Source organism: Acomys russatus, chromosome 27 (assembly GCF_903995435.1).
Source record: "Acomys russatus chromosome 27, mAcoRus1.1, whole genome shotgun sequence".
In the NCBI taxonomy this organism is placed as follows: Eukaryota; Metazoa; Chordata; class Mammalia; order Rodentia; family Muridae; genus Acomys; species Acomys russatus.
This window is the reverse complement of record NC_067163.1, coordinates 53,978,684-54,184,611: the sequence shown is the minus strand read 5'-3', so window position 1 is coordinate 54,184,611 and position 205,928 is coordinate 53,978,684. Positions and strand designations below refer to the sequence as shown.

Sequence of the window (205,928 nt, the reverse complement as noted above, 5' to 3'; positions counted from 1 at the left end):
AAGAAAGTTAGATGCAGGAAGCTAGCCAGTAGTAATAGATTATTTAGTTTCTCCAAAGCAGGTAATGCTTGAGATGGGATTTTAGATAGAAGCCTTATTTTTCATTCAAACAATTATTCTGTTTCATTTGCTACCTCCTAAAAATAATCTCAGTGTGTGATATAGGATGGTGCAAATGCTGTATTTCATTAAGGGAAGATAAATAACACCAAGTTTAAATTATTATAGATTTATTTGAGTAGACTCTCACTAAATTTCTTAATTAAATGCATTTGTCTTTACTTGCTTTCTGCAAGGACAGAGTTTAGGCAAGATCCTTTGAGAAAAAGGTTCCAAAACAACATAGGCTTCCTGTACCTATTTCTTGGTTGGCTGGATGCTTGACAGATACACACTTTGTTTTAAGTATAATTTATCATTTGGTATTTTTAAGGAGATATACAATTAAAAAATGATGGCAAATTTGGCCAGATAGCTGCAGACCTTAAACAGACTCAGAGGTCAACAAAGAGAAATGAATCTTAGGTAAAGATTAATGAGTTTTCTTGGGCAAGAAAGAAACATAATTACAGAATACAAAATTATGTGATGCAGGTTCATCATAGCTATTACCTTTTTTTTTTTTTTTTCAGTTACGACTGTTAAGTAAGGGTAAACAAAAACAACTCAAACGTAGTCTGAAAACTTAGAGATAAAATTTCTTGTAAGTTTCAAATCCTCAAAGGACCTATTAATGTAGAGTTGATAGAAAGCACTGTAAGGATTCTTGTAGAAACACAAAAGCAAAGCGTGGCTTACTTCCCAAGCTCCGTTCTGGACCTCTACTTTGAGGCATTCAGCAGGGGAGAAAACCAAAAGCGTAACACTGACAGTTGCTCCTCTTTCCTCTCAGTCCTACCAAAAGGTTGACCTCAAACACCACGAGGTCTTGCTTTTCCATGCTTCAACATGCCCTCTACGTGTTTGCCCTTTTCCCTTTGTATTTGATTCAGTGAATTAATGCAGGTATAATTGGATAAATATAAGAGAGACCAGATTTTATTAGTTTTGTTACTGGAGACGATATATTATTCTTTTACAAATATTAAGATAGAATGGGACCATATAAAGGCACAAGGAATCCATTATTTTTTTATAACTCCAAGCTTGAAAAAATAAGCAGGTTCACTAAAATAAAGAGGGGGGCAGATTAGGCATCAGATTAAGATTGGCTTAATGAAATCATACAGCTCTTTCTGATTCGTTAGAGTATTGAATATCATGTACCATAGCTCAGATATGAGTAACAAAAATAAAAAACAATGAAACAGTCATCAGCTTATAATAAACCTGATTAACTTAGAGTATAAACACAATCGGGGTTTAGTAGACTCTCCTTTTTTTTTGCTTTTCCTTGTTATGAAGATAAATATGTGTCTTGATATTTGTGAGTTATACAGAAGCAAATTCAGTCTTTAAAACAATATTATTTTTGAAGATTTGAAAGCTGGACAGCAGTACGAACCTATTATTCTTCAAGATGTTGCTAAGATCTGTTGGGAAGAAGTACTGAGTGAAAAAAGAACAGTATAAAACTGTTGTCCAGTTGGAAACACTGCCTTGTATATCAGAGTCCACAGTATTCATGGGCATGTAAATGGATTATTACTCTGAGCCTCTTGTTGGAGCTTCTGTAGCTAGATTGCTTGCTTAGATCCCCCCATGCCTTTCTTACTGCGGTCTAACCAAACGGAATTGACAAGAAACAAGTAGGAAGAACATAATTATCTTCTCAATGTTCTATGATATGCAGAAGTGAATGCATCAGAATGCTCCATGGCAGCGTTTGAGATAAGCAGCATAGAATCTGAAGAGCAGGATGTTGCCCCTGGAACTGGTCCTATGACTGTTCATCTTCCATGCATAGCATGTGGTTGTGGTAGTCACCTCCTAGAGCGAACAGAGGCTTTAAAGATGTAATGTATTTCCATCCATCATGAACAAGGCTTACTGATAGGATGGTGAACGTCTTGGGCACTAAGCATGTTTGAGAGTTGCTAGTGATGCCACTAGTGATAGAATCTGGGATGGGGTGTTAATACTCATTTTACTTCTTTGTTCCTTAATCTCTTTCACTGTAAAATAAAGCATCTGCCCCGTGCCTGTAGCTGTATTTTTCATGAGGGCCCGTGAAGCATCCTTGCCTTCCACTCCTGCACCGGAAGTGAAAACTCAGTTTCCTTGTTGAGTTCAAACTTCCTTACGTGATATCTTTGAATCGGAATATGGCTTGGCACAAAAAAAAAAAAAAAAAAAAAAAGTCGGAAAACAGTAGATGGTCTTTACGAATCCATTAAGAGCCAGGAGTGTTCTTTACACTGCTTTTGTCCTTGTAAACTCAAGTCTTATCTCTTGTTTTCCTCTTGTGCTACTGTTTTAGACAAAGAAAGATGCACAAGTAAAGAAGCCAGTAAATGTGCAGATCTAAATGGAAGGAAGTTGCTCTTTTTTTTATAGCAACAATCTCAAAAGATCATGCCCAAGAAGACAGTAGGAGAGGAAGAAGGGGGCCCTCAGTCTGAAACAGGTCTAAACTTTTTATAAATGAAAAGCCAGAAGCGAATTCTCCAAAATGCTTGATCTGAGTTATATTTGGAGCATGTAGTTGAAAATAGGAACTTATGGGTGGTATTTAAGTGTAGCTATAAAAAGAGCATCCACTGCTGCCTGGAGTAGGTGAGCTCTCAAAGAGAAGGTCACGTAGACCTGGTAGCAACGGTATCTATGGAGGAGAGGGCTTAGAAGCTTATCCTAGTCTAAGGAGAAGAGCCTTTGAAAAGAAAGCCTTAGTGAGCTTTTTACAGAGGAAAGCATTAAAGGTTGTGGCTCAAAATACAGACTCTTGCTGCCTTTTCTTTTCCAGTATGGCAAATCAAGCTGAGTTGTGTGATGAAAGGCAGGCTTCTGCCTCTCTCCATGGAAGTCTGGAGGTGTGCTATTGCTTTCAGACCTGAAACCACCATGGACAAGATAACAGCGGTGCCTTTTGTTCAGTTCAGACCTTGAATGATGAATTGTGATGATAACGAGGGTACTTTCAAGCAGCTGAAAAATCTACAAATCATGTTTGTACTTAATTAAAAAAAAAAAAAAAAAAAAACCCTCCCCAAAAGAAGTCTGTTAGAGCGGTATGACAGAACAGATGCTGCCTAAAAAGTACAAACAGATTTTTTTTTCTCCAAAGAGAAAAGTTTGGGTGGGGGTGGTAGTAATCGTTCAGTGTACTGTAATGGAATATTAGTGATTCCCGGGCAGATTCTGTCTTTAATTTGACCACACAGAAGCCCTACAAGGCTTCATACTCTTGTGCCTCCACAGAATTGTGAATGTTGGTATGTTTGGAGCATTCTTAAAACACTGTAAGATGACCTTCCAAGTCAGCTCTTACAGCTACTCAGATGGGAGCACACAGGCTTGGCTCAAAGTCGGTCAGTTCTTTGAACCTCCTGTTGTGCTTGTGACTTACCAAAGGGGCCTGGGAGGCCTCTAGGAGTAACTGCCTAAAGGCACGCAATCCAAGACTGAATGAGCTATCACAGCAAAATCTGTGAGATCCTGTTTGTTTATTAAGGAACAGTGGAACATGTTTTAATTTAGAGGAATTTGTAGCTACAATAAAATAGCTGACAGAGGGAAACAGTTTCAAGGCTGTAGCGATACCTCTCTGCGTATCCATCAGTTGCACCGGGCAGACACAATAATGTGACAATTAAGGTAACCGTTTTAATAGCCTAGCTTCCCTACTTTCTGCCCTTGCTCCTACTCCTCCCTCCCTTCCCCTCTCCTCTCCTCCCTCCCTTCATTTACCACGCCCCCCTCCCCTGCCCCCGCCAGTATGCCAGGCAGGCACTCTCCTACCACTGAGCTACAATTCTAGCCCCTGTCTAATCCCTTTCATTTGCGTACTAAACACATTGCTCTGTAAATACAGATGGATACAAAGACTTGAAAGCGGACACAGAGGGACCTAAACGTCCTAGAGCCAGTGTTTCATTGACAAAAGAGTAGCCATCATATCCAATTACACCCAAGCCAAACTAAATGAAGGTGTTTGGTTCTTAACTTTCAAGTTGAAGTCATTTTTACGAAACAGAATTTTTGAGGCAGGGTCTTGCATTTAAATAGGCAAGTCTAGCCTTAAACTTGCTGCCTAGCCCTAGGCCCACATCAAATTCAGAAATCCCCTTGAGCCCAAGTGCTGAGAGTTCAGTTATACCACCATGCCGCAAACGGAAGTAAAACATTGTCTTTTCAGCTTGGCCGTGAATTAGAGAGAGTAAGAGGAAGCACAGGTGTCAGTGATGTGTCGGGAGCAAGAAGTTAGCTGATAGTGATGTGGAAACAAAATGGACCCTTTGAGAGTGGTAGGCGTCTAAGTGGAATCCTTGTAGTGTTGAGTAGGTTCTCACACAGTGGCTATATTCTAGCACTACAAAGTAAAGGGTAGAATGAGTCATCAGAAATGTTCTGCTGTGTTTTTGCTTTGTTTCATTAGAAGATGGGAATATGAATTAGATTTGGAAAAATTGCCAAAAAAAACCATTATTTTAGAAAGATGTTTTGCATTTAAAGAAATTAGCTTCCATCAGAAAATCAGCTAATACAGAATAAATCATTTCTTTACCCCAAATCATGCTGGAACTTTCATTCTCTGTTTGTGTTGGGTTCCTGTTGGTAGTTAGGCAATCACATATGAAACAAGCAGCAGATTAAAAAACATTTGGTAGGGAAATTGAACTTGTCTTGGACATGTACTGATCTTTCCCCTGCCTTAAGTAGTATAACAATTATTTCTATTACGTTCAGTGTTACGGCATCAAGAGATGGTTTGGGATATGCAAGAAGATGGGGGAATGCCATGGAGAAATGCTACAGTATTATATGTGGGGTGCTTGATTGCCACATTGCTTATCTGTGGGTGGGATGGGTGATTGGAACCAGCACCACATGGATGCCAAGGGCTGACTATTTTTATCTATTGATTTAAATTATTTACTCTTTCCCTCAAAGTTTCCATAGGTACAACTGGTCTTCTGTGTTCTTTTTCTTCCTCCCCATTTGCCCCTTCTCTTTTTTTTCTAAAATTTGCTTTCTCACAAACACCAAAAGCCACATTTATCCATACTTTTCACAGAAGTCTTTTTAAATATTCTTTTGAATTACTATATAATTACATCAGTTTGTCCTTCTCCTTTATCCCTTCAAATATTCCCCCTATGCACCCCTTATTTTCTTTCTAATTCATGCTCTTTTCTCTATTGTGTTATTGTTGTTGTTGTTGGCTGCAGTGGTAATGGCGGCGGTGTGTGTGTGTGTGTGTGTGTGTGTGTGTGTGTGTGTGTGCGTGTGTGTGTGTGCTGCTAAATACATAAATACCTCCTCAGAAGTTCATATAATGTTACCTATTTGTATATGACAATGCTGCCTACCTGACATTGGCTAACTATCTGAGGGCCCCTGCCCTGGGGAAGAACATTTCTTCTGTCAGCATTGCCCATTTGCCTGTAGCTACATGTGCTTATAGCCTTTGCCCTTTCTTCTTAACATGCCCATTAATGGCATCATTGCTCAGGGTCAGCTTCACTGTGCTTGGTTAGGCAGCAGTGTCGAGGAGACTTTGTGTAGCTTTTCTCACATCTATAGGAGACACGGTCTCACAGGAACCTTCTTGACTCTCTGGCATTTCCAGTCCTTCTGCCAACTCTTGTGCAACAATCCCTGAGCTGGAGGTGTAGGCGTTATGCTGAAGATCAGTTGAGACTGGGCACCACTCTACCTCTTGTTTTGTGCATTTGGATTAGCTGTAGTTTTTTTTTTTAATAGGCTCAATTGTTTTAATGATATGTCTACTGGGTAAAGACTGAGAACTACACTTATCTGTGGGTATAAAAATAAATATTTAGAATGTAGTCAGGCACTATGCTCGTTTAGTAAGGTGGCAGTTGTAGGTTCCCTGCCAAATTCTGTAACTTCACTAGCCTTTTGGGTAGTTGGCTAGGTTTCCAGTACTAGGCATGGTTTCCCTCTTGTTGAGTAAGCCTTAGATCCAACTAGAGAGTTGTTGTTTATCAAAAAGGTATGTGTGGCACTCTTGTACCTTAGGGTCATTGTGCCATGCTGATCTCTGAGCTCATAGGTATCATAATGAGTAGAAACACTGTTTGTTTCCCGTGATTGATAGCTTGCAGGGGTACCATGAAAGCTAGTCCTCAAGGAGGAAGCTTTGAAGGATGTTCCTTAAGGTAAATCTTCCCCCTTCAGTATCCCGTTGTCAAGTGGACACGTTCATTCTGCTGCCTTGCACTATCTCCTAGTCTCAAGGATTTCCCATCCTTCAAGGGATTTCCTGGAGAAACGGAGCATGCTGTCCCTTCAGATACCCCCGCCACTTAAAAGAACACAGCAATGGAAAGCCAGCTCAGATCCTGTTGCTAAGGCAAGTCACCTCCTTGTGAGATATCTTAATTCTTCAAGCAAGTATTTCATTGGGATGCAAAAATGAGCAAATTAACACTTATCGTTGTGTCCTTTACCAAAACATAAATTGGGTACTCAAAATATTATCTTAGGAGAGTATTTGCATTATAAGTTATTAGTGTTATGGAATAGCCTTAGGCTAAAAGCTTTGTAAAGAGAAGAATTTTGACACCATATTGTTTGATAAGCATGATTTCTCATCATTCCTGTGAGAAGTCAGCTCCATCGTGCCCCTGTTCTTACAGATTCATACTATATTTTGTATATCATGGGGCATATATATATTATATTAATTATTATATTATATTGTATTCTTCATTCAGCCAATTTAAAATACTTGTTGCAGTAACTGAAGTAGACTGGAACTGTCTTACAATACAGCTTTGATCATTTTTTATATTAAAGTAACCAAATAAAGCTTAAAAGAAAGATTTGCTTTTATTTTACCACTAACTTCTATGTCTGACTAGAAGAACACAATCTTTAATAGGGGAGGAAGCATGCCATGTCCTCATGTAGCTTAGACTCTGATAGAGTATACAATAGCACAAATTAGGAAATGTGTTACTCAAAATTATGCACGGAATGTGTCTATGTATACAAAGCAGAGTTACTAGACTTGCCATGTTTATCTAAAGTCGGGTGGAATTTAATAAGATCTACAAGTTCCTACTTGATAAAAAGCTGTACTAAAAATATTGGGTAAAGCAGAGATGAGTAATACATTAGTTCTGCATGGAGAAAATTTTTAATCAGTTATAGTAATTTTCAGATCTGGCCTTCTATTAAAATCACTGGGACAAGGGTAGAAAAGTAAAAGGCAAAAATATCCTTACTCAGATGGCATGTATTAAAGCATGGGGTGTTGGAGAAAGGTCTTGCAATTTGATACCAAACTAAACATACCCTCTACAGTTGCTTCAGTTCAAAAGAAATGAAAGAAAAACTGTAAGAACAATCAAAGCAACTTTATTAACAGAGGTCCCAAATTAGAAGCCATTCAAATGTCATCAATAAATGAGGTATGGTAGTTCCCACAGAAAAGTACTGCACAAAAGTGCAAAGGAGTGGACTACTGGCACATAGGTCACAGATGAGAGATGCCTCAAACCAGGGCTCTACATGTCGATTTTGTTGTTTGAAGTTCTTTTTTTTAAAAATTTGTTTATTATTATGTATGTATACAGTGCTCTGTCTGCATGTACACCTGCAGGCCAGAAGATGGCATCAGATCACATCATAGATGGTTGTGAGCCACGATGAGGTTGCTGGGAATTGAACTCATGTCCTCTGGAAGACCTGCTAGTGCTCTTAACTGCTTAGCCATCTCTCCAGCCCTTATTTGAAGTTCTTAAGTGGCCACAACCAATGCATGATGGTGAGAAACAAGCAAGCAAGCAAACAACAGAAACAGTGCTTTTCTCTAGGGATGTGATGATGGGAGTTTCCTAGGCATGTAGAAACTTCCTAAACTGCTGTCGTTATTGGGACTCGTGATAAAGCTCTTGATGCACTCTCCCTGTTCCTCCCTCTTACCAAGTGTAAGTCTCTCACCACGAAATTTTCACAAGCTGCCAGGGCGATTTGAACTATTAAGTACGATATACTTCAAAGTGGGTGTGTTAGCCCTTTGTTGCCATGAGAGTAGTGATGTGAAACAGTGCGGACTTAGTATGTTGTTCTTACATCAGAGATGGGACTTGACATGGCCAGCTTTGCTGCTTTAGCATCCCCAGCCCAAAATCAAGCTTCAAGCCGGACCGTCCTCTGCAGAGGCACTAAAGCATTTCACTTCCAAGTTCCTCCAAACTTTATATAATTGAGCCTCATGTGTTTTTAGACTAAGGCCCTATTTTCGTTTCTGGTTATTTGCCAGGAGTGTTCCCAGTTTCTAGACTTGATTGTTCTTTCTTACTCCATCCTAACAGCCAGTAGTGTTGAGCTAAGTGTTTCCACTTTTCATATCTGTCTGGCAACTCCTCACCCCTTCTCCTCTGCTTTCTGCCTCATCCTACCTGTGCTGTCCACTTCTCACACTAAGTGACTGTTGTCATCTATGTTGTGAAGGACTTATGTGATTACACTGGTTCAACCTTGAAAATTCAAAGTAAATTTTCTGTACTAAGTAAGGTCAGATGCTTAGCAACCTAATTTCCGTCCATCAAGAGCCTTACCACCACCATTCAGATAAACACTGGATAAACACACGGATTGTATGTATATACAGTATATCTGTGTATCATCTATGTATCATCACACAGATACTTAGACACACACACACAGCATATGCATTACCTATAAAATGTTGAGGGCTTTTGGGACAAAGAGAAACAATCTAGGCAATCACCTTCTATGGGCAGAATTTAGTTGTCTCTTGAAAGACAATTCTGATGGATTCTCTGGAGCCAGAACAGGAGGTATTTTCAATTGTGATTGAGACTCAAAATAACCAGTGTTGAGAGAGGCTGGGCAGTAGTGTGTGATGCATTCAACACAGCCCTTTCACATGAATGCGTCCTCTGTGTGTTAATTATTATATACAATGAGCTTGTTCGGGCCAGTGTAGCATGAAGTCAAATTTTTTTTTATTTTAGATCAAAGTAGGAAAATAGAAATGTCAAAAAGTTTATGACCATTTACTGGTCATGGTTGTACTATTTTTAAAAAGACTAGGGCGGTTTTATGCTGATATCTTTTTTTGTACCACCTTCACATTGACTGCTAGAACTTTGTGGAATTGCACTTGAAAGTATAAAAATCTATTTCCATATTTCTACATTTCTGAAAACTCCAAATCTATAATCCAAAGAATGTGACATTATATAAAACTATGACCCTCTCACAGTGTTGTCCTGCAAGCTAGTGGATTTTGACATCCTGAGTATAGTCACAGACTGGGGGATGATGCGTAGCCATGGGCCATCTCCCTTTTGTCTGATAAAATATCACAGCTATGTCACTCGGTGTTTTGTAGATAATCTATATAAAGGAAGAATTCTTTCTGTGGGTATCGCCTGAGGCTTAATCTTACTTTTTATCCAATATGTGTTTTTTTTTTTAAATGACTGCATATACATTGTTTTGAAAGCTATGTATCTATACAAAAAGTTGTAGAATACTTCCTGCCCACCTTTAAGAGTTTTAAAGACCTGTGAACAGGTGTTTTGATACCCTATGAGCATATACAGGGAGAGGAGGTCCCCCTCAGTCATAGACATAGGGGAGGGGAGTAAGGGGAAAATGGGAGGGAGGGAAGAATGGGAGGATACAAGGGATGGGATAACAATTGAGATGTAATATGAATAAATCAATAAAATATATTTAAAAACATTCTCACTGTATATATGTAAGATCTAAAGTACTGAACCCAGTGTGGCTAGGGCTACTCTTTAGATGCTGGATAGGAGAACTAGGAGCAAAGAGAAGCTATGGTGGCAGGAAGCTGCGGGGTCCTTTCACTGGGCATCAATTTTGCTTTCCTTTGGTGGTGGACCTTTTAGTCTTAGTCTTCCCACGTCTGTCTTCATGTCTCTCACCAGTGTTTGTTTTCCTTCCTTCACTTCCCACCTTCCACTCAAATCTGGAATGATGCTGGCCATGTGATTCCCAGGCCCATGAAGGAAGCTCATTCACTCTGTGGCTTTTCATAACTTTGAGAAGAAAAACAGTTATTTCTTGGCATTGCCATCTGAGTCGGTGTTGGTGCTAAATCCTTCCCACCAGAGTTAATTCAACTCTGAGTCTCCTGCAAAGGAATCTCCCTTCATAACGGTGTGCCTTTTGTCTTGTGTGTCTTGATTTCTTGTCTCTGGTCACCATCCTGCCTATGTCTCTACTGACATCTTGATTTGAGCATTGCACTCTGTTTCAGAGGTCAGAGACGTGTTTGTTTCTAAATCTGTCTTTTTCTGCTCATTTACTGCTTTACAATGCTGATACATTTTCCAGAAGCCCTTAAACATGCTTTTCATCTTTTGTGTGCTCTGTTTCCACCACAGCTCTGATTTTCAGAATCTATGTCTTTGTTTATCCGCGATGTCAGTTACTTATATATCTCTGAAGAAAATAATGAGCTTTAAAGACTGAAATCAAAGAATAGAAGAATTTCTCCTTCTTATTCTCCCTCCTCCCCTGTTTATAACACTTAATTCAAAGCTTACTTTTAAGAGTCCTCCCTACTATAGTCCAGCATATGTTTCTAATAGTCAAGATGGTACTCAAATAATGTGTGTGTGTGTGTGTGTGTGTGTGTGTGTGTGTGTGTGTGTGTGTGTGTGTGTGTAAAATACAAGAAATAGAAATTTGGGGCGGTATTTGTCTTTGAGAAGCCATTCAGTCTTGAAAATCAATTTTAGTGAATACTTTATTTTTGTAATCATGTTATTCTGAAAACGGTACCACCATTTAAAAGCTGAACCTACGTGTGCATGCCCATGAGCACACACCGCAGACACACGCGTAGCTCTGCACATGCAGTGATTCATACCTGTGCTCATGTATGGACTTACTCTTTGGTCTCTCATAGAGTGTTTTATTGTGACTTGTTTTCTAGATAAATTGATAACTCTTTGACTGGCCATATACCATACCATGCATAACCTATACCATAATATACTATAGTATAGATTTGCGGATGAAACCAATCAGGTTTAATATAGGGGTGTTCAAAATGAAAATAAGAATAATACCAATAGACTTACCAAAATTTTATATAAAGTAATTTATAATTATATTGAAAAAATGTTTAGGTGAAGAAGCATATGTAATTTTGAAAATATAATATTTTCATGGATTTTGTGCAGGTGAAAATAAAGATCAGCATAGAGCCATGAAACTTCAGTTATTGATTTGTTGTTCTAAGTTAGGAACTAGCATTCAGAAGCTATTATGGTATGTATGTATAGGTATTAAACAATAAGCAATATGTTTGTGGTGCTAATAGCTAGATTTCTGTCCTAGCGGAAGGCTAAACTCGGTGACACCACATTGCAGTGGGGCTATTATCTGTAAATTCATAGGTTTTGATGTATACATGCATATATGCAGATGGCTCTGCGGGCACAGGCTTCTGCATGTTATGTGCTTTCTAGCCCCACCTACTAAGAAGGCTACAATCAGTCACTTACCCTAGGTAGCAGTGAACAAGGGACTGCCCAGTTGTCAGTCCGAACCACCGTTCACTAGACTTGAACTGCGGTGCCCTGGAGTGGTGGATAGATTAAGTTCTGGAGAAGAAAACCACAATTTGAAGTAAGAACTCTTGTATTTCCAGAAAGTAAGGAAGTGCACAAAGCAAGGAGGGAGGGGCTGCCGAAAGATCCAATCCAGAGGAGCTTCTAAATGCTCACGCAGCAACAGTTTAAGGAAAAAAGTGATAGTACTGAAATCTATCCACAAACTACAATAAATATCCAAGGAAAAGTCAGTGATGGAATTGGGGCAGCCTTTTTAATTACAAAGAGATTTATTAATAAATGTACAAAGACACCGTTATTAGACATCACAATAATTATTTACGGACCATTGTCCAGTCACCAAGGTAATAGGTAGAAGTTGGAGTAACAGAATATTTGCATAGCCAAAGTATTTCTCTCAAGATATTAATTGTTTACAAAAAATTTATTTACAAATAATTACAAATCATTTACAAAAATTAATTATTTGCTAACTTTACAGTAGCTACCCGGTGGATGCCATGTTAGTGGTCTGTTCCAGGTTTACATCACTGCTGTAAGACATAGCCACCTTGACGTCTCTGAAGCAGTAAGAAAGACATTATTTCCCAGCGTCCTTCCCCAAATGTCTGACTTCATTGTAAACTCTAAAAGCCATTAGCCACCTGTAAATGAGTGATACACTCCAGGAAAGTCGCTCCTCCTTTTCAGAAGTGTCAATATCCTAGAGTAGAAAAGGACAGTAATAAAAGAGGTGGTGTGATTTAGATAAAGTTTATAATGAATTATCTGGTGTCATTGTTTGATAATTATACCGGGCTATGCAAGATGTTAACGTTAGAGGGAGGCTGAGTGAACATAGATAACGACTCTTTTTAAACAGCATTGTTTTTTTAAAATCAGAATTATTTGAAAAAGAAAAAAAGAACTGTGCTACGATTGTGTACAAAGGACAGAAATTGCAGCATTGCCTGTTTTGGCAACATATTGGGAGTAGCCCACTGATGAAAAGTTGGGCATGTTATATTTTATTCAGATAATAAAATAAATGCTACAGCTGCCCAAAAGGTCACAGAGTGTCATTTGTGATGAAGCACATGAACTTGCATGCCTTCACACAAGCACACGTCTGTTAAAGAGGCCGACTGAGGTTTGTTCTCCTTCCATTAAAGTGTAAAGCACCTGATACTTAACACTAACTCTGTGGCCTTGGGCAAATGATTTCTCTCCATTTATCCATTTACTTATTTGTTAATTGAGAATTAATAATATTTAGGAGCTAGCCATGAATTTTGAATGTCAAAATCTATGTGAAATCCACAGTGTACATTTAACAAATAATAATGCCTTTGTTCAAACACCAGCCTGCTGTCATTTTAAAGCAATGAATATGAGGAAAGCTCCAAAACAGCATTAAATGTGGGATAACGCCCCTTCTGTTAAAATGCATGTATTTGAATCTTAAGGACAATCTAATGTGTTGGTGTTGGTGGTGAGGTTGCCATCTATTAGGTATTTTCACGTTTTATTATTTAGAGAATGCTTTATTTCCAGAACTAAACTTACATTGGCAGGACTTACATATTTAATAAATTGCACTAACCCTGCACAAGTGAAGGGAAAAAAAAACTTTTACAGTATAACTGGTTATTTCCGTGAAAAGCCAATTTAACATGGGAAACTAAGATACTCTTTAGTTTCCAAAAATTAAGGTGTAATGGTCTAATATAAACATTGGAAAATTTGTTTTCCATAAAGTATATAGAGAAATGTATATATCAACTATTAAAAAAAGGTTATACTAATAATATCCATCAAATAAAATTAAGCATAGAAACCTGTATTTGTTAAGACTTTGGCTACTCTCTGAGGTTGTGGACTTGATGTGTATTACAGGGAAATGACAATATGCCTCACTTTGCTGATAGCCACTGACAGCTGCTGATGTCAGTTCTCTGGAACATGACTCCTAATTTAGGAAATTAACTTAACCCTCTAAAATCTGTAATTCCAGGCTGTAAATATTATACGGGATAATAGAGACTAGCGCTTGTCTTTATAGTAAATTAAAAAAAAAAAACTCTTTGGTTTTACAATTTGGCTTAAAAAAAAAAAAAAGGATGGCTCTAGTGTAATCGTTATAATAATTAAACCCCGGGAAAAAGCGTCAAATGGTGATGTGATGTACAAGCTACAGGCTAAGAATAAGATAAATAGCACCTTGGGGGCACAGTGGTAGCATCATGTCCGAGTGACAGCAGGAGCCAAAACTTACTAGTAAGATCATCACAGGGGCCTCTGTATTTCCATATACCACATGCAGACTGTATATTTGTAAGTTCATTTTCAGACAGCATGATTATAAATAGCTATCTAAGCTCAATGGTTCTTTTTCCACATTGTCAGTGCCCATCTTTTTCTGGTTTCTTTAAGCGCTAGAGCACCATGCCTGGCTACTCAGGTTCACTGCTTCAAGTCTACACCGACCTACTTGGCAGACAAAAGACTCAATTGCTTTTGAGTTTGGGCTCCGCTTGGCTTCTCTTTGGAAAATCGTTCTAGTTTTGACTTGATGCAATAATAACATATATTGTTGCTTGTTCTAAATGAGGTTTACTTACATCGAATGTTAACACATCCTCTGGACTCAAAGTCAGTACATCTGTCTCATAATTAGTACTTACTCACAGTGTCTCATTTCCCTTGACTTCGCTCATGCTAGTACAGACCTGCGTAGTGCCTTGTTTTCGAAGATATAACAACAGAAAACATTATCTAATCCTCCCTTATATAGATCTGGAAATCTTAAATTTCCTTTCTTGCTTCATTTCTTGATAGCTGTGCCTCCAGGCCTCTCCCTGGTGCTAACACACTCCATTTTTCAGGAGGCACCCACATGAATTCACACTTTGAGGACCTACAGGAAGATCCAGGGAGAGCCCTGATGTCGTGGTGAACCTGGAGCAGCTGGGGGGAGGGTGTGGGAGTGTTAATTTGCCTCTCCGAGGAGATGCTCACCGAGGCTGGCATGAATGAGGCTAGATTGTAGTTATCGGCAGACGGCAGTTGAGTGTGATGGTGACGGAAGATTTCTGGATGTTTCTTTGGGGAGTTTCCTTGCTGGGGCCATTTTGCTGATGTCCCGGATGAAGGTTCCATTTCACTAGATGTATAGAGAATCTTGAAAGGCTGTCTGGATGGACTGGTGTCCCTTACATTTTTAGATAAGAACACACTGAGAAATTATCAAGGGTAGGCTGAGGAAGGGCTTACGACTTCCAGGGTCACCCAGTCAATCTCTGTTGTCAATACAGTGTGATCATTTTGACTGCTGAAAGGCCCAGGGAGACCAAGATTAATGGTATGATATATTATTCTACCTGAGAAATTTACAAATGCAACACCAAAATGCTTTCATCTCTGTAGCTAGATAAGCTCACTGAACGCTGTCAGAAATGACAAGGAGTGGAGTGGAAAACAAGAGCAATAGAGCTGGAATCAGATTCTGAGGAAAGAGCGAGGGAATTGGGTGTCACAGCCCAGTGCTAGTGAAAGCATTGTGGTGGCCATCCAGGGTGAGCTGATACAGGATAGACAGGCAACATGGGACCCACTCAGTGTCGAGTTTTGTAGCCATTTGGAAAGCAATGCTGGGAAGAGGAGGTGGGAAAAGCTGGGTTCTATGGAGAAAGCTGGCCCAAGGTTATATACTCCTGTACCTCAGCTGCTGCTGTGGGTTGAGAAACTCTCCTCAGGTTGCTCATCTCTAATGTTCTCTTGCTAATTCACATCTTCCAGCAGGTCTGCAAACTCTTGTATGTGAGCTTGTTCACGAACAAGAACATTGCCAACCATCAATTATTCCAAATTTGCTAACATATTCTCTATGATTTCTCACTAACTTTTGGGAAGAACTACTAATTTTCTAAAGACAACTTGTAGTGCCATTTTCACTTTTTAAATATTCTTTAAACATGCTTGGTTTAAACAAGTAACAGATACTACACTTGACCTTAACTAAAATGCTGAGCAAATTGAAAACTCTTCTTACCATAAAACTATGTTTAATTTGCTCAATTTCATTATTCCACATTGTTACATGGCTTTATCTCCACATAATCATACATACATAATTTAAATTGATTTATAATCTGTTAAAATTGTTTTATAGTTTACCATCCAAAGCAGGCTAGAATTCTAGCGCTCTGCTTATTAGTAATAAAAGATACATATGGGCCTATTATCTTTAAGCCACTTGACATACAAAAATGGAAATTAAGAAATAGATTTCAAAGCATATAATCTGTTCTTTCATTTACAACCCTATAATAAGGCACAGATGTTTAAGGATAGTTTCTGGTTCATTGTAGCATTAAAAATGCACTGTATTTACAATTGCACTTTTCCAGGTTTGCCCAGCCCTGTGTTTCTTTAAATACTCGTGGTATTTCAACTATTCTAGAACTAATAATTAAGCATAAGAACACCCATTTTTCCTTGTATATCTACCCTTCTTTCTTCTACAGAGATTTGTTTATTATCTAAAGCTTTTCAAATCTTCTGAGAGACTCGTGCATTTTTTTGCTTCTAATTTTAGCTAAGCAGAGTTTCTAATTTGAATTAATTCTTTAATTACTTAATCATCTTTCTTTAAAGATATTTATCATTAAGATTTTATCCAACTGAATTTTTCCTGGTTTTCCAAATATGTCATTCAAAATGATTATTGAGGCACAAATATGCTTATTAGTTAAATCACTAGGAGAAATGAGCTTTTGGTCCAAGTTTCAAACACTTTATATCAGTGCTTTAATGCCTGTCTTAAAAATAGAAAAAAAAAAAACTATACCTATTCTTTAAGTAATTTTATCTTTGAAAATATCACAAGATGAAAATTTTTGATGAAAAATGTTGGAATTCTGTATGGAATGTGATTTTTCAAGGGGAGACTGAGGGAGTTTCTGTTTTTCCATATAATTTAATTTCTACTTGGACATTTTTAATAATATAAGAAAGTAAAAAATATTGTCTGTCGAACACAATCAGTCTGCTTAAAGCTTTACCAGCCCTCTCCTATACAATGCCTGTTGTTCCGTTGGCTACCTTAAAGTACTGATATTGATTCTGAGAATAAGATGCTACTTTAGACCTTTATTTCTTTTGTTGTGTGATTTATTCTACGAAGGAATTCATGCTTCAGATCAATTTAAAGTATTAAATATAATGCAGACCTTACTTACAATATAGTTACTTTGTGGATTTGAATATATATCATCTAGGAATAGTGATCTCAGACAACTAGGATGTTAAGCAACTAGATAAGAGTTGAAGGTTATACATAAATTACTTTGTTTTTTAAAATATATTTTATTAATTTATTCATATTACATCTCAATTGTTATCCCATCCCTTGTATCCTCCCATTCCTCCCTCCCTCCCATTTTCCCCTTACTCCCTTCCCCTATGACTGTAACTGGGGGGAGGACCTCTTCCCCCTGTATATGCTCATAGAGTATTAAGCAAAACTATCAATAACCATTGACAGAGAAAACAGAATATTCCATGACAAAAATGGTCTTTGTAAACGTAACTTTTATTCACAAGAAGCAATTGTCTCGGAGGCTTATTGTTGAATAAGTGCATCCTTTCTAGCTCTTTCTGAACTCTTGACTGGCTGGTTCAACTCGGCTGTTCTGGCTCAAACTCTTCTCCAAGCTGACTGACTGAGTCCAGCTTCTCTTGGCTTCTCACTGAATTGCTCTGCTTGTCCTCAAACCAACTCTGGCAATATGCTCTAATCTTCTGGTTCCTTCTCAGAACCAGTTGTACTGTCCCAGTAAAACTGACACACACACACACACACACACACACACACACACACACACACACACACACACACTCTACTACTACTGCTGCTAGTACCTCTCTGAACTGCTCTTAAGTACCCTCACTTTTCTCAGCTGTTCTCATGAGAGTTGGGCATGTCCGATCTCTGTCAAATCTTTCTCTGGTTTGTCACTTTGTCTGCCCCTCATTTAGATGCCACTTTCAAACATGGGTTCTTCCTTTTATAAACTTACCTTACCTTCATTGTTAGGGATTAAAGGTATGCACAAAGAGCCTGTCTGTAGTCCATCTAGATCATACCATAATCCAGGATATGTCTGCATTCCAGCCGGATCACATAGACCTAGAAGGTCTTGGATGTGATCCCTTGCCAGAGCAGCCATGTTGTTGGATTAAAATTCTTCCACAGATGTTACTGAACTCTCTCATTTGCTAAGTGGGAAAATGGGCTTGAGAGAGAGAGAGAGAGAGAGAGAGAGAGAAAGAGAGAGAGAGAGAGAGAGAGAGAGAGAGAGAGAGAGAGAGAGAGAGAGAGAGAGAGGAGACAGAGACAGAGACAGAGACAGACAGACAGACAGAAGAAAGAGACAGAGGAGAGAGAAAAGTGTCTTATTCAAGTCCCTGTTAGTGGGCTAGGATTTGGCTTAGTTGTAGAGAGCTTCCTAGCATATACAAGGCCTTCAGTTCAGTTCCCATCACTAAGAAAAAAAGTGCTGTTTCTCATCCCCATTCCCTCTTCAGGATACCTTAACCATGCAATGATGCCTAGTACTAGTTACTAGAAAATGTCAGTGTTATATGGTACTGAGCTATGGAATTAGCCTTTGGTTATTAATTTACCGTTTTATTGTTTAACCTGTTATCCCATTTCAAGTATTTGTATTTCTTGATTCTCAATCCATTACCCTATTCTCGGTCACACATTAACACTTTTAAAAATCAAGCAAAATTAGCTTGTAGTCATTCCTATCTGTAGGTGGAAAAGACATTTCCAAGCAGTCCCACTCGGTCACAGATGGAATAGAGGAATCCTCTACCTGTTTGACAAGGATCTATGCAGAGGAGCAGTTGCTCAGTGGAAAATCCTTTGCCACTATTGAAAGCAAAACCCATGGAGATGAGCTTTGCGTGATTTTTCTTTCAAGGTTTATAAAATTAGAAAAATAAGCAATAAATCAGAATCTGTACTGATTTTTCTTTCAAGGTTTATAAAATTACAAAAATAAGCAATAAATCAGAATCTGTACTGATTTTTCTTTCAAGGTTTATAAAATTAGAAAAATAAGCAGTAAATCAGAATCTGTACTCTGAGGAAAAAGAATAAAGCACATACTTTCCTCCCTTATGTGTATACCTGTAGGGTTTGTAGATTCATACATAACACTGTATACCTAATATGTGATTTACTGAATTCAAAATAGCAGGTAGGCAAGGGGAATAGTTGAACCATGGAGCTTTTTTTGCTCATCATGTGCGAGACCCTGAGTTCCATCCCCTGCAAGGAAAAAGAAAAGCAGATTAAAATTTCTGAGTTCAAATTACAGTTCAGGTCTTCTCTGATTACCTCATTTGCAAACTAATGAAGTGCTTCTCAACTGTAGCTGTGTGCTAGAACCATGTGACAGAATTAAATAGCCAAATGGAAATAAAACAGTGCCAAGGCGAGATCCCTTGGAACCTCCTCATTTTAAGTAGTCCGCGGTCGTTTTTAAAACTCCTTGTGATTTTTAATGGGCAGACAAGCCTCTAAGAAGAACCTTTCCAAGGCTTAGTAATCATCCGTTGTCTGGGTTTTTTTTCTTTTTTTTTGGGGGGGGGTTTGGTTTGGTTTTTCAAGACAGGGTTTCTCTGTGTAGCCTTGGCTGTCCTGGACCCGCTTTGTAGACCAGGCTGGCCTTGAAGTCACAGCGATCCACCTGCCTCTGCCTCCCGAGTGGTGGGATTATAGGCGTGCGCCACCATGCCCAGCTCATTGTGTGGGTTCTTGTGTCACATTAATCCAATGTTGCGCACTGTACGTGCTTTAAAGGAGTGTCTGGTATCTGTGTTAGCATCTATGTTGAATGCTTTCCCGTTACCTTCAACAAACAGTCTTGAAATGCTTTCGTGGTAGCCAGGTTTGCCTTTGCGGAAATCTAAGATTCCCATGTATGTGATGGCATTTGGGTACTTGAAGATTACTTGTGGGACTCCAGAAAGTTGCCTCTCCTGATTGGCTGGGACAAGGTCTTGATGTCTAGAGTAAGCTGGTTTAGAACTAATGGTGTGCCCAAAGCTGGACTGGAGCTGATGATCCTTTAGCCTGGGCTTCTGAAGTTCTGGCATCCCGTACAAATGCCATCATGTCTAGGTCTTCTTCTTAGGATAAAATATTTCCAAAGCTGTGTCTCTTGCTCACAGGACATTATTTCCAAATCTCAACATCTTGTTTGTTATGTTCTGGAACACCACCTGCTTTTGCTGAGTTGTCCACCAGAGATGGACATAGAGCCCCAATAATAGAGGAAGGGACGGAAGAGTTTCGTGAGTGTCCATTTCTCAGATGTTGCCAACAGGTGTCTACTTCAACTACTGGTGAACACCGTGCGTAGTGGCTTTCTCAGCATTCCTCAATTTTTGCTAAGTAGCATGCCCTTGAAATAAATTAATATGTTGGAATTAAATTTTTTAGCCTTCAAGTTTTTAGGTTTAAAATAAAATACAAAGGAATGGAGTGGGTGAATATATGGTCTCTGGTGAGTTATGATGGGCCAGGGTAGGATGTTGATTGGTGTATTATGTATTTGTGGCAGTGCTACACACATGACCAGAGTAACTTAAGAAAGTAAACAGGTGGCACAGTAGCAGGGGCATTAGGCAGCTGGTCTAATTGTATCCATTGTCAAAAAGCGTACATGAATACCAGCGCTCTGCTTGTTTTTTCTTTCATTCAGTCTGGAACCCAATCTATGACCTGGTCAGGGTGAGTCTTCCTCTTCAGCTAACACTCTCGAAATGCATGCACACACGTGTGCAGAGGTGAGCCTCCCATGTGCTTGCAAATCTACTCAAGTTGGCAAAGATTAGGCATCCCAAGGAGCATGTTTATTCCAGAGCCTCGTGCCATTTGCCCTCTTCATAGAGGTTTTCTCATATGTAAAATGATAATATTGATTTCTAAGTTCTTTGTCTACCCCCTATTAATAGGGTTCTGTATACATTAATGAAATTTTGCTTATACCGATAAATTTAGCATCATATAGTTAAATAAAACCATTAATCTCTTAGACTTATCTCTGAGGTGATGGAGCTAAGAGGTTTTGACTTATCATATTTCAAACTAGAAATAACATTGTATTTGAGTATAAAACTAATATTCTTGTTATTTCTTGGTTAAAACCAATAATAGCTGAGAAAGTTTGATTCTTCACCTGAGAAATTTGAGAAAGAATATGACCTGAACCCTGTAGAATTTCATAGGATTTTTAAAAACTGTATCTTCCTGAGATCTATGATGTATTAGGTATATAGGAATTATAAGGACATAAAAGTTATAAAGAGTATAAAGTTTATCTTTATAATAGTTTCAATTTTGTTACTGCTTTCTGGTTTAAGCTATTTCTAAAACTTTTTCGTTAAACAATTTTATGCTAATTATAAATAATCTCTTACTAATAATTTTCGATGAATTTTGCTAGACAACTTTTGTCAAATTTACCAAATGGACTCCTAGAACATAGTTTTGTTTTTCTGATGATTATTTTCTCAAGTGACCCAAACAGGATTTTACTGGCTATCTATCACTGGGTAAAGCCTTCAAAGAAGGCTTTTTGGTATGCACTGATCCTCATAGAGCTGCCTGAGAGATTCGCCTTCATTCTAATTCACCATGACTGTATTTCTCATTAGTTCTGAACTGTGGGGGAATGACATCTGTAGAGCCACTGTATGGTTACACTGTAGCTTCAGGTGTTCACAGGACTAATACAGTAAAGGCTAAAAATGTGATGCTTTGTTTATGTCTACTAGAGGTGCTCTGTGTGCACTCGCCAGCTCGGTGCATGACTGTGAGTAAAAGCATCACTTCTGACCGTGTGCTAGGATGTGTCTGTGTCACCTTCTGAGTGACTGGATCCTGGAGTATAAAGAACAGTCTCTGTGAGGCCGCTTTTTCCTTTTACAACACAGTTTTCCCTTGAACAGTAAAATTTAAGTTTTCATCTGAGGAAAAGACCATTGCTTTTGTGATACACAAAACCTTTGTATTGATGTCACTTGTTTTTGAAAGGTTTTCTTTCCATTTTAGGTAGAGTCACTTAACACCCTCAACAGCAGCGGAGTGGGAGCTCATGGGCCTCTTTTTTGTTGTTGTTGGCATTTATGTCCACAGGCAAAGACTTAAATCTGGAGAGAACTAAGTCACTTCATTTTTATAAGAACACCCACCAGACACTATGCAACTGCTCTTTATGTGGTCTCCCATGACACAGTAAGCTCCGTGAGATGAGGAAGTGATCAGTTTATTGTGTTAACTGGCATTGCCCCTCAGAGCACTCAGATGAGGCTTGCCGTACAAATGAATGAAATGAGAAGCCTAAGATCTGGGGGGGAAGATAAAAGACTTACCTGTGATTGTCTTGTCAGTTTGTGGCAAAATCTGACCTTGAAATGCTATCTGTTGATTACTGTTTTATATATATATATATATATATATATATATATATATATATATATATGTGTGTGTGTGTGTGTGTGTGTGTGTGTGTGTGTGTGTGTGTGTGTGTATGGTTTATATGTAATATAAGTATATTTAATACAGGTATTTGGAAAATATTTCTCCATAGTTTTATAGTAACATAAATGTGAGCTTTAAAGAACCAATTAATTTATCATGGGCTATATAGATCAGAATTAATACTCAGCCTAGATTCTCTGCCTTCAGGGTTAGTGAATGATCTCTACTTTTTCTTTATATACTGGGATCAATGTTCATCAATATAAAGATTTTAAATAACAGTAATTATTTTTCCAGAACCTTATACATTACTTACCCCTCCCCCCATGCCTGTACATATGTTGAATGTTAATTTATTCGTAGGCATCTGTATTTTAAAAGCCGACCAAAACAATGCTCACGGCAGGGTGGCTGTAGCAGGTGCATGGTGGATTATTCAGTTTCTCTTGTTTTTAGTTTTAGATCCTGTGCCCTCTCTCTTGGTCTCTTGTATAGTTTTGTGAAAAAGCCTTTTTTGTTGTTTTTGTTTTTGTTTTTGTTTCTCTTGTTCTCCATACTTGGACTAGGAGTTCCTCATTTTGTCCTAAATGACTCCCAGGCTCTAAAACTTGTCCACTAAGTTGGAAGTAACTCCTGAGGTACAGTGATACTACAGATTAGCTGACGATTCATGAATACTGCTACTTTTGGCTTTTTATTTATATTCGAGAGAGGGGAAGAATAACAACAAGCAGGAACTGAGTAGAAGACACTGTGGCGTGGAGCATTCACCCATATTTCGTGTGCTAGGCTTCCTCGTCCAGAGGAGGTTTTGTCCAGGCTCAACAAAGTTGCTTTCTTCGGAACTGAGAATCATCTCATCACATCCCCACTATGTACACCCATCTGTCAACCATTCTTTGAAAGGTCAAGCATGAGTAATGCCACTATTTTCTCTTCCTGAAGCATGGGGATTTGAAGACAGGGTAGCTTTCTACAGCACTGTGCTTTGGTGCAGGAGAGAGGAAGCTGCCTGTCCATAGGATTTGAAGTGCTATAACATTCATCTATGTTTTATTTTTCAATTGTCAATGTTCCAAGTCTAATATTTATTTATTTTAGAAGGCTATGATAGAAATATTGACCTTTAAAAATACTGAAATGACAGCAGGTTGCCAAGAAGAGACTTGATACCCTATGAGCATATACAGGGGGAGGTAATCCCCCTCAGGAACAGTCATAGGGGAGGGGAATACTGGGAAAATGGGGGGGAGGGAAGAATGGGAGGATACAAGGGATGGGATAAACATTGAGATGTAACAAGAATAAATTAATAAAAAAATCAAAAAAAGAAAAAAGAAAAAAAAGATAAAAATACTGAAAAGCAGAACTCCTCAATTTTAAGGGTTTTACATTTTCCCATACCAATTACTTAGTAGGGCATCATATCATATTATAGATGGTTGTGAGCCACCATATGGTTGCTGAGAATTGGACTCAGGACCTCTGGAAGAGCAGTCAGTGCTCTTAACCTCTGAGCCATCTCTCCAGCACTTGTTTTTTTAATGTGTGTTTAGAAGTAGTAAGAGAGCCAGGCATGGTGGTACCCGCCTTTAGTCCCAGCACTCAGGAGGCAGAGGCAGGTGGATTTCTGTAACTTCAAGGCCAGCCTGGTCTACAAATTGAGTCCAGAACAGCCAGGGCTACACAAAGAAACCCTGTCTCAAAAACAAAATAAAAAGCAAACAAACAACAACAACAAAAACAGAAGTAGTAATAGTTTCGGTAGTGGCTCATTAGTCCTCTGTACTTACTCTCTTTCTCTAGTGTAAGGGGTCAGGGTTAGACACTGAGATCATGGTTGCACCTGTCATCTTCTTTCTTTTTTTTTAAATGATAAAAGTTTATTATATGGATATGGAGGTACAAGGAAGCGAAGTGCCCCAGAAGTGGGGGCGGGGGGAGGAGAGAGAGAAGGGGAGGGAGAGAGGAGAGAGGAGAGACAGACAGAGACAGAGGAAAAGAGGTAGAGACAAGTGAGGGAAGGTAAGAGCTCATTTTATTTATTTATTTATTTATTTATTTGTCATGGGACCTACATTTTTAAATCAATTTTTTACATGTAGATTGATATTATTACACATATATACACCAGATTACCTATATCAAGAAGAACCGTGACACGGTCAGGAATTATATAAATGTTACTTTCTTAGTGTTTTGGCTATTTGTAGTCAAATACGAATAGTCATTTTTATTTTATATGGGCCTGAGATGTGATATATTAGGAAAGAATGGCACCTGATCCGCATGACTCGTCTCTTTATCTCTTTTCCTTTTCATTTTCTTTTGTACTACTGCGGTTGCCTTTTGTGCGGTTTGTGAGTTTTTCTGTAGAGACGCAGCCGTGCGCGCTCATCAAGCAGGAGGAGTCTGTCTTCTGCTCTTGAACTCTTGAGATAGCTTGTGTGATGGGATGTAAGAGAATTGAAGCCGCAGTAGCTGTACGTCTTCAGAGGGTGTGCCAGCAGGAATGAAATGGAGTCGAAGCTGGAGAGAGAAGCCGTAGGAAGGAGCACCAAGATGCCCCCCGCTTGCTGTTGAACCATATTCAGGTATTAAAACTGGAGCATCTTGTAATCTGAGTAAATCAATTTAAAAAATAATAATAAAAAACAAAAACAAAAACCTGCGGCATCTTGTTCCTCATTCAATTCTGGCTCCCACTTCACACACAGAGAACAAATAAACTTTTCAGTGTTTTAAGCCGCTGACTTTGGGTAGCTCATTGTAGAGATTGTAGTAAATTATTGAGACGGGGTTTATATCCTGTAAGCCATTGTAGCTCTTATGATATCCCTTGCTATGGGACCTGCCATTGGATGGGTACTGTGTTGATTGTAGTATTGCTGGGACCCAGACCCAGACCCCTCGGGGACAGGGGTTAGGTGGCACAGAGTCAACAACCCAGGCTCTGGGAGTCAGGCAAGAGGCAGAAGCTGACTCATTTATTGCGGAAATAGGGCATGCTTTTGTGCCCCCCTCCCAGTGTCCCATTGGCTCCCAAATTGTGAGCTCCTTAGTTCCTGTCCTGAAGTCACAAGACTCTGGTCTGATTCCTCCTATATTTCGAGAAATCCATACATGTATTCAATGTTATTCTTATTATATTCACCCCCACGCCTTCCTTACCCACTTCAGCTCTTCCCAGGCTTACTACCCGCATGTATTTCATCTCTTATTTATCCTTTCTTTATAGTAGAACCCCCTGAGTCCCATTAGTGCTTCTCATAAAAACATATATATGGCGCCATTCACTTGGTGGCCAACCTACCAGGACCCAACTCCTAAAGAAAACTTGACTTTCCTTCCCCTAAGAGCTAACAACTACCAATAGCTCCTCAGCCAGGGGTAGGGGCTTGTGAGTGTCCCCCAGTCTGTTCTCGAATGTTGGTTGATTTGATCTTGTACAGGCAACCACAGCTGCAGATATCATGAATTCATGATAGCAAAGGTCCTGTCATGTTCAGAAGACTCTGCTCCCTCCTCCTCTTCTGCTATGCAAATTTCTGGGTAGGCAGTATCTCTCTCTTTCTCTCTCTCTCTCTCTCTCTCTCTCTCTCTCTCTCTCTCTCACACACACACACACACACACACACACGCACACCACTTATGGCTGGACACAGTGAAGATACTTATTTTCTCTACTGTCTTCAGTTATGAGTATTGCATGAGTATTATGGGGTTACCAGCTACTTTTCTATGCTTCACAGGAGGAAACTCATGCCTGATACTGCAAATCTAGCCAAAACAAACAAAACAAAAAACCAAAAACCAAACAACAACAACAAACTATTATTGGGTAGCTCCTGGGCTCTACACTAAGTCTGCTACTATCATTTTGCCAAATGGGCATAGTATCAAACTGCCTTCCAAATAACATGCTGCGTACCCACAGATTAGTAGAGCTCTCCAAGGACTGTTAGTCTCACCAAAGAAGTGTCTTTGTCCAGAGGACAGCAGATACTCACATCTGGCCAGAGGTCCTTTTTTTTTTTTTTTTTTTTTTTTTTTTAACCACTCAGAGCAGACGTGTCTATACATGTACAGGACACAGAAGTAACTGCTTCATGTAGATGTATATGGGAGGCAAGAATGATTCTTCTGTCTCTACAAAACGTGCTTAGAAAAAGACTTATCCGTAAAGAGTTGTTCCTGTCACCGCCACACTCACCTCTTACCCTCCTGAACAAGTATACATTCTGTTTTTAACAGATGAATAAAAAAGGGTATGTGTGAAAATAAATTTTTAAAGCAAATGCTAAGGCATTCCAGGAAGAGTTTGCAATGTATATCTTCTGTTCAAATTATAAGTGTTCCCAGGCAACTAAGAAGGTAGTTATTTAGTTTTATTTTAAACTTTCTGGAAGGATCTGGAACATTTTTAAAGTGCAGCTTTTTAATTTCCTGAGCAGAATGAATGCTTGTTTTAAGGTCCTTGCATCAGCTTCTACAAGCAATTTCCTTTGTAAGCTCAGGGTGGTATTTTTCTCATTTTGATGTCACTGGTTTTATACCTAAAGATTTATTGTTTTTTTTTTTTTTTTTCTGTTGTCTTTCTGCTTTGCAACTCCTGTCTTCAAACTGTACAGAATAGTTGATTTAGGTGTGAATTGCTAGGGTTTTTTTGTTTTGTTTTGTTTTGTTTTATCTAAAGCACTAAAATTTCAGTGGATAAAGATAGAAGAGTTAAGACAGGAGAGTTCTGAGAATCAGAGTTGCTTTTCAGATTGATGAAGTGGATCTTACCATGCATTCTGTTTGTACATACTGCTGTTTCTCGCCTTTCTGTCACTATGTAAAAATGCTGACTATGAGTTTAATACTTTGTAGTTGGGATACATCATCTGCTGCCTTGGAAAAATGGTTTTAAAGTGGCAATAAGCAGAATATTGTACTTCAAGAGTAAATTTTTTTCTGTCTTTCTATTTTTTTCAGACACCAGAATTTTTATTTCAAATCTGACTTATACTAGGAAGACTAAACTAAATTTGGTCATAGATCAGTGTTTGGAACATGTATATTATAATTTATAACACTTATATAATATGTGAGTTTTTAAAACTGAAATAGGATTTTTTTCATACAGCATATTCTGATTATGGTTTCATTCTCCCAACTTTTTACACTTCCCACCCACCCAAATCCATACCCTTTCTCTCCTTCCTTAGAAAAAAACAGGCGTCGACATCATCATCATCATCATCAACAACAATAACAACAGGCATATAATGATAATAATAATAACAATAACAAAACAGCTATAAAACAAAATAAGATAAAATAAACCAGAATAGGACAAATAGCAAGCAAGCAAGCAAACAAACAAAAAACAGCTAAAGAAAAAGAATAAAATTCACACATTTACACAAAGAGAAAATCAATTAAAACAAAATCAGAAACCATAATATATAAGCAAAATATTTATAAGATAAAATCAAGTTGCCCAGACAAAGCATTATGAGAACAATAACAGCAGCAACAAAAACATAACATATTAAAATCCTCCAAAAATACCATTTTCATTTTGTGTTGGCCATATACTGCATGCCCTTAAGTGTGGTTTTGTATACCCAGTGAGATTACATTGCTGAAAGCTAATTCTTTGGGAGTGGTCATCAGTGGGAGATAGCTTCTGGGTTAAGGATGGGAGCTTGTGTCTACTTTCCATCTCAGTACTAGGAGCCATCTTGCTTGACCTGTGCAGGCCCTGTGAATGCTGCCACAGTCTGTGAATTCATATGGGTGCTAGTCTCTTTGTGTTTTGGTGCCTCCCTTTCTTGCTGTCTTCCATCCCCACTGATCTTATATTTTTTTTTATATTTCTTTATTAACATATACATTTACATTATTACACATGAATAAAATAAACGACATACAGCAGGAAAAGCTATGAGACAATCAGGAATTATTTAATTGTTACACGCATAGTGATTTGGCTATTCATATTTGGCAAACTTGAAGTAAACATCTTTCCTATCTTCTTAGGTCTAAATTTCTGATTGGAGAACAATATCCATCATATCTCATCTCTATTAACTTAAAACATCAATCTTGATCTAAAAACATCTTAATCCCTAACCTGCTATGTTTAATTGAAAGACTAAACTATCTGGTCTTCAACCCCATCAGAGATTTAAGAAGGAATAAAACTTAAATCCATGAGTGAACCAGAAGTGCAGGCCAGCAGCTTCCAAAATGAAAAAAATGACTGAGACAGTTTACTGCCTGGACAGTCACCCAACACTCTCTATAACGTTGGAGCATCATCTTCAGCCTTCTGGCCCAATATAGCTGACCGACATATTTGTGAGGCAAGAGCTATTGAGGACTAGCTTACCCTATCTTGGCCGGTTGTGGTGGCGCATGCCAGTAGGATTTACTGAAGGTAGTGGAGGCAGGAGGATCAGGAGTTCAAGGCCAGCCTGGGCTACACATTTTGAGGACTGGAGAGATAGCTCAGCCATTAAAGGCGAGGCCCATAACCAAGAATAGGATCTTACATTCTTCTCACCTTTTTTTCTGCAGATTCCCTTGAGCACTGAGAGGGGAGATTTGACGGAAACATCCCACTTAGGACTGAATGTCCCAATGTCTCTCACTCTGTGTGAGCTGTCCACTTGTGTTCTCTGTATTTGTTTCCATCTGCTGCAGGAGGAGTCTTCTCTGATGGTGGCTGAGCAAGACACTGATTTATGAGTATTATAGCCGAGTGCCTTTAGGAGCCATTTCATTGCGATGTTCCCTTAGCAGAACAGTTAGTTATATTTGCTTTTTTCCTAGGTTCATGGCCTATCTAGTCTCAGGCTCTTGGCCACTTAGGCAGTGTTGGGCATGAGTTCCTCCTTGTAGAGTGGGCCTTGATTCAATTGGATAGTGGTTGGTTACTCTTCAGAGATAAATTTTCTAAAGAGATCAGAGAAGGATGGTACTCGAGAGGAAAAAAAAAATTTTTTTTTTTGTTGTTGTTGTTGTTAAATGTTTTCAACTTCATGTAGGTACATATGAGTTGCTTTTTGGATGCTATTTTAACAACTCTAGCACTTAGGATATTTATGTGTTTGTTAAAATTCTAAAAACAATTCCTGTATTCTTCAGTATTTCAGATTTTCAAAAACTGATGGCTAGCTAATCAACCTGAGGCACGGGTTCCCATGAGACATGTGGCAGTGTTTGCAAATGTATTTGGTTGTTAACGCCCGTCCAGATAGCTGCTATTCATTCATGTTATAATGAGTAGGGGCCAGAAATGATGCTACTTGCCACTTGGTAGCTGGAGAAAGAGACACTTAGTCTAACAAGTAATAGATGAGCGTTGCGGTCTTTGCTGATGACCATGCCATTGTACCTTCATCCACCAAATGGCTCATCTGCATTTTGCTGTGTAGTTGTGTAATGAGCACAACCCTTAGAGATTTTCAGAGTGGTATTTGGTGTGAAAGAAGTGCTGCACTGGGGAAACAGAGCATTTATAATTAGGAGAACACAATAGTTTATTAATGTATTTTTTTTCCTTTCGAAAATCAGGCAGGAATAGCGCTGTTTGCTAAGTGGGGAGGCTTTCACTTTGTGGTACATGCTTTCCTAGTCTCTATTCTCACTGGAGTTTGGGCACTGCTATTTCAGCAAAGGAGAAAAATAAATTCAATTAGTAACAGGAGCTCTAGTGAGTTGAGACATTGTTTAATGCATTATAGCAGCATTCCTAAGAAAAATGGGATGATTAACTTTCTGAATAGGAAGGTTCAGCTTGGAGATTTATTTCCTTCTGTGTAGAAGGGTAGAGACCCTAGGGGTATGAATTACCTTCCCTGAGAGAGACACTTAGAGCATTTTCATTCATGAACCAGAGTGAGTGCAAGACATTTAAAGGAAGGACATATTTGAAGTTACTACATATGATGTAGCACTTTTTTTTTTTTTTAAATAATGTATTTATTCATTCTGGTTGCAGCACCGCCTCCTCTCTTCCCAGTCTCCCTGTCATGTACCCCTCTCCCCATTCTCTTCTCTCCTTCTCCACAGAGGAGAGAGAGGTCCCCTATGGGTACCAACGCACCCTGGCACATTAAGTTGCTGCAGAACTTGGCACATCCTCTCTAACTCAGGCCAGACAAGGCAACCGTATTAGGGGAATGGGATCCGAAGGGAGAACTCAGAGTCAAAGAGGGTTCCCACTGCAGTTGTTGGGGTATCCACATGAAGACCAAGCTGTACTGCTACATATGTGCAGGGGGCCTAGGACCAGTCCATGCATGCTCTGTGGTTGGTGGTTCAGTCTCTGGGAGCCCCCAGTGGCTCAGGTTAGTTGACTCTGTAGGTCTTCTTCTGCCGTTCTTGACCCCTCTAGCTCCCTCAATCCTTCCCCCAGCTCTTCGATAGGACTCTCTAAGCTCTGACTAATGTTTGGCTGTGGGTCTCAGCATCCGTTGTCATCAGCTGCTGGGTGAAACCTTTCAGAGGAGTTATGTTAGTCTCCTGTCTATATAAGCACAGCAGAGTAACATTAATAGAGTCAGGGATTCATTCTCTCTCATGGGGATGGGTCTTAAGTGGGGGGGGGGGGTCAGTATTTGGTTGGCCATTCCCTTAATCTTTGCTGCGTCTTTGTCCCTACACATCTTGTAGGCAGGGCAAATTTGGGGGTCAAAGGTTTTGTGGTTGGGTTAGTGTCCTTATCTCTCCACTGGGGCCTACAGGAGGTAGCCACCTCAGGCCCCACATCCCCTGCTGCTAGGAGTCTCAGCTAGGATCACACCCATAGACTTCCTGGAGCACCCCCATCTCAGGTCTCTGGCAAGTCCCAGAGATTCCATACTCTCTTTCACTGGGTTCTCCCTAGCTTTCCCTATTCCTAATCCCCCTCCCCTGCAGGCCCCTGCTCCACTCCCCATCCCCTCTCCTATGCAGTTCCCTCCCTGCATCCACCTCCAATGCCTATTGTTTTTCCCCTTCTGAGGGAGCATCCTCTCTTGGGCCATCCTTGTAACTTAGCTTCTTTGGGTCTGTGAATTATAGCATGGTTGCCCTGTACTTACCAGGTTGTAGCTCTTAATGCACCAGTGCTGTGAAAATATAAAACTTGTTTAGGAACCTGCATCTCTTTTTCTTTTTCTTTTTCTATCCTCTTTTATTTTTCTGTGATTTTTTTCTTTTATCTTTGCTGTACTTTTCTTTAATATGGTATTATGTTGAGTCTAGACCTAGCTTTCTTCATCTTGAAGTAACCGGAGTGAGACAGGGTGGTGATTAGCGTATCACTGGGGGCTAATGTAGAACTTGGCACACGTAAGGCTTTTAGATATTCTTTACATTTGTGGAATGAGTAAGTGCTAAAATGTCTGCTGCAGAAATCCAAGAAGAGGTAATTATGTAAACAGGGTTACTTGAATGATAAGTTCTTTCACAACACATGCTTAACAAACTGTATCCTAACTTCCTTGTTTTTGTTTTTTCCTTGTTTTTGTTGGTTGATTGGTTTTGTTTGTTTGTTTTTTAGGAATTGCCCATTTGCAAAATGAATGCTTGAATTTTCACCCCTTGTATCTTTCCACATGCTGAAGATGGACCGTTATAAAGTTCCTGTCCTTATAGATTTTATTTTAAAATGCGTGTAGTTGGGTAAAGTGAGATAGATATAAGTATGGACATTGGATTCATGTAGAAGTGTGATGAGGAAGCCAGATTCATAGGTAGGATGCGCTGCAGAGGAAGCTGCACCATTTCCCTTAGCAGCATAGGTTTACTGTGGAGAGAGGCATGGGAAGGACCAGCACTCAGAGGTAGAGGAGACTCTGAGCCCCCAGTGGGTATGCAGAAAGTAGAAGCAAAGGGCTGGCTAGATAGGACTGTCAGAAGAGAGTTATGAGAGCCAGCTTGATGTATGTTAGTGCAAGAGAGAAAGATTAATATGACAAAAACTTATGAAATGTATACATATTCCTTCCTCTCCTTTCTTTCACTCTTTTGTGTCTCTTTCTTACCCCCTTCCCATACCCCTTCCCTCCCACCCTCTTCTTTTTTTTCGTGTGTGTGTGTGTGTGTGTGTGTGTGTGTGTGTGTGTCTGTGTTCACAGGTATGTGGATGTCATAGGCACATGTGCAGAGGCCAGAGGCCATCTAAAGGTATTGGCCCTTGCTTTGTTTTAGGCAGATTTCTTTTGTTGTTGTTTGCTGAATACTTCTGACTAGTGGGCTGTGTCTAATACCTCTCTGTATCTACCTCCTATCTGTTGGTAGACTCATACTGGAATTAAAGAAGATTGCACTACTATGCTGGTGTATTTTTTTACTTGCCTCCGGAGAATCTGAACTGCCATAGTCATCACAGTTGCCAGGCAGCTATTTGACCATTGTGCCATCCCCTCAACCCTCTTTCACTCTGTAGTTTATCTCATTTAAAAATTAGATATGTGGTAGACTACCTAAATATGAAAATTAATTAGGCTAATTAAGACTATAAATTGATAGAGCCCAGAAGAATGATGACACTCCAAGAAAGATAGTAATTTTTTTGTTTACTTGGATGGTAAGTACGTCCCGCCAGTGGAGTATGAGACTTTGGTTTCCTTTCACGCCTGTGCTCTCTGCAGGTGTTCAGGGCTGCAATGATGTAACAAAACAGGTGAGGCGCTGCTGAGATGATGTTTATTTTCTGGTTCGCAACTTGTTGACAAAATGGGACTGTCTAGTAGCGTTTGGGAATCATTTGACTTGTGGATTGAAGACATGGGAGTAAGTCGATATTTGGGCCTAGGTCTGGCTTACGTTTATTTTAAATATTGCATCTATATCTTGATAGAATGATGTAAGGATAGTAATCAGCTATTCTGCAGCAAATACCCAAACTGAGATAAAGAAGGGCAAAGAATTTTAGTAGATGAGAAAGAAAAAAGGCCAGGAACTTCTTAGTCTTTAAATTCTAAGCTGTTGTTCTTATGTAAGTTCAGTACCTTAATGTCTCCGGCTGCTTCTTACTTGACAATATCTCACTAGCCAGTCGATGTCAGTGTAGGCTGGTATCCAGCAAATGCCTGAAAGAAAGGGAGCCCAGTGATTCATAGGAGTTTAAGCGTGCTTGGCGGAGAGCTCCTTCCTGTGCATTGGGAAGTGGATGCTAAGGGACTCTGCGCAGCCCTGGCCTTTTCTGTCGTCATTGTCTTCTCCTTGTCTGGAGTGGCCGTGAACTGTGTGGTCAGTGTTCTAGATTAGATTCTCAAGCTTACCCACCGCACCCCCCCCCCCGCCATCTCTCAAATAAGCCCCAAGAACAGCATTTTCAGTGGGTGGGAAAGTGGGTGGGACATGAAGCCATGGTTTTATATTGCATTGCCTGGCTACAGCTTGGCATTTCTTTCTTTCTTTGCGTCACTGGTATTGGTGCCACTGATTTTGATCCCCACCCACCCCACCCCCAACAATTTCATAACTTGTTTCCTAGGGAGCTGTTTGGTGTCTCGGCGCTAGGTTTTCTTTGGAATCTTAGCAGTGCTGTCACTGAAGCACCTGGGAAGTGTTATTCATCCCATCCTAATGTGACTAACGTTGAGACTTCCCTTCACTGTGTTGCTCCTCCTTCTACACCTTCTCTCTGGCTGTCTTGTACTCTGGTGCAAAAAAAAAAAGAAAAAAGAAAAAAAAGTAATGGATTATATACTCTAAATACCCCAACCCTCAACATTGACGGAAATGGATTATAATGTAGAAGGAATGTAGAAATGAATTCTATACTTATTATTGCCTCTAATGATTCTAGAAAACAGAGTTAGCCCATCTTCCAGAAAAGGGATGGTTTTTATCTTTCTTCTCCTAACTCCAAGGAAACCTGAAATAGTAATTTCTTTCAGGCTTTAACCTTGCTTACATCTTCTCTATGCTTCACTCCCTTTTCTGTTTCTATGTCCTGTTCTCGAGGCTGATTACAAAAGAAGAGAAAGGTCACTGTTTTCTAAGCTTTCCAACCAAGAGAAGAGTTCTTGTGTTTAATTATTCTGTATTTTTTTTGTGGGGGGTTGTTTGATTTGGTTTTGTTTTTAAGATAAGGTATCTATGTGTAATAGCCTTGACTATCCTGAAAGTCCCTTTGTAGATCAGGCTGGCCTTGAACTCACAAACATTTGTCTGCCTCTGCCTCCAGAGTGCTGGGTTTAAAGCTGTGTGCCATCATGCCTTAAAAAGGATTATATTGTGCCCTGGAATTGGGAACCAGAGCACCATTGCTGCACAAAGCATTGAACAGGTTATTTGGGAGGGAAAAGTTAGGAAATTAGATTTGTTCAATGCCATCCCATTTAGGAGAATCAGGTTTGCTTTCCCATATTCAATCTTTACATCCTTCCTTCCTTCCTTCCTTTCTCCCTTCCTCCCTCCCTCCCTCCCTTCCTTCCTAGCTTTCTCATTTTCTTTTGAAGCGTACACTAACCCTGAGCTCATTTACAATCTTCCTGCTTCAGAACACAGTGCTGGGATTCCAGGCTAGTGTCATTCCAGGCTATTTTCCCTGCGCTGGGAAAATCTTCCTTCTCTCTCTCCCTGAACTGGTGACTCTGTGACGGCCACCCACCTCACATCCTCCAGTAGTCCTGATGACTAACTCGTCAGTCAGTTTTCCTCTCATTCCTGGTTTGCTCATGCAGTGGTTTATTCATTCCTCCACAATTAAGTTGATTTTATAGGATCATTTGTTCCGCAGCATTTACAGTTTTCACAGTAACACTCCCGTTCTTGAACTAACTCCGAACTATAGACAGAATTGTGGATTCATTTCTAGAGTTATCTCCTGTGTTTTGGCTTGCTTTCCTTTCTGTTTGTAGACTTGGTAGCAAACACAACCCGTAGTGCTCATCCTCCTGGTAGGTTCTCTACTGCATGTCATTCTGCTACCCTCAGCTGCATCTACAGGGCCAAACGCTGGCTTCATAGTCCTCCACCTGTTTTGTATTTATATTATATATTGTATTTATATTGTATATTTATATCCTGAGTCTCTTAATTTCAGTATGGTATTTCTGTGAAGGTGTACAGGTCTCATATTCATGTGGCTGTGATAGAACATCCGTCCTCTGCCATGGCCACAGGGAAGCTTCCAGACGTATTCTGTTGTGTATAGATGCAGAATTAGCCCACCACAAGCATTTGCTGCCTCAGGAAACACGAGAGGAGGTTTGAGATAAATAGATTCTTCTGTGACAGTTGTATGCCTGTGAATAACGTCTTCTTTCTAGATAATCAAGTCAGAATGAAAAGCATGTTCTTAAGATATATTAATGTGTTTTCATGGAGTTCGATTTCATGTGATTATAATGGGCTCCTATGTTTTCTATGGTTCTATTTTCTTATTCTGTAAACAATATTTTTTTTTGTCTGTAAACAACATTAAGCCTCCAGGAACTCTGGAGTGCTACTGTACGTGCAGCTGTAGGAGAGATGGCATTGTACAAGGGGCATGGTTTTGTTCTTTTTCTTAAAATAGAAAGAGAACTGTATCCTCCCTATGTCTGACTGTGTTTCAGTGTTGCCTGGTACACATCATTTAATCACTTTTTCAGTAGAGAAATGCTTATGGAACTAATTTTGATTGCATTAAAATAGCTCCTGAGGATCTTTTTAATGCTTGCTGTAAAATGAGACAGTGCACTGGATAATGAAATCCAAAAATGCAGGAAAAATTATATCCATATATGTACAAAGGCATTCGGAGAATCTGCATGACAGCTTCTGCCTAAGCATCGCTTATGGTACTTAGTTTTATATGAAGATGAATACTAACAATGGCAATATTGATTATGATATCTGGCTCATTCAGAGGTGCTATACACCATCCATGCAGTGTATAGACATATGTCCTTCCCTTGCTTCTGGGCTCCTGAGTATCCAAGGAGAGGTATTATAGGTCACTCTTGAAGATATATGAATGTCACTATGTTAATTCGATGCAGTATTTCCCCCTTAGGCACCTATTTATCTATTTGCATATCACTATGATGGCAAACATTTTGAAAGTATGAATTGGGGTGAATGCCCTCAATCTTTTTATTGGAATGGGGGAAATAGTACTGGTAATATGTATGAAGCAACTAGCAAAGGACACAGGCATTCTATGATTGGTTTCTTCTATGATTGGTGGCTATTATGAGCTCATGCAGTAGATACTCCATAGTTCTAAAAATGAGCATTTAGGAAATGCGTACTATGCAAGAAAGTGCCCAGGGAATGATGGAAGTTGGATGGGCCTTACAAATAGAAGATGTACACCACACAAATAGTGGAATGTTGCCTATAAGTGTTAGGGGACGGGGATTTATGAGGTAGGCTGGGCACATGGTTTTAGTGGAGGATGTCAGGGAATATGTCCCACTGGCTTTAGACTGCATGGTTATGGCTATTCCTGAAAAGAAAAGCGATTGGCCAGAAGCCATCAAAGAACACGTCAAGAGTTGAGAAAGACCACTGTGTCTTTTTCTGCCCCATCTATAATGGCTTCCTCCTCCTCCTTGGCTTCAGAGTTTTGGAAATGAGATTGACATCTTTTTGTTTTGTTTCGGTTTTTTGTGTGTGTGTGTGTGTGTGTTTTGAGACAGTGTTTCTCTGTGTAACAGCCCTGGCTGTCCTGGATTTGCTTTGTAGACCAGGCTGCCCCTGCCTCCTAAGTGCTGGGATTACAGACGTGGGCCACCATAGATTACCCAGCTGATAGGAAACCTTCACAGGGCCATATAGCTAAGAGTATTGTGGCTGGGATTATGGTTGCTTTGTCTTGGCTGGAAACTGGACATGTAAGAGCGTGTGCATTTCTAGGATCTGACGTAATTCATTTATTATATCTATCTGCTTGGAAGAGCAGACCAAGCAAAGGCAGAGTGAGGGCTGCTGTTTCAGGAACATCCTGCTCTTGTGGGCCTGGGGAATCTCTAAGACTCTGTCACATACATTTTAGTCCCACTGACATATTACTCCCACACCCTTGTGGGTAGTAAAGTTAAAAATTTTTTAAATGTTCTTTGATCTTCCACCCACTAATCTCACAGACATGGAAGTTCAATACAGCATCTGCAGAAAGGGTAGTTGAAATACAATTTATACTGTTGTATTAAAAAAAAAAAAAAAACACCTCCAAAATGGGTCTCTGTCTCTCTGCACTAGTTTTGAAATTACAATAATAAACTGGCTTCCGTTTTTAAACGTGTTGTTAGTCATCACACTTTAAATTACGTAGCGTTACTATTAGTGACCTACTTATAGTGGTTGTCTCTTCAGGAGGAACAATGTGCATGCAGCCATTGGTTCACCGGCAGACTTTCAGAAAGCTGTGTTTTAATTGCAACATTATGTCGAACATGAACACATTAAGTCAACACTGTGGTTCTCTGTGGCTGGATGTCTTTGGGTGAAGAAGTGTGATGTGTCTTTGTCAAGGCAAGCATTTAGTACATAGTTACTCTGGTGAACTAAGTGTTTCCTGCTTACTATTAATAAAGGTAGGGCACAGTGTCTGTGTCGATCTCTGTGTTCAGTGATTCCTGGAGTAAAAAAATTAAAAGACTGAGGCCTTCCCTGACTTTTCTATCACTCAGCTTTGAGTCCTAAAGCAGGCTTCCTGACTTTATGTGCTTTCACCTTCCTTGTGTATAAAGTGAGACTTTTCAATAAACATCAACCGTCCTAAGTAGTCCTGGCCATTCTACAGAAAACAAAATGTAGGCAGTGGTCTTTGGTTGTAAGTGGCTCGGGCTCCTGGTCCCGTGTTCACTGGGACACCACTAATTCATCCAGGTGGACACTTTTAGGAATGGGTGAAAAGTCATTTTAAGTCATAGTCCCAGTGCGTCCTAGCCTCTGTTAGTGTTTGATGGGTTTTTGTTGTTCAGAAATAATTGACCCTCACAAGAAAACAGGACGAGATGAGATCCTACAGAAAACTGTCCACACCTTGTTTTGGCAGCTAGAAGTGAGAGCTGTGAGTGAGCGTCCTGGGAGACAGATGGCAATGGCATGATTCACTGAGGCTTTTGCTCCCAGTGGGATACGGCAGAGAAGTCAACTGCAAAGGCTTCCTGCTCACAGTGGCCACTGCCACATTCCCTTTCATGGTGAACGAGTCCGGCTTTGTCTTTTACCCCTTTGGCTTTCGCTACATACTGGGGTTTGAGGAAGAACCATGTAGATATAGAAAAATTAAAACCATCATACTGTCACCATTAGTGAGTTAGTTGTTGGTGTTTCCTTTTCTTTCTGACCTGGGTCACTGTAATCAAGTCTATTGGAAATGAACTGACCAATCTCTGCACTGCTGCCCCCCCCCCCCCAGTCTTGTCTGCCATCTGCAGATCACAGTGGGGTGGCCAGGTAGTGGGGAGGGTCTGAGAGTGACTGGCTTTGTCTTCTATTTTTTTTTTTTTGGAAAATTCTGTATTGACTTCTTTAAGGTTCTTGCACTTTGTTTTACTTTTGATCATTTTGTATAAGGTTTGTATTTCTGTTCCCATTTATAGCTAACTCGTGCCAATTGCAAGTAGCTCATTAGAGGATTTTATTTTCTTAAGCTTTATTATATATATATATATATATATATATATATATATATATATATATATAATAGTTTACATATTAATAGAAGAATACTGTTTTGACAGATTTTTCTGTGTGCATGTATATACATTTTTGTACAAAGGTGCAAGCATAGGTACGTACATGGACAAGGAAGCCAGACTATGACATGTTCTCTACCTTAGTTATTTTATGCAGAGTGTCCCACTAAACCTGAGAATTGTAAGTTCCAGATTGGCTGGGTAGCTGGTGCGCTCTAGAGATGTATTGCTCTCTCAGCACGGGCATGAGGGCTTGACACTGAGAGGCCTGGCTGGCTTTTGTCTTTGTTTTCCCTTTGGTTTGTGGTTGCTGAGTACTCAAATCTAGGTCCCCATGCCTATGAGTAAGCACTTGGCCAACTGTGCTCTCCCTCCAGCCCTTTCCCAGTTAACTTCATTAAAGTATGTTGTCAACCAGGAGTTGTCTTCAGGAAATGTAGTTGTGCCAAAGTTAATTCCTGCCCAATTTAACAAAAAGCTGGCTTTTCTCGCTAAAGTAGGCACTTTAAATCTGTTTTGAAACTTTCTAACCTATTACCCTCCCTCTTTTTTTTTTTTTTTTTAAGGAGTTTCTGTTGCTAGTCTGTATACATCCGAGTTTCTATATATTAGATAATAGGAGTGATTATCCCTTAATGTTGTGGCTTTGAATGGGACTGTCGCAGTTGCCGATAGGTTTCTCTCTTGTAATTTTGAAATGTCTCTTTCTATGTTTCAAATATAAATGTAGCGATTTTTTTTTGTCACTGCAAACATAAGAGAGGGTGTTTCTGTTATTTAGTCCTTGTTAGTTTGTAACTCACAAAATAGCTCATATTATTCTGAAACGCTTTGACAAAGCAAAATATAAAACTTTAAATTTTGCCATACGTATGAGATGACAACCATGAGTAATTTTTGTGCTGAAAAACAAGCATGAGAGACAATCAGTTGAGACTTCCTTAAAGGTGGGCCTCAGAGATGGTTTACCTTGGAAGTAAAGAACCTCTTCCCTGCAGCTGGAGACAGAGACACTAGTGTGATTGTTAAACTGGGATCTTAGTTAGTTTTGGACCAGTAGCCTTTCAGGACATCTCCAAATCTGTCGTAGACATTTCAATAGTTTTGCTTACAATGCATTGTTACCTTAAAGCAAGGCAACTGTTGTAAACCATAAAATGATGCAGTCTGCCAGAAGGGTTCCCTGTGTGATTTGAAAGTTTTCTTTTGCCCTAGCGTTCTCTAAAACAAGCAGTAAGGCTTAGATTTAGTAGGTTTTTCAAGCCAGACTGAATTTCAGATTTTTGAAAATAAATTTCATAAAATGCATCAACAGTTTTACTTGGACACAGTGGAGTCCACTCTTCTCTGAGGTGCCTTCTAGAAAGTTGTTTATCAGGCAGAACAGAGAGCAGAGTGCTTATGAAGCCAGCATCTGAGCTGTCAGAAGTCAGAGCCATGGATTCAGTCTCTTGTCTTGGCTGTTTCCTTTAGCCTAATCCTCTTGATCTCAGATAAGTCCACTATCCCTTCCATCCCATAATCCTTTATTCTTGCCGGATCTTGGTATCAGGGCCTCTGTGGCTTTGCAGGAGTTGTAGCAAGTCAGGTGGAGTCTGAAATTGTGTGATGTCTGTTTGTAAATATTGTCCAGGCTTTCGTGCTGTGGTTCTTTTTTTCGTATCAGGGCCCTTTGTCTCCAAACTCATTTTTTTTAGGATTTCTTTTCATTATTTTTTCAGTTATGTGTATGTGCCAGGGGTTCTCAGGGTATGTACACGGGAGTGCAGGTGCCTACAGAAATCAGAAGAGGGTGTAGAGTCCCCTGGGCCTGGAATTACAGGCAGCCATGAGACACCTGAGGCGGGTGCTGGGAACTGAGCTCAGGCCCCTCTGCAGGAGCAGCACCTACTCTTAACTGCTGGGCCATCTCTGTAGCTGCTGGGACTCAGTTTATTCTTACACTGGAAAACCTCCCTGATTTGCTATCCGCTGCCCTATTGTTTCCTGTCTCCTAAGGCTGCTTGGGGGTATGGCTTCATGTTATGCCGCATTTTAGGTCTCAGAAGAGCGTACTCCCAAGAGCACAGCTGCTGCACATATAAATGATAAGCATAGTTACCTTAATAACTTTTTATTAAACAGCCTTTTTAGGAAAACCTTTAGAATGTGAGAAACACATTATATTCTCATTGCTCACAGGTGGTTGTTTTTAATATTCTCTTTTTGTTCTAATATTTAAAGTCAGATGACCTAACTTCTTTGTCCTTCCCATTACTTTATTTCCCATCAAAGCCAAATAGTAATATACACACACCCATGCGCGCATGCACACACACACACACATACACACACACACACACACACACACACACACACACTAGTATACTAAAACTAGTAATCCCTTATAATTCTTTATGGGAAAACCTATTCATCTTAACATGTAGTGAATAGCATGGGCCCTAAGCAAACACGGCACTGTGATCATAGATGAGTTAACACAGATCAGTAGCAGAGCAGATAAAGGTAAAGACTGGGAGCACAAGAGGTTTCCTTCTGCTTAATGGTAACCTCGTAAGATTGCCGCTTAAGGAAATGGGTCGGCCTCTGGTGGCTGCAGAGGCAGGAAGTCATATAAGGCACGGTACCTTACCATAGACTGCATGTGTCAGGGGCTCACTGGAGCATATGTGAGACAACACTGTGTGTGTGTGTGCGTGCATGCGTGCATGTGTGTGTGCTCGCATGCATGCATACATGTGTGTGCGTGTGTGTGTGCTTGTGTGTGCGTGCGTGTATGCATCTGTGTGTGTGTTTGTGTGTGTGTGTTTTTCCGTGTGCATGGCAACCAGTGGTCAGAGGTCACTCTTGTGTAGTATTTCCCAGGGGCCATCCACCTATCTATTTTGATTTTTGATTTTGTGACTCTCTCTTGTTCTGGAGCTTGCCATGGTCACTAGAGGACTGGCTAGAGAATTGCTTGTCTCCCCAAGATCACAAGTGCATGCTGCATGCGCCTGACTTTAGTATGTGCAGTGGGGCTTGAACTCGGGCCTCCATGCTCTTGACTGACTGAGCCCTATCACCCAGCATGCCCCCCTCAGGGCCCTTTGTATGGAATATCCTTGAAGAAATTATGTGGAACCTCAAGACAGTGAAGGGTCTACTCCCAGCTGCTGAGCTCCCTAGGCGCCTTCTTAATACGTATTAATAAACAAGTCCTTAGCACGTACTTACTTACTTTTCTACTCGATTTAGCCTCATCTAGTTTAATGCATTTTGGGTAAAGTAGAGCAGCTAGGAATTTGGAAAGAGAGAATGGTTGGATTCATAGGTGAGAAAGAAGCACAAACCAAGCTATCTGGAGAGGAAATAAAGGAAATATTATGTTTTGTTGATTGAAAAAAACAAGTCTTTATGACATTGTCAAAATGGCACAGGTTGATTCTCATGCTCTGGTGTGACCCTTCATTAAATTCAATATTGTGGTTGCTCTGGAGAATGTAAAAGAAATCACACTTAATATACAGATAAATGAAATATGGACTACTGCTAATGTGTTAAAAGCCAATTACCTGTATTCCCTTTTAAAGTATGTTTGGGCCTAAAAGCTTAAAAACATCATTGTAGAGAGAATAGCAAATTATCACATTCAGACTAGTTATATAATGGGCGACCTCGAGCCAGTAATGGGCGCTCCTGGCAGAAGCCCGACAATTACTAAATGAGGCAACGTACTTATGGTGGGTTCCCCCAGGCCCCATCCTGGAACACGTTTAAAGGTGACATTTTCATTCAAATGACTCGGCTTGCTATGGAAAGAATGTCAGCAACAAATGCCTGCTATCTGAAAAAAAAAAAAAAATAAGCAATTACGCTCACATGTTACAGTTTTTTATTTTAGTTTAGAGAAGAGACTCAGCCACCTGAGCCATTACACTCTGCTCTGTGATCTTGTTTTGTGTCCTTTATAACTCTTGGAACAACATGGGATGCTTACTTCATTTGCTTATTGGCCTGACAAACAGTAAACGTTCAGTGAGTACTTGCTGAATGAACATTAATGCCAACCCAAGGTTTCTGGTAGCCACCTGCCTGGAGGGTTAGGTTAGGAAGAAAGGCTAGAGTGCCCTGATGTGTGAGCAGAGGGGCACAGTGGTTAGGACGTGCTGCTAGCCGCCATCTCTAGAGCAGCCTGGGCTCTGTGAAGGTCCTGTCCTCTGTAGATTGTCCCAGCCACAGCAAGCGTTAGCCACTCTGCTGGAGAAAACTTTTGAATGACCTTCCTGCTTCGAAAAAGGAAACCAGGTCATCTGTAATTTATAAAGCACTTACTTTTATTTTATTTTTTTCACTTCTTTATTTGAGGGAAGCCCAGCCTACCTTTGTAGCTCAGCCCAATGCGGGACTCACAGTCATCCTGTGACTATATCCTCTGCACTTCCTAACCTCACCCTAAGTGCTCACCTTTCTTGGACAATTGGAATTATGATGATTTCAGGACTAATGTAATATTGTGCAATTTTTAAAGGAACAGTGAAGAAATACATAAATGAATTCAATACTAGAGCGAGATGAACCAGTGCTTTTCAGATCCCAAATTGTGGTTCCATTAGTAAGTAGATCATTGAATTAATCTAGTGACTTCCGAATAGCTTGATAAGTAGCTATTCTTTATATAGGGAAGTCAGCAGCGCTCTCTGAAAGTTTCATCTTGAATGCGCTGGGCCATGGTGCCTCAGCCAAGACCGTAAACAAAGATCATCTACTTACCTGGCCCCTGTATTGTTGGAAGCAAGGTTGCTTGTTCTTTGGGGGGCATGAGTAGAGCAGGTAACTAGGTAGCGATGTCCAATTTCTCCTCTCGTCTGAGCAGTTCCACTCTGGCCCAAGACTTACCTGACCCATTTCACTGAACAAACATTGTAGTCATTACGGTTTGTCTCCGTTATAGACAGGTCAGTATGTATATGTCTTTATTAAGCATGTCTTGTGATGCTCTGACTTCCTATCATGAACTTTCCAATCTCCTGCTGTATTCTTGTGGGGGAGAAGTATTACAACTTCTATCTCTTTAGTTACATTTCTTCTGAGACATACACTGTCACTATAAAGCCGTCACAGGCAACAATGAACACGGGCTCAGAATACAGCTGTACAACTCGTGACCTTAGCAATATCATTAATCATCTGAGCTTTCCTGTCTCGTGTGGAACATGAGAGAGATGACAATAGCTGTCTCTTAGTCTTGCCTTTGGTTTTTATGACCTAATTCATTAAAAAGTGCTCAGAATTCTGCCTGGCAGTAGTTCGCCTGTTTTGCTGCGTGGCTGCCAACCAGGAAGCCCACACCTCCTGGCTGCTAAAATAAGCTGGATCAACCTGCCTGGACATTGCCAAATTCATTTGTCAGAACTTAATCTGACAACTGTCCCCCCCCCCCCCCCCTGCCAAGATCCTTGGCTTACCTAGTGTTCAGGGGCTCATGCTCACCAGAGGGAAGTCTCTTATCTGCATAACCCGAGCAGAACAGTATAAGCAGCTGGGGCAAGGCTGTAAGCCGAGAAGCAGCTGCTCTGGAAGAAGGCAGGGGCTTGAGCCCTGATGCCTTTGAAGAAGTAGGCTGCGGATAGGCAGAGAGGAATCAGGGAAAGATAACGGCGAAATGGGAAAACAGTTACAAGTTATGTGTTTGTGGGTGGGTGGCAGTGAAGAGCAGGTAGAAGATCACTGGAGAAGGGAACTGAATGTGAAGTGTAAGAGAGGTCAGGTAGGAAGGATTATAAGGTAGGAACTATGGAAAGAGTGTAAATTTCTGAATTAACAACTTATACAAATACACCCTTTCCCTCCTTTCTGCTTCCTAATACTGAGCTGCACATGGCACCCATCAGTTCTGCCTATGCGGATTACACTAGCACGCTCGTTTTCAGCAGGTGAAATTCATGACAAGTCATGCAGGAGCACTCCAAAGGTTGCTTAGCTGATGAGGCTCAGGATCAAAGGGGCTAGGGAAGTTGTCTGTCCAGTGGTAGTCACCTGAAGCAACTCGACAGCTGATATCGATGGAGAGGAGTTTTCAAATTGGTCAAAGCCTCAGGAGTGTCTTAGTTGCCTCTTCCATAACCTCCACGTCATGATATCATCAGTGCAGAGTGAAATATGTGGATGCCTGCTAGGTAAGGAAAGCTCTTTCTGCCAAGGCCCATGCATCAGTGGACACTGCCTACTCGTTTCTCGTTCTCTGGGAGAAAAGAGAATTATTTTTATAATCTGTTCAGACACATTAGTGAATTTTTTCTTGAGCTGTCCTTTATTTTAAATCACTATTTCATAATACACAGTTACATTAGAAAAATATCAATTACAGATAAGCAAACAAGAGCCAAAGTCTCCTTCCTTGTGACGTCAGTTTCCGGAATAGCGTAATATTGCATATTTAGCCAGTCCTGTTCTTTGTAAGAACTCTAAAATCACCACAGCTTAAAACATTAATGTATTCTCTCTCCATTTCATTGTTGGTGGCCTTGAGGATGGTTGTGACAGAGCTCTGTCCTGCTCTGAGTGTCATCTCATAGTCATGTCCCACCTGAAAAACCATCTTCTCACTGAGCAGGCTTGCTTTTGTGGTAGACATGACTTTGACGCCTAGTACAGCTTTACAATACATGTAAGATTTGGCTAGGTATGCCATAAGACACTCGCTTTTTGGGGGTCAAAATGTTTGTTTATTGGTCAAAATGTGCTTTTTGTCAATAGACAGATTCTATAGAGTAGAAGTTTTTTCTTGAGAATTCTAAGAAGTAAGGTATGTAGTACACATTTGTGAAAAAATAATTCTGTTTATGATAGACTAGATCACATTTTTTTCACATTCTTCATTTTTTCACATTTTCTTCACATTGTATAGAGTGTGATGTAACACGCACATTGTACTGGAACATAGTGCACGTTTACTTTTTCATCTCTTATAGCATTAATGTAGATGAATACTTCCACAATTAACATTTAAAATATCTCTACATATAAGTGTGTTTTCAGTGGGGGTTTTGATGTTTGCACGTGTTTTATCATGTTGGTTGTGAATTTGCTTAACCAGTCCCCCAAAGAAGACATTTTAATTGTCCTTTCTAGGTTCTTGAAGACGCTCTTCATTTTCGTAAATGATCGTTAAGCATCTTTAAATGGTAGTTGTTTTGCCTCCTTCTGTCATGTGTGCCTCTCACAACTTACGTATGTCACGTTTTCCTCTCGGTTTTAAGAAAGTCTTGTGGGGAGCATTTTGAATCGTGTGGTGTATGGATGTAGAACAGCCTAGAAGGTGTGAGTACTGCTAGAAGGTGTGAATACTGCTAGAAGGTGTGAGTACTGCTAGAAGGTGTGAGTACTGGGTGGAGTGTCTAGATGGCAGGGGACTCTCAGGGTCCAGTGCTAGATTTCTCTCCTTTCCCTTTGCACCCCGTGGTCATGCTTCCAACTGTTCAAGTTCAGCATCTCAGGACTGACCCTTTCATAAAGAGAAACCGTATTTCAGAAAAAAATTCATTATAAATTGACCTTTAAGCTGCAGTAAAGGAAAGGTTCAATGGTGGGGGTGGAGAGTGTTGGAACTTGTACCGTTTACTTAACTGTTATTGGTCAAATGATCTTAGTACTTAAAAATTTGAAGAGAGGCCAGAAATTTGTTTTAAATTAGGAAGTAACATTTCGGTACATTGTGCCTCGCTTTGGTTCGTGCTTTTACATCTTTTGGCATCTTTTCTTGAGTTTTTATGGGCCCGAAGGTATGGTTTTTGTTCTTATGAATCAGCTGCTTTTTGAGATGAGTGGCAATGGCTTTAGAATCAAACTGGTGATGCTTCAGTGCTTCTGGGGTTAGCAGCACTTTGATTAATGGGAAATTCTTTTTCATTATACATCGGGCCAAATTCTGATACTCATCAGTTTCAGTTCTAGTCCAACCAGGTTTACTGACCATTTTTCAGATTTAGTGTTACATATACTCAGCAACATGCTCATATTAAGTTTTACTTTTGATGAGGTCTAAATTGATGGCGATAATGAAGAATTGAAGACGTTCTGATCTCAACCTTTAAGGACCTGGGAATGTGCACCTACTACTTCTCAGTATGCCCTTCCCAAGTTGCGTTGGTTCAGCAGATTCAGGTACATTTGTACTTTGGTCCCTGAGCATCACTGTCCTTTACAGCCACGGAATGCTCTCGAAGGAAACTTCAGCAGTGTTTCCTATACTGTGCATTCTCCAAGGAGCTGAACCCCATAGCAGGGAGCTAGCTAGGCACTGGTGATGGTGGTGCTGCCTCTTTCCTGCACTCTGGACAACAAAGAATTACAGGATGTTTCATCCACATGTTGACACAGATTTCTCATAGCTCCTGCGTCATCAAAATACTAAAGTCATGACAGCATCAGAAAATAGATGGAAACATACTTTTAGGAACAGGGGACGGCCATCTTGGCAGGAAGTATACGAGATCACAGAACACCTCTTGTAAAGAGGATAATTTAAAATAAAGAACTTTCCACATAAAGTAACACTGTTTTCATGGGATCTTCAACTTGTAATTTTCAGAACAACCCATAAGTAGGCTGCAGATGTCAACAGGTAACATACATGACACTTTCCTATCTAATAGAATTGAAAAGTGAAGTTCAGCAAAAGTGAATCATCTAACGTTCTCCCAAATAGTAAATGGTCTATTCCACATATTATCTTTATTTTTTAAATATATTTTATTGGTGTCTACTCATTGTGCATAACGATGTGCTTTCCAAAGATGTCATGCACTTTGCCTGTAGTTTCTCTCCCCACGGCTCCTTTCTGCTAGCTCCTCTCTTACACTATTTCCTTTCTCCTTCCTATCCCACATCTATTTTCATGTCCCATGTATATAAATGATGCTGTGTATTTACGCAAATGAGAAAACATACAGCACTTGTCTGACAATCTCTAGATTGCATTCTTCATGGCTGAATAAAACTCTGTTGTGTGTGTATACTACATTTTCTTTATACAGTCACCTGTTGATGGACACTTGGGCTGGTTCTGTAACGTGCCTGCTGTGAGAAACGCTGCAGTAAACATGGACAGCCAAGTGTCTCTGCAGCATATTGACTTAGAATCTCTCGGCTGTATGTTCAGACATGGGTAGCTGAGTCATTCCGTAGCTCTGTTCATTCGCAAAGACTGATCCGAATTGCTGCGAAGAGATTGATTTAGCTAGTCAGATCCTGTTGTGACGTTATCAAGGAAAATGTGAATCTGAGAGATAAGGCTACCAAGACTTCTGCTTCAGGCTGATCTTAAACACGTAGCAAGAGCTGTTGATTACAGAAAGCTCACCACACCCTCTCTCTACAGACAGGTGAAAACACAGTCTACGGCCTACCCGCAAGTGCTGTCACTCAGAGGATCTGAAGTCATCCTATCTGTTGTGGGGAAAGTTTTGTCTTAAAATCAAACATGTCAACATAAGGAATCTTTTTTTTTTTTAAACATAAGGAATCTTAAGAGACTTTGTTTTTGTTTTCAGTTCTTTCACATTATAGCACATAATTTTCACATAGCTGTTAGACAAAACATCTCAAGAGCCACAGATAGTCCTGTGACTGTAGTATTTCACACCAGTGACATTTTCATGAGTTTTATTGCTGGGTTGAAGAGGCCAAAGTGAAATACTGTTCAGAAGCCTCTGCTTTGTGTTTCTACCCATGGGAGAGCTGTTGGCTGTGCAATTTGAGAGTCTTTGCCCCAGTAAATACTACGATTTTGAACACTCACCTAAAGTCAAATCCCCAGCACTGCTGGATAAACAGTACATTTGGAAACAGTTGACTTTGGAACTAATGTGCTATACTACCAGGAGGCAATGTTTTGTTTTCTTTCAAATGAAGTTCTCTTCCATACACGTTGGGGTTAACTGAGCTGCAGTATATGTGATCAAACTGTGGTCAGCTGATTAACATGTTTTTGTTCTATCTTATACAGGAGTTTTATTGATAATATGTTGTTTTAAGTTGTGTATTCATAAATTAGCTTGTTAAAAAATGGTTCCCATGCATGAATTTGAAGTAAATGAAGATGGAATGAAACTAGAAATTATTGTCATTGAAATTATTTATGCCAACTTGAATATTATATTTAAATTTTTCTGTAATCAAAATAAAATTTTCAATTAACATATATAACATGATACTATGATTCATGAACTGTAGAGCTTCACATTTTGGTTTTGTTTTAATTTGTTTTTTTTTTTAAGATTTATTAATTTATTATGTATACAGTATTTTTCCTGTATGTATGCCTGCATGCTAGAAGAGGGTACCAGATCTCATTATAGACGGTTGTGAGCCGCCTTGTGGTTGCTGGGAATGGAACTCAGGACCTCTGGAAGAGCAGACAGTGCTCTAAACCTCTGAGCCATCTCTCCAGTCCCAGAACTTCACACTTTGAAAGACTTTAAAGATCATAACTTTATATAGGCATGTTAAATGAACCTGGATATGAAGTGGCTTTTCCAGCCTGTGCTACTGGGTGGTGCCATTGTTTCTTCTTCACTTAGATATCTGAATCGCTATATAGAGCTTGTGTTCTCTCTCTCTCTCTCTCTCTCTCTCTCTCTCTCTCTCTCTCTCTCTCTCTCTCTCTCTCTCTTCTCTTGACCTCTCCCACCCCATCCCCCAGATGGGTGCATGTGTTTGAGTTTGCTTGTGGAGGCCAGAGGCCAATATTAGGTGTCTTAAAGACTCTCTACCTTATATTTTGAGGCAAGGAGTCTCACTCAACTTGAAGCAAATCATTTCTTCCTGCCTTGCGAATGAGCCCCAAGAATCCTTCTGGATTTATACTGGAATTGTAGGTGCATGCCTCAGTGTACATACTAGGGAGTGAACCTGAACTCAGGTTCTCTTGCTTACACGGTAAGCCATCTCCCTAGCTCCTCAGTCCAGCACCCGTTCTCTTCTACTCTTTCCTCAGAGGCAGATAGCAAAAAGAAAAGGCGAAGACCAAAGAAAGCGAGGGAGCAGTATTCCTTGCATGGGCAAGTGAGAGCCCTCTCACTATGCTATGCATTTCTGTATACTAGACTCTAGATGTCTATACGGTGCTGCTTTGCTCTTATTTTGAAATTTTGAGTAAACTACCTACCACTTTGGACTCTTTTTTTTTTTTTTTTTTTTTTTTTTTTGGTTTTTCAAGACTGGGTTTCTCTAAGTAGCCTTGGCTGTCCTAGACTCACTTTGTAGTCCAGGCTGGCCTTGGACTCATCCGCATTGTAAATGAAAGCAGTTTGCCCATACTATCTTACATAGCTAACCTGTCTTTTTCTTTTATGCTTTGATAGGGATGGAAATGCCTTTAAGTCTTTATTCAATAGACTTAATATACTTTATAACTAGACAACCAAAGATAAAATTATAATAAATAAAATAAATAAAGAGAATTCTGCATCATTGAGTCAATACTTGCAAGCTATCATCCTATCCTACACTCTACAGAAGTCTTGCTGTGCGATCATGTTATGTTTCTGCTCATTCTTATCTCCAAAAGCTAATTGTCTATTTCATCAAACATAGTTTTTATGTTATTTTTTTTAACTTAACAGAAGTGTGTGCAGTGACAAGCATTAAATAGAGCTTCTAACCAAGGTTCATAAGATGTAGTATTTTGTATCATTAAGATCTTGGTCCAGGAAAGAAAAATTGTGTTCTAGAAAATATATATTCACAGAAATGTATATGACTCATTTGTGAGTCTATAAAATTCATATTCCTTGCTGTCTGTTTAATAAATTATTGGACATTATGTACCTTTCAAATTTTATCTAATTAATTGATTGAGGAATTTATTCTGACAGAAATGGGAAGCTCTGCTACATTACTTTCTGGTATTTTTAAAATAATTTTTATTAGGAGAACACTCGAAATTTTTTGCTAATTTTATGTCCTACTTTTCTGCATTCTTATAGAGAAATGATATAATATTTGACTAGAAGAAAACCTGTACTTGTATTAGGGCCTTTGCAAATAAGGATGCCTCACAACTACCAAAACTGTCCAGGAATTTTATATGGGGAAATGCATACTTTAGACTTAGGTAAGAAAGACAGAAAAAGGGACAAATTATGTGTCTTGGTTGTCTTTGTAGAACCCATTATGCCATTTGTATAATTTTTATTGGTGAGGAGAACGCTAAAGACCCCTGCCTTGAGTGATGGAAATGAATTGAGCTCGCTGTGTGTCATTTTCTTCTCCTAGGTTTACCAGTCACACATTCTGTATCCTATCATGCTTGCCCAGAAGCTTACTGTTAACTTAGCTTTTAATTAGTTAAAAATACAATATTTTACTATTATGTTACATTATTTAGCTATTCCTAGTGATATCTAAAATCTGTAATAGGAATCATATATTCCCTAAAAAATCTTCTCTGTGGAAATTCCTTTTCATATAGATACTGAGCTGAGGAGATGGCCAGCATTTTATTAAGTATCAATCTATGGCCTTTTCCACAGTTATCGGGTAATCAAACACAGTAGAGGTTTAGTTCTTGTCTATCCTGCTGTCTGTAGCAGAGTTTCCTGACACAGTAGTGGTTTTGTGAAGAAACATGACAGGTAGCCTCGTTCTGTTTCATCTTCATCATCCCCTAAAGACTTCTAATGGATTATTATTTGGCACATGAAAGAAGAGTGTGGAGAGAGAACACTGGTTCTTAAAATTCTTGCCCTGGAAGCAGTCCATGTTCACTCTGCCCACATTTGATTAACAAGGATCTAGCAGCAAGGGGCACTGAGAAATAGAAATTTCCAGAAACAACCCTGTAGCATGGAAAGAAAAAATTATTTAGTTGATGAAAGAGTAGCCTTCTACCATACCAGGCAACCTTCCACCTGTTTCCTGAGAAGCAGGGTTCCTTCGGGCTTCAGATAGTTTGGGATTCATTAGTGCTAGCATAGACATACTATTTTTTTTATCAGTGGTAATTTCAAATGCCGATATGTCTGCATCTTTTCTTAAATTGAAACTCATCTCATATCTTGTTATTTTCTTGCATATATGGACTAACATAAAACCAGCATGACCTACTAAGAGTAGTTCAAAGTGAGTGTTGTTAATGTTAAGCTCAAAACTGGACATCAAAGTTTCAATGTTACTTATCTGATATTCACATAAATATAGCAGCTTGTGGTTGCTGCTGTATCATATTACCACTGTTACTATCTTAAAACAACACAAAGACTTACTAGCTTGTAGTTCTGAAGATCCAAATTTCAGAATGGGTTAGGGACTGTGCTTCACCCTCTAAGTTCCAGAGCAGAGACTGCTTTCCAGTAGCCACAGTCTGTGTTCTTTGCCTCAGAACCCCATTGTGTCTTCAGAGCCAGTGGTGCGATAGTATCACGCTCGTGCAGACCTCTGCCTACGTAATTTCGTCTCTTCTGACTCCAGATCTCCTGCCTACCTCTCTAAGAGACCTGGGATTCCATTGTCCCCTCAGAGGTGGCCCAGAATAATTGCCTAGCCTCAAGCTCCCGTAGTTAGTCATGTGCATCATCGGTGCAAAGTCCTCTTTGCCTTGAGTGGTCACAGAGTCATGGAGTCACATAAAAAAAAAAATCCTTCTAATCCTGTGATTAGGGCGCGGGGACCTTGGCAGAGGGAGTCGTTTAACTACCACAGTATGTTAGAGACGAGCAGACAGTTCCTCAGAGAAAAGGAAGACAGGAGTGAAATGCATCTGGGGTTCTTGTTCAGGCGACAAACAAATATGCTCATCAGACAGATGCAGCCACACTCACTCATCATAGCCTGCGGTCTTTGGAGGGACTGTAGAGGTCATCTTGTCCATCGCTCAGATTGCACAGATGAAAAGCCCAGAGCTCTGGAGACCCATTTTCCCAGAAATAAAAAATAGGAATATGCTTGTGGTAGGCAGAGCTTTGGGAACTTCTGGGGATTTTAGGGTGAAGGTAGAAAGAGAATTTATTTCTTAGAATTTCATTTAAAGCACCTAGTTCATTTCTCTTTTCATTTGCTTTCTTTCTTTTTTACTTTTATTGGAAATAGATTTTTCCCCCATATAATGTATTCCAATTACAGTTTCCCCTACCTCTATTCTCCTGGCTCCTCGCCAACCCGCTTTCCATCTGGATCCACCTCATTTCTGTCTCTCATTAGAAAATATACGGGCTTCTGTGGGCTAATAATAAAATAGGGTAGAATAATATAAAACAAAAGCTAACACATCAAAATTGGACAATATGAACAAACAAGGGGGAAAAGCCCAAGAGAAGTCACAAGAGACAAAAGCCCACTCATTTTCCCACTCAGGCGTCCTATAAATATACTAAACTGGAAGCCATAACAAATACACAAAGGACATACTTTCTGCCTCCACTTCGGCAGGGTTCGCTGAGCCTTGAGGGGAAAAGTTTGAAGGAGATATCCTGTTTAGGGCTAAGTAAGTGAGTACGTGTTCCAGGGTCTTTGACTCTCTGCATAACGCCCAGCTTATCCGATGATGGCTGAGCAAAGCCATCTAGTACTATCTAGTAGAATGCCATTAGAATCATTTTCTTGCTACTCTTTGGAGAGTAGTATTTGGTTTTGCCCTCAGTCCTAGGGCTATCTATTTCAGATTCTTGGTCACCCAAGCAGCATTTGGTATAGGTTCCATCTCATAGAGTGGGCTTTAAGCCTAATCAGATATTGGTTGGTTACTACCTCAAGCTTTGTGCCACCAATACCCTAGCATATGTTGCAGGCAGGAAGGACACCATTGTAAATCTAAGGGGTTTGTGGCTGGGTTGTTGTTTACCTTCCTCCTTTGGTAGCCTGCAGAGTAATGTCCTGTACCAAATGTCCTAGCAGGTCATAGGCACCCGCTCAACTTCTCTATGTTCAGTGAGTTGTGTGGGTGTTGTCTTCAGCAGTCGGGATTGCTGCCAGTTTGTAGAAAGCAATTTATTAGTCTCAGCAACAGCCTGTGTTGTTTGGAGATTCCCATGGGACACTTTTTTTGTTTTGTTTTGTTCTGATTTGTTTTGTTTTGTTTTGACAGGGTTCTCTGTATAGCCTTGGCTATCCTGGACTCATTTTGTAGACCAGGGTAGCCTTGAACTTGCAGAGATCTGCCTGCCTCTCCCTCCCTGATTGTTGAGTAACAGGCATTCACCACCATGCTGGGCTGGTCATGTGGGAGATTTTTGTCTTTCAGTTGGTTTATTTCTCAGGTTACTTTTATTAATTTACATATGCTGAACCATCCCTGCATCTCTGGGATGAAGCCTACTTGATCATGATGGATAATCTTTTTGATGTATTTAAAAGTATTTTATTGACAAATTTTCATCTATGTTCTTAGGGAAAATTAGTCTGATTCTCTTTCTTTGTTGGGTCTTTGCGTAGTTTGGTCTCAGGATAACTGTGGCCTCATAAAATAAGTTGGGCAATGCTCCATCTGTTTCAATTTTGTGGAATATTTTGAGCAGTATTGGTATTAATTCTTCCTTAAAAGTCTGATAGAATCCTATGGTACAACCATTTGGCCCTGCGGTTTTGGTTGGGAGACTTTTAATTATTGCATCTATTTCACCTGGGGGGGGGGGAGTTTATAGGTCTGTGTAAGTTGCTGATCTGCTCTTTGTTGATTTGTATGCATCAAGAAAATTATCATTTGCTTTTAGATTTTCCAATTTGGCATAATACATAGTGTTAAAGTATGTTCTTTTGATTACCTAGATTTCCTCAGTGTCTGTCGTTGTGTCCCCTTTTGTGTCTAAATTTGTTAATTTGGATATTCTTTCTAGGCCCTTTAATTTGGATAAGGGTTTGTCAAACTTACCTTCTAAAAAAACCAACTTTGTTTCATTGATTTTTTTTTTTAAATATTTTTTGTCAGCCTTCTGTTTATTTTTTGTTGTCTTCTTTTGGGTACAATTTCTTCACTTGAGCTTTCAAGAGTGCTGTTAAGTAACTAGTAGAAGATCTCGGCAATATTTTTGTGTAGGCACGTAGTGCTGTGAACTTGCCTCTTAAACTATCTTTATTGTGTCCCATAAGTTTGTGTATGTTTACTCATTTTCATTCAGTTCTACAAAGTCACTTTTTTGTTGTTGTTGTTGTTGTTGTTGTTGTTGTTGTTCTTAACCCATTTTTCCTTCAGTGGAGAGTTGTTCCGTTTCTAGGAGTTTGTAAGCCTTCTGTTATTGTTGATATCTGGCTTTTATCCATGGTGATAAGATAAGAGTGTTATTTCAGTTTTCTTGTATCTGTCTGAGAGTGTGGCCAATTTTGGAGGAAGTTACATGAGGTACTGAGAAGAAAGTATGTTATTTTGTGTTTGAGTGAAATGTTCTGTAAATATATGCTAGTTCCATTCAGTTTACTATGTAAAGTTAGCTCCAGCTTTTCTGTTTAGCATTCTTGTGTAGATGGCCTGTCTACTAGCAAGAGTGGGGCATGAAATCTCCCACTATCAGTGTGTGAGGGCCAATATGTGATTTAGCTGTAGTAGTGTTTCTTTAATGAACATGAATCACCCCCCACTTTTTTTTAGGTGTAGTTAAGGTGTCATGTCTTTTTTTTTTTCCTTTGTCATGGATATGTAGTGTCCTATCCCATCTCTTTTGATTAGTTTTTACTTGAAGTCTATATTGTCAGATATTAAAATGGTTGCTCCAGCTTGATTCATATGACCATTTGTTTGGAATATCTTTTTATTATGGAATTGATCATTGGTATTGAAAGATATCCATGAACAGTGTTGCTTGATTCCTGTTAATGTTGTTGTTGCTGCTGTTGTTGTTGTCTGTGTGTGTGTGTGTGTGTGTGTGTGTGTGTGTTTCCCCTCTTTTGAGTTTTATGTTTTTCAAATATTTATTCCTTGTGGGCTTTTGGAATCTGATTAACCTCTTTAGACCAGAATTTTCTTTCTACCACCTTCTGTAGTGCTAGCTATTAGATACATATTGCTTAAATTTGGTTTTATCATGGGATATTTTATTTTCTCCATCGATTGTGACTGAAAATTTTGCTGTATGTAGTTTTTGGGCTGGTATCTGTGTTCTCTTCGGATTTGTAGAACATCTGTCCAGGTCTTTATTGTTTTTGAGTCTCTGTTGAGAAAGAAGGCAGGTGCTGTTATCATAGGTCTGCTTAATATGTTACTGGTCTTTTTCACTCACACCTTTTAAGATTTCTTCTTAGTCCTCCGTGTTTAGGGTTTTGATTATTATGTACCAAGGGGACCTTCTTTTCTGGTCCTGTCTGTTTGGTGTTCTGTAAACTTCCTGTACATTTATAGCCATATCCTTCTTCATGTTAGGGAAAATTTCTTGTATCATTTTGTTGAAAATTTGTTCTGTACCTTTTATTTGAGTGCCTTCTCCTTCCTCAATTCCTGTTATTCTCAGGTTCGGGCTATTCGTGATACATGGCTCTACGGTTCCTCTTCCGGTACCTAAATTTTTCATTTCCAATTTCCCTCAGTTTGGGTTTTCTTTTCAGGTGTAGAAGTGTGCTTCATTAAATTCCTTCCAGTTTTTGTTTTTTCATAGATTAAACAAAAAAAGAGATTCATTCATTTTCTTTCAAAGCAATTTTATCATATTCACAAAGGCTAGTTTAAGGTCCTTCTGCTTAAATTTTGTTGGAATGTTCAGGACCTACAGTGGTAGGGTTGCTGGGCTGTAGTGGAGATGTAGTGTCCTGGCTGTTATTTACTATGTTTTTATACTGGCTTCTAGGCATCTGGGATTGGACGATTTTAATTCTGGTCCATCCTTATGCTTGCATATCTTGTAGACAGGACAAATTGTGGATTGAAGGCTTTGTGGCTGTGTTGCTGTCCAGATCTCTCCATTGTAGGTCTTGCCTTGTTACAGGAGATGGCCATTGCAGGCGCCATATTCTCCCATCGTTAGGGATTTCCATTGTTCAAGGTTTCTAGCTAGTCTTAAAGATACCCTGTCCCATTCTAGTTATCTCTCCCAGTTCTCTCTCCCTTCACCCTCCCCACATCTGATCCACCCCGGTCCCATCCCTACGCACTCCTCCCCTCCCTGACCCCTCCTTCTATCTACCCCAGATATTCTATTTCTCCTTCTTAGTGAGATTCAAGCCCCCCTCCCCTTGGGCTCTCCTTGTTACTTAGCTTCTTTTGGTCTGTGGATTGGACCATTCTTATCTTGTGCTTTATGGCTAATATGCACTTATATGTAAGTAAATACCATGTTTGTCTTTCTGGGTCTGGGTTACCTCACTCAGTTGAGTAATACTCCATTATGTAAAAGTACCACATTCTCTCTGTTCATTCTTTAGTTGAGGAACATCTAGGTTGCTATTATGAATAAAACTACTGTGCACTTAGTCGAGCAAGTGTCCTTGTGGTAAGGTGGAACATCTTTCAGTTATATGCCCAGGAGTGGTATAGCTGGATCTTGATGGAGATTTAGTCCTAACTTTGTGAGAAACTGCCAAATTGATTTTCATAGTGACTGAAAAAGTTTGTAGTCCCACCAGCAATGAAGGAGTGATCCTGTTATTCTCCATTCTTGCCAGCATGCGTTGTCCCTTGAGAATTTTATCTTAGCCGTTCTGACAATTGTAATATGGAATCTCAGTGTCATTTTGATTTATATTTCCCTGATGACCAAGGATGTTGAATGTTTTCTTAAGTGCTTCTTGGCCATTGGAGATTTCTCTGTTGAGAATTAAATCTGTATCCCATATTTTTAATTGGTTTATTTGGTTTGTTCATGTCTAGTTTCTTGAGTTATTTATATGTTTGTTTAACATTTAAAAATGTTTACATATACATTTATATTATTACACATATATACAATAAACTACCTACAGCAAGAAGAACCACGAACAATCAGGAATTTTTATACACACACACACATATAATGTTATATTCATAGTGTTTTAGCTATTTGTATTTGGCAGCCTTGAAGAAAACATCTTTCCTATTTGGTGAGTCTAAAATTCTGAATGTAAATCAATATCTATCATATCTCATTATCAACTTAAAATATAAAACATCTGTCTAGACCTAAAAACATTTTAACCCCTAAACAACTAAGCTTAATTATAAAACTGAGCTATCTGGTGTTCAACCCCATCAGATACTTGAGAAGGAATAAAATTACCTGAGCATACGGGGGTGCAGGTTAATAGCTCCCCAAATGAGAAGATGACAGAGACGGTTTGCTGATGTTAGCCCTCTTCTCGAATGTAGGGTTGGTGAAGGTTTTTTCTCAGTCTCTAGGCTGCTGTTTTGCTCTGTTGACAGTGTCCTTTGCCTTACAGAAGGTTTTCCAGTTTCACGAGGTCCCATTTATTAATTGTTGATCTTAGAGCCTGAGCTGTTGGTGTTCTGCTCAGAAAGTTATCTCTGTGCCAATGAATTCAAGGCTCTTCCTCATTTTCTCTTCTATCAGGCTCAGTGTAGCCAGTATTATGTTAAGTTCTTCATTTCACTTAGACTTGAGCTTTCTGCAGGGTGATGGATATAGATCTATTTACATTCATTTACATGCAAATATTCAGTTAGACCAGCACCATTTTTTGAAGATGCTGTCTTTGTTCCATTGTATACTTTTAGATTCTTTGTTAAAAATCAAATACCCATAGGTGTGTGGGTCTACTTCTGAGTCTTCAATTTGATTCCATTGCTCAACCTGTCTGATTTTATGCCAGTACCATGGGGACTTTATTACTATTTCTCTGTAGTACAGTTTGAAATCATGGATGGTGATACCTCCAGAAGTTCTTTTATTGTAAAACAATTTAGGGTTGTTTTGGCTATCCCAGATTTTTCTATTTTTCCATATGAAGTTAAGTGTTCTTTTAGGGCTGTGCTGAAATTTTGATGGGAATTTCATTGAATGTGCAGATTGCTTTTGGTAAGATGGACATTTCATGCAGAATCTTTCCAGATCTACTTTTGATAGGGAAGAATGTATATTCCTTTATAAACTCAATCCTCAGTATAAAAAGCTAATGAAATACTTTTGTTTTGTGTTATAAGTAAGTCTTGTTTGAATAGATTAATGAGGAGAATCACCAATCAACTGTCAAAATATTTCAGAAATATTAACAAATTCTCTGTTTTTATTTTTGTTATTAGCTAGGTTTTTGTGCTTTTACCTTTATATGTGGATAGCCAATACTGTTGCCTCTGACCCCACATGGCTGTAGGTCACTTGATAGTTGCCTGTTTACATTGAGTTGCTTCATATGTGTAAAAATGTACACCAGCTTTCTAAGATTTAATAAGAAAAAAATAAGAATTTAATGTCTCGGTAATTATTATGTCCATTACATGCTGAAATTATAGCATTTTGGATGTATAAATTATTAAAATTTCTGTTATAAATATATTAATGAGATTTCTGTGATTGTTAAATTTTGATATACTTCTGGTATACTGTTTCATTCTTTTTTTCATAGAACTAATAGTGGTCTGACTGATGTGGTGTGTACTATTACTCTCTGATTTTAGTTAGAGTAAGTAAAGATGGTGGGACTAGATTTCTTAGAAGTAACTCAATAAAAGTTAAGTACCTCACATTTATATTCATAGGCAAGTACACTGGTCATAAGCTTGCCAATGTAATATTCTATTACTATTAAAAAATAGCAAAACCTTGCTCATTCTGGGGACATTTTATGGCAAACAATATCTGAGTTAATATTTGCCTTAAGGAGTGTATTGTAATGGAAACTGAGCATGTGCTTTTTAGTGATATAGGCAACGCAGAGAATTGTGTAGTATTTAAGATTCAGGTAGACTTAACATTGAGTTTTTGTAGCTGAGTAGCTTTAGGCAGGTTAGCTGCCATCTATGAAATCCACCTACGAAAGGAAACTAATGACATTTGCCTAGTAAAGTTTCCCATAGGGGTGGGTTGAAGCACCTGGCTTATTTGATACTTCCTGGGAAACATGATTTGTCCAATGGGTTGGAGATGGAAGCAGGATTGGAAATCGTGGACCATGATGTAGCTTCACCAAAGGCTTTCACACTCCCCACAAGCGGTTGAGCTGAGGTGGTCCTTAGATGTGTCCTAAGTCGGGTGGTGGAGATAGACCAGTGGTGGATTGTCCTCAGATGCAGATCTTCCTTCCCAGGAGTTTGCTTCACCATGCAGCAGTTCTGAGAGCAAGCCAACAGCAGGACTTCATGTGCCTTCCTTCCCAAAGGGAATCCCCAGATTCCATCCAGGAGTGTTTGTTTTCTTTCTTCACCCTCCATTTACATAGGTCTCCCTGCAGATGGGAATCTGCTGTTCTGCTTGTAGGTAGGTCAATGCTATTACTTAGCCATTGAGATGTATCTTCCGTTTGCCTGTTGCAGACAATAGCATTGTGAGACTCCTTTCCTAGAGCCTATATGGAATAGTTTCTAGATTGTAATCCCAATAGATGTGTGACATCATAAGGCAGACACAAAACCTCAAAATAATGTGTGTATTGAGGAAGAGTTCAGTGGTTGAGACTGAACTCAAGAAGCTTTAATGGTGATGGGAGCTGTTGAAGTGTTTTAATTATTTGTAATATCTTCCATAGACATTGGATGTACTATATGCATATAGATGTCAGTTATTATATAATAAGAAAGCCTGCTGAAATTGACTGAAGTTATCCATAGTTTCATAAATTCTCTTGGTATCTCCTCAAGTATGCAGAAGAAGATTAATAGTTTGTTTCTAAAGTACAGCCAGCCTTCTATAGCTGTGGTTTCCAACCCATAGATTCAACAGTGGAAGGATAATATTTGGAAAAACTTGTTCATATATTGGACATAGGCTTTTTTCTTGTGTATATTCACTATACAATGCAGTATGAAAACCATTTTGAATGCATTTTAATTTATTAGTTATTATAAGTAGTCTAGAAATTATTGTCCAGGTGGCTATGTTGAGGTTGTATTTACCTATTTTTCCATTCACACAAAAAACTTGAGCTTCTAAAGATTTGATACCCAAGGAGGATCCTGGGACCAAACCTTTATATTCCCAAAGCTGCTATTTGATGCATTAGCCAGTCCTATTTATAACCTATGACTGGAGGGTTGGCAGGTACTCGTCTCTGCTCACCACCCACTTGCCCTTTCCTGTCTTTCCTGTCTGCGCGGTTCATTTGAGGCGATCTTAAGGTTTAATTTAGATTGTTACCCTTCTGCTAACCAACCCAAGGGATGCTCTCAGCATTGCTATAATGTCAGCTCAGGGCTGTTCTTTGCTGTTGCTGGTTTTTGAAAGGAAGCTGTTTCCTGCTCCTAGAGGTCAGTAGTTTTTTTTGGTTTTGTTTTTGTTCCCGGCCCCCCTTGGGGGGCATGAGAGCCACGCAGCGTACTTCCAGTTCTGTCTTAATTTTCCTTTCTCCATTTCTTTTCCTTTGAATTTATTGCTTCTCCATGAGTTAAAGCATTATATTAGGTATTTCTTAATATCTATGAATACTGCTTTTAGGGATGCTGTGATTTTCAGCACCACAGTGGACCGGCTTCAAAGACCCCTTGAGTGAGGACTGTGTGATTTGTCAGGATAAGTTCATTACCTAAGTATGAGAAAAGCGAGCTTTCATCTGAAGGGGTAAATCTGCTGACTGACGCTTTGTAGCTGTTCTCCCTGCAGTGTGAAGGGACTGTAGTGGCAGCAGGTGGAGTGGGTAGGCAGGAAGGCCCTGAAGGTCAAGGACAGAGGCAAGTAGGTTGACAGGGCACAGGGAACAGGAAAGTTTTACTTACTGTTTGGAGGTCCAGGCTTTAGTAAATGTCAGTGTAGTTCTAATCTGAGAAAAAGCCCTGGATTTGGATGCTGACTTCCTCTATTATTATTATTTTTTTTTTTTTAGAAGACTTGGCCATGTGGACAATCAGATCCCAAATTAATGCATCTTTCAGAGCATTCAAGGTCCCACCTGACTATCCTTGACTGCCCATGCCATGATTACATGGCCCTGTGCTATATGTTTCTCTGAGCATCCCATAATGTGATATCTGCACTAGCCAGGATTCGTGGCTCCCATTTAAAGTTAGAAAGGAAGGGAAGGAGGTATGGGGGGAGAGGAGAGAGAAAGAAAATAGGACCCAGAACTTTTGAGTAAAATAAACATACTGAGAAGTTATCAAGGAGTTAAAAGTGATGGTTGTTTCAAGAATCGTAGGTGGGAAACAGACGTGAACCAAGGTAGGCAGACAGCAGAGGACAATAGCAGGTTCTTTTTGTGACCATATGAGATGTGGATTGATGTTACCCTTGCCAGTATAGCAGCCGCAGGGCGGTCTCCTTTGAAGACATCAAGAAACAAACGTCTAGTACCTTTAGGCTTATGCATTTGCTGCTAACATACAAGACAGGGCCTGTCTACTACCTATGGCAGAGCCCTTCTAAAGTGGGAAAATTAAAGCCAGTCGCCTAAAAGGAGTGAAGGTCTAGTGTGGTGTGGTTCTCCAGTGTGGCATGCTTCTTCTGTTTGTTTATTTGGTTTGGTTTTTTGTTTGTTTGTTTGTTTGTTCCTTTGTTTGCTTTTGTGTGAAATTTAGAGAATTTAAGACACTCTCCCCAAAGCAATAGTCAAGCCAAGATGTCAACACGTGTCTCTTTGGTTACATAAGCATTATAGTTTATTACTGCCATGCATGCTGCTAAGCTATGGAAGCTACAGTTACAGTCTTGGCCAAACTGAATCTTGGATGAGGCAGAGAGTGTTAAACTAAATCTGTTGGTTTTTTTTCTTTGGTGTCTTGGTTTAAGGTTGCATGTTTCTAGCTGGTTTGGTTCCATTGGAACCCAACAGTATTGTAAGGGCTGATGGGAATGCGGAGGAAGCCCGAAGCAATATTACTAATAGGTCAGGGGAAATGCCTTTAAAATACCCCTGTATACGTCAGGCCTCAAAAAGTCTGGCTCAGCCTGGGACGTTTCATATACATAGCACCTGGCCTTTACCTATTTAGGAATATGAACTAGATTTCTTCTGACTCTGCTTCATGGTTTTTCTCCATCCTTCAGGAATATACTTGAGGGCAAGCTGGTACTGATCTAAACTCCCACCTAGACTTTCTATTTCTGGAAATGGACTTCTGAAACCACAAAGTAAAGCTTTAAGATTTTTTTTTTTTAAAAGCTTTAAGATTTTAAAATAACATTTTTTTTTCCTTCAACCTCCCATATGACTTTAAAAAAATAAGAAATTGGGATTCTGGATGTACTTAGTGACTGAGATGTTTAAGTAACACTTATCCACCATAGGCAGCTTTCTTATTGTGCTTTGTGAAAACTAAGGAGTTGGATACAGAAAATGACCCTAACATAGCAATTCCTTGTCTTTTGTGATGAGCAATTCTTGCCATGTCTGTTATCTTGCAATTACTTACAGTGGTGACACTGTGAGTTAAAGTAAGCCTCAGCACCTTTACGGCCATACACAGCAATAAAATTAACTCCATATTAGTGTAGACACTGGTGGACCCCTGATGCCTTTGGTCTTACCTTGTATAAACACGAATATTGTAGTACATTGAGTATGTCCCATGCACTGGTATGTCCCAGGAATCCACATTGGTTATTGGGAAGACAGAAACATTGCTTAGCATCATATTGAAATTCTGTCACTGCTTTTGTAAGCCCATGGATAGCTTCTCCTCATCCTTAATCTGGCTGCTTTCCCACAGTCCTGTCTTCCTTTCATTCTCACTGGTCTCTTCTCAGTCACCCACATTCAGGCTTCTCTCCCGGACCCCAGGAAGGGTGCCCACTCTGCTCAGGGCCCCTTTCCTTTGCAGTTCATCCTTCAGCACCATCTGTGTCATCATTTGCTAGGCTCCTCTGGGAAGTTCTCAGAAAAGCCCGCATCCTTTCAGGACCCTGCTTGTGTCTTCATTATGATATTGACAGTGTTACTGATTTATCTTTGTTGGAGGGATTGATATTTAATCAATGATTATTTGCTTGTCTCAGTGGGAATGGGATTCTGCCTGGTTTTGCATAATAATCTGTTCCTAGTGCCTAGAATTGTAAATGAGAGAAATCAAAATGTTGAGCCAAATTAAACATGTTCCCTCATTTGTACTATAGAGATTATAAGGACCCTTACATGGCATCAAATGGGAACCATTGTGTGTTCTGATGGTTAATTTACATTGTTAACTTTGTTTGATTAGAAATACAGATTTAATGAGCCTTTAGATATATATGTGAAAGCATTTCCAGAGAGAATTTATTGAGGGGGAAAGACTTACCACCCTGTATAAGGGTAACGCCATCCACTGGTCTGGACTCAGATACTGAATAAAAATGGAAAATAAAGCCAAGAATTCCTATTTCTTTGCACAGCTGACCTGCCTAGATGCAGCCTAACTTATTACCACAGCTGTACACTGCTTCTGCTACAGTGTTGTTACTACAGCTGTACACTGCTTCAGCTACAGTGTCGTTACTACAGCTGTACACTGCTTCAGCTACAGTCTCATTACTACAGCTGTACACTGCTTCTGCTACAGTCTCATTACTACAGCTGTACACTGCTTCTGCTACAGTCTCGTTGCTACAGCTGTACACTGCTTCTGCTACAGTCTCGTTGCTACAGCTGTACACTGCTTCTGCTACAGTCTCGCTACTACAGCTGTACACTGCTTCTGCTACAGTCTCGTTGCTACAGCTGTACACTGCTTCAGCTACAGTCTCGTTACTACAGCTGTACACTGCTTCTGCTACAGTCTCGCTACTACAGCTGTACACTGCTTCAGCTACAGTGTCGTTACTACAGCTGTACACTGCTTCAGCTACAGTGTCGTTACTACAGCTGTACACTGCTTCTGCTACAGTCTCGTTGCTACAGCTGTACACTGCTTCTGCTACAGTCTCGCTACTACAGCTGTACACTGCTTCTGCTACAGTCTCGTTGCTACAGCTGTACACTGCTTCTGCTACAGTCTCGTTACTACAGCTGTACACTGCTTCAGCTACAGTCTCGTTACTACAGCTGTACACTGCTTCTGCTACAGTCTCGTTACTACAGCTGTACACTGCTTCTGCTACAGTCTCGTTACTACAGCTGTACACTGCTTCAGCTACAGTGTCGTTACTACAGCTGTACACTGCTTCAGCTACAGTCTCATTACTACAGCTGTACACTGCTTCTGCTACAGTCTCATTACTACAGCTGTACACTGCTTTTGCTACAGTCTCGTTGCTACAGCTGTACACTGCTTCAGCTACAGTCTCGTTGCTACAGCTGTACACTGCTTCTGCTACAGTCTCGTTACTACAGCTGTACACTGCTTCTGCTACAGTCTCGTTGCTACAGCTGTACACTGCTTCTGCTACAGTCTCGTTGCTACAGCTGTACACTGCTTCTGCTACAGGCTCGTTATTACAGCTGTACACTGCTTCTGCTACAGTCTCGTTGCTACAGCTGTACACTGCTTCTGCTACAGTCTCGTTACTACAGCTGTACACTGCTTCTGCTACAGTCTCGCTACTACAGCTGTACACTGCTTCTGCTACAGTCTCGTTGCTACAGCTGTACACTGCTTCTGCTACAGGCTCGTTACTACAGCTGTACACTGCTTCTGCTACAGTCTCGTTGCTATAGCTGTACACTGCTTCTGCTACAGTCTCGTTACTACAGCTGTACACTGCTTCTGCTACAGTCTTGCTACTACAGCTGTACACTGCTTCTGCTACAGTGACTCCCTGCTGTGATGGACTGTATTTCCAAAATAAGTGTTTCCTCCACTAAGGTGTATAGCCAGTTTTTCTTCATCATCAGGAAGAGAATCTAAACTACTACAGCTTAAAATAATTGACTTAAAAAAACTTAAAAAGCTAATCACAAGTTTGATGATGGGTAGAAGCATTAAAGGGTTTTCTGATAAATAAAAGTGGGATAAAAGACAGTGATGTGCTCTCTGAGTAATGCTTTAGGAAAACAGGCGAGTGGAGTAATTTACATTGATTGACACTTTCTTGCATGAGGGCAAGGTCTCTCGTCATTTCATTTCCTCTCAGACACTGTGCCTGGCACATATTAGGCACCCAGCAATGTTTATTAATACACTGAGTGGTGGAGAGGGGTAATTATAGGTGGGCTTATTGGATTGGCTTCTGGAACAGAACATTTTCTCAGCACTTACTACCCCATAGACAATTACTAGCCTACTCACCTTGGAAAAATAGCTTTGAGGGCTTGGAAACCTGGTTTTTGTATTTGCGTCTTGCAATTATTGTGCAATGGAGTGAAGATTACTTTCTTGTAACAAGAATTTACAGAGTTTCCAGTATATAGAATAGGTTGGTTTACCCACCTACCTTGAGAAATCCTATCCTTCTAGGGCTAGGTTCTGTGTTTTTCACAATGTAATGGTTTGGGAAGAAAATTTCAGTTATACCAGGCTGTGTCCTAGATGCAGAATTCCTTGTGCATTTTCCCTCACTCCCAACCACCAAAGCTAATGTGTGTCTCTGATCTAAATGACTTGACGTGAATGGCTTAGTTCAGGAGGAAAACGATATTTTTTTTTAAGTTCGAGACTCCTTCATGTTTGTCTTCCTTTGAGATATCCATGTCATTTAATTTTAAATGTAAGACGGTTCTATTTAAAGGATTTCCCCATCTAGTTGCTTTGTATATTTGAAGAACAGATGGAATTGAAAGCATGTGATGCTACAGGCAAGATGGAGCCTGCTGGAGTGATGCAACATGTTCTCGTAGGTAAAACAGATCACAGTGTCTCTGACACCCAACTGTCAATTACTGTACATGTTAATCAAGCTTCAAGATGACTTACTTTTAGTGTTTTTTTGTTTGTTTGTTTGTTTGTATACTAACTGTTTATGAATGGGGAAATATGCAAATGTGTAGTCATCCTGCAGGGCAAATCTTTTTGCTTTTGTTTTTGAAATGGGCAAAAGTAAAGGTATGTATATATGAACCTTGCTCAGCCACCTTCTGAGCCAGAGGTGGGGAGGAGGGGAAGGTAGACAGGCAGCATAGACAAGACTCTGGTTTGTGAGAAATTTCCAGAGTCAGTCCTAGTTTTGAGGAAGCGGTTAGGGTCAGTTGGTGGACTGGTGTCACCTAGCACGAAGATTCAGCACAGGCTCTCCTATGAGTGTCAAATTCAATAGAGCCTCATGTAGCCAGGCTGTCTGGGGACCAGGTTTTTGTTGTGGAACGTAAAGTGCTAGGAGAAACTGAGCTGCCACATCTACTTATGTTCAAAATGGCTTCTCTGGCTGTGCTGTGTTCATCTGGAGGAAGACAGGGGACAAACATTTAGTTTGATTTTTTTTTTTAATGCCACAGTGTCCATGGTATCTATGCATTGTCACTTAAGATGATGAATATTGTTCTGTAGAAGGAGGTCTAGTTTTGTGATCACGTGATGTTTGCAAGGCACGAGCACACGATACACTGTAGGATGCCTGCCTTCCCCATAACAGCAAGGAACAGACGATGCCACATGTTTGACCCGGTTTGTAAGTTAGGACAGATAAGAGTTGATTCTTCTGCCTTACATCATGTCTTTCCCCAGATTTCACCCTGGGGAAGGTGTAAAACAATTTACTTGGTTTCAAAACACAAACATTGTAGGTTAGTCCTTTTGTCTCACATTTCAAATGAAACAAGTAAACAAGCAAGTAAACAAACAATCAGAAAATGCTTCTCTCTGGAACCTTCCCTGAACAGCTACCAGCCTGAATGAAGAGAGCATCACTTCTCATCCCTGACATTGTAACGTTCCACTTACTGATTTCTGGCTCTAATCTGTATTTTGGTGATCCAAATTCTTTTTTTTTTTTTATTAATTTATTCTTGTTACATCTCAATGTTTATCCCATCCCTTGTATCCTCCCATTCCTCCCCCCCGCTAATTTCCCCATTATTCCCCTCCCCTATGACTGTTCCTGAGGGGGATTACCTCCCCCTGTATATGCTCATAGGGTATCAAGTCTCTTCTTGGCAACCTGCAGTCCTTCCTCTGGGTGTCACCAGGTCTCCCCCTCCAGGGGACATGGTCAAATGTGAGGCACCAGAGTACGTGAGAAAGTCATGTCCCACTCTCCACTCAGCTGTGGAGAATGTTCTGACCGTTGGCTACATGTGCAGTAGTGCTGTATTCCACTGTACTTTCTCTCTTCTCAGTAAAAATATTTAAAAGATTAAAAAAAAAAAAAAGAGTTGATTCTTCAAGTCTACGCTTCATAACTGTGTCATAAGTGGTCATCTTCATTTCATCTCTGGAATTTGTCTCCCAGAATCTACTGCCATTTCAAGATACTCATTTCCAACATCGGTGCAATTTAGACATATGTGTTCATGGTATATTTAGCTTTTTAAAGACAAATTGTTTAGGAGATGGCGTATGTACCCCCTCATCCCCCTAAATCGTTTCTCTGCCATTAGAGAGTAAGAAACCCTGTCATAGTCAGGCTCTGAGTAAGTCACTTTCGGTTTCTTTATCTCAGAGATATTCATCTTGAAAATGAAGAGGTTGGAGGGGAGGTGATTATATCTAAGTGCAGATCTGATGGTGAGTTGGAGTCCAAAGGACTAGTTGGAAGATAATTCGTTAGCAGCTTCAAACAGAGGCAGCCTTTTGAAGATGCTGGTCATGTGACAGACATGACTAAATCTCAGCCAGCACCCACCCTCTGAATATCAGATCAGCCTCTTGTCACCTTCTCCTGCCTCAGTCCCAACAGTGTAATCTAAGGAGCCTACAGACAGAAAAACAGGATCCTTTTGAACTAAGGAATTGTTAAAGCCACCATTCTGTTCTGAGAATAAAGGAAAAGTGGCCTCCTTTGACCCCGCCCCCCACGTCCTGCCCGCCTCCTGAAACCCTGCCATGCCTCTAGAACATTCGTTTTCACTTTGCCTTCTCCACATGTTCATAACTGAATCTCTTGCTTTCCTTTTATGTGTAGTTCATGTTTGGTTTTGGTGGTTTGTAAATTTTGGTTTTGTTTGTTTGGCCAGTGTTCCGTAAGATTGCTTTAGCCAAGAGGGGAGCTTCTGTTAGATATACCCACTGTCATTCTGCCAATTATCTCATCTAAGGCCTGCAAGCCTTTAAGCACACCGATACTCCAAAGGAATTTGCTGTTGTCAGTGTGCTGGCATAATTTAATGAGTCAAAAGTTAAGGGCACGGTTGTGTGAGTGGTATATGCCCCTCCTACCTGACACCCACTAGGCAGTTAGTGAAAAATGTATCAAATAGGGTTCATTTCTCTGGGTCTCTGTTGAGTATTTTTCAATTGCTGTTGTTGTTAGCGAAGACCTTTTAAAGAAGATTGTGGGATTTATGTAATGAATAATGTCCTCATTCCCAGACAGCATCAGAAGTTGAAGTGCCAGCTCACAGCCCTCTGGCTAGTGGATTTGCCTTGATAGTTCCCCCTGCCTTTTTGTTCTGTTAAGCAAGTCACCTTTGTTTTCTGCTGAAGCTTTCATGGAAAGTTATTTTTTGCCGTTAAACAGCTGCTGCTCTCTAGGAGGCCTGCCTTTATTTTATTGGAAGCAATCTGTCTGTACAGTCCAGCCAATGTCTAGAGCAGGCAAGGCCTCATGGTAGGCTAGTACAGAATGAGGCTGTGTGATGTGTCACGCGGATTCTTTATAGTACATCTACCTGTAAACTATAGGTAGCCATATCAAGATGGTGGGCAGTAGAAAGGAAGTGTAGAACCAAAATAGTTTGTTTAGAAAGCCATATTAAGTATGATGTATTGCATCCTTATTTTATGAAACATTATTTGAGGATGTGGATCTGTTTGGACAGGGCAGTCAGTAATGGAGAACCAAGAACTAGAAGACCCTGAAAGCACCAAGGTATATGCTCTGCCTGCATGTACACTTTGCAGGCCAGAAGAGTATCAAATCACATCATAGATGATTGTGAGCCACCATGTGGTTGCTGGGAATTGAACTCATGACCTCTGGAAGAGTAGTCAGTGCTCTTAACCACTGAGCCATCTCTCCAGACCCCAAGGTGCTTCTTAAGACCGTGCTTAGCCAGGTTAGAGGCACCATCCGTTCTTTGTCCTTGGACTGTGAGGGTCATTGCAGTGGTGGTTGTCACCATTCAGACAGAGGTATGTGTTCTGGAACATGAGTAGAGGGCAGGGAAGGAGGAAGGCTTTTCCCTCTGCTCTACAAAGTCTCGCTGCATCGGCAGTATGGGGGAGATGCTGCCTTATCATGTAGCGTATCATAAAGGCTTGGACTGGGCTGTGTGACAGCATCCTAAACTGACCATCCTCATCTGCACAGGTGGAGAGTGATGCAGGGCACTCCTCTAAAGCTCTAGGTGTTGAACTGATGCAGTGGTTATTGATTATTATGGTCTATGGCCAGTGCCTGCTTGGCAGCAATGGGGCAAATGTAATACATTGCTTCCAGACCTCCGGAAATGGAGCTGGATGTCATATTGTAGGATATAGTTTTCTTTCTTACTGTCTTTAGTAACCAGTTTGGTAGAGAAAAGAAAACAGCCTCTGTGGAAATTCTGAATCTGCCTGTGGAGACTGGCAAATATCCTCAGACTGGAGCAGTAAGTGTTGTCTGTCTTGCCCACTCTGAGTTGGCTCTCTGCTTATTCAGGGTGCTGCTTGGAATGTGTTGTGATGCAGTGCGTTTGCAGTTCCACCTTGGGTATTACATTGGCTATATATACCTACTGTGTGCCCAGCTACAATTGCATATATTATAAACTATTAGCCGTATTACCCTGTTACAGTACACACCTTATGTCTTTGAAACCTGCCCCATAAAGTAGAAAGCCATTAGATTCCCAACCAAGAGAGAGAACAGTGTACCTCAGAGAAGACAAAGTGCTATCGTAGTCTCTGAACTCCATGCAGCCCTAAGGGCAGCAGAGCCTAAGATCTTCTAAATATATTTCCTATTATTATTTTAGACAAACTCCACTCACATTTGTCAGTGTGCTTATAGAAGAGTTGAAGCCCCAAGGCTTCAAAGAAAAGATGGGGGACAACGAAGAGAAGTAGAACACAGCCTGTCATGGGGTGAAAAAAATCAAAGGCCCCGGCGTTCTCTTTCCCTGGGCTAGGTGACAGAGGGGGGCAACAGCGGACCGTCCACGGACATCAGCACCTGGTTGTCTGTTATATAGAATTCTCAGGAACAATCAAGGAAGTCAGGGTTGAAGGCTGCAGGCAATTGAGGAAGCATTTTTGGCAGAATTGTTTTTATATACTGTTTTTTTTTTGTTTTATTAATTTGCATTAATACCGGGAACAAGACATGATTCTGCAGTTGACCTGTTGCCTCTGAGAGACTAGGCAAGTCAGGTGTTACAATTGTGAAAATTACATCCAAAAGTAACTAAAATTATTAGAGCTAAATATATCTTGTTTTCTAACAATGTCCAACTTGTAATTCTTGCTCAGAAGGCAGCAAGTTCCCATAAACACAGCATTTGTGGCTTTGGAATATCCTTATTGATCTGGATTGGATTTATTGATCTTACCCTAAGCCCAAACACCCTCATTCCCGCCCCCCTTAACTTTCAGCATAACAAGGAGATAACTAACATCCTTCTGCATTTGCTGAGCAAGTCAGCAATTCCTGTCTAAATACCAGGCAGTGATAGTCTAAGGTCATAGGAAACATTTAATTCTGACCAGCAACACAATTTGAAATAGGAAAGAAAGAAAAATCATTGATCACCAAAATGCCTTTGTGGCTAGCCTTCTGTGGAATGCCTGTAATTGACTGAGCCTGTTGACACCCTGAGACGCATCTGCATATCTTTCTCCCTTTTAGAATTGTGGCTCGGTCCATTCTGACCCCACGTGGTGGTGCCTTGCAGATTACTTGTGACTTTTATTTGTGGTGTGTCTGTTTTGTTGTTGACATTAATGAGATTACTGCACAAGAGAAATGGTGTTGCTATTTGGAATGTTAATGAGTTGCTTGCTTGGCCAGTTGCCATTTGTTCCAGTGTGTGAATATGCTCTCTCTCTCTCTCTCTCTCTCTCTCTCTCTCTCTCTCTCTCTCTCTCTCTCTCTCTCTCTCTCTCTCTCTCTCTCTCTGTGTGTGTGTGTGTGTGTGTGTGTGTGTGTGTGTGTAAAAGAGCCGAGTAGCAAGGGGTGGGATTGCATTTTTTTTCCTCTTTGCAGCCAGTGACGTGTGCCGTGCCTGGAACAATCAGACTCGCTGCAAACAGGGTAGTTGAAGATGCTGGGGGAGGCAGGCTGGTGCTTCCTCAGCTAAGAAGATCGCAGAGCTGCTCGGGAGCTGCTTGGCGCTGCTGGAGTACAGCAGGCAGAGTTCTTTCAGCATTAGAGCTTTGTGACGGGTAGAAAGTGCCTTTTTATTTCTCCAAACCTGTTCCCTAGTAGACCTTCAAAATGATTGGCGTGAATAGTGTTCAGAGTGCCAGCAAGGTACGGGTGAGGACCTCGGGTTCTGTGAAGTACTCCCGAGAGGATTCTATCCGGCGGCAGTCCCACCGGTCAAAGTCCATGAAAATTTCCAACTCCTCAGAGTTTTCTGCTAAGGAGACCAAGGTAAAGACACGCCGTGTTAATTATTGTGGACAGTTGTATGGTGGGATCACAGGGTGCTGTGCAGTCTGCCGGCATCTGACAGGCAGTGACAGGCTGAGAAAGTAACAGGGGAAGCATAAAATGGCTCTAAGATAATCAATGCGATTGGGGTGAGTGCTGATACCTGAAACTCCAGATGGGAGAAGTGCTGTGCTGTGCAGCAGCTTTGCACAGAACCAGTCTGCAGAAGAGAAAGATTGAAGCAATACTGAAAGAGAGATGTGTGTGGAGACTGGTGGTTGGCATGGTGGTCGCGTTTCAGTCTCAGAAAGGTTGCCGTGACAAATGACTTCTTGGTGTGGCGTATTTTTAGAGCATAAAGAATGTAGAAATCTCTCGTGTGATTTTTTTTTTTTTTTTTTTTTTTATCTTTCATTGAGTTCATTTCCTTCCCTCCCTCTCCCAGTCTGTTCCCCTCCCCCAAGCCTGTGGAGCGAGTGTAGAAAAGTGACCCTGTGCTGTAGGCTGCATTCTTGCTCCGCTCGTTGCCAGGTGTGCATAACTGGAAGGAATTCCTCCTTTTGTGTGCCTTCCACACGTGTGCGCTCTGCTGCGGCACTGCTGTTAATAAGGCGCCGCCGTCTCCGTGGTTCTCTCTGAGATAACATAATCTCGGTCCCTGTGGAATGGGAAGGGAGTGATTACGTAGTGAAGTGGGGCATTTACTACATGCAACATGTCCTTGAGAGTCCTCCCACCGCCATCTGTGTGAGCAGGGTACTCAGACACCCTCCCACTCTACAGGTTTAAAAATGGAACGATGGAATCATAGGACCACAGGACTCTGGAGCTGGGGATGCGGGTGATCATAGCAAGATGCACGGGCTTGGAGATGTGTAGGAAAAGCTTTGGGAGGTCGCTCTCTGTCACTTCAGCCTTCACGTGGGTTCTGTCCAGACCCACTGGGAGTGACGTTAGGACTACCTACTTCTCCCCTCTCCCCTCCCCCCACCACCTTGTGCCCCTGCCCTCCTCTCCTGCACCCTCCTGGCCTCTTCCTCCCTGTGTCATTACAGTTTTTGAAAGGCTTTGGTCTTAACAGGTTCCCCTCAAAATGTGGTAGGCGTGGATGGTGACTTTAAGAAATATGCTGGCTCTCTGTCTACCACCTTACATTATGATGTAGTGGAGCCTAGCCCCATCCATCAAAAGCAGAGTCTTTTGCTCTAATAAGTTCTTCACAGGTGGCCTTTTCCTCGGTTATTTTTAAGGAATAGTTTTAGGAAGAAATATGCTTTTCTTGACAGTCTTTTAATATGACCCAAATGAACATGCCTTTTTTTTCTACTGCACCTGCTCTGCGACCTCACATGGTGTAATGACTGCCACCTCCTACTGAGACCCCCCCCCAAAGGCTATCAAAATATTAAGTAGATGTAGAAGGCCAGGCATGTAGTGGACAGCATGGTTACAAAGTCTATTTTGCAAAGAACACACTGACTTAGCATCTCTGAATTTTGTTTTAATGTGTATCACATCTATAAGATGTCGTCAGAAGCCCTGAGAAATAAGAGGTCATTATTGGGAATGCTTTTGTAGCACAAACTCATCCTAATAAAAATTCAATCATTTTAATACTACTGGTTTGCTCAGAATTAGGTTGTGTGGGGTAATATTGGAAGCTAACAGATGCCAAATGAGCACATTTTTCTAATGTTTTCTCTGTTGTTTTATACAGATGCAGCCACCCTTATTTGATAGGAATCTATACACTTTGGGTAATATTTTAGTCAAGAGTATTGTATACATGCCCCTGATAGAATTTTAGTTAAGAGGCCATCAAATGACTTTGCCGATTATAATCTTATATTTTAAAAAATATATTGGGATATTATATGCTCTCCTGAGTTCTGGCGTGTTTATTCAAGATATATCTAAGCTCTTAGCTCCTAGACTGTCTCTCTCTGTCTCCCAGTCCCTTTGCCCCTGCCTCTCTGCCTTGCGTATGTATCCCATTAGAATTAGAGATTAGCTAAATTAAACAGTATCCTAATGTTTGCCCTAACCTAATTAACTGATTTTCATTATGGACATATGTAATTACATGGTAACCTGTGTTCTTAACTATAATGTACGTATTTTATTCCAATAATTAAAATGATTATTCACCTCACTTGTATTTAGTAGTAACTTTTCATTAGTTAAAATCAAATACTTGTTTTTCTCCTGTTAATCAGGTATGTAGTAATTTTTAGTTATCTGACTGTTCAGCAAAAAAAAAAAAAAAAAAATGAGAGTATGTTTCACCTGGTGATAAGAAAGTTTATTTCCTCTGCCCCATCTCATCACTCTTTCCTCCACTGAAGACAATAGTAAGGTAACGTTAATTAACTCAACATAACTTCTAGGACTGAATTCTCTCTCAAAAACTGTACCTAGCTCATTCTAGAATAAGTATAATAGTTTCCATATTTTCATAGAGTTTAATTTTAATGTTTTATACTCTTTGAAAACTGTCATCTCTATTTCTTAACTTCTTTTGTTGGGATAAAACTCACTTGTTTGCATTACTATGAAATTGGTTCATCTGCAGGCCTCACATTTTTATCTGATTTTACATTTTGTTTTATATTTTAAGAAAGTGGTAAAAGATTTCTTAAGGATTACTTATTGCCTTAAATTTTAAAAAGTCTTTCAAGAGTTCTTTAAGTAAACATTTTAAGTGAAGAAAATTGACTTTTCTAATCTTTGTGCATCGTGCAATTGTTTTCTGTAGAACCCCCTGCAACCTCCCTCCCTCTTTAAAAGTGATGAAATCCTCCTCTTTCTTATGAAGAATATGACTTTTCCTTTTTCTGAATAATGTTTCTACCAAATTCTGAAGCAGATACAACAGAGAAGATACTTAATGTTAATGTTCTTTTTAGAAGAATACTTATACATTTCTGGAAACCAGCTTTAATTATCAAACTGTCTCATTTAAGCCTAACTATGCACACATAATCTTTTAACTAAAACTGGAAGAGTTACCAGTAAGCCTCCTGGCCAGTAGGGAGCACTACAGACCTTCCTGCTACTAGTGGACAAACTAGACAAAAAACCCAAAACAAACAAACAAAAAACTAACTTGGAATCAGTTGGGGATATTGATTTATAACTTTGGTGTCTTTTTTCATTCAGTTATTTATAATCCGTTTATGTGTTTATCATGGTGCTTGGTATTGAATAAACTTCAGGTTTCACATATGCTTGTTAATTGCTCTACCATGATCTACCTGGGCATCCCAGAACAAGCTACTTTAAACCTCACTTCTACCACACACGTCCACATTCCCTCCTCTTCATCTGCTTATATACAAATTATAAACCCCCCGAGTATTTCTTAGTTTTTCAGAAATGTAAAAGCTAGTGTCCATACATGCATTTGTTTTTATGTGCTCATCTCTCACCAAACTACTATATATTTACCTGGGCAAAAATCTCAGCTTGACCGTGTCATTTTTTTTTTAAACGCTATTTCAGAGGGTGAAAATAATGTGCGTAATTGAATCACTGAGGCACAACATCACATTAAGAATTCTCTTACTGAGCCGGGTGTGGTGGCGCACGCCTTTAATCCCAGCGCTCAGCAGGCAGACACAGGTGGATCTCTGTGAGTTTGAGGCTGGTCTTCAAAGACCAGGATAGCCAGTACTGCAAAAGAAACCAAAAGAATTCTCTCACTGATGACTGTATGAATGTAAACAAACTGTTTAAAAATGTTCAAAGTAGCGAAGAAACTTGAGAAGCTTCTCATAAAACTCATGGCACTTTTGGTGGTCCATAGTGAAAACACTGGCCATGCGCTTTGTGGGCCAAGACGCTGCCCGGGCATAATGTGAATTTTTTGCCATTAGTTATCATTGTATATCTGCCCAAGTCGTTTCTCCCTGAGACTTACCTGTAAGCTGCAGTTGTGAAATGTCCGTCTGAGCAAGACTAAGCTTTGTACTTTTAATGGACCTACACTTTTTCTGTTAAAGGAAACCTAAAGACCAAGCTAGCTTCAAGGAAGGTGGTTTTATTGCTTTTCGGATAAATGTTCGTTCTAGGAGATGTTAACTGTAAACATGTGAGAAAGAAATGCAAGTGCTTTGCTCCAAAGCACTGCTTGGGGAGTGCCTAATTCATCGCTTTGTAAAACATGCTGCAGTAATAGTGAAAGGCACCATCAACTCCTTTCTCTTCCTTCTGCGAAGGCTTTGCTTGCTCTCTCTTTAGCAATGTTAGGTAAATGCTAATCATCTCCCCCTGTGAGTGAAAGCTGTAAGCAAAGGAGCCTGAGGAGGTCTTTAAGAGGCCCCTTTGCAACCTCAAATTATAGTGGGAGGTTTGCAGGCTGATGTCATGTATTGTCCCTGGAACACATCTTCTTAAGACTAAAAGCTAAATCTGGGAAGGAGATTCTGATGAAACAGGCCATTCGCATCTGCCTGTTTAAAAGTGTATGTCTAGTGTAATATGAAGAAATTATCTATCTTCTCAATTGAAACTGTCTTTACAGTTGTAACATATATGTAATATATAAATAATACAAATATATAGCATGAAACATTACATATTTAAATTCTGAAGTTTCAAGCAAAACATATTTCAAACCCTATAAATCTGTTAGTTTAAAGGGTCTGGAGAGATAAGATTATATTATGTTACAATATTAACAACGTCCTAGGCATGAGCTAAAACCCTGGCATCGTAAAAGAATCAGAGGGGAATGCAAGGATTAAGACAACTTTATCTCCAAAGTTATGTCCTTAAAGTTGGTTCTATTATCTTTACACTATGCTTCCTGTGTTCTAGGAAGCTACATTTTTGCTATAGGTGCCAGAGAAACCAATCCATATATATTAGTATTTTGCTGTTTTGTTTTGTTGTTTTGTTTTTCCCAGGAGAGACCCTAGGAAGAGACAGGGGTCCCTGTGGCAGCTCATCCCACAAGTTCATGTCATTATCAATACCTGTGTATCTGCCTCGGTACTTGTGTCAGACTGTTAATTAAAAAAAAAAAAAAAAAAAAAAACAAACTTGTCTGTGGTTGGTTTTATTCTTGAGTTTCCAAAGCTGGCAAGATGGCTGGGGTTTTGTTGATGGGTGCTGTGCTTGGGACCCAGCTCCCCAGCTTGGTGTGCCGAACTTCATAGGCCCTGCAGAGCTTTCAGGTAATTAACCACCTTTTCCCACCCAGGATGTACAAATGACTATTTAGGAGCAAGTGTCTAACAAACCATCCTTCTGATTGGATGGCACCTGCTGACTCTTTTTTTTTTTTTTTTAATTTTTTTTTTAATTATTATTTTTTCTTTTTTTTCTTTTTTTTTATTAATTTATTCTTGTTACATCTCAATGTTTATCCCATCCCTTGTATCCTCCCATTCCTCCCCCCCCCCCCCATTTTCCCATTATTCCCCTCCCCTATGACTGTTCCTGAGGGGGATTACGTCCCCCTATGTATTCTCATAGGGTATCAAGTCTCTTCTTGGCTACTTGCTGTCCTTCCTCTGAGTGCCACCAGGTCTCCCCCTCCAGGGGACATGGTCAAATGTGAGGCACCAGAGTACGTGAGAAAGTCATATCACACTCTCCACTCAACTGTGGAGAATATTCTGACCATTGGCTAGATCTGGGAAGGGGTTTAAAGTTTACCTCCTGTATTGTCCTTGGCTGGTGCCTTAGTTTGAGCGGGACCCCTGGGCCCAAATCTGCCTATCATAGTGTTCTACTTGTAGATTTCTAGGACCCTCTGTATCCTTTTATTTTGCTATTCTCCCATGACTCTTGAACATAATTAAAAGCAACTCCTCCACCATCACAGTATGATCCATCTTCACTTGAGAAAGGGCATGTGGTGATGGGCTCGGTTCGAGCATCTCCAAAATCACCACCAATGTCAATCTGTGTTCCTGTTCTGCCGTCCCTGAGAGTGGGTTTTGTGCTCCCCTCCATGTGGGGAAAGAATCTGCCAGTCTATACAGTCACACTTGTCAAGCTACTGTTATTACTTTTGACAGAGAAGCGAGGGAGGGGGGAAGGGAAACCTGTGATAAGAGAGAAGAGAGGGGGAAAGGAGGTGCTTTTTAAAAGTCACTCGTTGTTGAAAATCTGGGCAGTTAGAAGGGAAATGTATGAGGACTCATGTTCTCTAGCATAATGCCTTTTCTTCGGGATAGCCTGTTGGAAGGTGCCCGCCTGGCCCAATCATCAAGGATTATAAATAGCTATAGTTCTTTTGGGGGCATGTTTTAGGGAAAAATCACACATTCATAATTCTGCAGATACCAAGTGACTGAATACGATGGCGTCCTCCTCAATTTATGGTGAAGTTACTCTGCTACCACTGATTGCTATTATTTTGAATTTTGCATTATCATTCCAGTAGGTCAGTTTTGTCATATTTTTTTTTTTAATTAAAACCCAGTTTCCCACGTTCTTACAGACACCTCTACAAATGCACAATCTTCTGATTTCACTATAATTTCATTTTGGCGGTAGACTCTTTGGTATGCTTGCTGTCAAAATTTTATGAAGATGACTGACTAGGGCCCAGTTTTACTCCAGTTCTTTCCATAATCTGCTGTTGGCTGTCACTTCCGGTTTAGTTTTTGAATGTGAAATTGTATTCACAGTGCTGAAGACATCAGTGTGCTGCTTGCCAGACTCAGGCATTGTAAATCGATACTATTGGGCCATCCAGATAGTCGCCTCTTGCTCATTCAGGGTCATTTACTCGAGGCAGCCTCTGCTCTCCAGCACACACCCACTGGATGCGCCTCAGTGTCCACAGTAAGCACTAAGATGCCAAATCCCGGAGCCCCTGCAGCTCACGAGAAAGCAGTCAGTCCCTGCTGTGTGCTTCATTTCAGGATACTACTGCAGTCTCCAGCATAAACACCCCTGATGCATTTGGTGGGCTTCCTAACTGGGTGCTTTGAGGAATGGAGCTTTTAGTTTCATGTTATTGAGACGGGACTATATTGCCCTGTCTGGCTTCTTGATCCTTCTGCCTTAGTATCCTGAGTGCTGGGATTACAGGTGTGTGTGTCACCATGCCCTGGAAGAAAGCAGCTGTTTACTGTCAAGGCAGGGGTGAAGTCAGATAAAATGGCAAGTCCTTTATGCTGATTTTTGTCACCGTTCTTCAGTCCGCTTTCTTAGAAACATTCAAACAGGAAGACTCTTTAGAATACTCTTTCTCACGATTGGTCAGTGTCTGAAGGGCTTTTGTATGTTTCATCAACCCCATGCTACGTTCTTTCAGTTCACAGGTAAGTGGTGGTTTTTTTGTTTTTTGGTTATTTTTATTCAGCCAACACATAACTATTCTGATTAGTTTAAGGGAACGGTACCTTTTTTATTTTTTGATCCTTGAAAAACTCCACTTAAGTCTTGAGGGTGGAAATTATGGACAAATCAAGGACAAATGAGAGGATTCCCTTAAAGAGGTCAAAACCTTTGAGAGCTGAAAGCAGGTCTCCTTACCTTTTAGTCCCGGCAAGTAGAGAGAGTGAGCAGGAGACAGCAGATCACAGGGACGAAGGCCCTGGCTGCCCCTGAGAGCAGCTAGTCAAAACAAGAGATGACTCTTCTGCAAGGCGCCTGAGTTGGAAATACTAAATGCAGTCTCCTCCCCAGTGTGGCCATTGCCTCCCCTTTCCCTGTGCTTTCTACTCATCTGCCACACAGAGTTAACCGGAGGCTTCAGACATAATTCAGGCCCATATTGAGACCCAGGGTGAGATCCCTGTGTGGAAAATAGCAGTGGTGAGATGTCGAAATACTTCTTCGCAAAAGCAATCTCTGCCCTCTCTCCTCCCTCAGATATATTTTCTCAGGAGTAAGAAGACATGTATCCAGTAAACAAGAAGTTGAATAGCCCGGAGGGAGTGGGAAACGCCAGGAACTTGATAAAGGGAAGCCCTGGACCACAGCTGTGTGCGAGATGGAAACAGGCAGTTAAGACAGGAAAGGATGGAAGACTATGGTCGTAGCACTGAGCACCTGGCATGGGACTCGGAAGAGATGGGGATTGGGAATGTGATGAGAGATGGTGGAGGTGAATTAGAGATAGGTTCCCAGAAAACTCATTTAATGCCCCCAGCCAGATGTGGTTTGATTAATGATTTGGCAGACAACAACAATCTACTTTTTAAAAAGTACTGTACTGTACCCCATTGCTAGCTATGATTTCTATCAATATTATCATTGTAACATAGGCACTGAAAATTGATGACTCTCCAAATTGTGAGGGGATATAATTCTAATACATTAGGTAGGAAGAGAAGTATATGTGTATATAACAAATATGTGCCATATAGGCATGTATATATTTATTTTATATATTACGTATAATTTGTTGTTTTGATGGAATTGTGTTAATAAGTATTGTATTCTTTTATTTATAAAATACTTTCATCTTAACAAAATGAAAAACCCTGGCAATTCTATATAGTTTCCCTTTTTTTTTTTTTTTTTTTTTTTGAAAATTCTGTTGTTTATGAAATCTAATTGCCTAGTAGCCACTAGATTTGATTTTTGAATTCAGCTGAATTGATTGTTTTAAATAAAATCTATTGCCATTTAGATTTGTCTCCATTGTCAGTGTCCTTCGGGGACTGTGTTTTTATGCCAGGCCTCGTGTTCCTTCTAAGTGTCAGTGTCCTTCAGGGACTGTGTTTTTAGGAGCCATTTATTAAGAAGGGCTCAGCTTGTTGCCCAGAAAAATATTTTTTTAAATAACCGTGCACATTAACTTTATGATCATGTCCATAATCATTAAATATAATTGATCACTTTTCTTATGTATTTATTTAAATATACTGCATGTGATTATAAGGTCACTTGAAATGTATGCGTCCCTTATATTTCAGATCATAAAGCGTTTCTCCCTGCTACCTCCTAGCAACAAGGATTATCAAAGAGAGGATCTGAGAGCAGATCATAGCAAGTGCTACTGAGAATCCTCCCTGAAAATGTAGGTTATGGTCCTATTTTTTCAAGCAAAGATTAGCTGTCCAAATATAGACAAGTTTTTGATAAATAGCCCTCCGGAGGATCAGTGTGTAAGCATTAGAAGCGAAATCAAGAAATGGCTGTGATCACAATGAACTCGTGCTTATGAAGAGCTGCACATCTAAGGAATGTCTCAGAAGTCAGCCGTCCACTCATATTCACTAAGACTGTGATTGCGTAGACTTTTATTTTCAGCTTTCGGGCTATAAAGTTTTCCACATAAATCACATTCACGTAAGGTTTCAAGACACTTGTCTCTGACATCTATAACGAGCTGAAAAAAGATGAGGGTACTTTTATATGTTCCTGTCATTCCATCTATAGTTTAGTCAACTAAAGGAGAGTGCCTCTTCTTCCTGGGTTACATACCCTCTCCTGGAGAACATGTTGGTATCGTCATGGCAACTCCATTTGGAGGAATGGTATAAAGAGACTGTAAAATATTCAACTAAACATTAAAAAAGGCGCCCTGGGGCCTGACTCTGTGCTTGAGTTCTTATTATCTTAAGGTCACCCAATTTAAGCAGTATGAATACAAGGCAGCCAAATAAATTTTGATTATTTCAGATAACCATTTTCCCGATGTCTAATATGAAATTTTGGGGCACACTTAAACTAAAAAGAAGTTATTTATCGTTGGACCCTTCTGTTAAGGTTGAAGCCTGGCATTAACAGACAGCCCCAGAGCATGGTGCTAAAATGTCTAACTCCCTCCTCTCCTCTCCTTCTGATCTGCAGAACCCCAGATCCTCAGGGAGGATACAGGATACATAGCCCTCGGGGAGATTACAGGCCCAACCCTTTCCCTATAAGAAACCTGTTGTTTAGGGTGTACCCGGGGATTCCTGGAAGTACCCTCCCCATGCTAATGAGATGTCTTGGTATCTTAGCTTTCAGGCAATGACCTTTTGCCACCCCCCTAACCATACCTGGAGTTCTTCTCCCTCTCCCTGCTGCCCATGGGACAATTAAGTATTGTAGTCCCCTTCTTATGACAGGACTGTGCTGCTGCATGTAAATGAGGGGGCCACATTAGCCCCCCAAAGCCCCTCCTACTTCCCAAGTTTATAATTCCCTGTTTTACATGAAGTAAAGGGGGCACCACCATATATTTCAACAAAGATAGTCTAAGGCTTGTCATTTATTCTAGGAAAGGAAGACACACACACACATGCGCGCGCACACACACACACGCGCGCGCGCACACACACACACACACACACACACACACACGCACACACGCCTAAGGTTTCACCACTGACCTGGGGCTTGACTGCTAGCCAGGCAGCTCTGAAGCTGCCTCCGGACCTGCTTTCCAGCCATGAACCTACCAGGCATGGGCATTTGCCCACATCCTCTGCCATTAACATGGGCCTTAATCAAAGGGCAGTAATACTGTGGTATCACCACCCAAGTTGGAGCTCCCAAGCTTCTGCCATTTACCAGCATGTCTGCGGAGTCCCACTGTCGGCATCTCTTGCACCACAGTACCCATCTGCAAAGGCCAGCAGCCGGCTGTTCTTGAAGAGCCATTCTGCCCATATGAACAAAACTGGGCTCCAGCCACTGCCTCTGGGTTTTGGAGCTCCTGCGCCTTCTTGGCTGGCTGATCTCGAAGCAGTCAACTTGCCCAATCAGGTTGGGGCCCCATTGCTGCCTGGCCTTGGTTTTGGAGCCCCGAGCTCCTTCGGCCCCTTGCTTCACCCCTTTTCTGCCCTGGCCTTCTGGTAGATGAGCATGAACTTCAAGTTTGGTGCACAAAAGGGCCGAACTTCCTGGGAGAACAATTTATTATTCCTTCAAGTTAAAATGTAATTGGACATCCTACTTTTTATCAAGAAATCAACATCCTGCAGCAAACACCAGCTCTCTGGCTTCTAGGTTAGTGAAGTCAAAAAGTCGTACCTCTTAAGGTACAAGTTTGAATCCAGATGCGCTGATTTCTAGTCTGTATTGATGACCCGCATCATGCTTGTGGTTTTTAGTATCATGATCAGTAAAGGCCTTGTTTTCTCAACAAGAACTAAAAAATACACACACACACACTGGTTCAAGATAATTTATGAAGCATTGTCAGGACTAAAAGCAGATAGGAGACAACATCTGAATCCAGTTTTTCTATTTTATTTTATATATTTAATTATTTTATTTATAAAAATATGTTTATATTAGAGTGATTTATAGGTGATTTATGTGTGGTATGTTAGATACTTAACAGTACAGAAGATTATACATGAAAAAATTCTCTCCTATCCCACCCTCAATTTATCCTGTCTAAGGATAATCAATGGTAACATTGTAGTGGTTTGTCATCACTGCCTTGTTTTGTGTACTTATGGATCCACATTTTTCCACGAAAGGGGAACCAACCACAGGCTTTGTTTCCTTACTTATTTTCAACAACAATTTTAGTATATTTAGTAAAACTGTATTTAAGTAAATGCTGGTGGATAGCAGGGTATGTTTGGTGCTGCTATTGGAATAGTTTGTCTACTCAGTGTGAAAAATGTGTGCTTAAGCTATACAGACATGGGCTACCCTTCTCTCATAACTTAGGAAGGTAGCATGACCCATCCCCTACGCTGCCGTTGCTGTCGCCCGGCCCAAGCCACATCTTCTAACTGAGCAGCACTCTCCCTTGCCTTCGGTCAGCTCTCTACAGCCGAAGCTGGCGCTCCTCTTAAGTCATGAATTACAGCATGCCACTCACCTACCACGAATAATCCACTGCTTGCCCAGCTTGCATATATAAAGGTCTAATTGTTGTGTAGTTAAAACCCCCTACTGCCTGTCTATTTCCCACAACGCAAACGTTCCCGTACCCAAGGCCCACCGCGTCCTACCACATGTGTTTTGTGTCTGTCTCTCAGGCTTTTCCCCACTCAGTTACTGCCACAGTAACTCATCCCCTTCTTCCAGACTTGTAAGAGCGTGTGGGTTGTGTTTTGCCTTTCCTTGCAGAATGGCGCACTCTGGCCATCTAGTCTGAAACTGGTCCTTTGAGTTACGTTGTTTCCAAGATTCACTGGTAAGCCTCCAGAGATTCCAAATCACTTTTATCTTTCCGTGAATTTATTTTGTTTCAAACTCACTGAAATCCAAATACTTTGTGTTAACCTCTGGGCATAGTTTTTGTTAACTGCATGTGTAAGTAAATGAATGACATTAGAACAGATTAATGTATACTGTTCGGATAGTAATCTGGGTATGCTGGCATAAATTCAGGATTACATTCTCCACCTTATTTTTTGAGACAAGATCTCCCACTGAGGCTGGAGCTCAGCTGGTTTGGCCAGAATGTCTGCGCAGCAAGCTAAAGAAGCCACTCAGAGGAAGGATAGCAGGCTACCAAGAAGAGACTTGATACCCTATGAGCATATACAGGGGGAGGAGGTCCCCCTCAGTCACAGTCATAGGGGAGGGGAAAATGGGAGAAATGGGAGGGTACAAGGGATGGGATAACAATCGAGATGTAATATGAATAAATTAATAAAATATATAAAAGAGGCGTCTCACACACACGCACGCACGCACACACACACACGCACGCACGCACGCACGCACGCACGCACAAAGCCTCCCGTCTCTTCTTACCCAACATGGAGAATGTGAGTAGATTGCACATGGCTTTTAAAATAGATGCTAGGGATCTGAGCTCAGGTCCCCATGCCCGGGTGGCAGTCACTTTACTTGCTCAGCCGTCTCCCCGGCTTTCATTTTGAAGCATTTTGTAGACAGAGTTGGTCAGAAAACCATAAAGAATGAATAATAAGAATTAGATGGATACCGCGCCATTCCTGATGTACGGTGTAGGTTCAAACTTATGAACAGCTGGTGTCTTACCTGACATCCAATCAGTTCATGAACATATATCTAAAGCTTTAGCAAGAGAATTGACTAAGAGGGGCGGCACAGTATGGGAGAGTTTTCTGGAGTTGGTGTTTACATTCTTTAACTTATTTGAAATGTGTTGTATAGGGTGAATGCAGTTATCAGAATATATTTAAAGGTACATTTAAGATTTGTAGAGTTTACTTTGTATTAATTATATTTTTAAAAAACCTGTAAGCAGACACTGGAAATAGTATAATGCTGGAGTGTGTAGAAATGAATGTCCTGGTGTCCACCATGTGCTCTTTTACTGTTGTTTTTTGACACAGGATCATAGGTGCCCTGTGCTGGCCTTCTGCTTGCTGTGTATCCCAAGCTGGCCCTGGACACCTCATCCTCTTGCTTCCTTCTCACAAGTATTAGAATTACAGAAATTCTCCCTAACGTTCCTGCTACTGTGTTCTTTTAAATACACTGAGAAATAAAATGGAATGATAAAATGGTAGGATGAATGGATGGATGATAATTAGGTGATATTTTACTCAAAGGAATATACTCCATAGAGGTAAAAGTTTTAATCTATAATAAAATAGATAGATAATATACAGTAATTTTTTTGAATCCATCCTTGGAGTTTAGGATTAGATAGTAATGCCACCAGTTAATGATAACAGTGTGTGTGTGTGTGTGTGTGTGTGTGTGTGTGTGTGTGTGTGTGTGTGCGCGCGCGCACGCGCGCGCGTTAGTGGGGAGTTCAAGGAAAGGGCTGTGTGCAAAAACTAGGTAATGAGCCAGTTTCTATGTATGTCCCAAGTAAAGTCATAGACTAAGAGAGCTGAAGAGAGCTAAGGAAGGTAACTTTATGCAGTCCTGTCAGACTGCATGTACAGAAAACAAAGGCCAATGAATTAGTTAGCTTTCCAGTGTTGCTATGACCAGACTATGGAGAAGGGGGTGGAGGGAGAGAGACAGAGGGAGAGAGGGAGAAGAGGGAGGAGAGAGGGAGAGTAAGGAAGAGAAGAGAAAAGGAATAACTTGGCTCGTAATTGCATAGGGTTCAGTCTACAGAAACTTGGCCCCATGAGGCTATGCAGAGTATTATGTCAGTGGAATATCTTCTCCACCTCATGGCTTACAGGAAGGAGAGAGAGGGAAATACAGGCAGGAGTCAGAGCAAGGAATAACCTGATCTGCAGCTAGGCCCCATCTCCTACTTTCATTAATGACAGCACTTTATGAATCCATCAAGAGATTAATCCAAGGGCTGAAGGATTGTCACAGCTGGTCCTCATGCATACAAACCTGAATTTGGATCCCTCGAACCTACACACAAGCTGAATGTGGACGTGCACATCTGTACCTCCCAGCACTCTGGAGTGGGAAGGAAGGGGGTAGATCCTTGGAGATCACTGCCCAGAAGCCTATCTTAACTGCTGAGGGTTAATGAGAGACCACTTTTCAAAAAAAGAGTGGAGAATCACAGAAGAATGCACTGGATATTGACCTCTGGTCTTCATGAGCACCCACATGCACAGGTGTACACACACACACACACACACACACACACACACACAATGGGGAGGCAGGCAATCCAGTTTAATAATTGGATTTAATGATTAGAGACATAGGACATTAATTGTTTCCGGTGAGACTTTTACAGAAACAGTCACAAGTCAAGATTAACCATTGGGTAAACTATCTGTTTTCAGTAGACAGTTTAGAGGCAGATGTTCCACCTCTATCTCTGGTATTCTTAGCTTTTTTTTTTCTTTTTTCTCCTCTGCATATCTTTTCTATGAATTTTTCTTTGAAAACATTAATAAAACAATGTCGTTTATTGAACCCACTGTGTGAAAATGTCTTGTATGTTATATGTGGGAAGAAATAAGGTAATAGAGTCTGTCAGGTGACTAATTCTGAGCTAGGCAAAGTCAGCCAGGGTTAGCTGCAAATGTTGTATTCCTTATATAAGAGACTCTTGAAAGCATTATGCCTCTACCATCTCTACAGAGTGCTCAGGTGTATTATTGTACCTCATATTCCCTCCCATTAAGGTAAGGGCTTCTACATCTTTTCATTGCTATTGTGGACCTGTGATGGTGTGTCCATTTGTGCTTAGACATGCTTGTGGCTGCTATTCTGGTTTGTCCATGCACTACAGCACAAAGTTAATTGTCCTGGTGGCTTGGTCCTGAAGTTGAATCTGATTGTAGATGTGGAAAAACATGAACCAGATTTAGGCATGCGTTTGTTACCTTGAATATGGGCCAAAGTAGGAAGTACCCACTAGATGGCTTGTGATTTTGTCTCCTCTCAAGTAGCATGCCCTTTGGACTTCAGTAGGCTCAGGGATATGGGCATTTATAGGGACCCGTTAACCATGGTGGTATAAATTCCACTATTGTCATTATCAGTTTCGTTAACAATAGAAGTTATATAACATTTCCCATGTTTTTCATAAGTATTCAGGATCCACAGAGTAAAACACATCACTGGAATTTAGAAATGCTTTAACTAAAATACATGCGTTCTGTCAACTACACAAAATGTGCTTCTGGGGAAACAGAGAGAGACTCCTGATTATACAATGTGGTAATGGGAAAAGATCTCAGAGCCTGTGTGGGCTGCCAGGGAGGTGCTAAGCTTTGAATAAAATGGCATCTTATCATCTCTGAGAAGCAAGCAGAAGTAAGAAACAAAGACTTAAAAGTAAATTTAGACCAAATTCCCATATTTCTGTAATTTAAGCAACTTGTTTTGCTTTCTCATTCTTAAAATTAATCATCTTCAGATTTGAAGAAACATCTGTCCTGTTTAGTGTCAGAGAAAGGGTCATTTTATTTATTTCATTTATTTATTTATTTCATTTCCTGGGATAAGTTAAATTTCAACTAGAGACCAGATTGTTAAGCTCAGAAAACAGTGGCATTTAGCTAGGGCATCGTGTCTGAGTGACATTTGAAAGATTTGCTGATAATTCATGCAGAATTCTTAAGGAAAGCTCTGGAGATCTAGGGGAGGGTCCAGATTTTAAATGTTCAGGGATTTGTAAGTTACTTGACAAGTTTTTCTTGTATACTCTCATTCTTTCAGGCAATCTCCATAAATTAAAAGATACCTTTATCTAGGGACTGGCATGAAAATATTTCTGGAAATTGCTTTTATTAAGATAACTGCTTTTCATTTATAACCTCGTGCATTGGTTTTCTGTGGCTGCTGTAACAGTTGACCACAAATGCATTGTATTTAAAAAGCTCAGCAATACAGTTTCGGGGCCTGAAGCCGTGAGACTAATGTGAAGGCAGAGCTGCATTCCCTGGGACAGGTCAAAGGAGAGTCTGTTCGCCGTCTTCTCCAGCTTCTTGGGTTGCTGGGGAACCTTGGCTGATGACTGCATCACTCCACCCTCCTTGTTCCTTTTTCTTTTGCCTTCTTTCTGCTTCTTTAAATTGCCCTCAGCCTTCTTCTTGCAAAGATAGTTGTGATTACATTTAGAGCCCACCCACAGACTTTCCCCATCATAAACTCTTTTCAATTTGATCTAAAGATTTTCTGCCGTATAAGGAAATATTCAGAAGTTTTAAGAAATAGGACATAGGCATCTTTGGGGCTATGTCATTTAGCCTCCACAGTAGGCATCACCTCACGGTGTGTGCAGATGGATGGGGCCTATGATTTTTTTTTTCCACTCTACCCCATTGCCAGTCCAAGCGGAAGTAGATAGCCTGCCAGGACATTGTTAATCCACAAATCCTGATGTCTTGGCTAAGCTAGATAATTTGTCTCTAGCTATGTGAAGAATTAACACCACCACTCTGTGTGTGTGTGTGCACCTGTGTGTGCATGCATGCTTGTATGAGGAGAGAGAGAGAGAGAGAGAGAGAGAGAGAGAGAGAGAGAGAGAGAGAGGGAGGAGAGAGAGGAGAGGGGAGGGGAGGGGAGGGGAGGGGAGGGGAGGGGAAGGGAGACAGACAGAGACAGAGACAGAGACAGAAACAGAATAGTCCAAAGATCTGGGTGTCTTCCTCGGGCACTCTACATCTTATTTGCTGATTCAGCTGGATCACAGAGCAACAGGAATCTACCTGCATCCGTTTGTAAACAAAGTGTAGGTACCAGGAGTCACACTGAAGTTGTCATACTTAAATGGCAAGAACTAAAGAAGCCATCTTCCTTCCCAGGTGCAAGTTTTTTGTTCTTGTTGTTGTTTTTGGGTTTTTTGTTTTGTTTTGTTTTGTTTGAGCTGTAGCCTGCACCTCCAATTTTAGCCTTTCACCTGGCCAATACATTTGATTACAAGTGGGCTGGGAGGTCAGGGTCATTTTAGCAAGCTTGTCCTCACTGACAAAGGTACTTGAAGCATGTGTCCTAGCAACCGTGACTCTTCTGTGACGCTTATCTTTTAAGAATAGAATCTTCCAGTGCCCTGCATTATTTGAATTCCTCTAAAAGAAGCATAAGCCTTTTTGCCTTTTCTCTCAAATCCTTAACTTAGGGCAGAGGCATACAGGGCTGTAAAGCTTAGGATTAGGAGGAAAGAATGTAATTGATGATAGTACGTGTAAGTAGAAAGCTGGGGGGAGGGAGGGGAGGCAATGTGCTATAGCTAGAAATGTCCTGGATTCAACCCAGTACCAAACGTACCCCCACCCCAAAGGAGATGAGGAAGAATGCTGTCCCAGAGTTAGGTTTGGGAGAATATCTGGCAGCATCTTGAGAGACGTTGATCGTCCTGAATTTCACCTTCCTCGTCCTATGCAACAACGTAGTTTTCACCCCTTTCAGCTCTGAAATCCCGTTGTGGTGATCCGGCCCTACCTACAGGGAGAAGGCAGCAGGACCCCTGACAGATAGATACCCCTCAGAGAAGCCGGCAGGAGGCAGAGGAGAGACGGTGAATGGAGTCAGAGGTGGCGAATATCCCGTGGCAGTCATTTATGTTGTTGCTTCGCTTTGCTTCCTGTACTGCCGAATGAGTCATAAACAGAGGCAGCGTATGGCTGAGCGAGCCAGGATGGTTTTGCTAGTCTAGTCACTAGCCCTAGACTGCTGCCTCCTAACAGACACCACCGGTACTCCCTCAGTCACAGCCAGGCCCTAGAACCTCCCTGTCTAGTACATGAGACTAGTTAACCCCAATGAGAATGTCATCATGGATGGCGGGCATCAACAGCTGGACCCCGAAGGAAGAACCCTTTGTTTTCTCATTAGAAACTCAAGGGTGTGGATATGCATTGCTTACAGAGGACAGTTCTTATGAGAAATGGGCATTGGAGATGTTTGGTGTAGAAAGAGACCGGAAAGAAAGAAAAGATGAAGGAGATATAATTTCCGCATCTCTGACCCTAATTCTGTTCATACCTTTTTATACTGTGGCTACAAAAGTTCACCGGTGCCTTTAAAGTGACATTTAGGGGGTTCGACATGTGAAGCTAAAAGAACTCCAGAGTTAGGGGTGCAGTGTAGCTCAGTTGATCAAGTGCCTGCCTAGCCCGCACAGTGCCCTGAGTTCAATCCGGAATATCACACTAAAAAGGGAGGGCGTGGTGACGTGGTCCTCTTCTCCCTGCGCACAGGAGGCAGAGACAGGACGTAGAAGAGTTCAAGATCCTTTTCCGCTGTGAACTGAGCTGGAGGTCAGCTTGAGTTATAGGAGAGCTGCCTCAAAAGAGCAAGGGAAAAAGCTCACATAGGTCTTACACGGCCTGTTAGTGTGGGAACGCTCGGGATGCGCGTGGCAGAATGTCACCTGTTGTTTCTTCATGTGCATCAGGAGGGCAATGAAGGAGGGAAGTTGACAGTATAGTTTGGGTTTCAGACTTTTTGCCTGCCCTGGGGTATTTACATATTCAATATTCCATATTTGCATATCTTCCATATCATCTTGAGAAGGAGCCCAAATCTGAGCAGGGAGTTCATCTGTTATATGCACTGTCTGAAGGCGAGCTTGCACAATACTTATATAAAAGTTTGCTCATAATTTTTTTTTCTTTACCTTTTTCAGCATAGATCTCGGGCTGAGGCTGAAATCGTTGTTGGTCCGGGTTTATCTCAAACCCTTCTGCCTGCTTCAGCCTCCCACGTGCGAGGCTTACATGTGTGCACTACCTCACCTGATTTAAAAGCAAGGTGTCAGGGTGTGGCCTTCTCCGTCTGTGGCATTGTGTCAGGGTTTGTTGCTGCATGGTTTTTGTTGTTGTTGTTGTTTTATTTTGGATTAGGGAGCTATGTTGGTTACTTTCCTTGTCACTTTGACAAAAGCGGTCGTTACAGTGTACTTGCATTAAGTGCGGACGTGCTTTAATAGAAAGAGGATTTGCTACGGGAGGACCATTGCTTTCTGCTGACGTGTGCACACTCAGTCACCCTTCTGAAGCCTGCCTCCTCTCATGTGACAAGTGGCTGAATGGTTTCTGATCCCTCTTCCCTGCCTCAGAGGAGATGACCATTGCTGAGCATTCAAGCTCTAACAGCCCGAGACTTTATTGGGAAAAACTTCTAGCATTATATGCCTTATTATTTTTTTTCCGTATTATCTTTGCCATGGCTTTGCATCTTAGAAATGCATCTGTCCTTATTTTGTCTTATTTCTAAATTACATCATTTTCCTGGGTAAGTGTTACTGATCACAAGGACTTTATATGGAATATTGGTTCTGGGAGGGTCAGGGAAGCTGTCTTAGTCAGTATGCTTGTGTCTGTTTCTCCAATCCCTAGCGAAGCTCTCTGTCTCTTTTATTATCTATATCTTTCTGTATCTTCCTTAAGGCCGCCTTCCATGTGTCTTTTCGGGGTAGCAAAGAGCAATCACATTTTCTCCATTATTGGAGGTTCTGATTACCCTTAAAGCCCCTAATAATGAAGCTGTCAGACCATGTTTAAATGAATGAAATAGAATGCTCTGCCTAAGTTCAATCAGAGCCCAGTTCTACTGAGACACAACCTAGAGTAGTGTGTGTTGTTTATAAACGACAGTTCTTACTTAGTGCGTGGCTCTTTGTTTCCTGAAATGGTTGTTTGCCTCCCCTGTGAACTCCTCACCCCCTGGAGTCCATGCTGCTTGACCCAGAGCCCTCAAGCTGGTCCAGTTAAGACGGTCTCTGAATGTGGAGGTCTGAGGAAGCCACTCAGAAAGTCACTGAAGCCTTTGGCTTTGCACCTTTACAGAACTCGGCTTATGGAAGGGAGTAATAAGAATAATTTGCTCTTATTTCTTCTGTTCACAGGCGCTGTATAACTCAATCAAGAACGAGAAGCTCGAGTGGGCAGTGTGAGTACGCTAGATAGCAGCTTTTTAGTAATGTGCTGGGTTGTTTGTTTGTTACTACTTTTCTTTATGCCTTGGGGGTAATTTTAGAGAGTTAACTATGCATAACCAGTTCTTATTTTATGTCGGTTGTCTTATCTGCTCTGTATGAAACCAAAGTGAACCCTGAGGGCTCTTTATTGTTGCTGGTGGTGGTACTGGTACTCAGCATTCTGCCTTTGCTTGGGTTGCTGTGTCCATAAGCCATTAGTCACCTTCTAATGCATCCTTTGAGAATGGCATCCTAAGAGAGAACCTGTTGGCAAAAGTGTGTCTATACCAAAGCCTAATGTGCATGGCTTGTGTAGTATCTAGTCATTTGAATTCTCTTCTTCCTGTCATCGTAGATGAAGGTTCCTTACGGCACTAGTCATGCTGTGACGTGACTCCATATTGATGAGAAGAGGGAAAAGGTTTTATGGGTAGATAACCTTGAGAAATAATTCATTAAGTTAAAACAGCCAGTTGTTTAAGTGTTGAAGTTTTCTAGTATATTCAGTGCTGCTGCCGCCGCCACCACCACCACCACTAATTATTATTATTATTATTATTATTATTATTATTATTATTATTATTAATAGTTTTTTAAGATAAGGTTTCTGTGTAGCCTTGGCTGTCCTGGACTCACTTTGTAGACCAGGCTGGCCTCGAATTCACCGAGATCCTCCTGCCTCTGCCTCCCAAGTGTTGGGAATACATGCATTTTCATTACATATTATTAGCAATCTCTAAAAGTTAAAAAAAAAAAAAATCCTCAGTCTTCTGAGAATAAACTGTATTGTTTCAGGATATATGCTTTAGGAAATACTGTTTAGATAAACTGTACTTAACTGTATATAAGCCAACAATACTTGTTAATTTTTCACAAATACACAAAGTTTTTTTCTTTTATAATTATCTGGTGAAATGGCTTAGCTGGTTAAGGCACTTGCTAGAAAGCCTGATGACGTGGGTTTGATTCCCAGGACCCACACGACCCATATGGTGAGAGAGAACCAACTTCTACAAGTTGTCCCTTGGCTTCCACATGCAGCATGACAGACTAGTGCCTATGCACCTTACCCAGTGTTGTGCCTAGCCCCCCCCCCCCACACACACACTCCCTCCCTCCCTCTCTCTTTCTGTCCCTCTCGATGAATTTTTAAAGTCAGTACCACTTGCATTGTTCCACTAAGCCATACGTTATTGTTACAAGTGAAAGAGTCTGTTTAGGAATTTAGTACCTGGAAGTGCAGTCACTTATATGTCTATACATGTCTATGCACATATGTTTATACATGATGACAGTCACTTACAAGCAACCTATCATTTCACAGAGTACTTTGTGACATTCTTAGCACCCGCTGCTCTTGCAGAGAACCAAGGTCATCTCCCAGCACCCAACACAGCAGTTGACAGCCATCACTCCAGTTCCAGGAGATCCTACATCCTCTGCTGACTCCCAAGGGCACCAGGCATCCTACTTAGAAACTTGGCATGCAGAGTCAGATCTGAGGGTGGTTTTCCCTGTCTGTAGGCCTGGTTAATATCAGTGAATGTGTCCCGGTTGACTTACAGGAGGACCCAGAACTGTTCTGTAGCCTTCACCATAAAACAGACTGCACTTCAGTTGATACCTAATTCTGTAGTTGGGCAAGCTCAGGTTCTACTTTTCTCTTTCCCTCCTCTTCTCTCTTTTTATCTTTCATTCATATGCTTGTATGTATGCTGATTTGTTTTACAAAGGATAAAAGTAAGGCACTGTGGCCACTAATTACTTTTTAACCTCCTTCCTCTATAAAACAAAGGAGTTGGATAGAATCATTGCAGGTACCTTTCTAGTTCTGGTATCCTGTTTTCTGAATTTTACTTTATACCAGTGTTTCCTAGACCAATTTCCCATAGAAAGAACAGCGTTGGAGGCTGGAGAGATGGCTCAGAGGTTAAGAGCACTGGCTGCTTTTTCAAAGGTCCTGAGTTCAATTCCCAGCAACTGCATGGTGGCTCACAACCATCTATAATGAGAGCTGGTTCCCTCTTCTGGTGTGCAGGGGTACATGCAGGCAGAGCATTGTATACATAATAAATAAATAAATATTTAAAAAGAAAAAGAAGAGTGTTGGGTTGTATAGAGTGAATATAAAGCAATAAAGGGAACGTAATGGGGACGGATGTAGCAGTCTGGAGAAAAACAAGGTGTCTGCCCTATTTCGCTTTATGTTCCCGTGATAAAACACCACAAACAAAATCAATTTGAGGTGGAAGGATTTGTTTCAGTTTGCAGTTTATAGCGCTGCTAAACATGACTGAAACTAGTATTTGCAGAGCTAACCTTAGCAAATAGTTTTGTACCTCGGCTTCATCGCACGGTGCTCTTCCTTGCGTTATCCCCGCATGCCTCACACGTCTAATGGCAGCACGGTGCCCTGCCAGCTCTCACACCTCTCTTGCTCTGACTCGTTTTCCACTTCTCATCCTTGCATGTTGGGTCTGCACTGCAGAGTGTCTTCTAAGGTCATCATTCTCACTCTTTCCTTAAACCCTGTCTGCTGGCTGCCTTGATGCAGACTTTCCCTAATCTAAGTGCAGTTCGGTCTGCCTTCCTAGATTTCGGTTACCTTGACACTGCGCTGCAGGCATTGGCTCCACACTTGGGTGCGTCATCTCTTGGTAGCCTTTATGAACATTAGTAATTTGCTGCCTGCCTGGGTTTTGGATTCTGCATAACCTTTGACTTCACCCACAATTTCTCTAGACTTGGCTTTAAAAAATATCCCCCTCCAATCATGCTGCTGCCCCTCATAGGTCTTGATGCATGTAGCTTGTGTGTGTGTGTATCTTGCGTCTCTGTGTGTGTGTGAGTGTCTATGTGTGTCTGTGTGTGTGTGAGTGTGTGTGTCTTGCATCTCTCTGTGTGTGTGTGTCTTGTGTCTCTGTGTGTGTGTGTCTTGTGTCTCTGCGTGTGTGTGAGTGTGTCTATGTGTGTGTCTCTTGCGTCTGTGTGTGTGTGTGTGTGTGTGTGTAAGTCTCTTGCTTCCTTCTATACTAACCTGACTGAAGCATCCCTCTGCTGTAAAACTTCAAGGAGGCCGTACACACTGTGCCTGAGGTGTGTCTCACTACACACTGTTGTTCTCACACTCCACACAGTACTCCTTTCAAGCCAGTGAAGTTACCAGTGCTTGACCCATAGCTGGCTGACTTTCTCTCCGTTCTCTGCTTGTAATCGTTCCCCAAATCCATCACAGCTCAGCTTATATGACACCCACTCCTTTCGGTTTTTGTTTGTTTGTTTGTTTGTTTTGTTTTTTTCCCTTGGCAGCCAGAAGTTATCTGTGTTTTACTTTATCTGATAACACTATAAAGTTTCTACTCCCCTAGAGAATGAAAGGATAGAAATTGTGCTGAAGGGGACACAGAGTTGTCCGGCTGCTGAAAGCGCTCAGCCACCTCATAGAGGAAAAATGATCATTTCCCCGTGTACATTCCTTTTCTCAGTTGCTCATTATTCATAAAGCATCTATTTGTTGAACTGCTTTGACCTATACAGTATGCTAGGAATTCTGAAAGAACAAAAGTCTGTATATACAGCCTGAGGCATTTTCCTTAGCTTCAAGGCAATTCATAGTTCATGTTTACAGAAAAAAATCAAAGCAGAGAGTAGGACAGATAAGATGGCATGCGTAACTAATTCTAGCCTTGTTTAAAATATACCCACATGCAGACCTTCAGGGAACACAACTAGCAATGTGGCAAAGTAAAAACACAATGGTATTTAGAAGAAAAATAATGAATTTGGTGTTTTAACCTCTCTGATTGTTGATATAACTCTATGGCACCCACATTTAGGAATTACAAGGAGTCCCCCTTAGAAAGTATGTGCCGGGCTCTCTTTAATGAAGTCACGAGGTAACCATTTTCAATACTGACCCACGAGGTAATCTCATTCATACGTCTGTTCTCACTGCTCTTGCCTTTCATTTTAAGTCTGAGTGAACATTTTATAGCTGCTTCATGGAATAATCTTTGCTATTTCATATTTCCCTACCAATTCATGCTATGGTGAGACCATTTCAGAACCTTTGTTACCTGTTTTGCTGAGTTAAATGGTTTCTTGTCTGCCCTCAAATAGTGCCTCATTGTTGCTTCATATGTGGTGGAGTGGCATTGTTGGGCTCTTTCTGTCCCTCCTCATGGTTAGAATAGCCCTGCACATTGCCAAGCAGGGCTGCAAAGAGCCACAATAAAACTTCTACTTCTTTCTTGTGAACCTGAATTGTGCCTGTCCTTTCTGGTACCATAGTTGCTAAGAGACGGATTTGCTGACATCAGAAAGTGGGAAAAAACCTTTCAAGACTTTCACGCTTCTTTACTGCTGTGTCTAATTGTGTGTGTGTGTGTGTGTGGTGTATGTTTGTCTGTGGTGTGTGGCATGAGTGTGTGTTGTGTGGTGTTAATGTGTGTGTTGTGGTATGAGTGTGTATGTGTGTGTGTGTGAGTGTGTGTTGTGATTCTGTATGGCATGAATGTATACATGTGATGTGAATGTGTGTGATGTGTGTGGTATAAGTGTGTTTGTTTTATGTGTGTTGTGTGGTGTGTATGGTGTGTATGGTGAGATTGTGGGAGAAAGTGTATGAGGCGGGTATGCCTGCACCTGTGTACACACGTCCTCAGGAAAGGGGACTGCCTGCCTTGTCTAGAAATCTTCTCTGAGAGTTACAGAGAAAGCTTGAGGGCTGGAGCGGACATGGAGCAACTTATTACTTGTCCTTGTGGCTCCACACTTTAATTCTGTCTAACCCAAGGGTCTGATCTGAAATTATTACTTCCATTTTTCTGTATAGTCTCTTAAAGTCTTTTTTTTTTTCCAAGAAATGACTCCTGAGAGCTTTTTTATTCTTGTTTTTTTATTTCCTTTTCATACTTTATTTAACTCAGCATTGATCTTAATTTTCAGTAATAATACATAATAATTAAAATGTAGTCTCAGTTCCTCTGTGGGAATTAGTGGTCCTCGAAAAACAAATCATTTTGTTTTTACCCAAGACATCCTTTTTAAAATTCAGACTTAAATGTGCTACCTTTACTTATGAAGATAATTTCTTTCCTTTCATTTAGGTTTTCTTTTTATCATTTTTTTCTCTTGTAATTCTCCCTCTGAGCTTTCCCTTCTTGCCACATCAAAACCATCTAGTAATAAAAGTTGAAATTCCTTTGTCTGCCTTTGGATTAACAGGACTGTTTCAGCGGAAAGTGTGGTTAGCTTCATTAGTTAAATTAATAACAACAACAACACCAGAGTCTCATGTAGCGCAGCTGCTCTTCGCCTGGTTTTGTAGCTGAGTGTAACCTTGAACCTGTGATTATCCCACTCTGAATCTGGCGTGCTGGTGTTGTAGACATGCCACACCACACCCAGGTTCATATAGTGCTAGAGATCAAACCGAGAGCCTCACGCATGCTCGGCAAACACGCTGCCAACTGAGCAACATCTCCAGCCCTTTCTCGGAAGATTTCCTGTTTGTGCCATTGCTCTCTTGGCTTATGTTCGTATTCCTACCGTGGCAGGTACTGCATCACGTGTCACTGTGTGGAAGTGTCGTAAAGAACCACACACATGTTACTGTATGGAAGTGTAAAGAACCACATTATTTTGTTCACTTAAAAGGAGATAAGTTGAATTTCTAAAAAAACCACAGGGATTAGAAGTTGACACTTAAGATTTTGAGCTGAAGAAGACATACTATCTGGAAATCAGTTATGTAGAATTGATCCTGAGTATGGATCATACTTTGTCCTGGCCTTGCACGTTTTAGGAAAGCAAAGTTTCAGAGCTGGTAACTTGGAGAAAACTCAGACAAGTCTATAAAATGTCATATTATTAACCTAGATCGTAGTCCATACATCTCATCTAGAAGTGTTTCTTGTTCCCTCTCAGTTAAAAAGATGCCTTTCTCAGATGTATATAATTCAGGCATATAGGAAAGTAGAGTAATTTGCTACCAAATTCTTCACTTTTCAAATGCAAATTCAGAAAGGGGGGGAAAAGACACAAGATGTGTTTCGTGCATAAGTGCTGTCTCAAAGTGATGGCACTGAGATAGATTCTCAGGGTGTTTTAAGAGTTCACTGTGATGATGGCGTTAGCATAGATAAAGCTGGCCTCATCTTCTTCAGCTGGGAAGACGCAACGTCATCTGGTTGGTGAGTAGATGGGGCGTGACTATAATATTACCATCTTGCTTGTCCTAAAGCGATTTTGGAGTCACGAAGGCAGGAGGAATTCTGGGGGCTGGACTGTGAGGAAATGTTTTCTAATACATTGGCCATGTAGGATTTGCTATCATCTAGAGAATTTGCTAACCTTGGCTTTTTAGAAAAGAATAATACAAAAACCATGATTTTTAAGTGATCTACAGTATGCATAGGCCCTGAATATATGTCAATATTTGTTTGGATTTCATCACTTACCTATCTCTACATCTTAGTATAGATGTCTTTTCAAAACGCAAGAAAAATTAGCCATATTAATAAGGCTAAAGGAAGTTACTTGACTGTTAAAATTTTCTAATAGGATTTTTGCAAGTCTCTTATCAGATTTGACCTCAGTGTATTTCTAAAACTTTTTCTTTAAGGAACATATTGAGGCCACCAGTTATAATGTTCTTAGTTTAGAAAGCTAAACACTACAATTGTTAAAAATAGATTTTTATTTAGACATGTAGTTTAGAAAGCTAAACACTACAATTGTTAAAAATAGATTTTTATTTAGACAGCAAAGCAAGGAGCTCTCATCTTCACATCTGTCAGCATTCTTATTGATATTAATGGACACCCCGCAGAGCTCAACCCTTTAAATAAAAGCACAGCCACGCTTTTACATTTAGAAGGTCTAGGCCCAAACAGGCTATTTTATTTTTTTTTTAGAAAATAAAACATAAAGTGTTTCATACTTGCATTGGTGCCTTGAAGTTCATCAACATGCTTTGCTTTTATCTTTGATAAGTGATAAGGACAGACCCATTTTAAACTCCTCCTGCCTGGTGGCATCATAATGCAGAACAGCAGAGAGCCCAGGACAAATCTCCACTGTTTCACTAAGCTCACCAGTTTGTTTTCCAGTTTAGCAATGTGCTCTAGCAACCACATTGACCTGCTTTTTTGAAGTGTTTGGTTGATTAGTTTATAAACTTCACTTAGGTATAACCCCATGGTTTTCTTAAAAAAAAAAAAAAAAAAAAAAAAAAAAACTGTCAACTCTAACAACTACCATAATCCATTACCCCATTTCTACCACTCCTAAAACAAGTCCTCATGCTAAGAAGCCAGCTTACTTTATGTGGCATTTTCCCTCCTTCTACTGACTGGACGGTGCTATGTACACAACTACGCTGGTTATTTATTACAATATTTCAGTTAAAAGATGCTACCCATTATGTGATGTGCATCCCTCTAGGTATCCTCTTCAACGTAATGCCACCCAGCAGCTTTAGTGTTTGATTTGATTTTGATATCTATTAAGCTGACGCTGAGTATGTACCCTGAGGAACATACCCAGGCTTTTCCTTCATGGAGGAGAGCAAGGCTTTGGCTGCCTGCGACTTGCTGTGTCCCACCTGCCTTCCTATAGGTGATATGATGCCCCGGATGGGGACATCCTCTTAAGAGGCCTGTGAGCTCTCTTCCTGAGAATTCTGCCTTCTCCTGTCTAGATTTTTATTTTCAGTGAGATGAAAGGATGTAGCTTGTGAAGCAATTCTGAGATGAAGCTCCTAAGTTATGGTGACCAGAGCTGGACTGGAGATTCAGAGTGGGGTTTGAAACACGAACCTCTTCTAATGTTTCTGCTAGAGGAGTGCATATGCAGGGCGGAGCCTGTTGAGTTGCTCAAGCCCACCTGATAGAGGGGAAGAAAAGTGCACTTCAATCCCAAGATAGGGCTAAAGTATAAAAATGGAGAGCATACAAGAACCTCGTCCTAAGTCAGACTCACTAACAGCCTGAGACCAAGTCCTGAAATTCTAGAACATTCCCCAACATACACACTTCATCTCATTACTACTCTGATATTTAATATACTTACTTTTTCCCATAACACATTTCTAGCTATAAGGGAAAAAAAACACCAGAAAGCACACTTAAAAGCAGGGAACACGATTTGAAGAGACAGAAGAAGCACCAGAATCAGTCAGATAGTGCAAGGAAGTTGAATTTGTCAGAGCTCCTGGTGAAAACAACTCTGATTAAGATGCTGAGAACACCAGTGGGTAAAGTAAACAGCACACAGGAACAGATGGGAGGTGTTAGCAAAGAGATGGGCGTTCTAAGAGCAAAACAGTGAAGCTATATATAAGCATCACTGACAGACATGGTAGGGTGTTGGGGCCCATTAATAGTTTCGACCTGTGAGAGAGAAGACTCTAAACTTGAGGATATGTCAGCAGGAGCTTCTGAATGGAAAAAAAGGGGGGAGGGGGGCCTAAGATTTATTAAAAGGAACAGAATATCTGAGAACTCAACAACTAAAGAAGATGTGCCCCTCTGAGAATTGGACAACTCTGGGCGTAATGTACTGACACCATGTGCAAAAGAGGCAAGAGAGAATGGAAAAGAGATACTGGACCAGCAGGGACTGACAGTTTCCCACCAGTGTCAGACAGCAGCAAGCCACAGATCCAGATAGGCCAGAAAACAGGAGGTAGAGTAAATTTAGAGGATGAGGGAGAGCCCTACATTTTGGTATATCATTTCTTTTTTTTTTTTTTTTTTTGACAGCATTATATTTTATTGTCCCAATGTTTACTCTCAAAATGAATTTGTAGATCCAGCACTAAACAGACGCTAATCGCACACATGATTATTAAAATAATTCCCGAGCACTCTAATGAAACCCAAAGACGTTTTATAATTCTGCGAAGCAACTGATAATTCATTTCAAGCTACAAACAAAAGCACTGTGTTAACTCAAGAAACCCATTTTAAATGTAAACACCTGTGTAAGCTGAAGTCACTGGATGGAGGAAAATAGACTGGGCTGACTAGTACTAAGGAAAAGGACAGAAGCAGCTGTATTAGTTGAGGCAGAGAAGATTTAAGTGCAGGGAAACATTCAGGAATTAAGAAGCCACGGCAGCCCTTCATGTGTTCATCTACCGGGAACGTCACCACGTCAACAGAAAGTCAAAGTCTGATAGATTCTAAACCTTATACATGAAACTGATGACAGATCCAGAGGCAAAAAGTCAAAGTCATACGTTGGTCAGTTCTACTGCACCATCAATAAATTGGATGTAATTGATGTCTATTGGTGACTTCCTATAGTAACAATAGAATTCAAATATTGGTTGGGCTGTTGATTGCGACAGAGTTGAGAACTTGGTCACACTCTCAGCCACAACAAAGCATACCTTAACACTTTTTGTTAAACTAGAAAGCTTATGCTATTTGCCCTTAGACTAGAATGGACTTAAATTAGAAGTTAACAATTAAATTGTAAAATCTCCTAAAAACAGAGAGCCTAAGCAGCATGCTTTTAAATAGTCCGTGGGGGCAATGACTCCAAAGAAAAATTTAACAGTTTTAATCTAACAGGAAATGAAAATGGAATTTATCATAATGTGTGCACTGTGGTGAAATCAGTGTTTAATTACTTTGCAACTTATGTATAGATTAGAGGAAGAAAGGGGTTTCAAATCAATAACTTTCTATATCAGAAAACTGGGATCGAGGGGAATCAATTAAAACCCAAAGTAAGTAGAAAAAAAGAAAAAAGTTAAGGCTGAAATTGTGATCAGGTAATTAAGAGAGTTAAGGTCAGTTCTTTGAAAAGATTGATAAAATAGATAAGGTCTATCCAGTGTTAACTAAGATAAAAAAAAAATTGAAGGCTTAAATTAAAATTACCTATTTCAGATATGAAAGAAATGTAATTTCAAATATTATGTCACTTAAAGGAATATAAAGAGATATTACAAAAAGCTCTATGACCACAGATATGATGGGAACAAATTCTTTAAAGAAAATGTCATCCAAAACTCACTGGCCAATAGCAATGAAACAGTTGAATCAGTAATTTATTGCCTTTTTAACTAGCACCACATCTAGATGGTGTTATTGTTAAATTCTGCCAAACATTTGCGGAATGAATTTGACCAGCTCTTTATAATCTCTCCAAGAAGATACAAGTGAACAGGAGCACCACTCTGCATTCTCACATGCTGCACGTGTCGTAACCACCACAGTAGATAAAAACCATTAAAACACAGACCAGTGTGTCATGAGCACACCGTCAGAACCCTTAGTACTCACAGACCAAAATGAGACTGGAGTCAGACGGCAGGGGAGGAGGGTTCCCCCTGTCTGAAGACTGGGGGTGGGGGAGAAGGGAAGGAGGGTGGGACTGGGAGAAGATGAGGGAGCGGGCTGCAATCAGGATGTAATGTGAATAAATTAAAAATAAATAAATTCTTTAAAAACAAAAACAAAAAAAAGCTGGGCATGGTGGCACACGCCTTTAATCCAAGCACTTTGAGGCAGGGGCAGGTGGATCTCTGTGATTTTGAGGCCAGCCTGGTCTACAGAGTGAGTCCAGGACAGCCAAGGCTACACAGAGAAACCCTGTCTCAAAAAAAAAAAAAACCCATAAAAATAAATAAATTATTTTAAAAAGCAACACACACACAACCAAACCCAGTGTGTAAATAGAATTAGATACCACATTCATGTTAGATTCTCTCTGAATGTGCAGCAAAGTTTGGTAAACGTCTCAAAATTGATGTGTTGCATCAAATAACTAATTATGAAAGACAAAAGTTGAACTTGGCAGTTGATGCTAGCAATACCAGCACGTACGGAGCAGATTCAGAAGGATCAGGAAGGAATTGAAGGCTGTTCTTGGCTGTGCAGCAAGTTCAGTGTCAGCAACGACTACACACAACTCTGTCTAAACATACACTAACACAGAGTCTTATCAGTAGATATTGACGAAGCAAGGCCGAGTTTATTACCTAAACATGATTGTTAAAATAGTCAGCAAACTGGAAATAGAAGATTTCTCAGCACGATAAAGAGCACCTATGTAGAAAAAACTGGAGTCAGTCTCGTGCTGAGCTTAAAAGCTTACCTGTGTCAGTCCAGAAAGGGGCGAGTGGGGAAATAAAACCATTTCATCTCACCACTGCTTTTCAGTATCATGGTAGAGAAATGGGAGGGAGGGAAGAATGGGAGGAAACAGGGGAAGGGCTAACAATCGAGATGTAATATGAATAAATTAATAAAAAAGAAAATAAATAAATAAAATACATGAGAAGAAAAAAGAAAGAAAGAAAGAACAAAATCCTGCCGAGTGCAGCATGATAAGCAAAGGAATAAAGGTGTTGGCACACAGGTCTAGCAAACAAAGAACGGTCTGCAACTGTATGATTGCTTATACAGAAAATCCAAAAGGATTGATGTGGGGCCACATTTTGACATCTGTTAAAAATGAATAGATGAAGTGCTACATTTGCCTTAGAAATATGCTGTGTTAAGAATAATGTCACAGGTTAAAGATGATTGTTTCATGTTTTCTGACATCCATGTTGGAAAAAAAAATCGTGGCGATGTTGTGGGAATGAGCAAGCCTCCTGAAGGAGATCCAGGAAGGCTTTCACAATATTGCTACAGATAGCACTTCTGTCCCGCAGCACAGCCATCACACACCTAAGTAGTCCACGCTGAAGATCAAAAGCCAGCCACCACCAGATGGCACCAGCCCGCATCTGGAGCAGGTGGAATTCCCTGCCCGCCCCCATCCCCCAGATCTTGACAAGACCATTCATAAACCTTCCTTAGCAACACTAAAAGTACTTGTTTTAGAACCTCCATTCTTGTTATTTTGTCATAAAGTTCTGTTTGATACATACAGTTTTCCTAGTAGAGTGTCTTCCAGTTTTTAATACTCAAATATCAGAATTTGTAACCAACCTGAACAGTTTATAACATGTCATTAAAATGTCAAATAGTAAATTTAGCAAGTTCAAAAGAACCAATTGAAAATTTTAAAGTACTTATATTTGATTCTATTTAACCAGAATATTATTCTAACATATAACCATTATAGATTATTATTGTGATTTATTTTGCATTGAGTTTTTACAAATTATACAAAAATGTGAAGACGAATTTGCCATATTTCAGCTCCTGAGTAGGCAAGCAGAACTACTGGTTATGACATTGTACACTGTGGCACTACAAATATCCTTTGGCTGATGTTATAAAATTAATATTTGTGTCCTCTGAGAGCATCCACCCAGCAGCAGTTTGAAACAGATGATGAGACGTAATGCCAAATGTTGGGTGAAGCATAGAGAGTCTTGTGGGAAAGTGGGGGGAAGGATAGAAAGACCTGGAGGTGACAGGAGCTCCACAAGAAGACCAACAGAGCCAACTAACCAGGGCCCAGAGGGGCTTGAAGAAACCGAAGCACCAGCCAAGGACCGTGCATGGACTGGACCTAGGCCCCCTACATGGATGTAGCCTATGGGCAGCTCAGGCTTCATGTGGGTCCACTAGTAAGGGGAACAGAGGGCTGCCTCTGTCGTGGACTCTGTTACCTGCTTTTTGACCACTCCCCGGGGGGCAGGGCTGCCTCTCCAGGCCACAGGGAAGAGGACAGGCTTGGTCCTGATGGGTCTTAATGAGCTGGGGTTGATGGGTAAGGGGGGATTCCCCTTGTCTGAGGAATAGAGAGGCAGGGGGAAGACAGAGGGAGTGTAGGACCCAGAGGAGAGGGGGGAGGGGTTATGACCAGCATGTAAAGTGAATAAATAAATTAATTTTTAAAATTTATATTTATAATTGCTAAAGCTCAGTATAATATTTCAAGCAAGATGATGTGTGGTGAAGGCCTCAGATAACTTACACACGCAGTCATGACCACGTCCGTCATGTGCTTAGTACTCTTGAAAAGTTTGCTCAGAGTAATAAAGAAATCTGTTAGGCTGGGATGTTTCTGGTGCTGCAAAGAGCTCTGTTACATTTGTGAAAATCATGCCCGATATTTTGTGGAATGGAAGCAATATAGCATAGGGATATATCCAACATGGAGAAAATATCACGTGGTCATTATCTGTGTATGTATGTATTTTTTACTCGGCGTTAGGTAATTACTTGAGGTTCACGTTTAATTTCCTTATATGGTCCTTTTTTTCTTCTTTCATCCAAGAACCTAGACACTCACTAGTATGGTGTTACCCAACATACAATTTTTAGGAATGGATTTTTTGTGTTACACAGGATCAGCCTTTGGTGCTGACTCCATAGCATGTTGCTTTTCACATTGTGTTCGTGTTTGCCAAATCCTAGGACCACTCTTAGTGCCTGAGGACTCTAAATAAAAATAGTGCTTCAACATTCATCTTTAAACAAGTGTCTTCAACTGTGTCCCACTTGAAAATACAAAACATTTTTATGTGATCCTTAAATATTTCTGATGTATTCCTCAGAGTAAAGTTTTTGAATCACCATCTCATTATTCTAAAGATAACCTAGGTTTAATAATTGGTCAGTTTAAAACAAAGCATTTATCACTCTCTGCTTTTTTTTTGTTTGTTTGTTTGTTTGTTTGTTTGAATCAGAATTTTCATAAAATCACATAATCATACCAAATATAAAATTCAAAGAAAATGCTAAGGCTAGGTCCTTCAATTACACACAAGAATGGTGCCTAAGGTGTATGTTTATATACATTGTTCCATATTTCCTAATCGATGTTTTTATAATAAATGTAGAATTTTAAAACTATGTGAAATGAGATTTTATTTAGTTTGTTGCCTCTAAGAAATTTATCATTCTGCTTTTTAAAACTGAAAACAGTGGCTATCCTTTTTTTTTTTTTTTTAATCTTGACGTTTAAAACAGTCTTTTGTAGAATTTTCAGGGTAAGCATTGTTTTATTTTTCTAGTGACATCTCTAGCCTCCATGGCTCCCACACACGTACCAGAGCATCATTTATCCTTAATACTGAGGTAAAATGTGAAGGTTTCCCCCACAGTTTTATTATATATGTGGCCTGACGTGCAGTTTCCTGTATAGGCCAGACAAGTCCCAAACTTGGCGTGGTCGTACTGCTTCTGCTTCCCAGGTGCTGAGATTGTGAGTAACAGCACACCTGATATAAATATGTCTGGTATAATCATTCATTGATTGGTGTTTGATCTGTTTCCTTTCTTTGTCATCGATGTACAATGCCATTTTACAGGAAATTTTCTTTTTTCTTTTTTGGTTTTTTGTTTGTTTGTTTGTTTTGAGTCAGACTTTCTCTGTGTAGACTTGGCTGTCCTGGACTCGCTCTGTAAACCAGGCTGGCCTCGAACTCACAGCTATCCACTTGCCTCTGCCTCCCGAGGGCTGGGATTAAAGGCATGCACCACTGCACCCAGCTAGGAAATTTTCTGAAAAGCATGAAATCTACTATAATTTTGGTCTCCAGTTATTTATAAAGAAGTCAAAAAGAAATTTTTGAAGCCACCATGTGTTTCAAATGCCTTCTCTTTTAAATAAATGTACCAAAGGTGCATATTTCCTGTGATTAGTTATAATGGCCTAAGGTAGTGAAGTGATGAAAGTAAGTACTTAGTTTTCATAAACTGTAGTGAAGTAAACTGAATGGTGATACACTGACTTCCAGATGAGTACATTTTAGGTTGCTCAAGTCAGTTAAATACATCATGTGAGATTATATCTACAACACAGAATGCAATAATTCTCTACATGAGAGATTGGAATGTCAACTTTGAACTTCCTTTTTTCAATGCGAAGGATTATCTTTGGTTTCTCAAGTGAATTTAAAAGTCCTGTAACATTTATGATTATTTTTGTGCCTGCACATTATAAAAAAATGTTCATTCCAGCTAATTAATATACTCATCAGTTTATTGACTTTTGCATTTCTGAAGTGTGCAATGTGTTATTGCTCGCACGGTCAGCTGCTGTGCAGTAGATGACTAAAGCGTCCTGCCTGTCTCAACCTTTGCACCCTGTGGTCAGCATCTCTCCCATCCCCTTCTTCCACTACCACTCTTAATTACTGCGAACTTCCGTTATGTTAGCTTTCCTGTAAGATCAGTTCTTCAGACTGCATGAAGTCATACATCTGCCTTTATTATCCTTAGGGCATTTCACTTAGTGTAATGTCAACACTGTCATGAATGACAATTCCTTTATTAATACTATATATCTTACAAAATAGAATAAAAGTATTCTATTATAGATAAAATATATAATTGAAAGTTTGTACTGTAATCTACTTATATTTTATCTTTCTAACACACACAAATATAAATTCATAATAGACTAAATAAAAAGCTAAAAATTGCAATAATAAAATATTACTATCTTAGAGATGTAGTGTAATAAAATTTATTTAATGTTTTTATTTTACTCTCAAAGTATCTTATCTTCTTATTTTCTTGTATTGATGTATTGGACCTTCTCAGATGATTTGCAAATACTGTTGACATATTCTAAGAGCTATTTATTTACCTTGGTAATCCATGGTTTGCTCCATGGTTTGATCGAACATCTGAATTTGCTCTTGCTCCCCATGGTTTTGGAGTCGTACCTAAGAAATCACTCTCCTGACTGGTGCTTAGCTTGCCTCGGTTGTCAGTTCTTATGCTTATGTCTTTCATCCACCTGAGTTGACTGAGTTTTGTTTTTTGTCTTATGACATAAAGGTCTAGCTTTACCCTTTATAAAAGAGTAGTCAAGTTTCCCAACACAAGTCTTTTAATGACTGTTAGTGTAAATTCTTAGAGATTTTATTAAAATCAACTGATTATAAATAAATTTATTTCTAGCTTTCCATCTGATTCAATTGGTTGATGTGTCTCTCTGGTTTTTATCAATAGTAGCATCTTGTTTGATTACAATGCCTTTATAGTTGATCCATATCCATGTTCATGAGTTTGGCAAATCATATATTGAAAAATATTTAAAGAACTGTATATTAAGATTTGCTTACCTTTTTTTTTTTTTTTTTGCCATTGTTCCCTAAGCATCACATTATAACAATGGTTTACACAGTACATACACTGTGTGATTGGATGCGTTGGTTATGTGCAAAATACAACCCCATTTTATGTAAAGGCCTTGAGTGAGTACCCATGAGAAGTCTTGAACCCAGATTTCCACAACTACTAAGAAGATACAGACACACTGTGTTTCCACATGAGAGTGTGTATGTGAAGGCTTCTGTTTCTCTTTTGGTCTGGATTGTTTAAAGTTCAGAGTACCTTCAGATTCCACCAGAAATTTAGGCTTCTTACTATAAATTTTTCTGTGTGATGTCATTGGAATATTTGTTGGGTTACATTAGCTCTGTAGCTTGCTTTAAGTAATATTATTTTAATAAATTAATCTGCCCAATCTATGAACATGAAACCTCTTAATCATTTATTTGTATATCCTTTTTTCTTTCATCAATGTTTTATAATTTTCAATATATATAATATATATATTGTATCTATCTATATATATATATATCTTTTCCTTCTTCTTGGAAACACTCCTGTTATTTTTATTTGGAAAGTGGTCTTTTTAAGTAGAATTACTTGTTTTACCATTGTTTTCGGTTTGTTATTTCATAAAAAACATTTAATTTTTGATGTTTCCTTTCTAAGCTGCAACTCTACTTAATTTAAGAGTTATAAGTAGGGTTTATTTTATTTAATTTTAGTTTGTTTTATTTTATGGTGTGATGTCCTTTGAATTTCCTTTCATAAAATCGTACCGTCAGCAAAGAGACACACTTGTTTTCCTGTATGAATGCCTTTTGTTTCATTAGCCTAGTTGCCCTGGTTAGAACCTCCAGCACTATGTTGAAGCAGTGAGTATTGGCATCTTAGTCTTGTTCTTAATCCTGCATGATGACTTTCGTCTTTCCCCTTCTGATTTTATGGCATTTGCTTTGAGTTAAATTATCTGTTTGAAAGATAGAAATTGCCGTTCTAGATGCTTCTAATCTATGAAAGGTCTGTAGAACTGTTCTTCTGTAGTGGTTTCATAATGCTATTTAAAAACACATTTTTAGTATAAAATGGAAACATAGAAACTAGATAATGCTTGGATGCCTTTTCATATGTGAATTAATAAGCTGGCTATATCCATAAAATTAAACAGTATCCCATAATAATAACCACAAAGCTAGTGGTTGGCATGGAGTATGGAGTATGTTAAGTGTATTTTACAAATGAAAAGAAGCCATTTATATATCATTCTGAAAACAGCAACATTGTAGGTGAAAATGATACCTCAGTTGCTAGGGATTGGATGCAATTCTAAAGAGGGCTGTAAATACCCATATAACTATTCTGAAAAAAAGCATGTTAATTCACAACAAATATAATATCCATTTCTGAATATTAATGTAAATTAAAGAGAAACAAAAAGCAGAATATTACCTCCTATTGGGACTCTAGATGAGGGAAGCACGGGAGAATGGCAGAGTAGAAGGATCCAGAGGGTCCTAGAAACCTACAAGTAGAACATTATGATAGGCAGATCTGGGCCCAGGGGTCCCGCTCAAACTAAGGCACCAGCCAAGGACAATACAGGCGGTAAACGTCAAACCCCTACCCAGATCTAGCCAATGGACAGGACATTCTCCACAGTTGAGTGGAGAGTGGGGTATGACTTTCTCACGTACTCTGGTGCCCCATATTTGACCATGTCCCCTGGATGGGGAGACCTGGTGGCACTCAGAGGAAGGATAGCAGGTTACCAAGAAGAGACTTGATACCCTATGAGCATATACAGGGGGAGGAGGTCCCCCTCAGTCACAGTCATAGGGAAGGGGAGTAAGGGGAAAATGGGAGGGAGGGAGGAATGGGAGGATACAAGGGATGGGATAACCGTTGAGATATAATATGAATAAAGTAATAAAATAAAAATTAAAAAAACTATCTTTACTAAAATGCTTACAAAAATATGGACACTTTGTATAGATCCCTGGGAGACACTACTTTAGGTCACCATGATTAATTAATATGACCCATAAAACCTCTACTCCTGAGACTGATGAACTGTAAAAGGGGTACATGACCAAAATTATATTCTTTCCATCCTGAACCCCAACCTCAGTCTAATGGAAAAACAACAGACAAATCTAAATTGAAATTAATCTTCAACATAACTGACCAGAATTCTTCAGCGTGTGAACGTCACGAAGGGCCAGGAAAGGCTGAGGAACAATACTGGAAGAGAATAAGGAGACATGGCAGTGATGACAATGACTAAATCTATTGTGGGATCTGGGAAATAATTCTGGAACAAAAAAAAAAAAAAAGTAAATTTTTTTTTAAAAAGCTGGTGAAACCTCAAAAAAAAAATGTCTTTTTAATCCATAGTATTTTACTAATGCTAATTTTTTAGTTTAGAAAATGTCACTGTGGTTATATAAGCTGCTAGTAGGAGAAGCTGGACATATGGAAACTTGATGTACTGTCTTTGCAAGTCTAAAATTATTTCAAAATGAATGTAAAATATGGATGCTTAAGGGCTCCAATTTTAACTTCATTTATCTCTCAGTTACTTACAAGAAACCATTAGGAGACATAGGTTATTTTCCTCCATCTTCCTCATTAACTGCTTTTGAAAGTCATGTTTATTTAAAATATATTTTGCTAGGCTCCTGTCTGCAAGCCAGCAGAACATCATTAATAGTAACAGGGGTTGGCTCTCCCTTTTGCGTAAGATTCAAGCATCCTCCCTAGGGTCCTGCTTGTTACTTATCTTCTTTGGGTCTGTTGATTGCAGTATGGCTATCCTGTGCTATATGACTAGTGACCCACTTATAAGTGAGTACATACCGTGTGTGTCTTTCTGGGTCTGGGTTACCTCATCAGGATATCTCCTACTTCCATCCATTTGCCTGCAAGTTGCATGATGCCTTTGTTTTTAATAGCTGAGCAGTATTCCATTGTGTAAATGTACCACATTTTCTTTATCCATTCTTCGGTTGAGGGTTTGAGAGGTTCCACCGAGCAGTGCATCAAAACAGATGCTGATACTCACAGCCAAACAGTAGGCAGAGCTTGTAGAGTCTTGTAGAAGAGTGGGAAAAGGATAGAGGGACCCAGAATGGACAAGACCTCCACAAGAAGACCAAGAGAATCAACTAACCTAGGTTCGTGAGGGCTTACAGAGACTGAAGCACCAACCAAGAAGCATTGCATGGACTGGGCCTCCTACACATGTAGCTGATGGGCAGCGTGGTCCTCATGTGGGTCCCCTAGCAAGTGGAGTGGCAGCTGTCTCTGACATGGACTCTGTTGCCTGCTGCTGGACCACTTTTGCCTAGCTGGGCTGCTTTGTCTGGCTTCGGTGGAAGAGGATGCTCTTAGTCTGGATGAATCTTGGTGTTCCTGGGAGGGTTGGTGGGCAGGGGTGGGAGCTCCCTTTTCTGAGAAGGGGAGAGGGAAAAGATGGGAGGATGGAACCAGAAGGAGAAAAGGGAGGGGGCTGTGATCAGGATGTAAAGTGGGTAAAAAATAAATAAATAGCATATATTTTGGTGGTGGTTATTTTGGATAAAATTTTGATGAAAGATCCAATGGTTAATAAATGGTAGCGGATAGAAATGAAAACAGCATTATACAGACTCTTCCTATACTGTTTGGTTTTCTAGCTACTTATGGGATCCCGTGAATAGCTTTCTTCTGCTTTTTCCACTTCTTTATTAACTGACTGTTGACCACATGATCTCCTGGCCTCTTCATGGTTGGGGTGTGTCATGATCTCCGATTTAAAATTATTGTGCTCAGGGTAGGCTATAGAGATGTGGAAAGCAAGGCAAGACAAATGGAAGCTTCACAGTGGCTGGCGGCCTTGGCTCATGCCAGTGTGAAGGAGCAGCTCTTGAGACACAGACGCACCATGGAGACACCACAGCTGTATCTGGGGTTTGGAAGCCTGTTTGCTTGGCAGACAAAGCTCAGTGCTGTTCAGTGGGCTCTATCTGCAGGTACCTGTTGTCCCCTCTGCACCTGTTGTTCTGCCTGGGCCTGTATAAAAGTTCAACTTTCATACTTTCGCTGCCAGCACCCGCACTGTTTGAAAGAAGATAACCAAGAAACCTCATAGCAGGGGAAAGCAGGGCTATAAAGATTCTCCAGTTGTATTTTATTATCTCTTAATTACTAAATCTGTGGCTTTGGCTATTTTTTTGGACTCACTGGGTCTGTTCCCTTATCTGCAATTTAACATGCTAATATGGCCTTACATAATAATTGTGATCATTAATACTTAGCACATCGGAGACTGTCACTAGTTGCTGGCTTTTACCGTGCTTTTATTTCATTAAAAATCAGAATAAGTGCTTTTTTATTAATTTTTAATTTTTTCTTTTATTGAAAATAGATTTTTCCCTTATATAATATATCCTGAATGTGGCTTCTCCTTGACTCCCCAATCCCTAATCCAGGAGCAATCTCAAATCCATAAACTTCGCCCTCTCATCTAAGCTCACCCCCTTGCTGTCTCTAATTAGAAAATGAACAGGTTGATTCTAAGGGATAATAATAAAAACATACAATAAGATAAAACAAAAACTAACACATTGGAAGTGGGCAAAACAAACGAAAGGAAAAGATCCCAAGAAAAGGCAAAAGAATCAGAGGCCCACTTGTTTGCATACTCGGAAATCCCATAAAAACACTAAACTGGAAGCCATAATATATATGCGAAGGGCCTGTAGGGTAAAACAAGAGAAGAAAAAAAAATATATATATATATATTAAATAAAAATTAAAAATAAGATAAAATTAAAAAAATAATAATAGAAGAAAAGCCCTGAAACCTGCTTATGAAGCAAGGACCTTCCAAAGACTCCATTGAGTTTATTTTCCATTGGCCATCTATTGCTGGGCCTGCAGCATACCCTGGAGAGTGGTTTATTCCCTTCTGAGACTCCCTTGGATGACCCTGAGTTTTTATTTGCAGCTGTTTATGGGTTTGAGGTTGCTCCTGGGTTAGGGATGGGAGTATGCATCTGCTTCTCCTTTCAGCTCTCGGACCCCACCTGGTGCAGACCCATGCAGGCCCTGTGCGCACTGCCTCAGCCTCTGTGAGTTCAGATGAGCATGGGGTCTTGGGTTATCGGTGGCCTCCATCTCCTCTGGCTTTTACATTCTTTCTGCTTCCTCTTCCATGGGGTTCCCTGAGTCCTGAGTAGAGGGATTTGACGGAGATACCCATTTTAGGGCTAAGCGTTCCAGGGTCTCTCACTCTCTGCATAATGTCCATCTGTGGGTCTCTGCATTTGGTCCCATCTGCTGTACAACAAAGTTCTGCTGTGCCAGCTGTGCAAGATGCTTATCTATTAGTATAGCAGAATGGCATTAGGACTCATCTCATTGCTACTTAAAAAAAAAAAAAAAAAGCAGTAATATTTGATTTTACCCTTTGTCCCTGGGCTCTGTATTTCCAAGTTCTTGGTCACATAAAGAGGGTTAGATATGGGTTCCACCTCGTGGAGTATGCCTTCAGCCAGGTCAGATATCCGTCGGCTGTTCCCAGAAGCTTTATGTTACCAATGCATCACTTACCTTGCAGGTGGAGCATTATTGTAGAACAGAGGGTCTGTGGCTGGGTTGGTATTTATGTTTCTCTTAGAATTCCTTCCTTACCAAAGATGCTGGCATGAAAGGTGAAGGAAGGCTTCATGTCGGCAGTAGCTCTACTCTGTGTTCAATAAGTTATGTGTATGCTCTTCTCAGCAATGGGGTCTTGCATTCAGTTTGTGAATATATAAGCTTATCGGCTTGGCAGCAACCCGGCTTGTTTGGGAGTTTCTGTAGGACCCCTTTGACCAAAAAGTTAATTAGATACAACCCAGTTCTGGTACTGGAAGCTTCATTTGGTAACAAGAGATGGCCAGTTGGGGCTCTGTGTCCCCTATTATTTGGCGATTTCATTTAGAGTGCTTTTATATGTGTTAACATTTTAGGACGCTGCTGCTGTGTTAGGTTTCCATAGGGCCCCTCCAGTGGCCCTCCATTCTAGCTGTGTCTCCTCATATTCCCTCCGTCCTCTGCCGCACCTCTCCACCTCTCCATTTGATCTTCCCGTTCCAGTCCCTCACCCATCCATCCGTAACTATCTAAGTCCCTTTCCTAGGGACATCTATTTGTGCCCACCTACCCCACCCCTACTCCCATGCTCCTTTACTTTATACCTGACCTCTGTGGTGAGCTTAGTTAGCATTGACTTAGCACCTAATGTCCACATATAAATGAACACACACCATTTTTGTCTCTTTGGGTCTGGGTTCCCTCACTCAAGATCATTTCTTCTCTAGTTCCATCAAATTTCACAGTTATTAGTTTTCCAACAGCTAATACCCCAAAGCACAGATGTACACATTTTCTTTATCCATTCTTCTGTTGAGGGATGTCTAGGTTGTTTGCAGTTTCTGACTATTGTAGGCGGAGTGGCAGTGAACATGGTTGAGCAACTGTACTTGCAGTAGGATGAAGTTTCCTTGGGGTATATGGTCAAGGGGGCTGTAGCTGCATCCTGAGATAGAATGATTCCCATCTTCCTGAGGAACCACCATGCTGATTTCTACATTGGCTATAGACATTTGCACTCCCACCAGCATGGATGAGTATTTGCCTTAATCCACATCTTTGCCAACATGTCACGTGTTTTATGGATCTTAGGCATTCTGACAAATGTAAGATGAAATCTCAGGCTATGTTCTTTTTTTTTTTTTTTTTTTTTTTTTTTTTTTTTTTTTTTCTTCGAAACAGGGTTTCTCTGTGTAGCCTTGGCTGTCCTGGACTCACTTTTATAGACCAGGCTGGCCTCGAACTCACAGTGATCCGCCTGCCTCTGCCTCCCAAGTGTTGGGATTAAAGGCCTGCGCCACCATCGCCTGCCTATCTCAGGCTAGTTTTGACTTGCCCTTTTTGTTGAGAAGACTGCTGAACACTTAAAATTTTTTTCTCAGCTAATTGATTTTATTTTGAGAAGTCTCTGTTTAGATGTATACTTCATTTTTAATTGGATCATTTGTCTTCTCGGTGCCTAATACTTTCTGAGTTCTTTATATATTTTGGATATTAGCCCTCTATTGGATATGTTGTTTGGTAAGAATCTTTCCTCATTCTGAAGACTACCACTTTTATGATGGTGTCATTTGCCATACAGAAGCTTTTCAGTTTCATGAGGTACCAATTATTACTTGTCTTTATGTGGTTTGTGTATCAGGATTACTGTAGCCTCATAACATGATTGGGCAGTGTTTCTTCTGGTATTTTTTACTTTTTAAATTTTTAATTAATTATAATTTATTCGGATTACATCCTGAATGTTATCCCCTCACTTGTATCTTCCCGTTCCCTCCTCCTTCCCTCTTCTGCCCTATTCCCCTCCCCTAGACCTCTGACAGAAGTGGACCTCCTCTGCCACCATATGACCACAGCCTATCAGGTCTCATCTAGATAGCCTGTTTCCTCTTCCTCTGTGTTTCTATTTTGTGGAATAGTTTAAGGAGTGTTGGTATTAGCTTTTCTTTGAGAGTCTGGTAGAGTTCTGTGCTACAACCACTTAGCCCTGAGGGTTTTGTTTGCTTGTTTGTTTTGTTTTGTTTTGTTTTGTTTTGTTTTGTTTGAGAGAGACAGACTTTTAATTACTGCTTCTGTTTCACTAAGGGTTATAGGTCTGCTTAAATTGCTTATCTGAATTCGATTTTACTTTGTAATTGGGATATATCAAGAAAATTACTGATTTCTTTTATATTTACTAATTCTGGTAGAGTATAGATTTTTAAAGTATATCCTTTTGATTTTCTGGATTTCATCTGTGTTCTTATGTAGTAACTCCTTTCATTTCTAATTTTGTTAATTAGGTTATTTTCTCTCTGCTTTTTAATTAATTTAGATAAGATTTTGTCAAACTTACTGGATTTCTCAAAGAACCAACTCTTTGTTTCATTAAATTTTTTGTATATATATATATTTTTTTTTTATTGGTTGGTGTTTCTTTTTTTGTTGTCTACTTCTTTTGGGTGTTATTTCTTCATTTTAGCTTTCAAGTATGTTAAGGGACTGGTATGAGATCTCTGCAATATTTTGTGTAGGCATATAGTGCTGTGAACTCACCTCATAGAACCGTCTTTATCGTTTCCCATAAGCTGGATATGTCGTAGATTCATTCTCACTCACTTATAAAAAGTTCTTTATTTCTTTCTTAGTTTATGTCTTGACAGTTGCTCCATTTCCATGATTCTGTAAGCTGTCTGTTGCTGCTCTTGTTGAAAACCAGCTTTAATTTGTTTGGTCAGATAGGATGCAGGGTGTTACTTCAGTTTTCTTATATTTGTTGAGACTTGAATTGTGTGTGAGTATGTGGTCAATTTTGAAAAAAAAAATCCATGAAACGCTGAGAAGAAATTGTATTATTTTGTGTTTGCATGGAATGTTCTGTAAATATCTGTTAAGCCCATTTGGTTTATAATATCATTTAGATTCTGCATTTGTCTGTTTAGTTTTTGTGTGGATGTCCTGCCTATTGGTGAGAATGGGATATCGAAGACTTCCACTATCACTGTGTGAGGGTCAGTGTGTGATTTAAACTGTAGTAGTATTTCTTTTACAAACTTGGCTGTCCTTGTGTTTAGGGCATAGATACTAAGAATTGCAATGTCCTCTTGGGCTTTCTTTGGTGAGTGTGTGGTGTCCTTCCCTATCTCTATTGACTCATTTGGTTTAAAACCTATTTTGTCAGATATTAAAATTGCTACACCAGTTTGCTTCTTAGGTCTGTTTCCTTGGGATATCTTTTTCTATCCTGTTTACCCTGGGATGAAGTCTATCCTTGATGTTAAGGTGTGCTTTTTGGATGCAGTAGAAGGATAGATCCTTTTTTTTTTTTTTTTTTTTTTTTCGAGACAGGGTTTCTCTGTGTAGCCTTGGCCATCCTGGACTCACTTTGTAGACCAGGCTGGCCTTGAACTCACAGTGATCCGCCTGCCTCTGCCTCCCAAGTGCTGGGATTAAAGGCGTGCGCCACCACGCCCGGCTTGCTATTTTTTTTTTTTAACTATACTGTTAGTCTGTGCCTTTTTAGGGTGGAAATATAATTTTGATGTTAAGAGGTATCAATGAACAGTGTTTGTTGATTACTGTTATTTGTTCTGGCAGTGGTGGTGGTGGTAGAGTGTGTGTGTGTGTGTGTGTGTGTGTGTGTGTGTGTGTGTGTGTGTGTGTATGTGTGTGTGTTTCTCCTCTTTTGATTTACTGGTCTGGGGTTATTTATTCCTTATGTTTTCTTCATTGTAGTTTACTTCTTTAGGTTGAGTTTTTTTTCCCAGCACCTTCTGCAGGTTTAGATTGTGTGTGTGTGTGTGTGTGTGTGTGTGTGTGTGTGTGTGTGTATTCCTTACATTTGACTTTATCATAGAATGTCTTACTTTCTCCATCTATTCCTACAGAAGGTTTTGCTGATTAAATATAGCAATGTGGACTGACATCTGAGGTCTCTGAGAGTCTGTAGAACATCTGTCCAGGCCCTTTTGGTGGCTTTGGAATTTTCCATTGAGTTGTCAAGTGTTATTCTAATAGATCTCCCTTCATAAGTTATTTGGGCTCCTTCCCTCAAAGCTTTTAATATTTTCTCTCTCTCTCTCTTTTTTTTTTTTTACACTTACTGTTTTGATTATTATGTACCAGGGAGTCTTTCTTTTCTAGTCGGTCGATTTGATGTTCTGGATACTTCTTGAACCTTGATAAGACATCTTCTCCTTTTTAGCTAGGGAACTTTTCTTCTGTGATTATTTTTGGTTGAAAATATTTCCTGTGCCTTTGGCCTGTGTTTCTTCTCCTTTCTCTATTGCTGTTATTCTTACACTGGGTCCTTTAATAATTTTCCTGATTACCATAGCGGTTCTTATGAACAGTGATGGACTATTACAAATCAAGGGAGTTGATGACACTAAATAACTTTGTTCATTCAAAATTATTGTTAAGTTCCTGTTTCAGTCTTTGTGTTTTCTGTCTTACAGAGACGATGAAGAGAAGAAAAAGCCTCCCTCAGAAGGTACTGATGAGAAGGCCAATGGAACACACCCAAAGACCATCAGTCGTATTGGGAGCACAACTAACCCGTTTTTGGACATTCCTCATGACCCAAATGCTGCTGTATATAAAAGTGGATTTTTGGCTCGCAAAATCCATGCAGATATGGACGGAAAGAAGAGTAAGCACTGTTGATTGCCATTTTCTGTTTATTTCATCTTTAGGTTCAAATTTTAAAGTGAGTTCATTTGAAGTAAAGTCAAGGATAAAGAAAAAAAAATTGTATTTATGTAAAGAAGTACTCTCGAAGTTAGAGACGTCATCCAGTCTTAAACCAGGAACTAATTCCCTTTCGTGCCTGATCTTTTCAAAGTCATTTCAGAAGTCTAGAAATGGAAAACTCCTCACAGGTTATTCTTTTCCCCAGGTCTCGTTCATTTGTGTATCTGTGGCTTCAACGAATAATACTGAGTAACACCATGTAGCATTACAGGGATGGCCACAGACCCTGTCTTCATGGATTTACATTTTTGACGCCTGGGGAAAGGTTGATTGTAGCTCATAGAGTAATCAGTAACATAAGGTCCCAGAGACAATGACGAAAGGATGTGTGGAGCCGGTGGGCCTTTGGTAAGATGAAAAGGTAGCACGCCGGGGCGATGTGATGTCATTAGAGCTGGAAAGCTGAAGGGACCACCATTGATGGCTTCTCATTTCTCTGTGTATCAGGTAGGTAAGGTATTTGAAGTTTGAAAAGAAGGAAACGTGTTCACATAGTTAGAATAATATTTGGAGGAAGTGAATCAACCGTTTGATGTAGTTGAACAGGGTAGGGCAAGATTTCTGCATGCTTAAAATTAGTAGACTTTACCTCTGGAGTGTCTTCTGCCTTCCTACCGACACAAACGTGGAGTGAGGGAGCGGGCAGTCTGTGACTGAGCACTTTCCTCGCGGGATTACCATAGTCAGCTAAATTGCAGTGAAGAAAGCCCCTGTGCTGTAGTGGCTTTGATACTGGCTAATACCGCTGAATGCATTTCCTGATGGTTCAGTAATCTAGGAGCACCTCTACCGCATTTTCTGTGGACGTCATATACTTGCCTGACAGACTTTTCTTTTTGACAACATTGTGTTTCGTCCCTTTAGTTGCAAGTGACACTAATTAAAACCAGCATAGGAAAAAGACACCCCTGAAGATGAAAGATTTCTACCAAAGTACACGTTTCCTTTATGCCTCTGTGTGTTAGCTGTATTTTTCTTTTCTTTTCAAATTGTCTTTATGTACAGACGGGTACACGACTCTTCGCCAGCTGCATATAAATCAGTACTGGCAGTAAAGAGCTTTATAATCCTGACTTTTCACTTAGTATATTCTAAGTCAGGACTCTGTTTCCCTAACTCAGGGGGTAAAATACTGTGACTAAAAGCATCCACTTGGTTGCAGTAGCAAGAAGAAGAAAGATTCCCTAGGGAAAAGTATGATGCAGGCCTCAGAATGGCAGCTGCTGCAAGTCATCCCTAGACAATCATGTCTTCACTTCAGCAAGCACATGCATTCCTTTCCATGCACCAAATGTGGATAACCTATTAGCAGCCAAGCCTGCTTCAATTTCTATTTAACGCCGTAGATACACTCCTTTGTCTGCAACTTGCTATATTCAGCTTCAGCTCTCATCTCCAAGGTTGTAGGTATAGTTGTAACCATTTTCTCCAGTTATTTATGTAGATTCAGTCCATGTGCTAAATATAAAATAAAGGCACGTCTGATATAACCAGTTAATAGAGGTAATGGACATTTATAAACACATAGAAACAAAATAAGTCTATTTTAAAATGCCTGGTCAGGAAACTATTTTAAAAGTGCACGGTGTTAGCACATACTAGAATCCCAGCACTTAGGAGGCAGAGGGAAGATGATAAGGAATTTAAGACCTACCCAGCATCATAGTAAGTTCATGGCCAGACCAGCCCACACCGTGAGTTAAATTGTGGCTGCGTATGTATGCTGGCATCACCTGTTTCTCTGAAGACAACATTGTTATGTGTCTTTCATAAAAGCTTAACTTCTATTGAGAGATTATTTTCCCTAAATCATTGACTTGTCTTGAAAAGACCACCTGTTCATTCCAAGATTTGATATCTTTTATTTTTAAATGTTTCGTGGGCTCAAGATTTTCAGATTAAATACATAGTTTTCACGTGAGCATTTTTTAAACCTTTACTGTTTTATATCATTTTTTGCCTTCTAGAAAAATACTCAGAAATGGTATTTCCAGGAGAACACTAATGGTTCAGGTCGAGTGCTCATATCATATAGAAGTGAATGTGTTTACCAGAACCATTGACTCTGACATTCAGGGAAAGCTGTGGAAAGTCAAATTTAGAAAACCAGATGCATCTTTAGTATTTTGTCTGACAGAATGAAAAAAAAAATACAAATACTTGTTTTATCTGTTTGGTGCTACTTGTGGAAGTCAAGAAAGTGATTAAATACTCAAAATATAGTCCACATGACCAAAGTCAGTAATAACTCAACAATAATAATAATTGCTCAGTCTTGATCCCAAGCACCTCATACATAAACTCATTTGAGTTTGCCATACAGAGCAAGGGCTATCATCCACTCAGATAAGTGAAATCCTCTGACTCATCTGAGCCCAGGCTTTATCTAGCATGGAGTAACAGCGTAACAGACAAAAGGATCTGATTCTGCCTAGTTTATTGTTAAAAAGCAATTTGAAGGAGAAAACAATTGAGTTCTGTGTTTGTTGTGGTGGAGACAGTCTGTTGCTTGTGTGACATGCATTTAAGTGACTGAAGGTTGTAAAGTAGGATCAGTGGACTTCTTCACTATGTCAGAGCCATTTCCTACCGGCCACGGCTCTGCAGGTAATCTCAGCCTTGTGCCAGGCCTCCCCACATAAATTGCTACTTTTCTGTTCCCACAGTCATCTGTGATCATGCTGCCTTCCGTTCACTGGCATAGTGTATAAGAAAAGTGCGCTCATATCTAGTATCATATTACTATCTTTTCGGTAAAAATGTGGACTAATGAAGTGTTTAAATAGCTCTATTTTAAATCCCATGTAAGTTAAAGTACAGGTAAGCAATTCTCCAGTATTTTAGACACAACCTGTATGTCTCGAAGCATTTGCATATGGTTATACTGTTTAGAAAGGAATGACAGTTTGTAACGAGTGAGTATAAACTTGTTGCCAACCACAGCTTAACTGTGGTTTTTCACTACAACAACAACAACAAAAACCCAACAACAAATATAACTCAGTGTTCTCAGAGTGTTCCTTTTAATTACAGAAAACAATAGAAATGTAAATTAGAATACATGAGATGAAGTGATGATTGTTTGCTAAATCCTTCTTTATCACAACTAGTAGCCAATAGAGAATGTTTATAATCATTAAGACAGAGTGAAGAAGCACACACTTCTGAGTTTTGTGTTTGCTAACCATTAGGAGAAATAAAAGTGTTGAAACTGTGGTATATTTACACGATGGAATACTACTCAGCTATTAAAAACGAGGAATTCCCGAAATTTGTGGACAAATGGATTGATCTAGAAATTATCATAATGAGTGAGTTTACCCAGAAGCAAAAAGAGACAAACGGTATATACTCACTTATATCAAAACACTAGTCCAAGGGATACGTACCATGAAAATCTTTACTTACCAAGAAAGTGGGTCAGAGGAGAGGATATCCGATTGACACTTTAGGCAAGAGTAGCATGGAAGAAAGAGGAAATAGTAGGACCCACAGGGTCCTGGAAACCTACAAGAAGAACTTTATGACAGGCAGATCTGGATCCTGGGGTCCTCCTCAAACTAAGGCACCAGCCAAGGAGAATATAGGCAGTAAGCTTCGAACCCCTACCAAGACCTAGCCGATGAACATGATATTCTCCACCGTTGAGTGGAGACTGAGATCTGACTCTCACACGAACTCTGGTGCCTCTTTTCTGACCATGTCCCCCGGATGGGGAGACCTGGTGGCACTCAGAGGAAGGATAGCTAGTTACCAAGAAGAGACTTGATATTCTGAGAGCATATGTAGGGGGAGGAGGTCTCTCTCAGTCACAGACATAGGGGAGGGGAGAAGGGGAGAAATGGGAGGGAGGGAAGAATGGGAGGAAACAGGGGAAGGGCTAACAATCGAGATGTAATATGAATAAATTAATAAAAAAAATTTTTAAAAAGTGTTGAAAAGTAGATTCCCTTGGTGGGGGGCGGGGAGAGGGGAGGAGGACCAGAGAGACGAATCAGAGGTTACCATTTTAGTAATTTTAAGTGTTTAATTGTTGCATCTTTGTGTGGATTCTGTGCTCATATTATATACCTGTGATGTCTTTGAAGTATTTTAACATTGGTAGCACTTTAAGGCTGAGAGAACTCATGATGGGAGACATTTGCAGTCTTCTTCATTGGCATGCAGGTGGCTGGGTACCACAACATATCGTGCGCAGAAAGCTAGGGACTTCAGCTCACTTTAGAGGGATTTGCACAATTGTCCGTCATCAGAAGTTTCAAAAATTCAGTCCTACATGTCAAACGTGAGGCGAGTAAATGTTATCCTGAGTCCCACATGCTGAAAACAAAGTTGATAATGGCATTGCAGGCAGAATTCTTTGCTAATGTATAACATTCGGAACAGTGATACTATAATTAAGAGATAATAAAAGTGATATTTTTCTCCAAAAGACAGTTGTCTCTTGTAAGAGAGAGACTCATTTAAGAAAAGAAAAAAAAAGCAATTATTTTAAAAGAAGCTAAGGTCTCCCCTCTCCTTTCTACTTTGCTTTTCTTTGGAAACTGGGTATCTAAGAAGTGTTAGCTATCCACACACGGTCCAAGAGCTGTCCAGTGTAAGAGGCCATAGATGTATCCAATAGGGGTTCGGTAGAGTTTCCTGTATTTTCCACAAGAAGGCCCTTTCACAGTCCTACATCCGAAACCAAAATCTCCTTTTTGTTGGCTGCGTCTTTAATTTAATTCTACCCTTTTCGGCAATGAAGTTAGCGAAAAGAGGCCACCCACCATTCTCCTCAGAAGCAGTGCTTTTGACAGGGAACACTAGAACATAAACTGCCAATCTCAGCACCAAAAAAGTCTGGGTACAGAGTCTCTGACGCATGTCTTGCTGGAAGAGAAATGCAGTTTTTGCTGCATCGAATTTTTGGAAGTGCTTCTATTTTTACTGTTTACCCTTTAGGTTTAGTTAACATTTAAGAGAAGGAAGAAAATAAGTTCAGTATTTCTGCTGTGGTAATATAATGCAAGTATTGAATTCTTCAGTAATTAAAATTGAAATTAAAAATATTGTGTGGGGAATGCACAGTGGAACTCATAGGTTCGCTTATGCATGATGCCCTGGACCTAATAGCTAGGAGCGCCAGTAACAACATGAACAAGAGCAGAGTAGTTCCACTTTCCTCACGGCATGTGTTCCTAGATCCCTACTCTTTGTCTGAAATTGGGCACAAGAATAAACCCTGTCAGCTAATGCCATTTCCCCATGCATTAAGCAGCCATTGTATACTCTTGTTGTAATGTTTGCATTTTGAAGTGCTGCAGTAAATCAGCATGGATTTCTTTTTCCTTCTTTTTAACTTAATGGATAGAAGAGTCATTCTTAACATAGGTCCCAACAAACTCAACCCAAGATTCGTTTTTCCTTTCCTTCTTTCCTCTTAAAGGAAGCACTTTGCACCGTTCCTTTGCATGTTCAAGCTGCCAGCATCCCTACTCTTGTGCTCTGGGTCTGTTGGGAAGTGCAGTAAGGTTTGTAGAGAATTTACAAAACCAAGACAGTGTGTTGGAGATGGTTACTAAGGACCTGTGTAAAGAGTATGGCCATGGTGGGCATGTATGTGGATGGTAAAGGGACCTTGGGCTGGCTCAATCCTGATGATTTGGGATTGCATCTCACTGCTCAGAGCAGCATTCAGTTTAAACCTTATGAATTGCTAGCTTCTAGAATTTCCTGCTGGGTAACTGAGACCACAGAAGCAAAGCTACAGATAAAAGGGGTTGAACTGGTTCCCTAAAAGAATTCATCACAGTACCAAAACTTTATTTATGTACGAGAATTTTGGGCTCCATACAGCACCAAATTAAGAACCTGACCTTTGAAATGAGATAGATCATTGATACATTTAAAAAACATTTTTTTTTTCTGAGCACCAGTTTTGTGCCAGTAATACTTACTCTTGGAGGGGAAGGTAGGAAGAGACAAATATATCTGAGTAGGTGTCACTGAACTGAGCAGAGCGCGAAGCCGCAGAAGGAAGGGAATGAAACCTTTTGTGATAGAGATTATGGGTGAGAATATTCCAACATTAACTGAACAGAGCACAGATGAGCAGAGCACGGAAGCCTCAAGCTGGAGACACCTACACCTGTGCTTGGCTCACAGAAGGAACCGGGCCGTTATTTTAGCTACAGAATATCATGGCCTTGCTAGAAGGGTATGGCATAGCCGCACAGCCTTACCCTTTGTATCTGTTGTTTGTTGAATGACATAGCATCCTACAGCTTTCAAACAGGTTTAGTACTGCAATGTGCACATCATCATAAAAATTTTAGAAGGCTGTGTATCATATTAGTGATAGTAGTTGTCCCTAGACTACTAATCTGATATTTTATGGAGGGTGTTGTTACTTTATGTTTTGTGTGTGTGTGTGTGTGTGTGTGTGTGTGTGTATTTAAGTTTTTATTTTTGCCACTGGTGTACACGAATATGTGTATGCATCCTAAAACGTGTTAGTTAATTACACATTAATACAAGGGTGTACTTTAAAGTCATAGCCAAATGTAGTTAATTAAATATAAGAATGTTTGGAAAATGGTCATACATACAGAAAAGTATAACATGTATTACCATGTGATTATCATTCAAAAGTGGTAATGAGTAAGGTATGACTGTAGGTGCTTTCTCTGGGATTTAAGACTGTTGCACGGTCGTCTCTCCCTAGCTACAGAGCTCTGGTTCCAACTGCTGGGTCCTGATGGGCTATTTGCGCATGACCTAAGAGCATGGTCCGTGCACTTAACTCATCTCTCCACTGCTGTCGTCCCTAGACAAGCGTGTGCTCTGGAAATAGTTGCTATGCTATGTTGTCCAGGATTTTATAAAAAACATCTACATGTTCGGTGTAAATACAACCCTGATTAGATGCAGGCTTAACTACAAATGCATGAAGGAGTCTGCAGGAGAAAGATGTTCACTGGAGAAATGCTAGTGTCTGAGGACCTGAGAAATAATAGCAACTACATCAAGGTCCATTCTTGGGAATTGAGTATACTACTTTTGGGAACTCTTTTCTTTTGTTTTTGTTTTTGTTATTTGTTTGTTTGTTTTTGTTTTTGTTTTTTTTGTTTTGTTTTTTTTTGAGTCAGGGTTTTCTCTGTGTAGCCTTGGCTCTCCAGGACTTATTTTGTAGACCAGGCTGTACTCAAATTCATAGAGATCTGCTTGCCTCTGCCCCTGCCCCGTCCCTGCCTTCCTGAGTGCTTGGCTCACAGTCATGGCACCCTGCTGGAACTGTTTCCCCCCTGTGAGGTGGGTGGCTAGTATCTGTCGCTGACAGAAGCACAGGTAGGGAACCGAGAATACAGAGGCCAGGCTCTGCTGTTCACAGTAAATGGATGAGTTTGGAGGATGGTTTATTAGTTGGCAGTGTCTTAGCATCATTTAGCGACTGGCAGAAGAAAAGCAGCTGTTTTGTCAGTCTTCGGGGGTACACACCGGTCACCCTTTAATGGGAAGGTGGGGGGCACTTGACAGCTGCGGCAGTCTGATAAGTGCAAGACTTTTGGCCCGAGTGAAAGAAAGCTAAGTGTGAAGCGCACAGTTTGAGTGACCTTTCAGAAGTTGCTGAGGTCCCTTGTAAAGCTCCTGAGTATGGGAGAGCCAGCCATGCTGTGTCACTTTCCTTAAAAAACAAATCCTGTCTGGGGGCTGTTCATACTTGCCACTATGGATTATTTTTATTGGCCTGAAGCAATTTTTGCCTAGAGGCATTTTAAAGGTGCCACCGAGCCTTGGCTGACTTACAATGACAATGACTGACTTGAATTGCTATTTGTAGAGATGCACTCTCAGCAGTGGTTGTGGTTGTGCCATTCCCTGGGTCATGGGGTGCTTCTGAATTTAAAAAGCCTCTCCTTCTCTGATTATCAGTGACCTGCAACTTTAGAGACAGACTGTAAGAGACTGGCAACTTTCATTTTAGCACTTATCTCTTTGTAAGTTTTATACAGAGCACAAGGCACGAAGGCTACTCATTAGTCTGCTTGGTCTTTTTAGCTCAGTGTCTACAGGTGTCGCTTAGCTGAAGTTACAGAGCTTCACTAAGAGTTTGCTACACTCAGTGTTTTAAAGTTTACTAGAACAAGTTTTCCAGCATCTGTCCTCAACCAGACCCACCTATAAGAGTTATGATATCTCAAAGAAAAAAAAAAGAGTTATGATATCTCTTTCCTAGAACATTAAAGTCAATTGTCCCTGCTGTTCCCTCAAGATCCTCATAATTTGTCAAGCCATATTAGTCCCATTAACTGGTTATTTTCTGATTTTTTTCCATATCCAACAGCATCTTAATGGACCAATTAATGTTTTTCCATAAATGACCTTTTTTTTTTTTTTAATTCTTTACTGTTATTGTTGATGATGATGACGTGGATGTTATTTTGGTGTTCTGAAACTGAGTCTTCGCTGTAGCTCGTGCTAGCCTGACCTCTGTAGTTCCACTCAGGCTAGCTTCAAGCTCAAGGTGGTCTTTCCTGAGTACGTGCTGGCATTATGGTCTTTAACTACCATGCCCTACTGCCCTTTCCTCAGTTGCTTCAAGTACTAATCTGAAAGTATCAGAGCTCTACTCTGTTAATAAAGGTTTAATACCAAGGTTGTTACCTGGCCTGAGGATATTTTGTGAAGGATAAGTATGCATCAGTTTCCCTTAGCTTCCCTTATTGATTCCCGTATCATCTATGGCTTATCTAAATCTTGGCAAAACAGTTTTACAGGAAACAGATTCTGGACACCTGACCTGTCCCCTGAAGGATGTATACCTGGGAGGACTCTGCCAACACTTGAGACACCATCGCTAGGGAAATAAAGTAACTTTTAAAAATACCTCCTGCCGTTCACAAATCTAATCTAGCTATGCCCTCATTGTGTTAGGCTAGAACGTTTGCTGACTGCATCTTTCTTTGAGTTCAGCAAAATGTTGGGGTTATTTCGGGATGTCCTCATTGGGATTGTGGTGTATTTCTGAACATAGTTCTCCATGAACCTAATGAAATTGATAGAATTTTGCATTGGAATTGTGCTGTTGGGTGTCCTGGCAGAGCCTGCACGTTAGCCTTCAGACCCGGTCTGTAAGCAGAATCTTCCTCTTTGATGTTTGCTATGGCTTGCTGACCTCTGCCCTCAGTGAGGAATGGTTAAAAATGGGACAAGACTGTCCATTCCTTGCGTGGCTTAGCGATGTGGTATGCCTTCTGCTCTACGGAAGTGCACACTCCCCAGTTAAACATTTCGCCCTGTTCTTTTCCTCTTTCTCAACTTCAAATCACAAAGACCCACTAGGCAAAAATAAAATATTCACACTACCTATATCCTAATTTAGCATACATCATTTCTGTCTTGAAAAAGTGCTATTAGTCTGAGTAGGATGGTGAACCTCTTCTTTTCCTTTGAGGGCACAGGATAAGAATATAACGATTGCTTTGTAATACTGTCAAAGTAGTATTGAGCATCTCTAGATCCACTGCCAGCTTTTATTTTGTAGGAAAAAAATGTATGTATGTTATAGAACAATAATTGCAGAATCTTGTTGGCCTTCTTCAGTTGTGACATTGGCTCATAGAGGGCAAGAAACAGTGCCCATGCCAGGGCTGACTGTCAAAGGAGTATGTACTGGTACAACTGTACATCCCATTCACTAAAGTGTGTCTGCAATTCAACTGAGGCAGTATCTTCCCTGAAAGGTCACGGTATTGCAGAATCAGCTCTTAATCTGGTCACCCTTCTTTCTCATAGCCATCAACGACACTGTGCCCAAGATCTGGTTTAACATGCCTTGGCCTAAGCACATAGCAGAGTGAAAGTGCTCAGTAATGGGGTACACATGTGTGTTGAATTCTGTGGGGGGGTCTCAGACTTAACCGCAGCAAAATGTGGATCGTAACCAAGGCTCTCTTGTAGAGATCATGTTTTAGCTTATCCATGTGGAATATTTGAATGTTCTTTTCTAAAAATTAATTTATTCATATTACATCTCAATTGTGATCCCATCCCTTGTATCCTCCCATTCCTCCCTCCCTCCCACTTTCACCCTATTCCCGTCCTCTATGACTGACTGAGGGGACCTCCTCACCCTCTGTATGATCATAGGGTATCAAGTCTCTTCTTGGTAGCCTGTTATCCTTCCTCTGAGTGCCACCGGGCCTCCCCATGTAGGGGACGTGGTCAAATATGGGGCACCAGAGTTCGTGTGAAAGTCAGACCCCACTCTCCACTCCACTGTGGTATTTGAATGTTCTTAATACCATGTTTATACATTATTGATGTTTGCATTACTCTCTAGAAATGTTGGAGAGAGCAGAGACAGGGATATGCCTATATTGTAAGATCTTAGCTGTGAGCTGGGATACATTTGAAGGCCCTAGATTTCAGGGAAACCAGAGGAAGTACCTACATGCCCTTCCTGCCCCTCTCACTACCTCCTTTCTAGCACCTCAGTCCTAGCGTGTCCTTAACTTGTTTCTTCATCTGAATTTCCTCATTAAAGCAGCTTTGGAATCTCCTAGTAGACAGTCTCTTAGGCAGCTTTTGTAACTTTTCAGGAATGCAAAAGTAATTAGTTACAGATATGTTAGGAAGAGTTAAAGGTCATTATCTACTTGAATGGTTGGTGTAGATCAATTAGAACTGATATAAACAAAGCTAGCCCAGCAGCCATAGCAGGACTCAGGTAAAGTCTCCTCCCCTCTCATCTTCCATTTCACTGTCTCAGTCTACTTCAAACCTCGGTGCTCTCTTTTCTCCTGCCTGTACTATTCCCACAGTTGTCATTCTAAGGAGCAGTGCTCTTTTCCTGGTGTCCAAACCATTGTGATGAGCCTGGCTTCACACAGTCTCAATAGCAACTCTATGGCGACGGTAGGAATGGAAATCAGAGGTGCTCCCAGCCTACTCCTGTGCACAGGGGTCCTCCTCTTCCCACTTCACGTATCGTACCACAGTCCTCTGAGAAAACAGACATGATAACAGTCGCTTGCCTTTAGCCTTGTGGTGAGAAGCACTTGGAGATCTGCCTTACTGCAAACTGGCTGTAGTCAATGAACATCCACTTGTTGAGGCTATCACAAATCACTATATTTAATTCTTAAACAACCCCACTGTAATTGACAAGACAAGATCAAGTTGTATGCTTCTCTGAAAAGTGGGAAAGTAGTGAGTGCAGTAAAGGGTAAGTTGGCATTGGTCCTCAGAGGTGACATTCAGGCTGATGCTTCTCACGAATTGGCTCTTAGAATCTGTTTCTGATAGATGCACTGTGGTGATGCTACAGAGCCTGAACTTGGGTCCAGAGACATGTTTCTACTTTATGGTAGAAAAAAAAATATGTGTAGATATTTGCATTGCTTTGTCATGATGCCCTACACTAATCTCTGGGTGTCAGGGGAAGCTTTCCAATACCAGGACCTGTAAACTTCTCATAGGAAATAACAGTCTTTTCTCTATTTCTGTGTTTAGCCAGTCCTTTGCTTATGGAAAGTTATCCACACATTTTAATGTATGGGCTAAAGTCCTGAGGGATTGTGTGAGTTTTTTCAGAGCCCTCCTGAAATCCTGAGATAATGTGAATTCTAGAAGGCATGGTGCTACCTCTGAGTCCACTTGGCAGCAGATGACACAGCGGGATCAGAATGTATCATCTGCTAGCTCACCATGGCTACCTGACAAACTCTCCTTCATGTTAGTCCACTGTCATTTTTTTAAAAGGATATCGTAATGTGCTTTAAAAATCTTTTCAGCACATAGCTTTAAACTTCACCTAGTAGAAACAGAAGGGACGGTATTTTCTATTTCCCTGGAAGCCTGCAGAGCGGATGTCTTGAGGCCTTTCTTTGCCAGGTGGCTATCTCTTTGCCAGCTGGCAGGAACACTTGGGTTCTGTAGGTGGGTGCTTACCCAGACCCCAAGCTGAGAGTGCTGAGAATTCAGTTGAAAGAGACTTGTATATGAATATTTCCTAAATTAATCAGGTGTCCAAATTAAAGAAAGCCAAATGCACACTAAAGGGATATGATTGAATGCACCCCACCCCCGTGTTTGAGCTAACATGTTTGAGAAAACAACATCCAGGTGATAGTGTCTTCTAGTTAGATATTTCAGTTTTATTTGAAGAGCTAGTTTCTTTGATCTGCGTTTTTGTTTGAGTGATTTGTTGAGTTGCTTAAGTGAATAGAGAAATTCTGCTTTATATTCTAGAAAATTAAAAGGAATACAAAGACTTGCGAATGAGTTGATTTGGGAGAATCTTTGAGATAGTACCTAAATCTGCTTACACTACACATAAGTTTGCGAATTCTAAAGATGAAGGATGTCTGTTTTTGAGTCATTCTAATTGCATTGTGGCAATGTCAGCATCGGAGTCTATGCAACGTGCATAGAAGGGATCACAGAGCTGTCCTTGGGCTGAAGCATTGGCGGGACATGCCAAGCAAGCAGTCCCTTTCTAATCTAGCCTGTGGCACAGTCTCTTGAACTCACGGGCATCATTAATCTGCCTATTTTCATTTTCCTAGTCTGGGAGTCATCGGTGCTGGAGGACAGAGAGGAGAGCTAGGCTCCCAGGGCTCTGTCCCCTGCTTCTCCTTGCAGACATATGACCATGAGCAAGACACTTGTCTATGTGCACTCTTATAAAGAGGGAAGTCATCATGCCTGCTCCACAGGATTACTGCAGGGTTGCAATTCAACAATACGTGGAAAGTATTTCCATACAAATAGACTTAGAGAAGCTTTGAGTTTTCATTCTACCCATAACTAGTAAATAAGGAATATTGGGAAAAACTGTCATCATGTTGAAGTTATAAATTGTCCTTCTAAAATGCTGTTTTTGTTAACTAAACTTTCACATTTCTCCTCTCTCTTAGCTCCAAGAGGAAAGCGAGGATGGAAAACCTTCTACGCTGTCCTGAAGGGAACAGTTCTTTACTTACAAAAGGTAAAGTACCATCAGGAAAACACAATCATTGCTGTGGGGACACTGCACGCATAGGTGCGTGCATGTCTCACTGCTGTGGGGACACTATATCATAAGCGTAGGTGCGTGCGTGTCTTGCTGTGGGGACAGTTTATTGAAGTCCATAAGCTGTGTCAATTACCCTGGCTATACTTCACCAAATAATCGACTTTATTTGATAATGGCCGATGGCAGTCAAAAGTTTTTTTTTTTTCCTTCTCATCTTAATTGCAGGTAACTCCCAGATCATACGGTGATACATAGACATAGCTTTTAAGAGAGTTAATGAGAGTACTGAAGGCAAAGGCAGAGAACTGATGTGCACTCAGCATCCCGTGGTGCAGGGTCATGTGAGACAAAGTCATGTGGTGCAGAGTCCTGTGGCACAAAGTCATGCGTATTTTTAATTATGTGTATCTATGTGTTTTTGTGTGCACTTGTGTGCAGTTGCCCTGTGGCGTTCAGAAGATGCTGTCAAACGCCTTGCATCTAGAATTATAGACAGTTGTGAACCACCTGATGTGGTTGTTGGGAACTGAACTCCTGACCTCTTGAATAGCAATACAAGTTCTTATTGCCGGGCCATCTCCCAAAACATGTTTTTGGCAAGGTAGCTAGTCTAAGAGTCTTAGAAATGTTTGCCAGAAAATGAAAAGGAAGTAAATGTGTGTGTGTGTGTGTGTGTGTGTGTGTGTGTGTGTGTGTGTGTGTGTGTGCGCGCGCATGAGTACACGTATACATGCAAATGTGTGTGTACATTTATTTATAGTAGTGCTGTTGACTACCTTTGGAAGTACCTATTGACCATTTGGATATCTTTAGAGAAATTCTATTCAAGAACTGTGCTTCTTCAAATAGTATTTTGCTTATTTTCTCACTTCTGTCTTTTTTTTTTTTTGCAAGAGAGTTGTAGATGCCGCTTGTTGTTTGGAGCATTAAGCACCAGGGAGTTCTCCCATTTCCCAAGGTTACGGTTACTCAGTGTTCAGTCGTTCCCTGCTTCCTTGTGCTTTTGGTGGCTTGTCCAAAAATTGTCACCAATATTTTCTTTCTTTGTTTTTTGTTTTTCTGAGACTTGTGGTTTGGGGTCTTAAATATTTAAGTATTTAATCCCTCCTGTTAGTGTTTATGTTTGCTCTGGGATGTGTATGGATGGACAGATTTCCTAGCACCATCTTTCCTCGTGGTGTATCTCTGGGCCCTGAGAAGGATGCGGTCATGTACTTAGGGGACTCTCGGCATTGTTCTGCCTTCAGACCACGCTGTGCTGGAGCTTTGCTGTGTGTTTTGAAACCAAGACTGTGATTCCTCCCACATTGCTCTTTCTCTAGGTTATCTTGGACCTCTGGTGTTCTTTGTGAATTTAGAATTTATTTCTAATTTCTGTAAAAAAAAAAAAATATGTCAATAAGATGCTGATTCTGAGCTGGCCATGGTAGTGCACGCCTGTAATCCCAGCACTTGGGAGGCAAAGGCAGATGGAGTTTGAGGCCAGCCTGCTCTACAAAGTGATTCCAGGACAGCCAAGGCTACACAGAGAAACATTGTCTAAACAAACAAACAAACAAAAAAGCAAACAAAGATATTGATTCCACTGAATCTGTAGGCCACTTTGAATAATATAGATATTCTAACAATATTAAATCTCCCAGTATGAACATGACCTATCTCTTTATTTTTTCTGTATAATTTCATTCAGCAGTGCCTCACAGTTTCCACTGTATGAATCTTCTGTTACTGTGGTTGCTTGGTCTTAATTTTTTATGTTTATTAACACTTTTCTAATGGGATTATCAATTCCTCATCAGGTTATTTCCAGCTAGTGCATAGAAATGCAGCTGATTTAGTGTATTAGCGTACAATATACAACATTGCTGATTTTATTAATTTTAATGCAATTTTAGTAGGCTTTAGATTTTCTATATACATGAGCATATCAAATTATGCCTAGTTTTTAAATAATTTCATCATGATATTGGTAAAATATATTGAATTTTATTAGGTATATTTAATGGATTTGCTAAGGAATATAAATGTGAATCTCCGTATGAGATTTTATGGTTTGGTTGATTTTCCTATGCTAAATTATGCTCCATCCTTGCTGATAAATACTTCTAATTTGGGTTTTTTATTTTTTTCATGTGCCATCAAATTTAGCTTGCTATGGTTATGGGTAGGATTTTACATCTACATTCATGAATACTGGCTCATAACTTTCTTTTCTTATGGTATTTTTTTTATAGTTTTGATATCAAGGCCATTTTGGCCCCTAAGAGGAATTTGGATATGTTCCCGCTTCTGTGCTTTGAACGTGTCTAAAAATCACTGGCATAATTCACTGGTGAACCATCTGGTGCCAGGCTCATCTTTGTTGAGAGGTTTTTGGTTGTTTTTTTGTCTTTGTTTTTGTTTTCTTTCCATTGAGTTTATCTTCTAATTGGTTGTAGATGTTAATGTGTTCTATTTTCCCATGACTTAACCTTGATGATTATGTTCCTAGTGACTCGTTCCAATATGTTGCTACATAATTAATCATAATGGTTTCTTAGAAACTTCTTCATTTCAGTGTTATCAAGTGAAGTTATTTCATCTCTTGATTTATTTATTTGGGCTCTTCCTTTATTATTCTGACTAAATACTGACTAATTTTGTTGGGAGGAGGGATAATTCTTAGAGTCCACCATTTGTTTTCTATTCTCTGCTTAATGTCTTCTTGGATTTTAATTCTTTCCTTTATTTAATAGGTTTGTTTAAGCATAAAATTAAGCAACTTAACGTCGCATTCCTTTTTGTTGTAGGTCTTAATTGCCATAAACCCTTACTGGAGCTGCTCTTGATGCATCTCCTGTGTTTGGATTTCATACGTTGTTATCTATTTGTCTCAAGAAAAATTTCCTTATTTTTTTTCTTTTGGTTTCTTTGGCATACTGCTTCAAAGACTATAGAAGAGCGTGTCTAATCTCTGCATATCTTCTTCTGCTATGCTCATACCATTTTAATTGCTAAGATATGACTGAAATGATTTCAGCCCTCTTAAGTCAGTGAAGCTAGTGACATATCATGTGACCTACGGTGGAGAGAAGATTACACATGCACTTCAGAAGACTGTCGCGTCTTATGTTCTGGGCATGTCTATTTCACCTATAGCATTCTTTTAGTCATATGTTTACTCTTCGATTTTCTACCTGCCATTCTTCTATCTGTGAATGCCGTGGAATGTGGAAATGTTATTCTTTGGTGCTTTTTCTTCACTTCTGATGTTTGATCCACAAGTTTGGGAGCGCTAATGTTGAAGGGAGGGGAAGGGATGAGGAGAGAGATTTGGCTTATCTTCCTAGTGAATTGACTTTACTCTCACTGCATTGTCTCTTCTGGCCATTTTTATTTGAAGTTTATTTTGTCTACTACAAGTGGAGGCAGTTCTCTTCGTTTCTGGCTACCGTTTGCATGGATTACCTTTTTCATAATTTCACTTGAAAGCTGCCCCTTCTAAATCTGAAGGAAGGTTCTGACTGACAGCATTTAGTTGATTCTTTTTGTTTGTTTTGTTAAGTCCATTTAGCCATTCCCCTTTTGTTTGATTGAGTACCATCATCTGTTGGTCTTTGTTGTAATAGTAGCACAGATTTTGTGGAAATGCCCTTTCCTTTGCCAAATACAATTCTTCTGTGGTGATTTTCAGACTCTCAGTATATGAAATCTCACAGCCCTCTCTGAATTGTCGCCACTGAGAAGTCTACTGATAGTCTTGTGGGCATTCTGTGGTATATGCTGAGTCCTTTTTCTCTCCTAGACTTTGACTTTTCCTAAGATTATGAGTCTTGGCATGATTTCGCTGCATCTACCATGTTGAGCTGTATCTGTCCATTTCATTCACCATACTTGAGATGTTTTCTGTCATTATTTCTTCAAAGAATCTCCTTACCTACTTTTTGTTTTTTCTTCTTATACTTCCATAATGCATATATTGGTGTCCCTGTAGTCACTTAGGCTTTCCTAAATGATTTTCATTGTTTTTCTCCCTTTAGTCTCCCTGAATGGAACAATTCAAATGGTCCTATTTTTCTGCCTGAGCAAGTCCATTGTTGAACCCCTCAGTTAAATGTTTCATTTTAGGTATTGTATTCTTTGGTTTAAAAACTCTTCTGTCTTTAGCTATTTCTGTTTCTTTGTTCCTATAATCAGTTTATTACCCATCATTTTCTTAAGCATAATATCGAATATGCTGATTTTTTATTTTATAAAAAGTTAAGATATTTTACATTTTATCCTGTTCAATTTATGTAGCTTCTTTTCATTTGATTTCTGGAGATCTGTTTCTCTTCTTTAAACCAGGATCCGTTTATAATCTTCCCAACTGAAGAAGCAGCCCTTTCTAATGGCTTCAGAAGTACTTGATAGAGAAAGCTCTCAGCACCTGAGGCCTGTTTAGAGACTCTCTTTAAGAACATGCTATTTCTTTTACCTGTGCAGGCAGTGTCTCAGCTATAGAGGATCGCGAGTTTCTTTTACAGAAAACCATTATCCATCCACCGTCTGATCTCCACGTCTGATCTCTGCCATCATTACTCCATGTTGTGTGGCTCCACAGCTGTCAGCCACCTGGCTTTCCCTTATTCTGAATAGTTACTTCACGCTCAATGTATGCCGAGTCACCAGCCAGCTACTGTTTCCTCTGACAGTCCTAAGGAGAGTCAGAACACTGGAAGCATGTCCTTGCTTCTCCATCTCCCACGAGGGAGAAATCTTGAGCTGTAGCAGTCCCCTGCACAGAGGTGTTCTATGTACCAAGCTCTCACTTTTCTTCTTTGTTCTCCCCAGCCCCAAGGCCCCAAGCCATCAATTCTGCTAATGTTCTGAGTGAGGCAAGGCAAAGGTTGAACCCCTCCCAGGTGTCCTTGGAAAATCTAGAATCCTGGCCACATGCTCTCCTCCCCTGTTCCCTCCCCAGAGAGAAACCTTAAAGTTGAGTGCTTTTCTCCAGTACTTCAAGCTGTGCTGGCTACAGCAAGCCACCCACCACTTTCTTTCCTTTGTTCTAAGCAATCCCCAGGCATCCAAAGCATGCCAGTTCCATCCTGCTCATAGGGAGCCAAGAAACACTCGTTAATTGGTTAGCCTTCTGAAAAGCTAGAACGCTGAAAGCATGCTTGGCTCTTTGATTTCTCCAGAGACAGACAGGGGTGGGGAGAATCCTGGGTCAGAATCTTCCCTTCCACACCAACTTGAGGGAGGGGTAGGTGCGGGCAAAGTGAACCTGTTCTTCTTACCTGTTACAGTGTGGGTTTCTCAGTTCTGTGCCCTCCTGAGATTTAGCATGCTTGTGGCTAAATCCCGGCATTCTGTTAGTTTCTGGGCCTCCATGTGTACTAGCTGGTTTTGTGTCAGCTTGACACAAGGTAAGGTCATCAGAGAGGAGGATAGACTCAATTGAGAAAATGCCTCTGTATGATCAAGTTGCAAGCATTTTCTCAGTTAGTGGTTTATGGGGAAGGGCACAGCCCATTGTGGGTGGAGCCATCTCTGGGCTGGTGGTCATTCCCCTGGATGGGGAGACCTGGTGACACTCAGAGGAAGGACAGCAGGTTACCAAGAAGAGACTTGATACCTTAAGAGCATATACAGGGGGAGGAAATCCCCCTCAGGAACAGTCATAGGGGAGGGGAATAAGGGGAAAATGGGAGGGAGGGAAGAATGGGAGGATACAAGGGATGGGATAACCATTGAGATGTAACAAGAATAAATTAATAAAAAATTTTAAAAAAATAAAAAGAAAAGAAAACAGGCTGAGTAAGCCATGTTGAGAAGGCCAGGAAGCAGCGCCCCTCCATGGCCTCTGCATCAGCTCCTGCATCCAGGTTCCTGCCATGCTTGAGTGCCTGTCCTGACTTCCTTTGGTGATATGGAAGCCTATGCTGAGTAACCCTAGTTGCTTTTGTCATGGTATTTCCCCACAGCAATAGAAACCCTAAGAAAATTTGTCACTGTAAAATCAGTGTTTCTGTGGGGGGCATGAGTTGGGGCTCCCCCTTCTTCTGTTTTGCTAACATCGCTCTCTGGGAAAGTTTTTAAAATCCATTTGGATTCATATAAGAACATAGTTTTGCCGTCTTGACCTCTTCACTCTACGTGTTATCTTAAACACTTCCTCATTAAATTCTTTCAGAAGTGATTTTTTTTTAATCTAGTGACTGTCAAATAGCATACCATACAGACAACTCCCCTTTCCCCTTATGAAAGAATTTATTTTAATATGGTTGCAATATATTGAGTTAAATAATTTTCCATACTGTAACCTTTTTCAGTTTTTCAGACATCCTTTTTACTTTTTTATAGCTATAAATTATGGTACTGTCTTAGTCAGGATTTATGTTGCTAAGATGAAACACCATGACCAAAACCAACTTCCAGGAGGAAATGGTTTATTTTGCTTACAAAATAAATCAGGTAATAGTCAATCACAGCAGGAAGTCAAGGCAAGAACTCAAGTAGGGCTGGAGCCTGGAGGCCATAGGGGAATGCTGCTTACTGGCTTGCTCCCTGTGGCTTGCTCAGTCTGCCTTTTTACTGCAAGGTGACCACCACCTTCCCAAGGGTGATGCCATGCACAGCGGGCTGGGTCTTCTTACACCAGTCACATATTTTTTTTTAAAAAGTGCAAGCTTGCCTTACAATCTGATCTCAGTTTTCTCAGGTGAGACTCTGTCTTCATAGATGACTCTAGCTTGTTGGTCGGTCAAGTCGACATAAAACTAGCCAACACCTGTATATCTATTTATACAGGTTATATTTATACAGATTCCTAGGAGTGTCATGAATTACAGACTAGAAACTATTAACACTTGCCTTTTGGGACATTTTAAAATCATGTATGTGGATCTGACCGTCCTTTGCCTGGCACCCAGATACATGGAGGCAGGAGTTGGTATTCAGATTAACCATGCTCTTCATTGGCCAAGTGTCTTGTATTGTCTTCTACTTTCCTATGGAGTTTTACAGCTTCTGATTTGTATGTTCTCTTTTGTGGCCTTACCAAATTAGCATGTGTGCATTGCTGAGCCCAGACCAGTCCTTTCAGATGATTTTTTTCTCTCTTCAGGAAACTAGGCTTTGAAATTAAATTCCACATGTCACAGCTGTTTCTCTTGTATAAATCCCATCCCCTGGCTCACTCTTTTGTTGCCTCTAACATCTCTGTCTTTGACTAAAGCTCTCCTTTGAGTGCCTAACCGCAGGATTCCCACCACCTCTGTCTCCTGGTAAGCGGAAGGCATGGGAAGTACTCTTGCACCGACATTTTATGGAGTGATGCCAAAAAAAATGCTGTTTCCAAGTCACCAACTTTATAGCCCATTGTCTTTGCCTTAGATGCTCTCACTCTGAGTCATCCAAAAAGAGAGGAGAAGAGGCTGAGTGTTACGGAGGGAACAACTTTGTATATGTTGCTGCTTCAGCACGAGTTTGCACGAGAGCTCCAAAATGAAGGCTTCTCCTGACTTATATGATGCAGCAGATTGCATTTGGAGAAAATAGTGTAAAATTCCTTCTATAAAGATAGAAGAAATGTGTATGTATATGTGTGTGTGTGTGCACGCATATGTGTTTTATGTGTAGGTATGTTTATTTTTGTCTTTACATACATGCGTGTATGTATGTGTGTATGTGTTTATGTGTATGTTTGTGTGTTGGGTGTGTGTGTGTGTGTGTGTGTGTGTGTGTGTACATGTAAAAACAGTGAACAAACAGGCATGAATTTAAAGGAGAACAGGAAGGTGAATGTTAGAGGATTTGGAGGGGGGACAAGGGAGGCAGCTATCTTTTATAATCAGGTCCTGGTTTCTTTTTATTAGTGTTAACATTCTTATAAAAATGTCAAAAAGGGAATGCTTGAAATGTGAACTATTAATGAAGAATACCCATTCACAATAACCTCATGTAAGTCCTAGGGACTAGAACATCGCGTATTGGAAGCTTATTGACAGATTTGGGTTTTTTATGGATGTGTCTGCCTGGTTTTGCTTCAGGATGGTCTTTGGGATGCTGGCTGCCCACATGAACTGCAGTAAATAGGTGGCCTTGGGATTGAGGTGCCACACCGCTAACGTGTCCTACAGAGGGCTCTTGGTGCCTATTGCTGATCATCTCTAATCCTCCTGGATGCCGACTCTACCAGAGCACAGTAGCAGATGCTAGACCAAAGGGAAACTGTGTAGTGACAGCGTGATTTGGGCTTCGTGTGCTTTTTGTTTCATATCCTCTTAGAACTGTTGAGAGCTTACCAAATGCCAGACACTATGAAAAAAATCCCAGGCTTCCAAAGGTAATTAAGGCATAGCCTTCCTACTTGAAGATCAGGAAATAGGGGAAAATCAAGTAGAGTGAGCATTCTCCAAAACAGTAGCATAAAATAATGTAGGCATTGACACAGTTTTCACTGAAGAGGGCCACCCAGGAATGGTTTCAAAAATGAAGGAATATATCTGTGACGAACAATCACATAGCTGATAAAATAGCACAAAACACTTTAGCCAAAAAGTAACAATTGCGTAGAATGCCTCATCTTCAATAATACTCCCATGTGTATACTATAGGATGAATGGGGAGTGGCTAGCCGTAGAATGATAATAAAAAAATTGTGTTTCAAATAAGTGTGTCATGAAGCCTAAAGAGGGCAAATTGGTGCTCCAGTGGACTGTGGTATTAAGTGCTAAGCTATGGTTGCTAGGTGAAACGAATTAAGTGTGTCTATAACTCATATTTTCAATGTACAATGAGTTTGTTATGATAAAATTCCATGAAAAGTCAGGGAGCTCCTATATTTGGGTGAAAGTAATAAGAAAAGGGCCACCATTTCCCTAGACCAAATCCAATTTAACTCGTCTCAGCACCAGATCAGCTCACTGGTGTGGATGGGCTATAGCAGGTGATGCAAAGACCATTGGGTTTCGCCATCTGTCCTGAAGGTCATCAGTCTGCTTAGATTCTGCATCCGTTCTCTTTTCTTACACCTTTATTCTCCGTCCAAATTCCATGGCATCAATTTCCTTGGCATGCGCAGAACCCCTCTGCCATTAGAACAGCAGTCTGTTGCCAACTATGCTGCAACTACTTCAAGCCTTTCATAGAAGGATCCAGAGGGTCCTAGAAACCTACAAGAAGAACATTATGATGGGCGGATCTGGCCCCAGGGGTCCCGCTCAAACTATGGCACCAGCCAAGGACAATATGTGCAGTAAACTTCGAACCCTTACCCAGATCTAGCCGATAGACAGGACATTCTCCACAGTTGAGTGGAGAGTGGGGACTGACTTTCACACATACTCTGATGCCCCATATTTGACCACATTCCCTGGATGGGGAGACCTGGTGGCACTCAGAGGAAAGATAGCGGGCTACCAAGAAGAGACTTGATACCCTATGAACATATACATGGGGAGGAGGTCCCCCTCAGTCACAGTCATAGGGGAGGGGAGTAAGGGGAAAATGGGAGGGAGGGAGGAATGGGAGGATACAAAGGATGGTATAACAGTTGAGATGTAACATGAATAAATTAATAAAATATATTTTTAAAAAATTAAAAATTATAAAAAATATTTTCCACTATGAAGCAGCCTCTAGTGATTGTTATCTGTGTAAGAAAATACAGTTTTAAGTTTTCATTAAGATTAGGTAGTAAAAGTTTCTTCCTCTGAAAAGCCCAAACAAACAAAGGGTGTAAGTCATCAGGAAAACTAAGCTCTATGTTAAAACACTGGGAAAGATCTTCAAGTTGTTAGTCTTCATTCACCCAGCTTCCACTCTTACTCTGTCTCAGCCAAGTAGGTTTACCAAAGAGAGAGTCATCAGTCCTCCCCGAAACCGAAGACATACTAGCTCACATCTGTCCAGTTTGTGACCTGCCCTGTGTGCTTGCAACCTTCCGTGTCACTGTCTCCTTAACATGGTCACATGCACCGCAGTCTCTCAGACACTAACACGAGAACTCTGTTAGTCTAGAGTAGGGCCGTGGGGAGGAGGGAGGGCCTCCCCTCAGCTGTCTAAACTCCCCCTAGGAAAACATCCCATGGAAGAGCCACTTGAGATTGATCCGTGGTGGAACTTAACGTAAAGGTGGAAGAGGAGAAGCGACTTCAAAACCGTCCTCTGACAACACACGTGCCCCCAGCACACCAATGAGAGTTTCCTCTAATGTCAACCTGAATCTTTCCTATGCCCAGATTTACACTTCATTATAAGTAATGTAGTCATTAACTTGAACTTTAGCTAACAAATTACTATTCTGGCACCAAAGACAATAATGTTATTTAGGAAGTGAGATGATAAGGTTTTTCTCATCTTTAAGATTAAGACCGGTGGGTTTTTAGAATGTTACAAACAACAGGTATGGTGGGAACATAATTTAGTCTCTAAGGGGGGGTTCAGTATTCTTTGAATTCAGTATTTATCTTTGAAAAGATAAATAACAAATGGAATAATTTGATTCCATAATGTCTCCAAAGAAGGAAGTGGGCTATTAAAACATGTAGAAAACACTTAAGAAGAGAAGGGAAGATCGTGGAAGAAATTTTAAGGAAAATGATATCTAAGCCTATATTAAAATGACAAATGAAAAAAATAAAACTCACATAGAGATATGACAAGGACAAGCTTATGTGGATGTATAGATGTGACACCGTAGCACATCTGGGGAACTTCAAGATCAGTGGCATATAAGCAGTGTCAGGGCAGGTTTAAAAGGCCTAGAAAGCTAGATTAAAGGGTTGAGATTATCTGAGTGAAGTGTAGACAGAATGTTTGAGATAGACAGTGACAGAATTCTTATAGTTTAGAAACAATCAGCCCGGCTGCAATGTGAAAACTGACCTAAAAGTAGAACCATCCACACATACAGACTAGTTTGAACAGGAAGGGATCTAGTGGGTGAGTTCAAACTAAGATACTGAATTTAAAATTCTATGAAGTAGGAAGTGACCATGTATAATATGAATTATGCATATTCACATCAAAGGAGTGCCTGGAAATATAGTCTACAGAGTCATCAACAAATTCTTGATAATTTAAAATATAGTAATGGATGTTACCATTCCAGTTTTATAGGTTGAGAAGGTAAGAGGATAGGATCAGGGGTAAACAAACACACCATATTTACTAGAGGAAAACTTGTTAAGGAGCTTAAATGAAATGGCTGGAGAACTAAGAAAGAAAAAAAAAAGTGTTAGCATGGGCAACAGAGATGTCAGGAACATTCTCATCCGGTGAAACAGATATTAGACCGTGGTACATGCATCCAGCAACCAGAAAATTATATATAGAAAAGTTTTGGTGGAGTGATGGTTGGTAGATGCCAGGTTAGAGAAAAGTTGAGGACAGTTTCCTCTACCCTCTTCTGAAAAAACACTGGGTAACAAAATAAACAAGATAAAGATTGAGGTTATAGCTACCGGGTGCAGTATTTAGCCTGGGCTAGTCTCCATCACTAAAAAAAAAATAATAATAATAAATAAAAAAATATTAAAAATAAAAAAATAGAGGTTAGAATCTGGGAAAAAAACACAGGTAAATGGAATGGGTAGGTAACATTACAATTTATGGGACCTTCCAAGGTAGAACCTGTGGGATACAACACCAGAAATGGGGCAGATACAAATATTTGCACACTTAAAACCATTTTGAAGTCTGACAATCAGGCTGCTAATATTGCCACACTGGGAGCTCTCTGTGATTCATGCCAACATTTTCTTTTTTCTTTTTTGTTGTTGTTGTTGTTGTTGTTGTTACCAAAAGAGTATTGTTGAGCTGTGTCTAGGGTTTTATAAAAAGTCCATTTTAATGAGGAGGGTTTTGTTTTGTTTTATGTCTATAGTATGGTTAGAATCAGGAGTGATCCTGGCCAGGCAGGAACAAGACCAAGACGATGCTCAGAGCTCACGTACTGAACTCCACAGTGCCCAGGACAGGATGATCCTGGCCAGGCCTCCTGCAGTTCCTTTACGAATCCTGTGCACTCAAGGCATTTTATTTCCTTCTGTGAAAGTGCTGACTTTGTGACCTCTCATGCTTTGAAAAGGTTATATACCCACTTTCAATCACTTTCAGCCTACAGTGGTTAATACTTTGAAGAAGAGGCAGGGAAGTGGGCTTCGAAGCCTGGTGTCCATTCCCACAGGAGAACTGTCATCACACCCAAGTTTTCATGCCTCCAGATATAGATTATTGACCCAGTCCACTAGGTAAATGTGTCCACTATGTGAGTGATTATCATACTTTAAAACTCTAAGTTCTTAATACGCTCCTGCAGCTGGAAGCATACCTGGTCCTCTGGATTTTAAGCATTTAATCTGTGTTCTAGAAGATTCTGCTGAAAAGCAGTTATAGTTTGATCCCCAGCTAGCAGAAGCTAGTTTGTTGCATGCGCTGGTTCATCGCCCCTTCCCTGCTGGGCAAGTAGAAGGTAGGCCTAGGCTATTTCAGGCCCTTGCTTCTTTCTGCGTGCTAATTTCACGTCTTCCCCCATTCTCTTTGCATATGCCTTGATCTTCTTCCTTCCTTTCCTCACTTTTCCTTCCTTTTTCCTCCACTTACCTTTCTTCTCTCACTTAATTTCCACTCTCCTTAACTAACTTTCAGTAAATATTACTACCTCTTTACCAATCACGTGAAAGGTCTAGAGGGAACTACATGAATTCCCTATTGGCTTGCCCTCACAGGACTTGGACTCTACGAAAGTGCTGTAAGTGATGGTCAGACCTGATGGCAGTGCAGTAATGATATAAGTATACCTTGAAAACACACACACACAGACACACACACTTTTACTTGTTTGGCAGGTGTGTGCATGTATCCACGCAATAGTGCAAATCTGGAGGTCAGAGGACAACCTGTAGGAGTCCAGTTCTGTTCTCTGCTTCAACTATGTGTGAGTCAAGGGGATCGAACTCAAGTTGTCAGACTTGACAGCAAGCAGTTTTTCTACCCCTGAGCACTCTAGTGTGTGTTTGCTGGCTCCAGAGCTCGCGCCCTCCCCCTCTCTCCCTCCTTCTCTCCCCCTTCCTCCCCCTTTCCTCCTTCCCTCCTTGTCCCTACCCTTCTGCCCCTCCCCTCCTTTCCCCTCTCTTTCCCTCATTCTTTTCTCCCTCCTCACCTCCTCTCTGCCTCAAGCATGCCTTTAGCAGCTTGTGCTTTAGCAGTCTGGTACTGAATGGAAATGGTCTTCCACAGTCTTGACTTAGTACTTAACTGAAAAAATAAATGATGAGAACTTTTAGTTTCACTTTAAAAAAAAAAAAAAAGCTCTTAAGGCTTCTTAGTATGTTTTTGATTTTGTTTTTCAGATGTTGGTCCAAGTATCCTGTAATCTGTTCCTAAGGGCAGTTGTTCTAACTGTTTGCAGATAACTTCATACTTATTAAGTCTGAGTCAAGTGTATCCTGGAAATTGTCTTGTGCCTCACTGAAGCCCAAGGCTTTCCTTAGAGAAAGCACTTCAGTTCTCGCTGTATGTGCTAGTGCCTGAGCTGCAGACTGAGGGAGTGTCATGTAGAAGTCAGACACGATGGACCCAGTTAAACAGATACATAGGAAACTGCAATCTTTCTGCTTTCCTTGCCTTATTCTCTCAATTCTCCTTTCTACAGAAATATTGGGTGTTTTTCTACTGTAACACTGTTTATGTTTGAGAAAATTAGGTTCAATGAGACTCAAGCCACCTTTCAGCTTTACGCTTGTTACTTTCACTTATACACTCAGTTTAGTGATGGATCAAAATATGTTCTCATGTGACTTATTACTCTTCCTCTTGCCAAGATTTGTAGATGGTCACGCACCCTCTGTGCTGTGTCAAAAATAAAAAAATGAAACTGGGTAATTTTAGAAAATAACTGAAAATACTAGGGGTTTTAAAGATAACTATCAAATCGTAGGAAATATTTATTTACCATGCAAGAATCAAGCAGTATTGGACAACTTAGGACCCATTGCGTATTAGTATTTTTGAAATTTTGAAAACAAGCATTTCTCTCTTGACTGTGACACAGAGCTGGCCAGGGATGGTTATGTGTCAAGTGCTCTAAGGGAGGAATAGCAGTCAACACTTTAGTCACGTTGTAATCATACCTGCATCGGCTACAAATATTTAAACATATAGCTTCACAACATTAAACAAGGGAGTGCTCTCAACGCTTACTATTCTCGATGGACATCAAGAGTGTTGCCACTTGCCAATTTTTTTAATTGCATGTATCAATCGTAACTATTTAATAAGGTATTAAGTAAATAATTCGTCAACCAGAAGAGAGCCTGAGCATGCTTTTCACTGACACTGACGATTTTGTCACTTTCTAGATTTTACTTTCTGGCACCTGAGAATGGAAACTTTTCAAACTTGATGCAATAATCTGTGGACCTATGGGTGCTATGATGTGGATCCACACAAGCTTTAATTAACAAACATTGTAAGGGAAAGAGCTCTTTATTTCATGCCGTAAATGACTGTAAAACAAGCTTTGTGAAATAACACTCTTGCTGCTTGTTAGGACGGCAGAGTGCTCTAATGAGTCATACTAGATAAAGCAGTGCAGATTGCGGGGAGCACGGGGGAGAGTAACATGTTTTCAGGCATCATTTTCACCTTCATTTGTTGGAGAAAATCGGTTGTAATTAGATGTCATGAGCATTTTCTTTCGTTACAGAAAATGTCTTGATTGGATTTATCATTCCCTCTGTTTTACATTTAGTTTCCACAGCTAACAGTCTTGGGTTGAAATGGTTTGATTACAATAATTTGTGCCTTATTTCTCCCTTCCCAACCCCATCATTTAAATACCATCCTCTAGCTTAATCAGTAAATACTACAGCTATCAGGATGGATTCTGTAGGGTAAAATCAGCCTGAGGAGCACCACCCTCCGCAGAGCTGCTTCCATTGGGGCCGAAGGAGATTGCACTTCATTTTATTTGCTTGCTTGCTTAATTTCAGTTATGTAACCATATCGTATTGTTAATATTTTTGCATTTAAGATAATGATAACATTGTTTACTATTAACTAGAAAAATAGAAGCTGATAGATTTAAAACCCATAACTTCAGTTTATTCCTAATAAACATACCTCATCTTCTATTTCTCTCTTGTGTAAAAGCATTCTTCCCAGCTTGACCTGGGATGTGCCTTAGAGTGCCTCAGTCTGCCTTGACATGCATGTTCTTCCTAAACAGTGTTCTCTACAGCTTTGAGAATTACAATAATCGCTTAATGTGAACTCATTTGCAAAGAAGAGAGATTTGCTGGGGCTCATAGTTGTAAAGGCACAGGCTCTGGCAAGGGCCCTCTAAACGTCAGCAATATGGTAGGAACAGGTATTTCTCTAGACTTCCGCCCTCACCTTAGATGTCACGGGACTCCACCTGGCCTCCTAATCCAATCACTACCCAGAGACTCAACATCTACCTGCTGTAGCTGGAAGAAGTTTCTAGCTTCTGTTTGGTTGGTTGGTTTGGGTTGTGCTGTTTTGTTTTATTTTTTGAGACTAGGTTTCCCTGTATAGCCTTGGCTGTCCCGGGCTCACTTTGTAGACTAAGAAGCTTGGCCTCGAACTCACAGTCATCCACCTGCTTCTACCTCCCCGAGGGCTGGAATTAAAAGCGTACACCACCATGCCAGGCTAAGTTTCCAGCTTCTTAATGACATGGGCACAAGGCTTTGGGATTTAAACACCTGCATTAAATTGGGGACAAACTAATATTGAAACAAAATAATGAGGAAAGAGAACAAAAAGATGACAATTACTGTTAGCTTTTACTTAGAGGCTCCATAAGAAATGTTGCCTTTTTGCATTGTTGCAGTTTTACAGCAGCCTAAATGAAAACACTAACAGAGAGAATATACACCAAGAGTAATTATAGTGGTTTCAAGTGCTGAGGTCACCAAGTGTTAATAGTGAGCAGCTGGCCTTGCTTATTAATAATTCACAGCAGTTTGTCATGATACAGGTGAGAGTTGAAACTGTATGACTAGTTATGACCATCTCAAGGGGTAATTAAAGAGTAAGAAGGGAATGGGCCAGTGGCAGGATGGTCATTTAAAGAACAAACTGAAGATATCATCTCTATTGACAGAAGTATTTCACTAATTTGTAACGTCAATGAGTTTAACTCATCTAAGGTCACAAAGTTTAAATATCAGAACCAGGTAAGTAATATACAAGCTCGAATTCTAGATGCCCATGTTTTGAACCACAGTAAGTTGCCGGTTTTATGTCGATTTGGCAGCATAGAATCAAGAGATTTCCACGGGATATACATGAATTGTCAGTTAGTACTGAGTACATCCCCAGCTGGAAACCTTAAATCCCTGGTACAACCATTAAGATAGCAGCTGTGCTGTTTACCTGCAGTGATAGTTAGCCCGACATCTCAGTGACCTCATAGAAGTGCATCAGTGAGATTTTGTATCTTTCAGAGTAGACAGATGAAAAGGTAAGGAACAGCTAAGCACAGACTACTGAATTGCCATGAATAAAGAGAAAAGGTTATGCGATTCCTGGTACAAGATATAGGGGGGGGAAGAAGTTTATATGAGGATAAAAGAACTGGCTTAGTGTGCAAAGTGTTTGCTGTTCAAGTGTGAAGGAAGACCAGAGTTCAGATCCCCGGCGCGCGCACACGCGCGCGCACACACACACACACACACACACACACACACACACACACACACACACACACACCAGCAGCAGCAGCAGCAACAAACAAAGCCAGGATGGAAGCATGCTCCTGTAACCTCAGTGCAGAAACTTAGGGATTGGTGGACAGGAGGACCCCGGGGACTTACAAGCCAGCCAGCCTAGCTGAGTTGGTGAGCCTCAAATTCAGTGAGAGACTTTACCTTCAAAATATAAGGTACAGAGTGGTTGAGAAACACACCAGCCTTGACCTCTGGTCTCTACACCTGTGCCTAGTATATTTATACACACATGTACACACACATACACTGTATACAACATAAAGAATCGGAATGCCATTCGACTCTATTATATGGGAAACTGGGTGGGAAAAAAGCACCTGCAGCCTGTAAAGAAAATTAGTAGAAAGGATGGCAACTGAAATTCTATATCCAGTTCTAGACCTGTGAAAAATATCCTGAAAGATACTTGAGTAGAATTAGAGTATATGAACCACATGAAGAAAATACATAAAAGATGAAAAGATAAGAATAGTGGGAGGGGAGAGCAGGAAGAGAGAAGAGAGGGGGCTACAATCGGGATGTAAAGTGAATATATAAATTAAAAGTAAATTAATAATAAATAAAAAACTACTACAATGCAAAAAAAAAGGATAGAGAGATCAAGGCAAAACAAAAAAATAAAGCAAATAAGCAGTGAACCACGGAACACAATCAAATTCAAAAGAACAAGGAGAGAAAATAGCAACATGTAAGGCAAAATAAGGCTTCTTGAGACAAAAATTCATATTAAATATATGTTAGGAAGATTTCAAAAATAAGCAATACTAAAGTATTCTGGCCAAATTTGGAATTAGTGAAAACAAGAAAGGGAAAATAAAATGATTTCAAAGTTTTTGTGATATGTGTGAGGAATTTAAAAGAAATAAACATTTACCTGGAAGATATTTATTGAAATTTCCATCTTATATGACTAAATGCAAAAGTTGATAGAAAGAATAGTCAAGATTGATAGGTAGCACATAGTTTTAAGAGTGATAATACTTAAAGCCTAAATGCACCAAGCTGTGTAGCCCCCAACTTGTGAAAGGGAAAACGATTAAGAATGGAGGGAACGCTCGCATCTCTGCAATGAGTGGATGATGGACAGTAGGAAACATGCAAGGATGAGAAGAGACTTATCAATGCCTGATTACAGAACCTACCCATCTAATAAATAATGTCCCTTTCCAAGGAGAGCAGAAGGAGCATAAGCAAAAATCACCATGCGTTCGGGAGCATGAATACCCTTAATAATTTTGGATGAAAAATAAACATAATAGACCACATTCTCTGCTCATAAACCTATAAAAATATCAGCTGACAAGTAACTAAAGCTTTGGGCACATTCTATTACTGAGATATAAAAGAACATATACAAAAGTGAAACTCTAGACTACCTAGACATCAGCAAAAGACACAACCTATTCCTAAACTGTTACACTGTATAACTCATACTCAAAAATTATAGCCTTGAATTCCTGCTTAACTAAAGAAGAAAAATGGTGGGACACAACTCTGATCTCTGTGCTGTGGAGGCAGGAGCAAGGAGATTACCGTAAGGACAAGGCTGCACTCTCTCTTTAGTGATCTATAGACAGGACAGAGCAACATGGTAAATCTCACTCAGAAGACCAAGAAATGAGAAAGGTGAAAAATACAAGTAATAGTTATCTTAAGAGATTACATATAAAAAAGAAGGAAACTCAGAAAAAAATGAGAGTAAAGCCTGAGTTTAGGAGCTTTAACTCCTTTAAGGAGGTTCATGTGTGTTGTGGACTGACATATCAGCAGGCCGGTCCCGCGTGTGCTGGGAAGACACATAGGTGAGAATGGGGGCGTGTATCAATCTCGGGATCACTTCAGTACTGACCCACCCACACCCCATCCCCCGCCCTGCTCTCTCCCCTCAGCTTCCTATTTGGAAACAGAGAGACTGTTAGGTAAAGGGCCATGCACACTGACTTACGCTACCTCACAGTGCCGAAGCGAGAGGGGACTTTGTACTCAGGCTACCTCTCCTTGAAACTCCTACTCAAAAATATGTCATGTGGAGAGAGAGTCACAGATTTTAGAATGCCAAGTCTCTGAGAGAAGCCTTTTCAACAGTGCAAGAGAAACCTCTTCGCATAGCTGGATTGCAGTTACGTGCACTGATGGGACTCATTCTAGAATGCATGCTTTAAAGTGTAGAGTTTACTCTTAACATTCTCCTTTCCTTGGCGTTTGTTCATCTTACCTTGCCCCCAAGACTCTGTCAGCAGCAAATCAGGATGTCAGAGCCTTAATAAAGCAAGAGTCATTGCACTGTCATTCTGGAAGTTGCTGTTTAATATTGTGGATGTGGGAACCCATTATATTGTTCCTGGTATTTACTTCATGGTCAGCTTGATGCTGACAGGGATCATTAAAGGTTACCATTTCAGCTTGTCTCGTTCTTTCATTTTGAATAATTTCCAGGCATCAGTATGTTTGAATTGTTTGAGTTTTGAATAGTAGTGGTGAAAAACAGGGCAACATGGGAGAAAGTACTAATTGTTTTTCTAAAAACTTGGGGGAGGGAAACCCAGCTTAAATGAGAACATTAACATTCTTTATTTCATGTGTTTACCATGAGCTAGAAAGTGATAGGGTGAGTGTGTGTGTGTGTGTGTGTGTGTGTGTGTGTGTGTGTGTGTGTTTGTGTGTTTTCTCTTTATAGGAAAAACATAAGTTTAGTCAACATCTTGTTTTTGATGATATATGAGAAATGTAACCTAAACTCCAGAAATAGGTACTGTCACAGCTTGTCCCATAAGCAGCAGATAGGTAGTTTTTGGTTGTTGTTGTTTGATTGTTTTGGGGTTTTTTCTTAAAATCATTGCTTTTATTCTCTATTTATTCCAGTGAAGCCAGTAACTACTAGAAATAATCGAAACCCCTATTTTAAATTCTGATTATTATTCTACTAGTGAAGTTTTTATTTTGGCTGTCATGTTTGGGTGGTAGCCATACAAAGGAACCTTTTTTAAAACTCTGAGCTATATAGCTATTGTCAAAAATTAAAATTGTGCATTCATGACACCTTCTTATGTATTTTATACCTATTTAGGAAAATTAAGGCAAGCTTTATCTTAAGGTGATCTTCCCTTTGTTCTCATCAGAAGAGCTAGAGAAATTACTGTATTTCATTGTTCCTTTTTTCTTTTGATAGTATTAACCACCTCAAAGGATGGCCTCAGGAAAATGTAGTGTGTTCAGATAGAGGTCTCAGAGGCGGCCTGTGTGCCTGTTGATGGTGGCTGCAAGCGTCTGCATGTGCCCATTGTTTGAGCTCACAGTACCTGTTGGACCTGGCCATGTTGCAGGTCCCTGTGATGTGTATGTCTTAATTGCTATATATTGGCTTTACAAAAAAAACAAAACAAAACAAAACAACAAAAAAAACCCACCTTTTTGTACATGCATTGTTTCATTGCACATTGCTAAAAATTGCAATATTCTATTTAAAGTTTACAAAGTTTTCAAGAGTTTGTAGTCCCCATTTTACTTTTTCCATGGAGTTTCTAAAAAGTTTTCCTTTAATTTCAGATGCAGAAAACTTGCCTCATGGTCATGCCCTTGTACTTTTCTTTATATCCATGTGCAGGATGAATACAAGCCAGAGAAGGCTTTGTCTGAAGAGGACTTGAAAAACGCAGTGAGTGTGCACCATGCTTTAGCGTCCAAGGCCACGGACTACGAGAAGAAACCAAACGTGTTTAAACTCAAGACTGCAGACTGGAGGGTCTTGCTTTTCCAAACCCAGTATGTTTGGTAGCTTTGTTCTTATTTGGTCTTGATCTTCTTCTGATTTTCCCCCTCCTCCTCTTTGTCCTGTTACCCTCCTCCTCCTGTTACCACCCCATTCCTCCTGCTCCTCCCCTTTCTTTTTCTTCTTTTTCTTCCTCCTCCTCTTCTTCCTCCTTCTCTAGGTAAAGGTGGAAGGAGAGAAGCAACTCTGATCTCTATACTCATGGTTTAGTGTGTGTGTGTGTGTGTGTGTGTGTGTGTGTGTGTGTGTGTGCGCACACACACACACACACACACACACACACACACTCACACACCATACTTGTAACTAATAATATTTTTAAAAGAATGATGACACAAACATTTGTGTGTCACTGTTCCATTTGCCTTGTACACCTACCTAGGATTAGAGTTGCTGGGTTGTAACTGTGTAGTTGATATTTGAGGAAACACTCCAGTTCTTTTCCACAGTGGTCAGGTGTGCCTTTTTGTACTTCTTTTCACTGTGTGCCTGAGATAATTTTTAAAGTAAAATTTGGGGCTAAAAGAGAAGAGTTAATTTTAATACTAATTTTGGACTAGACTACCTCTGAAGAAAAAGTGGAGACTTACAGAGCATATAGCCTGTTTTTTCTATGTCTCTTACAGAGAGAGCCACAGCCTTGTTCTGTGATGACAATAATGGCTGTAATCTTTAGTTCCCATAGTGAGTCCTGTTGAGAATGTTAACCTCCGACAAACCAGTGAAGTGTTAAACTAGAATAAACCATCTTTCCTTTTTTTGTTTTTTGTGGTTTTTTGTTGTTGTTGTTGTTTGTTTGTTTTTTTCGAGACAGGGTCTCTCTGTGTAGCCTTGACCATCCTGGACTCACTTTGTAGACCAGGCTGGCCTCGAACACACAGCGATACGCCTGCCTCTGCCTCCCGAGTGCTAGAATAAACTATCTTAATGTTCCACTTAAAATCAGTAATAAGTGAAAGGCAAGGCGTAGTCTGCCTAGATGCGGCCCTGTGCTAACGTGCACATCCCTTCCTCTCATAGGAGTCCTGAGGAAATGCAAGGGTGGATAAGCAAAATTAACTGTGTGGCGGCCGTCTTTTCTGCACCACCATTCCCAGCAGCCATTGGCTCTCAGAAGAAGTTTAGCCGCCCACTTCTGCCAGCCACCACAACAAAGTTGTCCCAGGTAAGCCGCTGCATTCATGCTCTGTAGGTAGGAAAACACGCCTCGTGGTGATGTTAGTAGTAACTAATTTTCAGTATTGGAAGGTTCCGCATGTTTTGGTCTGCCATGTAAGATAGGCCTTGGAAGAGTGAGTCGCTGAGTGGGGCATGCGCAGTGTGCCCTGCTCCAGCTTCTGCACCTCAAACCCCTTTGCGTGCTTTCTTATTTACCAAGCCTGTTTTTCTGTTCTGTGACCTAGGGTTGGGACAGTATCCCGGCTTGCTAATGATGTTTTTTTGTTGTGGTGGTGGTGGTTGTTGTTGTTTTTTGGTTTGTTTGGTTTTTTTTGGGGGGGGGGGCGGTTGCCCTTTATCCATTGCTTTGCTTTTTCTGGGTGTTTTACTGAGGAATATAAAAATGTTCCCATCATTCCCTTCTCACTGTCGAGTGAGACACAGGTAATATCAGTTTAACTCCTCGCCCTCGGGGAAGAGGTGGGAACATTAGGCTCCAGCAAACTCTGTGCCACGGTCATTTACATAAACTTGTTAGATGAATCAAAACCAGGTTACCATACTCTCTCCTCCTCAGAGCTGTCCTCTGAGGCCCTGCTAACACTACACATGGCTGCAATGGCCCCACTGCCGTTGGCCAGTAGAGGATTTTGGAAGTTATTCTGCTGTCTTCATGAAACACTTGTTTCTCACGATAGAAGTAATTTTATCTATGATGGGCTAGACACTGCCTCAAGAAACAAGTAACTTGTAACTCACTTTGATGGACTTAGGATAAGCATTAGTCCAGAATGCTACCTGCCACAAACGACAGGATAGCTGGGTGAAAGAGGAGACGTGAGAGACCTAAGAGGAAGCTTAAAGGAGGCCAAGCTTTATGTGAGGCGTGACATAAGGGATAGCATCGGGGCTGGCTCTGACATGGACTCTGTTGCCTGCTTGGGCATCACTTGCTCCAAGCTGGGCTGCTTGTCTGGCCTCAGCAGAAGAGGATGCAGTTAGTCGTGATGTAATGGGGAATGTTGGTATGAGGGCGTTGGGGCTCCATTTTCTAAGGAGAAGGGAAGAGGGGGAAGGGGGGGGGAGGGAGGAGGAGAAAAGAGTGGGAAGGCAGGACCAGGAAGGGAGGAGGGAGGGGACCGCGATCAGGATGTAAAGTGAGAAAATGAAAACACCAATAAGAAAAGGAAAGAAAAGAAGAAGGAAAGTCGGATAAAAACAAAAAAATCTACTAGGTGGCAGAGAGGTCATTGGGAAACTTGGTGAGAGCATTTTGGCTGGCGTGATGGGAGGTGTATCCATGCTGGTCTTCTGTGATGATGAAGATGGAGAGGAAAGGAATGGGCAGAGATATATTCATAGTTATAACGAAGCTAGCAAGAAAACACCTGTAGCTTCAGGAAAGATTGTATGGTGTGGTTTTGGTTGTTTTTGTTGTTGTTGTTGTTTTGGTTTAGCTTAGGTTTTGTTCTTTTGTAACTTAACGATATTTACTATATAAGCATTGTACTGTATAATTCATTGTCCTACTTACAAAGTATTAAGGATAGAAAGGCCCAAGGATCAGGGAAGAGTGGCATTTAATTTTCATACCTATTAAGTATGTTTAGTGAAACATTGTCAGATCTTCTCCAGAGTTAAAGTTCATCCTCTCCCATTGAGCACCATTGCTTTTCCCAGAGACTGTAAATCTGAGCTTCATCAGCTCGAAGACCTCAGTCTGGCTGTGGCCTCCCTGGATGCCTGAGGCTCTTGAGTAATTTGAATTTTTAAAGTATACAACCACAAGGTGAGTGCTCTCTTGGGAAGATAAGGAGTGTTAGGAAAATTAAAGGTCCAGTTAAGAGTGCTGGGTACTTTAAGGCACATTTGTTCGTTATCCTGCCATTTCGGAGCTTGTCTTTAATTTGTTCTTGTCTTTCCTCCAAAACATGCTAGCCCGGATTATTAAGACTGATTGCTGCCAGTGTGGCACAGCTCTTCCTGAACAGCCCTGCTGTGTAGGAGTCACCTTCTCCGTTGCAGTGCTGCCAGAGTACATTTTTCTTCTGTTGGGGGTGGAGAGACTACTTCGAAATTTTAAAGTTTTCCCCCACCTCCTGCTGATGTAGCCGTCCAAACCAAGCATCATGCCTCCACACACACACACCTTTTAGTCTATTGAGGGTGACCTCTTATCCCCATCAAAGCAGCTGTTTTGAGGTTTGATGTGTGCCCAGAATGAGCTAAGACTTGTACCACAAGGCCCAGTTTGCAGACCTATGTGAGGATTAAGACTCAGGCTGAGCCAGGAGTTGTGCATGTGTGTCTCCGATGTGCAGATAGCTGGCTAGAACGAAAGGTAGCTGGCGTGTAGACTGATGACGGTGGCACTCTTCCTTAGGCCTTTCGCCACTTCTGGACACCCGTGTCACATACAGTTCCTGTCCTATTGTCTTTGAATTCCAATCGTTTTCTTGTAAAAGTTTGAAATGGATAATCATTAGATAGTGAATGCTACCCATTTACTGGGAGCAAGCCGCAAGGTGAACACTGCATGGAAACCAGAGGCCTGTGCTCACTTTTCACAGTGGAGTATCCGCCTCTTAACTAGGTGGTCGGTAGGTATTGAACCCAGAGCATGCTAGGCAGGGAGCCTACGACTGAGCTACAACTCATTTCACTCTTCACTCTATCTATCCTCTGGTTTGACTGAGTGTAGGAGTGCTAAGGGCCCACTGAGAAGACCCTGGGGTGTGTGTGGTATGCCCAAAGTATACTCCCTTGTAGTAGCCTTCCTCGCTGTTCAGAACTATACACCTCACCCCAACACACAGTTATGTATTAAAATGTCATGCTGAACCTTGCCAAGTGTGTACTGTTGATACAACTAGGAAAAGTTAAATAAAGCCCAGGCGCACTGGACACATGTATAATTCGGCTACTTGGATGGCTGAGTCAGGAAAACTGCTTCAAGGCCAGCCTAAGGCAGTATTTCAGTTAATTAAGTTTAAAAATCAAACCATGAAATGCCTTTCAAAATAGAAGTACTGTTAGGTAAGAGAAAGTGAAAATCTCATTTTAAATTTTTAAATATTCTCCACAGTTGAGTGGAGAGTGTGATACGACTTTCTCACATACTCTGGTGCCTCACAATTGACCATGTCCCCTGGAGGGGGAGACCTGGTGGCACTCAGAGGAAGGACAGCAAGTAGCCAAGAAGAGACTTGATACCCTATGAGAATATATAGGGGGACGTAATCCCCCTCAGGAACAGTCATAGGGGAGGGGAATAATGGGAAAATGGGGGGGGGAGGAATGGGAGGATACAAGGGATGGGATAAACATTGAGATGTAACAAGAATAAATTAAAAAAAAATAAATAAATAAAATAAAAAAAAATAAATTTTGGTTGACAAATAAGAAGTGTCTATATTTATGGGTACAGTGTGATTTTATAGGATGCATTCGTTGTGCAGTGCTTAGTCGAGCTAATTGATGTACGTGCCACTTGGTGGCACGAACATTTGGCATCGTTTCTAGCAATTTTGAAATATGTATCACACTATTAGTAATTATAGTTGTCTTGGTTCACCGCAGAATTCTTGAATTTATTCTTCATGCCTGATAATTTTGATCCTTGACCATCTCCCCAGTCCCCCAACCACTGGGTTACACAGCCACCATTCCACTGTCTAGTATCATGGGGTTTGATGTTTGGGTATTTCACATATAAGTGAGCTCATATAGTGTTCTCCATGTACCCGTGTTTCTCCATAGAGAAACCCTGTCTTGAAAAAGCCTGGAGACACACGGTCAGGGTGCCAGTTGTGTCTTAGTCTGAAATACCTCCCTTTGGGCTGCATAGGCTTGCTGTTCTTTATGCTTGTACGTCTAGTTTTCCTGTGGTGGATAGCAGGCACACAGAGAGGTCAAGCTTTCTAGTGACCTCACCAGCCTTAATGAGGCTCCATCTTCAAGTATAGGTGCTTAGGGGTTAGGGCGTTAGCATATGAGCTTTAGAAAGGTATCTCTCTGTAACATGGTCTGTATACTCCTTGACAGAACATAGTAGATGAATGAGAAGAGTTCGCCTTGGCTTTTGGCATTATCAGTGAGCAGATGATGGTTTTCCGTAATCTTAGCTATATTTCTCTCTGCGCCGCCATACTCTGCCAGAACTACTTTTGGGTATTTTGCTATGCTTGGTTCTTCAAATGAATGTGGTCCTATTTTCATCCTTCAATGTGTGGTCCTTTTTTGCACACATTTCTTTTTCTTCTCATTATTTGTTTTTTATTTGATAATCTTAAACTTGCAGGTATTTTCTTTTGGCTCTAGAAATGTTACTATTTTAGAGGACCCTAGGATACTGCATATGACTCATGCTTCTGGGTAACTCTTTACTGAAATCATTGCATAGTCTTAAATTTAGCATCTGTAATTATTAATTTTCTCTATTCTGCTGTACAAATTTTATAATATAAAATTATGCTTCTGTTATATAAAATTTATTTTAATTCTCTTTCATCTTCCATCCATTTATTTTATACCGCATATGTAAAACTACTCAAGGTTTTGAGCAAGTTTTCATAGAATAACAAAATGCTAAGTAGCTACACTGTTTTAGGTATGCCAAAGAATTAAAATATCTTTTGTTTCAAGCATGTTTTAAGCTGCTGGATATGTATTATGGGTCTGTAAACCCAGCACTCATGAGGCGGAGGCAGGAGGGCAATAAATGAGTTCCAAAGCCAACCTACTCTACTGAGAGAGATCTTGTCTCAGAAAAAAAGAAAGGAAGGAAAAAAGAAAGAAAAGAGAGAAAGCAACATGTATGAGAGAGGTCAGCAGCACATCTCTTTAGGAAGGGTTTTACTGAGTTGATATAAATGGTGTCAGGAATGGAAAGCCTTAGACACAGGAGTGATTATTTTGTGTCAGTGCCTGGTGTGTGGGCTAATGCCATTGGAGCAGTAATTACTCTGTGTTTCACTGAATGACTACTTTGGGTCAATAAAGTTGAAGCAAGTGAGAACCTCTGCTGCTCCAGGGGAGAATTTCATCAGCACTTCGGTTTCATAAAAGATTTCTTCCTAGCACAATTTCTCCCACCAAAGGAAAACATTATGCAGATAAGTGTCCATTGTGATAGACAGGGGGGGGGAGCTAAGAGCACTGCCGAGTGGCCATGAAAGGAGAACCCATGTCACGTGACTCTCAGGAGAGGCACCTTAACTGGTCGGCTTGTAACTTGCTTGTCAGGGTTTCTCCAAAGAGATCTGCTCCCCACTTGGTGACAAGTAGAGCGGGTAAAGGGCTCAGAAATGAAATGGTATGGCTTTGTGACAAGAGACTGCCCAGTGATATTAGTCTCTGTTGACACCTTAAAAAGGAGTATACCAACATTGGCCTAAAAAAGTTGGAAGGACTTAGGGCCAAAGGCTCCTTGGACTATTTTGATAAATTGAAGTCATCAGGCAGAAAGGATCTTTACAGGCGTCCTGTGTTTCTCCTTGCTTGTTTTCTGCACATTGAATGGCTTCCTAATTTCCTGCAGGAGGAACAGCTGAAATCCCATGAAAGCAAGCTGAAGCAGATCACCGCTGAGCTGGCCGAGCATCGCTCCTATCCCCCAGACAAGAAGGTGAAAGCCAAGGATGTCGATGAGTACAAGCTCAAAGATCACTATCTGGAGTTTGAGGTATGATGAGGCTAGACATCACTAAGGCTGGTTTTATGACCTGTCTGTGAAGCAAACACCTCGCAACAGTCGTGGTACTGAGCTTGCCTTCCCTGGCTCCAACTTAGGCTGTCCTGATACGACAGGAGCCTTGGTGGCCCCTCAGGTTTGTAACTTTTATTTAAGCACCAAGTAAATATCAAAGTGATGGCCAGTTTATTCGCTGCAAACAAACAGCCTCCGAGCCCAAAAGGCGTGCACCTGTGATGAGGGTGAAAAGAGGACAACAGTAGAGGCAGTGTGCCAGGGAGAACAGATGCTTTCTCTGACCCTCTGTTTCCTCCAACAGAGTTTAGGTCAAAATAAAATACATTGGAGGAAAGGAGCTGCGGGGTGAGAGGCAGCACCTGCTCCTTCCTGCACACCCTTGCTGCCAGGTGACATCCGTCCGCTTTCCTCTACCGCTGCCCCCCACCCCTGCTTTCCAGAAGGAGATGGGTGAATTGCATCTTGGCTCATTCATCTGGTGTTGCCAGTGTGATGATAAGAGAGGCTGCAGATTCAAAACCAAGCCGAAATCACCCTTCCCTAGTGTGCCCTTTGCCTAAGGTTTCCCACAAAGCAAAGCCAGTCTCCTCTAGCTCTCCCTGCTGAGAGCCACCTTCCCATCCTTAAACTATCTTTTTCTATTAAAAATGAGGGCGGGGATATGGATGTGTCATGATTTTTTTTTCCCCACACACTCTTCTGTCCTAAAAGTTTGCTGTAACTCATTGCACTTCAAGTCACTTCTGTGACCTTCATTCTTCCTCATTCCCACACTGTGTGATGTTTCTTACTCAGGATTAAAACTGGAGGCATCAGAGCACGCAAAGCCTGATCCTGTTTTTGCAGTGCTCCACCCTGGACCCTCTTCAGCGCAGCCACCGCCTGGGTGCCTCCTCTGTGCCAGTCCGGGCTGCCTTATCTCTCACATAAGACTAGCAGTTGCCTCCTGCTGTCTTTCCTTCCTTCAATTCATCCATGTCCTTTCCTGTTTCGTTCTGAGGGTCAAGCTGATTGATAAGTGTCACCTGTCCCAGCTCTTACACCCTCCCATTTGCCTTCTAATAAAGTGAGACTCTTTGCCTTTCTCTCTTCTCTAAGACTGTAACTCTCCCCACATGCCGTGGTAACATTTCTTCCCCCTTCTCACTCCAGTCACGTATGCATTCCTTCATTGGGCTACGTCTGCCTGCAATGTCCTTCGTATAATTTTCATTTTTGTGAGTTCTTTTTGGTAAGGCGCAAATCGCTCCTATAAAAAGCCTGGTCTAGACCCAGCATCCAGACTCAATCTACTGTGGAAGTCGCCATGAGGAGGCTCTATGTTACAGTCTTGTTAGTCTGCCTTTGGGTCTGTAGTGAACTCCATGGGCCCCCAAGGCAACATGGCCTGGCCCCAGTACTTGAATTACACAGGATGTCCTAGAAGTTGCTACCTCAGTCGTCACTGTGGCACTGTATGTAAGACAGATGGCAGAGCCATCCAGTACTCTTCGTCATGGTCAAGGAGTCCTTGTGCCAGTCAGTTGACTGCACAGGAAAAGTCTTCTGGTAAAGATTGAAAGGTTGTTGACAAAGCCTACTGAAACCTTACTCGCAGAAGACTTGAAAGATTAATAAAAAGAAAAAAAAATGAGTAGCTCGTCTTTGAGCAGGCTTGTTCGTTCTTAGGAAATATGAGTCCTCCAAAAGCAATCATTATCCTTCACACTTCTGGAGTAACTGGGAGCCATGGGCTTGTGTTTTGTTTCACACTTTCTAATTAAATTTGCCAACACCTCACCCCCCCTGCTTCTGGCGCTCATCACCTTGCTTTGAGCCCCTGACTCTTGAAGAGGAGAGCCTGTCCCCAGGAGGTAGGGCCATTGCAAGACCACGGAAGGTAGCCACTGCTAGACAGAGGCCAGTGTGGGGATCTCCTGTGGGACCCTTTTTCCTGAAAATGGGGCCCAGGGAGAAACAGCAATTCCCTATCCTGAGCACTAAAGTTAGAGAAGCCTTGGGGAAATTAGGTCTCGCCATCATTGCCTCCTCAAGGAGTTAGAAGTGTCTGTTCTAGGGCTTGACTCATTAAAGTCAGACTTAGGCTCATGTGCCAAGTGTGTCGAATTGTCTGTCAAGCTGCATTCTCCCGTGTCAGTGAGGAAGGTCCAAGGGCACTTACCGTGTGAATGTCATCAAAAAGGGTTTCTGTGAGATGAAAAAGGACTCTGGGGAAAGTGAGTCATTGTTTTTCACTAACTCAGATGAAAATTGAAGTAATGGGTCATGTAGAATCTACTGTGCTGTGAGTTCAGCCCCAGAACTGATCTCCTGTGGGTGCTTGTAGGACGCTCTTGTGCGGCGTCTTTTGCTTTATAAGCAACATTCCTTGAATCGCTCACTCCTTTCCTGAATAGAATGTAGGCAGCCATTGGCCAGCTTGTGTATTGTGTTTACAGCTCTACCCCAGATGCTAGAATATTCCCAGGTTCTTGATCCTCAGCTAAGGACTCAGTGGAACTCTACCCTGGTGTATAAAGAAAGCATCAGAGAGAGAAGTGCACTCAGAAAGCATAGTTTTAGTCCCGTATAGAGGGACAGATGCATGTGTGTGTGACAGCAAATCCCATTAGCAGGTGAGAAGAGAAGTCCTACAGGTCCACAGAGCCCCTGATGGTCAGTGACAAGAGGAGGGTGTTAATCCAGCCAGCGTTCTCACCCAGGATGAGTCACATCATCAGACTTCATAGGTCCTGAGGACTGACTCAGCGGCTTGCTCCATGGTGGGCCATCATCCAGAAGTGTCTCCTTTGGTTTCTGAGCAGGTCTTGCCACTGTCACAAGCCTTAGGAAGAAAAGCATTTCTGTTTTGGCCAAAGGTTACATTGCTGCTAACAACAACAGGAGTGTTCCTATGCCTGTGCGTTTCAGTTACGTCCCAGTTTGCTTTGAGGACAAACAATTCTTCATGGCAAGCCAAATTCATTCTCTGTATTGCTAAGAATTCCTGCAAGGCCTCACTCTAATTATTTCTAAATAATTAGAAATTCTAGGAAATGTGTAGGCTTACGACTTAAACAAAGAAACCTACAGAAAACAAAGAGATTTGCATATTAGCCTTGTAGGAAAAGGTTTGTTTTTTACCTAGAGCAATAAATGTCACTGAGAATGGCCTGTAATTAACTGAACCTGTACTTTTCTTTCTGACTAATGTTTGGTGGAGAGCGGACAGTTTTATTCGTGACTCAGTTGGTACCTTGAAGCCATGGCCTTTTTGGGAGAAGGATGTCATTGGATAGCTTGCTTTCGGAAGGAGGTTATTAGACATCACAAGTCCACAATAAAGGGAAACTAAGTAGTTTCCTGGTTTGGGGAAGTAAGCATCTTCCATAGCCACACTAGTCACACATCTGTACACATTAGCTTATTATTTCTATTTTATTTAGTTCTCATTCTGTTCTAAAGTGTGTCCATTGCTTTGCAAGCTGACAAGGTATATAAAGATCTAGAGAGAAGACAGATGGTTTGTAGATTAGCATAAACACTCATAAAGGTCCAGCCAGTGAAGGCACAATAGGCTGAGCTGTGCTGAGAAGCATTCGTATGCGTGAAGACACAGAGTCTTCAATCCTCTTGGCGGCCTTTTCCTCAGCCTCAATATTTGGCTTTGCTTCTTTAAAAACAACCAGCTACTAGAAAACGGAGACATTGTTTATTGCAAGATGTGTCTCGTGCAGCCCTTAAGATGGTTGCAGTAGGTAACTGATTCTTAAATTGAACTGGACCTGAGGGGAGAGATGGCGAAGGAGAAGGTGTGTCAATATAAATTTTTTAATCTTTGCTAGACTGGGAGGCATTTACTGAAGAAGGATTACAGAAGGTGGGACTGATCTCAGGCACACAAACGCGGTTATAGATCCACCTGAGAAATTGAGCGCAGCACAATGTACATGGAGTGTGTATGTGTGTGTGTGTGTGTGTGTGTGTGTGTATCAGCACATTTGCTTTGCTTACAGGGTAAATTCACTTAACCGGAAAAAGCTATTTCCTTCCTGCTGGCTCCACAGTGTCATTACCTGATATCTGTGCTAATGCCTGAAGGTGTCTGAGTCCTCAAACCCTCTTATTGAAACTGCAGCCAGTTGCTTTAAGATACAAGTATTAGTTCACTTGTTGAATATGGGCTTCGGAATTCAGCACCCTGACTTAAACATAGTTTGAGTGTCACGTGAAATTCGCATGTGAGAAATCTAACCTTCAATACAGTAGTGTTGGGTGGCAGGTCCTAACAAGTGAATTCAACCTTCTGTTGCTCACTCGCTCATGTCCCCTTTTGCCTCCTTTCTTGCACTGTAGTACTATGCTGTGAAGACTCATAAATCTTTGTCCTTTATAAACTACCCTGCCTCAGGCATTGTCTATAACTGTATAGATTGATAGTAAATACAGACTGGTGAAACTTTTTTTTTTTTTTTTTCTGTAACAAATGGCTGGAAGTGTGGCAGTGACTTTGGAATTGGGAAATGGGTAGAGGATGGCAGTGTTTTGAGACAAATGCTGTAAAGGCCTGTATCGTCATGAATAAAACATAAAGGTGGTTGCGTTAAGGACTCCGAGAAAGGAAGCTAAGGTAAGCCCCATGGCTCCTAGAGAGCACTTCAGTAGAACTTGGCCTAATGTAGATAGACTCAAGAAGCGCAAAACCTCACAAATGAGGAGCCCTGTTAGAACCTCGAGTCAAGGCCGTGCTTGGTACGTAGTTGCAAAGCAGAATTCTCTATAACCTAGGCTGTTAGGGAAGGCCAATGTTAAAATTGATAAACTCAGATAATAGAAGAAATTTATAAGCAAAATGTTGAAGAAGTGGCTTGGTTATCTTCAATCACGTACAGTAAGATGAAAGAAGACTGAAATTAAAGACAAACTTATCATCAAATGAAATCAGAACAAGATTATTTCAAAAATGTACAGCATGATCCTATAAAATGTGAAAAGGCTTCTTTAGGAGCGAGCACACAGGTGCAGCCAAGCAGCTAGTTACTGGAGAGGCTAGCACAGATAAAAGAGATCGTTGGGACAGTGGGAAAGCAACCCCAGGACCACTTCAGCCATCTGAAGACCACAGCCCCGGGAGAAGCTTGACTACTAAGATTCCAGAGAGGAGACCACAGCATCTTAGCATGTATCCCCACACCAGGTAGGAACTCAGCTTCCCAAATCCCTGTGCAGCCTCCCTCAGCCACGACAAGTGTGGTTTCAGCAGCCTCTGATAACAGCCGAACTGCCGAACTACTGGAAAGTATAAGCCATACGCTTTGTCAATTTCCGTATGGCACTGGCTCTGCAGGTATGCAGAATGCAAGAGCCTCCATCACTGCCTCCAGTGAGATTCCAGAGGAATCTGGAGGAGACTTGGGCAGAGACTGGCCATAGAACACCACCCTCTTCATGGAGTCCCATGAAAGATAGTGCCTCATGGAGATGTGAGATTAAGATTTCTGCAGAGTTGCCATTGGAGATATGCCTGTGGGAAGCCCTCAAGACGCCAGAACTATAAAGCTACTGGTGTGCAAATGCCAGCCTAGGAAAGCTGCAGCCATTAGACTCCAGCTTAGACTAAGCCCAGCAAATCTTTGAGGCTGAATTCTACCAGGCAGGGGCCTTCATCCCTAGGTCAAGAGACAAGAATGGAGTTGAAAAGAGATGTCTCCCGCTTTAAGATACAATGTTGTGTGTTAAAAACAAGGAATTCCCGAAATTTGTGGCCAAATGGATTGAACTAGAAATGATCATAATAAGTGAGTTAACCCAGAAGCAGAGAGACTCAAATGGCATATACTCACTTATATCTGCATACTAGCCTAAGGGGCATGTCCCATGAAAGTCTTTACTAACCAGGAAACTGGGACAGAGGGGAGGACATCCTATTGGGATTCTAGATGAGAGAAGCATGGGAGAATGGCAAAGTAGAAGGATCCAGAGGATCCTAGAAACCTACAAGAAGAAAATTATGATAGGCAGATTTGGGCCCAGGGGTCCCACTCAAACTATGGCACCAGCCAAGGACAATACAGGCCGTAAACTTCAAACCCCTACCCAGATCTAGCCAATGGACAGGACATTCTCCACAGTTGAGTGGAGAGTGGGGTATGACTTTCTCACGTACTATGGTGTCTCATATTTGACCATGTCCCCTGGATGGGGAGACCTGGTGGCACTCAGAGGAAGGATAGCAGGCTACCAGGAAGAGACTTGATACCCTATGAGCATATACAGGGGGAGGAAGTCCCCCTCAGTCACAGTCTTCGGGGGGGGCGGGGTAAGGGGAAAATGGGAGGGAGGGAGGAATGGGAGGATACAAGAGAGGGGATAACCATTGAGGTATAATATGAATAAATTAATGAAATAAAAATTAAAAAAAAAAAAAGATACAATGTTGTGCCGGGAAGTGGTGGCACACGCCTTTAATCCCAGCACTCAGGAGGCAGAGGCAGGTAGATCTCTGAGTTTGAAGCCAGCTTGGTCTACAGAGTGAGCTCCAGGACAGCCAGGGCTACATACAGAAACCCTGTCTCAAAACAACAACAACAACAACAACAACAAAAAAGGAGTTAATGTTGTTTTCCCTGAACTTAACACAGGAGTACAATACACCACTGTTCGTGTGTTTCTACATCTTGGAAAGATACCCTGTCGTTCTTGTATTTCGATTGACACCTAGTGATGATGATAAACTCAGTGATGGAGATATATCTTCATTAAGGTAAATTATGCCTTGAGTTCCACCCATATCTGATTTAGATGGGATTCTAGACTGAAGACTTGTGTTTCTGAGCTGTGGTATTTGCTAGGTTAGATGTATTTGAGTATATATCTGACTTACTTAAAATATATGATGGGCTTGTCAGAGCATGTCCCACATAAGGAGAATGCCAACTGGCATAGGTAGACTGTGTTTTGCATTTTGAGAGAGAAAACCACAAATACTAGAAGCTAAAAGTGGAAGGGGCTGTCATTTGAAAGTCCCTCAATCCGTATTGTAAGTAAGAAGAGTTTATTCGGTCATGGGAGCTCTGCCTTGATCCATAGGGTGCCACCATCGGCCTAGACTAGGTTAGTTCCAGGAGAAGAGCTTTGTTAGAAACCTAAGCCTGTCCCTCACGTGGTCTTGTTGTTCCGTTGCCAATAGCTAAGGCTATGCTCCTAGGCTTCCCATCCTCCAGACAATGAGTCAAATAACTCTTGTCTGTTAGCAGTTACTCACTCCTGGGTATTCTCCTACAGAGGCTCAACAGTGGTTAAAACCTGTTCCGTTGTGCTTTGGGGAAGGATACTTGCTGGTATATGTGTTCTCACACTTTCATTTATCATAAAAAAAAGTGTCAGCTTCCCTTGTGGCTGAAACCAGGCAGTGAAACGCTTCCTTGACCTAGTGGGCTGGAGTTCACTGTGTCTTTACAGTAGCCTATGCTCGTGCCTTAACATAGGGAGGGCCCACACAGGCCACATGCCTATAGGACTCGGTTTTAGAAACAAGTGTCTACTCTAACAAGACATAACAATATTTTAGAGAATATTTTAAATCTAAAAAAAAATCTGGGGCATTCTTAAAGATGTATCCTTTTCTAAATTTCTATTTTTCTTGTCAATTAAAGTGACAAGTTTCTTTCTTCTCAAACTGGTATGCTTAAGAACAAGAATGCATTGCCTATCATCATTAGGGAAACCCAAAAAAGCTACTGTCTGAAGTCCGCACAGTATTAATTAGAATTTGCTAAGCTTCCATCAAACCGTCGGCATTTTGTTTCATAGTTGTTAGTGGGCAATTAGTTTGATATATTTCCTTTTGATGAAATTCTGGGCACTTCCTCATATTGTTCACTTCTGATTTCCCCACCATGTATTAGTAATTTTCACACTAGGAGCTCTGTAACTGGCTCCCTTCCCTTTCCAAGGGGCAGGGTAAGGTCTATCTCTCACCCTGCCAGGTGCCACAAAGCAACTGCCTTCTGAAACAACACCTTCTAGATACCGAGTTCCTTGTTCATGAAAGTACAGAGTTATTTCCCTTTATCTCCCTAGTGACTACTAAAGAAAAATCCCATTAACCTACTTAAAGATAATTGGTAACCCTAGTCTGTCTCAGTAACTGGGTCTAGCCTGGAACGGAATGCCACCTCCTTTGTAGACAGCATAGTAGACATGGTGTCCTGTGTTTGGCTCCAAGGAACCAAAATAGCACAAGTTAATAGAATTCCTGAAATTTAAAATTTTTTTTCTTTTTAATGGAATGCTGCCATAAATTACATTCAAAGATCATCAATGTCTAGATGCTCATTTCAGATAATAATAGAAACAGGATTCTTCGTCATTTGGAATCTCACATTATATTACACGATGAAAATGGACTGAGAAGCCCTGGATTTCAATCTTTAAATGATTACCGTTGCTGGCCAAGGGAAGAGAAGCCTAGCAAGTGATTCTTTTAAGCTTCATTTAAGGAGTTAGTGCCTTGAGAAGGTGGACTAAGCTTCCCGCTGCCTTTACTTGAAATGACGCAAACCCTAGGTCCTTCCTTTATCAGCAGTGCATGTGTGCCTGAAGTGGCTTCTTTGATGACAGTCATATCCCATTTGTTTAACAAACTGTCCAAGGAAAAGGGTAAAGGTTCTTGGATACTTCTTAAGGGTATAGTTAGTACACACTGGGAATCATCTGCCTATAGTTCCAGAGTGTCTGGAGAGTGTTGTGAGGCAGAGTCAGGACCTTTCTCAAATGGCAAAAGCTAATCACAGCCATGCAGTTCTGATAGCTAGAGGACAGCTCAGTAGTAGAGTGTTTACCTGTTGTACATAAGGCCTTGTGTTTAATCCTCAGCACACAAATACAAACAGACAACAAAAACTTAATGTAAAACCAACATGTATGTTAAGAACCAGTTGTGGGGGAGGGGTTCAGTGAAACAGGAAAGATCCCAGAGATAAAAGCCTGAATATAAATGTGGTGGCTGTTCTTAGAGTTGACAGCTGACTCCATCTCGAATTAACTAAAACCCAAGCATCTGGGTAGACCTGTGAGGGATTATTTTTCCTTAGTTAAATTATTTGAGATGGGAAGATCTACTTTTAATCCAGATCTTCTGAGGTGAGGAGATACACTTTGAACCTGGGCTACACCTTCTGCTGGCAGCCTATACAGAGCACACGGGGAAAGGATGCCTACTTGCTCTCCCTCTCCCTGGCAAGTCCATTCCTTCACTGCTATCCGAGCCTACTGCTTAGGGTCTCTGGCATGTACTGAAGACAAGCTGAGAGGCATCCGTCCTCTCGGACTGAACAACTGCTGGATTCTTGGATCGCTCATTGGTAGATAGCCATTGTTCAACAAGTGAGACCACAGCCTGTAAGCCATTCTAATAAAGCCTCTTTACATATATGCATGCATACATACATCATACAGACATATACCATACATACATACATATATGCATACATACTTTCTTACATATTCTGTAAGTTCTGTTCCTCTAGAGAACCCTAATTAATACAATAAGATTAAAAAATCCTCAACAAAGGTGGCAAGAATACATAGTAGGGAAAGGACAGTCTCTTCAATAATGGTGCTTTGAGAACGGGAGATCCGTGTACGTGCAAACTGAAATCAAATTTGTAATCTATATTGTATGTAGAAATAAATTCCAAATAAACTAAAGGTTTAAAAATAGGATGTGAGGCTGGCTGTGGTGAGGTTCACCTTTGGCATCAGCACTTGTGAGGTAGAGCCAGGCAGATCTCTGTGAATTCAATGCCAGCCTGCTCAAGATAGTGAGTTCCAGGCCAGTCAGACCTACTGGGTGAAATCCTGTCTCAAAACAAGTAGAAATAAGAGTAGGACCTGAGCCAGGGCGGTGGTGTGGCACGCCTTTAATCCCAGTACTCGGGAGGCAGAGGCAGGTAGATCGCTATGAGTTCGAGGCCAGCCTGGTCTACAAAGCGAGTCCAGAACAGCCAAGGCTACACTGAGAAACCCTGTCTGGAAAAACCAAAACAAACAAACAAAAAATAAAAAAAAAAAAAGAATAGCTAAAAAGCCCCAAACCACTGATATTGACAATAGTATTTTTTCTCAGTGCATCAACAAAACCACAGACAAAAACAAAAAAGCAACAAGATGGGACTGTGTGAAACTAAAAGTTTCTGCCCAACAAAGGAATCAATATACAAAACAAAAACAATAAACCAAAAAGCCTGTCTGCAGCGCGTGTATTCAACCAGGGGCTAACAGGCAAACTATACAAAATGAACATACAACTAAAGAAAACAAAAATCAGCCTTATGGGAAGGACTAAGTAATTACTGCCTCAGAGCTTCCTACGTTTGCCCCACCACTACATGAAGCAGGGCCCACCACTGCTAACCATCAGGGCTGTTCGGCTTAGGGTGGCTACTGTGAGCAGCTCAAAAATAACAAGTTTTATTGAACAGAGAGAAGATGGATCCACTGAATATAAATTGATACCACTGTTACAGGAAATTAGAAATAGAATCACTGTTTGACCTGAATATATGTACAAGTAGAGAGGTCGTTCCCTTCTCTCTGAGATAGTCCTGACATTCATATTTGATTGCACCATTGCTTTCAGTAGCCAAAATACAAGAACAACTTGTGTCTACCAAGTGACAGGTGAAAACGAATTTGCGATGGATCCATATAGGAGTAAAAATAGTTTTATTTTTGGTTGAGGAGTAAAGACCCAAAGACCGTTCATCACAACCAAAGTCTGAACTGAGAGCCTATTAAGACAGTGACCGACTAGAGAGAAACAATTCTCACAGAGCAACTTCAAATGTGTCTTACAGGAAGCTTTTAAATGCAAAGACCACAGAAAAACTATCCTGGTCAGCAGTTGCAGGGAAAAGTAGAGCAAAACAAGAAATGTAAAAAGAAGCCAAAAGTATGCTGTTAGCGAGGGCATTTTTGACCCCAAGTTTCTAGAACAGGGTTGGTACTTTCCCATGGGATGTTTAATGATGAAGTCAGAAAAAGGAGGCCAGTTTTGGGTTAAACCAAAGATAGCTCCAGCTGAGACAAGATGGTGGAACTTTTGCCCTGTCACATTTTATTCAGTCCTAAAAAGAAAGATCTGCCATTTGTAACATGGTTGAACCCAAAACACATCACTTTAAATGAAGTGTGCCACATCTTATTACCAGAGTCCTCTAGAGCAGTGGTTCTCTGCTTTCCTAATGCTGTGGCCTTTAGTATAGTTCCTTATCTTGTGTTGACCCCAACCATAAAATTATTTTTGTCACTACTTCATAACTATAATTTTTCTACTATTTGAATCATAACATAAACATTTGTTTTCTGATGGTCTTAGGTGATCCTCAGAAAGGGTTGTTCAACCCCCATCATTGGGGTCACAGCCCACAGGTTGAAAACCACTGCTCTAAAGGACCAGAACCACTAGACTGGGGGTTTATTAGATGACCACTAGGTGGGGATTTATTAGATTGGCTTACATGGTCTGGGAATTCCAACAACGGCTACAAGGTGGAGACAGTGAGACGCCAGTAACATCTCTGGGTGTCTCAGGCTAGATACCTCAGAAGTCCCAGTGTGGTGCCGCAGACCTGAAGGATTTCTTGAGAATTACTAGTGCTCGGTACACAACTGAAGGCTGAAGAACTGGCTTAGACGGAAGCAGCAGTGACAGCAACAAGAGGATTGATAGGATTCGCCAGCAAGAGGCAAGGGCAAGCAGTGAAAGAACAACAGCATTGCCCTCTAACATTCTTATGTCTGGGATACCTTCCCTGCTCATGCAGTCCTTCTAAAAAATGCCTTTAACGGGCTGCACAGTGCTATGTCTTATTTGATTCTAGGCCCATTCAAGTTGACAATGACGGTCAACAGGCACACACGCAGAGCACACAGATACTGTGTGATATGCTTACATGTCTTAGTTTCTGTTGCTAATAGCATCACACAATCTGAGTAAATTAAGAGACTCATTTTGGCTCATGACTGTGGTTTATAGTTGAGGGCTGCATCTGGACCCACTTTGCTGGCAGATTCCCAGTCAAGCATAGGGCACTGTAAGATATTATACAACCTGTGTGCGAGAGCCTTAGCCAGGCTAACTTCGATAACAGATCAGGAGATAGCCCATTTACCCACATTAACCTATTAATCTATTCATCAGGGCAGACTCTTCATCACCTCTTAAAAGTCCCACTCAGCCCCACCTCTTAATATATCATAATTGGAATGTAACTTCAACCCAGGTTTTTGGGAGGGCAGTGTATACACAGAGTGTAGGATGTCTCAAGTCCAGAGGGAGTGATTAAATGAGGGCATAATGTACTGAGTGGGCAATGGGGAAGAGAGTTTAGAGCAGAGTCCCTTCAAAGCTTGCTCAAGTCATGATTTAAGGGATGGCTGGAAAGGAAGATCTGCCCCACCATGACTGACACTGACAATGTTTGTGCTGTGTAGTTGGGACAGACAAGCTGTAGTGAAGGACTGTAGGAACCATGGCTACGGAGGTGGCCTAGTTGGCAAAGTTCTTGCAAAGCAAGCATGCAGACGTGAATTTGGATTCCCAGCACCTACATAAAAGCCAGGTCCGGCAGTAAGCACCTGCAACTCGCATGCACACGTGTCTACTGCGTGAATATCCACACACACATGCGAACATGTTTTTGAAGACACGGTGGATAACTTCAGTTTATTCCCATGAAATTAAAAGTAAAATCAAAATACAAGCCAAAAATGATGAATATGACTGTATAAAATATTGGGGTTTTTTTAAAGCTAAATTTTTTGTCTTAGAATGGTAAAGGGAAATTTTTACAGAGATAGCAGTATTTCTCTAGCTCAGATCTTTATATCATGGGCAAATAGAAGCTTAATTTTATATACCTGTGAGGTTCAAGAGCCAACTTATTTCACTTTGCTGAACAGCAAGAGCTTGAGTTCCAGTAATCTAATCAATCCAATCCGGGTGGATTTCTTTCCTTTGGTTAATTTTATATTAATTGATAGTCAAAACTGTAGCCAAGGAGAACTGGCTGTTACCACTGAGAATGGGCATAGCCATACTCAGTTGGTTGACATTTGTGGCTTGGAACTAGACAGTCCTTGTTCGAGCTTTATCTTAGAAACCAAAATATTTAGTATTTTTAAAGTGAACTTTGTAGGTTTTTAAATTAAGAATTTTGAGCTTAATTTTATGCAGACTGGGTAAGGAAGGAGTGGTAGCAGCAATGTAGAATCTGATTGTCAACAGCAGCCACTCTCCTTACCAAGGCTCCCTTCCTCCCCAAACAGAAGATCGTCCTAGTCTAGGGCAGGAAGGCCAGTGGGCAGGGAGCAACTATCTATGCCTGCTCTGCTCACCTGTCTCTCCAAAGACCCTCTTTAGAGGTGTTAAAACAAGTTCAACAAAGATCACTGTCCCTTAAGAGAAACTGAGAGAAAAAATAATGAGATGGGATTTATTCATGCCCACCAGAGTTTCATACCTACAAAAATTAAGAAGAATTCTGGCAATTTTACACATTTCCAATATGTTTTGAAGGCATAAACTACAAGCAGGGACTAGGATAACATTGGTCATAAAGGATTCAGATTCATGTTGCTTGTGTGGAGGATGTCTTTTTTGTTGTTGTTGTTCTTTGTTTTGCTTTTTTTTTAAATTTTTATTATTAATTTATTCTTGTTATATCTCAATGGTTATCCCATCCCTTGTGTCCTCCCATTCTTCCCTCCCTCTCCTTTTCCCCTTATTCCCCTCCCCTATGACTATGCCTGAGGGGGACCTCCTCCCCCTGTATATGCTCATAGGGTATCAAATCTCTTCTTGGTAACCTGCTGTCCTTCCTCTGAGTGCCACCAGGTCTCCCCCTCCAGGGGACACGGTCAAATGTGAGGCACCAGAGTACGTGAGAAAGTCATATCCCACTCTCCACTCAAGTGTGGAAACTGTTCTGACCATTGGCTAGATCTGGGTAGGGGTTTAAAGTTTACCACCTGTATTGTCCTTTGCTGGTGCCATATTTTGAGTGGGACCCCTGGGGTGGAGGATGTCTTTTAAGAAAGGAACTGCTTACCTTGAATAAAAAGCAAAGATTTTTCTATGAGTTATGGGCTGGAAGAGTTTGCTTGATGTCTACAGGTTGCAGTGTTCTGCGTTCAGGAAAACCATAGCATGACAGAGCTGTTTATGTAGGCCTGTAATCCCAGTTGTTTTGGAAGTGAGACGAGACGAATACGCAGTCAAAAAAAAAGCCTGTGTTATAGATTTTTCCAGAATGCAAGGCATACACACTGACAATGTATGGCATTTACTATATTTAGATAGCGGCTTAGTGGGACCTTGTCCTAAAATAAAAAGTAAAAAGAGAGCTAGGAATGTAGCTCACTGGTAAAGTACTTGCCCAGCACGCCTGAGGCCTTGGCACAGTTCTCTCTCCATGGAGGATGTAGTAGGTGAATTACAGATTTGGGCCTGGTTGGGTTTTCGTATATTTCATTCGTGTACGTTCATTTCGTGTATTCATTTGTGTACGTCAAAATTCTTTGAGATGGATGGATTGAGATGTCCCATGGGTGTAAAATTTTGGAGGTGCTTCAATCCAATTTAATTTTCTAATTTCTTCTACAGACTAGATGCCATAGGGATTTGATGGGGGCAATATGATGGCAAGGACCATAAAATAGTGACAGGTGACAGTCTCAAACCCCTCTTGGAGAGCATAGTCCCTTTTGTCTGTATTAGTACAAGCTTTTGACCTTGGCTTATATCATGTTAAAATGTTTTCATTTTTAATTATTTCAGAAACCACAGCCAGTAAGACCATTTAGGGAACATTAAAGCAGAAATCAATACTGAACCAAACGACAGCATGCAGCCGTCTTTAGATTTTTCCAGAATGCAAGGCATACACACTGACAATGTATGGCATTTACTATATTTAGATAGCGGCTTACCTAGTGCGTGCAGATGCCTGGTATGTGAGAAAACGGTAAAAAACCCTCAGTCCCATCACAGCCTTTGTGTTAGGATTCTGCTCTGCCTGTTGCTACTTTCAGAAGACAGCAAATAAAGGTGAGCGAGCGAAGTGGCCAAGGAGGTAACTTGCACATCAATGCTGCCAGTCTCCAGGAATGCACACTGAAGTGACCAATCTTGTGCTCGAATAGGCAGCTTCTTTGCAAGGCCCTCGGTCTGTTTCTTTTGACTTGACGTTTATTTCTTTATTTTCCAAATGTAGAGATCTACAAGTAAAATGTGCTTTGCCTGCGTACGTCACTGCTTACTCTTTTACCCTACCTCTGTGAGATGGTGAGCTGTCGGGAGGAAATGCCAAGGATCTGGTTCCTGGGGCTTGTGAGTGCGGAATGGCCAGTGAGGGAGAGTTACAGAGAGCAGCACAGCTTTCACTAAGGGTGGGACTGATGGGTTCCTGTATCAGGGAACAGAGTGGGGACACAGTGACTCTGTGTAGGGCTTGGGAGGAAGGAAACCAGCAGATACAGGGACGTTTATATGTGGGTGTGGTGAAGTATTGAAAGACTATCAGATGCTGGGGCTTTTTTTTTTTCCCCAGAGAGCAATTAACATTTAATCCAAGTCGCATCTTACATGTCCTTAGGCACAGTATTTTTTAGTCAGCACTCATAGACTTTGCTACTAATGAAGAGAAATATCTTTTTCTTGCAAATTGGAGAAAGATTCTCTTAAACAGGAGTTAAGCATAGGATTAATGAAAGTAGTGAAAACTAAAGAGGTTACAGATTGAAAAAATTATCTTAGCCTTTAAAAAGCCATTAGTAGTTGAGTTGTCCTTGATGTTGATAGAAGGTTCATGAAAACAGCTAATTCCAAGAAAGGAATTATCAGAGAAAACTTGCTTGCCCATCTCCAAGAAACACCACTTACAAATTTGGGCGCCTAAGTGCTCCCAGCTCTTGTACTTGGTAGAAATCCCATCTGGGGTTGTTGTCAAAGTTGTTGAGTTAGGTCATGCAGTCTAGACTGCTGAAAATCTGTTCACACTATTGGGACAGCCTTGAGGAAGGAAGATGAGCGTGCAGCTCAGAAATACAGAACTGATCTGAGAATGACTTTGAAGAGTTTGTAGACTAAGATTCTTTATAGCATCGTTAAAGGTAACAAAATGTCCTTGGCACACCCCTTCCTTTCGTAAGCGTTTTTGTCCTTTACAATGAAAGACACATACCTGATGGGGCTGAATAATAATGGTAGAGCAATGATCTAGACTGTACTGAGGCCCACATTCACCAGTCTAATGTCATTGTCACCATTAAGTATTCCTTGTATACTGCTTTCTTGCTGCCACTATGTTTTTCATGGACTCATTTTTTTCACAGCAATACTTTTTTAATATATTGTATTAATTTATTCACATTACATCTCAATTGTTATCCCATCCCTTGTATCCTCCCATTCCTCCCTCTCTCCCATTTCCCCTTACTCCCCTCCCCTATGACTGTGACTGAGGGGGACCTCCTCGCCCTGTACGCTCATAGGGTATCAGGTCTCTTCTTGGTAGCCTGCTATCCTTCCTCTGAGTGCCACCAGGCCTCCCCATCCAGGGGACATTGTCAAATATGGGGCACCAGAGTTTTTGTGAAAGTCAGTCCCCACTCTCCACTCAACTGTGAAGAATGTCCTGTTCATTGGCTAGATCTGGGTAGGGGTTTGACGTTTACTGCATGTACTGTCCTTGGCTGGTGCCATAGTTTGAGCAGAACCCCTAGGCCCAGATCCGCCCGTCATAATGTTCTTCTTGTAGGTTTCTAGGACCCTCTGGATCCTTCTTTCCCCATTTCCCCATGCTTCTCTCACCTAGAGTCCCAATAGGATGTCTTCCCCTCTGTCCCACTTTCCTGATCAGTGAAGACTTTCATGGGACATGCCCATTGGGCTAGTGTCCAGATATAAGTGAGTATATACCATTTGACTCTTTCTGCTTCTGGATTAACTCACTCATTATGATCATTTCTAGTTCAATCCATTTGTCCACAAATCTTGGGAATTCCTTGTTTTTAATAGCTGAGTAGTACTCCATAGTGTAAATGTACCACAGTTTCTTTATCCATTCTTCTACCTAAGTGTCCCTCAGTAGAAGAATGGATAAAGAAACCAAGGACTCATTTTTAAGCTTCCTGTCTCATTTTCAATCTCCCTGATCAGAAACTATTAGTTTCCTATGTAGTGATCACTTTCTGGCATGATATTAAATTAATTTAGAAAAGCTTTTTTGATATTTTTCCCTTTTTTGTCCCTACATACTCCACTTTGGATCATCCAATTATAAAAGTTGTCAGTGAAGTATAATCCTCCAATATCATTATTGTCTGCCTAGCGCTAATTCATTCTAATTAATTAATAAGGTAAGAGACCACTATTCTCTGGCCCTGGGGCCTGACATATCTTAGTTTAGTTTCTAAGTCTATATCAAGCCATAAATGTGATCCTGACACATTACTTAAAAACAGGAGAATGGCCATGCAGGTAGATGTAAATAATCCTTGGAAATTTTTTATCTCATTAGTGTGCACTTGTGTTTGTGCATCTAGAGGGCCCCTACCCATCAGAATGGGATCAAGTCACTATCCAAATGAAGAGGCATAGTAGTCCAATTTCCCACTTTATCTTTAAGTATACAGTGGGTATAGCCTGCTCTTCTGTTACTGCTCCATAAGACATACTCATGAAATATACCGATGTTTATGCTCCTTTGAAATATTCCTCTGTCTCTGAAGAGAGGGATTCAGTCTGAGCCAGACAGCTTATATTTGGTCTCCTGATTAGGATTTGTCACACCCAGTATCTGAATAGTCAAGGTCAAGTAGATATGGGGAGAGAACGAATAAGCCTTGGCATGAAGACCTTAGTGATTCGTGGAAGGCATAGGAATGGTGGAATACTAAAAACAATGTATTCTCAGAGGTTCTTGAATTAATAATGTTCTAGGCACCTACTGTCAATATCTATATCCCTGTTCTCATTTTATAAAAATTGGCATAGTCTGTTTATGTATATAATATATCAAAGACATATTCTCTTCTAGACTGGAGTGAATTTTCTCTTACATATACTTTTTTCCATTCATACATTCAATGGGTGTTCAATGTTTATTCTTAGTAAACAGAAGCAATGGTTTTGCCTTCATCTGAAAGCATCGAGGTGACAAGGGAGAAATAAGCAAGGCTTTCTAGAAAGTAAAAGTAGACGGCTATTGGAAGGGGGAGACCTGAAGAAAGATGAAATTGCCAAAGGGATTAGAAAAGGTGTGAAGATTTTAGATTTGGCAGGCCTTGGTATGACAGTGACATTGTGAAGTCTGAAAATGAAGCACAGTAGGCTGTGATCTCCATGGATTTGTGGGTGAAGAGCTTTAGGGGCCATGGAAAATAGAAAGTGCAAAAGGCCCTGGGAATGTGCATCTGGCATATACAAGGGCAGCCAGGAGGCAGTTCCTCTGGTCCACTGTAGCCCCGAGAGTTCTATAACAGAAAACCAGTGGTGTTGGGGGGTGTGAGGAGTGGCAGTCAGCAACAATTAGAGGTATCTAGGCCACTTGAAGGGTTTGAGGTTGAGAAATGTTTAAGGATCAGAGGCATTGGGGGTATCTTGAGCAGTGATAGCTTGCTGTGTCTCACCTCACTGTCTTTCGAAAAGAGTGCACATGGGTGCTAAAGAAGAAAAGAGGCAACTATGCAACATCACTAATAGTCTAGGCCTGAGGTGGCTGTGCTTGCTTCAGATTTGATAGAAGCAGTGGAAAGGGATAGATTTCTGGATTTATTGTAAAGATGGAGGAATGGACTTTCTCACAGAATGAAGGTAGGGTGTAGAGAAAGCAGAGTGAAGGAGAGAACTCTTTATTATCAGATTTTCTTTATGACGTAAAATGTTCTTCACTTGCTCTCTATACTGGGATTTTATTCAGACCCTGGGACCTAAAACTTACATACACCACTTTAGACTCTCTTAGAAACCATAAGATAGTCTGTATATAGTAGACATAAAGGAAAAGACGAAGAGAATTGTATTCAGCCACAAAGACAAGTAAGTGACATAAAACTAACATTGGACTTAATAGCCACTGGCTTAATGTTCATTACGTAACCACACTGTGACCAGTAGTAAAGTTTACCAATGAATCATTGACTGCTCAAAAAAATATTTTCCAACAAAGTTACACCATACCAAGTAATTTTTTCATTAATACAATTGCATTGCTACTCAGTAGGGATGTCGTTAATACTTGAGACCAAGGTGAGTGCTTTTTTATTATTCAGGAGTACTTTTGGATGCAAATAATAGAAAATTGACTAAATGTTTAAACAGCTTAAATGTTCTTACATCTCACTTTAAAACACATGTAAATGGGTGGTTACTCTCTACTAAATGCTATCATTGTGGATGTGTATAGTCTTTTTAAATTTCTAATCTGTTTTTGTAAACATGATGGCTTATTTTCATGCTTATTTTTTGGTTTTAAAATGGCTACCTTGGTTACAAACACTGAATTTATCGCCTGTGATCAGGATAGCATATAGGCTTTCACAAAAATGCCCTAGCAGACTTATGCAGACTTATCAGGGGCCAAGGCCAGGGCTTGGGGCAGGGAAGGAAACTGAAGGTGTGGCAGGAGCTACTGTGTTTGTTTTTAACTTTGTTTCCTCTCCTCACGCTGTCACATGAATATTTTTAATTAAAACATAAAATAAAATTCAGTTCCATTTGTAAAAAAGAACAGTCTGTTCAGGAAGCAGCAGTATCTTTGCTAAATGTCATTTATAAGGTTCTTCAGTCAAGGTTGACCATCCAAATATTAGCTGTTTTACTTTTCTTTGTGTGCTTTGTTTTTTGCTTTGTTATGTTTTAGTTTGGTTTGGTTTGGTTTTTTGTTTTTGTTTGTTTGGTTGGTTTGGTTTGGTTATTTTTAGTCTGGTACATCATACTTTTAAAAAAGACATTTAGAAAAAAATCAAACAAAAAAACTTATAGCGGAAGGGTGGTATAGATGCTTAGTTAACAAAATGTAAGCGTGAGAACCTGAGTTCAGTTCTCAGCTTCTACAGAAAAAAAGCAGAAATGGAGGAATAGGCTGGCCATCCCAGTGCTTAGGAGATGGGGACAGAAAGATCCCTGGGAATTGGTAGCCAGTTAGTCCAGGCAAATTGGTGAGCTTCAGGTTCATTTAAAGACCCTGGGTTTGTCGTTGTTTTAAAAAATGCCCTTGTAGCCGGGCGTGGTGGCACATGCCTTTAATCCCAGCACTCAGGAGGCAGAGGCAGGCGGATCGCTGTGAGTTCAAGGCCAGCTTGGTCTACAAAGTGAGTCCAGGATGGCCAAGGCTACACAGAGAAACCCTGTCTCGAAAAACCAAAAAAAAAAAAATAAAATAAAATAAAAAATAAAAATAAAAAATGCCCGTGTTTATGATGTAGCATCTTTATGGTATAGCCCAGGAGTTGTATAGCTGGGTCTTGAGGTAAAGGTAATCCAAATTTTCTGAGACAGCTCCAGATTGATTTCCAAAGTGTTTGTACAAGTTTGTACTCCCACCATCAATGGAGTACCCCTTTTTCCACACCTACCCCAAAATGTGTTGTCACTTGAGTTTTTTTTTTTTCTTTATCTTAGCCATTCTGATAGATGTAAGATGGAATCTCAGAGTCATTTTGATTTGCATTTACCTGATAACTATGGACATCTACCATAGAACAAGGACATTTGCTCAACTATGTTCATAGCAGCTTTATTCATAATAGCCAGAATCTGGAAACAACCTGAATGTCCCTCAACCAAAAAATGCATAAAGAAACTGGTACATTTGGAACAATGGAATACTACTCAACAATTAAAAACAAGGAAATCCTGAAATTTCAGACCCAGAAAGACAAGTATGGTAAATACTCACTAATAAGTGGTTATTAGCCCAACATAGATGTCCTCTGAGAGACTCCATCCAATGGGGAATCAGGACAGATGCTGGGACTCAGCCAGACTCTGAGCAGTGTTGAGAGTTGTTTGGAAGAATAGGGGCATGGACGCACACGGAGGGGTCAGGAGCTCCACAAAGACCATCAAAGCCTGTGGATCTGGATCCGAGGGGTGGGGGGCTGCACAAACTGAGGCACCACCCAAGGGCAATGAATGCAAAGAACCTAGACCTCCTGTTCAGATGTAGTCACAGTTCATTCTCCATGTCATTGGGGGGAGTGCGGGGATGGGAACTGCCTCTGATATGAACTCTGGTGCCTGCAATTTGATCACTTCCCCTTGGTGGAGTGACCTTGCGGGCACACAGGGGAAGGGGGATGCAGACTGTCCTGCTGAGACATGATGGGCTGTGGTCAGATGGTGGGGTCTAGAGGAGGGGAATAAGGCAGAAGAGGGAAGGAGGGTGGGCACAGGAAGGTATGGGAACTGGATAACAATTGGGATGCAATGTGAATAACTATAATAAATAAAAAATTAAAGAATAAAAAGTGTACATAAAAGAGGGAAAGAAAGGAAGAGAGGATAGGAGGGAGGAAGAGAGGGAGAGATCAGAAACTGTAATGAAAATATAACAATTTGAGATATTGGTTGTATTGATTGATTTGGACAAAGATTTTTGGTTGGTATGCCTCCACCCAATGAAACTAAAAATTAGCACATCTAGGTTTTTTTTTTTTTTTCCTTTTAAGTTGAAAAGTGTTTGCACAGCTGGGCATGGTGGCACACACCTTTAATCCCAGCATTCTGGGAGACAGAGGTATGCAGATTGCTGTGAGTTTGAGGCCAGCCTGGTCTACAAAGTAAGTCCAGGACAGCCAAAGCTATACAGAGAAACCCTGTCTCTTAAAAAACAAAACAAAAACACAAACAAACAAATAAAAAACAGTGTCTACATAACAAAGAAAATATTCAGCAATAATAAAGAAGCAACTTGATGAATGTATTTACAGATGATTCATCTGATGGGTAATATCCAGAATGGATATGAAGCCCAAAAGGAAAATTTTAATTCGAAATTATGAGCAATAGGAGTGGGTGTGGAGTTAAGATAAAGAACAAAGCAATTGGGGTAGGGTGGGGCAAATGGCCTGACTGAACATTTCTCAAAAGAACATGCAAATGACCAACAACTATGAAAAATGTTTCATATTATACTAATTTGGGAAAAAATGAAAACCATAGCGAAAATGAGATATCTTATCCCAGTTAAAATAGCTCTTATCAAAAAAAAAAAAAAAAAATGTCAGAAAATCTGGTAGTGATGCAGAGGGAGAGAAAAGACTCATATACTGTTGATGATGCCAACTATTACAATCATTGTGACATGCTGTATGCAGGTTTGTTGAAGGAATGTTTAATATTTAATGTTGGGTTATTATTTTAGTAAAATCAGTGGTTACTACCTAACCAGCTTTATACCCAAGTAACAAACCACATAGAGAGACCAGGATCTCTTTAATTAGCCTATAGCACAATGCTGTGCAATAATTACTCCATCCTAAACCTCCATGCTAGTATAGTTTCCCTCCCATTCAGGTCGCCACATTATACTTGCTTTAAAATCATCTCCTAGGCCCGGTTCGTTTATCTTTATGTTTCCCGGTCTCCTCTCATGGCTCCATCCTTTCCTTCCTTCTCCTCCTCCTCCTCCCCTCACTGACTCAGGATGTCCCACCCTATTCTCTGTTATTGCTCAGCATTGGCTAGTTTGTTTTTATTGACAGCACAGAGAACAAATGATGACATGTTTACCCAAACTTGAAACTGGAGATACTTAGAATAAACATCACAATGCATTGTCAGTATTGATCAAGAGAGTGGGGTGGAGAAATCAGCATTCGAATGAACAAGGGTAAGCTGTACACAGTCCACAAGAGCGTTAAGCCAACACAGGCTCCTCAAAGCCTAGGCGCAAAACCAACATTTGATCAGGCAATCCCAGTCACTCCTGGGCAAACAACTGAAATCGGTAGTAGAGGGACATTTGCACCTATGGATTTATTTAACTGTTCATAATAGCCCAGATAAGATGTCTCAACCTAAGTGCCCATCAATGAACGGACAAGCAAATAAAGAAAATGTATATTGTCATATTCATGTTATTTTATAATCATGTGTGTGCATGGCTTACTCGGCCATAAGATATGAATGGATACAGCATTTGTAGCAACATAAATGGAGCTGGGCACCATTATTGTTACATAAATGAGGCATATAGGGGGAAAACCCACATGTTCTCTTAGTAGATGTGAAACACTGGATGTTACAGAAGTAGAAAACAGAATCATGGTTGCTGAAGCCTGGTAAAGAGCTTGGGGTAGGGACTGAAAGATAGCCACAAGGAGGAGGGATAACTGTTCATGCTCCTCAGTGCCTCGGTAGCATAACTCAGTTCACAATATTTCATTGAGTATTTGACAAGAGTAGAAAGGATCTTACCTGCTCTCGGTTCAGTGTCTAGGGTGGTGCTTCTGCCAGCTATTGTGACCTAATCATGCACATTGTGTGCGCATACTGTAATGTCACGCTGTGCCCTCAGAGGAGGTGCAGTCGATATGAGTAACTTCACAGTAAAATGCTTCTGAAGAAAGAGTATGGTCCTATGCGCCTTCTTCCTCCACGTCCCTGAGCTGTAGATGCAGGGGAGACGGATATCCATTGGAGCCGGGTTCTATGTGACTTATTGCTGTTTGCATTGTGTCCATATGTCTCCAGATATGGTCTCCAGAAAGTGATCCTATTCAATTTCAATTAAAAAATAAACTAGAGGTGGGGGAGGGAATGAGTGCAACTGTCCTTCCCACTGGATTGCTGTTTATGTACCAGGGTTAGCTTAAAACTTACATCTCCTAGTTTATCCTAGAAATATCAGTGAGAATCGTGTCTTCTGAGACAGGAAGCACGAAAATCACCTCTCAAAGATGAGGTTGGTCGTTACATACGACCTTCTTACTCCTCAAAGAGAACATAGCAAGAAATGGAGAAAGGAGTGTTCATGCAGATTTGTTTTTCTTTAATCCGAAAGGAGACTAGCTATTTGTGAGTCCACATGCTTGCTGCCCTTCCTTGTCTTGCTTTCTCTCAACAGCAGAGTGGCGCTTTTCTCTGGTCCTCCTTCACCCTTCCCTCTCCTCAGTATTTCCTTATGAGTAGCTGATTCACACACAGCGATGCCTCTGTGCTGTGCTCTTTATTTTTATTTTATTTTATTTTATTTTATTTTTGATTAGCAGACTCATGTGATTTACTTGTGGTAACTGCATTGTAGCGGAGCTGTAGCATATGCAGGAATGAAATGGCGTCCTGCAGGTGTCTCTCAGGTAAATTCTCTCAGTGGTCTCTCTGCTTCTTCACAGTAATAGACGACGCTCACTCTGTCACCTTCAGTCACCGTCTCTCGTTGTATCCCTTTATGTCTTATCAAAACACTGTCTTTCATATTCCCCCCGCTGCATGAATGCTTCAGTTCATGGGATGGTGTGCCGCACCCCAGCTTCCAGAGTCTATTTTTAACCTGCCTATATTTCACTTATACAGAATCATATACTCACTAAAAATAATCTCTTCAGAACTTTAATTTTGCCACCAGGACAGATTGGAGCTAGAGTACTAAACTCTTCTAATAAATATGGTTTGAGAACCATTCTGTCCTTGGATCTCATCCAGTTTGGTCTTCTGATTTCAGGACAGTTGTGGCAATAGGCAAGGCTGATGACTTTTTGAATAGCAATGCACTAAGCTCTCAGGTAGCCCACTGTTTAGCATGTTCTCTGTTTTGTTGTTGTTGTTGTTTCCTTCTTTCTGAAAATTGCAATATTTATCAAGTAGTAATATTTTCAGTGGCAAATCAGGACTACTGATAGCACCTTCTTGCCTATGGAAAGTTATGGTTCATCTTTATGTATCTGGGTATGTGGGGAGTCTTAGGGTTGAAGTCAGTTCATTGAGTCAGAAAAGCAGGCCTTCTTTCTTTCTTTCTTTGTTTCTTCTTTTTGCCTTTTTATTTTCCCTCAGGCCTAGCATGTTTTTCTTTTGTCTCCATACCCGCTACTCCCTATCACACGGTAACAGCTTTAAGAATCATGTCAAATGAGGAAAAAGAGAAAGGCAGTGAGAGAAGGCTAGAGAGATGACTCAGTGTTTAAGAGTGCATGTTGCTCTTGAGGAGGACCCAGTTCAATTCCAAACATCCCACCTGCGATGGGAGCTGATTGCTGCCTGTGGGCTGGGCCGGCACTGCACTCAGGTGCATAGGCACACACGTATATGTAATTCAATCCTTTTACAAAGAACCAGGTTACGGAACTGGTGCCTTCTCCTCCAGTGGCAGGCTCTCCCATCAGAAAGCAAAATCTCTCCTAGGAGCTCCCAGAAAGAATGTCTACTTCTACCGTCTTCTTGTCTCCAGAGTATCACAGGGCCCTTCCTAGTTCCTAGCGGGGCTAGGGAAGCTGCCCTCCATCCACTTTGTGTCTGTCTTCAGGGGCAAAGAAGAGGAAATTGAGAATAGCTTTCATCCAACCAACCACCAATGTCTTTGAGAGTTCTTCCTACAATATACACTCATCTCTATGGTGATTTCTGGAGGAAAAAAATAATGTTTTTGAAGCAGATTCTGCTGTCACCTTGCTGGGATTCAAATCAAAGTTTTCTTCCTAATCCTTCTGACTTCTGGCTTCCCTGCCTTTGTTTCCTTGGGAGTAAAAGGAATAGTAATGTTACAAGTTCTGCATGCTTTGTGGGACTAAGTTCATGTGAGCATAAGGCCATTCCGTGGACGTCGTCACCCAAGTCCAGTGCCTTGCTCAGATGCAGGAAGATTGATTGGCCAGCAGGCTTCTTGCTTTGAGCAAAATAACTTGGAAATGTGTATTTGAAGCTGATGTATACAAACCCTTAATCTAACAAGAAAAATTCCTGAAAGATCCCTAGCATCTGCCTTCTTTTGTTTGGGCAGCCTTATAAGTGGCATGCTCTTATTTAGAAATGAAACACCGTCATGCTTAGCCAGAGGCATCTTGTGTGAAGAAAGCGTGCTTACAAGCATATTTTGACTAGAATGTTTCAAATCACGAATCTATAATGTTCAATATGTCTATGCAACAGTTCTAGATTAGTGATGTGGGCAAAAACAGTGCTGCTAGGGCTGGAATAAAGCAAACGCCTCTGCAGTGTTTTCAGCGATTAGGAGGAAAAAAAAAATAGCACAGCACAAGAGAGATGGTGGAGGAGGGGAAGAAAAGGGATATCTGAAACATAGAAGGCGTTCTATGAAAACAGTCAGTCATGAAGGAAATGCAGCGTGAGAAAAGCATCAGAGAGCAATTCCATGTTCTGCAAGCCCCATCTTGTTTCCTGGTAACCACTCTTCATAGTCGGAGAAAGAAAATTGGCTGATCCTAAAGGAAAAGTGATAGAAACACAGAATGGCTTCTAGAATGTACTCCTGTCCTACAGGGAATGAGCAGGTGAAGCATAGAAGGACTACTTCTGGAGTAACAGGGAGTAGATGACAGTGTTCAAGCCAAGCCCGTGTGACGCCCAGGTCACATAGGAAGCTCTTATCCAGGCCCACTTGGGCCTATGCGTCTCGGATGCATGGACTCTGTCCATTACATGGACGTTCCGTAGGGATCTAGAACACATGGGAATGCAAATGGTAGCCTAATTTCTTATCTGAATAAATGAGTCAGTTGTCATCTGTAGTTACGAGTACCAGAGTAATTTGTCAGATTGGGCTGAAGTCAAGCATTGACAAACCTCCTGTGCTATGCATGGCAGCTAAGGGTGCTGCGCACATGCAGTTATGGACTGTACTGACCACACTTCTCTGATTTTGCCTTCAGAAAACCCGTTATGAAATCTACGTCAGCATTCTGAAAGAAGGAGGCAAGGAGCTCCTGAGCACTGAGGGAAACGAGGCAGTGGGACTGAAGAAATCGCACTCAAGCCCCTCCCTGAACCCAGATGCGTCTCCAGTCACTGCCAAGGTCAAGCGCAACGTGTCAGAGAGAAAGGACCACCGACCTGAAACACCCGGCATTAAGCAAAAAGTTACTTAGAATCCATCCGTGGCCAGGGAGTACTGGTCATGGAGCAAAATAGGGTTTTTCAAGATCTTTCTGGTAATCCGTGAATATATTTAAAAAATAGTCTGTGACTAAATGGTGCATTAGTAAGCTTTTACATTGTATATTTTTGTTAGTTTTTGTACAGGTGTCTTTGCTCTTGAGTTCCTTGCTTTTGATGATTTGGGCAACTTTATAACTAATGCACCTTTTGTGAGGGGCAGAGGATTACAGATCCTTTCTCCTTCAGCTCTCTCTTATTTGCACTTCTGCACAGTTATTTTATGTATTCCGATCAACTGTTGTACTTTTTATTTTATTTTATTTTATTTAGGTTTAAGTTTTTAATCCATTGTGAAACACATAACTGGACAAGCATTGTGCTTCAGTAAATCCTAGACTTTACATGTGAAACCCCACCCAGTCACGGAGGTGAAGTTGAAAGCTCATAGACGCTCAAGTAAGAATGGCAGTGCTGGCAGTCAAGGTGTCCCGGGGCGGTGCACTTCTGCGTCCATCCTGGCCCCTGTTGTCGGCACTGGACCCAGGGGGAAAAGGAGCACGGAGACAACAGGACTGGAGATCTTAGGCAGGTGCAGGAGTTTGCCTGAGGTGTGGACTCCATTCCAGCCATGCAAGGGAAAGCAGAAGTGGAGCCATCTTGCCTGAAGGGAGACCGAGGGTGGATTGGTACCGAGCTCCTTTTGTTTTCCAGAGGCTGGTGGCAGCAATCAGCTCTCCGGGAGCTGCAGCAGTAGGGTGTGTATGGTCTTCTATAGGAGTGTGACAACCTCACTCCCGTGGGGTCTAGACTAGGAATCAGAAATCATCTCTGTCATTGATACCCGTCCGTCCAGGAATAGATTCATTTTTACATAGATGTGCAGGCGTAGATCATCTCCTGGTCGAAACAAAACAATCTCGCAAGTGGAAACCGCCCCCGCCCCGACACGCACCCAATTATTTTCTCCTACATCAAGACAAATAAGGAGCAAACGCAGCTGCTTCATCAAGAGTCTGTGACCCTTCCAGCTAAATCTGTAGTCAGTCCGGTCATAGTGACTGAAGATGGAGGAATCTAATGACCTGAGTGCAGCTTCTTAGCTTATCTCCGTCTCGGTAGCCATCTTACATGGTCACTGTTAAGATTGCTCCTGAAATGATTTCTATGTGTTTGCTCTTATTTTCCCTCTATCCAAAATGATTTCACTTTACAGCCCCTTTTAAACGTAAAATATTAAGTAGGGGAGCATTGTCTGTAGAGGAAGAGAGAGGAGTAAAATGTGGGCTTCCTCTGTGGCTGGAAACTCTCCGGGTTCCCACCTTGAAACTGTATTCTCTGAAACCACTGTCTTCCCAACAGCTTACCTTCAAAACGGACAGGGTGACATTTGAATATTCTTTATCCCCCCCTTAAGCCTTCTCTCTATTTCTACTTGGCTAGTTGAAGGTACCATGACCAGAGGATCATCTGCTTTTGCGTGACTAGCACGATTCCAGTAAGTTAAAGCCTGTTAAAAACAAACAAACAAACAAACAAGCCCTGGTAGTTTATAGAGACACGTCATTAGGATAGACTAGTGTTTAGTTACAGGGTCCTGTATGAGCCTGTACTCCATTCACCTCTGTACATGCCCATCTCGCTTGTGCCCAGAAACAGTAACTCCTCTCCGAGACTCTAGCTGCTTGCTTCATGGTATTTTGCAACGCTGTTGGAAAACTTCCTTAGACTTCTCTCTTGCTTAGGTAAAGGCAATGACTTAATTTATGTTTCAGAACCATGAAGCGAATACGGTAGTTTACGTTGTGGTTCCATGTACCTGAACTATTTCATAGCTTCCTACTAAGTCCAGTATTTCCCAAGCAAGCTGCCTTTCTTCTAGAAGGAGAACTATCACTGTCTGCTTTTTTTGCCTAAGTATTTGTAATCCCTGAAGGGAAAGGTACCCAGGACCTTTGAGTCTTGAGCACCCTCTTTGAGCATCAGTAGCTGAAGAACAGTTAACATGTTTAAATGTGTTTGTCTACAGTGTCCGTCTGTCTGTGTAGAATATTTGCGTGTACTTACCTGGAATATCTAATATACGTTGAATGGTACCTTGCTGAAGAATGTCTGATGTGGAGAATAGTCTGGAAATACCCTTAACATCAGCCCTGCCACATTTCCTGTTACAGGACTCGCTAGTGTTGGCTCCAGAACTTCTGGACCTGTTATTAGATAGTCAGATGACGAGGGCACTTCTGAAGCTGTGGACTATTAAGTCTGTATCGTTTATCTTGAAGGGTAACTGTAACATTCTTCTGTGAGTCAGAATCCCAGCCCGCCCTAGTGGCATGCTCTCTCTGTCTCTGGGGGATAGAATGTGCCTTCCCTGAGACTTCTGGAAGGATGCTGCACTCCCTCATCTGATGAGACTCTGAGAGTGTGGTCCATAGCCAACCCTATTTCCTCCACAGTACTGAGTCATAAGAAGTGTGAGGTGGTCCTTTGCACAGCTGCTCCAAGCCTGTTGCCCAGGGTTACAGGGAGCTCTTCCTCCTGTCCACGGTACATCATCCTGTCCCTCCTACACCTTCTTTTACCCTACCTCAGCGCCCTGGAGCTTGGAGTTCCTCTCCATATGATAAAGCATTAACTGTTTTACATCAATACCCTAAGTAATGGTTTTTAGTTATTGACAATTTCAATAAGTCATCAAAGGGCTTTGATGACATTCTTGCAGCAAAACTGACCATAGAAGTATCCCACCTTTTAAAATCTGTGTGTATTCTGAGGTTCACCCCTGCCTCACATGCTGGCTTTTAAAAAGGTTTACCAGGAGCCCAATTTTAAAAATTAAAATCTAGTTACGTCCACTGAGAGTCCTTTTTCTATTGGTATATCATTGGCGTTTCTGAAATGTACTTTTAAAAGTGTCTGTCATTTATCTACTCTTTGCAAGGCCCAATTAAGCCAACGGTTACGTGTGTACACTTCAGTTATTCCTAGTGAAACCAGCATGTGAGGGAGCCCTCTGGTAGAAATAGTGTATAGGTTACAGGTAGCCTTTTAAAATTGCTTGTAGGTAACTCAGATGGAGTCATTTTCTGATGCAACGATCTTGTGACGTGTGGAAGGCACTCGGTGCCGTCATTCATTTCCCTCATCCTGAAGACTGTTTTCTAGGCAAACGCAACTTGAGAGAGTTCTGGAAGAGGAACCCCTGGCTGTTTTTCTCAAGGCCCAACTAGGTTTGTGTTATAATCTACTTGGGAAATTTAGGGCAGGAAGTTATACTGGTTCCCCCTCGCCTTCTGCCCCTTTATCATACAGAGCAAGGATGAAGGGCCATGCTCTGAAATACAGAAGGACCTTCCTGAGATGCGCATCTTCTGCCTCTTTGATTAGAAGTCAGTTTTCCATTGCCTTCCAAATGATAGAGACCTTAGAAGAAGTTAGCAGCACCTGGAATTTTAATTCTTTGGCATTTTTTTTTTCTAGTAGTCATCAGTCAACCCTTGCTTGACATTAAGTTTCTTAGTTTTGAACGCGTATGTTTTTGTGGTTTAGCTTTTATGGGCACAGGATTTTACCAGGTCAGCAGCCACCTTCCTGGTTTTAGCAGGAAATGATACCTTTGTGGTTCAGATGGCAGTGTGTTTTCACGTGCAATATCGGAGCATCAGTTAAACGTAGCCTCTGCTTCAAGAGTGGTAATGCAACTTGGGGCCTGGGGCATAGCTACTCCTCTCTCTAGAAATCTGTGTTACTCAGACAGGAACAGACCAGTAAACTTTGTAGGCAAAGGAAGACCTCCCCACCTTGCTCCAGGGCCTCTTACCCTCACTCACCCAGGACAGACTGCTGGGGAACCCACAAGATTAGCAGGTCTCCCCGCCCACTTTTGACATCTGCTATAATCATGCCATCCCGAGGACTTTATCAACCCACATAAAATAATCCCCGATATATTACAGAGGTACTTTTCCATTCTTCACATTTGACAGAGCTGACACCTGAGGTCTTTCTCATTCTGTATCTACAGTGAGCATCTTACAGAAGTTGGCTCATTGCATGTAGAGAGAATGCCAGTAAATACTTGAATCTGCATGGCAGTTTGCTGACTTGTATGCAAGAGCAAGGAATACAGCCAGTTACTTGTACATACCGTAGGTTTCCTTAGGTCTCGTGGGTGCATCCTTTGTAATTTATATGTATATCTGTTGTATTGAAGTATTTGGGGAAATACTTGTATAGATAGTATGTCACATGTCAAAGGAAATGCTTTCTGTCACCTACCAATGTTGTATTTGTGGGTATTTATAGTTGTATGTATGTATGTATGTATGTGCATCAATGTATAGATTGTGTATCGTGGTATATGTATGTTGAAATTATTTTTGTCTTTAACAACCAGTATAATATGAAAAGAAAGTTTATAAACCTCATAGGAATGATTATATAGTACAGTTGTTGAGAGTTCATATAGTGGTATTGTTTTATTAAACTTAAATTCAAATGATATTTTGATTACATTTTTAATAAGACTTTACACTAGAAAATTCCATCTTTAAACTTTGAATTACCAGGGCAAAAATGACATTGAACTAAACTTGTGAATCTATTGAAGTGTACAGTGTGCAATACAATGAGAACCCATTATAATTTGGGAAATACAGAACAAGTCGCAGGGGAAAGCCAGCCTGTGCAGTCTTAGCAACTTTAGTATTAAGAGCACTTAAATGTAAAGTTGAGCTGATAACTTCGGGCTTATTACAAAGTGTGATGCTTCCAAGCTCACGTTCTTTATTGTTGTAATTAGTCCAGAAAAATACATAGCTTTCAGAAGAACTAAGTAAGTACCCAGTGTATTTTTATGTACTGGTGTATATTTTAGAGTAGATCACTCTCCTGGTGCCACACCCTTACCCACTTTGTTATAAAGGAATATCACAGATACTGGGATCTATCAGGGCATCCCAAGGTCGGGTACTGTATTCCAGCTTCACAATTGCACAAATTCACAGCTAGTGTCACAGGTAAAAGGACTTTGGGAACAGGTTAAATTTTATTTAATATTTTTATACTTAGGTCTCTTTTTCCTGACTCTCCCCAAAGAAGAGCCACTGGCCTTAGTTGTTTGACATTATTGCTTATATTATAGAGTGTAAATAGTAACTAAAGTTTTATTAACCAGCATGTTTGGTATATTTAAAACAGCGACTGAGTGTGTTTGAGTGTGTGGTTGGGCGCAGTGTCTGCTCGAACACACTGCCTCATGTCTTCATGTCTGAGTCAGAGAATTGGGACTGTGGGGTCTGCGATTCAGCTGCAGCTCCAGGCTGCAGTCCCGTATTGACAGTTACACTTGAGTTTTGTTTTTTTAGTAACTCTTCAGTCTCAAAGTATTTTTACAAATATATATTTCCCAATTTGTTATATATGGGTGGGCTGGCTCTGTGGCTCATCAGCAGAACTTCTGCAAGAATATCTCCTTCTAAGAATCACTTGTGATTTGCAGAAAACAGCCGTTTGATTCAGAAACTGAGTAGTCAAATAAGGTATATTTTAAGTCATAGTTACTTTTAAAAGTTTGGATTTTAACTTAAAGCCATGGAAGTTGTAAAGCCAAGTAACCATTTGGCATGGATAATAATGTTCACTCTAGAGAGTATATACGCATATGGAATTTGTATGTCATTAGGATACTTTTGTAAGCTTTAGGAATAAGTATTAGACCAAATTGAAGTAGAGGGGTGAGCCGGCTGTTTTCCACTTGGGGCAGTCATGTATGTGTTAAATCTTCTCCTACGAGATCCAAAACTGATCAGCTGTCACCTTAGGTGTTTAAGGAGAGAGTTGAAAGTTGATATGCCTAGGACGTCATCTGTGTACACAGAGAGAGAGAGAGAGAGAGAGAGAGAGAGAGAGAGAGAGAGAGAGAGAGAGAGAGAGAGAGAGAGAGAGAGAGAGAGGAGAGAGAGAGGAGGAGGAGAGGAAAGGAGACAGAGAAACTTGTAAGCTATACAAATATATGACCTTAAGACACCGAGGGCCTGAGTATTCTAGAAACCATGAATGGAGGTGGTAGAAACTGTATCACAGATGTGTTCCAAGACCCAGGGAAGAATGATAGAGTGCTGGTTTCTGACTCTGAGTGGCATCACATTTTTAACCAAAAAATTGGGAGTAGGGACACATTGTCATGTCCTTCCTGGGGGACACCAAATTTAAGTCATTCTACACAGTAACTCGCCAGCACCCGCCACTAGCACACTGCAGATCATCCCTTTCAGGGGGAGTGTAAACGGAGAAGCCACATTCTCAGCCCCAGGTTTGGATTGTCCACCCTGGCTTCTCAGCTGGAGGTGAAGGAGCTTTCACGGGAGCAGGCTAAACAGCTGAGCGCCTATCCATGAGCCAGGATCTTCAGAATGAATATAGACAGAAACCCAAACAGAACAGACCTTTACAGGGCAGAGTTCAGCCCTCACTAGTGATAGGATGAAAAATAAACACCTTGACTTCAATCCCTGAAAGCGCTGGTGAGTGGAGAGAACTCTGGAGTATCGCTCAGTATTGTCCCCACCAGTCTACAGAAATCTTTGGACACACCTACAAGTCCCGGCCACAAGGCTCGATGAAGGATCAAACAGCAGGTCTGAGGCTCACTGCTCTGAGCCCTTGGCCCCGGGCAGTGGAATGCAGGGTCTCTTTCTCTGCAGCTTCTCCTTGGCCTTCCACTTGGGCTTCTGCTTAGCAGCAGGTATATCCTGGGTTCCAGGTTCAATAGGAATCCAGCTGCCCCAGTGGCTTGACCCTGCTTAGGCGAGATATCAGCCCTGAGAATGACTCAGTCATGGAGGAAAACATATAAGGGTGACAGGATCCTCAGTTGGAAACTAACACTGCATTTTGTCTTTTCAAGAAACAAATGGGAACATTGAGTTCAGTGTCAGATGATATCTTTCCCTTTGCTCCCAGATTTTCCAGAAATGGATAATATTTCATTTCTGTGAGAAGGGTCAAGAAACATAAAATTGCTCGCAACAATGCTCTGTTCATGTGAAGAGTTGTTGAGCAAAGGCCGACATGCCTCCCTGCATTCTCTTCTACCTCAAGTTTTTGGAATTCACTTCTGGAACAGAAGTTCGCACAAGAACTCATGTTGTCAGCCTTGGTTACTGTGGGGTACACATAAAGGTGACAGTTTGTATCTTTTAAGATAAAACGGGAGCTGAGCTTTTACGGCACATTAGCTGGTTTATATTTACTGTGGCTCCAACTAATTGGCAATGCATAACATTCCTTTACCTTCACAGTTTTCTCCACCAGTTGTTTCTGCATCTCCACAGTCCCGGTGTCATGTGCCCCTGCAAAGTGTGAAAGTAATTAGTGACAAAACAGCCTCCCCCTTTTCAGTGGCCAAACAGTCAGCTTTAGCAGACCTGGGAAAGCTAGTGGTATCACACCATATACTGAAAACCTGTTCCTTATCACCCACCAGACTCGAGAAATGCCATCTCCGAATTGTGGCATTCATGGTGGTAGTCTTTTGAATGGAGCAGTAATCTATGTGGATATTGTTAAAGTGTTTAAAGAATATTTTGAAAATTAAGTTTACATTTTACAATTGCTTTATTTTTATTGAAATAATTGTATATAAATATTGCCCTATTTCACTCTTATTAAAGTAAACCTAGACCTTGTAGACAAGTGAGTCAACTGATATGTATAGAAGCTGTGATATATACAGTACATTTCTCTATTGTGTAAATGGTTATGAATATAACTGTTCCTGTGTTTTTATAAGTTGAAGGTATTTTGTTGTTTTATGACAACAAAATTTATTGCATTTGAAATGGTTTTTATGTAATAGAAATCATGCACAGTGAAGGATTATATTATGGTATATGTAAATGTACAAACTTTAGAAAGAAATAAATACAACAAATTTCAATCATTTCGGGAGAATGTTTTTATTTGCTTATCCATTCAAGTTGAATAATAGTTTTAATAGTAAATAATACTATAACCTGCCATTCCATAAAAGACTTGGCTCGGTCTGTAAACACTCACTGCACAAGCATGAGCACATTGAGTTTGGATCTTAGTACTCAGGTAAAATGCTAGCCATGGCCGTTCATGTACCCATAGCCCAGTACTAAGGTAGGCTGAGGTAAGAAGATCTCTTGGAGGTACTGGCTACCAGCCTACATCTGGGTTCAGTGAGAGACTATGTCTCAAAGAAAAGAGGTGGAGAGAAATCAAGCAGAGTATTTGGCATCCTCCTCTGACATCTATGTGTAGACAAAGGCATATATACCTGCTTATATATTTACACATACACACACACACACACACACACACACACACACACACACACACACACACACACACGGAGCCAGGCATGTCAGCACAAATCAGTAACCCCAGCACTGAGGAGAGAGAGATAGATCAGCAGAGTTCACTGACTGGACAGTCTATCCAAATTGGTGAACTTGCAGGTTCAGTAAGAGAACTTTTTCAAAAAGGTGGGAATAATTGAGGAAGAAACACATGTAGACCTTTGACCTCCATGTGTATCTGCATACACCCCCCGCAAATAAATGGCAATACAATGATGATAAAGGTATGCAAGATGGAAGACCTCCAAGATGAAAAGACTTGACCTTTGAAGTTGAATGGGTGAATGATGTGGTATCCACTCAAATAGTTGGCACTAATTAGCCTCTGTGTCTATGAAGATTAATGTCAGCACAAAGACCTTAGTAGATCTGTAAGAGACGCAGCAGCCTGTTGTCTGAATGGGGAGCTTAGAGCAAGGGAGAAAGAAGTAACTTCTTTAAGTAAATTCAAGGATCGTTTTTCCTCTCAGTGATGTCTTATCAAAGCAAGTGTACCACGTACTTAACTTGTCCTAAAATGCAGATGTTCATCTCCATAGCATTGCTCTACTGTGGCTAGCATGCACCTTTGTGCTCCTTTAAAAAGGCTTAGTGTTAAAACTGAGGTCTGTTGTCTTTGAGTTTCCATTGCTGCGAAGAGAGTCCATGACCATGGCAACTGCAACTCCCATAAAGGAAAACATTTCACTGGGGCTGCCTTACAGTTTCAGAGATTTAGTCTATTACTATCATGGTGGAAAACATGGCAGTATTCAAGCAGACCTGGTGCATGTAGAAAGTTCTATATCTTGACCCAAAGGCACCAAAAGGGAACTGTGTTCCACCATGGGCAGAGCTTGAACACAGGAGACCTCAAAGGCTGCACCACGGCGACACACTTCCTTTCACAAGGCCACACCCACTCCAACAAGGCTACATTTAATAGTGCCACGCTCCCTATGGCCAAGCCGTCAAACCCATGAGTCTATGGGGGCCAACACTATTCAAATCATTACATCTACTGATTTAGAAAATGAGATTCCACCTTAAGTTCTGAGAATTGGAAACAATGTCATGGTAGGAGGTATGGACTTTCTGGAATGATATGGCTGCTTGCATCCTGATGAAACGAACAAAAGGACCTTGGAGAGGTCAACACTTCTATGTTGTGTGTCTCTAGAAATAAAACATTGTGGGGAACAAGGAGGGGCTGAGCCTCTGGGTCCCCAGCTTCTGTTTCAAGTCCCTATTTGGGGGGTTGAAGCTCAGACTGGAGTGTCGTTGTCTGGTTGCCTGTCCTCCTGCAGCAGTTCTGTGCGTCCTATAGTCTCTGTGTTGCACAGCTAATAACGGGAGAACCATAGCTACCACAGAGATCATTTTAAGAGCATTTCCTAAGAGGAGACTCAAACTCAGATCTAATTAAGATACTGTAAGGAGCCTGCAGAATTGCTATTGCATTCCCCAGATTAATTCTTTGAAATGGTGTCAGAAGAGACACCCAGTGGGACAGGTGAATCACTCTCAAATCTTATGGAGAAGCTTTGTCAACCAAAAACAAAACCTGGTTATGAACAAAGTAAACATTTATTTGGAATGTATTGGGACTGAAGTCCGGGGAAATGCAAAGTCAAGCAACCTTGAAATTTTGCTTCAAGGTTTTTGGAAGATGGTGGCTTTATTTGGAGTTTTCAACTACAAGGGGTTTGGAATTTTTGGCCAATGCTAACAACAGTTAAGCTATTTTGTTAGCTAAAGTATTGGACTTGGTTTTAGTCTCTGGCAAGTGTGGGGAAGATGGCAGGGGCTAGTTACATATTAAAGGTCAGTTTACATGTGGGCACAGGTACCCACCGAAATCTCTGCAGTCTGATTAACATGGCTTCCCAGCTATTACTTCCTTGCTCTAATGTCCCACCATTTTGATTTTCTCTCGTTGACAGTGAGATGGCACAGTAAAGCGCTTGTCTCACAAACAGGAAGGGTTGAATGCGCAATGTCTCCTATCGGCTGCAGGCATTGGAGCATGTGGTCCTCAGCTTGTGGTAATGTCTCAGGAGGCTCAGGAAGTGCAACTTTATTGGAGGACATTTTTGGGACAGACTTCGAGAGTATATCGCCTCACCGTGCTTCCTGTTTGCTCTCTCTGCTTGGTGCCTTTGGTGAAAATATTTACTCTGGGCTTCCTGCTCCTGCCACTATGGCTAGCCTTGAGGTCATGCCTCCCTGCTATGACCTACACTTATTCCTATGGAACTATAAGGCAAAATACATTCATAAGTGGCTTTTGGTCATGGCGTGATATCATAGCAATCAGAAAGTAACTAATACAGAACATAAATATACATATATCCGTGGTCCCAGAATTGTAAAGACAGAAACAGGAGGATCCCTGCAGCTTGCTTGACAGCTTGAATAAACTAATTGGTGTACTCCAGGCCAATAAAAGACAACACACCAGGGAAGTTGACAGTGTTCTTGAAGGTAGTCACCCATCCTCCATGCACACCCACACACATATGGGTACTCACAGGAAAGTAGATGCGCACACACATAGAAGCAGGCATACACGAAGGATTACTTTTCTACGCTACAGACAATAAACTTGAATTTCACTCTGGGCATATCTTTAGACAGCAAGCAGAAATTATTGGAACTTAGAATGTGCTTCGAAGAAATTAATTCAACTCCATTTTCTTTTCCGTAGGGCTGGTAGACTAGACATTTGTAGTAATTGCAACACCGGGCCTTTAAGGAGGTTAGCATGCTCTCTAATGAAATACACTGCCACTATGGTGATGTGAGAGGTACAAAACCACACTCACACTGCGGTGGGCGTGCAGCCACTTAAACCGCCCTAATTAAAGGCTCCACAACAGCTCGGAGATGCCTCTCCAGTGTCTTGCCACAAAGCTTGCCTTTGGCCCCATCTGTTCAACATTTTAATTAATAACTTGGCAGAAGCTACAGAGGCGAGTTTATGAAAAATGGGTATGTCATAAAGCCGAGACAGAACGATTAGAATGGTGGTGCTGAATGACAGAATCAGGATTCAGAAAGATCTCATCAGGCAGAGACATGGGGCAGATTAACAATGCCATGTGGAATTGCTGGGTGGGACTTAGTCTTCACTGAAAAACACAAATGCACAAGGGCAAGCTGGGACTTTGAGTGGCTTAGGATAGTAACTACCCAAGACAGAAGTTCTCCAACTTCCAGCTGCAGAAAATGCAATGAAAGTCTAATAGCGCCGCCACCAAAATCATTTGAGCTGCATTTATGAGTTAGGTTTCTAAAGCAGGTGAGGGGAGTCCGATGCGCTCGACACCAGCAAAGATAAATGGAGTCAACTATCTACAAACTGGCACATTCACATGGCGCAGTGTACAAAAGTAATAGCTAGACATCAAGGGTTGTGAGGCGTGACATGAGGAATGAGGCAAGGTGGTGAGTGTGGGATGGTCAGTCCACGGCAGGATGAAAGAAGGCTGGTCTAAGTATTGAAGTGAGCTGGGAACCATCAGGCCTCTCCAGCCAGAGAAGCTGGTGAGCTAATTGCAGATCTTCAAATCTCTCTCTGCTCCCTCAAGTCCCTCTGTGGTCCTTAGGAGAGTGTGGTGGCTGTGTATTGCCTGGTAGGCAATTCTGCTTGGATCCTGATAGATGTGTACGCTGGGGGGGTTCCAGGTAACATGTAGTTCTAGGTTTGAGGATCTGACTCTTAGCAATGAGGATGGGCTAGGAGAGGGAGGTTGAGGAGGTACAAGGTGGGGAGGAAATCAAGGTGTTCCCTTCTGCAACAGAAATCCCACCTCTTGTGGCTCCTCTCTGCTCCCTTCTGCAGTAAGTCACACAGAACTTCCACTATAAACTTCCTCCCCCCCCCCCCCCCCGCCGACTCCTTGCTGTATCCTAGCCCCCAAGTCCATAGCTGTTCCCTGGGAGCCCTCAGGCCAGTTAGGCCAGGAAAACACTTAGGCTAACTGCAGATCTTCAGCTCTCCCTTCATTCCTCCTAATTCAATGCCCAGTACCATACCTAGCTCTGTAGCTGACCATCTGCTTCAGCCTCTGATCACGCCTGGGCCCCATTCCCAGGGGACTAAGCAGATCCTGGTGGAACATCCTTGATTTCCTCCCCACCTTGTACCTCCTCAACTTCCCTCTCCTGGCCCATCCTCATTCCTAAGGGTCAGATCCCCAAACCTAGAACTACGTGTTACCTGGAACCTCCCAGTGTACCCATCTATCAGGATCCAAGCAGAATTGCCTACCAGGCAACATACAGCCACCACACTCTCCTAAGAACCACAGAGGGCAGCAGGACCAAAGAGCAAAAAGATCCACTCAACAAAAACAAGACCAGTTTTCATCACCTAGAGTTACAACCTTCCCAAACTCTGATGCCTAGACTTCAGCATAAACACACACACACACACACACACACACAAAATCAAGATATCCAGGGCATGATGTCAACACTAGAGCCCAGTTAGTTTACCACAGCAGACCCTGAGAATTGTGACATGGCTGAAGCCCAAGACAAAGACCTTAAAATAGCCTTTATGAATATGATAGAAGTCTTACAGAGGAAATGGATGCATCCCTTAAAGAAATCTATGAAAACACAAACAGTAGAACAAAATGAATAAAACAGTTCAAGATCTGAAAGTAGAAAAAGAATTGATAAAGGAAACATGTACTGAGGGAGATCTGGAAAGGAAAAACTTAGGAACTCGAACAGGAACCTCAGAGGCAACAGAATGCAAGAGGACAAGAGCTGGAAAAGAGAATCTCAGGCACTGAAGACAAGATAGACCAAGTGGATCCCTCAATCAAATAAAATGTTCAATCTAAAAAAGTTCTGGAACAAAACATTCAGAAAATCTGGGACACTATGAAAAGACCAAATCTAAGAATAATAGGACTAGGGAAAGAAAAATCCCAGGTCAGAGGCATAAAAATCGTAGAAGAAAAAAATTCCCCTAACCTAAAGAAGGAGTTGCTTATAAAGGTACAAGAGGGATGTACAACACCAAATAGACTGGACAAGAAAAGAAAGTTCCCTTGGCACAAAATAAAACAGAAAACATACAGAACAATGAAAGCTACAAGGGAAAAAGACGTAACATAAACACGTAACACATAGATAGACCTATTAGAATACTATCTGCCTTTTCAGTGAAGACTCTAACAGCCAGTTCTCCATACTCTAAGAGACTACAGATGGAAGCCTAGACTACTATACCTAGAAAAACTTTCAGTCACAATAGATGAAGAAAATAAGACATTCCATGATAAAACCAAATGTATCAATGTCTATCTTCAAACCCAGCCTCCCCCAGAAACACTAGAAGGAAAACTCCAACCTAATGGTTAATCACACCCAAAAAACAATGGGAAATAAATAATCCCAGACCAGCATATCAAAAGAGAAGGACACACACCCACACACAGAGGCACATGCATATACACCTACATACACCCACCACAAACACAAAATAACAGGAATCAACAAATACTGCTCATTGGTTTCTCTCAACATTAAAAGTATCATTCCCACAATTAAAAAAACATATTAATAGTAGAGATACAAAAACAGGATCCATCCTTCTGCTCCATTCAGAATCCATACCTTAACATCAAGGATAGATGTCAGCTCATGGTAGAAAGGATCGAAAAATATTTTAAGAAAATAGAGAAGAAGAAGACAGACCTAAGAAACGAGATGGTACAGTGATTTTAATATCTAACTAATAGACTTCAAACCAAAACTAGTCAGAAGAGGTAGGGAAGGACACTCCATACTTATCAAAGGAAAAAATACACCAAAAGGACATTGACATTCTTAACATTTATGTACTAAACACAAACTCACCCAGCTCTGTAAAAGAAGTACTACTACAGAATAAACTACATATTGACTGTCACATGCTGATAGTGGGAGACGTCAATACCCCACTCTATCACTCTCACCATCCACACAAAAGCTAGAGAATCATAGTGGGGGCTAGGGGAGGCTAACCTAGGTTATAAACCAAATGGACCTAACAGATATTTATAGTACATTTCACCCAAACACAAAGGAATATTTCTTCTTCTCAGCAGTTCATAGAACTTGCTCCCAAAACTGACCATAGACTTTGTACACAACACAAATCTCAACAAATGCAAGAAAATTTAAATAACTCCCTGCATCCTATCAGACCACCACAGACTAAAACTGGATATCAACAACAACAGCAAGCGTACAAACTCAAGGAAACTGAACAGCTCTCTACTGAATGAAAAACGTGTCAAGACAGATATTAGGAAAGGAAGTAAAGACTTTAAAATTGAATGAAAGTGAGCTCACCACATACCCACACTTATGGAGCACCATGAAAGTGATTCTCAGAAGCAAGTTCATAGCACTAAGGTATATATAAATATATTGCAGAGGTCTCACAGGAGCAACTTAATAGTACACCTGAAATCTCTAGAACAAAAAGAAAAAAATTACACTCAAAAGAGGCAGACAGCAAGAAATACTCAAATTCAGGGCTGAAAGAATTAAAGTAGAAAGAAGCAAGTAAAAACAATACACAAAATTAATGAAAGAAAGTGTTGGCTCTCTGAGAAAATAAAATACTGATAAACCATTATCTAAATAAACTAAAGGGAAGAGGAAGGATCCAAATTAACAAAATTATAAATGAGAAGAGGGCCATAACAACAGACAGACACCTAGGAAATCCAGATAATTATAACGACATGTTTTAAAAACCAGTACTCCAACAATTGGAAAATCTAAAGCAAATTGATAATTTTCTCAATACATACCACTTAACAATCTTAAATCAAGATAAGATAAGCAATTTAAATAGACTTATGACCCCCAATGAAATAGATGCAGTAATTAAAATTTTCCCAAGCAAAAAACAAAAACAAAGCAAAAACAAAAACAAAAAACCCAAGGCTAGGTGGTGTTAGCACAGAATTCTACAAGAGTTTCAAAGAAAAGTTAATGCCAGTACTCCTCAAATTATTCCATAAAATAGAAACAGAAAGAACACTGCCCAGTTCATTTTATGAGGCCACAGTTATCTTGATCCCCAAACCACACTAAGACCCAACAAAGAAAGAGAATTGCTGACCAATTTCCCTTAAGAACATGATGCAAAAATTACAAATAAAATACTTGCAGACAGAATTCAAGAGCATATTAAAAAGGGCATTCACCATGATCAAAAAGATGCAAGGATGATTAATCTGTAAATAGGTAAATGTAATTTATCACATAAACAAACCAAAAGACGAAAACCACATGATCATCACATTACATGCAGAAAGGACTTTTGACAAAAATCCAAGACCTTTTCATAGTAAAAGACCTGGAAAGATTATGGTTACAGGGATATACCTAATCATAAGAAAGGCAACTAAGCAAGCCTATAGCCAACAACAGCTTAAGTGGAGAGAAACCCAAAGCAGCCCACTAACAGCCACAAAACAAGGTTGTCTACTCTTTCCATAGCTCTTCAATATAGTACTTGAAGCCTTGGCTAGAGCAATAAGACAACTGAAGATCAATGAGATGAAAATTGGAAAGGAAGAAGCTAAAAAGTCATTAATTGTAGATGACATGATAATCTACACAAGTGACCCTAAAAATTCCAACCAGAAACTCTTATAGCTGATAAACAGTTTCAGCAATGTGGCTGAGTACAAGATTAACTCAGTCAAATCTGTATTCCTCATTCATACAAATGACAAATGAACTGGGGAAAAATCAAGGTAACATCACCTTTCACAATAACCTCAATCAATATAAATTATCTTGATATAACTCTAACCAAGCAAATAAAATACTTGTGTGACAAAATCTTCAAGTCACTGAAGAAAATGAAGAAGATATCAGAAGACGGAAAGATCTCCCATGCTCAGGGTTCTGTAGGATTAACATAGTAAATATCACCATCCTACCAAAAGCAATCTATAGATTCAATGTAATCCCCAACAAAATTCCAACACAGTTCTTCACAGATCCTAAAAGGAAAAATTTTCAATTTTATATAGAAATACAAAAACAAAAAGCAGAAAGCAAAACAAAACAAAACAAAAACAAAAAACAGGATAGCTAAAACTGTCCTGAATAATAAAAGATCTGCTGAAAGTATTTATCACCATACTTGTTCTCAAATTGTACTATAGAGAAATTTTAATAAAAACAGTGATACTGTCACAAAAACAAATGCATTGGTTAATGAAGTCAAGTTGAAGACCCAGACATAAATCTGGACACCTATTTTTTTCACAAAGAAATGAGAACTATCCAATAGAAAAAGGATAGCATCTTCAACAAATGGTGCTCATCAAACTAGATGGCTGTGTGTAGAAGAATCCAAATAGATCCATACTTATCACCCTGTACAAAACTCAACTTCAAATGGCTCAAACCTTAACATAAAACCAGATATGCTGAATCTGACACAAAAGAAAGTGGGGGATAGCCTTGAATAGCCAATGGGCACAGGAAAAGACTTTCCGAACAGAACACCATTATCAGAGGCACTAAAATCAACAATTAATAAATTGGAATTCATGAAATGGAAAAGTTTCTGTACGGCAACAGACATTGTCATTAGGACAAAGCATCAGCCTACAGAATGGGAAAAGATTTCTTACCAACTACACATCCAATAGAAGTTTAATATTCAAAATGTATAAAGAAAAAATTAAAACTAGATATCAAAAAAAAAAAACAAATATCCCAATTTAAAATTGGGGTACAGATCCAAAAAAATTTCTCAGAAGAGAAATTTCAAAAGGCTGAGAAACAAAGAAATGCTTAACATCTTTAGCCATTGGGGAAATACTAATCAAAACTACTTTGAGACTTCATCTTATTCTAGTCAGAATGGCTAATATCAGTAAAACAAGTGTCAGCAAGGGGAAGACCCATCCCTTGACAGTAGGAGTGTAAACCTGTACATTGTATGGGAATCAGTGGTGCAGTTTCTCAGGAAGATGGGACTTGATCCACCTCAAGATTCAGCTATACCACTTTTGGGCAAATATCCTATAGCCACTTCTATCTACCCCAGAGACACTTGCTCAACCATGTTATTTGCTGTCCTCTTTATAATAGCCAGAAAGAGAAAACAAGCTAGACATTAGAATTGATACAAACAATTGGTACATTTACACAATGATTATTACTCAGAAAATAAAAATAAAGAAAGAAATCATGAAACTTGCAGGTAAATGGACAGAAGTAGTTAAGAATCATCCTGAGTGAGATATATTGTGGGGTGTCCACCAAAGACTACTCAGACATGAGCTTAAGCTAACAGAAAATCTTGATTCACCAGCCAGTGACTATTCCAGGTGTTAGGGATCCCAGTGTAGTCCCAAGCCTTTTTAGGGGTGAACTTTTAAGCCCCAAGCCCATAACCTTAGTGAACAAGGTCAGTCAGTCACAGCAGAACTACAGAAGCCAAAAAACAAGGTTAGAGCATTTAGAAACTTTCCTCAAACTATGGACTTAGGCGAATTGCATTTTTGTGTTTGTTTTTGTTTTGTTGTTGTTTTTGTTTTAGCAGGTGCTGCTGTGTTTTATGGTCTGAATGGTATTTCCATCAAGGAGTCAGTTGTGCTGAGGTCTGGAGGCCTATTTCAAAGTATCCCTGACCCAGAAAGACCAATATGGTATGACACTTATATATGGATATTAGCTGTTAATCCAGTGATAATCAAGGTACAAACTGTAAAACAACAGAGTATAGAGTAAGGGATGGGGAGGTACAGATAGATTCCCTAGGAAAGGTAATAAAATAGATGGATGGATGGATGGATGGATGGGTGTGGGACACCAGAACGGGACGATAAAATGGAGAAGAGGAGGTGTGATGGGGACAAGAGAGGGAACAGAGGGAGAGACAGCTAAAATTAAGGGCCATTGGAGGGATTGTATAAAAACCTAATACAGTATAAGCTTTCTAAAATATATGTACATGAAGACACTGTTAATGAAATGGCGAAGTAATGGAGGAGACAGAGTATCAACTGAGCATTGCCACCAAATGAAGTTTCCAGTCCTGGATTGGGTCATATCTAATTCAGTTATTGGCTGTAACGGTCCCATGGGCATCTCCATACAGCCAAATATGTTTCCAACAACTCCTCAAACAGAGGCCAAGGCCCCACTGCTGAAGACCACACCTACTCAACTCGTTGAACACAGAGAAGTTGAGCTGGTGCTGACATGGAACTCCCCACCCCCTTCCCCATGCTAGCATCTTTGGTGCAGAAGGAAACTCTGCAGGCTACCGAAGGAGAAATGTGAAAGGCAGTTAAGCCATTTGCAGAAATGGGACTGTAAGGGCTGAGAAGGTGACTTACTGGGTAAACTGCTCACCAGGCCTATGTGAGGAACTGAGTACAGAGTCCCACACCCCATATTCTGCAAAGAAGCAGAGACAAGAAAAGCCCCCCCCCCCAAGTCTTAGGTCAGCTAGCCTAGGGATCACAGTGAAAAAGAGACTGTTGAGCAAGATGGAAGGGAAGGAGTTTATACTTTATACCACCTGTTTGAGTGAGAATGGCTTCCATAGGCTTATATGTTTGAATGTTTGGTCTCCAGTTGGGCTTATATGTTTGAATGTTTGGTCTTCAGTTTGTGCAATGTTTGAGAAAGAATAGGAGGTGGGGCCTTGTTGGATGAGGTGTGTCACTGAGAGCAGGCTTTGGGGTTCCAAAGGCAATGCCATTCCCAGTGAGATCTTGCTCTCTGCCTAGTGTCTGTTGCCTCCATGTGTTAGCTCTGAGCCATTTCTCCAGCACCATGCCTGCGTGCTGCCATGTTCCCTGCCACAGTGGTCATGGACTAGCCCTTTGAAACTAAACTCTCTCCTCTATAAATTGCTTTGGTGCCTCCTCAGAGCAATAGACAGTAAGACATCTCTACACATAAGCTGACTTACTCTCTCTCTCTCTCTCTCTCTCTCTCTCTTTCTGTCTGTCTCTCATCCCCATCTCTCCCTCCTTCCCCCCTCTCCATGTCTGTCTCTCTGTCTGTTTCTCCATCCCTCTCCCCTCTTTCTGTATTTTTCTATCTCCCTGTCTTTCTGTCTCTGTCTCTGTCTCTGTCTTTCTGTCTCTGTCTCTCTGTCTGTCTGTCTCTCTGTCTGTCTGTCTTTCGGTCTCTGT

The 205,928-nt window shown here is 40.7% G+C and overlaps 1 protein-coding gene across 1 annotated transcript; it reads left to right on the top strand.

Annotated features, from left to right (window-relative positions):
* The first annotated feature begins 72,154 nt into the window (after positions 1–72,154).
* On the top strand, positions 72,155–186,698 carry LOC127210047 (PH and SEC7 domain-containing protein 3-like). Its single transcript, XM_051169740.1, has 8 exons — positions 72,155–72,433; positions 92,514–92,557; positions 118,621–118,814; positions 131,818–131,888; positions 152,244–152,401; positions 153,429–153,573; positions 159,106–159,249; positions 186,151–186,698. Exons 1-8 carry the CDS (start codon positions 72,275–72,277, stop codon positions 186,364–186,366), a joined length of 1,131 nt encoding a protein of 376 aa, XP_051025697.1. The 5' UTR covers positions 72,155–72,274; the 3' UTR covers positions 186,367–186,698.
* Positions 186,699–205,928: the final 19,230 nt, after the last annotated feature.

What these genes read in the sequence shown, in the direction of transcription:
- LOC127210047 (XM_051169740.1), top strand. Translation starts at nt 72,275, where the DNA reads ATGATTGGCGTGAATAGTGTTCAGAGTGCCAGCAAGGTACGGGTGAGG. An exon ending in GTCTTGCTTTTCCAAACCCA is followed by an intron (nt 152,402 to 153,428) that starts GTATGTTTGGTA and finishes TTCCTCTCATAG; the next exon opens with GAGTCCTGAGGAAATGCAAG. An exon ending in CCACAACAAAGTTGTCCCAG is followed by an intron (nt 153,574 to 159,105) that starts GTAAGCCGCTGC and finishes AATTTCCTGCAG; the next exon opens with GAGGAACAGCTGAAATCCCA.